General features: G+C 42.9%; 2 protein-coding genes across 3 annotated transcripts; one reads left to right on the forward strand and one right to left on the reverse strand.

Moving 5' to 3' along the window:
• Positions 1-5,904: 5,904 nt before the first annotated feature.
• Alpk2 (alpha kinase 2) lies at positions 5,905-126,727 on the reverse strand. The gene is made up of 13 exons (XM_051200869.1): positions 126,678-126,727; positions 112,041-112,167; positions 108,094-108,211; positions 85,395-87,096; positions 43,423-46,723; positions 38,468-38,615; positions 33,854-33,981; positions 33,713-33,748; positions 30,596-30,870; positions 30,118-30,206; positions 23,997-24,214; positions 18,174-18,222; positions 5,905-6,662 (listed from the first exon to the last, which is right to left on the reverse strand). Exons 2-13 carry the CDS (start codon positions 112,147-112,149, stop codon positions 6,446-6,448), a joined length of 6,390 nt encoding a protein of 2,129 aa, XP_051056826.1. The 5' UTR covers positions 112,150-112,167; positions 126,678-126,727; the 3' UTR covers positions 5,905-6,445.
• A 22,757-nt stretch (positions 126,728-149,484) lies between these two features.
• Positions 149,485-191,941, forward strand: Malt1 (MALT1 paracaspase). Of its 2 annotated transcripts, XM_051200763.1 has the most exons (17): positions 149,485-149,809; positions 155,783-155,949; positions 160,882-161,003; positions 164,436-164,595; positions 165,100-165,278; positions 165,569-165,665; positions 166,239-166,271; positions 168,826-168,852; positions 170,934-170,966; positions 175,175-175,378; positions 183,261-183,438; positions 184,445-184,519; positions 185,128-185,255; positions 186,693-186,842; positions 188,880-189,037; positions 190,017-190,142; positions 191,027-191,941. In XM_051200763.1, exons 1-17 carry the CDS (start codon positions 149,583-149,585, stop codon positions 191,465-191,467), a joined length of 2,505 nt encoding a protein of 834 aa, XP_051056720.1. In that variant the 5' UTR covers positions 149,485-149,582; the 3' UTR covers positions 191,468-191,941. The 2 variants fall into 2 exon arrangements, with proteins under 2 accessions (XP_051056720.1, XP_051056721.1); XM_051200764.1 differs by lacking the exon at positions 166,239-166,271.
• Positions 191,942-227,348: the final 35,407 nt, after the last annotated feature.

Consider the following 227,348-nt stretch of genomic DNA (forward strand, 5'->3'; position numbering starts at 1 on the left):
TTTAATTACTCAGAGATGCTAGGTAAAAATGCCTTCAAAATCTAATCCAACTGGTACTTTTTCGTCCTATTTTGTTTGAAACCAGAAAAAGTCGATGTTCTGAACTGGGCTCTACCCATGCAAACTTGAGCCTGGGGTGGCACTTTTCTCAGGACGATGGCCTCTAGTGGTAGAATTAGGTCCCTGCACATCATAGCAGCTGTGCCTGGATGGGATTTCAGGTTTGCCACGAAAGAGATTACATTTGAGCATCCCTTGGCAGCAGAATCCGGCCTAATTTTGATAAAGTGTGTTTTCAAAGGCCTGGGAGAGAGGAAAAGAATGAGAAGGATTGTCCCATGGCGTGCCTGTTGACCCATTAAATACAGCAGACAAGAACTAATCTTGTTCTACCTGCACAACAAGCTTCTTGCTTTTCATGTTTCTGGCACATTTGGGCCAGGCAAGAGCTAATTAAATGCCTTCCCTTTTCTTAGGGCTGTCTGTGTCTTCTGTAGTCCATCTTGCCCTTCTTTTCTGCTTGGCTTCACACTGAGCTGGGTACAAAAGTGAATTCTTTTTTGCTTATTTGGATGTGCCAGCTACCCCTAGCTCGATATTTCTAGTTGCTGAGATTTTCCTAGTGTCTCCCATGTCTTTTGGAAAGCTCAGTGCATCTCAAACTGGCCATTTGACAGAAATTACAGAGAATGACATTCCCGGCGTCTGAGGGTGCAGAAAGTGGGGACATTGTGTCCCCAAAAACTTAATTCTAAACCACCACCCAAAGATATCAACAGTGTGCTGGGAGATTTTCTTTGCAAGAAGAAAACCTTTTTCTTTGATGGCCTCAAGGGATTCATTTTTGGAGCATTATTTCTCAAGCAACTGCTATGTGCAAGGCAATGGCTTGGGCAAGTATTCTGTAAGAGGGTCATGTGGTAAACTAGGACATCTGGTGTCTGTTTCCAACAGTGGGAGCACTAAACCAAACCACACTACCCTTGGGGCTCAGATTTGGGCTGGGCAGGGAATGGGCAAGAAGAAGAGGCAGAGGATAAGGGATAGACAATACATGGGCAATAGCGATGCTTTTCCTAGCTGCACCTGAGCACCTGAGAGCATGCTGGAGATGGCAGTCACCTGGCCCAGCAGCCCCATGAGATCAGAAGAGAGATTAAGGGCCAGCAGCAGATGTCCCCACACCTCCCCAGGGCCTGGGTATAGACCCAGCCTGGGAACCTCGTTGGCTCCAAAGATGCGCTCATTAGTGTTTAATGGAGGCTTCAATCTGCCAGTCTGTTCTGTACCGGAATAAAGTACAGTGAGTATGTCCTTAGATGGCTCCAAATTAGAGTCATCTGGGGAACTTCTGGAAACCTCCATGCTCTAGACCAGCCACAAGAGACATGGTGGGGACATAGTGAAGCACGCTTGTCATTTTGATATGCAGCCAGGACTGAGCATGGCACAGGAAAGGCTTTGGCCTGTTTGGGGACTTACTTACAAAACTGAGCGCTTTACACAGAAGTATGTTAAGAAATAAGTGATTTAGATAAAATGGGCCTTTGATTTTTTTTCCTGTAATAAAAGTCTAGAGAGAGAGCACCTATGCCTGGCAGCATGAGGCAGAGAAAGCAAACAGGACATCGGGCAAGCAAGGCCACACTTTTTTTTTTTTTTTCGTTCTGGCTGCTGTAACAGAATGACATGGACTGGGTGGTTTTACTGACATTTATTCTTCACAGGTTTGGTGACTGATCTAAGATCAGGACACCAGAAAGACCAGGGTCTGGTGGGCAGAGACCTGAGAAGACACTTCCAGACAGAGGGAGCAGAATGTGGAAGGACCTGAGGCAGAAGTGTCAGAGAACAACGAGGCTGTTACTGGAGTTTGTCACCTCCTCTGAGGGAGATGGAAAACTGTTAAAAGACATCTTGTTTCCCCTGGCTTGACTGCAGATAACGGGATAAACGGGACAACTGAGTTGGCAGTTAGGTTCTGAGAACAGTTTTTGTTTTTTTCCACTAGGATGCTCAAGTCACACTGTGAGGGTGGGGTCTGAAAGAAGACAGTGTGGTCCTCACCCTGTCCCCTGGATTTGGGGTCCCCTGGACTTGGGGACAGCTGTGCCACAGATGACAAGTCATACCGTCTCAGCTTTTGAGGAGATGAGGAGAGTTCCCCAACATTAAGAAAAGGACCTAGGAGACCAAATGATGATCTCTCTTTAAAAATGCTTAGAACTAAAGGTGCAAGTGAGCTCCATGGGAACCAGAACATTCCTATGACCCAGATTCCCCCACCACCAGGCTAGCTAGCCATGGTGGCACTGAGTAGCAGGGAGAGGGGGGTGGGCTTGAGTCGCTGTCTTTATTTTGTCTCAGCTGGATCTCCGGCATGAACAAAGTGCCCACAGGTGATGCGGAGGTGCAAGACCAAAGTCGCCTTTGTGAGTGGAATGCCTGGGTTCTTAGATTCTTAACCCCTAGAACCTCAAAATGTGGCATTATTTAAAAAGTCTTTTACCGAGTTAAAAAATGAGGTCGTTGGGGTGGGGGCCCTAATTCAACATGCTGTTGTTTATATATGCTAAGGGGAACTTTGGACACAGACAGAAGACAGCCATGAACACTGGAGCCATGCTACTATCAGCCACGGGTCTTCTAGAAGCAAGAAAGGTCTACGGCAGAGGGTTCCTTCACACTTTTAGAGACAGAGCCCTGTGTCATAGGAATCGTACCTATGCTGTGGTTTAACGCGGTTAAATAAGGATTAGGATAAACAAATAGGCCGAATAGATGTTTATTCAGGGAGAAATAACTTACAACCTAGACAGATGAACACCAGGAAATTCAACCCGATCCTCTCCTGTCCGAGTCAGGCCAGCAAGAGAGCCTTTCCTGGCTCCCCTCCGACCTCCTTCCACAGGTCACTCTGCCCATGGCTCCACCCCCCAATGGGCGTGGTCAGTGCCACAGACAGACTATCTCACTACAGTGGTTCATTGTCCAATTAGAATCAGGTGTTGGTTCAAGAGGCGGAGCTTACAATCGGATAGATGGATCATAGTTTTCCAGACTGGAAGGCGAGCTGAAAGGTTGCTCTGTCCTTTGCAGCTGGAAAGCCAAAGGTGAATGGCATTTGGTGTCTGGAGTGATGGCCTCCAGTTCTTATCATTGTATTTGTCTCGGAGTTTTATAATAAAGAGGTGAAAGAAATGGCTGTAGCCCTGAGACCTGGAGAATTAGGATTCCTAGCTTTCAGGACTGAGACCGTTTCTTACATACACCTCCTAACAGTTGGGGTAATTTTGTTATGCCTGACTATGCTTTATAAATAAGGCAAGCATCAAAGTCATGAAGACAGCTTACTGCAAGCCGCTGCCTTAGCATTCCATGGAGACAGGAAATAGTGGGCTGAGAGGAGACAGAACTTACACATCTCAGCAGAATGGCTTCGATTCATCTGAGATGGAAACCAGTAGGACCCCTTCTGACGAGACTCAGGGTATGTCTTTTGAAAGCCACAGTGGCACACGACTATAAATCCCAGGTGTTGGGAGGAAGAGGCAGGGGAATCGGGTGTTCAAGTTCATTCTCCACTGTGCAGCAAGTTTGAGGCCAGCCCGGGCTGAATAAGACCCTGTCTCCAAAAGAAGCAATAAATAAATGAATAAAATAAGTAAATAGATAGTCTCTGTGGTGCATTCCCTTTGCCTTTGGGATCTTCTTGGCATGACTAGTGTTAACATTTACTAATAGTATCTGAGAGGTCATTTGATCCTATGGCTGGAACTGGTTGCCATCTTGCTTGCCAGCTTCCATCTTAGAACAAGCAGATCTGCCACAGTGGCAGAAGAGGACTAGATGCTTTTTAAAAACTCATTAAGTCAATGCAGCAGCTGTAGGTCTGAGTAGGCGAAGCACTGTTCTGTTCCCCATGGCCCAGCGGAGCAGAAAGTACACAGAGAAAGCAAGCCAGAACGAGGTTGTTGGCAAGTCCCTCCCATCTGCATCCAGCTGAACACTTGCCCAACACACACTCAAAATGCAATGCATATTTAGAAAAGAGAGGACTGTAATTAGAAAATAATTGCCAGTCTTTGGGGTATTCTTTTTAATCAGATCCTATTGAAACCATTGCTATGGTGAAGCTCATCATAAGTATGTCTAGGAGGCACAGGTACAATAGATAAGAGTAGATACAAACCAGATATCCCTGTGGCCAGCTTGGGACCTCTCCAGAATAGGGAGTCCATTGGCAAGGGGTCTTCACTTCCCAGCCATCTCAACGGTAAGGAGCCTGCTGACAGAAATATGGGCCTGTTTCCATAACACTTTTATTTGTGTGACCTGCCCATCACAGAACTCCATGGCCCAGCCTTTTAGAATGCTAAGCCATATCTGTATTTGATCACTGTCAGGTGTCAAAAGCCCCGCTGGGCTCTTTGACCTCCCTAGTCTGTTGGCTGAGTGGAGCATTCATTGTATTTCAGCCCTCCTGAGGTTGCTCTATGGGCGAATCAACAGCAACTGCCTTGCCACAAAAAACTAAAACCACAGCAATAGGGTTGGGTATTGTGAGACCCTGGGGCCATGGCTTGGTGTAAGAAAGCCTGCTTCATGATTGTTTGACCGTGCAAGGAAAATAACACATAATGAAAGATTGGGTGGCCATACAGTCATACCAGACCATCCCCAAGAGTTTTGGCTGGGACATACCCTTCTGTTTCTGGTCCTCCAAATATTTGCAAACTGGTAGAATCACACTACAATAAATAATACAGGCACTTTGAAAAGAAAAGCCTAAGTATCCAGTAAAGGAGGCAAGGACAGTTCTATCAAGAAAGCCCCTAGCCTCTCCTCAAGTCAAGATTTTGATCCAGGCAGACCGAAGGCTCCCAGGGGACTTTGGTTTCTTATGTCAAGCCTTTCTATGCTATTTTAAATACATATTTTTGATATTTTTTTAATTACAAGCTATTACCCAAAAAGTGATGGTCTGTCAAGAGGGTTCTGGTACACTCACATTTACACCCATATAGATGAAGGATGATAGCTATGGTTGATGGGTAAGATGAACAGGATGTATGTATATATAGATATATATATTACTATAGGTGAAAGATTATAGATAAATTATAAATGACTAATTTAGATAGGTGATAGAGATTACATGTGGTAGATAACAGGAGATATAGATAGATAGATAGATAGATAGATCTGATCAAAATATGCCCTGTGCCTTTTTGCTACTGTAGCACTTTCTGACAAATGCTTTCTCCTTCAAGTCCTTTAAAAAAAAAAATAACTCACCTGTGTTCATTTTTTCATCAAAAATCCCATGTACAGAAAAGGGTTTTGGTTCACATTGTTTTGATTGATTGCTCTAGCCTTGCTCTAGCCACTCCCACTGAGCTATAATCCCAGCCTGTTTAACTTTTTTTTTTTTTCTCTCCCCTTTGAGGCAGGGATTCACCAAGTTACTCATGCTGACCTTGAACTTTCCACTCTCTACCCTCTTGCTTTGGCCTCTCCAGTATCTAGGATGGTGAGTCTCTGTCACCAGGCACTGCAGAGGACAGTATTTTACAACTGAAGAAGACAGGGGTGTTCTATTGAAAGGCAGCTGTCTGGGAATGCTGCAGACACATTCAATAGCTTTTGCCCTTCCCAGATAAACAAGGAAGGAGGTGTGGCTGGAAGAGACCCATAGGAGTAAGGGAGGGCAGGATCCCTGTAGCGGTTGCACCCCAGCCTAATTAGCACCCCAAGAGACCACATTTAGAAGGTGATGGAACCTTTGTTGTAAGATGAGAAAACACAGATGCAAATATTGTGTGCTCCGGTAAACCTGTTACCGGATTACAAAATCTTGTCAGAATGTGGAAAAAGCATGGATTCCAATGAACAAGTGGCTATGATGACGTGTACACCTTACCCTTTTTGCTTAAATACGAATTTATTTTAACAGAACACTGTGCCAGGCTGTGTGAATAGTGCTTGGAAATGGCCTCACACTTGGGAAGCCACCTCCAGCAACAATAGCATAAATGACACATGACATTCATGATTTCAGAAATGTTCAGAAATCCTGAGGTGAGAAGACGAGGTGGGAAGGGTTTTGACAGTGGACAGTTGCCAGGCAGCATGGAACTCTTGACGACAAACCACGTGCAACACACAAATAGACACACAACGTGAGGTGGGTAGACACACTAGTGGTGTACATAAAAAGTGGATTGCTTTCGAGATAGAACTGATGAGTCTCCCTACGAGGCTAGTCACAAAGATCCATTCCAAAGTCATTCTGGCAGACAGCAAGTGACAGAGGGCTGCGAAGGACTGGGACACTCTCTGCAGGCTGCAGGTTCTTGTCCTCCGTGTGTCTGCAGATATCCACTTGCAAGCCTGAGTGCTGCCAGCTGGTGGTCACTTGTTACTAAGGGATGAGAGGGAGATGCTAGGCTTTCTTTTCTGTGGGAGTCCCAGACTCGGGCGGCTTCACGGTCACAGAGTTCGTCTGCACTCTGCCTTTCGAGATGCTCGCTTTCTTAGGCTTCTGGTTGTTGTTTTGAAGGGATTTCAGCCCCAGCATTTTACAGTACTTGTTACACTGGTGCAGCGCTTTAAACTGATCGATGAAGGTCATGGAGCAGTTGCCCTTGAAGCCTTTGTACCTGGAAGTGAGTGTGAAAAGAAACCAGTTTTTAAAAAGAAGACATTTTACCCATTTCCAAAAGGAATATTTGAAAGTGAAACTAATGGTGCATGGAAAATACATTTATTCCTATTTTTGGTAAGAACCGCCACATGGTTGACAATTAAAAGAAAAGGAGGGTGGCTGGAGAGATGGCTCAGAGGTTAGGAGCACTTCCGGAGGATCCAGGTTCAATTCTCAGCACCTACATGGCAGCTCATAACTGTCTGTAGCTCCAGTTCCAGGGGATCTGACACCCTCACATAGACATGCAGGCAGGCAAAACACCAGTGCACATAAAATAAGAATAAACAAGTCAAAAAGCAAAACAAAGAGTGTAGCATTCGATAAAATCAAAGAGTCATTGGCAGACACAGTACAGACAAACGCTTTCCTTCCTCTCAGCCATGATACTGAGTGTGGCTGTACTTGCAAGCCAGCGGCTATGGTTTCAATCAGAAAGGTCTCCCGTTTGAAAGGAGATAAAGGGTTTATGTTTGGAATGCTTGATCCTCATCTGGCTGAATTATTTTGGGAGGGTCTGGAGACTTTGGGGAGGTGGGGCCTACCTGGAGGAAGTAGGTGACTGAAAGCTGGGGTGTATTGTCCCTTCCCACTTCCTGTCTTATGCTGCTTCCTGTCTGCCATGATGTGAAGAGCCTCCACCACACATTCCAGCTGCCGTGATCTGAGTTACTCTGGATAGAAACTCTCTAACTGTGAGCCAAAATAAATCATTTTCTCCTTGTTTTGTTGTGTATTTTGTTGGAGTGACATGATATAGAGTGACTAATACACTACCATACCCCACTCAGAGATTCTGAAGAGAGTACTAGAACTTTGAGACTGGAATAAATTATTTAGTATAGACCCCTTAGTTTGTAATGGAAAGAGTTCTATCTGAGATATTGGAGGCCCAAGGAAACATCTGGGTAATCCTCTGGGTCTTCCTAACAGGACAGATCTCCCTTCCATGACCTCGTCCCTGTCCTCAGGAAGGGAGGAACCTGGGCTTTTGTCTTCAGCTGGCTGAAAAAGGACTCTCGGGAGCTGCTACTTTGGGTTGGGACAATTACAACTTGAATTGTGTGTGACTACGATTTTCCATGCTAAGCATGGCAGGTTAGTGTACCCCTCAAAGGGCACATGCACAGGCCCCAAAGCGTCCCTCTCTACTTGCAGATGAATAAGACTCATCAAGAAAGCTTTTTTTGAAGAGTTGTGGGGGGGTTAGCTCAGTGGTAGAGCACTTGCCAAACATGCATGAGCCCTAATTTTAATGTCTAGGACTACTGTGGGGGAGGGCGTTGATTTGATATTGACTTGACAAGACTTTGCATTGGGTTAAAATTCAGTCAGTAAGGGACCCGCCACACAAGCATGAGAGCATGAGTTCAGATCCCTACAACTTTTGTAAAAAGCCATGTGTGGCAGCACACATCAATAACTCCAGTGCTGGGAGAGGGAATGAACCCAAATGAATCCACAGAACTTGCTGGCAAGCCAGTCTACCCAATCAGTAAGCAGGAGGTTCAGTGAGAGAGACCCTGTCTCAAAATATAAGATGAAGAGCAATAGGAGAGAATACCTGCCAGCAACCTCTGGAGTCGGCCCACATGCATATGCACACACACACACACACACACACACACACACACACACACACACACACATGCATACACTGTACACACATATATACACACAAAAGAGAAGGAACGGGTATGATCAAAGACTCAGGACCTTGGGCTCTGGGCAGAATTTCTAAGGAGACTAGATATTAACTTTATAGCTGGAAAAATGACCCTGCAGATCTTTCCATCAAGCTGCCCCAAAACTCCAAGTTCCCCATGCTGACTCTAGTTTCCACTTACATTTCTTACAAGTATTGCTGAACCAAGAAGTATGCATTCAGCATCCATAAATTCCCCCCCCCCCATGATTGGCATTTCCTCGAGATGTTCCAATGGTCCTCCTTCTTACCACACACGAGCTCATGTAATTGCTATTTGAATATTCTGGTTAAAGGCTTGGAAGCTACTTGGAAGCGATATGTACATCTACCTATGCAGTCCAGCATGCATCCACTTGTTCCCTTCTCACCAATACATTCTGTACACTGTCACAAAAATGACCTCTACAAAAGACCAGAACTGGCTTGGATAAGAAATATTCCTCCAAGAGACTCTTATTCTGAATGCTTGGGACCCAGTTAGTGGTGCTATTTTGGGAAGTTCTTGGAAACTTTAGAGGAAGTTGGGACCTACCTGGAGGAACTAGGCCATGGAGGCAAGCCCTTGTGTATTTCCTCCCACCCCTGGTCCCTTCCCTTCCTCTCTTTCTTGTTGAATATGAGATGAAGATTCCCTTCTACTGCAACTCCCACCACCATAATGCTCCGGCCAAGCTAAGGTCTGAATACTCTAAAACTGTGAACCAAATAATTTATTTTTTCTTCCTTAAGTTGTTTCAGTCAGGTATTTTGTCCAATTGACAAGAAAATTAATTAGTGTAGAAAGTCAGATCACCTCCTACTTAAAATGTCACTGCTGTTAAGATAAAGACAGACTCCTCACCCTCCCTCAGTTCTGATGCTGGCCATGTCTCTAGCCCCCTGACCCATCCCCTTCAGAAAAGGCCATGCATGTACCTTCCAAAAGTTTGCTCAGGCAAATTCCTCTGTATCTTGTGGTTCTCAACCTGTAGGCGGGGTTGCATATCAGATATTCTGCATATCAGATATTTACATTACTACAGCAGCAAAATTATAATTATGAAGTGGCAATGAAATAATTTTATGGTGGGGGGATCACTATAATATTCGGAACTATACTAAAAGGTCGCTTGCAGCCTTTAGGAAGGTTGAGAACCACTGCTCTGTACAGGATCCCCTGCCTCTCTTCACTCACCCAATCCTTCTCACCTTCTATCCTCAGCTCCTTGTACTCCTCCTAGGGGAGGACCTCAACAGATAATTACATCCTGCATGTACACACACACACACACACACACACACACACACACTGTGCCATCAGAAGAGGAGGACACCTCATTGCATAGGACCAACACCAATCTTTTTCTGTTGCTTCCCCATGATTTTCTTTCTACCAGGCCTCACCTCCTAACAGTCCCATAGCTTTACTCACTAAAGACCAAGATTCAAGCACACAATCCCGCCCCCCAGAGAATATTCAAACCAGAGCACACTTTGAAGCTGGACTCAGGCAATACTGAACCCTTCCATAGCTTTCCCAGGTGCACATGCATTTTTTTTAGATTTACCACCTGGTATCTACAGAATTAAGACTCTTCCTCTTCTCTAAATTGGGTCTCTGTCTCAACTAGTACGTTGGGCTTTGCCCTGCTGTTCTTTCGAACTGGCAACCATTACCGTGAAATGGTTTTTGCATGGGAAGAAAAATAAAGCAACATCCATATGTTTCTAGACCAATTAACCACAGATGTATTCAAAGGACAGAAGTCTAATTTCACCAAGCTGTCATCTAGCCAAACAATAGGAAACAGTCCTCAGCTTGTGACCCGATTTGAGAGCCACACATACCATCTGCCCCCAGGCTTGTTGGAAATCACCAATCTAGGCTTTCATGACATTGTTCCAACATGAACACTACTGCCGAAACTCATCACTACTTTTTTTTTTATTAGACATACAGATGTGCATAGTAACCAAAAAAATCTATCCTTCCAAGAAGCTTGGAGTGTGATATTTGTAAATAATGGCCATTGGAGATCTAATGACTTATGATGAGATCCTATTGGAGTAGAGGGGGCCCTTGATCCCAGCATTACTGATATTTACATATGAAGAGGAGAAAAGACACAGGCACACAAGAAATATGTGATATCTGATGCAGAGTTCTAGTGATGCATCTACAAATTAAAAACCATCAAAACTATAGTCAGCCACCAGAAGGTAAGGGGACAGGCATGAAACAGACTGCAGAAGGAACCAGCCCTGTTGTCATAGTTGATCTTGGTTGAGAACTTGGTGACCTCTGGGTAGGCATGTGAAGAGTGATTTTAAATTAATTGAGATTGGAAGATTGCCCACTGTGGGCGGTACCATTCCCTGCACTTGGCTCCTGATTGTGCATGGAATGAGAGCAACTGTTTCAGCCCTTTGCTTCCTTGTCATGATGATTCATGATGACACCCTTGAACTAGGAGCCAAAGCAACATTTGCCCCCTTAAGTGGCCTTTGTCAGAATAATTAATCACAGCAACAGAAAAAAACAAAAACAAAACAAAAAAAAAAAAAAAAAAAAAAAAAAAAAAAAAAACAAAGACAAAAACAAAAGCTAAGACACCTCCTGGCACTTTTTGGGCTTCCAGCCTCCAGAGCTATGGAACCCTAAACTCTTGTTATTTTAAACATTTATGTTTGTAGCCTAAGAATCCAGCATAAGGATAAGGAACTTTGCATTGTAGACATTTTTCATTTGTTTTTGTTGTTGTTGTTTGTTTGTTTTGCATATTTTCAGTTTTAGAATCCTTAACTGTGCTAAAATTTACTTGTATGGTTCTTTGCTTTAATCTCCAGTTATAGTAATTTCTGAGTTGATTTTATATCACCCGACTTTCCACCTAAAACACACGGAAGTGGGACAACAAATGGACAGAAGGGGGTGGCATCCAGCACATCTGTTATCAAATGCTTTTCCCTTGAATGGGAATGAGCCGCAACCATCCAGAGCTTGCTAAAACGGTAATCTGGAGTCAGCCTGTCTGGATGGCTGAAGCTCTATTACAACAAGTTTTTTAATAATCCAAATCCCTCTCCAACCACCCCCATATGGCTTTCAAAAGGGACATAGTATAAACTTGGTTCTTGAAGTCTGTGTTCCAACAACACGATAAAACCACACTGGGTCATTCCACATGGAAGGATCCAGAAATCTGTTTCCACAGTCTTGCCTTCACTGCAAAGAGCTATGAAACTCACTTGGGTTAGAAGCAGTGTGAGGTTGGTCACTTGCTTCAAAGGGACCCCCGTCTCCTCCCGACATGAGAAGAGACGGCACAGCCTTTTAGACTCACACAAACAGCAGCGGGTGACCACAGTCAGCCCCTCCTATTGTTGTCACTGTTTCCCTGTGCAAGCCACTGCCTCCAAACACACCCAGAGAAGCTGGGAGAGCAAAGCTGCAGAAACCGCTAGCTCCAGCTGTGTTGCCGGGCTTCTGTGGCCGCACGAGGGATTATTTGAAGAATACTGGGTGAGATAGGAAAACCCTAAAGAGAAGTTTCTGTACATGTTGGTCAGCCCTTTTAAAGGATGCAGGTGAAGGGTCACAACAAAGTCCTAGGGGTTTGTGGGGGGGGGGATGCCCTCGTGTGTGCATGTGTTCTATGGTTCTATGGTTCTATGGTGTCCAATGGGCCCACGTGTTAAAGGCTTAGCCCTCAGGATGGCAGACTTAGTGGAGGTTCATTGACTGGCATTGTGTCTTTCAGGGTACCCTACCTTTTTGCCATGAAGTTTTGTATCTTCCTCTGCTACACATTCAAGTTGTGACCTATTGCTTCACCATAGGCCCACATAGATTCCCAAACTCTGAGAGCATCGATGTATGGAAACTATGAGCCAAAAGAAGCTTTCATTGCAGAAACAGAAAGTGCCCCCCACCATGGGAGATGCCATTCTGTAAATATGTTTCTCATACTGGTTAATGAATAAAGCACTGTTGGTCAATAGGAAAGCAAGATAGGAGTGACTAGGAGACGAGGAGGAAAGAGGAAGCAGGAAGGAGTCAAGATGGAGAGACTGGGGAGAGATACTGCCCTATTCTCCGGTAAGAAGAGACCACGTGAAAATACATAGATCAACAGAAATGGGCTAGTACTTAAGACAGAGCTAGCCGATAAGAAACTAGTACCTGGCCAACAGCATCATATCAAATACAGAGTCCCAGTGTTTTATTTGGGGCTGGCGCAGCGGCAGGACAAGACCAGTGGCGGAAGGAAAAACCTTACTCCTTACACCCCCCCCCGTGTGTGTGTGTGTGTGTGTGTGTGTGTGTGTGTGTGTGTGTGTCTGTCTGTCTGTCTGTCTGTCTGTCTGTCTGTCTGTCTGTCTGAAAATAAGGCCAGGATTTGTTCGTTAGTTGGTCAGGCCATTGTTTATATATAAGGACCACTGGGAAGTCTTTTGGTGTGGAAACACGCAATGATGTGAAATTCCCTGTGTCATTCACTGCTTCGTGCTTATGAGTCCTTTCTCTTTTGGGTACTGGCTCTGTGGTGGAGACTGGGGGAACTGCAGGGTTATGGAGTTGAATGACTTCTCAGGAACCTGCAATCTTGAAGGGCAAGCAGACAAGACACATGAAGCCAAACGGGCAGTATTCTATGACAAAGAACCCAAAGGTCCCTTTTACATTGCCGGGTGGGCTCTCAGGGGAACAGTAGCTCTGGGTTTCTCAGGCAGGGGGAACGGTATGAGCAAGGGTTCAGAGGCACACACTGAGGCAGAACAGTCATTCTGAGGAGAGATGAGTGGGGACACTCGGCCTGGGAATCAGAATTTCCCAACAGTTGTTCCTAGGAGCAACTCCCCTAAGATGCTTTGAGGGGGAAAAAAGAAAAAGTTTTTCAGTGCAGGGCTTTGAACTTGCGAAGTCTGTGCTATAACACTGAGCCACCCCCTTCAGACTGGAATATAATGAATTCCATAAGGAACTCTATTTAATCTCTCACTGTTCCATTATACAACCAAAATAATACATCCTTTAAAGACCCCATGAAATCTCATCCCAGATAAACCTCTTACTCTCACTAGCACAGAGTCTCCCCAAATTGGATGACAGTGGAAACATAGTTACTTTGAAAAACACTTCTGTGAAAAACTAGAGTGTTTGGGAATGTTGTAGAAAACACATCTGTGTTGTCTAGAGAAGCTGTGCTCTGAAGAAGTCTATTTGATGGCCTTCTGTTTGGTCAGGTGACCTTCAAGCAGCCCTCTTCACAAACTCAGCCACTTCTGGCCACTGGCACCCCTTCCCAGGGCTACTGAGGTGATGACATGGTTTGCTTCTCACCCTGTCCAGAGGATTTACTCACCCACATTTACACCAAGTATCAATCAGATTATGGCCAAGCCAGTGCTAAAATATTCCATTTCCCTTAGAACAAAGTCTGCCTTTTCCATTGGCTTAGTACTCTGTCTGACTTCTGCCCTCAACATCCAGCCCTGTGGCTCTTCCCTCAGTCTCAGACTGAGAACAACCTGCTGCCTCCATGGAGACCATTCCTGGCTTTTCTTCCCTGGCAGCAACCCCAGCTGGAGGAAAGGGAAGGCCATACACATTCTTTCTTTGCCTCTGGCCCACAATGCACTGAAAACACTCTTCTGGAGAGTTCTAGTCTGGGCTCCATCTACCCTGATCTGCTCTCTCCAGCCTTCCTGCTAGCCTCATTGTCTTCCTTGTCTCTGTTCTGCTTCCAGGCACCAGCCAGAGGTACTCTGGAGGCCACCAGGCTTTTCTCTAGGGGTGTGTGTGTGTGTGTGTGTGTGTGTGTTCAGAATTGTCCATAGGATCAGATAACAACTGACAAGGAGCTCACCCTGGCCTGGGGTCCTGCAAATAGTCATGGGTGTGATAAAAGGGGGGCTCCAGGCAGGAGTAAGAGGATCCTCGTGGCTCCCTCCTCAGGATATTGTGAAAGGGCCGCTTTTTGTAAGATTGCTGGGCAGAGGCCAGAAGACCACTACGCTACCTGGGCCCCAGAGACCCAAGCACATGCACAGATCGCTGCTATAGTTTCACCTTGCCAGAGTGTAACACGATCACTGTTCCCTCACAAACCTCCAAGCATCCCGGGTGGTGAGAGTCTCTTAAATGGGGCTCTCATATCAGGAATTCCTGGCAACCCCGTGCCTCCTTCCACCTGGCTGTTCATCCTTCCGAAGGGAGAAAGACACGTCCTGGCAGGCAGCCATACTTAGAGGTGTCCTTGGTAGGTAGCTACTCATGGCCATCTTACTTGGGCACAGCCAGTACTGACTGGGAGATCTGATCACAGTATCTCTCTTTGTTTTACTTCCATCTAGTCATGTGACTAGAGCCCCCCCCCCTTTTTTTAACCCAGAAAGAGAGCAGACTATAGCCTCTGCTGCCCTCTAGTGGCTAAATCATGACCCCTGCACTTCCTCCTGCGGAACCCCACCATTGCCTAGAGAGATGTTTGCAGGGCCCGTGGTAACAAGTATAGATCTGTTCCTGCTGCTTATCTTGGTTAAGTTTCAAAATCTCCAGTTACCAGATTGAGTATCTTTCCTTGTCTCTCTCAGGAAACTCTAGGTGGCTGAGGAATTCACCTCAGAAATGTAATCAAAGAGCCAGTTAGGATCTCCAGTCTACCTCCAGACATAATCATATTGATAACTCAGGAGGACTGAGACACAGCTCTGTTTTAAGTATCAAGACAAATGAAAGCCAAAATGAGCAGATCATAACGGTTCCAAGTCTTATGAGATTATGAGTAGATTATTTATTCACCAAATAGCATCTCAATCTTCATTTGAATATCTCTGACTTCATTAGAAAACAAGGCAGGTTGCATTTATTAGGGGGTGAGATAAATACACGGTGCAGGTTGAGACATAGGGAATACATACATGTATACATGTGTGTATAGATGCATGCATGTGTATCAAGGACAGAAGACAACCTCAATGTCATTCTTCATGTGTTGGTTGCCTTTTTTTCTTTTGAGGCAATGTCTCCAACTAGTCTGACCAAGCAGAATGGAGCTTCCTGCCTCTGTCCCCTTCCTCTGCTGCTGGGATTACAAGTGCAAGTCACCATGCTTGATTGTATGTATGTATGTATGTATGTATGTATGTATGTATGTATTCTTAGAATTGCACCTAAGTCTTCATGCTTACTAACACTTTACCAATTTAGCTAATTCCCCTTCACCCCCTCAGCCTAGGAACATTTTAAAATGACACCCAGAGCTCCACATTTTATGGCCATGCCCTCCTCCTATACAACCAAGTGCTGCCAGGGACCAGCCTTCAGAAGTCACAACTCTTGCCTTTCCATCCCCAGGCTTCCCACCGCCACGCTTGCTCAGAATAGAGAGAGTGTGTTTAATGGGCCCCTTATTCACCCACCTCCTCCCTTGTACTCTGAGAGTCTGATGCTCTCCTCTTTCTTTCTTTCGCTGTGAACATGTTTTATCCTATCTGCAGAGCATTTTCGAGCTTGAACCCTTTCCCAGTCGGCTGCCATTGTTCTTACTCCATTTCCAGCTTTGGGCTTTGAGCGGGAAATTTCTTCAATCAAAACCTGCTTTCTAGCATTTTCCATCTACCCCTGCACATCAAGGGTGCTTAAATGGCCCCCACCCCCTGCACCCTCCTTTATTCAGAGAATACTGCTGACCCTCCCCTTCTTTCCCCTTCCCTAGATCACTGCTGGCTCTGACCCTGTTCCAGAGGTGGGGGAGCCTGTGAGTCTAGGTGGTGGGCATGGTCATCACAGTTCACTCTAAGAATAAGGATTTGTAAGGAAGCCCAAACACCCCTCATCCTCTGAGAGGCTTCCTATTTACCGATTTTTTTTTTTTTTTCAAATCGAGCTTCTAAAATACAGTTCTTCTTAACTGTGTAACTTTTCTTTAAACTTCTAAAGAAAACTTTAAAGCCAGGACAAGATGATCTAGCATCCTTTCAAAGCTCTCAAACACTACAGAATTCCCTTCGCATTTCTCCTTGGGTGGGAAAGGAGTCATAAGTAACACTTTACAGGCAACATTTTTGCCCTTGGCTCCATCTATCCTCTCTTTTAATGGGCCTTGGGCAGCTGTCCCAGGCTAGAAAAGTAACATAAAAGCTGAGAACAAAACTGAGGGCTTGGGTTTCTTTTTAAGTTAGGAGGGGCAGTGCCATTTGGAGCGTTCTCATTCCTGGAAGCTGGTGACGTCCTTCAAAAGATGTTGTAAATACCAGGCTCTTGTGTTCATTTGGGTTTGAGGACTCCTTGAGCAGCTTTGGTTTAGTAGAAGGTTGTTCTAAGTCAGTGGTTCTCAACCTGTGTCGTATATCAGATAGCTTGCATATCAGATATTTACATTATGATTCATAATGGTGGCAAACTTACAGTTATGAATCAGCAACAAAAGTATCTTTTTGCTTGGGGAGCTGTCACCACAACATGAGGGACTGTATCAAAGGGTCCCAGCTTAGGAAGGTTGAGAACCACTGGACTAAGTGATGTGACAGAATTTTGTGTGTCCTGGCATCAGGCTGAGGTGAGAAGGAGAAGGGAGACCCCTTGAGTTCACATCCGGTGCAGGGTCTGGAGGTACATTAGTGGGGTGGGGGGGATACTCATCAAACAACAGTGACCCCAGGATGACCGGCAGCCCAGCCAAGTCTGACTGAAACAGTTTGTCTTGTTCTGCAGATAACACTGAGTCTTAGAGAAGAGTCTATTTGGGAAACTGCCCTGACAACCAGAGACCTTCATGAATAGGGAACCACAGGCTACAGGAACATTTGCCCCTGGCAGATGCTAAAGCGAATGGCTTTTAAGGACATCAGGTATAAAATGGCACAAACAGACGGAAACTGAGCCTATTCAGCCATCCCACCCATCAGACAGAGACATATGGTGCCATGACCAGGAGAAACAGAGGTACTTGGCCTGGCCCAGATTCAGACCAAGTGTCTCAAAAGCTCCTGTCTTCCCCACGACATCACACATGTACGTGCATGTTCTCTTTCTCTCTGTCTCTCTTGTCTCTCTGTCTCTCTCTCTCTCTCTTTCTCTCTCTCTCTCTCACACACACACACACACAGAGAGAATGCATTTAAAAATATTTTTAAAGAACTCACAAATAGCTCTTCATAGGGGCCCAGGTGAAGCAGCAAAATGGGACAATTTGTTAAGAACCTATTTGATGAACACAGTACCACCTGAGTGAGAAACTGAGCAAACCAGAATCCTCACACTCAACTAGGGAAACAAAACCAACAGCAGCAATGAGAAGCACCCATTCTCAGATATTTGAATGGTCCTGAGCCCCTGTAATAATCTCTCGTCCCTGTGAGCCACCAGAAGGAGATTTTTGGTAGGGAAAATGTACTAAAAATATCCATGGAAAACATATTGTGCTCAACTGCAGAAACCAAAACAACAGAAACTTTCAGTAGAGATGATGATAATTGAAAGACATCCCAAGGATGCCAGAATACTTTCTCACCATGACACTCCTATGAGTGGTTCATCTGGAAAGGTGCTTGCAAACATTCTTGTTTGCTTCAAAGTTAGGAAGCAACTGTGTTTCCCTCTGGGAGCAAAGTCCTTAAATATTTTATGCAAGGAAAAGAAATGAATTGAATCCTTTCCCAACACCATTTGTCATCCACAGTAAAGACAAGAAATCCACTCTGTCCACATTAGCTAAGCAGTGTTTGCTGGAAGCCCCGTGTGAAATGACACCTCTTCCATTTTTTCCAACTCACCCTTTAGCTAGTGTTGCTATGCCAACATCGGTTAACTTCATTCCCACACCTGCAGAGGGAGAGAGCAAAGACAGAGTTTGAGTTGCTAGGGGAAGGCACAAAAAGGACTGGTCAGGGACTCTCACAGGCCGGAGAGGACAGCTTATCGCCTTCCTGGGTCCGTGTGTACTTTTCCCCTTGGATACTCAGTCCTTTTGATCTGCACCTGCTGTGGGGGGTAATGATGGGGAGGGCAGACCTGGGATTCAGACAGCGGTACCCAAGGCAGGCCTTCTTCAGGCTTATCCTGGCCCCAGAATGGAGGAAGATGCTCTCTAATGAACTTGAGACTTGACACTTTCCCCACGAGCTTCCTCCCAAGCAATGATGTTTCTTGGACTTAGTTCTGGTCCACTGTTCCTCACTGAAAGTGGAGACCATTAAGTAGAAGGAAGCATAGGCATGGTCTGCCTTGGTCAATAGCAATAATAAACAAGTTCAAGGCAACAGGTTCAAAGGCAAACTCCACATACATAATTTCTCATTTCCATTAAGATAGTTTCTTATCATTGGCTGGAGAATTTCTGTTTCCTAGGAAATATGCACAAGTTATAAGTAGACTTTTAGCCATTTGTCTGGGGACAGTAACATTTAGAATCCATTGTCCAGCCATTTAAGACTTTTAATAACTTCATTCATGAAACTACGGTAGTAATGGAAAATACCAAACCCCAACAGTAAAATGGATAGTGACAATCCAAGTCTAGCTCAGCAAAAAGCCACTGACATCCTTGTTGGAAACCCAGGCAACCAGAACCCCTTTAGCCACTGCGCTCCCAGGAAGGGCAGCTGAAAAGTAGCTAGGGAGCCAGAGGTGCAAGGAAAATAAACAGCCTGCTATCTTCTAGCACGAAGAAGGTGAGCATCCTACTACGGTAAAGGACTGCCCACTTTCCATCTGCCCCAGCTGTCAGCCAGTGTCCTTAGCATCTCTCAGGCTAGCAATTAGGAAGAGCATCAGTGCTCATGCCCAGAGTGTAGAGGTCCTGGGTCTTTCTAGGAGCTTCTTGCTCTACCCAGGTACTCTTTCTGCTTCTGACTTGTAGGGTGGTAGCTCTGGACACTTGCCCTACCTCAGTGCACCCTGCCTGTACAATCCAGTGGAGACCTGTTGAACACTCTGGCCCTATAAGAGCTGTACTGTGAGCAGTGATATCCCTGCCACCACGCAGATAACTTGGCCATGGAGCAGCCAGGTAGGTGACAAATCAGTGTGGCCTGTGAAAGAAAGCCACAGGTTTCTCTCTGAAGCCAACAACCCTGGGATAGGATGACAACCTGGTCCCATGGCTCTCCATCCCAGAGGCTCAGGGAAGGCAAGCTGAAGGCAGAATACTCTGGTTCATCAGTGTCCACCAAGAGCAAGGCAAAAATGCCACCTTGTTGCTATTCGGACTGGTGAGTCACCTGGTAGCCATAGCCCAGCTTTTGTGTGTGCACCTGAGAGCTAAATGTAGCACTTTGGAGAACCCAGTGAACATTTTAAAGGCTGAGTCATCTCACTCCTCCAAAGCTACTAACAACTTGAACACAGGAGAGCCTGCTTCATATTCCTTTATTGTAGGAAGCACAATAATTTTTAAAAGATGCCTAATTGCAAAGGTCCCTTTGGACATCTTTTTCTGTGTAAAGTCCTGTCTAAACAGGACAGTTCTAGGTTCCAGTAAGGTTCAATGTTTAAAAGTCATTTGGCAACAGGTGCTTGAACTTGGGCAGTATCCTCCCTTGCTCTCACGGTGGGCAGCTGCCATTTTTGGTTTAGAAAAGTAGGATGCTAAGGTCAGGGGAGACGGTTCAGTGTGCGAGCATGAGAACAGACCAGAGTTCCCAGAAGTCACCTAGGAGCTGGATAGTGTGTGTGTGTGTGTGTGTGTGTGTGTGTGTGTGTGTGTGTGTGTGTGTGTGTGTGTGTGTGGTCTCTGAGTGCCTCTGGGAAATAGGAGGCAGAGATGGAGAATTTCCCAAAAGCCTAGCTTACTTGGTTTAATTATTTGTCAGCAATGCAACTAAGTTTTTCAACAATCACTGGAGGGCAATACTTTCAATTTGATGTGTGTCTGTCCAACTGAGGTGAGGCTGATAGCAGCCTATGGGTTGTTTCTAACAAGAGGAGGGGCAGGAGTATAGTCTCAGAATCTGAGTTTGTGGGCCTCTTGGGGGTGGCTCCTTAGAAAGTCTCAGGTCTCAGGTCTTAATTCCAAGTCACAGACCCATCTCTAACCCCATCAAGCTTCTATCAACAAACAAATGCACTCAGGGAAGGTGACATTGGGTTTTGCATTGGGTTTTGTTTCTTTTATTTTTAATTGTGGTGTGTACAAAGCTGAGACCTTGCTTAGAGAATGTGTGAGCTGGTCCCACAATGATGATAGCAATGAAGGGATTTTTCCAAGCAGCAGACAGTAAATAAACCCTGTTATGAAGCATGGTGCCAACACATTTAAGCACAAACATCATTTGCGGAGAGATGTAATATTCCATTGCAGTTGTTGACTAGTGCCTGGAAGCAAAACTAGCTGTGTGTGAAGCTCCAGGGTGCTGTTTTTCAGCAGACAAAATATGTTTAATACAAAATTAACTCCAAAGGTGACAACTCGGGGAGAACAATTGTACAGCCAGAATCTGAATAGAACAAATAGCTGTCTGTTCAGAGAGAGGGTGTGTGTGTGTGTGTGTGTGTGTGTGTGTGTGTGTGTGTGTGTGTGTGTATGCAAGTTTACATGTGTGTGAAGTCATTCTTGGGAGGGGACAGACTCACAGGAATCCCTCAGAGCCCTGTAGAAGATATTCACACATCAGAACCTTTTAACATCATAGGATACTTGAAAAGCCTGGAAAGTAAATCCACTGCAAATTTGTTAGTTTGATGTCCTGTGCAGAGAGCATAATATCCAGAATCTGAAAATGTAGGTTAGGGTCCTGGACGCCTCTATGATTATTAGCTGCTTGGGAGAGGCTAAACCACGGCTCTCACTCCAAGCTTTTTCATCTGTAAAATGGGAGCATAATATATTCTACTCAAGATTTTCATGGAGAATAAATAAAAATCATAGAAAAATGAATGCATGCAGAAGCTGGAGAAATCTAGTCACTGTAGTCTAGCTCTGCTATCAGTGTTCACTTTCTGGTTTGATGATGTGCAATAGTTACGTGAGCTGTGATCATTAAGCAAAGCTCCACACAGGGTATGTGGGCACTTCTCTACATTTTTTCATGGTCTATCTGTCTTTATGTGTCTCTTTATCTGTGTATCTCTGTTTGCCTGTGTGTGTGTGTGTGTCTATCTGTCTGTCTCTCTATGTGTCTCTCACTCTGTGTCTGTCTCTGTCTCTCTCTCCCATGATGGATGGTTTTAATGTCAACTTGCCATTAGAGTCACTTGAATAGGGACCCCTAACTGAAGGACTGGCCTGATTGCCTTAACTGATGTGGGGAGACCCACCAGGACCATGGGCCGTACCTTCTGCTATCAGCTGGCATAAAGGGGGAGACAGCAGCATCATCTGCCTTTATGCTCCTTGACCTTCCCTCTTGCAGCCAAGTCGATTCACCCTGTCACGGTCACTGCCGCTGCTGCTGCTGCTTCCCTCCTTGAGAGCAGAACCAGTGTTTCCAGGCTTTCTGAGTGGACTGAAGGCCAGTGGCCCTCCAGGAACTGTCCAGGGTTTTGGCAACAGACAGGGACTGCACCGGCACTGGGCCCTGTGGACCCAGCACCACTATAGGTTGTTGGCCTCTCCAGTGTGAGCCAGACACTGTGGGATCATTCCGAATGCTGAGCACCCAGTCTCAAGCTCTGAGGAACCACTGGGCTTTCGGGTATGAGACAACCGTTGTACTACTTCAACACAGGTGGTTTAATAAATTCTATTATATATATATATTAGACCATGTAGAGAACACTGACTAATACAGGATCTCTAGCCCAGGCTGATTTTGACTGATCCTCCTGCCTATACCTCTAAGCACTAGGATTACAGGTATGTGCCACCATGCCCGACTTATATTTTTATAAGTTTTTATGAGTCTATTATTTCAGAATGAGGAGTTTTTAAAAACAGGGAATATTTTATGACTCAGCAATGCAAAGCATTTTACCATCTAATTTAATCCTCAAAACAACTGTATATGGAAAACTCCAAAGCTTGGAGAGATGCATCATTAGTCCAAAGGCTGAAAGCTAAGAAGTGACAGTGTTGGGAATGAAATCCTGGAGGCCACCACTACAGTTTAGTGCCCTTGTATGAGACACTGTCTTATAGTCATCAAATGGCATAGTTCAGATTTTTCTAAGCAGTATTATTATTTGGAAATAAAAAGGAACAAGGAAGGATGTATCCCTGGTACACGAAAGGACTTTGGGAGCACATTCCCCAAGGAGGGATACTCCCTTAGCCTAGAGACAGGAGTGAGGGCCTAGACCCTACTCCAAATGACTTGACAGATTTTGATGATCCCTCCTGGAAAGCATCACCCTCCCTGTGGAGTAGGGGGGGGAATGGAATGGGACAGAGGGCCTGGGAGGGTGGAAGAGAGGGAACTGGGATCGATATGTATGAATATTAGAACATATTTACATTTTTTAAAAAAGGAACAAGGAAATGTGTAGACAGAAGCTGTAGGTGGTTAACCATTATCCTTTCTGCCTGGTTCTACCTGTGGGTACCACCTTGCCTAAAAACTTTGCCTAAAAAATGCAGCAAGAGTTAAATGAAGGGAATCAATGCCCCAACCATGAGTAGCATTTGACTGGTACTAATGGGAGCTGTGGATAATCAATCATTCCTGCTCCCCCAATCCATGGACAGGGAATTCTGGGAGGTTTGCTCAGTGTAGGCTTCCAACAGAGTACAGTTGCCCACAGTAGTAACTGGATGTTTGTCCATGTGCAACTGACTGTCTGTGCTTCCTCTATCGTCTGCTGCTGTTTTCTGGGCTTCTTCCTCAAATGAACTATATGTGCTCAAGACAGTAGCTCTCTGGTCTCTCCTTTGCATCTTTGGGCTGTGTATCCTCAGATCCAACTTAAAAGAAGTGGGGACTGAAAATATTTGGAAGAAAGAGAACTGAAACTGTATTGAGCACACTACCCTCTTGGAGGACATTTGCATTGCATTTGGTGTTAGAAGTCATCTAGAGATGTTCAAAGTATGCAGAAGAATACGCAGAGGTTCTGTACAAACACGATGCCATGTTGTACAAGGGGCCTGAGCACCTAGAGAAGTGGGTATCCACAGAGATCCTGGAGTGGAACCCCCGAGGATAACGACATACTAGTCTCTGGTCTGTTCCAGAAATAAACCTGATTATGGCAGGTCTGCCTTCTATAAATTGTTGTAGTCCTTAAAATTTGTCTGCACAAACTTGTCTGCTCATGGAAAGCACACTGCAAATTCCTCAGGAGAGCCCAAGATCTAAAGGTTACAATGACACTTCATCTATCGGGAAATAAATAGAACATCTCAACTCACTCATGATGTACAGCTCACTCATGGTATACACGGACTTCCACATGTCCTGAATTTTGGGGTGTAACAATGAAGCCAGCCTCTACCTTTTATAGTGGGAGACATTGCTGGTAGTTATTTTATTACTTTATTTGGATGCTCATCCATTGCCATGCTTCATTTCCAATTGTACATGAGTAACAACTTGGGGAGAAGATGCTTGTTGGTACCCAGCGGACCTCTCCTCCTCTTCACTCCCCTCCTTTCCTTCTAACAACCCTTAGGAACACCCCAGAGCCCACAGCATCCCCAGAGCTGGGTGGTCCATTCTGCTCACCCTGCATGTCCGTGACCAGGAGACAGCCACTGGTTTTCTGGTACACCCAGTGCTGGAAGGTGCAGCACTTCTGACCAGCCTCCGAATCCCGTCTGAGGAAGTTAATCTCCTTCCCATCCCGGATGGAGTACTTCACGAATTCTCCAATCAGCTCCTCCTCCACTGTGGCGTAAGGGATGTTGTTCTCGGGCCGATGGATGAGGAAAATAGGGATGATTCTGTCAGGGAGGAGGGCATGGTCACATGGTACGTTCTCACATGGGGACACAAGTGTCTGGGCATTCCTGTCACCCGGAGCAGCAGGGCACTCAGTCGATCTAGGTTCTACTCACATTTTATTTTATGTTTTTGCAGTACCCTCAATTATTTAAGGAACCAGAAGACTCACACCTACTTTTGTTTCTAAAATTGTTTTTGAGACTCCTCATCATCATTACTTTTAATATCATTTTGTTTTGTTTTGTTTGAGACATTACCTTACTACACAGCCCTGGCTGGTCTGGAACATGTTATGTTAAATAGGCTGGCCTGCAACTCACAGATATTAGCTCTGTCCTGCCTTCCAGGTGCCGGGATCAAAAGCACAAACCACCATGTCAAGCTTTGGCTTGGCTTTAATTTTTTAAAACTTATTTTATGTGTGTGGATGTTTTACCTGCATGCATGTACATCACGTGTGCACATGGCACCCACAGAGGCCAGAAGAGGGTATCAGATGCCCTGGAACTGGCGTTGCAGATGGTTGTGAGCCACCATGGGTGAGCTGGGAATGGAACCCAGGTCCTCTGGAAGAGTAGTCAGTGCTCTTAGCTCTGAAGTTATTTATCCAGCCCCCTCCCCTTTTAAAACAAACAAACAAAAAAACAAACAAATAAGGTCTCACTAGGTAGCCAGGACAGCTTCAAACTCATTAGGTAATTCTAGCTCCTTCTGTCTCCACCTCCAGAGTGTTGAGATCACAGGCCTGAGACACAATGCCAGGCTCTACTATTTTATCTCAGTAATCCACTGGATCAGTAACTGTCACCCATCCACCCATCCATCCATCCACCCACACATCCATCCATCCATCCACCCACACATCCATCCATCCATCCCTTACCTATCCATCCTTCATTCAGTCAGCAAACACTAATCCTCAGTGGCCTCAGGGTGTTAACACTCTTTCACAAACACCAATAAAGAAAACAGAGGCCCTGCTGTTAAGTTTCAAACCTAAGGCAAGTGGAGGCCGAGATGCCTATTTAACACATCACAGAGAACCTGGCCCCCAGGTTCTCCTAGCATCCCGCAGTCCCTACCTCTTACAGGGTATGCTGGCGTCCTGCTCCCTATCCATCCACCAGGAACTGGGCTGCCCTTCTCCCCACCCATAGGCTCTTCCCTATATAATCCAGACATTTTGGCTGCCCCTCCCTTTTTTTGTACCTTTGACCTCCTGGCACCTGGTTTCCCTCTCTCCCTCCCTCTCCCCCTCTCCCCACATGGCCCAGCTCAGGGTCATGTCCACTCTGAACTCTCCTTGTTGTCCCTGTCTCTGCCTACACTCTCCTTTTTTATCTACAATAAACTTTCTCTTCAGCCATATCTAGGAGCAGTCATGTCCTTCCTTCCTTCCTTTCCTTCTTTCATTCATCTGCTCCACCCCCCCCCCCACCATGAAACTTACATTTAAATGGAGGTCACAGGCAGTGGCTAACTGCATGGTGCTAAATGTCAGGTGTACAGCAGTGTCACCAAGGAGACTGCACTGGGGTGGGGAAGGGGCTGTCATTTTATTAGGACTCAGGAGTCCCTGCTTATTAATAAAGGACATTTGAGTGGCACCTGCAGAAAGCTGGGGGCAGCCATGAGGGCGTGTGAGGAGAGGCCCTTCCAGGTGGGAGGGACACACGAAAGGCTCCTCCACCCTTTGCCTTTGTTCAGGGTGGCAGCCTTTGTGTCTTTTGAAAGAGGTGTCTAGGGACTGTCAGATGGGAGGGGCACGTTTGGAGCTGTGGCCCCACTGTGCATCCCTAAAAAAAAACCAGGCTGGTCATCAAGCTGCTGTCTGTCTATCACGCTTTGTCACATTCACAAGACCCGGGGAACCTTGTGAAGACTCTATATAGCCAATTACCTACCAAACAAAAGGACTCCCGGTTTGTCTGGCTTCTCATTAATCCTGTGGCCTTCAGGGAAGCAGAACAGAGTCTGGGCATTACTCACCATCTCAATTAGCCCAGTCTCTGCCCGACTGGAGTCATTTGCAAAGACAATGTGATGCCATTGATATTCATGAATTTGAAAACAAAACTGTGGGGAGTATGGAGTGTTTTGTCTTCAAGATCCCAAAAGCTCCCTAAAAAGAAAACTGCTTCAGGGGTCCATTTCTGGAAGTAAACACGGAGTGTGTGTATGTGTGTGTCTGTGTGTCTGTGTGCATGTGTGTCTGTGTGTGTGTTTGTATGTGTGTCTGTGTGTGTGTGCGTGTGTGTGTGTGTGTGTGTGTGTGTGTCTGTGTGTGTGTTGGGGATGGAGGGGTGGACTGTGGGTCCAGTGTCTCCAGATTCCAGAAATATGGGCTTTCCTGGAAGACTAGAAGTGAGTGGGACCAGCTTAGGGCACACATGTATGAATCCCCAATGTAGACTTCTCAGATTCAGGTTTGTTAATATCTGGCCTAGACATCCTTCAGAGGATGCTCACCCTTCTATATGCTATAATCACTCACATAGTCACAAATTCTCCTATTGTAAGGAGGGAGAAACAACTTTTGATAAGAAAATGTCCTCATCTGTCTCTAGGGTTGTGGTCTGTTTGGTGACCATAAACCCATCCTGATAGTCATTGTGAGTTCTTTTCCTTTTAAAGGGCCCTAACCGTACAATAGTCAAGCTGCACAAAACTTGGGTCTGCCCCGTGGTAGGGCACTGTGGCTCTTAGAAAATGCTTTTGTGGCTCAGTGAGATGGCTCACAGGGTTAAGACACATGCTACCAAGTCTGATAACCTGAGTTCAATCCCCAGGACCCTCACGGTCATAAGAGACCACCATTTTCTACATATTGTTCTCTGATCACACAGTCTTTGTAACACACACACACACACACACACACACACACACACACACACACACACTTCATAAAAATGTAATGAAAAAAAGGGGAACCACAAAAGCATTAACTCCCATTTGGGGCCACAAGCCTTCATTTTGCATCTGACTCCTTGCTTTTGGACCAGAGTCCTGCTTGAGTTTGCCTAGACATGTTCAACACTTAAGGAGTGCCTGCCTACCTAACCTGTCTCATCCCCACTTCAGGTTGAAGGCATAGAAATCAGTCATCCTCTGAACCCTTGGATTCCAGAAGCAGACAAACTTCCCAAGACATCCCACACCCTAGATAGGTTGATTATCCACTAGGATGAGGCTGCACCTGAAGCAGCAGGAACCAGGTCATGTCCTCAGGAGTGTCAGCAACAACAACCCTGGCTCACCTTGCAGAAGCAGATTCTTTAATTATGCATACACCCAGCCCTCTTCATTGCTTAGTTCTGCATACTCCTTGCCTCCTGCCACAGCTTGCCCTTCCCGCATTCCTTCCTTCCTTCCTTCCTTCTTTTCTTTTCTCCCTCCCTTCTTTTCCTTCTTTCCTTCCATTCCTCCCTCCCTCCCTTCTTTTCCTTCCTTCCTTCTTTCTTTCCATTCATCCCTCCTTCTTCCTCCCTCCCTCCCTTCTTTTCCTTCTTCCTTCCATTCCTCCCTTCTCCCTTCTTTTCCTTCTTTCCTTCCTTCTATTCCTCCCTCCCTCCCTTTTTTCCTTCTTTTCTTCCTTCTTTCCTTCCATCCCTTTTTCCCTCCCTCCCTTCTTTTCCTTCCTTCCTTCCTTCTTTCCTTCCATTCCTCCCTCCTTCTTCCTCCCTCCCTTCTTTTCCTTCCTTCCTTTCCTTCCTCCCTCCCTTCCTTCCTTAGACATGGTTTCCTGGAACTCACTCTGTAGACCAGGCTGACCCTGCCTCTGCCTCCTGAATGCTGGACCACAGAGCTTGGTCCTTCCTGTATTTCAACCTACAGCTCTCATCAGAATCCCAAGGATGAACTTAGAGTCATGGGACTCCTTTTCCACCCCTCTTCCCAATGCATGAATTCAATCTCCTTTCTCTGGTTTTCACCATCACTGGTCATACTAGGACAGATGTCCAAGCCTGTTGAAGTGCCAGAATGTGGGCTTTTACCCTGAAGCTCTGTTATAGTTTCCACCTTTCCTTCCTTAAAGACAAACTTAAGAGAGCAGAGGCTGGAAAAAGAGGGAACAAGAAAGATAATGGGCAAGTTCCTACATTATGAAATCGAACTCATCCCAACTACTGTCTTAGCGTTTAACAGAAAAGCATCGTGTCTTTCCGCTCGGTGGCATAATAATTTTGCTAAAGGTGCTGCCGAATCTCCTTGTACTAGACATGTGTCAGGGGCTTCTTGGCAGAAATCAGAATGTACTAGACTTCCCACTAGATCATACCACCCAAAAGCGAGAGCTTCTGGGCAACCTGGAAGCATACAGACAAGAACTGCTTCCTTCTTTCCCCTCTTGCTGTCACTGATGGCTGCTCTTCCTGCGTTTTCACAGGGTCCTGACATGGCCCTTTCTCTTTCTTCTTAGCATGCAAATATGACCTTATCATAGAAACAGCTAATAAACACAGGCTCCAGACTCTCAGGAATTTGCTGAACCTCAAAATAACTTAGGCAATGAGTGGATAAAGTATATAATTTCTGTTCAGAGGATTATGGGAAGTGGATTCTGTTCCAGTGTGCCTGGTCTTCCCAATGTGTCATTATAGCTTATTAGTTGTGCTGTGATAGTCTCTTGCTCTCTCATATTTGTTTATTGTTTAGACAAGGCAGCAAAGATGAAATCTGTGAATGGAGAATGTGTCCAATTTTCCACTTCACAGTAGACACCATAGTATCTATTTAATGTGGCAGAGCCCATTCTTTCATTCACTCATATATTTACTTAATGGATATCAGTGCTGGTGAGGTGGCTGAGCAGGTAAAGGCACTTGCTCTACAAGCCTGGCTACCTGAGTTCAATCCCTGGATCCCACATAGAGGTGGAAAGAGATAACCAAGTCCACAGAGCTATCCTCTAACATCCATGTGTGTGCCATGTCACATGAGCCCCACTGAATATGCACACACATACACGACAGTGACAATAAACTCTTTAAAAATGTTTGGCTTTGTTTTATGTGTGGGAGTTTTGTCTCCACATTATCTCAGCATCGCTCCCATGCAGTGCCTGTGGAAGCCAGAAGAGGGCATCAGATCCTCTGGAACTGGAGTTATAGATGCTTGTGAGTCACCAGGTGGATGCTGGGAATTTAGTACTGTCTCTGGAAGAGCAACCAGTGAGTGCACTTAAACCATGAGCCAGCTCCATGGCAGCACCATACATACATACATACATGCATACTTACTTACTTATCATGGGACAGAAGTGGCTCAGTGGTTTAGACTTACTGTTCTTGCAGAGGACTCTACTCTTATTCCCAGTACCCACATCTGGTCCCTCCCAAACACCTGGCACTCCAGTTCTAGGAGAATAGATGCCCTTCTCTGAACTCTGCCTGTGCACGCCCATGTACACAATCCCACACAAAGACACACATGTGAACACATAATTTACATTTTAAAGTTAACTTATTTGTATTTGTATGGTGTTTTGCCTGCATGCATGCCTGTTTACTCCATGCATATGGTGCCTATGGAGGACAAAAGGGAGCATGAGAATCCCTAGGACTAGAGTTACAGATAGCTGTGAGCCACCAGGTGAGTGGAATTATCCCAGGTCCTCTGGAAGATCAGCCAGTATTCTTAACCATTGGGCCATCTCTCCAGCCCCACATAACTAAACTTTTTAAATTTAAAAATATGATATTTAGGTATTCTCTTGCACCTTTGGGGGTCAGACAAGAACAGAACAGCAGCCCTGTGATCCTTTGTGGAGATTAGAGTCAGAAAAACGCAATCAAACACTTGACCCATGATTGGTCCTTCTCACCCTCCATCCATCCCTCTAGCTCCTCCATATCCGCAGCAGGTCACAGGTGGTCACACAAGGCAGGCTCAACAAACTTACTCTGGCACCTCTCCAAAGCCTTCCAGAGGCTGTGCTTCAGCAGCGTAGATCTTGGCATAGTATCTGGCAGTATTTTGAACGTAGCATTCCTGTAGTACGCCAAAGACATTGTAAATCCGGATGGTTAGAAGAATTCAGAATATTGCTCAGCAAGATGATTCATGTTTCTAAGATCAGTCAGATAAATAGATTCCTAGGCCCCATCGTATCTAGGGACCCTTGCCAGGACTCTGTGGATGTTAGGTGAGCATTCTACCACTAAACTGTACCCCAGAAACAGAAACAAAAATTACAGTTTAGTGCCACTTATAAAGGTGCTCTGAGATATGAATTACTGAAGTCATGGTCAAGTAATGGCCTCTCAGGCCTAGTGTCTGGGAACTGTATTTCTAGAATCAGCATGGAAGAAGGTTGTCCCTGACCTGAGGGGACATCATTCTCACAGCCAATGAGCCTCCCCTTAGGCTCACTCACTCACCTGGGCGGCGAGTTTGTAGTTCCTCTGCACAAGTTCATCATTGTTTCTGGTCCCATGGGCAACAGCGTTGTGCACCTTGAGCACGCATGCGTGGCCGGGCTGGAAGACAGGCATGAGGCCCTGCATCACTGTGCTACGGAAAGCTTTGCGGTGCACCCCTTCCCCAAAGTGAAGCTCTTCTGTGGAGATCTGGCCACGCAGGTGGTCCCCGAAGTAGCTGTCATTGAAGACATCCTCTTTGAAGATGAGCTGGCTGAATTCAATCTCTTCACATCCTAAAACACAGTGCAGCTTACAGTGGGGGTCATTTCCAGGCCTAGTCTGTGACTCAACTACCATCCCTTTATAAAGATAAAGATAGCCAGGTGGTGGTGGTGCATGCCTTTAATCCCAGCACTCGGGAGGCAGAGGCAGGCCAGCAGGGAGTGAGGAGAAGAGAGGTCATTGAAGGAGAACGTGGGGAGAACAGGTTGAGGGCAATATACAAGGGAAAGTTGCTTGGAGCAAAGTTGGACAGACCAGAAAGACTTTTGCATATCTGGAACACAAAAGCAGAGACATGCAGGGTAACCAAAAGCAAGTCCAAAAGATGGGTGGAGCCAAGAGGGGAAAGAGCCATTGAAGAGATCCGACAGCATTCTACTCATCTGTCTGTCCGTGCTTCCCCAGGAACTCTGGGGATTTTTCTTTCCTAGCTGTTTCACCTCGAAGTGTACATAAGCAAATATTAAAACATATATACAAATATTAGAATATATGTGCATATCAAATACTAGAATATATGCGAATGTTAGGATATATGTGTATGTGCAAATATATATATATTTGCATATACATATAGATGCCCAATATATTCATATACCCTATGTATGTCAATGTTTAAATGCAAGAACAGTAAAACCATCTGGATGAGTCTGACCTCCCTAAGATGGGAGCACACACACACACTAGGAAAACAAGAGTTGTGGCAGTTTGAACAAGAATGGTCCCCACAGGTTCATATGTTTGACTAACTGGCCCCACTTGCTGGAGCTGTTTGGGAAGGATTAGGAGGTATGGCCTCATTTGCAGTATGCCATGGGGTGGGCTTCAAAAGGTGCAGATCATTCCCAGGATCTTCTCCATTGCTGTTTGTAAGATGTTAGCTGTCAGCTGCCTGCTGCTGTGTCCTCCATCTGCTACCATAGACACTAACCCTCTGGAACCATAATTAAACACTCTTTTAAATAATTCACTTTCATCATGGTGTTTTATCACAACAATAGAAGACTAACTAATGCCTGAGTCAAAAGAATTTTGTCGAAGAAAGGAACTTATAGGAAGTAGAATCATTTTGGATTTTTCATAAAAGAGCAGTAGATTATTTTCTTATTTCATGATGTAGATGGAGCTGATCAAAAATCATCTTAAACTAAAGATGGACAAAATGGATGGCTTCCAATAAAAAATGATGGTTTAGATTTTTTTTTTTTTAATGTTTGGACAGGATTTTACTGTTTAGCTTTGGCTGGCCTGAAACTTCTTGAGTCAACCAGGATGGTGTTAAATGTTCAGGGACCCGCCCACCTGTCTCCTGAGTGTTGGGATTAAAGGCAAGAACTTCCACACCTGACAGGATTGTTTACATTTTTAAAAAATACTTTTCTATCCTTCAGAGCTGTAAAAACTGAAATCTTTCTGAGTATTTACAAGAAGACATAAATCATGGGCAGGTGAAAAATCTCATTTCACAGTTTTATACAGAAATATTTCCCTCCTCTGGAATATGAAAAATGGGGTATTTGCAAGTCACAGACAGCTCTGTGTGGGAAGTGTTCACTGCCCAAGCATGACCTGAATTTTGATTCCCAGCTCCCATGTTAAAAAGCTGAGCATAGTACTGTGTACCTGTAACCCTAGCACTGGGAGGAATGGACCGGTGGAGACAAGACAGCCCCTGGGGCTTGCCCACCAGCCCGACAGAAATGATGAGAATCCCCTTTCAAAGCACTGTGGAAAGCATGGTAGAGCAAGACACCCATTGCCAGCCTCTGGCCTACATGCACAGTAACACACACACACACACACACACACACACACACACACACACACACACACCAGAGCTGAGGTCACAGATACAGCCACCACACCCAGCAGTCTCAGTCTCCTGTCGTATGTGTACTAGACATTAGAACATCTTCATTCTCTCCATTGCATTGTCTTCCAGAGGCCTCAGCTATTTGCTTTGCTTTAAATACCATGCAGCATATCTTCCAGAATTTCATCCAATATAACCATCAATGCATATCTCTCCTGAAATTGCTCAAGGGTGCTATGTGGTGATGCCGGGCTGGCTACAGGGGTGTGTGGACCTGCCTTGATGCTGTGGGCAGTTCTTGCCAGCACCACATCTTGTTAAAAAGTGGTTGTGTGGGGGTAATTCAGATTACGAGAATTGGAAGACTATAGACAAGAGTCCCAGCACTCTCCTAGCGCAATGGGTAGGAGTAGGTGGATGCCAAATCATTTCCCTAGAGGGAAAAATACACGGCACAGCAAGTGCAGACTGCGCCAGGCTGTGGAAACCCAGTGCATGGCCTAGCGGCTGCATGGGTACCAAAGAGCAGCTATTAGACTGCAGAACACCAGGTGCACTCAAAGACAGCACAAAACACATCTTTCACTTTTCATTAGAATGCAATCAAGCAAGGTTATACTCTGCGTAGCTAGTCAAACTGGAAAGCAAATTGAAGAATCAAAATGTAAGCATCAATGGCGAGAAAGCTCATGCAAGCAAGGCTTATGCCTAAAGGAAAAATTCAAGTCCAACACCCCCTACCCCCTTACCACTCCCCACCCTACCCCCCACCCCCGCACAATTTCCCAAAACTGCACAGCTGCAGTTCAGTCTTTCCCACAAATGATACACTTCTGGGTATTTGCAATGTACTGAAATTCTAGCTGGGAGAACTGGCCCTCCAGTCCCAAGGAAACAGATCGTGAATGCACTTCGGCAGCCCTCTCTGGGCAATTCTCTCCTTGGTTGGAAGAGTGCACAGAACAAAGCGTGTTCTTCAAGGAGCTGGTTGTGTTTTGGTGGGGACCCCACTCTCTGACAGGCCAACTCAGGTCACTTACCTCTATATTCCATGCGACTTGAAAGCTGTTTGAGAACTAGAAGGAAGCAAAGAGACAGGAGTCAGGACCAGGACGGGTGTCCCTCTGAGCTGGCAGGGGCCTGGGGCTTTGACGAGCAGCCGAGAAGAAGCCGAGGTTTACCTTCAGCTGTGAGGTTAAACTCAGCAGTGACTTTTCCATAACTGTTCTTGAGGCAGCAGTAATACAGGCCCTGGTCCTTCTGACCAGCTTGGACGATGGCCAAGGAAACACTGGAGTTGTCCCCTTTGCTGGAATAGGAGACATTAACATTCACATGCTTCATCATTCTAAACCTCCAATGCTCTCAAGAAGGGAGGAGTTAATGTCTTCCTGCCCTGGGCTTTCAGCCAATGGGCAGGCTGATAGACCAGATTCACCCAATCAGCTAATGAAACAATGTATTTACACATAGATCACTGCATTGCAGTTTAATGTTCTCTTTCTTTTTTGTTTTTGCTCTGTGCAGCAGTCCTGGTTGTCATGGAACACTCTGTAGACCACACTGGCCTCAAACTTACAGAGATCCTCCTGCCTCTGCTTCCCAAGTACTAGGATTAAAGGCGCGCTCCATCACCACCTGGTTTTGACTTAATATTTTTACTCCATCACACAATATAAACACATACAAATGTTCTAGAGGACTGACATCAGGGAAGCCAGAAGCTGGAATGCTAAAATCTGGGAGCTGCTATTAGCATAGCTCAGAATTCATCTGAATTAGGTTGATCATACCCTGTGTATGCGGGAAACCTTTACTCTAAACCCAAATCTAAACATAGATGCAATAAGAAGCAAATGTAAGCGACTCCTAGCTTTACAGGAGGATTCAGAACTGAGGGGTCCCACTTGGTAGGTGATTCGTTTGGAGATGGTTATTTCACTATGTTGGTCTCAAATTCAAGGCCCCAAGCCATCCTTTTGCCTCAGTATCCCTTCAAACATGTACACTTCAGTGACTACGTCTATCCCTCCATCCACCTTCCCAATATTAATGACTAATTACTATAAATACAAAAACTGATGGTATGGTGGGAAAGAAGATGATGACAATGATCTCGGTGAGAGCTAAGTATCAGGTAAATAAAAAATCATCTTCCTGTCATTCTCAGAACAGCTTAAGAGGTCTAGAATCACTGCTGCCAGGCCACAGATGGTGAGGGCACTGAGACACTGAAGAATTTAAGCTGGCTCCCCAAGTAACTTCTGATTGCTGCCCTTAAATCAGAGCTGTGGTTTTCACTCAAAAACTGACAACAATGTACTTTGCTGCAAAGCTACATGAAAACGCCATTGCAATTGTGTCCTCACATGAGGATTACATACAGTGTGCGCTTCCATTGGAGTACATCTCATAGTCTGATAACCAGCATCCACTGACCTAGGTTTGTCTCAGTGTTCTCTCAACACAAGGCCTTTTTCATAGACCTCAACTCTCTGATTTATTCCTGGAGGAATAGACCAGTAGTTGAAAACAAGTCCACTAAATCATATCACTGTCTCCTCTATTTGGGACTCTGAACATATCCTGACAAAGGTTAAAACTAGACACCAACAGGTCCATATCTAAGGGGAGCATTTCCTGGCAGAGTAAATATAGAGAAGTCCCACAGAGTGGTAGGCACTCCCTCTCTAGGGATATATAGACCAGCACAGCAACAGTCATGGAAAAGCTGGGGATAAACTCGAGGAAATCATCCCATCAGCATCACCCCTGAAGCTCAAGGATGCTCTGATTCTTGGTCCAAATTCAGGAAGACTGATCTGTCTTGCTTCCTTCTCTCATTGTCCTAATTACTTCTGGAGGCGCGCAGGGGGGGGGGGGGAGGACTGAGAAGTCAGAAGGGCCTGGATTCCAATCCTATGGTAGATCTTGGACACATTACTTAGCCATTTCCTCAGCTTCAAGTGTGTGAACCCAGAAAGTTAAGTAAGGTTGCTTGTTGACTGGAACATGGGGCGCAGCAGACACCAGGCATGTGAGTCTCTAACAAAAGACCTCACCTTGGTTGTGATCCATAAGGGTGGGGTTTGGTAGTGTCAATGGGCTTTCTCAATGAAGGAAAACCACTTCTTAATGTCCCAATGAGGGTCATTCCATGTTTAGTCATGGGGATTCAATGACGGGCAAGAAAAACAATCATTAACCCAGAGGAGATTGTAACTCAACAGGTTCACCACAAGGTTACTTTGCTTATAGGAGATTGTCCCTATGTTTGCCTTTGCTGTTTATTATTTAAAATGGAACACATCCAGATCTATGCAGTGGTATAGCCTGTACTGTTAACTATGAAGGAGGATGAAACAGAAGGACCACAAGCTCAGAACCAGCCTGGGCAGCTAATAAGATCCCATCACATAAAACAAAAATAATAAGATGATTCACACAGACAGTTTTGAGTCACATATGGACTCGAAGGTTTCTGTGCAGAAGAAAAGGTAACTCCCAAGTTCACTGCCTGTAAAACGTAAGCTGGCTTTATATTTACTTGCAAATATATGTTATATATCCCTTTGCCTCATTGGCTACTTCCATCTTTATCCTTTGAATGCCCATTTGAGCAGTTTTACCACCTCATTTCTTCCCTTCTCATTTGGCGACTTTAAGCCCTTTGCCCCATGTTCAGGCCACCTTTGAGAGAGCTCTGCTCTTTGAAATCTATAACTTGGCAAGTGCTACAGTCTGGGTGTTGAATGTCCCCCTACAAAAGTGGGTCCTTTAGAAGGTAAGGCGTGTAAGTTGTAGAAGTTGGGGTTGTGGCACTCGGACGTGTGCTCCTAGCTGTGACATCAGCATTTCACTCTAACACTGGCCCCTCTAACTGGCATCTGGAACCCCATCACAGATGCAGAGTGATAGGTCTGCAAAGCCTTGGATGGAACCTCTAAGATGGAGAGAAAAATAAGCCCCCCTATGAGTTGGTTATCTCGGGTTATTTCACTAAAATGATGGAGAGCCAGCTGACACAACAAGGCCCTGAGCTACTTCAAATAGAGATGTATAAAATTAAAGTACTCAACTGGAAGTAAGGGTGAGAGGAATTAACAAGCATTTGAAAACCCATCAGAAATCACGCAAATGATCTGTCTGTGAACAAAGGAATTGTGACTTAGAAACTTGCTCAAGTAGCAATAACAATGCAAATTGGTCTAACTAAGCCATTTCTAAGAAGAAACACAGCAGCCGTTACAAAGACTTTAAAGGCCTTGAGTGCTTACTAGTGACATGTGCTCCCTAGAGGGAGGCTGGGGTTTTGGAAATATTCCTTAGATGCAAAAAGACCTGGAAAGTGCACTAACACTAAACTGAGCCTAGAACAAGAAAAGTTAATTAAAAATTGCTGGAAGTACTGGTTAATTGTTCTTGACTGACAGCTTCAGAAAAGAATTAAAATCAATAATGAGTACTTTAAAAACAGAACTCTAGGGAGTTGCCATGATTGAAGAATCAAAGCTATTTAAAAGAATTTAAAAATTCTTCACTGTTGTAATTGTTTTTAAGCCAAGTACAAGACAGGCAGGGTAATGGGAACATTCGAGAAATAATCTCCAGACAAATATTTGACTAGATATAGGGGTTCATATTTCCCAACTTTTCAGCCCATTTCTATTGAGATTAAAGAAATAGAAATCTACCCCAGGGCTCAAGAGCTGACTTGAGGCTCTCTAGGCAGAAGGAAGTTTCTGGGAGCTGCTAAATCATGCTGATCTCATTGATTGTTTGGAGGACTGACCAGATGAACCAGGTTTTTTCGAACAAGTATTCATTCATTACCAGGCTGATTTAGGCAACTGAGTGGGTTGACTGACATGAGGTGTTCTGGCGATGATCCTTTGACTCCTGTGACATCCTAAGGACCCAGGTGTAATAGGCTCTGTCCAACTTAAGGGAGGCTGTCTTCCTCAACAGCTTCACTTTCTGTGACCTTGTATCCCCACACCCCCATTTTCTCCTTAGCTTTGTTTGACCTTTGTTAGATTAATGGCAGGGGTTTGTTGAATCAGAGAATACCCATAAGTAAGAGTTCCAGAGAGTTTTGTAACCCTAGGCCTGGAGAGCTTCAAGCTTGAATATTATTCCCTATGTATCCTGACTAAAAACTGTAACCCTCGGAATACACAACTCAAGGTAGCAGAGCTGAAGCAAGAACCAACCACCATGCTCCCTGTCTGGATAGCTGGGCGACACTCTGCCTCTTGGATACCATGTTAGCCTTTCTCCACTGTGGCAGAAATATGGGACATAGACTATTTAAAATGAGGGAAGACTTCATTTTGGTTCAAGGTTTCAGTCCAGGGCCAGCTGGCTCTATGTTTCTGGGCTTATGTCGTGGAAGAAGGGCATGGAGATAAAGTGCTCACTTTGAGGCACCCAGGAAACAAGCAGACAAGAGCCACAGACAAGACACACCTCCAAAGGCACACCCCAGATAACCTGCTTCAGCAAGGCCCCACATCGAGTTTCCACCACCTCCCAGAATGCCACCAAGTTACGAAGCCGTTAGCAGACTGACCTCGTGTTCCAATTGGGTCCCCAAAGCTCATCATCTGTCAATCAAGCCCTTAGCTCATAAGCCCTTTTGGGGGGAGGAGGACTTCATATCCAAACCATTGCTGATGTTAGATATGGAATCTCTGCGACAACTTGCCTCTCATTTCCACTTACTATTTTCTCTGATAGCCACACTAAGAAACAGACAGTTAAGTGTGAAAAGTCGGGAAGGACAAGTCTCTCACCTTCTCTCAACCTGGGCTATTGACTTCGAATCTTTTGTCCACCAGATGGTAGAATCTTCATGAATCTCTGCAAACTGGCAGCTCAGCTTTACATTCCCAGAGCGGTCGGGTGCCATCTCAGCCTGGATCTTCTTCAACAACACTGGAGCTAGAAACACATTCACAGGTTAGTGTAGGCAGAAGGCTTTCCCATTTCATCTAGGTTACTTATCTGCAGCATCCCTGAGAGTCAGGGAAAAGGTCCCTCACTTAGGAATGAAGCAATTCAATGCCTGAGAGGAGATGTAGCAGGCTCAAATGTAACAGTGGGAAAACAAATGAACCATTCTAATACAAAACACTTGCTCTTTGTTACTTAAATTCCAAAGGTACATGATGCTCGTGGCAAAATAGAACTTGAGCTATTTTGGGGTTTTTAATTTAGGTTGATTTAACTTTATGTGCATGAGTGTTTTGCCTGCACGTATGTAAATGCACCATGTGTGTGCCTGGTGTCTGTAGGGGTCCCAAGAGGACATCAGATTCCCTAGAAGTGAGGTTATGGGTGGTTGTGACACTCATGTGGATACTGGGAATCAAACCTGGGTCCTCTACAAATGCAGCAAGTGCTCTCCATCCCCAAATGTTTTTTTTTTTCTTTCAAAGAAGAAAGGTCTAGCAGATTATAGAAGTCTAGTCCATAGAATTTGGCCCAAATAAGACACTGTTAAATAATTACCTGATCAAAATCAGAGCTAGTGATTCGGGAGTGGAATGAAATCTGCTGTATTATCAAGGTAAGTGAGCTTAACTCCCCCAAATGTAAAAGACAACTCAATAGTAAATTATTGAATAAAATCCATTTGCATGCACTTGCCTGTGTGCACATACACACACACACACACACAGTGCAGTTGTCTTTGTGAAGTTGGTCTGGTGGACTGAACATATATGTCTGGCATCCACCTCACTGGCAAAAGTGATGTCTATCTGAATAGAGCAGAAATACTAAGAAGATGACTCCTACAGGTTGGGCTGAGATTTGAGTTTGCCTCTGAGTTTAAACAGTGTTAGATCTTGTGAGCAAATGTGTAATTTGGCTGCATGGCCACTGGGCGGCGGTATAGGCATTAGAACAACAGTAGGCCGATGGGACCCAGACAAGAGAACAAACAGTTCATCAGACTGTTATTAAGGCAAATGGATCAATTTACTACAGTCCAGGTGGCAGAGCTCCACAGCGTTGGTAATACAAAAGAGCACATCATTACAGAATGGTGTCTAGTCCAGGGGCCGGCAGAAGTACCAATTCAAGGCCTCACTCACTTGGCTGCCTCCAATTTAGCTACAGTGAATGTGTTGCATTGAGTTTCCAATTTTTCCTTGACCCCACAGATAATAAGCCATCAGAACGAAATTTAAAATCGGACCCTGGCCCTGGGAAGTGGCAGTGGGCTGGTTGAGTCACGGATCGCTCAACCAGAACCTTACTGATGTTGCTGCCAACATTATGGGAGCTGTTGACATCATGGGATGGAGAGGAGGCCATAACACAGGTGTGGAACTGAACAATGGACTCTGGGAAACACAAAATCAGCCGAGATCCTGTTCATGTGACAGACAAATAGAAATGCAGCCTATGAATAAAGGTGCTAGATTTATCTTGTGACCTGCCTGGTTCAATCCCACCTGGCAGAAGGTGAGAACTTATTTTTGTGAGCTGTCTTTAAACACACACACACACACACACACACACACACACACTCACTCACTCATATACTCACTCACATATACACATATTCACACACTCACACAGACTCACACACACTCACACATTCACACACATATTCTCACACTCCCACACACACATCCTTACATGCTCACACACTCTCACACACACTCACACACTCTCACTCACACTCACATACACACACACAGACACAGACACATCCTTAAATGTAATTTTTATATGTAACAGAGTCTCCTGTCACATGGGGAGTTTCCACTGTGCGAAGCTTTGGATGCTAAAACAAGGCCGGCCAGCATCCATTTTATCCCTCCCAGGCTCTCTGAGCACATTCTCCTGACTCCTATCCCACCACAGGAGGAGGAAGTTAAATCTGGGCTGCTCTAAAGGAGAGCACCAGGCTGCTGGGCCCACACAGTCAAGGCAGCAGCCTGTATCATGTGGCCCACCTGGGCTAGAGATGAGGACCGGGGTCTTATAACGCCCCCTTACCCCCACCCCAGCATCAGAACTGAAGATGTCTAAGTTGTATTTTCCTAGTGGAGGCATCAAACAAAGACAAACCAAAAACAGAGAAAGCTGGAGAGCAAAACCAAGACCTGTGGAGAGTGCTCACTGCTGAAGTAGATACTTAAAGACGTCGATCACTAACAGAAGCTCATGTATGGCAATTAGAACTAATTAGTTCAAAAGGAAAAGGCAGGCCTTGTCAAGGGCAGAGCTTATGGAAGCCACCATCCCATAATAGGAAATCATTTTCCAGGTCACTGACCCTCATCTGTGTACTGACTCACGGACTAGAGCACACAGCAGGTGCTTACTGAGGGAACACACACTAATTTTCACAAATGGTGGGGGTCAACACATAAGAACAACATGTCCTTAGCTAACGGAATAGTCAGGTGCTTGGCGCCAAATCAGGGAGGGGTCTGGGGTTGGCTTGCAGGTAGGACAGGAGCCTAAGACAGTGAGTGCCAGAGTTTCACATATCTGTCTCCTTCCCTGAAAAGGAAATTGCCAGCCAACAGGGGAGAGGCTGGCCTACTGCTGGCCCTTGTCACCTGAGAAAGGACCACCAGGTAAAGCCCTGCCCAGATGTGAGCAAATCTTCCCAAAACTTCCTCTGTATTGAGGATCCCAGAGGATGTCAGGTGAGTGCCCTTGCTTCCTCAGACCCGGGCTCCATACCCCAGTAAAGACCACATTCTTTGGAAGGGAGGGGGACCTAAGAACTACTTTTCCTTTTACCACTAGCTTGGCATCAACCTTGTGGTGTTAGTGGTCTGGTGTCTGAACTAAGTTCTTCAACAGCGTTGCAAGTCTGGCATTTCTTTCCTAGTGCTTTCCATCTTTATGTGGGATGAGCCCTGTTGTTAGCACCCCCCCCCCCCAATCTACTGGTGAAGGAAAGGAGGCTCCAAGGATAAGGCATCCATTAGGGCCTCTCTGTTCCTGACAGAAACCAGACTCCAAGCCAAGCACTCCAACAGACCCTTAGCCTCTGTCCCTCACACAGCAGCACAAAGACTGTGAAACTTATTTCCAGAAATAAGGCAAACTCACAAGTCTGGGAAACTTCTGGAACCTTCAAGAATCTCAGGGTCCCGTTCCAAGGGACCCTGGTGCTGACCACAAGTTGGTGCAGGGACCTGTTGGGTGCTTATCTAAGCCGAGCTGAGCTCTGGGACATCCTCATGCCTATGAGTAACTCCCCATCTGTTCTCCTGTAATTCCAGTCAACACATGGGATCACTGACTTGTGTCCCTAGGAAAAGTCAAACAACAACAAACACCTGGTGTTTAACGTTGGATCTGCCTCTCAATGGCCTTCACCGTGGTCTTGCTCCCTGGAAATAGTCCTGCATGCTGCATTGAGCCACTTTGGCTTGGAAAAGCCTTTGGTTGTAGCCAACAAAGGGTCTCTAGGTGCATGCCTTTAATCCCAGCACTTGGAGGCAGAGGTGGGTGGATCTTCGTGAGTCTGAGGCCAGCCTGGTCTACAGAGTGAGTTCCAGAACAGGCTCCAAAGCTACAGAAAAACCCTGTCTCAAAAAAACAAAACAAAACAAAAACAAAAAATCAAACAAACAAAAAACAAAACACCAACAAGAAACCCAACAACAACAAAAATGTATGGACAACAGGCTAGGATTGTAGCAGTTCAGTCAATAGAGTTCATGCCTGGCATGCACTACCTCCTGGGTTCCATTCTGAGCACCATATAAGTGGGCTGTGATGGTGCATCCTAGGATACATCAGATCCTGTTTCTAAATAATGAAATGTATGCACTAAGAACTTGACTGGGTGGGTCCATACTCTGGCAGATGACAATTTGTCCCTAACCCTTTCTGTTTGGGCTTAAGTGCTAGGTGTAGAAAACCTCAGCCCAGATCAGGCACTCAGCTTAAGAATGTAGAAAACTTTCCTTCTGCTCCAGCACCCAGCATCCCAGCAGCTCCCCATGGCATCTTCTCTTCAGACTTCTGCTGTCTGGCAGCATGGGAAGGGACGACTCCAAAATGTAGCTTCTTTGGGGCTGTGGGTTGGGCATGGCTGGGCATGAATGGAAGGAATGATGCCAAAGTCTTTGAGGTTTAAAGGGACTGAAAGCTGGGTAGATTCAGGCTCACTGTCACTGGAGACAGTAAGTTGGGAAGAATTTTTATGCTTAAATTTGGTAAGAAAAACAAGGTTCCCTTAAGTTTTGCTTAATAGGGGTCACGGTGCAAATGAAAATTAAAAAGAGAGTCTCAAATCATACTGAAATATTTCTTTATGTTCCCTGATCAGTGTGTGGTCCTTTTAGTCTTACAGATTGGCTATACCAGTGCCTCTGCTCAGCTTTCAAATGAGATTTTAAAAGGAGATAATTAAACCACAAAGCATCTTTGCCACACCCCTCTGTCAAACACACCAGCAGGCAGCCTTGATGAGGGGTTCAGGGATGTGCATCTCCTGCCAAGATACCTGGGAACTGGGTACAAGTGCAGATGTTTGGGAACCCCCCCTCAACCCCCTGCAACATCAGAAACTGTGGAGATGCTCAGAACCCTGCATTTGAACAAGCTTACCAGTGAACTGATGGCTGCTCAAGTTTGAGACGCTTGGCCACAGTCATGGCTTCCACACCCACCAGAAACTAACCTGAACTGACAAGGACTCAGAGGGACACAGGAACCTCCTGCCTAGCCCCTTCCTTCAAAAATGCTAAAAGCAAGAAGGTCTCACCTTTCCCTTCTGCTTTGCAAGGGGCCTTTTTGGAGTCCTTTTTCTGGTCAGTGCGGGACAAGGACTTTTCATACTTGGGTGTTTTCTTCATAATGGAGTTCTTTCTCATGTTTTCTTTCTCCTCCAGTCTGAGTCTCAGGGCTGCTACCCTGGATAGAATTTTCTTTTTTACCCCTGCTGCTAAATGTCCACTCCCAGAGGCTGCTTGGTTTTTCTTGTCCTCCTCTGACCCAGTCATTGCTGATTGGGCCCCAGGTGCCTTGCTGGGCTGGGCCTCCACGTGCTTCTGGGGTTCCTCTCTGGACTTTTCCCTGCTATCCATTGTGGAGCCCTTTTGACACTGGTCCTTAAGTAATATGCCTTCAGGGGCTTTCTCTGAGTCACATTCTCCTGAAATGAAAGCCAAGGTCATTGTTGGGGAGTGGGGTGAGTTTAGGGGTTTGGTTTCCCCAATTTGAAGCTCCTCCGATTTCAGTTCCTCAATGTCTTGGCTTATTGACAAGCATGTGACATTTCCTTTGGGACATGAAGTACAAGGCATCTGTGTGAGATCACTCAAAGAGGGCACGTGTTTCCCACACTCGCTCTCCATGGTTCCTTTTTCCTTCCACGGAGGAGGTACATCTTGATGGTTTCTGGGCTCAGATCCACAGTGGCCTGTGGAGTCAATGGTATCAACCTCAACAGATGCAAGAGTCATTCCTATGAGACAATTAGAAAGAGGTGACATGGAGGAAATTAATTCAGCTATGTTCCCTCTCATTTGCCCAGCCTCTCCTAGGCTTCTGTTGTTACCATCTTGTATTTGGTTCAGGTTGTGTACACTTGCAATTCTTTGTCTCTCTTCACCAGGACATTGGGCTTGGCAAATAGCAGCCTGGGCCTCTGCTTTTGCTTTCTTGGCCTGGCTTTGTTTGGCATCTGCTTGCTCTTTGTCTACATGATTTTGGTTGATTGCGCTTCCGTTTGGAATGATTTCCCCACTGTTCTGGGGGTGTGGAAGCTGCAGGGTAGCGGGCTGGATGTCTGCCCTCTGACATGTGCTTCTATCGGCAGATTCATTCCCTTCTGTGTTGGAGTTTGAGAGCTCTGGCTTCTCAGACCAGACACACTGCATCTCACTTCTGTCATGGATGGGATCCACAGAGGACTCCAGGACCCTAGGGAAGCTCATAAACTGGTTAACAAAGGTAGGATCACACAGCTTCCTCTCACTTCCTTCCTGTTCTTTGTTTGTGGTTTCAATGTTTTCCATCTCTCCACTTTTGGAAGCCTCTAGTGAAGAGACTGGGACATCAAACCCCTCTTCCTCAACAGGGTCTACAGATGACTCCAGGAGTGTGGGCTGGCCCCGACACTGGGAAGATGGACTGCTGCAATACTTGTGTCTGGATGCTTCATCACCTGCACAGGTGTCTCTGTTGGCAACAAGGGCTGTGATAATGTCAGCTTGAGGGCTGGGAAGCCATGACACTACTCCCAAGGCACCTGGTTCAGGCCTGGTAGCACCTGCTCTTAGAATGTCAGGCAGAGCACAGCCCCTGCCAGGGTCTGTGAAACCAGCTGCTGCCTTCTTGTACCCAGAATGCATCTCTTGTTCTGGTGGCCATATTTCATAAACAGGTGCCTCTAGTGTTATGATCTTCACCTTGCTGCCCACAGCCCAACTTCCTAGTCCAATGTCTTCTTTTTCTTGAAGGAGTATGTCAGGGAGAGATGGAATACTGCTTAGCGACTGACTATCACCTTCCATGGTCTTCTCAGCCACCACTGAGACACTGGTCCTTGGATCCAAGCTACACCCAGTTTCTTCCCTGGAAGCGGCTGGGGAGTGCTCCAAGGGTTCCGAATTGGCCTTCTGTTGCATGGCACATATTGGGGGCAGAAGTTCTTGGAAATCACTTACAGAAAGAGAATGCTGGTGGGATGCACACTGTTGTGTTTCACTTCCCTTTTCCTGGAAGTCCTCTTCAAGGCCTCCATCGTGAGCTATCTCCACTATCTGGGTCTTATACCCAAGCTGGTTATCAGTCTGAAAGGAAGCACTCCACGGATCCTGCCCCTCAGGGAGTGAGGAGGGGTCATGAGCTCCTGGAATACTGGGTGCTGGGATAAACATCCCTCTAGTAGAGCTGCTTAAAGAATGGCCTGGCTGTAAGTCAAAAAGAGATTGGAAATTATTTTCCTTCTGAGCCTCACATGAGGCCTGGTCAGCACCATCAACAAGGCTGGTGTCCCCAAGAACTGAAACAGTGTGGCGTTTGATTGCACGGACACTGGCGTCATCAGCTAATGTGTCCTCGGTCTCCTTGGTCACCTGATAGCAATCAACGTTAGCAGTTGATGGTGTTGACTGTTCTTTTGGGCATCCCCTGACTGAACTGTAACTGACAAGTGTGTCTATGGCAACTGGAACGCCCAGATGGGCGCTTTCATGGCCTCCTTCATTAATGTTCACAATGGAGTTATTCTCAGAACAAAGGGGCTGTGTCTCCCTGGGCCCTCCTAAGTTGTAGGGTCCTGTGGAAGAGAAGATGAAGGGGGACTTCCCCACATCAGCTGGAGTTTCCCCCACAGCACCTCCGCTGGCCTCCTGTGATATGTTCCAGCTGAAGGTACTATTAGGAACAGGGGACTCGGCTGGCTCTCCATCCTCACTGCACTCATATGTAGACTGTGCAGGCTGAGGACCTTGCATTTGAAGCATAGCCAGTGTCTTGTCAGGAGAACATAAATCATATACTTTGCTTTGACCTTCTGTCAGTTCCAAGTCCATGGGGCAAACTTCATGAGGCAAATATTTATCAACTGATGCTCTAACGGGAAGATCCATGGTATCATAACATGTTTCTTGGTCACCAGCTTCAAAACACCCCATCACACACCCACTGCCCACATTTTCCAGGGGGAGGGAGGGAACAGTGGGCTGAGAGCCAGCAGCAGAGAAAGCCACTGGCTCCCTGCAGTGGACACTGTCACTGGGAGAGAGGTGTGCAGAGGATAGAACCTGGGACACTTCATCATTGTCTTCTAGGGCACTCAGTTCATGTGCTGGCTCTGCCCAGAGGTTGCCAGGCATGTTGCCTTCTCTGTTTTGTCTGGCTTTCTGACAGAGCCCTTGAGGACAGCTTTCCAGGTCCAGGTGTTGGGCCAGTGATGCATTTTCCTTGTTGATATCACTCAAGTTGAAGACAAAATTTGTTGTGGTCCCAGTGAATGAAGACGCCTCCCCAGCAGGCAGGGAGAAAGCTGGCATCTTGTCGAGATAATTTCTCTCCCCAGTGGTTTCCTCAATTTGCATCTAGAAGAATGAAAAGTAGTATTAATAGACTTGTTCCTGAGAAAGCCACACAGGATTTATCTGCAGTCCCAGGGGTGCTAATTCCAGACAACTATAATACGAGACCAGGACCATAGCAAAAATGACTGAAATCTAAACACTGATCCCCAAATGCACCCTGGCTATTAGAGACTTCACAGGAAACTGTAAATTTAAATCACTCTGTATCCTAGGGGACTTGTGCCCAGTCTCACCATTATGAGCAAAAAGCCTCCTGGCAATCATCATGTGTTTAGTGATTTTTTTTCTGCTTTCTCTGAGGAAAAAAGATGGAAATAAATTGAATGGTAAACTAGTTTTGAACAAACCAGTCACAGTAAGACCTGTGGGCATCTCCCTAGAACTATGACTTTCATGTCATCATTACAAATGAAGTTGACAATGGACAACAGTTTACTGATTAATACTGTTATTAAAAGGCAGAAAGAGATAGTCAGACATGGTGGGGATGCATGCCTGTTATGCTAATACTCATGGGGCCGAGGCCGAAGGCTCACTTGATCTCAGAAGTTCAAGACAAACCTGGGCAACATAGTGAGATTCCCATTTCAAAAACACGTGCACACATGAGAAGCTGTCGAGAAAAACATGTTTTCCTTCTAAATCTCTTCCCTTCCCCCAGAACTTCAGAAAGCAGAGCTGGAAAAGAGCAGGGCTAGGCCTGTCCTTCAAGCCCGCCTCCAGTGGAGTAAGGGAAATGCAACTGGCCACCAGCACTGTCAATCATTTCTGGCTCAGAAGAGATAAAAAATTCTGGACTTTCAATGAGGCTCTGGGGAAAGAAGCCACATCTCAAGAAGTAGGGGATGACTATTTATGTTTTTTAGAGAAAGGGAAGGGAAAGAAAGAATTAGGGGGAAGGAGAAATCCTATAGTCTGAAAACTGAGCACAACTTAGCACTGTTGGAATACTAGACATTATTTAAGGAGAAAGAAAACTCTTTGACCATGTTCTCATCTCTTGAAACTTCTAGCCCTTTGTCTGTTTCAAAGCAAAACAAAATCAGCCAAGAGGAACAGTAGTAATTCTTGGTAAGCACTCCATCTTTGCCCCCAGGACTCTTGTAGAGCCCTACTCCAAGGCACAGGGGACAGAGAGCTGGTTAGAGTGCAGGCACTCTCCCAGTGAAGGGACCAGCCCCCTGCTTTATTAGCCATGACAGGTTGCAGAAAAGACGTATAGTCCTCTGGCTCAGCACATGTCTGACCTTGCCGGGACTGCCCTAGTCACTAGGAGGTCAGATACCCTCCTTGTGGCAAGGAACCAATCAAAATTAGCTGGTGGGATGCTGGATGTGCTTTACAGCTTTATGGTAAAAGTGGCCTAACAGTGACATGCAGAGCATAGCAACCACCCTTGGAGGGCCTATAGGCCATAACAACCAGTTAACCAATCAACACAGAACAGGTTGTCCGAGCCTAAAAGTGTATCAATCCTGAGACTGTTCCGTACCCCTAGACACTCCCCTTATGCTGCCCATAAGTTCCCCTGCCTGGTCCCCTGGGTCCTTGTCCTGCTATCCACTGTAAGGTATGGAAGAAGGGCCCGAGTTAATGCAGTTAGCTCATTAAACAACAATAGAAGACTCTTTGCTTTTGCATCAGAATGGGTCTCTTGGTGATTTTGGGGTTCAGAATTTGAGCACAACACCAGCCTGTAAGAAGATGGACCTGAAAGGCTTACTCCCACAGGAAGTTCCAGCCCAGAGACTTATCTCCACAAATTTCATAGGAGCCTGGGTCTCCTATCTCATGATTAATTCCTGTACCTACCGCCAGCGGGAAGAGGAACAAGGCTCCCCCCCCCACACACACACCTCTTTCACATGCTCTCAGTGTGCTAGATAGATGCCTGTCAGTCATTTGTCTCTAGTTTATTTCTAAATTTCTCTATGCCCATTGAACTTGGATTTCACTGGCAAACTAACTTAGAAGAGATTTAATATGAACTCCATAAGGACTAAGACTATTTACTGATCCAACCTATCATTGAGCACCTCCAATGTAGTAAGAAGTGTTCCAGGCAAGGGAGATGTGACAGGCAAGGGCTTGTCTTTAGAGAGTGCCCATTCTATGTGTGATCAAGACACAACTAGTAATAAGCACACAATAGGTATTTGGGAACTATTTTTTTTAAAGAAAGAATAAGTGGATGAAATATGTTCCAAAGGGGGCTACTGTGACTCAAGGTCGCCCGTGAAACCTCTAACTTTGCAAGAGTTTTGCTTTGCACTTAGGCACAGCCTTATTGTAAAGGAGACTTCTGCCAGGTGTGGTGGTAAACACCAGTAATCCCAGAATTTGGCACAGGGAGTCAGGAAGATCAGTACTTCAAGGCCATCCTCTGCTGTACGAAGAGTTTGAGGCCAGCCTGGCCACATGCCTGTCTATATCAGACAGGTTAGGCCAGGGGGCTCTAACCATGAACGTCGTTCATCCAAATATTGGTGTTTCTAAAAAGAAAGCTATCGGCCACTTGTGCTGCTACATACTGGTAGAATATTCTCAAGGATATATTTACTTTTTCGAAATCCCTTTTTAAAAGTCATCATTTCAGGATAGAATATTGAAAACAGTAAAAATAGTTTAGAGGAAGTGAGGATCGAGGCTTTTATGAAGTGGGGAAACACTTCATGAAATGAAATACAGTACTTGTGACACAGCCATGAGCAATCTTTGTCCCCCAACCCCTCTGGGATGGTTTCCTCCCTGGGCCTGAGTACCTGCTCTTCGGTTCAGATTTTTATATAGAGCTATGGCTCAACTATCAGGTTATTAAGCACAGAAATTTGGCAGCTTCTGGCCAGAAAGGAGAACTGTAGAGACCTTGCCGTGAAAATCCCACACCCTCCTCTCGGGCCTCTGTTCTGCCGGAACTCCCATGACCCATGTCCCTTCCCACACATACCTTCCTTAACTCATGTCCCTTCTCATTCATGTCTGCCCGTTCATCTTCCCCTTGTGTCCTCCAAGTCCCCCACCCATATCCCCACCGATGTGCCACAACTACATTCCTCCCATGTCTCCTCCCACCCCACCCATGTCCCACCCACAACAGTGCTTTACTGTAAGGGCAGACTCATTAGCACCAATGGACATTCTAGAAGTAGCTGCCGTGTGAAGAATTCATTGCCCAGCATCCTGCAATTTCTTCCAAAGGGCTCTGTTTAGGTCGTTTATCGTTACCCTTGCCTGGATGACTACTACATCCACAGAGCAACAGGTTTATTCTATAAAGGAACTAACATCTGGAGCTGACCTTGTGGACCAGGCCTGCAGTCCAAGCTATGAAGGAGCCTGAGACAGAAAGATCACATGTTCAACACCAGCATAGGTTACATAGTGAGGTTGAGGCCTGGGCAACTTCATTCTGCTCAAAACAAAAAGTAAAAGAAGGGCCTGGGATACAGGGGGGTGAGGCTAGGGGCCCAGGGTTACATAGACAAGTCGAGGCCTGAGAAGATGGAACAAGGATGTCCAGCTTCAAGGGACTCTGATTCCCAGCTGTGTTACAGCACTCCTTGGTGTTTATGGTAGGTGGCACCATATGCTCATTGCTTTCCCAGCTTGCTTTAAAATAAAACCCCACCAGGGATGGAGACAGTTTAGTGGTTTAGATCATGTCCAGAGGATCCAAGTTCAGTTCCCAACACTCATGTCTGGTGGTTCACACCAACTGTAACTCCAGCTCTGGGTATGTGATACCCTTTTCTGGCCTCTACAGGTTCTCTCTCTCTCTCTCTCTCTCTCTCTCTCTCTCTCACACACACACACACACACACACAAAATAAATAAATAAATAAATAAATAAATAAATAAATAGATAGATAAATAAAACAAATCTTTGTTGGGGGGAGATGGGAATGGGTTAAGAGTGCATGCTGCTCCTGGAGGGAATGTAGGTTTAGTCTCCAGTAGTCATAATCAGGTCACTCACAGCCACCTGTAACTCTAGTTCTAGGGGATCCAACACCTTCTTCTGGCCCACGTGTAATGACATATGGCAAGTCTTTGTGCACATTCTTCATTTGACAAGCATGCAGTGACTACCTACTGAACCCGGATGTTCTAAGTACCTGGAGAAACTTAGAGAACACAAAACATGGTCAGACTTCAGAAATTAACTTCAAGCAGCAAACTGTATGAAGGCTGCACCTCTGATGTGAAATCCTATAAGGTGCACCATTCTCCTCTCATGGATGATGGTCCTAATTGACAGAGCAATAGGCATCCTGAGCCATGCCTGGAAGTACAGACCTGTGATCCCTGCTATGAAGGAGGTGGAAACCTCGAGATTCTTCTGAGGGTGGGATCTGAACAGGCCACTCCCTATTTCTTTTAAGGCATAGAGTTATCATTAGAGGGCAGCTCTCAGAGAGGAAAACCACACCTTCCTGGTAGGTCAGGCATTTCTTCATTGTAATTAGGAAAGAAATCCAGCAAATGAAGATCTGCCACTTGCTGCATCCATTCTTGAGTGGATGGGGTATTGGAAACACTGGGGTAGAGAGAGAGAGTTGTTATGTACTAAAGTTGTTCTCATTTGTGTGAAAATAAAGAGAGTTTATGGTTAGCTGGGTGGCATGTGCCTTTAATTCCAGCACTTGGGAGGCAGAAGCAGGTGGATGTCTGTGAGTTCAAGACGAGCCTAGCCTACATAGTGAGTTCCAGAACAGCCAGGGCTACACAGAGCAACCCTGTCTGGAAACAAAACAAAACAAAAACAAAGTGTTTATGGCTGTAGTGTTATGTAGACAGCATATCTGGCAGCCTGAATTAGCCCTAGCTTAATCCACTACGGTACACAGGACCCCAGGTAACCACGTGAGCCTCTTCACTGTCTCTTCCTCTAAGGCTAGCCACATGAGCGAGCATCAGCACCATCCTGTCAGGTACCTGGCATGTTGCCCAATACCCAGAAGACACTGACATTAGCTTCCTTTTTCTGGGGGATGGGGGGGGAGCAGATAAGGCAAAGAAAAAAAATGTAACAGCCCTGGTAAATAGAGCCCTGAGCTCTACAAAGGCCCCCTCACTTAATGTCCTTGCCTCTTTGAAATGGTAGGTGGATAGCCTAACCTCCACCAGGAGTCAAAAGCACACAGTGGGCCCTGTAAGGGAAGTATGATGCAAAGGGTTCTTAGCTATAATGGAAAAACACTATAAGATGGAAAGAAACCTTCTGGCATCCTAGCATAAAGGAAGTGACAGAGGGCAAGCTTGCATGGGATTCGGCCCTAGGTGGAGATGGTCAGGCCACCAGATAGCATAGAAGTTAATTGGATTTGTCAGGCCCGAGCTGGAATGGAATTGCTGGGAAATCAACAAAGAGCTCTTCCAAGTTCAGGCAGGGAGCAGGGATCACTTGCAGGGCATGGGTGTGCAGTGGGGTCCAGGCACTGGTGAGAGTGGAAATGAGGCCTCAGACTGTGCGAGCCATGTGTGGCAGGCGGGAAATCTTCAGAAGCATCCGTCTCTCTGCGTGCTCTAGCCTCTGGTGGCTGTGTGGCCTCTAAGAGAGCCAGTGTTGTTATAGACATGAGGCCTTTGGATGGACCATTTAGAGTCCCGAATCCCAAACAGAGCAGGCCACGGGGGAGGTCATCATAGGTTAATCCCAGTTGTGACTGGATCAGGTACTGGACCCAGAGCTGGACAGACCCAATGATGACCACACACCCACATCATCTTTGCCACTCATGTGGAGTGACATCCCCTTCTTCCTCAACTCCATCTCTACTGAGAAAGCCTAACACTATGCTCACTTCAAAGGAGTCTGATAGAATTCCACTACCATGAACCATGTGATGAAGGATATGTTCAGAGCTGAGAAGTGCTGGGGGCTAACGTGAGCTCAGCAATGCTCAGGGGTCAGAAATCTCCCCCGGGGCCCCAGAGTCAACTGTACGGCCAGGCTCTAAAGTCAGTCATGTTTATCCGGACACTGAGCCCTTTCCAAGCCAGCTTTGTTTCTCCCCCAGTGACAGGGATCAAACTGAGACCCTCACACTGCTTCCCCTTCAGCCCCCAGCCCAGCTTTCCTTCCCTCCTGTCCTCTCCTCTCCTCCCCTTCCCTCCCCTCTCTCCTCTTTTCTCTTGTTTTCTTGCGTTGATTACAGGGTCTTAGAAGCCCAGGCTGACTTGAACTTGCTATATAGCTGAGGAGGGTCTCATAGATGAAGAGTTTGCTCCTGATCCTCCTGCCTCTGCCTCCCAGGAGTTGAGATTACCACCATGCCTGGCTAAATCCAGGTTTTCTTATTACAGAGTTAGAACAACCCCAGCTGTACCAAAGGCTGGAAACTCCCTTAATAGAAACCCAGAACTTATGAGTTCTGAGACACTTAGACACCACCACAGTCCTTCTGACACGAAGCATGGCTAGAAGACTTGTCTTCCTCTCCATAGGTGAGAGCAGGGACTCTTGTTAGTCACTCCTGAGTCACAGAGCATACAGAAGGGGCACAAGCAGCTTGCCTGAAGGACTCCACCCAAGGAGAGAAAAATGGTAAACTAAAATTAGAAACACTGCCAACCACCACCACCCCTTTGAAATTGGAATTAAGCTTGAAAACTTAAAGCACTTTGCATCAGAAACTCTTCCCAAACACACTGTTTCCCCTTGTTTGCTTTACCCAAATCCTGCCTCCTGAGTATGCCTGCAGTGGGTCTCAAGGGACAGGTGCCCCCTCTTTGTCCACACCATGATGCTAGAGGCTATGTTCTCCACTGTTAATGACACTGTCCTGGATGCCAGCAAAGGGCATGATGCTAATTTGGGTCCCTAACAACAAAAGGCATGAGGCAAGATCCCTGCTCTCAACTAGTTTATAATCCAGAGACACAAGATGTGCACAGAAAAGACAATATTCCTTGGCAAGTTGTGCTAATGCCAAAATGGATGGAATAGCACTGCTGGGGGCTGCTGAGTCCTTAAACTCTCCTCTTCTTCTGGTGATATAATTCCTACAGTGCAAAAAGCAGGGGTTATGCTGGTATGCTGTATGTATCTATTCTGAGAAAACTCCTGCACACCCCTGTGTACTTGAAGGGATCTTCTCTCCTACTCAATGGCAGATATGTTAACTTCTGACTGACTGATGCCACAGTACCCCCAATCCCTTTCTCTCTTGCTGCTTCCAACTAGGGAGACTGGGAAGCCATAGACACTTCCAGACCCCTACACTGCCTGATGGGACCAACAGGTCAGTCTGCCTAATCAGGTGTATGGAGAATCTCACCACAAGACTTCTGCATAAGTTTTGGTTTCCTTATATCAACTATCATGTTAGTCCATTGTCTGTGGCCACAAAAAATACTCAGCACTTGTCATTTATGAACAGCTTATTTGGTGTCTGGGTCTGGAGTCTGGGGAAGCCAAGAGTGTGTGGTACCAGCATCTACCCAGAACTTATGGAGAGACTTCTTGTGCATCCTAACATGGCAAAGGGAATCACAGTATCAAGATGCAGCAAGTGTATCTCTTTCTACTCTCCACATTTTTAAGACCTCATCAGTTGTAATTACCTCCCAAAGACTCCCATCTCCAGATATCAAAACAAATGAATTTGAGGATTAACTTTCCCAGTCATGAACTTTTGAGGGACACATCGAAGCAGCAATAGTTACAAACTCTGGCGGGAACCTTGTTTCTTTCTCTCCTTTCTTTAGTCAAATATGAAACCTGTTACCACAACTGCCATCTTCCAGTCCTGGGGTGACCAGAGGAAAAGCTGTGACTGGCAGGCACACGGGGCAAGTATAGAGACGGAACTGGAGGGGGCAGGGCTTATGAACCAGAACAACATGGACACCTTCTGCTCCTGGACTTCCTGTGATAAACAGGGTTCTTCCGTTTAGGTTGCTACTATTCTTTTGACAGTTAAAACCTCCTGATGGGTGTGAGCACAATTTTTTATTGAGGGATGAAGGTGGCATGTAGTCCTCCAGGGACTCCAGGCAGCCCCTGGCAGAGATTAGCTGGAAGGATAGAGTCACAAAGGGCAAGGGGTGTGGCTCCCAGGGAGAGAACTCAAGGGCCTGGTAGAAATGCCAAGGGATCAAAAGGGCCCAAAGCAAGGTGAACTTGAGGTAGAGTCGGGGAGGAGGACCAGGGACATATGAGAAGATAGATCATCATGGTTGTCAAAGCCAAATGCAGCACACAGCCAGAAGAACCAAGCCCGGGGCACCTGCTTTACCTGGACAACACCAGGAAACACCGGCATGTCCTACCATAGGATGACAGTCTCCCCCAACTCCTTTTTCATTCTTCTCTTGGTATGCTTTTAATGTTCTGCCCCTGCCTGGACTAGGTCCAAATAGCACTGTGTCTTGGGCTGTCTACACACCATCAATTTCCACAGTGGTTCCAGGAATCTTTAAAGGAGACTGGCCCTAGTCCCCCCCCACCTTAACCAGGCTACTGTGGCCTCATGACTGGCCCAGTGTCATTAGGCCATTTGTCATTTGATAGGTCAAATCCATACCACTTAGGGCTGCAAAACTGAAAATAGACAGCCCAGTCCCAAGCCAAAGGAAGCTTAAAGGCAAACCAGAATGTTTCAGGACCTTGGGTTTATTTTTAGGTGTTGCCTGCTTGCCCAGAAGAGGCTTCACTTAAAGGCTTTGAATGCTAAAGTAGTACCCAGTGAAGTGGAGGTCACTGTCTTATGTGGTGCTGTCAAAAACCCTTAGTCCTGAAACCAGATCCCAAACCCTTCAGTCCCTTCCATGGCCCTCCTTCACTCTGCTCCCCCCAGGAGACAAATCTCCAGCCAGCTGGTGTTTACTATTCCTGTCTCGACTTCTTGGGAAAGTTACAGAGTTTGTAAATACCAATTGGATCTCTTGTTGGGAGAGGATGGGGTTTCTGTGACTCACATATATTTCCTCAAGTTGTAGCTCTCTGCATGTCCAATGGGGTCTTTGCCTGTGAATGTGGTGTGGACATAGGGGACTGGAGCACAAACCAGCAGCTTTCTGTGTTAACCATCTTTCTTACATGATATGTGAGAGGCATTAAGACCACTTGTATTGCTGGTCCCTAAGCCCCATGTAGCCCTCAATACATGAAGGCTCTCCAGTGATGTTGATAAAATGGTACTCAAAGGTAGGACTTGAGGGCTTTGGATTGTCAGGTGACATGCACACCTTCCCAACAGAGAAGATGGAGAAGAAAAGGAAGTAGCAATCTCACTGAGAATGGGTCAGTTAAGTAGTGGGCTGGGGAGGCGAGTAAAGTGCTTTTGTGAAAGAGGCAGGATCAGGGTTCAGAATCCCATCACCCACACAAAAGCCAAGTGAGCATGGAGTCTTGCCTCGAATCTCAGAACTTAGAGGGTCAGGAGGAGGGGATCCCAGGGCCAAGCTGGCTATTAGCCAGTTTGGCGAGGTCTGCATTCAGGGTGAGACTCTGTAACAGTACAGAAAACCAGAGAATAGTTGAGAAACACAGTTTCTGTGTCTGATCTCCACACTTGATTACACGTGGGCATGCACCTCCACACATATGTGATGTGGGCCCACACACACTGAAATTATACACACGTGTGCATGCACATACACCAGAAGAGGAAAGGAAAGTCACTGTCTCCCTTTCTTGGTTTCCCAGCATCTGGGGTCCAAGGAGGTGAGCCTTCCACAAAGCACGCCTGGGACCAATGCAAGCCTGTGGGACGATGGGACTAACTACACTCGCACTTCTGAACAGTCAGAATCCAGGGTTGGTCTTGTTTTCTTCATCTGGAAGAGGACAGGACTTGGGTGAGGAGGTGAAAGGAGAGCACGGCAATGGAAAAAGAGCGGGAGCACAGAAACCCCTGTTTGTCCTGGCCCTGTGGCACATGGAAAGATCCACATGGTCTCTGAGTCTATTTTTCCTCTTGGTGACAGCAGATTTGGTGTCATGTGCCCTGCTGGTAGGCAGACAACAAAGTGAACCAGAGTTTTCTTTGCTTCTAGACCTAATCTCTTTTTGCAGCTATAAGGGATACAACATGTTACCCATCCAAGAATCAGTGACTGGGGCCCAGAGCTATACCTAGGAGAGCCTGGGGGCTGTAGCAGGGATGAGCACCAGGGATGAGTACCTCATGAGTTCTAGCTCTGCCTCTCACCTCTGCTTCTCCTTCCTGTAGGCATCTGCAGCCTCTGTTCATTGCTAGTCTATTTGGGCAGACAGTCTTAATGCTGGCCCTGTGGTGTTCTAGAGGCTGTGGGGCCAGAGCAAGTAAAAACTACCAGAGTCACAGAATGGGAGAACAATGGCCATGGACCCCAGTTTCGTTGACTCTTTGTGACTGCTTGGAAAACTCAGGGAAGTTATGGCTTGTCAGAAAAATTGACTTTGATAAGATAGCCACATGCTATCCCAGTGGGCTTCAGACATCCTACAGGGCCAAAGGGTCTCAGAGGGAATCCAAGCAGTAGGCTACTGCATAGAATAGTAGTGTTTACTTCCCACAGGTTGAAACTCCATTGCAGATATTATACTGGATAACAAGTGGAAAAACTAAATCTTATTCAGGTTCAAGGAGAATGTTTCCAAATCAATACCTCTTTACAGTGTCTAGGGTCTGAGTAAAATCAAAACCAAGGTAGTGATAATTACTGTACTACACTGACAATAATACCTCATACAAAGCAAATTCTTGTAAACTTCAGAAACAGGAAACAGTTGTCACAGTTACTATGCGTGTGTTTTGCCTACTCAGCGTGGGCTTCAAAGTGTACACTACAGATGCCATTCAGCACTTGGAAAATCTGAGCACAAACACAAATATTAGATAGGTTGCCTGCCTCATGAGAAGAACATGCAGGCTTGGGCTTGACACAGAACATATGTCTCCTTCATTTGGTCAACATGAGGGACATATGTCTTCATGTGCTTTTGTGACAAACAGACTGTGTCTCATAAGGAATATGTCTCAATAGTCACAGCAGAATGGCTCCTGAACAGTCAGTGATAAGCCTGGTGAGATTCTGGGGTAGCCTTATCCAGCAAATATCCGGGATGTTCCTGGGACACTGAAACCCTGGGAAAGGAGGATAGAACTTGATGCAGGGTACGTGGTGGGTGCTGAAGAATGACTCCAAATGGGTGAAGAACCATCCAGTCTGATCTTGGCCCAGTGTCTCTTTGTTGACAGAAGGAGGAAGGCTGGGCCTTTCCACTCTGCTTGCTCACTCGATCATTTACTCTCTCTGTTCTTCTATTGTCTTCCTTTCTCTTGAATCCCCATCAAGACACTGAGCTCCCTCTTGGAAGAAAACTCCCCCTAGATGGCATGGCATGGCTAATGTGTATCTTCTATGGAACCATATGACTTCATCTCTGCTACTTTAGTGCTGGTTTTTTTCTGATTCTCAGAGGCCCAAGTTGAAGCCTCACACTCCCCTTTGAGTAGAGAGCCAGGGATATTTTGTATTGCTCTCATTATCTTGTGAAGTACCAGTGACACTTGAGGTTCCCAACATGTAGCACCAAGAAGACATCAGAACAGCAGCATCACTCTGGCATCTCTCCTGGGGGTGGGTGCCTTGCTATCCAGATGTGTATGGATTTGCAGAATTACAAGAGGCAGCTAAAGAGTTGGGGTTAAAACACTTACACATTTGTTTGTTGTTTAACAGTGTTCTCCTCAAACTCACAGTGTAGCCAAAGATGACCTTGAACTTCTCATCATCATGCCACCACTTTCTGATGGAATTATAATCATAAACCATCATATCTGCTTTATTTGGTGTTGGGGATTTAGCCAAGGCCTAGTGCATGCCACCCAAGCACTATTGAGCCACATCCCCAGAGAGGGACAGAGAGGAGGTAACACTTCAGTGTTTAGAGGCCCTTTTAGGTAAATCCATCCAAATAAATTGCCCCTTTGTAGAGGGAAAAACAGATAATGATTCACAAACAGTTTCTGGGAAGCTGGTAGGTGGGGAAATATTTTGGAACAAAGAAGGAAAAAAGTACCTATGTGCCTTGAGCAAGAATTGAAGTGAAGTGATGCTTGCATGTGATAACTTGAATGCTTTCACACTTCATGTCTCACACTTCATGTCCCTTGATTTCATCTCTGGAATCAATCTTGTCTCCCTCGAGGGTTCCAAATCACATGGAAAATAACAAAACTTCCCTCTAATTAAGCCTGACCTACTATATTGGACATCCATGGGGACTGCTTTTAGCTTCCCACATGCTATTCCTCTGCTACCCCTCCATGAGTTGGTAGACACGTGGCTACTAGCTCCTGCATCTCAAAAAGGAAGTAAGGGCAACTCTCCTGTCGTCACAGCATCCTTTAACCTGTGCTAACAATTCTGATTCCAAGAAAGATAAAGTCAAGCCCCAAAGGCCCTTCTGATTCTGTCTACCTAGCACATTCAAAGGGAGGACCACCACCCTACCACACCTTCTCTCCCTCCCTTCTTCCCCCCCCCCAATTCTGCAAAGGTAAGACTTTCTGGGCTACCCCCCCCAAAAAAATAGAAAACTGCACAGTCCCAGAGTCTAACTGAAGAGAGTAGAGAGTATTTATTTATTGTCTTGCTTAATGAAGCCAAAGCCCAAATCAAATCAGGTTTTTGCCCCTGTTTGTTTTCCACAGCACAATCCATTATTATTTTTTCCCTGGTAAAACTCCAATCACCACTCTGCCTCTTCCCATGGTAACCTTAGCATCCTGAGCTGTGTTAGAAGAGAAGGTTCTAGAGGTGAAACCAGGGTGGAGTGACCTCTTTACACAATTAGCAACCATATAGCTAAAGCCAGCGTGGTAACTCTAAATACCATACATTTACTGTCTCTGTTCTGGAGGCCAAGCCTAGAACTTTATGGTCCCCAGGATTGTGCTCCTTCTGCAGGTACTAAGGAAAGCTTCTCATTGCCTCCTCTGGCCCCAATGGCTCCCACAATCCTCTAGTTCCCCCTCTAGTAGATGCAGTGCTCCAAACCCTATCTTCACATAGTGCTCTTCTCTCTGTGTCCCCTCCTATTCTTGAAAGGATACAGTTCCGGAACTAGGGCACACTCTAACCTGGTATCACCTCATCTTGACCAATAATAACTGCAAAGACCTTATTGTTAAGTGAGTTCACCTTTTAAGATTCTAGGTAAACATATACTTTGAGAGGACACTTCAATCCACTACCATTCTCTTCAGAGCCAGCCAGCCCAATCAAATCCTACCCTGTATCCATTTTTCCATCCCCACCCTGCAGTGAAGCTTTTTCACTACACTGGGTGATATGAACTTGAGAGGGAAAGAGTCTAGAATGATATTCTAGCAACTACTCTCCTCTAGAAGTGAGGCCTGGGTCTATAGACAGCAAAGACTATTTTGGAAGTGGAATCCAGTCAACCCAGAACCTGCCCCACGTCACCAGCCTTCCAGATTCTGTGATCAGCACCAGGCTCTTCTGAGGCTCTTGTAAAGAGTCACTCATGCCTGTGCTGAATGTTTCCCACCTGCCAAGGTAGACAAAGAGTCCTCTGATTTCAACCCCAAAGTAGGAACTTAAGAGATGAAGAGCTGCATGGTTTCTTATAATGGCTATTTTCCTGTTCAACCCCATGTATTGAATGGTAAATGTGAAAGCACTTGTTTTTAAACCATCACTTAAAAAAAAAAGTCCCAAATCTCAAGACAGTATCAAAATACCTGTGCTGACTCAGAAAGATAAAATTTCAAACATCAGCAGAAAGGGGAACTTACAGATTTTGCAATTTTGCCTCCTACCCCAACTCTTACCCCTTTCCCCAGCTCGACAGATGTGGTGGCGACTGTCAATTGGAGGGGGTGGGAACAAGGCTTTTCATGTTTCTGTCTTTAGCTAGATTGAGTGCAAGTCAAACAATAGAGGTAAGCCCTGTGTTTGCTTGGACCTTCAAAGATGAATCAGATTCCATGTAGTTCACAGAATAACACCCAAGCTGAGGAAGCACTTGACTATACCATAGAGTAACTGCTTCACTGAGCTGGAAATGACACGGCATGAGCAGAATCCATCCCAGTTTTGGGAAAAGGAAAGGGTCAACTGTGTAGGAGGAGATGCAGAACAGGTTAATCTCCTGAGTGTGCATCTCCATTTACCAATCTTCTCATTTCATGAAGACACATTGAAACCCCTGTGTGCTCCAGGCATTGCCCGAGTGTATCAGCTACTTTTCTTGTTGCTGTGACAAAATACTCAACAAAAGTGACTTAAGGAAAGAAGGGTTTGTTCTGGCCCCACAGTTTGGGGATGCAGTCCATCATGGCGGGAAGTCATGAAGGAACTTGAGGCAGCCGGTGATACAGCACCCAGAGTTAGGAAAAAAGCAGCAACAAACGCTTGCGGTCAGCTATTGTCCTCTTTTACGTTTACTGGACCAGGCCTAGGGGATGATACCGTGGCATTTCCACTTCAACCTAAGAGAATCCTCCCCAGACAAGCTCAGAAGCTAACCCAGGCAAAGGACACCTCCCAGGTGTGCCCAGAGGCTTGTCTCCTGGGTGATTTTAGAGCCTATCAAGTTGACTGCCAATAGTAAGCATCTTTTCTGAGGAAAGTCCATGTTCTTGGAACTTATATTCTGTCTAGGGATGCAGTTGAGACTTAGGCTCAGCAGTTGTTCTTTGACAAATAGAGAAGAATGATCAAAATGAAAGCTATTACAATGGCCCAGATAAGATAAAGCCTAAGTACAGCTGGTAGCTGAAGAGATGGGGGCTGAATTTCAGTCCCCAAAAGATATGCTCAAGTTCTAACCCTAGAGCCCGTGAGCATGACCTAATTTGGACATGCAGTTTTGCAGATGTAATCAAGTGAAGATAAGGTCACACTGGTGCACTGGTGTCATAAGGAGAACGAAATCTGAGCCCAGACACAGGTTTACAGGAGGATGTAAGTAAGGACGGAAGCAGGTACAGCAGTGATGCAGCTAGGAGCCACAGCAAGGACTGCCAGCAACCTGGCAGAGACTGGGAAGAGCCGCCCCTCACTGCTTCCCTTCCTGCTTTGTTAGTGTTCGCAGGGGGCATCATGAGCTGCTGCAGCAGGACATGCCTGTGTCCTTAAAGTCTCTTTCCTATTGAGTAGCCAGTGAGTATCTGCTGGATGAGCAAAGGGTAAAGAGAAGGAACATTTTGTCTGGAGACTTGAAGGGAGAGAGAACTCACTATCCTAGGAGGAAGAGAGGAGAGAGAACACTATCATGGGAGGAAGAGAGGAAGAGAGGAAGAGAGAACACTATCCTGGGAGGAAGAGAGGAAGAGAGAACACTATCCTGGGAGGAAGGAGGAAGAGGGAAATCAGTGGCCTGACAACAAAGGAGAAGATGATGACCAGGGATGCCTCTGCTCCCGGCTTCCCAGAGCTTGCCTGTGACACAGCAAAGGCCCTTTGAGGACAGGGCTGCCTGGTGCCTTGAAACATGGGACATTGTGGAGCCGCATTGAAAGAGCAGGAGCCAGAAGACCTGGAGACACAGGGGTCAGGACAACAGTCACCTCCCATCAGTGACCTCATAATACACACAGCTCACGGGCAGTGCTTAGGCATCTTGCCATGTTGTGTGGGCATGATTATGGACAATAAACTTGGGTGACTTTCTTTGGAATCTGCAAAGGGTGTGACTCGCATGGCCCTTTAACCAACTTATACCTAAGTTTCCCTCAAGGTTTTTACCAATGACTTCCGTGTGGTTTGCTGTAAAGGTGGCTAAATCTCCTTTGTTATTATATAACTGTACCTAGAGGAACAGAGTAGGGCCATATAGTTGTGTGCATGTATGACGTCAATGAAGATGCTTGGGAGAATGGCTTCTTTGGGTGCTGTGTGGTGGTATCCAGAGGCATTTGGACAGAGCTGAAGTGTCTTAACTTTTGTTCAATAGTTGACTAGGTTTCTTCCCACTCCTTGGCCATCAAGGCTCTACCAGCTTGTATCCCAACCTTCCTAATATTATTATTTCTATCACATGCCATCTTAACTAACCCTTGCCTTCCCCTAAGCCAGTTAATACACTAACGTGAACATTCTTTATAGATGCATCTAATTCCATTGGAAGTTTATCTGTTCAGTAACAAGTGTCTATGGCCAAGCCCCTTCTGATAAGCTCTTAGTGAATAGGTCCACATAGTGTGTGGATCTGGAAGATGACCCAGCGCTATTTTAGAGTATGTGTTCAAATTCACAATTTCAGGATCACTGCAGTTAGCTTAGGTTAAGGGGATGGCACTGAGGTTTGAGTCAAATCTGGGTACCCACAATGCCCTCATGCAAGCATTTGTTGTCTGAAGCATATGGTTTTCTGATTCTTATTAATATTCAGTATCACAAAAGATGAGTGAGCGGTGTGCATTTTGAACTCATGGCAAGCTATCTGGGAGGAAGACGTTGTCACACTTGGCCTCAAACAAAGCTCTTTGCCAGTGTTACCAGAATATTTAACTGTTACTAAAGAGGCCTCCTACTCTCTGCAACTCCTCTCCAAGAAGGCAGTGTTGTCTTTTGTGTCGTTTGTCACCTGGTGGGGAATTGCAGACTGGCCTTGTTTTGCACATGTGAGATGTGTGTGTGGACAGCAAGACCTCTTTCATCACCCCTGCCCTGAGTGCTGGCCCTGGGAATGGATCCAGACACGGGATTTACAGGTCTAGCTATGAGTATTATAGGCTTGGGCTTTTGTTTGCTTTGTTACTATTTTTTGAAACTAGTCAGATTTACTCAAATGAGTAATATACACTGTTAGGGGCTGAAGCTGAACACCCCCGAGAGACTCGTGTTTTGAAAGCATGTTCCACAGTAAATGAAAATATTTCGGAGGCCTGTGGGTGCTTTATAGGGTGGGCCCTGGCTGGTGGAAACATCACTAGGAACAGGCCTTTGAGAGTTTAGCCCAACCCCTTATTCTGGCCCTCTCTCTACTTCCTGGTCCATGAATCACCCCTGGTTTTTTTCCTCCACCATGACTTCCTCCCTGCCTTCTCCATCATGCACTGAAATCTTATTCAACCATAAATCAAAATAAACTTCTTCTCCCTTACATGGTTTCTTTCAAGTATGTCGTCACAGCAATGCAAAAGCAAATAGCACACACAACACACCCCAACCCCAGCATGTGCACCTTATAGTGTGGTAGAGCGTGAAAGGGTGCAAAGTAGCAAATGCCTGCCCTCCTCTACTCCTGCCACCCAGATTGTCTCCTTCATGAGAGAGGACCAAATTCATTGATGAGTTTCAGTTTCAAGGAGAGTCAAGCATGTCAGACCTAAAATGGAATTGGGGATGAAAATGGAATTGGGGATGCTATTGAAGCCAGTGGCAGATGAGGACGGAGTCTGCCCAAAGCAAGAGCCACAGCACGGAGCCTGGATAACAACAGGGTTTATCTCATGGGGCAATTGAGATAATGAAATGAGCTAACCCAAGCTCAGGGCTTAGCAAAGTCGCTAGCACATGGTTCCACTCGTTCATTGCGCGTCAGCTCTGATTAGTGATTGGGCAATTGAGTGTGATGGAGGAAGCTGGGGTTGGGGGAGGAAGGACAGGCTAAATATTTTCTGGGGAAAGCCCTAAGCCCTTGTTACTCAAGGCATAGTCACTGGAAATCCCTGGGAGTTTGTTAGAAACACACCCCAGGCCTCCCCAGACCTGCTAAGGCAGAAGCTGCATGGCGACATGTCCCTGGAGAGAAAAGGCAATCTCCTGCATGATGCCCAAAAACCACAGATCCCTGCCCCTGTGGAGGGAGGGAGGGAGGGAGGGAGAGAAGAAGGGAGGGAAGAAGGGAGGGAGGGAGAGAGGGAAGAAGGGTCACAGTGCTGTAGCACTTCACCTCTACAAAACAGCAGTTGGCCAGTGGTGGCTCATGCCTTCAATCCCAGGACTCCAAGGCAAGGCAGGTGAATCTTGGAGTTAGAGGCCAGCCTGGTTTACAGAGTGAGCTTCCAGGACAGTCAGGGCTGAATAGGGAAACCCTGTCTCAAAAAACAAACAAAATTAAAAAGCAAATCAACAACAACAAAACACTGTCTTTTGACATGTTAAAAGAAAAAACAACATGGGACAAAAAGTTATCCCTAAGCCCTTCCTCTCATTCTCTTCCACATCTGACACCCCAAGGCCAATAACCTGTGACCTCAAAGTAGACAGGAATGTGTCCTCCTTTGTCCTGTAGCTTGCCGGTAACCTGATAGACAGCCCTAGGGCAGGGTGGTAAGTTGTTTTTGTAAATGATACAGGAGACACAGAGGAGCCTGTCCAACAAGCTGTGCTGCTGCCAGGATGCCAACTGGAACACCTAAGCCTTGGCAGCCATGGCTGCCTTAGCCCATGCTCGTCATTACAAATAAGGTCTGCAAGAGCAGAGGGATAAGAGACCAGAGACATCTCAGTGACAAGTGCTGCTGTTTGACATTTGCCCAAAGCCAGTAGGTTATGACCAGGCATGCACAGCATGTAGGAAACAGTCCTTTCCTTTAGAACAGAAGCACAGATCACAATGGCAGCTGTGTGGTATTTACACACTTGCTAAATCCATAGGATTGCTAAACCTATAGGATTCATGGCATCAAGAGTGAGCCCCGAGGAGAACTCCGAGCTCTGGATGGCTGTGATGTGTCTTATGGCTTCACTGGCTAGGACAGGGCAGCCTGTGCCTAGGGAGGAGGTGGAGAGAGAGAGAACTTCTGGGGAACATTTTGCACTTTCTACACTGTTTTGCTTTAAACGAAAGCTATCTAAGAAGATAAGGTCTATTTTTTTTTTTTTTTTTTTTTAAAGAGGGGGATAGATCAGCTGCAGAAGAGAAAATAAAACAGAGGCTGGGACCTGAAATACTAGGTCATTCTTAAAAATCACAATGCCATCTGGGCATGGTGGCATATACCTTAGATCCTACCACTCTCAGGAGACAGAAACAGGCAGATAGATCTCTGTGAGTTCAAGGCCAGCTTGGTCTAAATTAGTGGTTCTCAATCTTCCTGTGACACTTTAATATAGTTCCTCATGTTCTAGTGACTCCCAACCATAAAAATTATTTTTGTTGATAATTCATAACTAATTTTGCTATTGTTATAAATTGTAAGTATCTATTTTTTCCAGTGATCTTAGGGAATCCCTGTGAAAGGGTCATTAAACCACAAAGGGTCGATACCTACAGGTTGAAAACTATTGGTCCAATTAATGAGTTCCAGGCCAGCCAGAGTTACAGAGAACTTGTCTCAAAAACAGAAACAAAAACAAACAAACAAATCACAATTACAGAAATAGCATGAAGCTGGGCCATGAGATCTAGCAGCCTCTGGCCAGATGTAGTGAGAAAGTACTTGAAATGTGCTTATAGAACAAAGCAACTGAACTGAAAATGTATTCAAATTTAATTAATGTACATGTAAATTTAAAACCCTGGTATGTGTGAGTCTGGTTGGAAAAATTTTAAGTAGGTTTGTCATATTTTGGATTTATAAATGTATATACTGTCAACTGGTAATTGCATGAGCATTAGGTACAAATTGCTACAGGTATAAAAATAAATGCTACATTCTGAAGACTCAGTGAGAAAGATGCAAGACACTTCATTAACACTTTTTACATGGACTACATATTAAAATAATATGATTAGATTGGATTAAAAATATTATTATTAAAGATTATTTCACTGTCTTTGTCATTTTCAAAAATGCCTTCAAAATGTATAAAATTGCATTTGTACTACTCTTAGTTATATTCTTAATGAGAATAAAAGAAAATGTATACTTGAAAATAAGTATAATAGTTTTTAAAATGCGATGTGGAGTTACTCAATAGTTCTAAGCCAAAATATTTACCCAAGAGGACTGAAAAAATGTCCACTCTAAAACTAGTGTGTGAATGCTCACTCAGAATTAGTTACTTAGTGGAGGTAATTCAGATGCCCATGTCCTGATGTCTAAGAAAGATGTATCAAATCCATGGACACCCTTACTTTCGGCTACAAAAAGAAAAATAGTAGACATTTTCACGTGGATTGACTCTTGCAAATACTGCATCTAGTGAAGGAAGCTCACTCACAAAGCCACAATGTATGGTTCCATTTATATGAGATCTGCAAAGATGGGAAATAAATTGGAGTTTGCCTAGGATGGGGCCGGTCTTCTAATTCTGACCCATACCTATTAGGACAGTATCCTTTGGAGAATAATGAAGACATTGTGGGATTACATAGGGTTCATGGCTATATAATGCATTTGTCAAAATTTACATATGTGGTTTGCATCCATTTTTACCCGTAAGACCTGATTTAAAAATAAAAAAATCAGAAAGGTCTGTTTTCATTTCTATTTGTCCCAGAATTGAGCCAGAGTTCAACAACTCAAGGTGATGTTTCACTCCTTTAATCCTAGGAGACACGTGACAGACAACTGTCTGCACACAGTTTTGACAGTCGTTTCTGGGATGGGAGGTAGAGAGTTACTGCTATCCAGGGATGCTGCCTAACACCTTCCAGTGTCCAGGCCAGCTGCCCAGTGAACTTTCCTACCCACAGAGTCAGTAAGGAGGAGGTTGGTAACTATGGTAACTATAAGGACAGCTACCTAGAAGCCACCTGCCCCAATCACCACTGCTAATTTTTCCCCATCTCCATCCATCTTTCTGTTTCCCAGGAGACAGAGTTTGGACATGGCCTTCCTTGAAGCTTTTTTCCTGGTCCACTGTTCCTGGTAACAGTGACTCTGGGACTATGAGGGCTGTCTAAGTAGTGCCCTGGGAATGACCACCCATCTTGGAGCTATCGGTTGTGGAAATGTTGGCCATGGCCTTATTTTCTGAGATTCCTTGAGTCTCAAAAACGTACAGGGATTTAAAGTACCCAAAAAGTGAGTACGCAAATTCCTCAAAACTCAGGTGGAATGAACTCCCCAACTCCAGAAAAGCAAAAACATATGGGCACGTTGGTACCTACCTATAATCCTAGCACTTTGGAGCCAGAAGCAGGAGAATCAAGAATTCAAGGTCATCCTAGGCTACATCTACATGAGATCCTATCTCAAAAAAAAAAAAAAAAAAACAAGTATATCAATTTATTAACTTAGAATTCTAGAAGTCAGACATCCATCACGAGCAGGATAAAATCCAGTGTCAGCAAGACTATGTTCTTTCTAGAGGAAACATTCTCTTTCTTTTTCCAGACTCTAGGGAGAGCTGGCAATCACTGGCACATGGCACCTTCCTTATCTTCAGAATTAACAAAGCAGCATCTCCAAATCTCTCCTGACTCTCTCTCACACACACACATATGCACACTTTCTTTTCTTGTTTATCAAGATCCTAGTGATTATACAGAACCAAATAGTTCAAAATAACCTAATCTCAAACTCAACAACCTCAACCAGCCCCACTCCTCTGTGGAGTGTGGTGGCCTGTTATGCTGTGAGCACTGGAGACTGGATCCCTTGGAGACATTAGTCTGCTGCCGCACTGTTAACTGGGCCTGGGAAAACAGCAGCTTTCATTTTATATGGAAAAGGAACAGAGAGGTTTGGTTTTCTAGAGCTGGAGAATTTACTCTGTGGTGGTTTGAATGAGAATGACTCCCATGGGCTCATATATTTCCATGCTGGGTCATCAGGGAGTGGAAATGTCTGAAAGGATTACAAGGATTAGGGGTGTGGCCTTGTTGAAGGAAGTGTGTCACTGGGGGTGGGCTTTGAGGTTTCAAACACCATGCCAGGCCCAGTCTCTCTCTCTCTCTCTCTCTCTCTCTCTCTCTCTCTCTCTCTGTGCGCGCGCACGCCTATGGATCAGGATATACCTCTCAACTACTTCTCCAGTACTATGCCTGCCTACAAACTGCCATGCTCCCTGCCATGATGATAATGGACTAAGCCTCTAAAACAAGAAAGCCCCAATTAAATGCTTTCTTTGATAAGAGTTGCCTTGGTCATGGTGTCTCTTCATAGCAATACGATTGAACAAGGACTAAAACACACTCAATCTGATTTTTGAGAAATTTACACACTGACATTTCAGGTATAATTCTCAGTGGCTCTATGGTCACTAAGTGTTTTATAAACTATGATTCCAATATTTACATCTCTTTCTATTTTAAAATAAATGAGTATGATTCTGATGCTTATTTTTGGTGGTGGTTATTTACAAAGGTTCTGAAAATTTTTTGCCACATCACACAATATTTTCTGATATCTTCTCACTGACAGGTACTGGTTGTGCCCAATAAAGTCTTGCTTTTATGTACAAGAAATTTACAGTCTAGCTGGGACATGAACCAAGACGCTGTCAATCCCATGGCAGGGAGATTTACTGCAAAGGCTCTAAAATCAATAAAATAAACAGGGAGGAGTCTATAAATCACAGCTGCATGGTCATACCGGAAGATTAGAATCTCAAAATGGTTATGAAATAAGGAACACTGAACATTAGCCATTCATGAGTGGGCCAGCATCCTTCAAGGTCAACCCTTTGAAGGGAATGCTCTCATTGGATGTAGCTCAGTTGACAGACACTCACCCAATACACATGGATCTGTGGATTCCAAAGCATATGGGATAGTAGTAATAAATAGCTGTAATTGTAACACTCAGGAAGTAGAGACAGGAGGATCAGGAATTCAAGGTCATCCTCAATTCCATAGTGAGTCTAAGGCAATCCTATACTACATGAAATCACATTGCAAAGAAAGGGCGATGCTGGCAGTCTTCTAGGATATAGGAGATTCAGTCCTCATGAGAGGCTTTAGGAAGTTGTCTTAATTAGAATCCCTCCCCAGAAAAAGCAGATCCTGATGTCAGAAATTAGATGCAGTTTTTTTGGAGGAAGTGTGTCACTGTGGAGGCAGGCTTTGAAGTCTTACATGCTCAAGCTAGGCCTAGTGTGGCAGTCTCCTTCTGCTATCTGCAGATTAAGATGCAGAGCTCTCAGCTCCTTCTCCAGCACCATGTCTGCCTGCATGCTGCCACACTTCCTGCCATGGCAATAATAGACTAAACCTCTGAAACTGCAAGCCAGCCCCCAATTAAATGTTTTCCTTTATAAGAGTTGCTGAGGTCATGACATCTCTACAGAGCAATAAAACGCTAAGACAGAAGATGGTACCAGGGACTGGTATATTGTTGTAATAGGCCTGACCATGCTTCTGTTTGGAAGAATGTAGCCCTTTAGACTTTAGATTAGAAGAGCAGCTGAATGCTTTAACTGGGACCTAATGAGTCATACTGGTAGAAGAATGGGAAACAGTGATGCTAAGTGTGACTTGAACTGTAGGATTTGGCTCAAGAGGTCTCAGAGGAATACAGTTTTAGGATGTGGCCTACAGACTGTCCTTGTGATATTCTGGCTAAGAATGTGGCTGCTTTTGCCCTTGTCTGAAAAGCCTGCCTGAGGCTAAAGTGAAGAGTTTTGGATTAATTCCACTGGCAGAGGAAATCTCAAAACAGCCTAGTATTGACTCTGTCCTGTGGTTGTTAGTGTTATGATGAAAAGGAGCAAGGAAAAATACAAACTGTACAGTTCAAGGGGAAAAGGGGCACCAGAAAGTGGAATGGAGTTAAGTCCTGTGTTCAAGAAAGAAAAGAAAAGCTGGGCATAGTGTTCTAACTCAACTCTTTAAGGCAGAATCAAGAGGGTCTTTGTGAGTTCAAGGACAGCCTGGTCTAATTAATGAACTCCAGGCCAGTCAGAGCTACTCAGGGAGACCTGTCTAAAAAACAAACAAATAAATAAAGAGTTTTAAAAGATAGTCAGATTTCAATGAAACCAGCAATAAATGAATATCATCTCTTTAAAATGTTAAAACATTATTAATAGTTCCTATCACTGGATTCTTGCCTCCCTCCCAAGAGTTAATTACAAGCCAGTCACTTTGATGTGCATCCTTGTGGCAGACCAAGCATAGCTAGCACCTACATTGAACCCCATACACTGGCTCCAAAAGATGGGCTGCCTCTCCTAACCATTCCTTAGTAACTCCTCTTTGGTGACCAAACAGTTAGAAACATATCCTGAAACTAAGGAAAATGAACTGGTCCAGTGTGAATCAGTTATAAGGAGATATACAGTAAGGCAAACTGTCCTCTGAGTGGGCTTTTAATCATCTTATGCCCAAACACAATTGGGTGTGTGTATGATAAAAACCAGATGCATTATGTGAAAAACAAGCACAATAAACAAAGGCTTATGCAGCCCGAGACTCACTCAAAACAGGAAATCACCCAAGCCTCACCCCTCAGTAACATCCTCTCCTCTACTTGGACCCGTGAGCACCCCAAACTGTAACCCAGCGATCTCCAGTATGCACCCAGAGCCAGCTGCTGCAAAGCAGCTTAAGGGGTCTGTGCTTTCACTTTGCTCTCCAATAAATTCTCTGGCTTGATTGTTACTTGTATCCATCCCTGCTTTCTTTTCATGTGAATTTTGCTAACCTCTTTCCCCTCTCCCCTCTCCTGTACAATCTCACCCTCTATTCTCATGCTCTACTTTCTAGTTTGATGTCCTAGATACCCAAACACACACACACACACACACACACACACACACACACACACACACACACACACGTTAGTATACATTAGTACAAATCTGGACTCTACCTATGAAAGAAATTTTGGCAATTAGTCTCTCTGAGTCTGCTTTATCTTGCTTAATGATTTCCAGTTCCATCCATTTTCCTGCAGGTATCATTATTTTATTTTACATCTACATAAATTCCATTATGTATGTACACATTTTCTTTTTCCATTCATCTTGTGACAGTTAGGTTACTTCCATTTCTTAGCTAGTATGACTAGCACATCAATAAACACACTTGTGTAAGTATCTCTGTGCAGAGTGGGCTTAGAGTCCTTTGGGCTTATATCCAGGAATGATAGAGCTGGGTCACATGTAGTCTATTTTTAGTTTTTTTGTTTTGTTTTGTTTTTTGAACCACATTGATTTCCATAGTGACTACTGAAGTTTATATTTCTACCAGAAGTGTATAGGTGTTTCTTACTCCTTCCCTCCTCCCAGCACTTGTTATCATTTGATATAACATATACTATGACAGATTGGCTTTGAGACATAAACTGTGGTTTGTATTACTTTGCAATACACCTGTGTTAAATTGTGATGGGGCCATTGTTTGAACAGGCCATGTAGTCTGTCTAGACATTTCTGTCAGCATCACCTTTCAGTCATCTCCAACTTGTGGCACACACATGTGGCTGCATGAAGCTGAAGACAGCTGTGAATGCGACCGACCACACACTATATCATAAACTTATTTTAAACAGCATGAGGCTTTTTGTGATCAACTATTGTGTAACTGGATGACAGTTTCTGATCATGAACTTTGTACTTGATGGAATCATGTCACAGCATCAGAAGTTTGGACAACTTTCATAGCATCCATATGTTACAGACTCTGGGTGAATGTGAATGCTTTGCTTAAGAGTAGATAATAGGGCGGGCAGTGGTGGCACACACCTTTAATCCCAGCACTCAGGAGACAGAGGCTGGTGGATCTCTGTGACTTTGAGGCCAACATGGTCTACAGAGTGAATTCCAGGACAGCCTCCAAAGCTATTGGGAAGTGAAACTGCCCCATCATGGGCAACAGTCCTCTTACCCTTAAAGAAAGAAAGAAAGAAAGAAAGAAAGAAAGAAAGAAAGAAAGAAAGAAAGGAAGGAAGGAAGGAAGGAAGGAAGGAAGGAAGGAAGGAAGGAAAAAGCCCAACTACACACACCTGTTGGCAACATACATCTCCGTAATCTCAATTTGATTGTATCATCCTTTGAAATTTTAAAACATGATCTCTCTCTCTCTCTCTCTCTCTCTCTCTCTCTCTGTGTGTGTGTGTGTGTGTGTGTGTGTGTGTGTGTGTGTGTGTGTGTGTGTGTGTGTGTCAGATCCCCTGGATCCAGAATTGTAAGCCACCCAATATGGATGCTAGAAACTAAACTCCTGCCCACTGGAAGAACAGTAAGTGCTCTAACTAATGAGCCATCTCTCTATCCCCTGAACTTTTATTTTATCTGATGAGTAAAAGTATATTTTTAAAGCTCCTGTATCCCCAGTTGTCAGAAACCACTTTATCTTCTCCAGCTTACAGATCATCAGTTTCTTCTATAAATTGCATGCTTATTTATGTTTTTAAGGTTTTCTATTGTTTGGTGTCTTATAAGTTGGAGGGCTTTTGCTTTTGCTTTTTAGGGGTACAGGCATTGGATTTTTGTTTTTTCAAAAATACTATAGACTGATCCCAGGACCTACACATACTACACAAGAGCTCTATCACACTGAGCAATAGCCCCAACCTCTTTATACTTCGTACAGTTTATGAGGGAGAGTCTCACTAAGTCACCCAGGCTGGCCTTAAATACTCTGTAGCCCAGGCTGTCTTTGAATACCAATTCTGTTGCCTTGGTCTCCAAGAGTACTTAGTTTATAGGTGTAGACCACTACACCCAGTTACAATTCATATTTTTATATATTTCACAAATTGATATTTTTAAGTTTGTATTTTACTATCTATCTATCTATTTATTTATTTATTTGGTTTTTTGAGACAGGGTTTCTCTGTGTATCCTTGGCTGTCTTGGAACTCCAGTCTATAGACCAGGCTGGCCTCAAACTCTCAGAAATCCACCTGCCTTTGCCTCCCGAGTACTGGGATTAAAGGCATGTGCCACCTTACCTGGCTTAGCAAATTGATGTTAATTACAGTTACTTTCCAAAATTATCAAGTTTATATCATTTAAAAATTGTTTGCAAAAATATTTTAGTTCTCTTAAGGTCATAAGAATAATTTATAATGTTTTCGCTATTAGTTTACAGGATGTTTTCAAAATGTTTAACCAAGAGATCCATTAGAAACTCTCTGAGGTCCACTGGGAGGTATTGATATTTTCCTATATGATGCCTATTTGTCAGCATTGAGTATGTTGATATTTCCTAAAATCTGAAAAGCTGTTTTTATTGTAAACCCATTTTCAATGTGGCATTTGAACCTCTCTATTCGGACTGACTCATTGATGTATGTTTTGGTGGCTACTAGCTGTATTGTTTTGATGAGCACAGCTTAATTAATCACTTGTCTCAATTTGTTATTGGCTAATTTAATGTTCTTTTCCCCATCTTGTTTCAGAGATGCAAGCTCATCTTCAGTCGTAGAAACACCCAAACAAACCAATAAGTCTTTCTTCTGGCATCTAGCTCCAATCAAAGGCAGTGGTGAGAGAAGAGTTCCAGGGACCCTCAAAGCCCAAAGACCCTCCTCTTACCATCCAACCAATGACACTGTTAAGGGATGAGTTCCAGGGACCCTCAAAGCCCAAAGACCATCCTCTTACCATCCAACCAATGACACTGTTAAGGGATGAGTTCCAGGGACCCTCAAAGCCCAAAGACCCTCCTCTTACCATCCAACCAATGACACTGTTAAGGGATGAGTTCTAGGGACCCTCAAAGCCCAAAGACCATCCTCTTACCATCCAACCAATGACACTGTTAAGGGATGAGTTCCAGGGACCCTCAAAGCCCAAAGACCCTCCTCTTACCATCCAACCAATGACACTGTTAAGGGATGAGTTCCAGGGACCCTCAAAGCCCAAAGACCCTCCTCTTACCATCCAACCAATGACACTGTTAAGGGATGAGTTCCAGGGACCCTCAAAGCCCAAAGACCATCCTCTTACCATCCAACCAATGACACTGTTAAGGGATGAGTTCCAGGGACCCTCAAAGCCCAAAGACCATCCTCTTACCATCCAACCAATGACACTGTTAAGAGATGAGTTCCAGGGACCCTCAAAGCCCAAAGACCCTCCTCTTACCATCCAACCAATGACACTGTTAAGGGATGAGTTCCAGGGACCCTCAAAGCCCAAAGACCCTCCTCTTACCAGTTCCCCTTCTGACAGTCAAATCCCTGTTGCTGTACTCCTCAAAATAAAACTCAGCTGCAAATGACACACCTGTTTTGGATTAGCTACAGTAAATCAGGGTCTGTGTCTATTTCAGTTGCATGGACAGGTGAAGAACATGCCTTGTTTAAAGCTAGGAAGGGGAGAAAAGTTGCAGTTCTGAGGGGCTCTTGTTCCTCAGAGGGTGGAGGGTTCAGCTTCATAAGCCCCAATCTTTCCATGATTTCCACACTGGGCACATTTTCACAGAAATACAGAAATATCCCAGATTGCAGTAATCACTGGTTTTGCCTAATTAAGCACTTAGATTCTAAACCAAACTGCTCTCAAGAGTCACTCAGGGAACTTATGAAAATGCAGGTCTGGGGTAGGACTTAGATGCCTACATCCTCCCCCCCCCCCCCCGATGTAAATGACCAGGCCTTCACTTTTCAAAGCTGCCTCCAGACTCAAAGCAAACCTGAAGTTTATTCTCCTTAGGCTCCCAGAGAGGTCACTTTGTCAGAGTTTTGAAAGGTTTCTGTAATGAGTTGGTGCTGTTTCCCATGCAATATCTTGCTAGGCAGAAGGAGTAGCTGAGGGAAAAAAATGACAGAATCTCAAGCAATAAGTAGAGAAGCCTTTTACCAGCTTTTGCTATGATGGGTGGCCTCGTTGAGAATTTTGGTTCAGGGTCTAGATTGAAGGCAGCTGGCCTAGTAACTAAAAGAGTATGTGTAGCCCCTTAAGCTCCACCTCATAGCTAAGCGGGCTCCAAGATCCATTCCAGACTTCACAGTTTCTCTATTTTCTGCTTGCTCTAACTAAAAGGTGGTTAGTGTTTTCATTCCATGTCATACTATCATTATGCTATCTCAGCTAGTCAACCAGTTTTCTCAGATTTTAAAATTATCTATTTCCCAAATGGCCTACAATAAATTTATTCCCCTATCCTCATAATAAAGTGTGAGGTTTTGCTGAATGTGAGGTACAGCCCAGGAAAGCAGAGCATTTTAGCCCCAGACTTGTCTAACCTTTTGACATTGGGATACAACATTGTTATCTATAAGGTTCATACTCAAGAACTGCACAATTGAACTTTAAAAAAAATCACACACACACACACACACACACACACACACACACACACACACAAAGAAATCTCTTAACATTTTAAGTAATTTTACAATTTTGTTTGGGGGCCCCATTTATAGCTATCCCATGATGCACATTTCTCATGGACCATAGGCTAGACATACTTAAGTGAACAATCCCATTACCACCATTACAAAAGTAGCACTAGATCATCTCATTCTTTTGTTCCATGGCTAAAATTTTGGGAAGCCTTGAGGTGAGTATATCTATCCTTCAGGTCTCCATACCTTTGCTGAGCCTGGTTGAACTTGGAGCCCCCAGGATGACTCTTGTGTCTCACCGCATGTGTGCTTCAAGACTCTCTTTCCAGATTGTGTCTTAAGCTAGCTGAGCTTCCATAAGGACACCCATGCCCAAGTCCCACCACAGGACTAGAGTGTTAGTACCAGGATCTCTGGGGTACACCTTGGATCTCTGTAGTCAAAAGCACTACACACAGTTTTGAAGCATGGCTTGGCTCCTGCATCATGAAGGTTAAAGAATCAGGTGAGAGCTATAAAAACTCTCCATGTCCAAGCCTTGCTGCAGACCTGATGACTGGACTTCCTGGTGGTAGATAGAACACAAGAGGCTACTCCCAGGAGACTGCATGGTTACTGGGGATGGAAGCCAGTGCCTCCAGCATGCTAGGCAAGCATTCCACCATGGTGCTTCATCCCAGCACCTTTCTAATCTAGGAAAGATGTTGTGCTCTGCCCATCAGGGGTTCTGGACCCTCAGTGCCCACAGGGACCTCAGGGAGGATGGGGTTTAAAGGAAAATCTGATTCAGCAGGATAGCCAGGGGCTTGAAAAGCTGGAACTTCTAACCAGATGACCCACAGACCACACAGAAAGATGCTAGGCTGCAAGCGCTAATTTTGTTTAGCTGTTTATACTGAGAACAGTGACTGCAGGGAGCCCGAACAGGATCTTGCCCATCCAGGATGGTTAATGGTGTTTGGAAGATGTGATATAGCTGGCTTTGTGATTGAAAACAAAACAAACGTTTGTGTTCCTCTCTGCCTCTGCCTTGGAGTGGTGTTGACAAGAGGCTCAACTTCCACGTGCAGTTGAGAAAGATGAGCCAGGGTAGCCTCTGCCCTTCCTGTCATTGTCACCAAAGAGCTGGCTTATCAGTCCTCTGGAGCCACTGTTTAACTGTTGTCATTCAAAATGTGAAACCTGTACTGCATGAAGCCTTAGGGGGGGGTCTGCTTCATTTCTCCTACCTGACTGCCTCTTGGAATTATTTGCTAGAGACTTACAATGCACCCTGCCTGTTACAGGTCAGTCAACACAGATTTCAAACATTGATATACCCATTCTTGTACTGCTTCCCAAGCACAAGAGCTGAACTCAGATAAACACCAAGTTTCATTCATACTTCAGGAGTTCAAATCTTGCCCAGAAGACAAACTTCTACATTATAATACAACTGGGGACTGGTGGGTGAAGATGGTAGCTGACAACTTTAGGAGACAGAAATCTATTACTTAGTAGGAACTACACTCTGTAGACTTCAAGGTCTTTGTCTCTATGCCTCTATCACAAGTGGTTTTCAATCTTCCTAATGCTTCTACCCTTTAATACAGCTGTGGTGACTCCCAACCATAAAATTATTTTCATTGTTACTTCATAACTGTAATTATGCTACTTTTATGAATAGTAATGTAAATACCTGTGTTTTCTGATGGTCTTAGGCAACCATCATGAAAGGGTCATTTGACCCCCGCAAAAGGGGTGGTGACCCAAAGGTTGAAAATCACTGCTCTATCGCCCATTGTGTTTGGTTTTGGTTTGGAGGTTTCACTGGGACTTTCTGAGACAGGGTTTTGATATATTCAGGACACCCTTGACTTTACTATGCAGCTAGCTCAGACTGGCTTGGAACTTTCCATCCTCCCAGCTCAGCCCACTGTGGACAGCACCATTCCTTAGGCAAGGGGTGGTGGCTTGACTCGTGTAAGAGTGGAGAAATGGAAAAGAGTACAAGCAGGCAAGCAAGCTGAACACGTTCATTTTCTCTTGCCATGGATATGATGTAACTAACTGCTCTACGTTTTACTTCTCTGTGAGACCTGGAATTGTGGGTGAAACAAAACCTTTCTACCCTAAGTTGCTTTTGGTCAAGGTATTTTATACAGTAACAGGAATGTAGCCAGAGCACCCAGCACTACTGGTCTCAGAGAAGACCTTAAAAAATGATTTACTCATGACAGCGAAACAGTACAAATCGACCCAAACATTATTTAGCCAGTAAGTCATTAAGCAAAATCCAGGATGCACAAGCCTCACATGTGACTACTTAGCAAAAAAATGGCATGAATTTACAACTTGAAGGACTCCTGGGAACTATGCTAAATGGAAAAATTCCCAGGAGATCACATACCTTCTAATTCAATTTCTATAGGATTTTAGGATTGGAAGCCAGACTGACAGTCACCCAGGAATAGAGAAGGACAGGGCAGGAGGGATATGGGTACAGTGAGTAGTACAAGGAGACACAAGAGATCTTTTTGATGGAGCTATTTTAAGTCATTTCTTATATGAAAATAAAATTGTCTCAAAAAAAAAAACCTTTAAGTAACATTTGTAGCTAGCCCACAAGAAGTCTTTATTAAGGCATGAATTATGAATGGGGATGTAATTCAGTGGTAGAGTACATGCTTAATGTGTGCAAACCATGAGATTCAATCCTTAGCATTGCCAAAAATCTATCAATAAAAGCAAAAGAGGAGACAAATAATGAAGCACAAGTGGCAATATCGTTACTTATTAATTGTGTTGGGCACTTTACATGTAATCTTGAAGCTGTCAGACACCTTTGTTGTTCCTTGATTTTTTTTATTGTTTGTTTGTTTGTTTGAGACAGGGTGTCAAAACTGTGACCTTGGCTGGCCTGGAACTTGCTAGGGATATACAAACTTATAGAGATATGCAAATGCATTTTTGAAAAGTTGTCTTTATTTTTCTTATTTTATGTGGATGTCTGAGTACTTACACACATATATCAGTATATAGAATAGCAATTGCTACTTCTGTAATAAATGATAAAGGCTCACAGAAGAGGAGAAAGCGTTATCAACTGAGGAGCCATCTTTCCAGATCACTTCTGGCACTTTGGAAGTGATACTATCAATCACCGTTTGAAAACAGAAGCCGAGAGAGAGAGCAGCAGCATTTTTTTCCATGTTAGAAAGTAGTAGGACGGGGAGCACATCTAGGGCTCAAGCCCACGCTCTGTTCATGGGAGACACGTCCTAGGACCTCTGGTGGACATCTGCCACTGTGGGTGGCACTGAACCCTGGACATCAGGGCCTTTTCTGTTACACTGTGTACCAAGGCTGTGATTTTGAAGTCTGTGGCACAAAAGCATGACGAGTAAAATGTCCCATTCCTCCTTCAGAAGTCCACAGAGCTCCTGCTGTCATCATAGGCCTTAGCCACCTCTACATGTGCCTCCTTTCCTTTCCTTATTAAGTTGGAAACCTCCTCCTTCTTACCCCAAGGAAGCACTTGGTGGCCTCAGTTCGGTTTTTTCCAAAGTGCACCATTACACTTCCTGTACTCCAGGGGCCATTACTGGATAAGATACCTGCACAAGCACGGTGATAGCACCGCAGTCAGGCAGCCAAGACAGCTTTGAAGTGACTAAGAGGGTAAATAAGTATGCAGTGTGGATTCACCGGACAGAGGGAGGTTCGTATGCTGTAGGAGGCAAAACTAGATGATACAGGATTTCACTACACTGCTCAGAATGCCTTATAATTTAACACTTAGTGATCTCTCTTTGAAACCACAGATAGCAGAAAGGCAGACAAGAGGTGGGGAGCTACTGTACAAAGAATGACCTCAAGGGTGTTGTGACATTCTCTGAAAGGAGAAATCAAAATGAGAGATGGAGAAAACCGGCAACTCAGAGAGGACAGCCTCACTGAGCAACAAGGAGTAACACTATTACCATGACGTCCTCAGTGGCAGCAAACTCCTGGGCTCGATTTCCCGGCAGAACTGAGCCAGTTGCTCTTGTCAAGACACAAGAGGTGCCAAGCAGTGGTGGCACATGCCTCTAATCCTAGCACTCAGGAGGCAGTGGCAGGTGGATCTCTGTGAGTTCAAGGTCAGCTTGGTCTACAGAGCTAGTTTCAGGACATCTAGGGCTATTTATTGCACAGAGAAACCTTGTCTTGAAAAAACAGCAGCAACAACAACAACAATAATAATAATTTTAAAAAGACACAAGGGGTGATTAAGGCAGTATAGGAACATCAAAGTTGTAGAGTTCTGGGCTCACAAGGTCTATCCATTGTTTGTGAAGCTTCTGCCAAGCTTACATTATTCCTAAGAGAACCCACATTGCACCCTTATTTACAGCACTCCCTTAAGTATTAAGGATCAGCCATTGTGCTTCAGCACGTTGACTATAGGATGAGATGCATGGCACAAGATGGCTACATCTTCACCTGCACCTGACAAGCATATGAATTTGAATCTCTGTAACTGCTGAGTTCCCTCCTGCCAGGGCGGGAGGAAAACGGGGTTTGGGTCTAGTGTTGCTGCATAGGAAGAACTTGGTATTCATGACTGTGGAGGGCCCTGACAATGCTGCTATTGCTTGGGTGCTACTACAGCAGTTCCTGAGACTGGAAAGGTGGCTGGCAGAAGGGTACCAGAATGTGTACCTATTCCCTAGGCTCCTACTGGATTAGCAGGTCCTATCTTAGGATCTTGGGGTCCATCCCATTAAGTTTTGACTCCACAGGGAAGAGGCTTCTTCCCTGCTTACGGGACACCTATAACCATGTCCCCTCCAGGATGAAGCCCCTATTCCAGGAATTAGAGGCCCACTTCTCCAAGGAATGTGTCCACTAAGATGCTAAAAGCCAAAGTTGCACACCAACCTCTAGCATGCACTGGAGAGTCCAGGCACAAGGTGGGAAGCCCCTGAACTGAGGAGCAAAGGGCTCCTCAAGCTTTGTGCTCCCCCAACTCCTTTAGCCCAAGAGATTTTATGTGATCCCAGGATGTGTGTGTGTGTGTGTGTATGCATAAAGATAAGTGCAAAAATCAAGTATTTTAAATCAATATTTTAAATCAATTCCTTGGCATATATACAGTATTCCCACTTATTAAAGATAAAAGTAAATTTGCATACTAATGAGATAGCTTTGCCTGCTTAATTTCAACCTAAAGGATGAAATCTTAATTGAATACCTGATACTGCAAGATAGAAAGTATCTTCTATGATTTTCAGAGTTAGATATTTTGATTTTATACTTGTCAATGATGAGACCACCACTTTGCGCAAATATGTAGTACAAGATGGAAAAATTATTCTTAGGGCTCTTGCTGGGAAAAAAAAGTTGTCTATTATGTCCTAACCCCAAGCTAAAACATATTTAAGGATTTGTGTATGCATGTGTGTTCATATGGTGGGGAGTATGTGTACCCATGTGTGGAGGCCAAAGACTGACATCAGGTGTCTTTCCCAGTCACTCTCTACCTTAATACTTCTAAGATTTATTTTCATTATTTTTAAATTCTATATGTGTGTGATAGGTGTGGAGTATGTGTGTATGAATGAAATTTCCTGCAAAGGGCAAAAGCCTAGAATCCTCTGGAACTCACCTTGAACTCAGATCTTCTGCAAGAGAGCATCATCTTTCCAGCTCTACTGTTTAGTTTTTGAGAAAGTCTCTCATTGAACCTAGAGCTTGCTGCTTCCATTGGACTAAATGGCTAGCAAGCCCTAAGGACCTTTCTGTCTCTACCTCCCCAGTTTTAGACATCCCCAGTCTTTAACTCAAGTCAGTAAGACCAAACTTTATAGTCCAATACAGTCCAAAAATATACTAATTTGATATATTGATGTTGAAAATTTGGAGCAGGGAAATAGGAAAAGCCTTGGTTTCCATATTTATTCTTATTTTTATACAAGCAGAAAACTTATATGTATAGTAAAAAAGGTTGAAATTCTTGAGATATAATAACCTCCATTTGAGCAGAGGTGCTTTGGAAGCATTGGTTGATACTGTGTGGTGATGGCATGCCCAGCACAAAATTCACACGTGTGTTCAGAACCAGTGTTGCAGTGACATCCCACAATGCAAATAGGCCATTATAGTAGGAAACACCCCTGAATCAGGGTGTATATAATATAACTATATTATGTATACATTATATATGTAATTGTATTAATATGTATAATATAACTAATGTACTTGATTTTGAATTAATTTTTTGTTGGTGCATGTTAAGAAACCTCTTGCCATGGCTAAGCTTTTCCTTACCCCCACATTCATTACGGGGTCACAACCCACAGTTTATGCAGCTAGGTTTTAGAATAAACCAAGCCATTCCCAGAGTTAGACAAGCCAACAGAAGGGTGTTCTGTCTGTGGAAGGGTGACAGCAGCATATCACCTGTGGGGATAATGGAAGTATGTGCTCAGGAAAATAAAGACTGTGAAGTAATCAATAATCATTGGGACCCCATCTAGCCAGGTAGTTGATCTCCTACTGTGTGGTTACTTGTTCATGTGGTGACTGTGTGCCTATTATGTGGTGTCCAAGGCTCTAACACGACATACACCAACAAATTCTGTTCCACCATGTAGTTGGTTCACTGCCTATGGTTTGTGCTAATCTTCAATCCCAGGACCCGAGACCACACACCCATACTGTACGTTTGTAGTCTCAGGATTTCAAAAAGAAATGCAAACCTCTATGGGGCTGAAGTGAGGCAGATACAACACAACACTTCCCAGTTCAAAGCATGGGTGAGCTTCCTCCAGTGTGGCTGGGGAGAGAAACTTAAGATGGGCAGAGTTTCAGGCCCTTGGATCAAGAGCATGAGCTAAAACCCAAGACGAAGAATTGGCAGTGTGATCCTTGATGGGGATTCAAGTTAGCCTGGGGTACCCTTCTCTATTTTCCACTCCTAAACTGGAAGGAGCTTTGGAATCTTCCATAAATATAGAGAAACTGGGGGCTTTCCAATCCTAGCCTGGGTCAGTAACTATTTCAAGACAATGTCTGACAAGATGGTGATGCATTGTGAAAGAGACAGGAACAACAGAAAGTAAACACCTGGAGACCTGTGTGTCAGACAGGAAATATTCTGTAAGAGGCCCTCATAGAATATCACAGGCGATGAGAGGCATTTTCCTCAGAGTGCTAAACCTGATGTACAAATGAAGATAAAATGCAAAAGGTAAGCTGCCAGCCACTTCCTACAAAGAGACAACCCTAGGTAAGTAGATCAAACTAGACTCAAGGGTGGGAAAACTTACTAATATGAATCCTAAAGCAGGATTTTGCATCATTCAAAAATCCTTAGGTGCCCAAACTTCAAAATCAGAGAATAAATATTTAAAATGTCTTTGGACTTAGCAATAGACAAAAGTCATTTTTTTCCTGCACCATATTACAGAAGGTTTCATATAATTCCCAGTGACTCCCATATTTCTATGTCAGATTTGTAATAATAATTAGCCATTTGCTATCTGTTGGCCATGATTTTACAGTGTATAGGAACGTTTCATGTGGCTAAAAGAATCTGCATTTTCACATATGCCAATCTCAGAGGGAGAACTCTGGCTTTAATCTAAAGAGAAGAAATGTCACCAGAACAGACATCCCATGTTTGCTTAAGGCTCCACGGAACTGATCTTTAATGTCCAACATCCATTTGGGTGTCTAGCTGCGCCTTGAGTGAAAGGTCAGCCCTGCTACTGACCCCTACAAGGGGAGGCACAGGCCCACTCCCTACAGAAAATGCAAATTCCTCAGTCAGTTTTCTGAACAGGAAATGAACTTTCATCACCAATCACACTATAAAACAACAGTCAAGGTGGGGTGGGTGTAGATTCACAAAGAACTCTGACAGATGGCCCACAGCAGACTTGGTCCTAAAGACTGTGCATTTTAGTTGGCTGCATTTGCAGTAAAAAAGCAGTGAACTTGCTGGCAACCGGTGCTTTCATCTCCAATGCAGGTTAGGGCACACACTGAGGAAAGCAGGGGTTTCCTTCCTTCCTCACCACAGTTAACAAGTCTAGAACCTGCTTCTCATAGGGGTGTGTCTAAAGCTAACATTGTCCACTGCCTCCTTCCCTTCCACTTATTCCGAGTGAGCCACCTTGTATTGTCCCCATTCTCTACCAGGAAAAGTCATCTTTAAGGAAACATGTTCTCACTGCACAAACAACTGTAGGAAAGGTGCTTCGCTGGAAAAAGCAGGGCATTCATGACTAGAAGGGGACCTTCTGTGTTAATGACATGAAAAGGTTGACATTGATACTTCAAACTAATGTTAGCCAAACCTCCACGCACCAGTCATATGTATAGGCCTATGGCCATGGTGTATGAGCTGATCGGTGGGACAGTTAAGGAACACAATGGACCAAGCTGGTTTGCCTGCAGAAAGAAACAAGTGGGCTCCATCTGGCTAATTTCACCAACAGAACAGAGCAACTGGCTCATCAGAGCTGGCTGTTTTACGACAGGACCTCTAGAAAGTCAGAGCTGGTTTGTATTATTTCTCCACATTGACTTCAGTTACTTTGCACTAGGGACTATTCCTTTGGAGTGTTTAGTTGTCTATAAAAACAATACCAGATTCCTAATATAGATTCCAGGTACTAAGAAATATCAGTGTCTTTTCAAGTTTTGGAATAACAAGAAGTATGGTAAAATGGTAAATAGTAATTATGATAGGTATATGGATATATGATAGATAGATAGACAGATAGATAGATAGATAGATCAATAGATAGACGCATACAAACATACATACAGACATTTTTAGACATTTGTTTCCAAAGTCAAATCTTGACCATAGTATACCATCAGTCCAAACCCTGTTATAAAACTACATAATTAAAAATACAAGTATATGAAACACAGTATTCTCTATGCATTAATTATTCCTATAATTCTGTATCTCTCAAGTCAGAACTAAAAACCATACCCAAATCATTATTAAGGGACAATTTCTAGGCCTCTCTTATGCCTTGCAGTCTAAGGAAAGCAAAATAAGGCAAACACCCAGTCAAAAACACTGTATCCCACAGCAAGATCAGCTCTGCCTGCTTTCTCCAGCGTAGCAAGTGGATCCTGTAAGTTTTTTACTCCCACAAAAGTTGGCCGTTTGCATATGCCTTGTGACTAAAGCCAAAGTCTACCATTTTCCAAAGTGTGCAGGGAAAAATGACCAGAAAGAATGGATTCCCCTCCCTTTCAAGGCTACAGCATGAACATTTACATGAGGAACTTTCAGAATAATGAGCATTGCTAGTAAAACATATGCAGTAGGCAAAATATCAGGTTTCTTTTTCCAGCTGTCCAGAATCCCATTAGTGCTCTTACCATATCACTCTTCTGCTATAATTAGGGCTCTGGTTTATCTGGGCCTTTTTTTCAAAGCCAGATTTCCTTCCTAGCTGCCGAAACAGCAGCTGTTATTCACAAGTACCCCGATGGCACAGGGATCTTTATTTTGATTTACATTATAGTTCAAGAATTGAGTATGAAGTGACAAGAAAACACACACACACACACACACACACACACACACACACACACACACACACACCTTTTCTTTTGCAGCTTAAAAACAAAACAGGTCTTACCTGAAGATGGTCAGTCTGGTCTGGAATCTGGCTTGCTTCAGATAATTTAGTAAACAGTTCCCCTTCTCCCTCAAAGCTTGTGTCCCCTTCATTCGGAAGTGGTTCTGCTGGTGGTCGAGGGGTTTTAGAGTCTTGCTCTGCAGGAAGCAGAATGCACGGTTCTGTGTGAAAGTGGGAATTCCAGCCAGGATCTCCTACCTCAGACTGTGTGGGCTCTTGTCCATAGCTCCCGGTTAAGGAGCCTTGGGGAGCCTTGGGGAGGGGATCAAGCGTGCCTTTTGGGGCATTGTCTTTCAGCAGCTGCTTCTTGGCATTTGCCTTCATTCCGAGCCGCCTCACCCTGGTGGGTCTCAGGGCAGCCTTTCCGCTGCCTGGATGCTTTTCATCTGCTCTTTCCCCGGCCAGGCTTTTCAAACTCTGCCTCACTTCTGACTTGTCTAACCCCCTAGGCAAGGGCTGCACCCCTGCCTCTGTCTCTGCCTTATCCACGGTTTGCAGACTGTCACTGGAGAATTCCTCTCCTGCTTCAGGGTTGTCTCTGGTTTCTCCCCGAATTCCTGGACAATCATTTTCGTCAGCCTCGGAAGCAGTGGGGAGTGGAGCCCTTCCTGGTTCAGTCATTTTAGCAGTCCCATCCTGGTGAGGTCCCAGAGTGAGAGTCATTCCCGCATGCAGGGGTAAGGGACTATGCCTGGAGGTTCCGCTGTTCTTGACCCCCACTTCTTGGGGTTGTGAGTGATAACTGCACAAGCCAGTGGTGGCATTCGTAGGCCCCATGTCACCCGACACCTGAGGCCCACAACCCATTTCACTGAGGAAATGCTCACACCCACCCAGACCGCACTCATTGAATTGCATCTCTTCGTCATCGCTCTCTAATAAAAAAACTCGGTCAGTCCCCAGCAGGCTCCTCTGCCAAACGGCATTAGAGTAATCTGTCATAACATCGGAACATTCCAGATACTCCAGGTCATCGTCCGAAAACTCCTCCGTGTAGGTTAGGGTTATCTCTGGGCAAAGTTCATAGTCACTGTCAGAGTCTTCGCTGGAAACCTGTGGGCCCGGCTGCGTGTTGATGGAGTGGCTGTCACCTGGGTAAGGACACAGTGTTGCTTCCGGCAGTGGAAGGCTGAAACTGATGTATTTCTGTGCTTTGGGGTTTTGATGACTAGGGGTGGCACCCTCCTCATTAGACCCTTTGCTACCTAGGCCATCGCCAATTAACCCTGGGACAGTGGCGTACACTGTCCTGTGCTGGCATGCATCTTGTTTCCCAGTAGTGTTATCTGAACGAAAGGAATTTTCTTGTGTGTTATTTGGATTGCAAGGCTCTGTCCTTTGTCTTGTCTTTTTAACATCTGGAGGGTTCTCAGAATCGGAAGCACCAGACTCATAATTGGCCACTCTCTGGGGTGGCCATGAGTGGTTGAGTTTGTGGGGGGAGGAATCAGCTGACAGGCAAACCCACGGGACCATACTTTCTTCTTCCTTACAAGGGTTCCCTTTCTCCTCCGTGTGATTTATGCTGCCTTCTGCATGTATCTCTGTTTCATGTTGGCCAGCCACACCCCTGCCGCCTACTGGGTCAGGAGACACTTGTGCGTCCTGCAGACACTGGACCTCAATGGATGCCGAACAGCAGATCATCCCCACACAACTTCTTGCAGAGACTTGATAAACAGCAGTATCACTCTGGGTACAGCTAGGAAGAGAACAGACAGGTCAGTGAGAGCTTGTACACAGACATTTGTCTGTGTTTGAGAACATGGCCAGCTATGAAAATACTGAGAAGGAAGAATATATATATATATTCTATTTTTATCTTGCTGTTTAAGTTAGCTTTAGTGCTCCTGAATTTTGAAGAGCATTATGTGTGAAGAGAGACACTCTATGCAAGTAATAAAAGCATCCTACCTTAACATCCCCAAACAATGCCTACAGCTTTTTTTAAAGACCATACTAAGAAAGCACATACCTTAAAAAAAAAAAAAAAACATTTTTTTTTTTTTTTTTACTTTTTTGACTCTATGTCATTTCCCCTTTCATTTCCTCCTCCAAGAAGTGGTGTTTCTTGTCAAGAAACTATAACAACACCACAAAAGGGTTGTATGTGGAAAGCCAATGTCATTTCCTCCTTAATATGACTAAAACAAATCTAACTCACAGCCAGGAGCTCCAGTGGCTGGAAACCTGTGTCCACATGTCACCTTGACTAACATGGCTCAAGCCAGGTGTCCTGCTTTGGCCCAACAAGGGAAAACTCTGAATCAGACTAAGCTTGCACTTCCTGTCCCAAGAGGGACAGCTCTTCACCTTCACCGGAGCCACAGGGAGCCTGCATCTGACAGGCCCCATTGACTCATTCCTTGTTGAGACCCTTCCGGAGACCAAGGTACTTTCTTGCTGAGTCCGGTTAGCTGCAAAGTAATGTTGCTGATCTTACACTGTGAATTATGCAGCTTAGAAGTCATATTTTCAGGCAGCAAGGGCTGTGGATCTGGCCTGGTCTTAGATGAAATGCTTAGACTTTGACTGGCTTGTTGTCTGTGTAAAATATGCACAGTTACCTAACTCGGGAGGGATGAGTTAGACAGTTAGAATGGGGTAGTTCCGTGTCCTTCTTCGCCTTCCCTGGAGGGAGCCCTTAGCCTTCTCACCCTATGTAAATGTTCATAAACCCTCAATCACTGGAGCTTGGGGAGAGCTCTCACCCACCTACAACTTCAAGGATGCCTTGTTTAGATGGTAAACAGTCTCTAGATGGGCTGGTCTTGGCCATGACAAATACTCTGCCTTGGATAACAGTTTGGGGAGATAAGCTTAGGGTAGCAGTCAATTTCACAAATGTATTCGGGTCTGGAAGAGTGTGAAGGGGCTTCATGAAGTAGAAAACTCTTTGCCAGAGTGGCAAAATGTGGACATGTCAAGACCAAGCAGTCTTTAGTTTCCCCAGTGTGTACATAGGCATCCTGATACCTGTGACTCTAGCACTGGGAAGGCTGAGGTAACAGGACAGCTCCAAGTTCAAGGCCACACTGGGCTACAAACAAAACAATAACCAAAAATGGAGTGTGTGGGGGATCCTGAGAACTCTATTTAAAATTCCTAAATCAGAGGCTGAAGAGATGGCTCGGCAGCTAATAGTATACACAGTCTGCTCTTCCAGAAGGCCCAAGTTCAATTCCCGGCACCCACACAGTGGCTCCCTGCCATCTGTAACTCCCAGAAGATCTGATGCCCTCTTTTGGCCTCTGCAGATACCAGCTATGCTCACGGTACACAGAAATGCGCAGAAACAAAACACCCATACACATAAAACAAATAAGTAAAATTACTTTTTAAAAAAGAACATTGAATGTCATAAATCACAACTTCTAGATGGAGGGCCTAAAATATGCTTTCAAAGATAGGAGTCATTTGGGGCTGGAGGATGGCTCAACGGTTAAGAGCACTGACTGTTCTTCCAGAAGACCTGAGTTCAGTTCCCAGAACCCATATGGCAGCTAACAACTGTCTGTAACTCCAAGATCTGAACCTTCACACAGATATACATGCAGACAAAACACCAATACACATAAAATAAAAATAAATAAATTTTAAAAAAAGATAGGCGTCGCTCTAATGTAATGGCTACTTCCCCCAGTCCCCTGCATCCCTTTCCTAATTAGTCAGGTCTGTCCAGCTAAAACCAAATTTTCAACTGATGAAAAGTAACCTTTGCAGCATTTTCATGTTGTACCCATCATTCCCTTCATGAGCCTTTTCAGTTAATTCCTGGAGCTTTGTCCTCGGTTATGGGTTTGCAGGGAGCATCCTGGGTAACTCAGGACAATCCTGGGTAACTCAGATGTTCTGACCTGCTGATGCCAGGAAAACCCTGAAGGTACCATGACCAGTGTGGAGAGAAATGAAAAGAAAGCAAGGCCAGGAGGCACACAGAGCCACTCAAGAAAGATGAGCAATTGATTCCCAAGACCTGAGGAGCACCAGGTGTGGTGGCACACATGTAATCCTAGCACTTGGGAGAGGCTGAGGCAGGAAGATCACAAACTGAAAGCTGCTCTGGTTTTGTCTAAGAATGTACATTTATATCAAGGACAGAAAATGAATATAAAATTTCAAAAGCTGGCAAACACAACTGTATTAAAAATAAGTTCATAAGTAAATTGAATATATCAGATTGTCATGGTTTAGTTAAAAATGATTTTACAGCACATATTTCAATTGATATCAAATTTCCAAACCTCCATCTATAGAGAACAAACTTCCCACTAGTTAATGGATGCTTTGCATTTTCCTTTTTGATTGATGTATCATTGTCTTTAAGCATTCCACAAAGAAAGGGGGGAAAATTGGGCAAAACATCACTATCTGTTGGATGCTTCTACATAAAAACAGTCTAGTTACACCCTTCATGCAAAATTGGGGTGCAAATGAGTTAAGTAATTCCTCTGTAATGATAAAGGGAAGAAACTGGAGAGTTGGGATAAGCCAGTAGATCCTCTGGACACTGAAGCTTAGGTCTGTGTATGTTCAAGAAACTGCCATTTGGAGAAAAGAAACAGTGGGGTAGAGAGAAACCATTGTGTAACTGAAGCATTTCTATCCAAAATCTCCACCCTAGCAATCCAGTAGGAAGCATGTGTTGATACCTGGCTAAAGAGAGCCAAGGAGATAGGTGAGATCTCATGTCTATCACCAGCCACCTCAGAGAGCCACTCTGGGCAAAGCTGTCCCATGTATAATTGAGTGGGAAAGGGCTTCAGTGGTAGCTGGCTAAAATGTGAAGCCCACGGGGATGTAGAAATGTCCAAAGTTGCTGGCAGGGAGACCTGTGGTCCCCAAAGTGATTCCTGAAAGCATCAAGAAGGAATTCCCAAACAATCCATCGAGTTCCACACTTGTGTGTCCTTCCTTTTAGCTGAGGGAGGCAATAGCAATCTTCTACCTTGTTGGAAAGTCCTACCTGAATTCTCCAGGCTCTTTCTAAATTAATCATTCACTTATTTTAATAAGTGGATATTATTGTAATTGGATGGGGCTTCTGGGTTTGCACCCCCAGAATGGTACCATACTAGAGATGTTGAAACCATTTTGGTATCAAGACTTTAATAACTGAGGATAGCAAAGCATCTTTGTTAATGTAGCTCATGTCTGTCAATATTACATCAAACTGAAAAGAGAAACTTCAAATATTTATTCATTTCAAAATTAATTTATCATACCTTAGCATATATAGCATGTTTATAAAAACTAAGTATGTCTTCCAAAACACAAAGTTAAAGTTTATGAAGTTTATGAAGGATGTTGTTTCACACTTGCCTGGGTATCTCTAACAGGAGGCTTAATGAAACACAGCTGGAATTTGGACCTGTTTCTGCATCCAGTGTGATGTGATGCACTATTCTACTCTCAGAGAGACATACGTGAAAAGAACACCAGGAGAGAGGAGAGCTTAGGGACAAGAAGAGTATCTGAGGAAACTGGAACATCCTAGTTCAGAAAGGTGCTGAATACTGAACAGAAAGGGTTGGAAAATCTGGATTTTATCATCAGTAACAGATATTTTTAGTTTCCCTTGAAGCTCATTTTTTTTCTGAGAAAATATCTGCCAAACATTATTTGTCTATTTTTTAAGAGTACATGTGATTGTGTGTAGTACAGGTGTGTAGAGGTCAGAGGGTAACCTGAGCCGTTGGTCCTTTGTTAAACATTGATCTTTTGCTGATCACTGTGGCTTAGGCTAGCTGGCCTACAGGCTTCCAGGAACGCCTGTATCTACCCACCACCCATCCTTTGGAGGTACACCGGGGTTACACATCGGTTACTCTGTCCAGCTTCATGTAGGTTCTGGGGATCTGTAGCCAGATTTACTTTAGCTTACAAATGAGATGATAATACATATGCTTTGGTTGCAGCTTCAGGGAGTCTGGCAGTGAGTTGGGTTTTGTGTGTGTGTGTGTATGTATTTTGTCTCTTAATATAGTTATTAAAGGGCTTTTACTGAGTTATTAAGATCTAATAAAATTGATCAAGTTTTACGTTCATGGTAGTAGGTGTTAAATAGTTCTCTTCTGCTTTTAGTGACAGCTACTGGCAGTAAAGCATTCTACAAAAGCTAATATGCTTGGGACTGCTGCTTTCACTGGTCTCGGAGGTACCAACCAGTTTATCAACAGAGTGAAATGGGCAAATTACATATGGTTACATATGTACAAAGCATTTTTATATTTAAAAATATTTTCATTTCTGTCTGTCTGTCTGTCTGTGTATGGGTGTTTTGGGGTGTTTTTGAGATAGGATCTCACTATGCAGCCCATGTTGTCCTGGAACTCATTCTGTAAACCAGGCAAGCCTCAAACTCATAGTGATCTACCTCTGCTTCTGCCTTCCAAGTGTTGGAGTTAAATTAATGTACAGATTAATATTATGTATTTTAATAAAAGGGTTTTTCCTTAACCATTCCCAAGGTGGGTTAAGTAACTACTGGGGAGCCATTGACTTGAGCTACTCTCTAAGGCAAGCAGTAGTAGCACAATGCCCTCTCAGCATAACTGGCAGTTGGCCCTGGAAGGCTTTCACCTGTAGGGTGCTGGCTTTGCTTGAGCTCATCATTTAGGCGCTTCTTAGGCAGAGGATTTCTCTTTTTGATTTTCCTGACTTACAAGGGGAAAGGAGACCTATGTGTGGATTCCATACCCAGAGACTCTGACTTAGTGGTTAACACATAAGCAGGTGTGATTGAATTGGGGGGCAGAAGGCTGCCTGCATCAAAGGGATGAGGGTGGTGAGGAGACCACACTTGGAGATTCCTTGAGGGTCACTGTTGCTGTGATGAAACACCATGAACCACAGGCAAGTTAGGGAGGGAAGGGTTTGTTTGGCTTATGCCTCCATATCACTATTTATCATTAGAGGAAGTCAGGACAAGGACTTAAACATAAGTTCCTGGAGTCAGGAACTTATGCAGAGGCCATAGAGGGGTGCTGCTTACTGACTTGCTCATCATGGTTCGCCCAGCCTGCTTTCTTGTAGAATCCCAGACCACTAGCACAGGCATGGTACCACCAACAAAGGGTTGGGCCCTCCACCATGGATAACCAATAAGAAAATATCCCACAGACTTCCCTACAGCACAACCTTATGGAGGCACTTTTTCCATTGAGGTTCCCTCCTCTCCAATGACTCTAGCTTTTGCCAAATTGACTCAAAATTAGCCATCCAGAGCATGGGGCTACATACACCTGTAATTCTAATCCTTGGTAGGTAGAAGGAAGAGGATCAAAATTCAAGGTCATCCTCAGATTCATAGTAAGTTTGAGGCCAGTCTGGGGAACGTGAGATCCTGTCTGAAACACACACTATCAGGACACGGGTTCCCACGTGGGTTGAAAACTGAGCCATCCCAGCCATGGCTACTATTCTCCTTCCTTTGTGTCTGCTCTGAGGACACTTCCCTGATGCCAAGCCATCCTCCCACCCATTGCTGAACATCGAACTGTGCCTCCTGGCTAGAGGTAAAACCCCCTCTAGAGCTTGAGTATGAGCCACCACCCTGGGCCAGGGCCATTCCACTTCACCATATGCCTGCTTTCTGGTGGAAGAGAGCAAGAGCTGGGAAGGAAATGTCTGCAGGGTCTTCACCCTGCAGCCAGGCTGTGGATTGCCTGAGCCGTGCCTAGGCATGCCAGGAGAGAAGAGAGGCCATGACTCAATAAATAACTTCATGATGACATCTGTGCCCTTGCCTTGTCACAGAACCAGGTTAAGGTCATCCTGTTTTCTTAGGCTGTGTCTGTATTTTAATACCTGGCTCTCCACTGCTGTCAGTGATCTTCGTTGAGTTATTCAAAATAACTAAATAAAGGAGACAGAACTGGGCAATTTCTTCCTCTTCCTCCTCTCCCCCTCCTTCTTTTCAGGACATTAAACTCAGGATTTTGTGCATATTTAGCACATGCTATCCCACTGAACTGTACCTTCAACCCAAGGCTTTGGATTTTTCCAAGCCTTGTGCCTATGTTTGTCATAGAAATAAAATTACAATACTAGAGACACATAGAACTTCCTCATATTTTTTATAAGCAGCTAGGAAGTTTTTAAATGATTGCTCATATATTTACTAAGTCATTCAGTAATTTATCCAACCAGTGGGTTGGAACAACTAAAGAGCTAGAAGGAACCTTGGATCAGTGATCAGGCCCAATTGGCCCTTGCTACATCTGTCTTTCCACTGTTCTGTTCTATGACACCAGGACCGACCCTCTGTGGCTGGGCCTTCCTGGGTCCCAGGTGGCTGAATTTTTGCTGCATCTAAACCAAAGAGATAAGGTATTAAAGGGTGGGAGGATGGGCGAAGCCAGCCTTGGGCATCTTCCCAGGTTGTATGTCTTTTGCTGCTCCAGGTCCCAGGGGCCACCCACCAGGGGTCAGCCTACGGTCTGTGATGAACCTAGTCCTTACTCGGCCCATTGTTTCTTCAGCGTAAGAGATGGTGGCTTCTTGAGGACTGATCTCTAGGTGATTTCTGTGTTTCATGTTTGGCTCAATCCCTATTGTAATCCTGCACTAAATGCTTGAAAATGAGGTTTTGCCTTCCCTTCCCTCATAGATGCAGAAATGATATATTTTATAGATGTTGGATTTGAGACCCAGAGAAGATGCTAGTTGTCTTCAGTGACCCGATGAAAACCTGATAGGGAATGTTTGTTATACATATAAGTATGCATGTATTAGTTACTCTTCTATTGCTGTGATAAAACACTATGACCAAGGCAACTGATAGGAGAAACAGTTTATTTGGGCTTGTTGATCCAGCGGAGATAAAAGTCCATGATGGTAGAGTGGAGACATGGGGATAGAGCTGAAAACAGAAAGCAGAGAGCAAACTGGGAATGACGTGCGTCTCTGATACACCAAAGCCCAGCCCTGGTGACACACTTCCTCCAGCAAGGCTATGCCTCCTAAGCCTACTCAAACAGCATCACCAACTGGGAACTATCTAAGCCTATGGGAGACATTATGATTCAAATCACCACAGTGTGCTAGCCACTAGATAGAAAAGGAAAAAAGGACACTTGATTCCTAGACATTTTCTATAGGACCTACCTTCTCATCTGATAAGAAAAATGTAATGTCTATACAAATAGCTAAAATATAGGACGGTGCCTACTAAAAATCATGTCAACTGCACAGATTCTGGATGCCAGGCAATAGACAAAGTGGAGGTTTATTGGATAGCTTAGCAGCTGAAGCAGGCCTAGGAAATTCATTGCCTGGTTTTGAAAGGAAAGATGGTATTTGCCTGGAACTGAGAGAATAGAGATTGATCCAGACAGTAGAACTGAGTGGGAGGCAACATCCAGATGTTCAAAGGGAACATTTGACCATTCCTTATTTAAAATAAGGGACAAGGATAGTAGGCATGTAGGGAAATTCCACTATTTACTATTCAATCAGGACACTTGATTTTAATCAGTGTGTGTGTGTGTGTGTGTGTGTCCATGAATGTATGCATGAATATGTATGAAGTATGGGCAAATGCATGGGTGTATGCACACGTGTATGTGGAGGACAGAGGTCAATCTTAGGTGTCAGTACTCAGGAGATGAACACCTTGATTGTTGAGACAGGAGTTTGATCATTAGGCTAGGCTGGCTGACCAGTGATCTCCAGAAGCCTGCTGTGTCCACCTCCACCACACTGGGATTATAAACTTATGCCACCATGTCCAACTTTTCTTTTAAAATATGGGTTCTAGAGTCAAAACCTCAGCTCCTCGTTCGAGATATCTCCCAGGGCACATTCAAGAGTGTGAATGGATCTACTTAACACCCCCAGATGACAGACAGAGATAGGAACTATGCTGGAAAAACTGACCCAGGTGGACCAAGAAATATGGTCACCTGCCAAGAAATGGCAGAGTCAAGATGGGGTAATGTTTTCTATCCACTGAGGGGTTTAGCCCTCAGGTTCCAGTTCATTAGAAAGCAGATTTAGGATCCATTCAGGTCAAAATGTAAGATAATTCTTCAAGATGCTCACTGCATTGTATATCACTCAACAGGGGTGGGGAGGGAAGGCTATTTCTTGTTATGTAATAGGGCCTGCAGCCCTAATTGAGGAGAAACTCCCTATTCTCCAATATAATCAATACTACATTCCCAGCATATGCCACAGGACTTGATAATGGAAATTTTAAAAATTTTATTATAAGATGTAGTTGCCCCTGTAGGGGAGCTGAGCTACTGCTTCAGGAATGAAATAAGATAGTGCATGATTTACAAACCTGAGTGTCATCAAATTCCAAAAGGCATGCTGAGGCTTCTGGTGGTTAGCAGGGGAGAGGTCAAGGTGGCCTAGATCTTCAGGGAATGGAGCCAGTACAGGGAAGGATTAAAGTTAGGTTGTTTGGGAAAGAAGGGAAGGTTTTCTGGGAAAATGTACCAGAGCAATAGATGATTGGATCATGTGGGAAGGTCTGCAAAACAACTCACTGGGGTGGCAGTCCCAAAAGACAGGGTGACTGCATGAAGTGTAACAGAGACACAGAGTCACAGAGACATCAGGAACCATATGAGAGAAAATTGTAAGGCAAGCCTGTTTTCACTACTCACCAAGTGTGCCTGTGGCTAAGAGACAGCAGCATGTATGCCTGGGGTCACAATTAGCCCTGTGCTGGGTGACACTACATAAGCTTCTTAACAGCCATGGACAATAACCGAATCTGTAGCACTGGAAAATGACACATGGTTAAGGGACTTAGTTGTTAGAAAGAGCTTAAAGTGAGACCAGCCTCCTGGAGTGAGGAGGTATCAGCCCAACTGAGCATTAGAACTGCTTTTTAAAAATTATTTTTGGTGCATGTATATGTATGTTCATGTGGATATATACATGTATGTGGACCTACATGAACGTTCACACATGCACATGCGTGTGGAGCCCATAAGTCAACCTCAGTTGTCATTCTTCAAGTGCCATCTACCTTGTTTGGTTTTTGTGGGGTTTGTTTTTTGTTTGTTTGTTTTTTAACAAGGTTCTCTCTGGGACTTAGTGCTTGCAAATGAAGCTAAGATGATCAGTGGTCTGAAGTGATCCTAGCTTTCTGCTTCACCTTGGTGAAAATCTTCCCTCAGATGACAACCACATCACCCTGTCCCCCTCCACCTCTCTTCTCATGGCACACAATCAGAGAGACTTCTTTCCTGACCTACCTTACCTCTACCTGCCTTTTTAAAAACCTGATACATGGTATGCTTGCTGGCTTATTAGGTGCCTGGTTCTTCATATTATCATTATCCCAGAAGATCAGGGACTCTAGTGTACATTGGTGTTTCACCAGTTTTTAGAACGGTCCCTGGCACATTGGAGATATTCAATGAATCCTCATGTTTGGAGGAAGTCCTGCTATCATTCCTACTGTACTGTGTTCCAGCCCACACTCGGTAGACTTTATTTTGCAGGGAGCACTGCTAAGATATGCTTTTGTGAACCATGTCATGGATTTGGGGTCCTGGAAAACAGAGTGCTTAGGTTCCAAGGCCAGCTCTGATTCTAATTAGCTTTGTTACTTTGCATGGGTCTTGTGATCTCTCCAGGCCTGGACTGAATTATAAAGTATGCCAATGTAGTGGTTGGGGAGATGGCTGAGTGGGCAAAAATGTCTACTACACAAGCCTGATAACCTGAATAAAAGCTAGACACAGCAACAAAAATGTTCAAAATCCCAGCATACTTCTACAGGAAAATGGAAGATGGAGAGAGGGGAAGCTCCAGAAGCCCATGGGTTGTCTAACCTGCCTTCTGCATTCTGTCAAACAAGGTGAAAGTTGAGAACCAACACACAAAGGTTAACTTCTGATCTCTACATGTGTGCTGTGACCCATGGAAACCCACACTCATGGACAATACATACATAGACTTGTATATATCACACACATGTACTCTTATACAGGTAGGGCTAAAAGTGTAACAAGTGGGCCAAACAAATTGGATTTGACCAACAAAAGCATAATTGGGGAATATGAGGGACTGAGCATCAGTGTGGTTTGGCCTCCCAGTATCGTGGGTAGCAGGAGTTGGACAATCCTCAGTTCATGGGCTTCTCAAACTTAACCGTTCTCATAAATCCCCTGAGGTCTTGTTAAAGTTCAGGCTTGGATTGGCTAGGTCTAGAGTTGGTGATGGGTTTCTGCCATAACTAGCCCCTAGGGATGCTGATGCTGATGATGATGCTGATGAAATCAATCAACAAAACCAGAGTTGCTCCCAGCTTGTTGACACTATGAGCTCAAGAAAGGTGAAAGTCTCCTTATTAGATTTTCAGAAAACTGCCAGCTGTCACTTGGCTTACTGCTCAAGTTGAGTTAAAATCCCAGTCACTGCCTGCAAGAACCCCGTGACCATTCAGAATCAGTGTGCAAATAAATATCCAAACTAGTGGATCCAGAGGGGAAGGAAGAGCAAAACTCAACCCAAAACTCTCTCATCACTTAAGCTGGATTAGCTAACATGTGGGACCCTAGGTTCTATCCCCAGCACCACTAGTAATAATGATGATGGCCATGATGACAAATAGAGCAAGATTGTAAAGAGCTGGCTCAGACCTGCTCTGAGCAGGGAGGAAACCAATCCCAACTTAATTGCTTCTCTTTGCCTGCTGCTCTGTCAGGGCCTTGGTGCCTGCTGTGATCAGTTTAGCTTCCTAACCAAGCATCATGTGTCAGTCTTGCTGTCATCTGGTACCCACTAGGTAAATAAGGACAAAGAAGCAGCTGTCAGGCAAAGAGATAAACAGGGGCAGCTGGCAGGAGACTGCCTAGGGATAGCCAGCAACTCTAATTGGAGGAAGAACATCCACCTGCTGGGGCAGTAGCTTAGGGGATGCAGGATGACAAGAACAGACAGGGGCAGCCAGAAAGGCCCGGGGCTTCTTACCCTGCTGCTCAAATGATAAGAAGAGGGGCTAACAAACATGGTGCTCTGTGACTACAGCAGGGGGCCTTTTAAAGTGACCCAGTCTTCATGATGCCTTTAAACAGCCATCTTTCCAAAATACTGATAGCCAACCATCAGGAGGCCACCATAACTCAAATCATATCCCCAGACTTGGGGAGCTATGTATGGAATAGCTCGTGCCCTTCCTTTGGGCAAGCCTCTGAAGAACAGAGCAAAACCCACTGAATACAACTATAACCAGGTTCAAAACTTTATTGATTGCCAACTAAGAAATGCTGTGCTTGGTGCTGAACAGACAGGACAAGTCTTAGCTCCTGTGGTACTTCTGTCCCATGTGAGTCCCACACCAGGAGTCAGAGAGTCACAATAAACAAAGCTGCAGATAAATAGGTACCATTACTGGAAAGAACCCAGGTGACAAGAACAATAAATACACTGTAGCACCTCTACACACTGAAATGTAGAGACACAGCAAAAGGGATGAACTTAACCATACAACAAACAGCAGGGATGATTCTCGAGATACTCAAGTGGGGGTGGGGAAGAAGACACCATACAATTTCATTTATAGAACGTTCTACAAAATATAAATGTGTCTCTGGGGATGGAAAGCACATGGGTTACTTTTTAAGGATAATTGGGAGGAGAGGAACAAAAAGGTCAGATTGTAAAGGGGCAGAAGCAATCTCCTGTGGGTCCAGGAATCTTGGTCATGGTCAGGTTCCCCTGGAACCTGCATGCATGTAAGCATGCATGTGTTCATGCTTACACATAATTAGTTATGTGTCAAACCATACACATGTATAGATGCAGTGTGTACATAGATGGTATACCACAGTGTATATTTAGGTAGCACGTATACATAATGTATCATGTACTACATGAAAAGACAAGTCATGAAAGGTAGGCTATACTGGAGGCAGGTGGTGCTGTTTTAATGGCTGGTTAGAGATGGGACCTGTGACTATGTAATTTTTTTTAAATAAGCCTACAGCTATGTTGGAAGAGAACATTCAAAGGAAGAGGAACAGCATGAGATAAGGCCATAAGGTTGGCATGTGCTATAAGACCTGACTCATATCTGTGAGCTCTGTAACAGCTTAGACCTTGGTTAATGCTCCCAAGACTTGGGCTATCTGATTGTTCCACCATCCACATTCCTTCTATGCATGAATCCTACCCAGTAAACCCTCCATTCTTGGCCTGAGCCCAGTTTCCTACCACCCATAGAAAAAGCAGTCACTCTTTACCAGCTCAATAGTCTATCCCAAGATTCCAATCAAGCATTCAGAGGCATATTTTGACCCATCTTCTCTGAAATGCTTTGACCAGAAAGCCTGGTTCCATTCTCATGACCAAGAGAGACTATGTGTGTCTTATAGCACATAGGAGACTCAAAGTAAAAAAGTTACCATTTACTCGGCATTTGCTAGCAGTAGGCCCTGTTCAAAAAAAAAAAAAAAAAAAAACTTTTTCGTGTGTGTTACCTCATTTTAATCCTTACTCAACCCTGCAAGATAGGTGTTATTTATATTTCTGCTTTACAGGTATGGAAACTAAGGCAGATAAAGTTAAAATGCTTTTCCTAGTAAGAAGTGGGACAAAGATTTGAACTTAGGCATCTGATTCAGAGTGGCCTCATAGGATTCCAATAGGGCATCAGAAAATGCTTCAAATCTCTAATTCTGAACCAACACTTTACTAGCCTGTTTTACCTGTCCCTGAACATGACCAGTACACCTTTTGTATTTGGCACAGTGATGTAGACTGAATTGTGTCTACCATTCCAAATACATGTGTTGAAGCTTTAATCCCCATCTATGAATACTAGTATTCATAGATGGAGCTTTTGGAAGTGATTGGATTAGATAAGTTCATGAGGGTGGGACCCTTGTGACTGGATTGGTGCCATTACAAGAGGAAACAGAAGAATCATGCTTTCTGCCTTTCCCAGTGAGAAGGCGCCTTCTGCAATTCAGAAAGAGGACCTTACAAGACTTCACCATACTGAGGCCTTGACTACAAGAACACACTAATCTTAGAATTTCCAACCTCCAGAATAGTAAGAAATACATTAATGTGTTTAAACCATCCCATCTATGGCAGCCTATGCTGATTAAAATAAGCAGAATTGGTAAGATCATCCCACATTCAAATCTTTCTCCTAGGCCATCCATCTCTAGGTTTATGCATGGCATGTTACAGAGAGAGTTCTGAAAAGGTTCAGAACTCTCACCTTACTATTCAGCAGGAGGCCAGCTGAGCCTGGCTTGATGCCTTGGGGTAGGAAGTTCCATGATTGACCCAGTATCATAGGACTCAAGACAAAGGAGCCAGAACAAGGGAGAGCAAGGCAGGAAACCAAGGTGACAAAGCTCAGACACAAACTAAATAGAGGCACAGGTTCTACCATAGAGTGGGGGTCTATCACAAGCCAGAAGAGGCCAGGAGAAGCTTCTAGGCCCTGATATGCAACAGAAAGGCTTTGGTGAGATATCATCAGCTGTGTGTATGAGGGGGAAAAATATGTCTGAGGCAGGTCATCACAGAGACATATGTTGATAAGTGGATTCTGTCCTCCATTCTGTCTCTGTCCCCACATAGCTTTCTGCTCAGTCCTGTTCCAGTCTTTATAGTCCTGCCAACCCGCAATCCTGTTTTGGTTTCAGTTCTGCCACAGGAATGCCATGCACTTTTACTAAGAGTCTTGGAGGGTGCTGGCCAAACACTCTTAAGTGCAAGAATGCTGAGGTTTCTGCCTCAGTGAGATGTTCCATCTTTTCAACCCTCAGAAGCTCTGGACCTGTGACTCTCATTACAGAGGGGGACCAAGAATGTCCCTAACACTCCTGGTCTGCTCACAGTCCTTAGGAGATGTTGATGGAAGGACCTTGTAAGAAGACAGTGCATTTCCAGTGACTGTTGATGAGTGAGCCTTTCCCTGGTTGTACCGAAGTCTGAAAAGGGGCTCTTGTATCCATATCACCTATCCCCAGACTCACATGGTCTGTCCTAAAGGTTAAAATTGTTACGAGAAGAGCTACCAAATGTCTGTGTCTGGGAAAAGGTGAGTAAATGTGCTAAGCACTGACCTATGATCATTCTCTGAGACATTCACCTACTGAAGTCACAACTGGGAAGTGATGATGGACAGTAAATTCTTGGAAGGGCTCTATCATCCCAAAGACTAAATGGGAGAATCTCGTCAGACCCTCAGCACCCATTGGAGTAGGACTCTAAGCATGGTGAGAGTAAATGGATATGAGACACACCTTCTGAATTCATTCAGGAAGAATGTCAGGGAAGCCCCATGCTGGGAATAAAGGCCCTCAAGGTGCTGGAAAGTCCTACCAGCCATCCTTAAGACTTGTTAGACCTACTTAAGCACACAGAACACAGAGTGCACAAAACACTTTCCAGCCTTGGATGAAAACCATCACCACTTAGCCAGGACGTAATGAGATTCAGTCATCTTTATTTCTACCGAGTGAGGTCTTGATAAAACACTCTAGTGGTATTTTACTTCCAACAAGAAATGCTTCTTGTGGCCAAGAAGGATCTGTGATGACTAGTTTTCTGTCAACTTAACACAAACTAGGATCATCAGAGAGGTGAGAGCCTCAATTGAGAAAATGCCTCCATAAATTAGGCTATGGACAAGCCTGTGGCATATTTCCTTAATTAGTGATTGATGGGGGAAGACCTAGAGCTTTATGGGCAGGGCCAATCTAAACTAGTGGTTCTGGGTTCTAATTAAAAAAAAAAAAAAAAAAAAAAAAAAAAAAAGAAGCAGGCTGAACAAGCCACGAAAAACAATCCAGTAAGCAGCATCCCTCCAAGGCCTCTGCATCAACTCCTACCTCTAGGTTCTTACCCTGTCTGAGTTCCTGTCCTGATTTCCTTTGATGAGGAACACTGGTAGGGAGGCATAAACCAAGTAAACCCTTTCCTCCCCAAGTTGCTCTTGGTCAAGTCTCATGAGAGCAATGATAATCCTAACTAGAACAGAATCTATCTCTCAAGGTGTTGGTCCTGGATGGATTTTTATGTTTAATTATATTCACAAAAGGTCACATAGTTTCCCGTTTGTATACACATTGGCGCTGTTTGCTTTCACTATAAGGTAGAAAATGTTTTGTAGTGGTTTTTCCCACCCCTTCCAATTCCTATATCTTCAAAGAAAAACAAAATGCTTCCAAGCTGAATGTAGATGCTAATGCTATGGTTGGTGTTTCTCTCTTGGATACTTTATTAGCTCTCTGTCTCTATTCCCTGACAAGCTCCCTTGACCTGGAGTTGGGTAAGCACTGATGCATCTCTTCCAGGAAGAGACTTTGGGGACAACTGGTGGTGGGAACAGAGGTGTCCCACCAGGTTCTGAAAAGAGGGAAAAACCAAATGTCAGTAAACACATAGAGTGTTCCCTGCGATGGTTTTAACCTGAGACGTGCCCCCATACACACACACATACATGTCTGAGCATACAGTGATGCTATTTTAGGAGGTGGTGGGGTTGGGCTACAGGAAGTGGGTCACTGGAAGTTGGCCTTTGAAGGCTATATTCCATCCCTGCTTCTGGTTCTTTCTCTACTTCCTGAGCTTCCCACAGATGTGAGAGCTGTATGAACTACAAGCTCCTGCTGCCTCAGACTGAACTAGTCCATCATGCTTTCCCTTCCATGATGGACTGTGTCCTCTGAGTGTATGAGCCCAACAAATCCCTCTCCCTTATTTTGTCATGGTCATGATAAAAATAACTAAAACTGACACAGAACAGAGCTGCAGATTGAACCTGTAACACCCCTCCCACCCCATCCCCCACCCCCATGCACACAAAGCCCTTGAGAAACAAGAGCTTCTGAAGACTCGGGGCTCACTTTTAATGATCCCAAGTTCAAATTCGGATAGTTTGTGAGGTAATTCAGTAGATTATCACACTTAGTAACTACAAGATACTTTGAGGCTAATATTAGAACAATTAACTTACAATTTTTGAAAGGCATAGGCATAAAAATATCATTCATTTTCCTAAGCAGCATTAGTCATTCACTTTGCAGAGGGATGGTTGGGAGGCAAAGCATTTTTAATCTTCAGTCACATATTAGAATCACCCAAGATTCAAATTTAGTTGGTCAAGAATGAGACCCCAACATTTATGAACTTAAAAAGCTCCCTAGTCAATGCCAATGGTCCACCCTGGTTCAGAACACCTGGAACAAACATCAGAATGTCTCGAGGTCATTCACCCCCAGCATATTTACTACTAAACAGAAAAGTGTGCCTATGCCAATGGTTATATTCCTCTACCACCATTCCCTGCATTAGAACTAAATATAGAACTAAATATGTCTTCCAATAGGGGGGCTACTTTTCAAAATAGCAGGCCAGGAGCTCGAGAAAGAATAGATTCTATTCCACCAAATCTTCAGTTTTACAAAAGGCACTCCCTTGCGAGGCACACAACAGAAACGGGGAGGCTCTGATGCTACTGGGGTGCCAAATTACTTTCTCAGTGTCTAGATGTAAGCACTGTTATCCAGCCAGTGAGGAAGGGTAGCTAATACAGGGACCAAAAGCACAGACTCCCTAATACTTTCAAACAGAACAATCACATCTTCTCTAATCAAGTATCTCCTAGGGAAAAAAAGACCTAGAAACTACTGTACTGCACTGTATCTTCATTTTGTTTTTGTTTTTGAGGGGGGAGCAGGATCTCAAATAGTGTAGGCTGACTTTGAATTCCTGATCCTCCTGCCTCTGCCTCTACCTCCCAAAGTCTGAAAGTTGATTTCTATCCTTAACCCCTTCACCCACTTGCTTTGGGTTCTGGTCAATCACTTCTATTTCCTTCATCCAATTTGAAAGGTTGAATAACAGTGCTTAAAACTTATCATGCTTTCTTAACTTTCCAGAGAGAACAAGATTAGATGAAAAACCCATAAGTGAAATGTCTTAGAATTCCAGATAAAGTTTAACTCTAAACAACGGCAAACTAGAGAGGGCTAAAATCTACTGAGCTCAATAAATATAGTCATCCCTTATTATCCTAGGGAGATCTCAGTTCCAGGACAGTCAACCCTAAGGATGCTCAAATCTCTTTCCTATACATAGTATTTGTATAAATCACCCCATGTTAATTCAAATGCCTAATATGACATAAATTATACATGTTACTAGTGTGCTATATTGCCTAGGACAGTGGTTCTCAACCTTCCTAATGCTGTGGCTCTTTAATACAGTTCCTCATGTTATGGTGATCCCCCAACCATAAAATTATTTTCATTGCTACTTCATGATTATAATTTTACAACTGTTATGAATCATAAATGTAAAAATCTGTGTTTTCCAGTGGTCTTAGGCAAGTCCTGTGAAAGGGTTGTTTGATCCGAAAGGGATTAGACCCACAGGTTGAGAACTACTGATCTAGGGACTGACAATAAGCGTGTCCAGTCCCAATGAGATTTTCTTTTCTTTTTTTTATATTGAAGGAAATAAGACTTTATTCTACTCCCAAAAGAAAGTTCCATTTATAATTATGAGATGACTTTATCAGATCCACAGAACAGAATGATAAACCAGGCCACAACAGCCATCCCTTATTGAACATCTGTTATATTCATGCAACTATTCCAATCGATTTGCAAGAATTAATAACTCATTTTATTATCATGCCAGACTACAAGGTAAGGACAATTACAGCTCATTTCACAGATGAACACAATGAAATAAAGACAGAGTAGGTGCTCCACACAAGCCTGTCTCCTCCGCTTTCAGTCTTAGAACCTATGCTCACTGGCATGACTCTGTGTGTATGTGTGTATGTGTGTGTGTGTATCTGTGTGTGTACACAAATGTGAGCATGTTCATATGCATATGTAAATGTTAATGTGGAAGCCAGAGCACTCTGAGGTATCATTATTCTTCAGGGGCTGTCTTTGATGAAACCTCAGCACTAGGATTACAAGTACTGGCTTTTTTTAAAAACATGAGTTGAGGAAATTGAATGAAGTTCATCATGCTCACCTGGTATGCATGTTACTGACTGAGCTACCTCCTCATTCTCCATGAACTTAATGTTAAAATTGTCACAAGAAAGAAATATGAGGTAGTCCCAGAAGAAAGCTGTTTTAGTAGTCAGTAAACAATCCTGAGGGTAATAAGGACAATGGTTTAGGAATAGAAAGAGATATGCAGATCATTTCAGTAGAGGGAATGGAAAGATGATAAGAGTCAGAGGTTTGGAAAGCAGAGACAAATGTCCCAGTTGTCTGTGGGGTGGGGGGTGGAGAAAGAGTGAAGGAAACAGAGAAATTCTTTGTATCTAGGGATTTGAAGCCCAAACTGTAGAATAAGATTCATCTAACAAGTGAAAACACTGATTTTGAACACAGGGAACATATCCTTGTAAACTCTACTTGAAGTCGGAAGTGTAGACTAGAGAATTTAAGAGCTATAGATGTTGGAACACTTGAAGCCAGAGTAGGTCATTGTGGTAGTTTGAATGTAATTGGCCCCCACAGTCTCATAGGGAGTGGCACTATTAGGAGGTGTGGCTATGCTGGAGTGGGTATGGCCTTGTTGGAGGAAGCATGTCACTGTGGAGGTGGGCTTTGAAGTTTCCCATGCTCACGATACTGCCCAGTGTCTCAGTTGACTTCCTGTGGCTTGCAAGATGTAGGACTCTCAGCTACCTCTCCAGTACCATGTCTGCCTGCACACTGCCATGCTCCCCACATGATGATAGTGGACTGGACCTCTCTGAACCTTTGAGCCATCCTAATTAAATATTTTCTTTGTGAGAGTTGCCATGGTCATGGTTTCTCTTCACAGCAATAGAAATCCTCACTAAGACAGACATAGCATCAACAGACACATTTAGTCTTTAAAGCTTGGAAAATAAAATATCAGCTAATGTATTTCTTCTCATTACCTAAGGTGTAACACTTGTATGTTTATTTTATCATCTCTTCTTCTCCTCCTTCAACTCAAACCCAGGGCCTTATGCATGCCAAGCAAGCACTATACCACCAGAGTGCATCTCCCCCTTTCCTCTTTCTCAATGTCCATGTTTATGGCTGTACATTTCCCTCTTAGCATGGCTCTTACTGCATTTTATACATTTGATCATCCTGTGTCCTTCACCCACTTGTTCCAACCTACATTCTAACTTCCTCTGCAATTCCTTCTCTGAGCCAGTGTTTAAGAGTATTCTGCCTTGGGAGTCTCTAGAACACCTTGCTTTTGGTTGCCTGCCAGAACTTGATGGTAAGCCACTACTGCTAAAGATACTTAGCTTTTCAAGTACCTGGAGAAATGAAGTTGATTCGGACCAGGAAGCTTCCTTCAGCTGGAGAGCTTCCATATTACTAAAAGCTATCTGGAGGAATGAAAGTCATCAACAGTCTTACAAAGCTGTGGACCCTGTGAACTACAAAATGATCAGTGTGGCAAGATACTTGCAATAGTGGCACAGATGTAATATGTAGCCAACTGCTTTTTATTGGATTTAAGGCTCTCTCGGAGGAGGAATCATATGTCTAGTGCTCTGCTGAGCTCACAGACCACTGGAGGGAAACCCCTACCATCATCCTGCTTAACAGACAATATCAAACTATCTTCTTAATTTGTGTCTCTCTTCTTGTAGATTTGTGCAGCTCTCAGACCTCATCAGAGAAGTTTCTTTAATGGTGATGGTGGTTATCTCAGAAACTCAAAACTGGCCAAAGTGCAGAGAAAAAGTGTTAGTAGAGTGCTCAGCCACAAATAGGACATGTGTCCCACTCCAATCCCCACTAGGCTCAGGAAGCATTGTGGTGAGGGTTTAGAAAGATTATAAGAGCCAGAGGTTGAGGAAAACTAGAGCAAAATGGTGTCTTCTGGAAAGAACACCACTGTACCCAGAAAGTTACAACATATGTGGGTGCCTGCACAAAACCTGCACATGATCAAACCTTTCAACATTCTAACATCCTAGCATGTAGGAGAAAGGGTTCATGAGATCCACACACTAACTGAGGATCTATGGACCATTGATGGCTTCTGGATAAGGGATGGTCAGTTTTATTTAAGGACTGGTCCCTTGTAGGTGACCACACTCTAGTGGACCTCTCTATATCCATGAGTATATGGACAGCATGAATTCTACTAAATGGGTTATTAACAAAGAAAGTGAACATGAAGTTGGGAGGTGAGGAGGTGTGTGGGAAGAGGTACGCAGGAGATGAGATGAGTATGATTAAAAACATTATTTGAAATTCTCAAAAGAAGAGAGCATGCTATTTAATTTCTACAAATTTGTGGAATCTTTTCAGTTTATTCTGTTATAGATTGCTGGTTTTATTTCATTGAGGTTGGAAAATATACTTTTTTATTATTTCAGTCCTTTGAAATTTATTAGAACTTCTTTTGTTGCCCAATACAAGGTTTATGGTGCACATTTTATGTATATTTGATTATATATATATATATATATATATATATATATATATATATATATATATCACACAACACACACACACACAAATTTTAAAAAATATTTCCCACCCATGGTTGATTAAATCTGCAGATAACCCATTTATACAAAGGGACAACTTTAGTCACTGCTGGATGCCTTGGCTGTTGCTTGTCACTAACCTGTAAGATAGGACTCAGAAGCAAATAATTCAGCCTGATCTCATAGTAACTGGCACAGCACAGGAGACAGAATCTTGGTGAACAGCCCATAGGGAGCCAAGCCACTCACCATGAGAGATGCAGCAGATGAACATACTGGTTCTCAAAGAACTCGTAACTGGAAACAGTGCCTCCCTCGTCTATGGCTTGACCATTCTTATACCAAGTCACCTCTGGCTTGGGCTGACCTGACGATTAAAAAAAAAGAATATGTATTTTCAGAAAGTTATAAAGCTGTAAATGGGAATTAACAAGCCTACTGGGATATGTTAATAAAATACAGAATAAAAAATGCTATCACTAATCATAAGAAACTATTTTTAAAATCAAATTATCCAAAATAGCTGGGTGTTGGTGGAGCACACCTTTGATTCCAGCACTCGGGAGAAAAGAGGCAGGTGGATCTTTGTGAGTTTGAGGCCAGCCTGGTCTGCAGAGAAAATTCCAGGGCAGACTCCAAAGCTACACAGAGAAACCCTGTCTCGAAAAGAAAAAAAAATTATCCAAAATAAAATAATTGTCCAAAACTATGATCCATGGTCAGGGAGATGACTCTGCAGATGAAGGCATTGCCACTAAAATCTGATGGCTGAGTTTGGTTCCTGGATCCCACATGGTGGAAGGAGAGAGCTGACTTCCATAAGTTGGCCTCTGACCTCTGATTTCCAAATACATTCTGTGGTATTTATGTACCCACCCCACACACTAAATAAATAAATAAATAAGAGTAATTAAAATTTAAAGATATGGTCAGCAGTGAGGGTCGATTTGTTTAAAAAATATTCAATAGGCAAAGATACAGGTGGTATTTGATTTTCAGTGTCACATGGGGCCAAAGTCTCGTCCAAGAGCCTTGACCATGGAAAATGAGTTTGTTTTTCTCAGCGATAGGACTGATTAAAATTTCTAGATTCAATGAACTTATGTGTCATCTTGTAGGTTTTATCAAACAGAAATACAAATAATGCCGGTCTAGTAGAAAGATAACACTGTAAGGTTTTGCTGTCCCATATTTAGTAGTGTTGTACCTAACCCAAATGTGTTCTCCTGACATTTTTAAATGCCTATAAATGTGTAGCTTCTCTGGCTTAATATTGCCTAGTTGTTTAATTCATCAATGAGCCAAGCAAAACTTTTGATTGTTAATTTTGTATTTTCACACAGATCACTTTCATTTTTTTTTAAAGATTTATCTTTATTTTTAATTTTATGCCATCCTGAACATGCTCCATGTCCTTTGACCCCAGAAGTTAAGTAAGATTGCGCTTGAATGGGACAAGAACAAAACTTCCATTTTCTTCCTAAAGAGGAAGTCTGGAGTATAAATCTTCTAGACTGGTCTTATGTATTTGTGAATGATGTTATCACAAAAACTGAGTCACCAACACTTCTTCCCTTGGAAGGGTTCACCCCTGTCTGGTAGTCATTAGCTGGGTGTGAATGTTAATAGGCCAATGGAGGAATTTAACCCACACAGTAGGAATTTTGTCTTTCCTGTTACTAGGCAAGAAAGTTTCCAGTGTGTCCCAAAGAGCTTTCTTAACTACTCTATGTGTCACCAAAAATTATCAAATGTGCTGTCTGAACAGGAAGCAAAGTTCAGGGTTGGAAAACAACATGCCGTTCTGAATCCATACCAGAAACAGCCTTGGGTTTTGGTTCTACATTATGTAATTTTTGGCAAGCAACCCAGAGAGCGCCAAAGAAATCCTTATTCTTCCTAGGCTATACAGAATGGGTAGGGAGATAAAGGTCAGGATGCTAAGAGTCAGAAAGACCTGTCCCAGCAGGACCTGAGAACACTCAGGGCCTGGTTCCTTGTCTGCTTGCCAAGGCCTTGTATGTGCTTTTTGGAAGCTGTCGGGATTTCCTACCTTCTCCTCCAGGCAGGTGCCCGAGCAGCTGCCCCAAGACTAAGAACACAGAGGCCCACATGTGAGGACATACCCTCCCCTGCAGCTGCTTGCCTCAACTTCCTATGGGCAGATGTTAAAAGTCAAGAGTAGCTTCCCTGGAAACGGACAGAATAAGAGGCTGTTGGGCTTCATTTCTGCCTGTTACTATTCCCCATCTCAAGCCCCTCACTCAGCCAGCATTCTCTAGCCCCTGCTTAGGAAACAGTGAACTCTTCCTTTTGTGTGTGTGTGGTGGAGGAGGGGTGCTTTTCCTAGAGAAAGTATGTAAAGTGTGTGAGAGCTAGCCCCTGGGACCTTTTGACCTCCAGGCATTCATTCAGAATGATCAGGGCCAGTCACTCTCCTCCAGTTTCCTGATTGCTGCCAGGGTTTTTCCCTGTGCATAGTCTGAGTCTGAACCATCAACCAGAAATGAGACGTGCTTAGGGAAGTGGTATCTTGCACCTTCTGGAAGGTTCTCTTTTCTCCTGGAAACCTCACCTAACCTTTTTCCTTCCTCCCTTTGTTTTCCAATGCTAAGGATGGAACCTGGGGTCTTAAGCATGCTAGACAAGGGTTCTGCCACCCAGCAATACTCCTCCACCCCCAGGCCTCCTCCCCTTGTTTTTGAACCTCTCTGTGAGTCACTGCCTGAACCAATGATCTAGCTACATGGGGGTTCTCCCAGAAGACTCAGGGTCAGCTTGGGTCCCCTTCTTCTGTCTGAATGGTTATCAAAGTGCACTGGGAAGCCGGATCTGGACTTACAGAGACTGAGTGTGGATGGGTACCCCAGCCTCCAGACCAAAGACAAGGTTTCATCTTGACTTCTACAAACAAAGGGTAGTCATTTCTATGGCCACACTCCTCCTCTGAGTTAGGAAGAGAAAGTAAGGGGTAAGTGATTTCTGTCTGTCCTAAGGAAACCCTGTGGGTGTAGTGCTTTTGTGTTTACAAGGGTAGATAGCTATAAAAAAAGCATGGTGATATATTGTTTATGACTTATAAAAGCCACTAGAGATCAAAGTAGCAAAGTGGCCATACTAGTTAGCCATAGAAGCCAGGCACACACCTTTAATCCCAGAGGTAGACAGATCTCTGAGTCCAAGACCACCCTGGGGTACCAAAGAGTGAATCAGAGCTCATACCTTTAATCCCAGCATTAGAGAGGTATAAAATATAGGAGCAGGGTCTTAGTGTCAGTCTCAGGATTCAACTGCCACGTTGAGGAAAGCATAGAAGTCTTGGATTGCAGTCTGAGGTTTTGTAGAGCCAGAACAGCCTTTCAGTCTGAGGGAGAGGGGAAACCTAGAGGCGTCTCTTTCTCTATGGGTCTCTCATCTCTCTCTCCATGTGGTGTATGTGTGTGTGTGTGTGTGTGTGTGTGTGTGTGTGTGTGTGTGTATAGAGTGCCACAGCACATTTGTGGAAGTCTGCATGAGTCAGTTCTCTCCCGCTGTGGGACTCAGGGAACAAACTCAGGCTGTGAGGTTTATACTGCATGTGCTTTTATTGTCTGAGCTTTTCTCTGCTCCCTTACTTTTAATGAAATCCCTTTACCATTGGGCCACTAATACCCAATCATCAGCTCTTAGTGATCTATTTTCCAATCCAGGAGTCATTTCCATCTTCAGCCTTACCTATCTGGGCACCTCTTATTTTAGTTTTAAGTTGTTCTTTGTTTACTAGTGTGCCTGGGGATGGCATCAGTAGGAGGCCAATTGAGCCAGCCTTGGACATTGCTAAAAGCTAACAGAAAAGCTTGATTTTATGAAGTGAAATTATTCAAGCTGTTCCTGGGTGCCACAGACAAGTGAAGAGTAGAGTATCTGAAAATTAGCTGGTAGGAGGGCTATATAACCAAAAGCCACAGCATGGGGTGAAGAAAATCAGTCTGTCCAAAAAGTCACTTGAAAAACAGCCTAGAGGATTGAGTTACTCAGAATAAATGTCTAAGGTAGTTTTCTCAAATGTTGTTTTCATTGTCTTTGAGCCAATAACCCTGGTCTGCAGAGAGGCATGGGGTAGTCTAGGCTGAATAGCAGCTAGGCTACGATGAGCAGAAGTTAGTCTGAGTAGCAACCAGTCTAGGATGAGTGGTGGTTAGTCTAGAGGTCATTACCAGCTATCATGCATCGAAGCACGGCGTCAGACTTCTCCGGAACCTTCTGGGAAAGTAATGTTGATAAAAAACACAGTGTGTGCCTCTGGAGGCAGCCTGGATCTGCCATCCTCTCATGCCACGTGATCTGAAACACAAACAGACCACCATCACTCTATGTTCTGTGACTGCTATGACCTCCTTTGGAATCCCAGGAGCTCTGCTATCCAGCCACAGTTGAGACAGTAGGCAAGTGGAGGGTCCTCAGCAGCCTCCCTGGAGCAGAGAGCTACTGGGATGGTGTGTCATGGGCCCCCCTGACATGTACATCTCAAGACATTTTGCTGTCTCACTGGTCCCCCAGTGCTTTCCCAGCATGCACGAGGTCCTGAGTTCCATCACTAACATCACATAAGCAGTCTGTAATTACAGAGTTCTGGAGGTGTAGACAGGAGGATCAGGAATCCAAGGTTATCCTTGGCTACATGGCAAGTCTGAAGCCAACCTAGGCTGGATGAGATTTTTATCTCAAAACATATAAAGTAAATACATGAGTTTACTTCCCCCAAAAGCAGTTGACCGCATTCAAATAAATCTTTAGGTGGGAGAGATTTAAAATTTGCAAATTACTGACCCTTTGGTATGCCCCAGGGGAGGGAAGAAACTGGGCTTGCATTTTGGAGGAACATGCCTTCTTTGGTAGGCACATGCATAACACACTTGTTAGTCATCAGGTAATGTCAGGTCACCTAATGAATCTTAAATTAACTGAAGAGTGGTTGTCAGAGCCTCTTAGATTGCATACATGAGGAATAGGTGGCTCGGAAAGTTTCATCAACTTGCCGAAGATACCACAGCAAGTGCCTGCTACCACGAGGCAGCCTGCCTTCAGGACTTGTGCAGGCTGACACTGGAACAACAGGGGTCCCAGCTTGCACAGCTCTATGGCAACCCTGAGAATGCAGTGGGTCTGAAGCCAAAGGACTTGTTTTTCCTATTCTACCTACAGACAGGTGTCAGCATCTCCCACCAAAGTTGTCCTTCTGAGAGGCCTGAGTTTTGAAATCACAACTAAGTCTATCCAAACAGTAGGAGTCCGCTTCCCCTTTCAACCCCCAAACACCACGGAGCTCTGAAAGAGGGCAAGAACCGCAGTAATGTGGCGAGCAAGAATGGAGAAGAGGGGATTAGAAACTGTAAATGGACAGTCTAGGGGGTGCTGGGACCATAGACAGCCTGGATGTCAGCCTCTGAACCATTAACACCCATCCAGTTTCTGCCCTTTCTTCTTACTTTTCCAGACTGTCTAGTCCCCTGAGAGATGGCTACCAGAGAAAGGCTCCCTAGCATTAGCCAAAGGTCTCATTAACACCCACATAATATTTGATGAGCAGGATTGAAGAGAGAACAAGTCCAGGGGACTTCACAGTGTGGAAGGACCTTCACTTCATTGGCAGGACCCAGCTCTGGAAGACCCAGGGACTCCCTGGCCAAGTAGGACCAGGATTTAGGATGGTGACAGCAGAATGTCACACTAACAAAAGGCTCTTTTGACTTTGGTATGTAGACCTAGATCTGGGCTCCTGTGTGACCCTACCTAATAGACACTCCTGAGTATTCTGCTCATAAGGGCTGGACATTCCACTACTCATGAATGCCTGCTGAGGCCTCTCCAGCTATTGTTGAGATTTGCAATGTCTCCTTCCCTTTAAGATGTTGTTTAGTCTAGAATAAGGTGAGCCCCTGACAAAATTGCCTCTGCATGAAAACCCTTCACTCTCTGTGCATCCAGGAAAAGACATTCATTTAAGAGAACTTGCTGTCATCTTTCCTCCATGTGTTGCAGGAAGCAAGTCTGTGCTTAAGCCTGAGGTTCCACAGCCAAGAACATTTACACTGGAAGAGAACTTTGACATGCCTAGTGGCTGCTAGGACCTGTTACAGGAAGTGAGAAAGGTTTGAAGAAAGGAATGAGTCCTTTGGGGATTTGGTAAGAGAGATGCAACTTCATTTCCAATATTTTGGATTACAGGACTTCTATAAACATGGATGTGGGGTACCTGAAGCATCAGGGGGTTCCTGAGTGACCCATTATATTTAACTCATATAAGAGTTGGATGAACCCATCTCGGTGTATATGGTAAAGTATTTGTACAGGACAAGAAGAAAATTCTCCATTCTAGATTACCTTACAAATACATCTGGGGGCTGAGGAGTTTGACCCATTGTCACAAAGCCCATATTTAATTTGTATCTATCAGCCTTACCTCACTTTTCTGATTGCATTACTACCAGGGCCATCCTGAGATACCAAGATCCGAAGATGCTCAAGTCCTTTATGTAAAATGATCTAGTGTTTACACATAACTTATGTGCATCCTTTCACACTTTGAACCATCTCTGGATTACCTACAGTGCCCAGTATGCCACAGATGCTATGTAAAAAGTAGTTAGGAAGTCTCATTTAGGGAATGGCAGGGGGAAAGTCTACTTTTCCAGCACATATAAAATTTTATTCCAAAGTAACTTTAACCTAAAGGTGGTTAAACCCACAGACGTGAAATCTATAGCTATGTCTCAGAGATCACAGCGATGTGAAATTGGATTTTCCAACTACATAGAAAGAAGTACCTTTAAAAGCTTCAAAATTTTTTGAATTTTGAAAATTCTCATAACTTGTCTTTTATGAGAAAGAAAATGAATGAAGGAAACTTGAGAAAAAAAGAAAAGGAAAAGAAAACTTGAAGGCAAAAGTGTAGCTCAATGGTTGAATATTTGCCTGTCATATGAGAGACCGTGGCTCTGATCCCCAACACAGGAAGACAGAAACAAAAGAAAAGACGGGAGGGAGGAGGGGAGAGAGAAAGGAGCAAGAGAGACAGAGATAGAGAGGGAGGGGGCATTGTCAAGACATAGTAACGAACAGTCCAGAATAACTACAGATCCAAGAAAAGTGAGAGGGAACGCACGGGTCCCCCTCGAGCTGCTGAGAGGACCCACCTTTGCGGAACAAGTAAAACAGCTCTTCAACAGCAGTATAGCTGTTCCTTACTAGAGTTCAAGTTGGTCATAGAAGCCAGAGCTATGGATTTGGGTTGAGATTTTTGGGAGGTTTTATTTGTTTGTTTTCGTTTTGTTTTTCAGGGTTTTGTTTTTTGTTTTTGTTTTTCAAGATAGGGTTTCTCTGTGTAACAGCCCTGGCTGCCCTGAAACTCTGTAGACCAAGCTGGCTTTGAACTCACAGAGCTCTGCCTGCCTCTACCTCCTGAGTGCTAGGACTAAAGGCGTGTGCCACCAGCAAAAACAACAACAACAAATTTTATGGTATTTTGCAATAGTATAGCAAATTCCATGCAGGGAAGTAACAAGGTTTGCCAAACCTATGGACTTGTGGCTTCAAGTTGGAAATGACACCTCTTGTGACTTATTGACCTGGAGTGATATTTAAACACATCTGTAATGAGATAATTAATATACCACATACTTCACCCACTGAAAAGTTATGACTCCATGACTTTCATTATAACTGGCTTGTGCAACCATCATCACCACGATCAATTTTACAATGTGCCATTACCCCAAAAGAAACCTCATATCTCCCCATCTCCATGCCAGTCCTAGTCCACACAGCCTTCAGTAACCACTACGCTGTGTTCTATTTCCATGGATTTGCCCCTTCTGGAAACTTCCTGAATCTTCCACTTAGCATAATATCATCGAGTTTGTCCACATTGTAATGCATGCTGATGAATGTCATTACCTTTTCAGGCTAGTCTGAAATACTTGTTGGGCATTCCTGTTGGCAATAAGATGACTGACTACCTTGGCTCTCCACATTCCTACAAACTTACTCAATGAATCTGGGGGAATCTCAGAGCTGGAAAATGCTTTCCTAGACGGTCAGGAACAAAGGTAGACACAGCTCTGTCACTTACCCAGGCAAAGTATCAGGCCTAGTTCCTAGCCCGGCCGCCAAAAAGTGGTAACCATATAAGGATCAGCTGCCTCCTAAGACTGTTACATGATTAGTTGATGAAATAGTATCTGGAAGCTCTCCAGTAAGACTCTTTTTCACAAGTTTCCTTTTCTGCTGTGGGTTTCCACAGTGCTGCTGCTGTTTTTAAAGTGATATGCCCATGAACTGGTAAACACGACTCCTGGAGTAACACTCATTGGGAAAGTAATTTGCAGAGCAAGTTTCCTCCCACTCTTATTCCTAGGACCACTACTGTGGGTTGAATGGAAAGAAAGGGCTCACGACGCTAGACTGGTAGCAAGGCCCCTGTGTATCAGCTGCAACTCCTCTATAGGTGACCACTTCCTGTCAGTGTTGTCCCACACGTGAAAACACTGACAGTGTGTTTGACTCATGAGGTTGGGTTAGTTACCACGAGTCTCAGCCACTGGGCACTGACTGTTCCCTGAAGGAAAAGGACAGTTAAGTCAGGCTGTGGTTCATGTTTCGTGGCTTCTCTGAAGGTGAGAATGACACATTTATCGGTCTATGCTAGAGATGACAAATGGACACAGTGTGCTAGAGGTGACAAGTTAATGCTAAATTACTGACATTGGTGGAGGAAGTCCTAGGTGAGCTTCAAAACTAACCTAAAAAAGGCGTGTTAACCCATAAGAACATCAGATTTTTAATCCCTCCCATTTTCCTTTCTTTTTCCTGTATGGTTCTGGGCCAGTTTCCTACGTTTAAAAAATGAAACAAGAGGTTGTGACTTTGGGGGATCTGTGAGGCATGGAAGGAGTTGGAGGGGGAAGAGGGAGGGGTAGAAATAATGTAAACATAGTACTAGTTACACTTTTATAAAGATCTTATGAATGGGTAGGGAGGGTCAACATGTAGAGACTTAAGAGAACAGAGGTCTGGGCCCTCTCTCCGACTAATGTGGTTTGATCAAGCCAGACCCCCTGAAACAGAGTTCCAGGTGATCCAACATTCAAAACAGCTTGGACAGAGCAGCCTTGCAGACTACAGCCAAGATTTCTGTGTCTTCTTAGGATCCCCAATGACAGTGCCCCCTACCAGCAGGAAGCAGTTTGGAAAGAACAAAGCCCAAATTCCCAAATATTGTCTATATATATGTTTGTTTTCATTTATATGGGGTTGGTTATAAATGGCTAATGACCACAACCATTTTTTTAAAGATAAAAAGGGGATTATAGTATACATATGAATACTTTGTTTTGGAGTGGATTTTCATTTATTGATACAATTTGGAGTCAATTTTGTGATATGTATATTTCTCCTCTAGTTTAGTTGTATTTATATAGCTCATGTGAAAATGTAATGTACAATTTAGTACAAATTATAGATAGATATAATAGTCAAAACTTTAGTTAGGTGAGTTAGGTTTTCGAGACACACAGAGATGTATTTGAGATAAATAGGCATTCTTCAAACCTTTCAAGGACCTATAGAATATTGCATTTAAAATGGTTTGGGGTTTTTCTTAACATGAGACATTTCTGCTCCTGTTAACACCACTTTCCTAATAAAGGAAGATGAACATCAAAGAACCTCTTTATGGAGTTTGCTTTCTCTATGGCAAGACTAGTCATTTGAGCAAGATACTGCTCTTATCTGGACTGTTTGACTTTAATTGTATGAAATGGACATACAGGACCCACAGGAAAGTGACTACTGATACAAGGTGGACATTGCTACAGAGTTCCTGCTTCATGGAAAAAGAGTCTGCCAGACAGTCTGCAGGACACAGAGAAAAGTGACTGACAAACTGCCAATACAGGTGGACAGTTTAGTTTCCTGCTCTGCTGAGGAGTCTGCCTGACACACTATGGCCTATAGGCTAAAGATGGAACAATACAGAAGAACTTCGAGTGACTGACCAGGCGAGTTGTCTCTGTCAATTCTAGAGTTTATATATTATCCTTCTGTTGGTCTTTGATGGAGTTGAAGACAGATAGTTAAGATTATAGTTTTCCTTAGTTAGGATTAAAGGTAAGTTACATATAGGACTTTAAACTCAACAAAGATAGGATAGATGATGGAATATTTTCTTTAAATCTTACTAAATGTTCATGGACTAAATATTGCTAACAATGGTTTTTATTTGATAACTGTTTTGTTATATATTTTACTATGTCAAAGTTCTTTATATTTTAGACAGAAAAGAGGAGATGATGATAGATGTCATTCTATAAATATGTTTCTCTTATTAGTTAATGAATAAAGCACCATTGGCCAATAGGAAAGCAAGACAGGCAGGACTAGGAGACTAGGAAGAGAGAGGAAGTAGTAGGGAGGATCAACATGTAGATACTTAAGAGAACAGAGGTCTGGACCCTCTCTCCGCTAAGATAAGACCACATGGAAATACTTAGATTAATAGAAATGGGTTAATATTTAAGACAGAGCTAGCCAATAAGCAATGATAATAACAGGCCAACAGCTTTGAATAAAAAAAAAAAAAAAAAGGTTCTTATGAATGGCAAAATAACCGCTGTGTTGGTGTTGTCTGATATCTGTGGCTTTGGGTTTAATATCTGCAAAATTACAAAAATGATGTCTTTTACACAAATTAGTAGAAAGAAAGTACGAGTCTAAAGGCAGGTTCTTGAGGGCATCTCAAACACTTGGAAAAGGCCAATTTATTGTTGTTGTTTTTGGTTTGATTTGGTAGTGTTTTTGTTTTGTTTTTTGGCTCATCACAGAGAACTGTGAAAGTAGCAAGGCTGCAATATTGTTATGGGCTCAGGTAAGCTGGCACTCGAATGTCATGCTCTCTTTTGGGTATGATGCTAATTTGTACCCCAAAAAATAAATGCTCAGCATCCTTAGTCATTAGGGAGATCCCAGTCAGAGCCCTAGTAAGATGCCACCACATACCTGCCAGAAGGGCTTCGTGTCAGTGAGGACATGCACACAGCAGAAGCTCTCCCCAGGGGAGTGTAAAAACAGTAAAGACATTGTGAAAAACAATTTAAGTTTCTTAAAGAAGGGGAACTATTTGTCAGGGAACCAGCATAAGGGAAAAGAGGGTAAGAAAGGGCATTAGAAGATTGAACATGAGCAAAGTATTAGTACACATGTTTTAACATGTCTTAACAAAGCCTATATATTGTATATATTGATAATACCTTTTTAAACAATAAATGTTCCCAAGAGATCTTTTGTGGCAACAAAACAAACAAACAAAAAAAAAAACATGGTGATAGTTACCTATGTGATAAGTTTACTAAAACAAAGTCATTGCATTAGAACTTAGAGTGAATTATATTATATCCAAATATATTATAAGCAAAGCTAGTGTTAAAAATAGAGAATGGGAAACAAACGCTTGGAGGGCACCTACTGGTCTCTTCAAAGCTCTGCTGTGATAACAAGGCTGGAGACAACATAAACATACATTAGTAGGAATCTGATGACATGTGTCTGAAAAGTAGAATCTTCTTGTAGTTTCTTGTTATGGAGATACAGTATCCTGCAGCCCAGGCTGGCTTTAAACTCCTTCTGTAGCTAAGGATGACCTTGAACTTCTGATTGACCTACTTCCACCTCCCAAGTCTAGAATCATATGGATGGTGGGATTGCATGCTGGACTTCCTGCAAACACTGCCAGTTCGGCTACATCCCTAGCCCTTGATGGGATCTTGTAATTGCAGTACATATTAAAAGGGAAAATAACCTCCAAAACACACTGCTAAGTGAAATGAAATATAGAAGTTTTAAGTATGCTAGCCTTCTATTTTTAAAAAAAAATCCCACGAAATGACAAGATGGTTCAGGGGATAAAGGCACTTGCCATCAAGCCTAACTGAGTTGGACACTCAGAACCCACATGGTAGAAGTATAAGACCCAACTCCCAAAAGCTGTCCTCTGACCTCTACTCATATCATGTGCATTGGCAAGCATACACACAATAATAATAAAATATGAGTATGTCCTACTATGCTTGTTTGTACATTTAATATGTTTGGAAATATACACAAATCTAGTAGCTTAGTTGTCCTGAGTATTTACAGGAACATGATGATATTATTTAAGGACAGTGACTTTACATGTTCCTTTATGTAATAAAATTTAACTTCCACAGTATTTGTGTGTACACTGCTAAAGACAGGGTGAATGTCTTTAGATTTGCTGCTTGGAGCTGCTGCTTTCTCTGGCTTTTTTTTTTTAACTGCATTTTTAAAAAATTGGTAAGCTAGTTTTCCCATTGATTCCTTTCCTCTCCTCCTTCCCCTCCTCTCTTTTTCTGTGCCATTTAAACTTATTTCTAATTCTTTTGTTTTTGTTTTTTGTGTGTTTTTGTTTTTAAAGACAGGGTTTCCTTGACAGCCCCAGCTGTCTTGTAACTCACTCTGTAGACCAGATTGGCCTCAAACTCACAAAGATCCATCTGCCTCCCAACTTTTGGGATTAAAGGTGTGTGCCACCACTGCCCAGCTTCATTTCCAATTATTTAATGGAGGGGACTTTAAAATGTTTTGATGTTAAACATATCAGAGTGTAGTATCTTCCCTAGTTTCATATTGAAAAACAGACAGGATAAGTATTGTTCCCAAGGTCACACAGCTTTTTAATGAAAGCATCTGAGTTTCTTGAATATGATTATTGGTATATTATGTCCAAATGATACCCATCCATCCATCTTATCCTGGCCTCTTTGGGTAATAGACAGGGACGAGAGGAAGGCTTGCAATGCACAAAGCAAACCCACCCTGGTGGTGCTTGTCTACAGTCCATCTACTTTCAAGTCCAAGGCAAGAGGATGGAATGTTCAAGGTCATTTGGTGATGCAGCATGAGATCCTGCTACAAAGTAAAAAGTATAAAGAGGGAGGCTATCGCTCAGTCATATAGCTCTTGTCTAGCCCTAGAGTCAATTCACAATGACACACACATACACATATACTCACAAACACTCTTGCATAAGCACACTCACACATATATGTTCACATAGAGGGGCACAATCCCATACTAACACATAAGCACACTCACACACACTCACAAACACACTCTTGCACAAACACACTCACATAGAAAGGCACACTTTTAAACACTCTCACAAGCACACACACACATACAATCACACTCTTGCACAAGCACACTGACACACACACACTCATACATGCACATATTCACACATACTCACAATCACACACTTGCACAAGCACACTTGCATAGGGAGGCACACTCACACATACACACACACAAGAGACATGCATACATACATGTATAGCTGGAACATGGGCCTGTGGCTAATGAGACCAACTCCTGTGAGTTAATGATTATTTCTTTGGTTGAAAGCTGAATGCCACAGACTGCTGTGTACAATTTCTAATTGCATCAGTAAGACCCTTCAAAAAGAACACCATAAGAGAAAGCACTCCCTACAGGCTCCCCTTGTTATCCATATTCACCCAGTCTCCTACCACACCGCACAGTAACAAAGCCCAAAGCAACCCAGGGTTGTCCCTGTTGGGAAAAAATTGCTTAAACCAGATCAAGAAGGCAAACGCTATTGAATTTCAAGACTCAGAATGATATGGGGCAAAGCTGGGACATTAGTTTCTCTTCTGACTTGCTTGCTGCCACACACTGAAGAACAGGACCAACTCTGGATAGAATGAACTGAATTTATTGCACAAAACCAACACTGTCACTATGCGGACAGAGAGCATATCAGCCATGCTCGAACAGGACAAGTGTGCAGAGGGGTGGCCTCCCTTCTCACTTGCTACCCACCTCTAACCTTGAAAACATATTTTAGGAGAAAAATTGTCATAAATTGCTTCTACTTGACTTATTTTCTGCATTTATTTATTTATTTATCTACCTACTTGCGTATACATGTATGTATGTAGCCCAGACTGACCTTGAACTCACCAGCCCCTAACTTAGATTCAGGCATAGGCTGTGAAGATATTTTGTTTTCAACTGTTCTTTTTGTAATTTTGCTTATGCATATGGGTGGTTTTTGTCTGTACCACATGTATGCCAGGTGCCCATGGAGGCCAGATGTGGACACTGAATCCCTGGAACTGGAGTTGCAGATGGTTGTGAGCCTCCATGTGTGTTGGGAATCAAACCCAGGTTTCCTGGAAGGGTATCCAGTACCCTTATTCATTAAGCTGTCTATCTACCAACCCCTGCCCCGATTTAAATTAAACAGTAGAAAGTTGCTTACTAAATAGGGAAAGGTTTAAATTACATAACAAATAAAACAATGATTAGATTCGTGGGGACGACTGAGCCAGTGAGCCAACAGCATCTTCCATGGTTTCCTTGGTTGGAGGTAATGCTGTGTGGGATAAAGGTATCCCACCTTCAGATTCCTACCTTGAGTTTCTGCCCTGCCTCTCTCAATAATGAACTTGACCTAGAAGTAGCCTCCTGTCTGAACACCCCAAGTGCCAGGATTAAAAGCGCATGCCACCATGCCTGGTTTATAGTCCTGGAGAGCAAACCTTGAATCACAAACACTTTAGAAATTTGCCAATTATTTTTGAGGTAGCACTGCCATAGGAAGCAAGATATACATTAGGGATAAAGAATATCATACCTAAAATTTTTGCTTGTTTGTTTGTTTTGTTGTTGTTGTTTTGAGACAGGGTTTCTCTGTAGACCAGGCTGTCCTGGAACTCACAGAGATCTGCCTGCTCTGCCTCTCCAGTGCCACCACTGCCTGCTCCTAAAGAAAAAATTGAAAGAGCTCCAGGAGGTGGAGAGAAGGCTAGGCATCACATGGCTACTCACAACAATGTGAGTATCTGATGCCTCTTCTGACCTCCACAGGCACCAGGAATGCATTTGGTGCACATACATACATGCAGGCAAAACACTTCAAAGGACAGGACTGTTAGTCTGTCCTTGGGGTTCTGACAGAATACGCCCTCAGCTGCAGCCACTAAGAGCACTACCTATGCACATTCACTATGTTCCTTTTTTAAAGGGCCTGCCCACCTCCCATCTTCCTCTCTTTCTTTCTCTCCCTTTCTCTGTCTCTTTCTGTGTATTTGCTCCTATCTCTCTCTCTGTTTCTTTGCCTGTCCCCAGAGGCTAGTTTCCCCACTCCCCTCCCTGCTTTTCCCATTCCCTTTCCCCTAATTTAAAAACAAAAACAAGCAAACAAAAAAAAAACCTCTTGTGAGCTCTGTCTCATGGCATCTTTCTCTCTAGTGACTTGGTGTGGTCAGACTGCCTGGTATGTTCTGTGAGCCCCAGTTGGCCTAAATTAGTCATGGTTTTCTTAGTTGCTAATCAGTTCAGCTTGTTTCCATTAATGGCTTCCCTGCTACCCTCAACTGGAAGAAAACTAGCCCCTTCCAGAGGATGGACTGCTTGCCCACACACAGCAAGAATGCCTTAAGCTATGGATTGAGGAGCAGATGACCCTGGTCATCTAGGAACAGGTTGAAGATCCAAGTGAAGATCAAAGACACCTGTGCTTCCTGAGATAAAACCATAGCAGCCATGCAGGATCTGGCTTGAGTGAGAGTGGTAAATTCACAGTACCCAGGTTGAGCTATCCAGAGCTGAGGGTCCTGCTAGTTTGGTGTTCAGGTCAGGTATGCATTTATAGAAACTCCAATAAGGGTTCTCTCTTTCTCTCTCTCTCTCTCTCTCTCTCTCTCTCTCTCTCTCTCTCTCTCTCTCTCTCTCTCTCTCTCTGTGTGTGTGTGTGTGTGTGTGTGTGTGTGTGTGTATGTGTGTGTGTGTTCACATATGTGCTGAGGTACTTGTGGGGGGTTGCATGTGGATGTTTGTGCAGGTCTTAAAGACAATAGTAGTTGTTCCTCAGATGCCATTTTGTTGTTGTTGCTATGTTTTTTACTTTTACATATTTGTGTGGGTTGGTGGCAGGCATTTGTGTGCTATAACATGGATGTGGAGGTCAGCAGCCAACTTGCAAGAATCAGTCCTCTCCTTCTACTATGTGTGTCCCAGGGATTGAACTCAGGTTGCCTAACCAGTACCTCTACCCAGTGAGCCTTCTTAGTGACCCTAGGTTTTTGTTTGTTTTGTTTTCAAGACACTTTCATCAGCCTATAGCTCACCTAGCAGGCTAGCCTAGCTGGTGAACCCCAGGGATCTGCCTGTCTCTACCCCTATCAAGATTACAAGCATTTACCATGCCTGTGTTTTTTGTTCATTTGTTTGTTTTGGATTTTTTTATGTGGGTTCTAGGAATTGGGCTCATTTCCTGACACTTGGAAGGCAAGCACCTTACTGACTAAACTTCCCCAGCCCTAATCATTCTTTAGTGTTCTTTTCTTGCTTTGAATGTATTTATGCCTTCATTATTGCCATCCATAAGACAGCACTATTGCTTCCTCCCACGTTTCTTATATAATTCTATACTTCTAATTTTCCTTTTGGGCAGAATATCACAGAGCTGCGTATGACCTTCCAGTAACTCAGGCAAAGAATTCATCAAGATGTTCTTATCTGTCTAGGGGAAAACCCTGAGATGGTTCAGAAAAGGAAGGAACAATACAGATGTCTGCTGTCACAGTTCTTTGGAAATATCCCATGAGCCCTAGGTAAGATTCTTGTCTCTCTACTCATGGGCCTCATTAGCTACTACAGACCTCATAGCACCAGTCTGTGGTGTGCTCCTTAGACTAGAAACCACACTGCTTCCATGATGGCCTGTTCAGGTGCGGATCTGTTCTACTTCACCAACTATAAGTCTCCTTATTGAATTTCTATCTGTCCTTCCACGCTCTATTTGACCTGTTTAATCAACATGAGGATAAATTATAATCTTTACATGGTTTTTACAATAACCACAGATATTGGCCTGTACATGTATATTTACCCTACCTTTTATCCCTATGGTTTTAACATGGTACTAATATTCTGAAGTGACACAGACAAATCTTTACTTATTCTTTAAGATATATAAGCATATCCTTTAAGATAAATGCATTTTCTCTTATTTATCATCAATACATCCTAAGGTAAATCCTTTTTAAAAATTCTTGTCTTGACACACTATTTTCAAGTACAGAATTTTCCTCAAAGTACATAATTTGTCCATTGCAACACTGTCAATAAGATCTTTTTTTTTCTATTACTTTACATAGTTACTATGGTTATATCCTGAAGTATTGCATGAGGAACTTTTAATGACAAGTCAAAAACCTACTTTTGTGGAGAAACTATGGTGCCATGGCTACTTCAGGTATTTGTGTTCATCCCATTCCCTATCAATCCTGTTTAAATGGATACTGCATTTTACAGATGAGAAAACTGGGCTGGAGTTAGAGGCTGATTCCTCATTGAGCTTCAGATCCTGTCCTTTCTTCTGGAAGAATACTTCCTCAGTGCCCTGTAGATTAGGAAACTCACAGGTGCACTCTCCCTGCTTTAGGAAACTCACAGGTGCACTGTCCCTGCTTTAGGAAACTCACAGGTGCACTCTCCCTGCTTTAGGAAACTCACAGGTGCACTGTCCCTGCTTTAGGAAACTCACAGGTGCACTGTCCCTGCATTAGGAAACTCACAGGTGCACTCTCCCTTCAAATGCTATCATCTACACATAAGTATGCACAAGACTGTTCAAAATGGATGCAGTTGGGATCTTGCACTGGATATGAATACAAACTCTACTCTACTAAAAATGTCCTCAAACTGTGATCCCACATTTGGTAAACACTTCAAAGGGGTAATGTACTTTGAGATTTAAAATGTATTTAGGTCCTAATTTCCAATACCTGCACCTGCTTATTGGCCATCAGCACGTTTTAATACAGGATGTGTCACATCCTTGGTTTCAGGTCAGAACTCTAGGAGCACACAAGCTCTCTCTACTTCCCCTTGGCTGGCATGCTATTACAATCAGACTACATGCTTTCAGAATACCGTCTGACTCTACTGAAGGAAGGCTACCTCCAAACATGGAAGAAGTTGTGGAAAGAAGATAGTTTGAGCACAAGCAGGCGAAATGCTAGACTTGCTCTAATCTATTTTTAAATGGCTGTCAGATGCCTGTAACTGACACCCTTAATTGGAAGTTCTGAGGTTTAAATGTGTTCATTAAGATTTACTAAAATATAACATGATAATGAATCCATTTTTTAAAATTGAATTTCCTTTTGGTCTGACTTTTTAATCTCAAGGTTTCTTTAATCTATTTAGTGATAGTATAAGTCATTTTTAAATACCCAGTGGTTTTCCAGCAACTTGATCTATTACTGCACAACACACTGCTGCCCACCTAGAAAGCTAACATTTCCTAATCATTCAGATAACCCCATGCAAAAAGAATATTTGGACAAAATATTCAAACACACAGGCCTAGTATCAACTAAATATTTGCCTTGACTCCTCAAGTTTCAGTATATATACTCTTCATTTACAAATCGATCTTTTGGGCCACTTTTTGTTTGCTATTTCTGACTGTCAAGACAGACATGATGTGAAAGGAATGATCTTAGTCACTGACAAACCAAACCAAACAAACATTTTAAAATGTTCCCAAGTTTTATAGAACTCAGAGGGGACTTGACACAAGACTGGAGTATTTGCGTTAAAGCCCTACATATCGCAATATCCCATCCAGCCTCAGTCTGTCTCAGAAGGAAACAGGCTGCTTTGTTCTCTGTTGTAGAAAATGTCAAAGGTGATATTTAAGGCACAGCCAATCCTTGTTAAAAACTGAAAGTCTCCATACTTACTTTTCAATACTGTCTATCCGAGAGATGTTATTGGAGGGCTGGCTTGTTGTCCCCTGGATGTACGTGAAGCATGGATTGGACGTCCTTATGTCCTTGTCCCCTGATGGGGACTCAGATTCAGGATCTTGTCCACAAACAGATCAAAGAGCAGTTGGGTCTGTTTCAGAATGACTCGTGTCTTCCTAGGAGGGTAAAGTCCGTGCCCAAGCAAGTTCTAGAAGGAGAGCATGTTTTGCCTGCCCTTGAATGAAATAGGTCACTGCTGAATCTGGAGAATATTTTTCAGCATCACTGTGATGAAACTTGAGGGCCGCTTTCTGCAGTAGGTGCCACACTTGTTGACGCTGCTTGCCTGCCGGAGAGGCCCTGGCAAAGGGACTTGATGAAACACAGCCCCAAGGGAGCTGAAATCCAGAAGAGCTGTCACTGACTGCTGCTGGACACGGAAGGACAGCTCTCTGCACAAAGTCTATGCAGCACCTTGACTTAATTGCCCTCCTCTTAGGAAAGCAATCAAGTTGAGGGAATTAGGCGTCTGAAGTCATGATAGGAAACCCCCGGGGAGGGTGGGAGGGAGATGAAAATAAGTGCTCATGCATTGTTCCTTTAGAAATGGCACTGAACTTCCCCTGAAATTCTCTGAGGAGAAGACACAAAGGCAGGACACCACCACCCCACCTCAGAAATTTGAGGCCATTCTCATTGATATGATGAGTTTAAGGTCAGCCTAGGCTATATGAGACCTAGTCTTTAAAACAGTCAGGCATTGTAGCACACACCTTTAATCCCAGCACTTGGGAGGAAGAGATAAGCAGATCTCTTGTGAGTTTGGGGCCAGCCTGGTCTCTATAATGAATTCCAGGCCAGCTAGGGCTACATGGAGAGACCCCCATCTCTAAATAAATAAATAAACAAAAAAAAAAATATGAGAAACACAGAAAAGTGTCACCGGGCCCTAGTCCTTCAGTTTGTCAGCAATTATTCCTGTTTCAAAGTTTTTAAATGGGTGTTTCTTTGAAATTTGTTCAAACCCAAGAAAAGGACATGGAAAATCCAGAGGTGTCCTTTTGTAAGTCCCCTTGCCTCACTACAAAAATATGTTAATGCTTGATACCTGGAAACTGACTAGCTAGAAGGAAACCTCTTGTGAGACAGAGATGGCTAAAATTAGCAGCTCTAAGTGGGTGACTTTGAAAGGGACATGACCGAAACTCCACTCTGTGGTGAGCACTGTGCTCCTCAAAAGCACTGTGTCTGCACGGCACACTGTGTTCCTCGCTGTTCTGGGCAGAAGAGATGCACAAGACAAAAAAGTCACTATCTGAGATTAGTTAATATCGAGACGTAGGCTGTCCAGCTGCGGGGTTCAGTTTATCAGTTTTGTCTACACAGAAGAAGGAAGATACTGAGAGCTCAAAGGCTCTGAAGTAACACCCCCCCCCTTGCAAACACACCCATGAAATGGGACTGAACATAGAGAGAACCAAATCCCTGTGACTATGGCTATCAGCTCTTTTCATGTAAAGCTGGGGATCTCGACTCCAGAGAAAGAGAGAAAACTTGAAAATGGGAATGAAAAGGAGGTGATGATGAAAAGTAAGCAAACTGGGCCACTGAGATGGCTCAGTGGGTAATGGCTCTTATCACCAAGCCTGACAACCCAAGTCCCATCCCGGGGTGCACTTGCTAGAAGGGAAGGACTAATTCCTGCAGGCTGTTCTCCAACCACTATGCATGCTGCGGCACATGCACATACACACACTAAATACATAAATAAACAAATGTACTAAAAATACTAAGAATAAAAAAAGCCACACACACAGAGCAGGAGAGGATAAAGCCAAGAATGAACAAATGGCCCAGGACAATAGATCAATATGACATGGTTAAGAGAGATGTGCATATGTGGGACAATTGAAACTCACTTGGAGGCTTACTTTTGTTTCAAGACCAAGCACTTGAATTCCTAGCATTTGTCTCCTAGTAAAATAGATGTAATGATACAGATATCTGCATACCCATGTTTGCTGAGGCAGAATTCATAATGACCTGGTTATGCAATCAGCCTATGTGCTCCTCAACAGATGAGTGGATAAAGAAAACATGGCACATATGCACAACGGACTATTCAATCAGTCATTGGGGCAAAGAAGTTATGTTGTTTGAAAGAAAATGGATGGAACTGGAGGTCATTGTGCAAGATAAGCCAGTCTCCCAAAAACAAGTGTGATGGTTAATCATTGACAACTTGACTGAGAAGTCACCACTGAAAAACACCTCTGACTGTGGGCGAGGGTATTTCCAGAACTGTCAGGGGCTAGAAAACTAACCTGAATGTGGGCAGCACCATTCTATGAAGTAGGGTCCTGGGATGCATGAACAGGAGGAGACTTGCTAAGCAGCACATTCATCATCCACTCTGCTTCTTCACTGAAGATGCCATGTAACCTCGTGTACCTGCCACCACACCTTTCCTCACCATGGTGGGCCATGTCCTCTCCAACTATAAGCCAAAACAAACCATTCCTCAGTCAAGTTGCTTCTTGTCTGGTCTTTGATCTCAAGAACTAGAAAAGAAACCAACAGAACAAGCATGGTGTATTTTCTATCATGTGTGGAATTGGGGATATTAGGTTTGGTTTTTTTTCTTTGTTTGTTTGTTTGGTTGGTTGGTCAACTTGGCACCAGCTAGGGTCATCTGGGAAAAGAGAACCCTTGGTTGAGGAAGTGCCTCCATCTGACTGGCCTATAAGTGTGTCTGTGGGGGTGTTTCCTTGACTAATAACTGATGTGGCAGGGGCGGGGAGCGTCCACTCTGGGCAGTGCCACCACCAGTGAAGGTGGTCTTGGGCCCTAAACAAAAACAGGCTGATGAGGCATTGGCAGCAAACTAGTAAGCAGCACTCTTCACGGCCTCTGCCCCAGTTCTTGCCTCCTGATTCCTGCCTCAAGTTCCCGCCCTGACTTCCCTCCATGGCAGACAGTAAACTATGAGATGAGACAAACCCTTTCCTCCCCCAGATTACTTTGGCTCATGGTGTTTTTCTTCTGAACTAGAACAGGTGGGCAGGGAAGGTAGAATAGGAACAATTTGGGAGATGAGAGGTAGAGGAACAACAAGGAAGCAAAACAGAATAGGTGAGCAGGTCAACATACATGTAAGCCTTAGTATGGAAATGCTATGGTGCCACCCATTGCTTTGTGCGATATAGATACTAACAAAAGCAAAACAAATGTATGAAGCTGAAAGATATATACATATATGTATATATATATATGTGTGTGTGTGTGTGTATATTCATATGTATTAGATCTGACAGCATTTGCTTTGTTAATCATCTCATCAGCCAGATACTAAGATTTTTGTTTTAACAACAGATTTTTTTAAGAGCACGGGTACACAAAAATCAGGAACAGAAACCATTGAATTAAGCCCTACTTGGCCAGGGTATTTACTCAGAATTTTCTGTATTTACTCAGAGGAAAGATAGAAGATGTAAGATTTTGAAGAGGAAAAGTAAGGTCTATTCATCTTTATTACATTAAAAATACGTTTGTGATTAAAAACAAAAAGATAAAACATGAAGCACCATCCCAAGCAAAGCAATATGGAATGTAAGGAAATATGTTTAAGTGACCTCTTTCTCTGAAGCTCTAAGCCAGCAGTTCTGCATCTGTGGGTTGCAACCCCTTTGAGGGTCAAATATCAGATATTGTGAATATGAGATACTTACATTATGATTTGCAACACTAGCAAAATTACAATTATGAAGTAGCAACAAGATAATTTTATGTTTGGAGGAGGTCCCCACAACATGAGGAGCTGTATTAAAGGGTCCCAGCAGTTAAGAATGTTGAGAACCACTGCTTAAGCAAGAGAAAAATATTTCATTTCTAGGGAGAATCCCCTTCTATTGAGTACAGTTAGAAATGTATTTTTATATCAGATGTTTTTACAACCCTCTTCCCAGAATCCCATTTGTTATATTCTTAGTTTCACATATGAGTAGATGTCCTAGTGATCACAGAGAGGTTTGGGGGGTAGAGATCTAGTCAGACACTAGCTAATCCGAATACTTAGAGCAAATTGATTAGGTTCTGAACTGCTCTTTGCTCCCTTAACTTGGGTTAGTTATGTGGGGGAGGTTATCTGCTCACATTAGTCTTCCTGGCATGGTAGATTTGTGAACACTGGCGTAGGATGTCAGGAGTGATGTCATAACCTCCCCTGCTGAACACATTCTTGGCTGAGACTTGGAACTAATCACATGTCTAATCAGAGGTTCTGCCAGAGTCCTTAGGACAAGCTACAGCTACTTAAGTATCTCTTGCTTTAGGAAACTATCAGTGTTTGAGAAGGGTGTCTACACACATGACACACACACAGAAACATAAAAATAAAACCTAATAAAAGAAAAGAAAGAAAAATCAAACAAACAAAACCTACCAGACAATATCAATAAAACCAACCATAGCTATTATGCTGGGGAAAAAGTCACTATGGAAATCACCTAGAGGCATGCAACAATTTGATATCTTAAGAATGACTGAAAACCTACTCGGCTTTGGGCAATGGCAATGAATCTCTGGGATGTTCTGCCTGAATCCATTCCCATTCCCTCTTCTCACTTTGAAGTACAGAGGTTCTGTTTAGGCTATTTTCACTGTTGTAGGTAAAGGGGGCTCATTCGGTTAAAACAGTGAAAATGCTTGTGCTCCACAGGGCCAGTGATGGATGTAATCTTGGCAACAGTTGAGTGGAGAAGGGCGCCAACACTTAACTTCCTTAAGAATCAGACTGCGGTGGAGGCTGTGTACATGTCCCATGCAGATCAGGGAGAGCCTAACTGTTGGCATAGCCTCAGCATGAACAAAAGGCTCAAGTCAGGACGTTGCAGAATTGAACCTCAGGGCAGGCTTGAAAATGGCAGAAACTTAAATGCCCTCCTCTCTATTCTCACTAATCTCTTGGCAGAATGTGGGAAATACAATGGCTGGAGAGACTTGGGCACAGTCTCTGTCCAGTCATTAAATACTATCAAGTTTTCAGACACAGGGGCCATTGTCAAGAGAAAGTCTTAGAGAAGAAAAGATTTAATGACAGTAAAGTGCAGTAGTACACACCTGTTTCCCAGCACTTGAGAAGCTGAGGCAGGAGGATCACTAGAGTACAGGTGTTTGATGCCATGCTGGATAATATTAGTAAGATCTCACCTCAGCAAACAAAACAAAGTTAGGACTAAAAGAAATTAAGCAAATGGAAGGGAAAGCTGGCTCAGCAGTTAAGAGCACTGATTGATCTCCTAGAGGCCCTGTGTTTGGTTCCCAGCACCCACATAGTGACTCAAACCATCTTTAACTCCAGTCCTGGGGGATCTGATGCTCTTTTCTGGCATCCATGGGCACCAGGAACACATGTGTTATATAGACATACATGCAAGCAAAGCACTCATACACATAAAAAATAAAAATAAATAACTGCCCCCCCAAAAAAAAGAAGGTTGGGGATTTAGCTTTCCTAGCAAGTGTAAGGCCTTAGATCATGTGCTTAGCTCAACAAATAATAAATAAATAAATAAATAAATAAATCCATGTCTATATACTTTGAGGAGGTACAATTTCAGAGTTGACCCAGGCAAGTTACTAAACTATAATACTACTACTACTACTACTACTACTACTACTACTACTAATAATAATAATAATAATAATAATAATAATAAAACCAAAGATCAGCAATAATCTTTGGGAACAAGAGGTAATTTAGAGTTACCAAAACATATTATCTGAAAGTTTAAATTTTCAATAAAAAAGTATGAGATGTGCAAAGAAATAAGAAAGATTCTCAGAAAAATATGTTAACAGAAACCATTTTTCAATATTACCCTTTTACTAAAGTCAAAGATATTACAGCAAAGTAAAACTAAAGACCTAGACCTTTAAGAAACATGAATGAAAGCTATCCTTAATAAAATTGAATCCAAAACCACATAAGCATCATCCCCCATTTGTGACAGAGTAGGATGGTTCCTAGGAATGCAGTGAATGGTTTCACATCTGATAACTGATACAATATACTGTTAATATAATAAAAGGCAAAACTACATCCTAAGTTCAGCAGAGATAGGTAAAGTGGAGCAGCCATTAATGATAACAAACTGGACAGCAGACACAGTTGCATATATCTGTCAGAAGGCTAAGGCAGAGGATCACAGGTTTGAAGGTGACCTGAACAGTACTCAAGCGAGCTGTGAGCTCAGTTTTACCAACCCAGTGAACTCTAACGCTTGCTGACCACCCTCTCCTCCCAAAAAGATGATGTCTATACCTCTGCAAGCATAGCACTTCTCTATGTGTATTATTACCCTCTTTTCCCAGAGGCTGTTCAATCCTGGATTCTTGAAGGCAGAAAGAGAACTTAGTTCTGGAGTGGAAGACCCACAACGGTGGCTATATGTGCATTACAACATGCCCCTCCAAAGGTGTTTGCCTTGTAAGTTTCAGCTTTGAGTCCATGCTTTCCCTTTTCTAGACCCCATGCCAAGGGAGCAGCCCACAGCATTAGCTTCCTAACCTTTTCTTTCCACATTCATCGCTACCACACTACCACAGCACCTCAGCCATCACGAAAACTAAGGCTTCCCAGAGAACATTTGGCAGAGCAGTGTTCATATCTCTTTCTTGTGTATGACTCATCCGGGGTTCAGGATAGTGCTATCCTGGGGTCTCTATGGTTCTATGAGGAGGTCCACCAAAAATTGAATTCTAGGAAAATGCAGGCCCTTGCATTCATTAGGATTCCCCATAAACTACGGAATGCATTGTGGGAAACAGCCCCACACTGTAATGGAGGTTGAGAAGACACAGGGAAGCCAGTGGTAGTTCCAGCCCAACGTTGCCTGAGCCTTGAAGGGAGTGACAGTCATGTCCCATTTCGGGATGAGCACTCAGTAGCCACTAGAAGAAGACCAAAGCTGAGAGCCACAGTAGTTTCTAATTACAGTGCAAATTTATAATTATTTAAGGGGAATCTGATGGGTACACCATATCCATTTATCAAAACGCTATCAGTGGCTTCCCAACTTCCCCAGCCACAGGCTACTAACTAGGTTTATAGTACCAGACATGCCCAAACTGGACTGCCTTTATACACCATGCTCTGTGTCAAGATAGGGGAAAGGTAAATTGTACCTGTTCTAGTGATAAAAACACTCTGACCAAAAGTGACTTAGGAGTGGAAAGAGTTTGTTCCAGCTTATACTGGGAGGTCAAAATCCATCACTGAGGGAAGTCAAGGCAGGAACACACAGCAGGAACTTGAAGCAGAAACCATGGAGGAATGCTGTTTTCTGGCTTGCTGGCTGGCTCATGCTCAGCTAGCTCTCTTACACAGTGCAGGACCACCTGCCTAAGGATGGTGCTGCCCACAGTGGGCTGGGTCCTTCCATGTCAATCATCAGCCAAGAAAATCTCTGCACAGACAAAGCCACTGACTAATCTGATTTAAGTAATTAATGTAGGTTTTCATTCCCAGGTGGCAGTAGGCTATTTCACGTTGACAATAAGAACTAACAAGACTGTATCCATGACTCTGAGCACCATGGTTTTAAATGGCACTGAGGTGGTAGTTTTTGTTTTGTTTTGTTTTGTTTTGAAGACACTCTATAATATCAGTTTGGGGGCCCTGAAAGCAACTTATGACTAGTAAAGATATACTATGATCCTTCAAAAGTTTTGTTTTCTTTAGTTCCACAAAGAATTCAATCAGAATCACGATACAATCCAACAATCCCACTGCTAGACATATGCTCAAAAGAATTGAAAATGAGGACTCAGAAAACTCAGGCCCTGACACACCAAATTAATTGAAACATGATTTGCAACAGCCAGCAGGAGGAAACAGTGCAGATGTTTATCACATGATAAATGAATGCACAAAGTGCAGTGAAGACACACACACACACACACACAGACAAACACAATTCAGCCTTTTTAAAGGGAGGGGGTTGAGACAGGTGTATTACAATGTTACCCAGCCTGCTTTCAAACTCATGGCAATCCTCCTGCCTTAGCTTTCTGAATACTGGGGTTCTGTGTGTGCACCATCACAACACAGGTTTTAAATTGCCTGAAATGTGCAATCCTGTTTCATCTACCTGCCTATCCAAGAGGCTTGTGCTGCCATGCCTGGCAAGAATAACACTCTTATGCACCCTGAGATATGGCTGAACATTTAAGGCACCGTGCTTAGTGAATTCATTGAATGCAAAAGGACAAATTGTATGGCTTTAGTTACATAAACTACCTTGGGTGTCAAATACAGAGAAGCAGAAAACAGAATGATAATTACTGAGGGGTAATGAGGAATTACTGATAGATGGGAACAGTTCCTATCTAGTATAATGAAAATCTTCTGGAGACTGATAGAGGTAATGATTACCTCATATTGTAAGTGTAATGCTACTAAACTATTCACTTCAAATGGGTGTGATGACTGATAAGTTTTACATTATTTACACTTTGCCACTTATCTTCTTGATAAAGATGCCCTTCCTCACCACTGTAATAAACTATGATAATATGACTGTGTTTATACAATATATTAGCTCTCTGAGACCTGGGTATCACAAGGTAGGAAATACACTTATGCAAAACAATGCAAAATATTTTAAGAAACAAACTGAAGAGTGTGCATCCGGAAAGCCCCTCCCAAGTACTAACCACAATGGGAGGAAACATAAGAGGGTGAAAACCAAAAGTTTACAGCCAAAACTTAGAGTCTATGTTACTGTGTTGTGTATAGGCTGACACAGCGCAATCACAAATTCAGGAGAGATGGAAGCACCTGAGCTTTTTTTGTGTTGGTCTGTGCTTTCAGTTCATAGAACAGCCTTGTTCCCAACACTTTTGAGGCAAACAGCTTTGAAGTACTTGAATAAACAGAAGCCCTTTTAAACTTCGTAAGTCACCAGAACTAGCTAGTCTGTGTTGAAGAACTCCGAGGACAGTTAGGATGAAATAGGTTAAGTGATGATGAGCTAGAAGGCTGCTGAACACGCGATGCTATTTCCAAAACTGAATCTGTGCTTTTAAATTTAAAAAGTTTTGCCCCAGAGGACAACCTAGTTGGATCTGCCACAAAATTTAGGGACAGCTAAGTGCACAAACAAATAATTCATGAAGTAAACTGTAAGGTGGTACCCAGAAAAAAAGAAGGCATATTTTGATTAATATTGCATAAACTAAGGGATATAAATCACTTCTAGTGGTAAAATTCTTGGAAGTTTTCTGCACAGAAAACCCAGTTTCTCGACTTAAAGTTGTCACAGCATTAAAGAATGTGCAAAAATGGGTCTGGAGAGGTGGCTAAGTGGATACTTGCTGCCCTTTCAGAGGACCTAAGTTTAGTTCCCAGCACCCACATCAGGTAGCCCACAAGCACCAGAGGACCTGCTACCCTTTCCTGGCCTCTGCAGACACCCCACACACTGACACACACAAGACACATAAGTAAGAAGGCACAAAGATTCTGCCATTGGCTTGATGATGGGAAATGAAAGTTCAGTCCAAAATGAAATGCTTCCCTTGGGAGGAAAGTGATAAGCATTGCTACATAGGGGCGTCGGTGTGGGAGCTTTAAATTTTACTATTTGTAGACATTAATGAGCTTGGGTAGATGCCAAGTTAAAGAACATAAAAGTAACAGGATGCTAAAAAATGACAACGTTGAGTCTCCTGCAATAAACATTAAATTCTAAATCACTGTCACCTGGGGCCGTTTTTATTCCTCATCTGTTCTCAGTTCCTGTACACTTTCTTGCTCTTTATTCAGGCAATTTCTGGACTAATACTGGTCAATAAATGATACTCCCAGCAACTCCACTATACACTGTTCCCAACTCCTTAGACTCCTGCTGTTAATCTTTAAAACTCAGCCCTGGCAGATGAGGTTGTACTACTGTTTGGCATGGATCTTGGATTGTCCAGTTGTCAAATGATGGTCAAGTGGAGGAGAACTAAGATCGGCCCTGGTGTCACCTTCTCAGTGCCAGCTGTGTCTTCATCTCCTCCTTGGTTCCCCTTCTGCTGAGACCCACCCGGGGCTTGTTACCCACAAAGGCATGTAAGAGCAGGATCTTACACTTTTGAAGACTGTGGGCTCCACCCTTCAAAGCTTTAAGGAGATAAATTTAGACATGAAACAGGAAGTAATCTTTATGTGACTGAGCGGGATCATAGAGAAATTATTGGCCCCAAAATATTTTGAAGCTGAAGTGTGGGGGAGCCGTTCTCGGTCATTAGCATGGACCAGAATCCCCTGTGGGGTTTTTGAAGCTACACAGTGTTGGGGGGGGGGCCAGTTCATTTTCTGATTCAGGCTGTCTGTGCTGGAGCCTGAAATTTTGCATTTCTAAAAAGCTTCCTATGGTGCTGACACTGCTGATGTAGGACCACCCTTTGAGAACCCCGGTGACAGAGATTCTCACTGTGAAGAGGGAGAAAACTTTTCGAGGCTCCAAGGTCTTGTCCAAATTTAAATGGGCAGGATGCTGGATTAGGTCAGCTAAGGTACTGTGTTGGTGTGCCTTGATTAGTACTGAACAGGTAAGTCTGCTGAGTCATTTTATTAGTTACTTTTTTTCATTGATGGGACAAAATGCCTGACAAAAACAATTTAGGAAGGAGGAAAGGAGGGAGGGAGGGAAATGAAAGGAAAGACTTATCTTAGCTCATGGTTTGAGGGGTACAATCTATTGTGGTGGGGAAGCATAGAAGCAGGAACTATCACTTTCCATGGGGAGAGACACTTACAAGCATCTACTCACTATGGATAGAACACCTGTAAAAGAACAAATTAATGATGCCACCCACCTCTAGTTTGCTGACCCAATGAGTTTATTGGGCTTGTATACAGGAGTGTGAGTAAAGGATTACTTATGAGTGATTCCTCACTCCCACCACCAAATAGCTGCATCATTACACAACCCCAGCCTAGCATGAATGATGACCTCCTAAGTCTGCATAGGTAGGGTCTCTTCCAAAAACCTCCAGTCTCTTGTATGCTCTAGCATTCCCCAGACCACATGCAGCTGATGCAGAATTATATATAGCTGAGGGGTGGAGACATGAGTGAGTGAGTAGCTGTAGTTTCATGTTAGGCTCTAATGACCCTCTCACCACCCTCACCATGAGCAAATATTCAAAGGTCCCATCTGTGAGGACCTCTCAAAGGTAAGCACAGCTGCAGCTGTTTAGATTTTACGATGGTAAAGGCAATGTTATGCCCAAAGTACAAAGCTCCACACGTGGGTGATTTATAATGGTAGAAGATTATGTGGCTTATAATCCTAGAGTCTGGAAAGTCTAGAATAGAGGAGCTGCTTCTGAAGCGTTGGGATTTAAGGTGTAATGCACCACACCCAGCTTTCCCAAATGATTCCTCCACAGATTCCAGGATGACCACTGCTATTCTGCAGGTCATGCATCACTTTTTAGGCCTCACTACATGTAAGATTTGTGAAGGAAGTTTAAAAATCAACCAACCACCGCCTGTGAACCCCAAGCTACTCAAAGGGAGAGCAAGCATCACTGAGCAGATCGAGCATGAATAATGCGGCATTTCCAACAACAGGCACCAGTACACAACCCTTCTACTGCTACAGCTGAAGGACTTGGTCACACAGCCACTGCCACAGGAGCAAGTTTCTCGTCTTCGAGTCTTCCTAAATCAGCGCAGCTTTTGAAATCTGCTTTTGTGAAAAATGTTGGTTGGGCTACACAGCTAACTAGCGGAGCTGTGTGGGTTCAGTTTAGTGATGGGTCACAGCTGGTTGTCCAAGCAGGAGTATCTTCTACCAGTTACACATCACCAGATGGTCAGACAACTAGATATGGAGAAAATGAAAAATTACCAGAATACATCAAACAGAAATTACAGTGTCCCTCTTCCATCCTTGTCATGTTTTCTAATCCAACTCCTAGTTTTCATTAATTAAAGCCCCTTCAGATGTCTTTATTTAATAAATGACTTTTTGGTTGGCTTTCAAGTAAAGTGAGATTTTTTAAAAATTTACTATAACTTCAGAAAGCCTTTCTATTAAACAGAATTTTAATCTTTATCATAAAAAATATATATGCTAAGAAAACAAAATAGAATAAATTTTTCATTACCAAATACAGTGGTTATAAAATAAACTAAGACATCTGCTTTTGCTCGAAGTACTTAATTGCTTAAACTTTCTGTGTTCATGTTTGTACTGAGCTATATTGTGTTCGGTGTGTTTTTTTTTTTTTTTTTTTTTTTGTTCTGTACTAGTAAAACATTGAGAATCATGGACAAAACAAGCTATAATTTTGAAGTTTTGAATATGTAAATAATGTACTTATAAGCAATATGTAAACATGTATATTTTATATTTATTTTTGTAGCACTTGTGTCTGATAAAATATTTCTGCAAATAAAATTAAAAAAAAATCAACCAACCAGGCAGTGGTGGTGCCCACCTTTAATCCCAGCACTCAGGAGGCAGAGGGAGATGGATCCCAGGAAATTTGAGACCAGCCTGGTTGGTCTACAGACCAAGTTCCAGGACAACCAAGGCTACACAGAGAAACCTTGTCTCAGGAGAGAAAAATCAACCCAAACCAACTAAAATGGGGGTTTTCTTTGGGTTTTTCAAATGAATCTTGAGGACATAAATTATACCTAACATTGAATTTACCAGTTTAATTTTTGGACGTAGTTGCTTTGTTTTTGGTTTTTGGCTTTTCGTGTTTCTATTTTAAATGTAAAAATTATTTTATGAGTGTGGGTATCTTGCTTGCATGTATGTCTGTGCACTCCATGCATGCCTGATGCCTCCGGAGGGTGTCACATTTCCTGAAACTAGTGCTAGTTCCATGTGGGTGCTGACAGCTGAACCCTGGGCCATTGGAAAAGCACCAAATGCTCTTAACCACTGAGCTATCTTCCCAGCCTCACTCTTTGTTTCGATGGTTTTGCATGTTTTCCTGAGGCTCATGTAGCCCAGGCTGGCCTCAAATTCCCTGTGTATCTGAAGATGACTCATAGTATGGAACACACTACATAGTGAAGGAGTGTGAAATCCTGACCCTCCTTTCAGAACCTCAAGTTCTAAGGTGTGCACTATAAAGCCTGACTTCATTATAACCACCTTTAAGTACCCAGGTTTGCCGCACGATGAACATTCACAAGCATAGTATAACCAGTATCCACTCTCAGAGTGTTCCATCACACCAAATTATCTCTCTCCATTATACAACTAACTTCTACTTCCCTGGCTTCCCAGCCCCTGGAAGCCACCTCTCTATTTTCTGCCTCTATCTAAGTCTGGTCACATAATATTTTTCTTTTTGCGTCTGGATTATTCACTGCATAATGCTTTCCAAGTTCATCCATGCTAAAAAACCTGTATTAGTTAGCATTTGCATATTTTTGGAGTTAGAGATCAAAACTAGAGCATTATATGTGCTATACATACACTCTATCACTGGACTCCAACTCCTGTAGCATAGATCAGAAATGAGATTCCTTTTTGATATATGAGCAATATTCAACTGTATTCATGTACTGCATTTGACATTAGAATTTTATAGCATTTTTTGCTATTATGATTAGTGCTGCTATGAAAGTTAGTACAGAAACATTTGAGTCCTTGATTTAAATTATTTGGGGTATATGTAAAGTGTGTGTGTGTGTGCACCAATAAAATGGGTTGTATCAATTCACCTTTGAGGACCTACAGCACCAGCACCATCATGTGATTCTTACATGTAGCCTGGAGAAACACTACTATGCCAGCATCCCTCTTAAGATCCAAGAAAATACAGATTGGAAGTAGACAGAAATGAATGAGTTCATTACTAGATAGATGTCTTTTTATGTTGTATTGCAGCCAATGTAATTGTTATTGCCACAAATTTAAAAACCTATTGTATAGGTCAATGAGGTGATAACTCTATTGAAAACCTCAACACTATCTCATTTCATTAGAAAAAACACCTCAATTGTAATTCCTACCTGCAATTGAAATCTGTCTTCCAAAGTAAACATCAGAGTTTCTAAATGTTTTCCTTTGAAGTCAATAAATCATATAAGATTTTTCCTATCACAATGTCACTTTTATCAGGATGTCTAGTTTTACTCTTATCCTAACTAACCTGTTCTCAAAGGTTTTTTTTTAAATAGGAAGATGATAGTATCATTGGAAGCTACATATGTGAATGTCTTTTCTTTCTTAGAGCATTGCCAAACTACCCTTTTGTATCAAGCCTGGGAAAGTTAACTGCAAGATTACTTCATGATGCTATCTATATATGCTTCCTCCTCAAGGGGCTTTTACTCTGAGATACCAACTGTCTTTTTTTAATGTCCTGTTGTCCTTCTTGAGACTGGACTGTGTATAAGTTGTTTTTCTTAAGTTGTATCCTAATGGGAAAGGCATGGAGGTGGGAGCATGCTGTGGCTGGTCATACTGCATTCACCGTCAGGAAGCAGAGAGATGAATACTGGTGCTTGGCTGGTTTTCTCCTTTTTATTCAGTCAAGACTTCAGTCCTACATTCCTCAGTTAGACCTTTCTGGCAACCCCCTACTAGACTCCCAAGAGGTATGTCTCCATGGTGATTCTAAGCCCAATTACGGTGACAGTGAAAAGTCACAGCCTAGACTGTTTCTTTGATTTTTCAATAGCTGCCACACAGGCATCAATTGGGGTTCTGTGTATGGAGGCAGGGGAGGACAGTGAGAGATGAAAATAAACACAGTATTCCTACAGAAGTTCTCCAGTTCTGCATTTCAACACATCCACGTCTGTGGCAAAACACAAATACTGAAACAGAGAGGAAGCAAGAAAGAGTTGATCTTGAGTCAAAGGATAGAGACACCTCAAGATTTGCTAAATAACGTAACCTCTCCCCCTCTTCTTGATGCTTTACAATTTTTAAAAATGTGTCTGAGTCTGGGTGTGGTGAGCACACACCTATAATCCTAACACCTGGGGGTGGAAGTACAGAGGCTGAAACATTATAAATTCAAAGCCAGTCTTGGCAATATAACAAGGCTGTCTCAAAAGCAAACACTAAAAAGTACTTGAGGTCTGAGAGCAGTCCCTAAGTATGGAAGAAAATTCAGTGCTTTGGGGGCATCTCTGGTTATCAGTTGTCAGTGAGAGTGGCAGAAAGAGCAGCGATGGATGGGTCAGTGCTGCACAGACACTTCCTGGCTAGAGATGGGGCAGCAGTTTCTAGTCTTGATACTTTAAAAATCACATGCACTTACGTGCTTGTTCTGTGTATGTGCGTGTGGGTGTACCACATTGTGAAGGAGGGAATCTGACCACAGTGCACACCCTGGTGCACACACACCTGCGTCCATCTGTCCTTAGCAATACATAACAACAAAATGTAAACAGAACTGACTTGTTTTGTTTGCTCCTGAACATAGCAAATGGAAGTCAATACCTTGGGATTTTTCAATCATAATGATTTCTACAGCCTGGCAGCCCTGTGGTCAAAAACCTGATAAGAAATAATATGAGGGGAAAAGGTTCATGACAGAGAAGGCCTGGCAGCTGAAGACCAACTTTCTCCAGCTTTGCCCCACCTCTTAAAGGTCTACAACATTGCAAAACAGAACCAATTGAAGGTCAAGTGATCAAATGCATGGGTCTGTAGGGGACATTTTCATTCAAAGTCTAACATTCCACTCATGGTTCTCATGGGTTCATGTTACCTCATTATGTAACACACTTTCAGTCCAACTTGAAAATTTCCTACACTCAGGCTGGCAAGATGCTCAGCAGATAAAGGTGTGTACCATCAAGCCTGACAATATGAGCTGTGTCCCCGAAACACACATAGTGGAAGAAGAGAACAGACTCCTACAAGTTGTCTTCTGGCCTACACACATATGTCATTAACCACATATGCCTCCAACACCAGCAACACATACAAAAATAAATAAATGAAATGAAAACGATACTTTTTAAAAGGCTTATAGTTCCAATATTATTCAAAAGTCAAAAGTATCTTGTATCATGAAGGCACTCTTAGCTATGAGCCCCAGCAAACCAAAATATCAATTTATTTCGTTTCAACATACTATGGCACAAACTAAACATTCCCATTCCAAAAGGAAATATAGCAGAGGAATACTAGACCAGAGAAAGACCAAACCTAGCAAAGAAAACACACTCTACAGTACCATGTCCATTATCCAGGGTTGATGGTGGCAACATCAGAACACCAATGGGTTTGGATAGCTCTGGTCTCTAGGCCGCTCTACTTGGTGAGCAGCTTTCCTCCACAGACACTGCATTTTCCTGGTATCTACAATGTCCTGAGGTCTCTCTTGCAATTGAGGCTTCATACAATGGCCTCTCCAGTACTCCTTCCAGGGAATCTGACCCTGCCACATATTCCCTGGATTCACAGGCTTTCTAGAACTTTGGTGCTAGGCATGGTGACCCTGTGGTAGTGGTGTGAATAAAAGTGGTTCCCATAGGTTCATATATTTGCCTAGTTGATGAACTATTTGGAAAGGATTGGGAAGTGTGGCCTTGTTGGAGGGGATGTGTCATTTGGAGTGTGCGTTGAGGTTTTAAATGGCCAGGCCCAGCTTTTCAGTCTCTCTGCCTGCTGCCTATGGATCGGGATATAAAGCTCTCACTGCTGCTGCATCTAACACCATGCTTGTCTGCTTCCCGCTATAATGATGATGGACTAACCCTCTGAAAACATAAGCAAGCCCCCAACTGAACAGCAATAGAACAGTAACTAAGACACCCTGTAACTCTTGTGTTTTGTCTGCTTATTGTGATGGTTAGTTTTGTCAATTTGATACAATATAGTGTCACCTGAAAGGGAGTCTCAATGAGGGATTAGGTTGGCTTGTAGGTGTGTCTATGGAGGACTATCCTGACTTCAGAAAATGATGTGGGAAGACACACATACTATGGGTGGCACCGTCCCCTAGGCAGAGGGTTCTGAACCACATAAGTAGCTCAGCACTAGAGTGCACACATTCAGTGTTCTCTGCTCCTGAGTAGGGATATGATATGACCAGCTCTTTAAATTCCCCTTTACCCTAGAACTGTGAGCTTACAGCATACTAAGGCTTTGCTAGCCCATTGCTCTAAGCCCTTTCCCTGTTCCTCCTGTGTTCTACTTCTGAACACACACAAACCATGTGGTCAAGGTTATTATTATCACAGCAATAGCTTTTACTTCCCACTACCAATTTCCTGTATTCCCTTCTTTTTTCATACTGACCAAAAGCAACTTAAAGGAAGAATTTACTTTCCCATCCTAGTGGGAAACGCATGGCATCCAAAGTAGCTGAGACTATGGCAGGAGCATAACCCTGCTTACTCACATCTCAGAGGCTGAGCAGGAAGTAGAGAGATTGGGACCAGAAGAGGGGTGAGGCTATTACCCTCAAGGCCAAACCCAAAGCAACACAGTTTCTAGAGCTAGGGCTCAAATCCTTAAGCTTCCATAATTTCCCAAATCATACCATCAATTGGGATCAGGTGTTCAAGCAATTGAGCCTGTGGGACATATTTCACATTCAAATCTAACAACTACCAAGGTGGATTAAAATAACTATGTATTTTTTCAATCTGTATTTTTTTCCCATTCCTAGGATCATAGCTCTTGGCAAAGCCCACTATACTACACTGTACTATACTATATATAGGCCACTCATCTATACTATACTGTAATGTATCTTGTTTATATTTTGCTTTTCCAGAGTCCAAATATATAGCTCAGACTGGTCTTATTTCGATCCTCCTACCTCAGCCCTCCAGGTACTCGAGTTACAGGCCTGCACCACCAAAGCCAGCTGTAAGACTCCTTGAGCTTGTAGCCCTCTTTCTAGAACAGCTTAAGTGAGTTCTCAAAAATCCAAAAGTGAAGTAACTATCATGATTACAATATTTCAAATATTCCCCATCACTTACTGAAATCAGAATTTCTCAAACTTTAAAACTTTTGCCAACTTTTAGGATTTTAACATCCCCACATGCCACTTGTAGGTAGTCTTGGTAACTTAATAGATCCTTTTAGAGAAAAATCACAGTTTAACTTAAATTTGGCATTACCCTAGTCAAACTACTAAAGAATTAATTACTCTGACAGATATTTTCTTTTAAATACTATGAATTAAAAAGAACCCTACATGCTATTTAAAAGCGTCTCATATAACCCACTGATCCTACAACAGGCACAAACCTGTGGCAACTTAGTTCTTCAGTGTGACATACTCTGATCTGACTCCTGCCTTCATTTTGGTCTCTGCCCTTTGTCTTACGTGTCCCCAGCTCTCCTAACTTTCCAGTGGTGTTTTGTTGCCTTGGGTCTTCGCCTTGGTCTTCTTCCTGCTCTGCTGCTGTGAGAACTTCTTTCTCTGGCACAAGGAAGGAAGTGCTTATCTGTGTCTTCCCATCTTTTGACTAGGACCATCTTACAACACTGAGGAGTGGAAGACACCTGACAGCAATGCAAGCAATTCTTGCTCATTAATATACTCTGTAAAGTGGCAGTCTAACTGATTCTCTCTTTGGCTTGGGGTTGGAGGAGGAGTTAATCACATCTTTGGAATCTCTTCCAAAGAGCAACACTTTTGGTTCCCTCACTAAATAATGAGTTACATGAAATCTTTGACATGTGTCATAGTGTATTTGTTTTTTGTTTGTTTGTTTGTTTTGTTTTTTGAGACAGGCTTCTCTGCGTTGCTTTGGAGCCTCTCCTGGAACTCACTCTGTAGACCAAGCTGGCCTCAAACTCACAGAGATCCGCCTGCCTCTGCCTCCCAAGTGCGGGGATCACAGGCATTCACCACCAATGCCTGGCTCCATAGTGTATTTGTTGAGGTTCATGACTTCAATTTAAAACAAAACCATCCTTCAATAGTACTTGGCACAGGGTCTGACACAATGTAAGGAATGGGTTGAAACTTGACTGATAACTGAATGGATAAATTTAGACAAGTATAGTCTTCATAGTGAATAGAAACATTTAGGTCTAGATGATTTGTTACAAAAGTAGGGTGTGGAACACTGGTAAACTTAACTACTATACTTAAGCTGTAATCAAAATAAAATAATTCCCTCATTTCTTTAGGAAACATCAGCCAGAATGCACTGCAAGGGATGTGGCCAATATTGTGTCTGAGTGTCACCTTCATGCCCCCACCTCGGGGGCAAGTCAGAGAGGTCACTAAAGGCTGCAGACATAGAGTAAGGGATGGAAATAATGCCATTTAACTCTCACCATTTTCAGTTCCCTTGACTTCAGCATATATAGACCCAAAGGCCTTTAGATATTCTCCTATGCCAAGTCTTTTAAGACCTGTTCGTTTATGAACTATACTATCTGTCATTTTTGGTTGACATCCACAATCAAATTATGTTTAAAAAAAAAAAAGAACTATGAGTCAGTGTCTACATCCATGAGTAAGATTATTACAATTATGTCATCAGACTTTCATAGAATGCAATCATGAGCTTCCTCAAGTTGTCCAGATTCAGACTTTTATCCCTTTCAGTTAATAAGGAACAACTCCCAATGATATTTAATATCTATACACATGCATTATATTTAAGGGAGATTTAAAAGTTGTTATCTTGGGCCAGTGAGATGGCTCAGTGGGAAAGGCATTTACTGTCAAACATGACTACCTGAGTTCAATCCAAGGACCCATATAGTGGAAGAAGGGAATCTTCTCTCCAAAGTTGTCCTCTGACCTCTACATGTCTGCTCTACCACCACACACACACTCAGTAAATAAATGGATTTTTAACTGAAAGATTAGAAAATTAAAGCCACATTTCCACTCACAAATGTCCTCCTGTCATTAATATAATTATTGATGGAGGAAAAAGTAAGTTATTAAATATTAAATATTGATCACTTGTTTTGTTTTGTCTTGTTTTTTGTCCGTTTACTAACAGCTGGGGTCATCTGGGAAGAGGGAATCTCAATTAAGAAAATGCCTCTCTCAGATTACCTGCAGGTAAATCTGAGGGACAGATTCTTGATTGTTGGTGGAGGGGCAAACTCACTGTGGGCAGTGTCATCACTGGGCAGTTGTAGAAAAAAGCAATCTGAGCAAGCCATGGAGGCAAACCAGTAAGCTGCATTCCCTATATGATCTCCACATCAGTTCCTGCCCTGACTTCCCTTAATGATGGTAAGATGAAAGAAACCTCCAAAAGTTGGTTTTGGTAGTGGTGTGGATCATAGCAACAGAAATCAAACCAGAATAACAACAGACTGCACCTGCTGTCCCATGAGACTGGGTTCACACGACAAAAGTCACCTCTTGATGCATAGCTCAGAATGTACTCCCGTCCTTAAGCAATGGATATGCTGTGCCTACTTTCCCCAATAATTATATTGATAGGTACTATTATCTTCTGCCTTTTACAGGCACAGACCTGAAGCTCAGACAGGCTCAATAATTCACCAAAGAGGGTATCAGTGACAAGTGACAGCATCAAGATTTGAACTCACAGCTAACTTTAAAAGTCACTTATGCCTCAGAAGATAAGTGAAAATTAGGTAGTAGAAATAGGGCATTTTATTAAGAGGAGAAATATACCAACCATAAAATGTAATGTATCAAAGTACCCAATGGAGAGTAGTGGGAAAGGTGGCTGTATAGATTCTAAAACAGCTGGGTAGGAAAAACTTTTAGGAGGTGGATGAAGTGAAAAAGGCACTTCGAAAGTAGGGGAATGGGAAGAGAACCACTATGGTATCTAGCTAAGCTACACTGAGTAAGGAAGCACAGGCTGAAAACAGAAAGTACACCCACAGGGTAAACAGTGTAAGTATACATTTATGATCCTTTCACATGGGAGAATCGCCACAAGCAATGACTTTCACAAGTAGGTTTGTAAGGGGAAATAAAATTATTGAATTAAAATTTAATTGAATTTAAATTAAAATGTAGAATGAGAATAGATTAGAACTTAGGACTGGTGATGTAACATAGCTGATAGAGTGCTTGCCTAACATATGTCAGGCCTTGGATTCCATAACTAGTTCTGCATAGAACTGTGCAATTGGTGAATACCTCTAATCCCAGCTCTCAGGAGGTGAAGACAGGGATAAGTTTAGGGCCAGCTTGGACTACATAAGGCCCCCAAACACACGTGCACACATACACCTAGAACACTTTAATGCCCATAACCAGCACACATAGGTAAAAGAAAACTATATGTCCAATGACTGAGGAAAACATAGACACTAGAAAAGATGGGGAGAGCTTTCTAATTCAACTTGAATGTGAAACAGGCCTTCTTTGTGCTGTTAAGGGAAAAAAGGTGAGTATCATTGTACTGAGTGTTTTATCAGCATCAAATATTTTCATCCTGGCAAGAACTCTATATATTACAATTGAGTCCCATTTTAACAGGCGAGAGACAGAAATCAGCATACTAAGGTCATAGCAAACTCAGTGACTGGCTGTACTAGAATGTGGTGCAATATGTATGTAAAACACCCACCCTGCCAACAACTCTGAGAATCTGGTTATTCAAATTACTGCTGCAGGGAGTAATGAAAAGCTAAAGGAGTGATAAATTGGGCCAGGAAGACTTGCATCTCAGAGCTACCTGACGGGTCACCATAAGCTGTTTGTTCCTATGTCAGCAAGCCTAGTTCCCAATGGGATAACAGCCTTTGCTGTGGATGAGACTAGGCAAGAGTTCAAGTGTACCTCCTGTCGCTTCATCTAGAATCTAGTCTGTGTTTGTATTCCAAGCAGTTCCCCTGAATGATGTAAATCACCTGTGATCTAGACTCTAGCTTGTTCAGGGGAACTGCTTGGAATATGAATACAGTGAACGACAGTTTGATCCGAAGGACACCACACCATTACTGCTAAAATCAACTGTTTCCAGGACCTAAATATTTGGGTTTTGCTTGCTTGCTTTTGCGGAGCTGAGGATGAACCCAAAGCTTCAGACATGCAAGAGCTGAGCCCTACAACCACACTGCAACTCTGAATCCACAGATAAGTAACTCAATCTTGAAAAGAGTTGGGTCGATTCCCTTATGAGTATCTGAATCTCCAATTCCACTACTTCCCTCTAGCAACACCATCCGCTTGCAGAGGAATCATCTGTTGAGGTTGCCCAATGTGGTGAGCTGGAGGCTTCTGGGCCAACACCGCACATACGCAAGCCCTGGGGTCCTCTGAGAGCAGACGCGCGCGTGGGGGGGGGCGCCTCCAGGAAGCGCGTGCTACCCTCTCCGGGGTGAGGTAAGCATCCTCCCACGGTCCCGGGAAGCTCCTACGCCACAGGCTTCCTAGCTGTGGCAGTTCTCCACCGCTTCCTCCAAGAGCTATACCCACCCATCCCTTCCTGCTCCGCAGTCAGAAGCGGCAGAGGAGGTGCGGCCGCACGCCACGCCCACACCCCGCCCGGTCCAAAGAGGCGGAGGCGATGGGTCGCACACCCCGCAGCCAGGCCCCGCCCCCCATCCCGCCCCCGTCACTGCAGGTGAGGTTGCCACTAACGAACCGGCCCCACCCCATGCCCCGCCCCCGAGCCCGTCTCTCCCTGCAATTGGAGGAGGCCGCCCTCATATAGCAACGAGGCCCCACCCAATCCCCGCCCACACACACGCGCGCAGCCAGGCCCCGCCCCCTAAGCCCGCCCCTCTCTTCGGCTGGCGCGCCCGGCGCCTTCACAGGGGAACCTGTCGCGCGGTCCCGGACCAGTGCTTCTTCCTGTGAGGGCCCCGCTGTGCGGCCGACTTCTCCTTCCGCTCCTGTGGCTCCCGGGACGGCGAGGGGCAAGCGGAAAGTGCGCGGGCGCCGAAGCCCGAGGTGACCGGCTGGAGCAGGGCAGTCGGGGCCACCAGCGTAGCCATGTCGCTGTGGGGACAGCCGCTGCAGGCCTCGCTGCCCCCGGCTGTGCAGCCGACCCCGACCGCGCCCTCCGGGCCTCCGAGCGCCCCTCCAGCCGGTGCAACCCTCAACCGCTTGCCGGAGCCGCTGCTGCGGAGACTCAGCGAGAGCTTGGACCGGGCACCCGAGGGCCGGGGCTGGAGGCAGCTGGCTGAACTGGCCGGCAGTCGGGGGCGACTCCGGCTCAGGTGAGCCGGGACCCTTGGGTGGAGGGGTGTGCCCCCGGGCAGGGAGTCGCGCGAGACCGACAAGAGCCCCGGGATCGGGAAGGGACTGACCCTGACGGCCAGGCGGCCCCTTCACACCGATCCTCCGCCCCCGAGCTGGAAAGCGATCGCTGGGAATTGACCCGGGTTGTGTTGAGAGGAGGAAAGTTTGTCTGCAGGGTTGTAATCCACTGGGTTTTAAAGCAAAAGAGAGGGATGGATGTGGATACAGCCCTCGGAACCCAAAGGGCAATCTGGTGGGACCCGGGCGGATAGAGGAGTGAAGCTTGCAGGTGGCCAGGTAGAGGGACAGAAGGAGGGAAAAGACCGGACCAAATGCACCGTCGTCTTCAGTCCTATGAGCTCACCAAAGAAATTAAACTGCTTTCCTGCTGAGAAAAGGGACTTCAGTCAGTGATTCTTAAAGTTTGCATCTCAATACTCTCACGCTCCTGAGTTATTAAAGACTACAAATTATTAAAGACTACAAATAGCTTTTGTGGGGGTTCTCTATCTTTTGCAGGTGTATGTAAATATTTATTACTTGAACGTAAAGCCAGTAACTCTTAAAATACTGGCCTTAAGTAAATTTTAACGTGGTAGCAGAGACGATGTAGGGTTTTTTTTGTTTGTTTGTGTGGTTGGTTGGTTGTTTTTGTTTGTTTGTTTTTCCCTTCAGAAAAGGTTTGTACAAAAACAAAACGAGCATCGATTAACATTTTTAAAGTCTGTTGCTTTGGGGGGGGGCTGGTTTTTAATTGTTTTAAATAAGATCTTTCTATGTAGCTTAACCTGTCCACAGATTTCTCTGTCCTGTTTCAGTGCCCCCAAAGCTGGGATCCCAAGCTGGCACCAAAATACTCATCTTGAAGTCTTTTTTCTTCTTCATCTTCTTCTTGTTTTTTGAGACAGGATCGCACTGTAGCCTGAGGAGTCCTAGAACACCATATCAAGCAGTCTAGTCTATATCTTGTAGCATTCTTCTTGCCTCAAACTGCTGAGTGTTTTTAACATCTTTATGGTGACTTAGCTTAGTTGTAGAGCTAAATTCTTTTATTATTATTATTATTCGATTCATTCCTTTGCAGTATCATAAGTATCAGAACTTAGAAATCTTTAAGAATAAAAGAAAATAGTGACAGTACTAGTAAGAAAAAAAAAAGCTTTAACCTTGAGAGCCACCTGAAAGTGGTCTCAGGAACTGCACTGGGGGTTCCCAAATGGAACTTTGAACCACTGCTTTATACCCTCGCCAAGGTTCCAGCCTTTTAACTCCTCCAGTTTCTTGTCAAATAACTATAAACTTTGACTTTTACTGTAATTTTTATAATCTTTATAAGCTGAGGAGCAGAAGTCATTTCTTATTTTGTGCTATACATAGAACTTCTCTTAGACAAATACTTCTTAAATTGAGAGGGGAGTCCTTTATTCAAAATTGTATTTATTGAGTGCTTCTTATTAGCTGGAAGTTCTAATAGACTGCTTTTCAGGAACATTCACAGTAACATGAAATGGCTAGGTTGGGTGTAAATAATACCATTTTTTTTTGAACACATAGTATATTCCAGTGTACTGTTCACATACATTGTCCGCCTAAACCTTCACAGCAACCCTGAGCTTCAGAGTTTAGGATTGAGGCAAAGAGTAATATTGGTAAGGGATTGTTGCTCAAGTAGAAGAGACCTATGTTGCCTGATTTTAAAATAAAAAAATAAAAAAAATAGCAAACTAAGCCAGACCTGGTGACACATACTTATAATCCTAGCACATAGGAGATAGAGGTAAGAGGATCAAGGAGTTCAAGACCAGATCAGGCATATGAGGCCCTGTCTCAAGAAAAAGTCAGACAAACAATGAGCTAGAAAAGTTGAGCAGACAGAGGATATGCGTTCTGTCCTAGGAGAAAAAAATACATTGGGCTTTGGGTGTATACAAGCTTCATAAACTCCTCAACTTCTAGACTCACCTAATAGAAGAAATTGTTTCCTTTGAGGGCAGACCTGCAGGGTGTTATGGTGTTAACTGAATCCAGTTAAGAAAGGCTCTATCTAGGCTTCCTGGAGAGAGCCTGCATAGTGATGGAGGAAGGCACAAAGGTCAGTGTACTAAGCTCTGCCTAAAAGACAAATGGCTATTGAACTATAAAAGGACTGAGTACTTAATGTTGGGTTTTAAGTTTTTCTTCCCAAGCCTTCAGTAAAATACTACTAGGTAAACTTCGGGATGGTGCTGATCATTGTAGGGGGGTACTTAGGGAAAAGTTGAAAGACACTTTACAAGGAGTTAGTATAGAGAGAAAGCCAGTTACTTATTGTTCATTTTTTAGAGTCTTAGAATTCTAGGTTGATTCCTGTAAGAGTCAGGTAAGTTTCATGAGACGTCCAAGATGGTGGTTAGATAGCTCCATGTAGGTTGATTGGGGTGGAGAGGGTTGGAGAATCAGGAAGTAATAAACTCACACCAGTGACATCATGAGAATTGATTGCTATTAAAAGTTAGTACTGAAAGCCAGGCATGGTGGTGTACTCAGGAAGCATAGGCAGGAGGATCAGTGTGAGTTCTGGGCCTGCTAGTGCTACATAAATAATTAAGATGCTGTCTCACAAACAGTAACAAAAGTTAAAAGTTTTTAAAAGTGATTTCATGTGGCTCTAGAAGAACATCTAATGATAAAAGGTCACAAAGGTGTTTCCTTTGATTGCACAGTTTGATCCAAGGTATATAACAAGTCCTGGGAAAATATGAATTTCATTGGATTCACAACCCTAATCTCAGAAATTTTCCTTTTTGATTTATTTTTCTTCTCTCTCTCTCTCTCTCTCTCTCTCTCTCTCTCTCTCTCTCTCTCTCTCTCTCTCTCTGTTGCTTTGATTTGGTTTGAGATGAGGTCTGTCTACATAAACTAGGCTGGCCTCCAACTTGCCATGATCCTCCTGCCTCTGCTTTCTGAGCACCACCATGCTCGGCCTGTTGTCACATTTCTCCCTCACTCTTTACATATTTATTTAAGTTACATGAGAATTTAATAATATAAGTCACAGGAAGAGTCCATTTAGAACTGTCTCCAGAAATATTTTCAGGTGATTATTGATGATTTAAGTTGAATCTTTGCGTATGGTCTAGTTTGCTATAACCAGAGACCCTGCATTCAAACCCTCATTCTTCTCTAACCCATCTAACATCAGACACTTTAAGGAAGGATCGCTATAGCCCTGACTGACCTGGAACTTGCTATGTAGAATGACCTAGCCTTGGACACAGAGAGAGCCTCCTCTGCCTCTCGGTGTTGGGATTAAAGGTATGCACCACTGTGTTGGCTAAAATCAGATGTCTTGCTGCTGGTTTAGACATATTGTTAGTGTGCCAACATATGTTGATTAATGGTGCATGGTACTGCTGAACTCCAAGGATTGGCAGAACTTTTAGAATGCTTTAAAATACCTAAATTGTCTAAGCAGAGTGCTTGAAAGTAGGATTGTGAAGCATGAACCAAGGGGAAACATCTGTTGCTGTTGTCTGCAGTGCAGAAGACACTACAAAAATCTTACCCTCAAGCAGATTGTGGTAAAAATGAAAGCATGTCTTTAAAAGATTAATGCAGATGTCCCTCATCATCTGTCTCATCAGTCTGAATTTCGAAGGGCACTACAACTCATGCTTCTATCTCTCAATGTTTTTCTGCATAATCTCCTGATATTATCCTTCACTCATGGTTTTAAATACAGTCAAGTTGATTACAGCCACTATATCTGCTTTTCCCAGATGTATGTATGTATGTATACTGCTATTGCTCACTCCTCTTAAATGACTAGTAGGTGTCTTAAATGTAACATGTCCAAAACTTAATATGTACTGTCATATATGTAAACCTCTTGCCCTTATTTCTCTGTATCTGAGTGACTACTACATCTCTCCAGTTGTTCAGACTAAAAACTCCAGTCATTCCTGACTTTACTTGTGTACATATCATTTTTTTGTCAGTAAATCCTGCCTGTTATATGTTCAGTATATATTTAAAATCCAGCACCTACTGCCACATTAGGCTAAGGCCCCATATCTTATCCAGTTTCTTCTAGTACTTGCTTGATCTCTCCCTCTCCCTCTCTTAATTTCCCATTCCAGCCTGTTCTAATGCAACATAAGAATGCTTCTTTCAAAATATTGAATCAAGTTGGGGCTGTAGCTCACTTGGTAGAATGTTTGCCTAATATATATGGTTCCATCCCAGGACCACATAAACGAGACACTGTAGTAAATGCCTGTGTTTCTAGCATTTGGAAGGAAAAGGCAAAAGGCATTTAAGCCTGAGACCACCCTGACCCTAAAACAATAAATTTTTTTAAAAAAAAAAAAATCTTGAGTTAGGCTTGTTCCTAACTCAACCATCCATTTGCTTTTCTATTCCGAAGTGAAAATAATGTCTCCAGAGCTAGAGTTACAGGTGGTTATAAGCCATGTGACTGATGTGTGTGCTAGGAACTGGACTCAGATCTCTAGAAGAGCAGTGAGTTCTCTTTACCACTGAGCCATTTCTCTAGCACCTAAAAGTAATTTTTTAAAGCAGAGTTCATCTGCTTTGGTGATAAAGAAGTTCTTTACCAAATTCAAGTTTACAGAAGCCACATCAAAGTACACTGTTACAAGAATATAACTAGAAAAGGAAAGATGAAAGTTGGGTATGTATACATATCACCTAAGCCAAAAGCCAGTGAATGCCTATGCAGAAAAACAGTAAAACAAAAAGATAAACAAAATCTTACTTTTATCTTTATACCTTGTTTTGGAACAGAAATATTTAACTTCAGTTTGATCTTTGTTCTTTGTTAGGAAGGAAAACTCTGTCTATTGAGCTTTTTCTATATTGGTTAAAAATCCTAGTTGTATCTGATGTAATGTCATGTCTCAGAGCCTGGCAAACTTGTGAATCATGAAACATGTATTTTTATACTGTACTCATGTATTTATTAATCTCCTATTCATTTGAAAACTTAGTAATTTATTTCTAATATATGATCTTTAGCAAGGGCTTCTTAATGCCTTTTCCAGTTGCTAACTTTATAATATTGATTATCTATCCATTATCATTTTTGAGGCATAAGCTTCTCTGTTCTTAACACTTCTCACACTATTTATATGTTCATGCTATGATTTAAGGAATTTTGGCCTCATGGGATGAGGGGCATATTCCTCTTAGTTGATAGCAGCATATTGCCAACTAGTTAGTTCCTTCATTTTGGGTCATATTCCACTTCATCTTTAAAGAAAGAGTTAAGGGAACTGTAATTCTGTTATATGAACACATATCATTCAGCTGGAAGTGTATCAGAAATGTTGTCTAAAATAACCAAGGTAGGTTGAATCCAATAGTGGTTATCATCTATAGCTTTTTAATCTTTTGTGTCTTGGTCTTGACAGCAACTGTTAACCATAAAGTCTTTGATACACAAATAAAAATATTTTCTTTGTTAAAACACACACACACACAGAGAGAGGGGGGGGGGAGAGTAAAAAGAAGAAAGAAAGAGTAAAGAAACCTGGTGTGATGCCCTAGCATTCAGCACTTGGGAAGCAAAGATGGGTAGCTCTCTAACGGCCAGCTGGCCTTTGTAGCAAGTTCCAGGCCTGCCAGAACACATAGTAAAACCCTGTCTAAGTGAGTAATTAATTAAATAGGGCAGAGAAACTTTCTGGTCTTTTCCACTCTTCAATTAAAGGATAAAAGTTTGCATAGCATCAAGACTAAATGTCTCTCACACCCTTCTGATTTAATTAAAGGAGCAAGGGGAGAAGAGACTGGAGAAGAGGGAGGAAGGCTGGAGGTGGGAAAGGAGGATGGAAGGGCCCTAGTTTTCATAATGTAATTAGTTTCCTACCACCCAAGGCTTTTTTCTGTACAGCACCTATAATGGTCTAGCTACATATTAGGTATATCATGAATTACATCTGTTGTTTCAGTTGCCTGGACCTGGAGCAGTGTTCTCTTAAGGTATTGGAGCCAGAGGGAAGCCCAAGTTTTTGTTTACTAAAACTAATGGGTGAAAAAGGATGTACAGTCTCAGAATTGAACGACATCCTACAGGCTTTGGAACACACTGAGGTTCTTCAGCTTCTCAACCCCCCAGGTAGGTGGGATTGTTTTTGTTTGGTTGTGTGTGTGTCCCCCCCCCTCAGGAATGTTCTTCAGAAATTCATGGAGTCAAATTTAGAGAAAAATACATCTTTTGACCAGGCAAATTGTGTTCAGTATTTTTGGAAAATTTAAATTCCTAGAGCCTCATTCTCCCTCCCCCATTTTGAGACCAAAGAAGACATCAAAAGTATTGGATTATAGTTCAAGAAGCAAGCTATACAAGACATTTTAAAGCAATTATTTTAAAAATTTGAATGTTGTCCACATAATTGATATTAGAGACTTATGCCATAATATTGTAGTCCAGTAGTCCATATTCTGGGAAGATGCATGCTAAAGAATTTACACGTAAGGTTTCTATACCATGCACTGAAATAGTGTAGCCCAAAACACAGTGTACATATGTGTATATACTGGTGAGTAAAACAGATGTTCACTGTGTTTTGCCATTTTTGTACTTTTGAAATGTTAGTCATATAAATTTTCTTATTATGCCTGTATTAAGTGAAGCTTTTCATATGCAAAGTCATGAGGAGAATAGGAAGCAAGGGGCTGGGAAGATGGCTCATTAGTTAAGAGCACTTACTCTTCTTCCATAGGACCCAAGCATGGTTCCCTGCACCCACATCAGACAACTCACAACTGCCTGTAATACCAGGTCCAGAGGATCTGGTGTCTTCTTTTGACTTTTGACATTACCTACACTCACCTGCATATACACAGAGGCGAAAACACACATAAATAAAAAATAAAATATAAAATTAAAACAAATAGCAAACAGGCTGGAGAGATGGCTATTTAAATAAACAGAAAACAATCTGTCCTCCATGTAGCTGCAGGTGGAGTTGATCAGCTACAGTGATTATAAGAGAGGGAGGACATTTCATCAAAGTTGCTTGATGGGCCATCTATGGTAGTCCATGTCTGAATTCCCAGTATTATAGAGGCTAAAAGGAAGCTTAAGAGTTCCAGGCCAGCCTGGACTACATAGTCAGATCCTGTTTCAGGTAAACAAATGTTGCTGGTGGCAGCCACTGTGCAAGCCTCCTTTCCAGGATTCCATTTGGCCATATGTCCCATTAGAAGCAAATAATCCAGTCAAGCCCAGAAGATGTTAATGTTTCTTTATATAACCATATTGATTATGGTGTATTTTTTAAATTATTTATGGATATGTGTTTATGCCTGCATAAGTTTATATTCACCACATTCGTGCAGTTACTCCTAGACCAGAGGGCATAGGATCCCGTGGAATGGAAGTTATAGGTACTTATGAACTACTTGGTGGTGAGTGCTGGGAATTGAACCTGTGTCCTCTGTAAGAGCACTAAACACTCTTAGCCACTGAGCCATCTCTCCAGCCCCTATGATATATTTTTAATATGAGAAAATTCAGAAAATAAGATACAGTGGTAAATTGTCAGTTAAATCTACCAGATACCCAAACTCAAATTGATAAAGGTAAAATATTTCTTAGAGGCAAAGAAGAGCTCTAACTGTGCTGTTTTCCCTCTTCTCTCTTGGCATTGACTTCCTTTTAAATCTGACATTCACCTAGCCCAGGATGTCTGCTGGGTGTTCTTGGGCTTATTTATCTTTGTTGCAGAATGCTAAGCAAAAAGCAGGTTTATTCTAGTTAACTAGTTTTGTTCACTTGCTTGTCCCTAATACTGTCACTGTAGCCAAGGACATGGAATGTGTTGATATGCCTGGCTTAAAGCCAAGAATGGAGTTAAGCTGAGTCAGCTTTCCAAGAGCCACACGGATCACCAAACAAAAACAGACTTGTTGGATAAGTAAAAAGCAACAGACCCTGGAGATATAACCAGATGGATTCCCAGCCATCCTCTTATACCCTTTCATGCCTCCTTTGGAGGTGCACTGTATTGAATGCTTGGCTTCTTCAACTAGGACCTATAAACTAATGCAGATGCTGCATGTAATTATTGCCCATCTCTAAACAATGAATGTCCTAAAGGAGCATTTAAAAATTTTTTTTATGTACTCTGTGCTTCAAACAGTAGATAGCCAGCAGTTGTAAGGACTGAAATCCAATAGCCTACTGCACTGTAATAGCTACTAATTTCTCATGCTTTATAGAGCACCAAAGCTTCTAGAAATTTAAGCCTTTCTGGGAAGTAAATATAACTTGCAGTTTACTCTTTTCCAATGATATAATCACTCTGACTATAGGTGGTGTTACTTACACAGTGAATGGGGTATTTTATGCCTCACAGAGTTTCAGGAATCATATAGAATGGAAGCTCATGCCTGTAATCCAGCAGTCAGAGAGCTGAAGTTAGAAGAGTACCCTGAGTTACTACATAGTGAAACCAGGCGAGCTTTAGTTTCAGAGTGATACTCTTTCCCAAACAAACAAAACATAATTATAGAAAGTATCTTTTATGTCTTAATAAGAAGTTTTAGAATAAGACTATCATAAGAAAAATGTAAGCTCTGACAAAAATCAGTTTAGTTTGTGACTTTGCTTTGAGCACTTCTTATATTCCATTACCTTCACAGTTTCAGGCATTAAAGGTATATGAATTCAGAGGTGAACAAGGCCATCGTTTATGCCTATTAAAAAGTCAGTATGGCAGGCAGATACCAAAACTAGAACAACTATAAAAAAACAATTATAATTATAATTAATCAATTATTTTTCTTAGAACTTGGGAAGTAGAGGCAGGTGAATTCCTGAGTTCAGAGCTAGCCTTGTCTACATAGTGAGTTCTAGGACAGCTGGAGCTACATAGTGAGACCCTCTCAAAAAAAAAAAAAGTTTAATATATAAATGTAAGTTTATCTGATCTCCAGTTTTCCTTTTTAGTGAAGATGCAGAGTGCACTGGTGTTGTCTCTTTTGTACTTGATGCCATTTCACAGGAAGCATTAGTTCTTTTTCCACAGAAAGCCGTTTTTCTCTGACAGTCCTTGCAGGGAGGTGTGATTAGGGTAAGATGTGTTCTGTAGAAGATGCCATGGCATCTTACCAGACCTTTCAGCTCCAAATGATTCATTATGACTCAAGAAAGAACTTTAATATGATTTTGCCATTGTTAGGCAACTGCAGCCAGAGACAGCTCTTAAGAGAAAGATAACTGCAGTATAGAGGCCCTTGTCTTTTAAAAGGCTAACTGAGATTCCTTCACATTTGTTCTGAAAGCTGAAAGTAGCCAAAGCAGAGCAGGGAGTCACTTCCAGTGGCCACTCACATGAAGTTGAAGATAAGTTTGGTTTCATCCTGAAATATATGCTCCTAAATTCTTGTACCCTAGGAATGAGGTGTCCCCCTTCTGCTGGCTCTCTCATTGGACTTTTCCACAGCACATGGGTTAACTACTTTGCTCTAGATCTGGTCTTCCTTGAATTATTTGTTAAACTGCTCCTAGTTTTGATGTCCCTGGTATTCATCACAGGTACATACACCTGCACACACACATGTATACTCACCATACTCACATGTATCATATTTACATACACATAAAAATAATAATAACAAAAATTTAAACAGATTTTTTATAAAATATATTTTGATCATATACCCCCCCCAACTCCTCCCAAGTTCTACTTTACCTCTGGAGCTACCCATGCAACTCCATGTTTTCTTCCTCTCCAACAATAAACCACAAAACAAAAAGCAAAACTCAAAACAAACAACAAATAAGACCAAAAAAAATGAAACAAAAAGTCCAACACACACACACACACACACACACACACTTCTGGCCAACTACTCCTGGACATGGAGACTTCCCTGGAAAGTAGTTGATATACCTAGTATATACATAATATACTCCATTGTTGAAAACTGATTTTCTCTTAGCCAGTGGGCATCAATTACAAATAGCTTGTTGGTTAGGGGTGGGCCTCTGTGCCCACTTCCCCTTCTGTATCTAGAAGACACTGTTTCCTTGGAGCTGTCCACCATCCCCTACTCTTACAGTCTTTCTACCTATTCTTTTGCATAGATCCCTGGGCCTTGGGAAGGACTTTGTGACATTTAAGACTGAGTGCTCCAGAGTCTCTCACTCTTCCCATTATCCACTCATGGTTTTTTGTGTTAATTTTCCTCTACTGCAAGAAGCTTCTCTGATGAAGGTTGAGCAATATTCTGATATATGTATATAGCAGTATGTCACTAGGGGCCATTTTATTGCTGTTCTTTTTGCAGAATGGTAGTAGTAGGTTTCCCCGTTGGCCCATGACCTATCTAGTTTCAGGTTCCAGTTCATTTTAGTGGTGTTGGGTATGGGTTCTATCTCATGGAATGGGCATTAAATCCAATCAAAAGTGCTTGGTCACTCCCATGACATCTGTGCCACAATTGCTCTGTTGTGTGCTGCACTGTTTGTAGCTGGGAGATGTTGAAGATTGTCTTTCTCCTTCAGTAGTGTGCAGAGTACCTTTCAGTACCATAAACACTAGTCAGTAGGAGTGAAGCTTCTAGTTATGCACCAGCTCAGCTTCTCACGTGTCTCTAGTTGGAATCAAGTTGAGAAAAACTAGCTCTCACATTACTTGTGCAACTAACTCAGTTGAAGTGCCGGCCATATGAACATTGATGACCAGGTATTTGTATGTGCTGGCATTGAGAACTGCAGTGTAATGTCTGCCTAGCAGGTGTCTTAAAAGGTGCATCCTGATCTTGGAAGTGTTGTTTCTAAAAATTAGGGAAACGTGGCAAACAATTTCCCTTCCCAACCATAGAGAAATAGAGTATATCAGAGACTTTTGCAGATTTTGTGTGTGTGTGTGTGTGTGTGTGTGTGTTTACACAAAGTTTTTAGCTGAAGAATGCATACTTACAGAGGAGAAATAAATGCCTGTTTTATGACAAAGATGAATATTTCTTTGTTGTTTTGTGTGTCTAAGCAAGAAAAACCATCTTTTGTGACTTTACCTTTTTGTTGTTGTTGTTTTAGGTTTAAAGATCACTGTAAACCCAGAATCAAAAGCAGTTTTAGCTGGACAGTTTGTAAAACTGTGTTGCCGGGCAACTGGACATCCTTTTGTACAATATCAATGGTTCAAAATGAATAAGGAGGTAATTTTTAAATGTCTTTTAATTCCACTTTGGTTGGTTGGTTGGTTGGTTGGTTGGTTGGTTGGTTGGTTGGTTGGAGGCAAGATCTTCTGTAGCCCAAACTGGCCTGAAACTCACTGTGGAAACCAGATAGGTCTTGAATTTGTAGTAATACTGCTGCCTCAATTCCTGAGTGCTGGGATTAAAGTGTGAGCCACCGTACCACTAATTTATTATTTCACTAATGTGGGTAGGTAAAGCCACTCCTAGAAGGCATGTTATTAAATGAAAATTCCAATGTCCCCTCCATTCCAAACATGGAAAAAAGCTGCGTAGCCAGTAGGGGAGATGGGAAGTTCATTCATTTCCATATAGCTTTTTCATGCACCCCTCATTTTTGTTAGGCCTTCCACCACCTTTCATTTCCCTATCCATTATGCCTCTTTATGTTTGTTTGGTAGTGTTTATTTACTGTGGCCCCTGGACTATGTTTATCCTTCTTTTAAGTTCAAAGTATTCCTTCTAGTACCCTTTGTAGAACTGGCTTAATGGCCATAAATTTATTTGTCATTATTGTAAAAAGTTTCTGTTTTCTAGTAATTTTAATAGGTAGTTGTGTTGGGTATAATAGTCTGAGTTGGCAATTGGGGTCTTTCAGAATTTGAAATACATCTTTCCAGGTACTTCTGGCTATAAAAGTTTTTAATGAACAACCCAGGTATTATTTTGATGGACCTGCCTTTTTAAGTGACTGACCCTTCTATCTTGCAGCTTTCAAATCCTTTTCTTTAGTCTGTATTTTTAGTATTTTAACTATACTTATGTCATGGAGATTTTCTTGCCTGGTCTTCTCTATTTGTATTTTGTAGGCCTTTTACACCTGAATGGGCATTTGTTTTTAAGTCTATTATTGACCTTTATTGAGTAATACAAGTCTTCCATCTGTGACACTTTGTTTTCTTCATGATCCATTCTACTGGTGAAGCTTTCCACTGAGGATTTTATTTGGCTTATTGAGTTCTTCATTTTCGGCATGATTTCAGTTTGGGTTTTCTAAAGCAAGTCTACCCTTTTCTTGAACTTCCTCATTTCACTCAGATTTTTGTTTTTACTCTTCTAAAATATATTCATATCTTCTCTGAGTTGTTTGAACATAATTATAATCTTTGAATTCTACATCTGGTGGTTCTTCCAGGTCATTCATATAGTGTTAATCATTTTAGTCATGTGGGGCAAGAAGAAGCAAAAGAAGCAAAAAGAGAACTCAGGGAGGACTCCCTAGCTTTTCCTCTTCGAAAACAAGATCGGCCATGTTTACTCTGTAGTGTTTTGGGTTTGGGTTTGGGTTTCTGTTGTTGTTGTTGGTTTTGTTTAGGAAGACTAGAAACATCTATGTCTAGGAGGGAAATTAAGAGTGTGACTTTAGACCATTCCTGTTATATATGCAAGTGAATCACATGGGCAGTTTGGCTATCCACAGAGACAACGGTGAAAGTTTATAATGAATAAAAGAAATTAAAAGATGGAGCAGTCAAAAGTGTTAGAAGATTAAAATAGCAAAGTGTTTCGAGAAGAAAGGGTGACCAGATTCTACAGTAGAGGATGTAAACAAAAGAATATTTGTGGGCTGATGTGTGATACAAAGGATTTAGAGTATGTTTGTGAAAATGGTTTAGTAAAGGAAAGAAGCACATGCTAAAGCCAAGAAAAGAAAAAATATATATATATGTATATATGAGAACAATTTCAGGGTAGATGGGATTATTGAGAAAAAACTTTTCCCTCTTAGATTCTGTACTTAGCACACACACACACACAAACACACACACACACACACAGCAGATAAGATGGATTAGCAGAGTCTGGAAGAGTGACTCAGCAGTTAAGAGCCCTCTGTTCTTCCTGAGGACCCAGGTACAGTTTCTAGCACTAACTTGACAGGTTACAACCGTCTGTAACTCAGTTCCAGGAGATCTGACAGCCTCTTCTGGCCTCTGCAGGCACTGCATGCTTATAATGCACATACACAGCTATAGGCAAACACACTTAACAGTGAAATAAAATGTATCTTTAAATTAAAAAAAAAAAATGGGAGCCAGGCATGGTGGCACACGCCTTTAATCCCAGCTCTCCAGAGGCAAAAGCATGTAGATCTCTGAGTTGGAGGCCATTCTGGTCTACATATGAATTCCAGGATAGCCAGAGTTATGTAGAGAGACTTTGTCTCAGTATATAAATAGATAGATAATTAAATAGATTAGCAGAAGGAAAAGTATGGGTCTACAAGTTGGCTCATCGGGAAAAGACTCTTGCTGACAAGATTGATGATTTGAGTTTCAGCCCAAGAACTCAAGTAATCAAATCAAAGACCAATTCCCAAAAGTTGTCCTCTGACCATTGTACATGAATTGTGTACATACACACATGCAGTAAGTGTACAAAACTATATGCATGGAGAAACCTACAAATTAAGCAGTTTGCCAAATCGTTAATATTAGAGGCTTATGTCTAACTTATGAGAAACTATGAGAAGAATCAAGTGTGTTTCTTCATAAAAAAACAAGAGATTGTAGATGATTGGCTCATGCCTTTGATTCCAGTAGTTGGGGGCAGAGAGGCAGGTGGATCTTTATGAGTTCAAGGGTGGCAGGGCTACATTGTAAGATCCTGTCTCAAAATAACATACTCAAAAAATGGTTCTAGAAGAACAAGGGTAGGCTAGGGAAGTTTTGTGTTGTTTGTTCATATAATCATAAAAGTCTTCTTCCTCCAAAGCCACAGAAAAACACTGCCTCAAAAAAAAATCTTTATGAGCATAAAACTGAGAGAATTTATCATAGATTTATTCTGCACTGAGATTAGCATGAATAGAACACTGTTGCTTCAAGTTCTGACCAAAGTGAATGAAACCTGCTATGGCTATTACCTCCTCTCACTTCTATACTTCCACAAAGCCAAAAACTTGAGGTTTTGTTAAGCAGCCTGTCTTCTTACAGTGTTTCATAGGTGAGATACTGACGTCCCGAGATAAAATAGTTTATCCACATATTCATAGCTATTTGATCAGAAATGAAAAGAATAGCCATTTTGTTTCTTTCATGCCACTGTGCTGTTTACTGCATTATATGCTACTTATAAAGTGGCGGTTGTATAAGTAAGTGTAAGTGTACTGTTTTAATGAGCAAATAGAAAGGTTCCTAGTAGTGAGCCCCTACAAGATCTGGGGACAGCTAACCTGTCTGCTAAATGGCTTTGTTAAAGACTGCATTTCTAATACTCCAGCCCTCAAAATCTTACTTTTTACTTTGTAACTAGCACATTTTAGAACTTGGAGAAAAAAAAGAAACATACTTTTCACAGGTCCCTAACAAAATCACATTTTAAACAGCATGTACTGTAAGCTGAAATTTTGATGAATCCTTTACCTATGGTCTCTTACTGATTCTTTTGCAGATCCCATATGGAAATTCATCAGAACTTATTTTTAACACAGTGCAAGTAAAAGATGCAGGCTTTTATGTCTGCCGAGTTAACAACAGTTCCACCTTTGAATTTAGCCAGTGGTCACAGCTAGATGTCTGTGATGTCACAGAAGTAACAGAAAGCTTCCAGGGTACGTGATAAGTGAAGTTGCATAATGGTTATTGGGTCATCTTATTCTTTTTAAATGTTTATTTAAAAATAACTTCAGAGCATTACTGTCATACACAAGTCATTAAGAGTTAACTCCACGTGGTTTGATTGTCATTTTCTGTGTCAATCCCTTAAGATGACAGGGACCTTTCTCATTCTTGTGCCTGATGCTGAGCTTGAACTTGCTGTCATTCATAGCCCTGTCCCTTTTACATGTGGCAGCTATAATTCAAGCTTAGTTTCTCCCCTCACTTCTTTCTTGAGTATAAACCACCACCAGCCCCCTGCGCTGTTAGCCCAGAATTTCTCAACTGTTTTTGTTCACCACGGTATTATTTTCTCTTCAGAACATCTCTTAACATTTGTGGTCTTTAAAAACACACTTTAAGTGGTCCACACTAAAGGATAGACAGCTCTGTTTAAATTGTAGGAAACTTTTGATTTTATGTTTAACCAAGAGATTTTATTTTTCTTTTAATTTAAGGAAGTGTGGATGGTGTCTCAGAATCCAAGTTGCAAATCTGTGTTGAACCAAGGTCCCAAAAGCTGATGCCAGGCAGCACATTGGTTTTACAGTGTGTCGCTATTGGAAGCCCTATGCCTCACTACCAGTGGTTCAAAAATGAATCACCATTAACACATGAGACAAAAAAGCATTACATGGTAGGCAGTTGATTTTTTAATGGGTGGAAGGGCTGGATTACTCTATGAAATTAATGCTACAATTAAGATGTAAAGGAACCACTTAAATCATACTCTTTGGAATGTCTTTAGTAGTTTTAGTTCAAGTTCTTTATGTCAGTATTAATTAGTTTTTTTGTATTTGCAAGAGGGCTAGAATTCAACCAAGCTTCAGAATAAGATCTCAAATATTACTGCACCAAAATTTGCACTGTTAGAATCATTTTATCATTAAAGTTGAAGAGAAAATATATGTTCTGATATTGATACAGGTTCCGTATGTGGATCTAGAACATGAAGGAACCTACTGGTGTCATGTGTATAATGATCGAGACAGTCAAGATAGTAAGAAGGTTGAAATCATCATAGGTAAGCAGAATAGAGTTCTGACATAGAAGATATAATATAAGCTTATATACTGAAGTGCATAAGCAAAGGAAACTATTACTTTTTGTTCCATGCCATTTAATAATATACATATTTATACATGTTTATACATAAATTTTAGAAAATTCATACTAAATTAATTCTGTTAAGTTATACACAAAGAGCAAAACAAGAAAACTGAAAATTATTTTGTTTGGCTCACTTTAGTTATTTTTAGTATTACAGTTTATCTTAAATATTTGTGTCAAAATGTATTCCTTGTAGTTCTGAGTTAGAAAAAGATTGATTTGTTGAAAAAGATTTTTAGTAAAACATAAAAAGTCAGAGATAAGTAAATAAAAAATAATTATTGGCCAGTATTCCCTGTTGTAAATTATGTGGTTTTGGAGTTCTGTTTACATTGAATGCATTGATAGTGGTGTTTTCAGTAATAGGAAATATTGATGAATGTGTTGCATTGACAACATAAGTCTGTGATGTTTATGTTTACTGAGTGCCTATCCTTTCTAAGACTACGAGTGACAATTTCTGCAAATTTGTTTTCTCTAACATAAGGAAGAACAGATGAGGCAGTGGAATGCACCGAAGGTAGTGTGATCCTTTGGTCTCCTGCATGCTGGTTACTCTGGGGAGAGGTGCAGTGTCCTAGCTTACTGAGTGCAGTGATGGAAAAAATACTGGCTCTATTGCTTGATTGAAGGATACTGTGTCTTACTCCTTAAAGTTGTGTAAATTTTCTTCAACACTATTGAACAGACATTTCTAAAGCAGTCTTCAGCTGATTTCCTATTGCACGTAAGGCCCAAAGCTTCTCCAGAGGTTATTAGAAATAGTGAATATTTGGAATCCTTGATGTTAATTTTAATCCTAATAAAATATATTTAAATACTGTTATAAATATTTGTTTGGATTATTTTATTTCTTAAAGTGCCCTTTAAAGGCAAACCTAATTTCTATAAAAATTTCAGGATGGATATATCATTTGATACATTTTTATCAAATATTAAATATTCTAAAAATAATATTGATAAGGATTTTCCAAACTACAATGTTTTAGATTAATTTACATACCACTTTCACTGTGGAAAGAAAACTGAAAATCCATTTTAGCATAAACTCCTAACTTGTTTCAATTAACCAGAATATTATACTTAAATAAGTAAATATCAAAACTTAGATTATCTCACCTTAGTATATACTGTCACATTGATTTACAAAATTAGGGTTGTGGATAGCTAAGTATTTTTTCAATTGCTGCTTCCTTGGACTATTACATGGTCTTTCTTAGGTTCTACTTGGGTAAAGCAAGGTAGTAATGTTCAATCACGCATGTCCTGGTTTCCTGTCATTCATCTGTATGGTAGCATGAAACTAATAATTACTGTTTTGATCCTAATACAGAGCTGTGAACCAGAGCTCTACTATAAAGACCTCCAGTCCCACTTGTTAATCTTACAGAAGGGAAGCCATGTAGAGAAATCTTAGCCAAATTTCTCTTATCTCCCACATTTTTTGCCTAATTGCATGTGTTTGTTTCTTTAAACTTCTAACACATAAGAGACCTGTAAGAATAAACATAAAAGAGCAGTGCTGCTTGGCTTCAGAGTGAACATGTGATTGTTACCCTGCCCTGCTGTTTCTGTAACTGTACAGTTCACTATGCAGTCAATCAATTAATAACTTTCAAATAACTATTTAGAACACAGAGATAACAATGTAGCTTTAGAGGTGCTCCAAAATCTTCAAATAGGAAACATCAGATTCAACTCTTTCTCTCAAAAATCTGAAAAACTTTTTATAGTTGATAGGTTGATACATGTGAACAATATCCTCCATTACATCTTATTTTAATGTAGAGCACATGATGTCTCCCGTTCCATTTTGTCTATTTCAGTAGAATATTGTTAGGACGAGGGGTGTAGTTGAAAAGGTGAGGCTCAGCTGTAGTTTAGGGTAGTGAGACTGTGCAAATTTTAAACAGTCGTTTAAGAGACCAAAAGAAAGGCACCAAAGATGGAATGTAGAATGTGACAGAAACATCTAACTGTATTACAAATACATGAGACATCCTTACTGAGAAGAGGCGGAGTAAGGTTCTGACCTATCTATCCAGAAACTAACCTATGCTGTAAGATGAAAGACAGTAAAAACTGTGCACTAGTTGATAGCACTGTAAAACTGATTTTATGTAGTATGAAAATACCAGTCTTAGCCAGTTATAGTGATGTAGCTGTAATCCCAGCACAGGGAAGATTAAGGCAGGAAGATTTCAGATTTTAAGACAGCCTAGACTACATACTGAGACCTCATCTCAAGCGAGTAAACCAAAGAATATATTTCCTTATAATGTTTTATGAATCCTGAATCACTTGTAACTTACTTCATTTTTGTATGCATAAAATTTAATAAGTAAAAAACTGGTGATGCCTGTTATGTCATAGACTTGTGCTCAGGTTATGTATCTGTCCTGTATGAAAGGATGCAGTTAATTCTGAAACTGTTCTGCCTCCCCCAAAAGCACACCATACCTTGGCCTAACCATAAGGAAAACACAAATCCCAATTGGGGAACATTCTACTCCTCAAAACTGAAATGATCATTAGAAACAAGGAATGTCTGAGCAACTATCACAACTGAGTGTCTTAAGGAAACACAGTAGACACTTCTGGTATCTTAAATAGGTCTTGGAAAAACATAAATGGTTTATTAGTTGTGGTATGTGTAATATATGAACATAAAATGTTAATAGGGAAACTAGGTTTGGAATACACAGGAACCTCCTCCACAATAGCCCATAATAGTTCAAGTTTCCTGATATTTTAAAGTTAAAGGTTTATTTTTTTAAGATCATTTGTGAATAAATATCTAAAACTTTGAAAAAATTATGAATGAGTTTATTTATTTAGGTGTTTGTAATCTAATGAAAGTGAAATAGTTTAGAAGTCCTGAATGATGTAAAAACAGTATTCTTACCTGTTCCCTATTTGTGTGGCTTCTCCATTTAACTTTGAAAAGTTCTAAACTAATAAAGTACTGTAACATAATATAACAGTTCATAAACTGCTTCTCTTAGTCATACTATTTGTGATGATGGCAGCTCCATTATTTAAAGTTAACCTGTTCTCTCTTATTCTATTTGTAGATGAATTAAATAATTTTGGGCATCCTGGTAAGTATTATAAACAGTTTTACTTTAGATTGGTAAGTTTGATGTAGTAAGGGTGCTATAGACATTCTTACCTACATTCTTAGACTACTGCTTATATGAAGTTCAATTTAAAACAAATAAAACATGAAAATACTATTGATTATAAGACCATAAGGGTTGTAAAACTATTTTCGATACAATATAACTGAATGAGGAAAATTCCCGTTTGCCATACCTGATTACCTGTGCTTGACCCTTAGAGCCCACATGCTGGAAGAAGAAAACCAATTCTTTTACGTTTTCCTCTGAACTCCACATGCATCATGCACCCCACATGCAAAATAAACAAACGTAAAAAGATTAACAATTTTCATTGTTGTTGTGTATTGCTGGGGATCAAACCCAGTGTCTTATACATGCTATGTCCTGTGCTGAGCTGCACCGCCCAACATTGATGCTTTTTTAAATCATTCTATATTGCTCCTTATAGAAAGAAATGCATTGCTTTTAACGTGGGAGACTAGATGCATATCGATGGAGTGACACATTTCATTTCCAAACTGTCCGACATAGAACATATCCGAAGGAGTTGAGCAAGTGCCTTCACCTTATGAAAGGCAGTTAGAGGAGAGAGTTGGCAATAAATAGATAAATTGGTCTGTAACTAAGAGACAAACAATGGCAGTCTCTAGGCAAGTTTTGATCAACAGATTTCTCAACAAGCTAAGCTAAAGAGAAAGCCATCCATCACTTGGGACCAGGACATTCCAGAAATGAGGACTATGTAAAAAGAGAATGCCATTATAAGCTGTGGGCATTCTGAAAGACAGGGATGGAACCCATGAACAGAGTTAATCAGATCACACAGAAATGCATTAAGAAGGCGTGAGGTTATTTAATAATTGTAGAAAGCCTCTTGGTCTCATTTTATTACCATAATTTGCTTCATTTTGTTTGTTTCATGGTGATGGGGATTATGCTCAGGGGTTTGGTTCATACTGGCTGCTCACTCTACCACTGAGATACTTCTCTAACACCAGTTTGCTTAGCTTTGTATTCCATTTAGAGACCTCTGTTACTGTCAGTTCTGTCTGGATTCTGCTAATTATGCAAGCATATTAAGCAAGGCAAAGCCACCATGACCAACAGATCACTTTTGCTGTAGTGTCTTCAAATTCATGTGAAGCTCAGAAAGAATTGCTTCAAATGTTGCAAATTAAAGTGTGTTTGAAAACATCCTAGTAATCATTTCTCTTGGTGTTGATAGAATCCCTTTCCCTAATTTGTCTGCTATGTCTTACTTACCCTTTTAAGAAGTTGTAAAATTATTTATAAAAACTTTAGCATAGAAAAACAAGTAAACTTTAGCATATACCTACCACTAAGTTCTTAACATATTCCAGGCCTGCTTTTTCTCATTCTCCAAAACTCAAAGAAACCAAACCTTGAGTTTAAAGAAAATGAATGTATAGTGAAGTTTGTAGCATCTGTATTATTAAATGTGCAAGCAAACTACCCTCCCTGCAAGTATTGGACTCATAAAGAATTGAACTTCATCTTTCCCTGTTTTGCTTCCTGGTGGTACTGGAAAATGAATATGATTTCATTCTATGTATGATAATGATAAGCCCATATATTTTTTCCAAAAATCTTTTAATTATAAATAGCTATTAATAACCATATTCTGTAGTTTTTCTTTTAAATTACTATTTTGTACTTCTATATGAAGTACTGTATTGTGAGCTGAAACATATATACAGTGTATATTGATCAAGTTTGGTAATTAGCATTTCTATCTGCTTAGATATTTTTAGTCTGTGTGTTGGGAGCTTCCTCTTTAATTACTCTTAAATTCATAATTGTTAGAGACATAGTTGCCTATTATGCCATATAATATTAAATCTACTTCCCTTCTTCTGTTTTTGTGCTCTGTTGTTCATCCTCTGGCTGTCTCCCCTCCTTTTTTCTAGCCTCTTTGACCTCTACTATAAATAGCATTTTAATGGTATCTTGCTTTCTGCATTCATTGCTTGCCTTATCTCATTAGCTCTGAAGATATACCATGAATAACGGCATCTATTTGCTCTTTTATCTTTGTACAGATAATAAAGAACAAACAACTGGCCAGCCTTTGGGTGAGTTGAGTTTGAAATACGTAATCAAATGTAATTAGTGTTTAACTCCAATTTTTTATTATCATGAAGGACATTGCAGTACTTGATTGATTGAAGGACATTGGAGCAGGTTTTTTTATTTTGGGTAAAATAAATTATAGACGAAGACCTTTAAAAATATTACAGATTTATGGGCTAGAGGGATAGCTCAGCTGTTAAAAGGCTAGGCTCACAACCAAAAAATAAAAAAAAGGTTTCATGCTGGAAACTTAGTTTTTAATCCCAGACTCTGAGAGGCAGAGGCAGGAAGATCCAAGATGTTAAAATCATACTTAGGTAGTGAATTAAAGGCTAGCCTGAGCTATATTATGATACTGTCTCAAAAAACAAAAATTAAAAAAGAACAAAAAAGATCAATATGCTAGGTACTTCTATTCTCTAAATACTAGTCTACTGAGCCATTCATAAAGCATATTGATCTATAGCAGTCAGGTCACAATATGTCTAATTGGCTTTTATCAGAATTTTTAACCCCTTTTTTATTCTTTTTTTTTTTTTTCAGATTAGAAAGGATATTAGTGAAGCTTGTTAGCTAGGAGGTTGTAATGCATACCTTTAATCCCAGCGCTCAGGGAGGGAGAGACAGGTGAATCTCCATGAATTCCAGGCCAGCCTGGTCAACAGAGTGAGTTTCAGGACAGCCAGAGCTATACAGAGAAATCATGTCTCAGAAAAAAGAGAAGGAGATTTGTTAGGACATTAATTTTTTTTTCAGTAGACCATTTCCTTGCCTATATAATTCTGCTTGAAAGGATTGAAGAAAAAAAAATAGAATAAGGCTGACTATAGAACCTGCATGGAGGCCAAGATTCTATAACTTAAGCAAAAGCTACCATTTGGAAGTAGAAAACTATTGGGAGAGTCAAACTAAAACTAAAAATTAGGAATATGGGCTGGAAAGATGGCCTGGCCATTAAAGGCTAAGGCTTACAACCACAAAGACAAGAATTAAGATTACAGATCAGTTGTGTGGTTCTTCTGCAGTAGAATTCAGCTTTACAGGGAAGACTGGCCCATCTGTCCATTTCTATGTGCCAAGCTCTGTAGTAATGAAAGTTTCAACAGTACACATCAGAGGAAGCAAGAGTTGGGATTTGGAGGAATTAACCAAAGGATAAAATCTGCATAGGGAGAGAAAGCCTATTGAAAGGTTAATAAACAAAACATTAGGAGTCAGGACATTGAATTTACTGAGTTGGAGGGAAAAGTGCAGCAGGAACAGACATGTTAAAGAACAGGGCTGTCCTAGGATTTTTGTTGCTGGGGAGAGACACCATGACCATGTGATCCTTTTTGTTCTCCTTTTTATTTATTATTCTTTGTCTTTCACATCATGCATCTCAGTTCCATTCATTTCCCATCCCTGTGTATCTACCCTCTCCCTTGCCACCCCAAAATAAAATTTAAGAGAAAAAAAAGAGTGAAGGAAAAATCAATTTCATCATGGAAGCCGCAGTATGACACAGTGAGTCATCACACAGTAAACCTTTTTATCCATATATGTTTGCTTGCAAGTGTTTGTTGCAGAGAGTCATTGGTCTGGTTCAAGGCCTCTGGTTTCTGTTACATTATTGATGCTGGGCCCTCCTCTGGTTATCCTGCTGTTGCCCTGTGTTGTGGAAATCCTGTAGGACCAGCCCTTTCATGTGTTCCAACAGATCACAGATGGGATGGATATTGTGGTAGGCCAACACAACCCTTGTTCTGGGCCTGGATAGTTGCAGAATTGATCATCTCTCTAGCTCTTCCTTATTCTCATCATCAGGGTGAGCTCTCCTGCATTGTCCTGGGGATTTCAGGGGCGGGGCCTATTCTCCTGCTTTTATGTCCTCAAGTTTGCATCTTCCACACCTATACCTTCAGGCTTAGCTTCACTGTATTGCCCAGGTGTGGTGTAGGGGCCACTCTTCTGAGTGCTGCAGCTGATGAGGGGCAGGGCCAGCTCTCCCTCAGGCCACCCATAGCAACTTATAAAGAAAATCATTTAATTGAAATGACAGTTTCCGAGGTTTAATCCATTATCATCATGGAAGAAAGCATAGTGTCATGCAGGCAGACCTGTTGTTGGCTACATCTTGATCAGAAGGCAACAGGAAGTGACCTGAGACATTGGGTGTGGCTTGAGCATACATGACACCTCAAAGCCCACCTGAGATGTAGGCTTTGTCCTCATTTTTTTTTTTTTTGTTGAGGAAAGCCTAGCCCCATGTGTCCTTTTTCCAGTAGATGGCTTTTGTTCAACAACTTTTGGGTGACTCTTACAGTAAATGGTTTATAATAAATTTATCATCTAAAACTCATGATGACTTGCTTATATACTTGCCATTTTGAAGTTTTCTTTATCCCTCTCATTTCCTCAAATTCAATTTCAGCTATTCCTTTCTCTAGCCTCTTTGCCACAACCATTTCCTAGAATGGTCTTTGTCATTTTGTCTCATGCTGTTCCTACTTCTCTATTCTAAGTCCACTTCAGCTCTCCTGCCAACCAGAAACTGATTCACACGTAGATTGGTCAAGGTAAGACCCACCATCTTCCTTACCAGTAAACGTTAAAAAGGATATATAATCAATCTAGCTTTTAAAAATCATCATTGACAAAAAAAAAATTTTACAAGTTTTGGGCAATTATTATTTTCACGTTCTCACATTCTTGGACTCTTATATTCTATAAACCATTCTTTCCCGAATAGTTAGTTACATATCACTGAATGATAGAGATATGTCTTGAAAAGTACATCATTAGATCCTATAGGTCAGTTTCTTAGTATTGCCCCAATGCATTCAAGAAATGTAGTAAATGCTGAGGTATGTGAAGGATCTGAAGAGATGGCTCAGTGGATAAGAGCTCTGGCTGCTTTTCCAGAAGACCTGAGTTCAGTTCCCAGCATGGACATGGTGGCTCACAACCATCTAACTCCAGTTCCAGGGCTTCTGATGCCCTCTGTGACATCTGTGGGCACTGCGTGCACATGGTACACAGACATAGATGTAGACAAAACACTCGAGTACACATTAAATAAAAAAATCCAAAAAAAAAAAAAAAATGCTGAGGTATGTGAGGCTGCTGCTGACAGACCATGATATGCTGTTAAGAAGTAACCTTCTTTTCATATGTAGAAGTCATATACTCTATAATAATGATGAAATTTATAATTCTTAAAATAAAATTTAACAATGAAAAGCATTATATAGTAAATATATAAACCAGTAACATAGTTTTTAATGGTTACTGTGAAGTATTGTGTGTTTTATATAATTCTCTGTGCTCTAATCTTATACAGGGGCAGTGCATAGGCCTCTTGACACTCTGCTGCCACTGTCACCACCCCAAGACCATCAAGAAAGATGCAGTGTGGTCTCTTAAGCACTAAGCTTTGCCCATACTTCATAACTGTTCAAGCCAAGCCATATCCCTAAATAGGCTAGCTGATACTTTTTAATGCATAAGTACATATTGTTGGTCTGCCCCCACCCCAAAACACCTCATTCTGTCTGAGCAAAGTCAAAAAAGTAATGTAAAAAAATTCCTCAAGTAGCCTTATCCCAAGCAAACAGGAAATATATCTTTAAAAAGTTAAGGAGGAGGGCAGGCAAGATAAAAGTTGCCCTCTGAGCTACACACACACACACACACACACACACACACACCATTGTGCATGTGTGCCCACATTCATATATACTGTAATAATGATGATAAAAATGTTTAAATGTAGAGGTAGGAGGAAATAGTCCATCCCTACAACCACTATAGAAACAGATGTGGCCCTTGTGAAGTTCCTTCTTTTCTCTCTTTTGTCTCTCCTCTCCTAGTCTGTGAATTCTTCCTACACCTCTTTAGCTGTTGTTTTGCTTTATTTCATTCTCAGTAAAACAGAATCAATTCGATAAAAGCATACTTTGGTATATATTTCATACATAACTAATAAGTATCCTTTGTCTGGTTCCCAAAGAATACATATTTAGTCTTAATTTTTTAATGTTTTAGCCTGTTGTGTTCTCAGTCTCCTATGTAAAGTAATATCTCTAAAATGAAAATTAATATAGTCTTACTTGAAATAAAACACTGTAGTCTTAAAGCAAAGTTTTTCATTTTAATACTCCTATCAATTTTAATCTTTTTACCCTCCTTTAATTCTCACCCTCCCCCCCCCCACCCTTTTTTCTTACAGCAAAGGACAAGGTTGCCCTTTTGATAGGAAATATGAATTATTGGGAGCACCCCAAGCTTAAAGCTCCTTTGGTAGATGTGTATGAACTGACGAACTTATTAAGGCAACTAGATTTCAAAGTTGTTTCATTGTTGGATCTTACTGAATACGAGATGTGTAATGCTGTGGATGAATTTTTACTACTTTTAGACAAAGGAGTATACGGTAAGATATTTCTAATACTCATTTTTATAATTATATGACATTCCAATCATTCCTGTTAAACACATTAAGAGTTGGAAGTCATGGACTGGAGAGATGGTTCAGCAGTTAAGAGCACTTGCAGCTCTTCCAAAGGACCTGAGTTCTATTCCCACAACCCACTTGGTAGCTCACAATCATCTGTAACTCCAGTTCCAGATGATCTAGAACCCTCTTCTGACACAAAAGTGGCACACAGGCAAAGCATTCTTGCATACAAAAAAACAAACAAACAAAAAGAGTTGGAAATCAGATAAAGGCAAGTAAACAGACTGTTTAATTGAAGAGTTTCAATATTCTTTATTCCATATGAATACTAGTTAGCTTAATATCTTCTGTGCGATTTTTTTTTTCTTTTAGAACAACATTCTTTTTTGTTGTTTTGATTCTTTTTTCGAGATAGGGTTTCTCTATGTTACAGCTCTGGCTGTCTTAGAACTCTCTTTGTAGACCAGGCTGGCCTTGAACTCACAGAGATCCACCTGCCTCTGCCCCCAAAGTGCTAGGAGGACTAAAGATGTATGCCACCAGCACAACACATTTTTTTAATGAGAATTCTTATAAGAATTCTTACCTTAGGGCTGGTGAGATGGCTCAGAGGTTAAGAGCAGTGGCTGCTCTTCCAGAGGTCCTGAGTACAATTCCAAGCACCCACATGGTGGCTCACAACCATCTATAATGAGATCAGGTGCCCTCTTCTGGCCTGCAGGGATACATGCAGACAGAATACTATATACATAATAAATAAATAAATAAATAAATCTTTAAAAAAAAAAGAATTCTTACCTGTCTTTCATTACTTTATTTTTATTGACTATAAAAGTTACTGTACAATATTTAGTTGTTTAATAAGTTTAGAAACTTGACCTTATAGATTATCAGATAGCAAAACATTCATATATGCTTGATATTATGTAGATTCTTTTAAATATAAGTGATTGTGATAGAATATACATTGTATTTGCTTCCCTTATGTAATGATTCCATGGTATTTTCTAGTCGTTTACTAGGATCTAGAATTTAATAAGGAAATATTGGAGAGTAGGTTTCCTTCATATCCATCTCAGTTTGCTGCCCTATGCTGAGGATGTAACTCAGCCTATAGAGTCTTTTACATACTAGGCAGAGGCTCTCACTGTGTATAGACCCAGTCTTATTAGCCTATTAATTAAAATTTTGTGCAGATTTAATTCAAGATGTAGCCATAAATTTTTAATGGTTTTTCTTCATTCTTTTACTGAAAAGTACTGAAGATACTTTAGAGCTGGTAAAAAAAAAATTATGCACCAATATATGTTGGTAGAAGTAAGAATTTCCTTACTAATTTATTTCTTATAATGTGTGTAACCTTGAGTTTGGGAAAACCAGCAATTGAATTCATTCCAACTGTCTTTCAGATTGTACTTACCATGACTTTGTTAATATTTGAGTGCCTAGAATGTGGCATCTCCTGGCCTAGAGTTAGGATTGCAGATAATAAACACAAAGTGTCAATTTGGCTTTTTACATTTCAATTTATTTCAATAACTTAAGAGATTTAGCTTTCTTGTTTATAAGTAAGTTAACATGGTGAGGTAAACTTGGTAGAATTTTTAAAGATTCTTGAAGTAGAATTTTTAAAGGAACAAAAACCACCCTTTTGAAGATTTAACAAACTGTTGGCTAACGGATGGTGAAAATCCTTAAAATTGTATTTAAATTCATTTTCTTCTCTCATTAAGGAGGGTTACTATTGTAGAACACATGAATAGCAAGGTAGTTACTTCAGGTTTTCCATTTCTACCATTATGCTGACTTTGAAATGAAGTTTCCCCATGAGTGTTATAAATTGATAATTAATAGGTATATTCATCCATTTTTCTTACAAAAATGAAAAATAGCTAGAGAGATGGCTCAGCAGTTAAAAAACACGTGCTATCCTTCAAGAAGACCCAAGTTCAGGTACCAGCACCTACATTGGGCAGCTCACAGCTGCCTGGAACTCCAGCTTCAGGGGAATCCTATGCTTCTGGCCTTGGTAGACATCTATACTAGTGTATATATACTTACACACACACACACACACACATATGTAGATCTTTTCAAAAATAGGAAAGCATATGAGATATAAATAGGTCTTTTGACAGCTTGCCTATTCTAACAAGAAGTGTGTTTTAGTATGAGCAAAATATATTTGAACTTGAAAATTGTTTTAAATAGTAAAAAATACAATAATAATATAAAAGAAATTCCAAAAGGAAAGGAAAAGGAATCATGATATTTGGAAAGGGCCATGGAATGCACTTTGATGCAAGGGTATCCACTCAGTGAACTCAGCATCCAGGTATTTAGCATTCACAGTGTGAGGCCAGGCTATCTCACCTTATCTGAATCACATGACAGGCCTCTTCCACAGCCCAGACCCAAGGTGAGGCCCTCCTCCCAACATTCATTGTCGGACACTGTGTAGGGTGTGGCTACAAAACTGACTGCATTTGATAAAATTCCCTGTGAAATTGTATTTTTGAGAACTTAACTTACTTTGTATGAGTCTTCAATAAATGAAAGTTCTTTTTTTAAAAAGTGGGTTGCTTGAATATGTTGTACAATTTATGTTTTTAAGGTGCCTGGTTGACATACATAGGGAATTGCTTCTAAAACTTCACTAGAAACAGTGTTATATAAGAGAAAAAAAAGTAATGATATTGATTTAAGTTAAATATAAGTTTCTGGATTGGTAAAATATCTAAAGGGTGAGAGAATTATATAGTCATATATCCAGTTACTCTTATTTTTTTACTGCAATTGTCATTGTAATTTTTCAGCTCTGAAAAATTGAATCAGAACTTTTAATTGCCCCATTATTAAGCAGAAAGCCAGAACTGTAAAAGGATAGTTAGAATACAAGATTTCAATTTGACTTTTACACTTTACACATAGTCCCCACTGTAACGGTATCAGTTTGGGGTATAGAATAAAAAGCAATAAATAACAGAACGAAGGGCAACTGAAAAAAAGCTAGAAAACTTAAAATCCTGATTCATTTCTTAACAGGGTGGCTGCATTATATTTTGAAGTATTGTGACTACCCAAAACATCAGACACATCTACATTCAATGTAAGTGTGGTGAAGGCTTCATGGTGTAGGACTTGCCATAAAGAGACGTTATTTCTCTTTTGGTTCATGCCTTTACCTCTCCTGATATCCCAGGTGACTTGTGTTCCTTTAGGGAAGAGGAGAAGGTGCAGGGGTTTCAGTGTAAAGAACGTGAGGTACAGAAAGGCTTAGGCTCAGTGGATACTCTTTTATTGCCCACTCATTGTAAAAGAAAGAAAAATTATAGTAGAACTAAAAAAATGTGTAATTCAGTCTGTAACATGTAAACCAGCAAAACCAAAACTAGAAACAGTTTACTTATAAATGTATAAATAGTCATACAGATAAATAGGAAAACATAACTGTACGGAAGTCTGTCCACCTCACCAAATGTGTTTGTATATCCATCACTGCTTGTAGCTCACCTCTGCCTTTTGTGGAAGGGAATATTAAATGAATTTGGTCAGAATAGGACAAAAAAAATTTACCCTGGAGTCAGTCATTTAGCTCAGTGTAAGTCAATGGTTAAGCACCCATTTATTGGTTAGGTAATTTTTCCAAACTAAAACTGATATATAAAGTGGCCAGAAGTCAATTATCAAAGCTGTTACAGGAAGAAAAAATTACCCTCATGCCTGATACACTCAGACTGCCTAAATTATTGTGTCAATTGTTACCATTATTATTACAATTCTTGAGATTTTATTAGATGGACTAGAGAGGTGGCTCAGTGGATGAAGTGCTTGCTGCATAGGCATAAGAGTCAGGGTCTGATCCTCAGCACCCACACAAATGACAGGCATGCATAGAAGATTGCCTGGATTCCAAAGCACTTGACAGATAGAAACGGGGTCACCAGAGTAAGCCAGCTGACTAGCCAAGTTGGTCATCTCTGGGTTTGAGTGAGAGACTCTGCCTGAATCTGTAAGGTGGAGATTGATCAAGGAAGATACCCAGCATCAACTTCTGACCTCCATATACATGCACACACTCATGTATATGCATGTCTCTACACAAATGTACACACAGACATACAAACATGCATATACTCACCACACATGTATACACACACACACACACACACACACACACACACACACACAGAAAAAATCTATTAAAGGAATTCAAACTGTCCTTTAGAGTGGAGATTTGGACTAGGTAGTTCTTTGGGCCTTGGCCAGAGAAGTCCAACTCATCAGGTTTTGTGTATTAAGAGTCTGCCTAAGATTTCTTTGGGAGGGGGAGCTCATGGACCCCAGACTGATAGCTGGGAATCCAGCATTGGACCGACTCAGACCCCTGAATGTGGGTCTCAGTTAGAAGGCCTGGGCAGTCTATCAGACCTCTGACAGTGGAACCAGGATGTATCCCTGGTCCACAAAAGGACTTTGGGAGCTCATTCCCCATGGAGGGATACTCCCCTAACCTAAACGCAGGAGGGAGGGCCTAGCCTCTACCCCAAATGACTTGACAGATTTTGATGATCCCTCCTGGAAGGCATGACTTGAACACCTATGGAGTCCAGACACCTCAGCTATGTGACTTGAAACAGCTGTTTCATTTTCTCTTCTGTGACACACTAGCACTCAGGATGCTGAGGCAGGAAGATTGTCACAATTTTGAGGCTGGCCCAGGCTCAATGAGTTCCAGGCCAGCCAGACTACAAAATGAGACCCTTTTTAAACTGTGTTATCTGAACTAAAAGGTTGCAAATATGAAAACATTTGAAAACCATGAAAATGTTTATACAGAAAACCTAAGTCTGCGTAAGACTATTTATGTCTTCAAAGCCAGTCTGTGATTACATGCTAAAAAGTGAGCGCTACTGGATCTGGAGAGGTGGTTCAACAGTTAAAAGTTTGCTCTTTCAGAGGGCCTGAGTAAGGTTCCCGGCAGCCATGTCAGGTGGCTCATAACTTCCTCTAACTCTAGCTTCTAGCTTCAGGGGATCCAATACCTTCATAGGCATGACCTCCATGGGTACCTGCACATATCCAAAAGTAAAAGTAAATCTTTAAAATTTTTGAAATATTAGTAATTTTTTTAAAGTGCTGCACCATTTCAAGGTATATGTTACAATGTTAGGAAGCTATAATACTAGTTGCTAAAACTTGCTCAGGAATCTGAATTCAACATACCTCTTTAATGAGATAGAAGACTCACTGAAGTAACTTCAGTGCAGGTATGGAGCTTAAAAATAAGTTTGTCATAGCTGAACATGGTGGTACACACCTTTAATCCCAGCACTTGGGAGGCAGAAGTAGATAGATTTCTGTGATTTCAAGGCTAACCAGGGCTACAGAGAGACTATGTCTCAAAGAAAGAAAGAAAAGTTTATCTAGAAGTTTACTAGAAATAGTAAAGAGGCTGGTGGAAAATTGTTACATCTTGAACACTTGCTAAAAAATACAACTTGTATTCTTTAAAAGTATAATTTAGTGACTCAGAATATTCCCAAAGTTGTGCCTGACTTCATTTTCATTGCTAGGAAAAGGAGAGCCGTGACCACTTACATGTCTCTTTAACCTAGCCTTTGACCACTATACCTTCTGTCTTAGGAACTTGCCAATTCTAGATATTTCATATAATTGGAACCACAAGGGATAAGAGATGATGGCTCAGCAGTTAAGACTTGCAGCTCTTACAGAGGACCAAATTCAGTTCCCAGCACTCATAATAGCTCACAAATGGCTCTCTCCAGCTCCAGGGGATCTGATGCCCTCTTCTGGACTCTATGGGTTATAGCAGTCACATATGCACACGCTGTCTTAGTTTACTTGTTATTGCTGTGATAAAGCACCATAACCAAAAGCAACTTGAAGACAGAAGGGTTTATCTTTGGCTTATGTGTTCTGACCACAGTACATCATGAAAGGAAGTCAAGGCATGAACTCTATCTAGGAGCCCAGAAGTAAGTATAGCAGAAGCCATGGAGGGTCACTGCTTCATGACTTGTTCCCCATGTCTTGCTCAGTTTGCTTTTTTATATAACTCAAGAGTAGGGTGCCTAGGGGTGGCACCACCCACAGTGGGCTGGGCCCACCCATGTCATTTATTAATTTTAAAAAATATATCCCACAGATTGCCTGAAGGCCAATCTTACGGTGAAATATTTCCTAAATTAAGATCCCTCCTTCCAGATGACCCTAGCTCGTGTGTGAAGTTGAGAAAACTGTACATTCAGACAATCATCCACATAACTTAAAATAAATCCTGTTTGGTTTGTCCAGACGAGGTTTCTCTGTATTGTTTTGGAGCCTGTCCTGGAACTAGCTCTTGTAGAGCAGGCTGGTCTTGAACTCACAGAGATCCGCATGCCTCTGCCTCCCAAGTGCTGGGATTAAAGGCGTGAGCCACCATCGCCAGGCAAATAAATCTTTTTTTTTTTTTCTTAATGGAACCCTCTGCATATAACCTTTCCCATCTGACTTCTTTCACTGAGCATGTACTTAGTTTATAGCATGTTATCAGAACTTTTTAAGATGATAATATTTCATTATATGAACATACCACATTTTGCTTATCACATGGTTATTGAGTTATTTTCACTTTGAGGGTAATATGAATAATGCCTCTATAAGTGTTTTTAATAGTTGTGTATGGACACAAGTTTTAGTTCTCTTACATGTATACCCGGCAGTAGGATTGCTGGACATATGGTAATTCTGTGTTTAATTTTTTTGAGGAGATGTAGATTCTGCAAAATTCTTATAGACTGTGTTATATTGCCATGACAAGTGAATGAGCTTCCCAATTTCTCCTCATCTTTGTTATTTCCTGTCTTTGATTGCAGCTGCCTAATAAAAGTGAAATGATATCTTATTGCAGTTTAGATTTGTTAGTAATAAATGATGTTAAACATCTTGAATTGTGTTTGCTTAGTAACCTGTTAAATATTTAGCAAGTTTCTTTCCTTCACTGTAGCCTCATGAGGGGACAAACCAGGAAAGGAGTTCTCGATACCCTTTTCTACTTCATAGTATGCTATTAACTGGGTCTTCTATAAATTAGAATATATTTCCTAAAGTATCTTGGTGGTATTATAAAATATGAAATTTAAACAAAGACTATGGTGATACATTATTTGTGATTTATTAAAGCTTGCCTTAGTATTCAGAAAGCAAAGTCAACCACAAAGTAGAGGTCAAGCAGTGGTGATACATGCCTTTACTCCTAGCAGCCATATTAGTTAGCCATAGAAGCCAGGCAGTAGTGGCACACACCTTTAACCCCAGGACTCGGAAAACAGAGGCGAATTAATCTCCCTGACTTCAAGGCCTCCCAGGGCTACACGAGATTTAATTGGTCTAAAAGAGAAACAGAGCTCACACCTTTAATCTCAGGACTCATGAGAGGTATTTAAGGCAGTCACAAGGTCTTAGAGTTGGCATTCATTCTCTCCAGCCACACTGAGGAGAGACAGCAATATGAGGTCTGGTAGAGAACTCATGGAGACAGGATCAGCCCTTTCAGCCTGAGCTAGTGGTAAGAGCTAGTGGCTTGGCTGCTTTGCTTTTCTGATTTTCAGCTTGAAGCTTGAACCCCAATATCTGCCCCTGGGTCTTTGATTTTTTTTTTGTGTGTTACAGAAGAGCATGTCCAAAATAATATAAAGTTCAGATCAACTTTTGATTATTGACTGTGTCTGTAATTGAGTGTTTCTTAGATATGCTTTCATCAGCCTGAAGAAAATAAGTCATTTTTACAGCGTGTATCTGTAAATGTTGAAATGCTTTTAGAGTTGACACCTCTTCTTCCCCCACCCCCCAGGGTTGTTATATTATGCAGGGCATGGTTATGAAAACTTTGGGAACAGTTTTATGGTCCCTGTTGATGCTCCAAATCCATATCGTTCTGAAAATTGCCTGTGTGTACAAAACATACTGAAATTGATGCAAGAAAAGGAAACTGGGCTCAATGTGTTCCTGTTGGATATGTGTCGGAAAAGGTAAAATCTCTAATCTCTGTTGTTGGAATTAATTATCAACCTTGACAAATTCAACCGAAGCCAATTCCATAAGGTGCTAAGAACCAGTGGGAATTGTGAGTTTCCAAAAAGCAGACTTAATGTATTTTCAGTGTAGGTATCTAAGCTTTTAACTTATTTTCTGTTTGCTGTAGAAAGAACTAGACGGCACAAGTTATGTACTTGTACCACAAAGCATCAGCTCTCTAGAATACATACACATGTTGCTAGCAGTCACTGCAGTTATTCTCCAGGAATTAACAATCACACCTATGGATTTAGACCAGGCAGTCACCAGTCTGTCTTGTTGTAAAAATGTGGAAAGTATAGTTGAGTAGATTTTAGAAGTCTTAAATCTGTTTGTCTGCCTTTGTGTCCCCTGTGGATCAGATCCAGTGAGTATTCCTCTCAAATATTTTTGCTTATCAGTTAGAATTCAATGAGGGAGCTACAACTTCATTTTTAAAGCTAACAAAAAAAGCCAGGTGTGAACTGGCTTTAATCCCAGCACTCACAAATCAGAAGCAGGTGAATCTTTATGAGTTCAAAGGCAGCCTGGTCTACATAACAAGTTCCAGGCCAGCCAGGGCTGCATAGTTAGACCATCTCTGGAAAAAAAAGAAAAAGGAAAAAAAAAAAAAAAAAAAAAAAAAAAACATGGAAAGCCAAGCATAGCAGTATCCTAGCAATCAGGAGACTGAGAGTGGGAGGATCTTGAGTTTGAGGCTAGCCCACACTACACAACAAGATCCTAGCTTTAAAAAAAAAAAAAAAAAAAAAAAAAGCTAACTAAAGATGTGATGACTGTTTGCTATCTTCATTATGTAGGGGCCTGGGTTGCTCTTGGTATGTATGTAGCTGTATAAGTAAAAGAATTTGAATCTATCATTTTATGTGTACTAAAAGTAATAGCATAATTTTCACTGAAGAACACTGTAATTTCTCACACTTGTATCTGCCCTTTTCTCCTTTCCACATATATAAATAGAAATGACTATGATGATACCATTCCAATCTTGGATGCACTGAAAGTCACTGCCAATATTGTGTTTGGATATGCCACGTAAGAAAACTTTGCATTCAGTTTTCTTTATTCTCGTATGTCTTTGTTTTGATTGTAGATTAGAGACAGAAATATCCATGGGCATCTAGGCATAAATTTGCCTTCTTGATGTGCCTGAGAGAAAGCTTCAGCTGTGTGCTTCAGTCTCCATACCTTCTCACTGGGCAGCAGAACCCTTCACTTCTACCTCAAGCTCAGTTCTAGTTGGGAAGCCATTGAAGGGCAGATGAAAGAGGGAAACGTATCTGTGGGTATGGGCACTACACTAGCAAATGTTAGCTTTTCTTTATGTTGGTTTCTTTTCTATTGAATAGTGACAGATTATAAGCATATACATTTGTAGAGTGTAGTGTGCTACAATATACACAGCATGCACTGATTGTATGGAGCCCATTAGTATTCCAGTTACCTTTCATGCCCATTCACTTCCCCTGTCGGAGAGACAGAAGCATTTTGTGCTGACCAGCATCTCCCTCCCACCTGCTTCCCAGCCCCTGGTCAGCACCATTCTGCCTTTGGCTTCAGTTGGGTGCTGAGTTTTGTCAGTGGACACGTGGTTTTGTTGTTCTGTGTGCCTTATTTCACCTTTTCCTCTTGGTGTTTCTAAGGTGCCAAGGAGCAGAAGCTTTTGAAATCCAGCATTCCGGATTGGCAAATGGGATTTTTATGAAATTTTTAAAAGATAGATTATTAGAAGACAAGAAAATAACTGTGTTACTGGATGAAGTTGCAGAAGGTAAAACTTTAAAAAGAGCAGTCCACTCAAAAAAGGGCCGGCATTGAGAAACCCACCCAGGGTTCCTTGTTGTTGGTTATTTTATTCTCATCAGTACTGTGTGGGTTTGGAATTACTGTGTGCTTTAGGAAAGTTTTTGACTTAATGTTCAGCATCACTGATGCTACCCAGTTCTCTTTCCATGCTGTCTTAGTGAATGTCATGGAATTCGGTCCTCAGAGCTCTGCCTTCTGTCAGCCTGATGCCTTGCTGCTGCCCAGTCCAGTTGTTAGGAAAGATAAAAGTGCAGTAAGCACTCTCTGCCAAGCAAGGCATCTTCCTCTACAACTTACTTGAATGTTTAACTATTTTTAGCCATCCAGGTTTTTTTATTTGGTTAAGGCTTCCTGTTTCTTTTTCATCTTCTGTTTTTGAAGTTATTTGTATATCTGTCCTTTTTTAACCAATAAGAATTTAACCAGTAAGAATCTTTAACATGTAGTCCTCGATCGCCTTGTTTAATCTTTTATTTGAGATTACAGGAGCAAACCATCAGGCCTATCTTAACTTTACCATTTATTAACAGTTCATAGTATAATATACAAAAGTAGGCTGCTGGTGGCAGTGGTGGTCTATGCCTTTAATCCCAGCACTCAGGAGGCAGAGGCAGGTGCATCTTTGTGAGTTTAAAACCTGGTCTACAGAACTATTTTCAGGGCTACACAGAGAAAGCCTATCCCGGGAAAAAAATACTCATATATGTATGTATATGTATGTATACATATATTACTTCCTGTTTAAAAATAGAGATAGTTGAAGAAAATGTGACATTTAATTTTAAATGTTCTCATGAGTATGCCGTCATTTGACTTTCTACTGAAAATGTTTCTCAGCAGAGTACAGACATAAAGTAGGTGGTATCTCTCTTAAAAAGGGGCCTGTGTTTGGGCTCTCCCCTAAAAATAAAAATTAAATAATAAATAAATGACGAAAGGAAGTGTGCTACACCAGTTGTGGTACATCGTGTCTAGAGCTAGCCTCAGCTACATAGTGAGTTTGAGGTCAGCACGTACAACATGAGACCCTATGTCAAAAAATAATAGTAATTAGTAATTAGGAAGCATACTTGTAGGTCAATGTTTTTATGTGTTTGCTCACTGCTTCAAACTAGCACTTTGAACTATGCTTGGTACCTAGTAGGCACTGAGTAAACATTTGTTAGCAGATGATATTGAGCATAAAGTCTGACCTATTAGGAAATGCTTAACCTAAATTTGTTTGGTTTTATTTTTGTTATTTTTTTTTAGGCATGGTTTCACTGGCTTTGAATCACAGAGATCCTCCTGCCTCTGCCTCCGAGTGCCAGGATTAAAGGTGTGTGCCACAATGCCTGGCCTGACTATTTTATACATAACAAAAGAACCAGCTTTAAAAAGTGTTTGCCTTCTTGTCTTTCAGATATGGGTAAATGTCACCTTACCAAAGGCAAGCAAGCACTAGAGATCCGAAGCAGCTTGTCTGAAAAGAGAGCACTAACTGATCCAATCCAGGGGACAGCTTGCTCTGCAGAGTCTCTTGTTCGGAATCTACAGTGGGCCAAGGCTCATGGTACGCTAAAGTCTGTCTCCTGTGCGAGCTTCCATCAGAAACTTAACATTAATTTTGTTTGTTTATTTGATTTGCTTTTTGAGACAGTGTCTCACTGGGCCTGGAACTCACTATGTAGACCAGGCTGACCTCAAACTCACAAAGATCCACTTACCTCTGGTTCCTGGGTGCTGATATTAAAGTTGTGTACCACAGGTATAAACTTATTTTTTAAAACAGTCTTTTTTATTCTGACTAAGCCATTTTCTCCAGAGTTTTACAGTGACATTGGGGTGGGGGTGAATGGCAGATACAGTGGTGTACACCTGTAATTCTAGCACTTGGAAGGCTGAGACAAGAAGATATGAGTTCATGGTTAGTCTAGATACATGGCAAGATGCTACCTCAAAAGAGCATGTACTCACCTAGTAAGCAAGTCCAAAACTAATCTTTCAGTTGTATATAATAGTGGTTTATGCTAGAAATACCAAAGTATTTAGTTTAGTAGTTCACTATTAGTTAAAACAAATTTTATTTACTTTTGTTTTTGTCTTTTGAGAAAGGCCTCATTATGTAGCCTAGATTGGCCTAGAACTCCGAAAGTTAATAATCATGTTTAATTCTTCTGTTCTGAAACTGAGTTAAATTTTTATTTACATGGGATGCAGGCAAGCCTTTGGCTTCTCCGTAATGTGACTTTTGAAATGTGTAACTGTCAGGGGCCAGGCAGGTCTGGATTCTATCATGTGTTCAGCTTGTCTAGAATTAAGAAACAGCCTCTGTCTCATAGGGTTGTTGATGTTAACTACAGGTTCATCTATGCAGACAATATGGCTCATAACCGATACTATCATGATATCTATGACACTTAATTGGTGGGTAGAGTGGCAAAGACAAGAAAAAGAAAATCATATCTGTACCATCTAAACTCTAGTAGTTTATATGGTATAGTAAAAGTAAGCTTAAATTATTGCGTGAAGGAAAGAATTTTCTGTGACATTCCCCAGGTATCTACTCTGAGCCTTTTATCATTAAAAAAAGATTGTATTTCTTGAACTTCTGTTTAAAAAAAAATCTTTATAATACTTTGTTCTCTAAGGTCATAATTTTTGACAAATTAGCATGTTAATAGCACATTAAGGGTAAAGTGCTATAAATATATCATCATCTAGATAATTGTACAAATAATTAAAATTGAATGTCTTTTCCATATGTATGTATGTATAACCATACACACACACACACACACACACACACACACGAACAACACTGGGTGATGATGGCACACCTCTTTCATCCTAACACTCAGGAGGCAGAGACAGGTGAATCTCTGTGAGTTCAAGGCCAGCCTGTTATACAAAGCTAGTTCTAGTTCAGCCAAGGCTACACAAAGAAACCCTATCTTGAAATAAAAGAAAAATATCAAAACCCAGAAATACTGTAGATATTCAAGAGTAGCTAAATGACTAGTTAAAAAAATTATCACAGCCACTTGGTGACAATATATTTTGTAAAAACTCTTCTTTGGAGCTGGTGTTGGTGGCACATGCCTTTAGTCCCAGCACTTGGGAGGCAGAGACAGATGGATCTCTGTGAGTTCAAGGCCAGCCTGACCTACAGAGCAAATTCCAGGACAGGCCTCAAAGCAATACAGAGAAACCCTGTCTTGGAAAACAAAAAAAGAAGAAAAAAAATTCTTGTTTGGGTAAGAGGTTTTAGCTTAATAGTAGGGTGCTTACCTAAAATGCACAAAACCCCAGGCTTTATCCTTCACACAAAGTCACACCACACATGAAAGTTCTTGTTGTAAAAATTGAGTCATCAATAAAAATATATGTATATTTTATTCCCACTGGAAAAACCATATATGTAGATGGCAAAAGGTTTGGCTTTTGGTCTAATTATGTGTATATGTTTCAGGAGTAGCATTACATAATATTTTTAAGCAAATGATCTAACCATATACTGCCCGACGAGGATATTTGCTAACCATCAGAAAATTTACCAAGCAGTTTTTAAATAATATTATTATATGTTGTTTCTACTGTTCTTTTCCAGAACTTCCAGAAAGTATGTGCCTTCAATTTCAATGTGGTGTTCATATTCAATTAGGATTTGCTGCAGAGTTCTCAAATGTCATGATAATCTACACAAGCATAGTCCACAAACCACCTGAGATAATAATGTGTGATGCCTATGTTACTGATTTCCCACTGGTAAAGTTCGTTTCTTTTCTATAACATAAACTGATACGTTCTCATTTATTATTAAAGACTGACCATTGAGATGAGGCTGTAGCTTAAGGATAGAGTGCTTGCCTCGCATGTGTAAGGCCCTGTGTTCCAGCCCCAGCACCAAAAGAAACAAGAAGTCAAATAATAAACTTTTAAAACCATAAAATTCAGTAAGTATAAAGGAAGTGCTTATATGCATAACACTGATCATAGTTTTTAATAACTGCCACAATACCTTAAATGTGTCAAATTCAAAAGTGTCTAAGGTTCACTCAGGAAGGATGTCTTCAGTATCTTATCCTCAAATAGAATTTTAACTGTGAGAAGAATAAAATATTATATTATAAGGTGTGTGTGTATGAATGTCATGAGTAATTTTAATTACTTAATTACTTTTTTATTTGTTTATTTTTGGATTTTCAAGACAGGGTTTCTCTGCATAGCCCTGGGTGTCCTGGAACTCACTTTGTTCTTGACTGCCTTTGCCTCCCAAGTGCTGGGATTAAAGGCATACGCCACCATCGCCCTGATGAGTAACTTGATTTTAAAAACTTGAGTACAGTCTAAGTTTTTATTACAACATAAAATTTGCTAGTGGAGCTGGAGATGGTCAAAGGTTGTGGGCACTTAGTGCTCTTGCAGAGGACCAGGGTTCAGCACCCCCATTAGCCCAATCACAACTACCTGTGACTGTAGTTCCGGTGCATCCGACACCCTCTGGCCTCCACAGGTACCCTCATGCCTGTGATACACTTATCCTCACCCAGGCATACATACAGATAGCAACTTATGAACTTGGATCATTTTCATGTTTCTTTAGTCCTGGATAAGGGATTGCCTGTTCAACACTCATGAGAAAGTGGTATCTATGGAGACATTTTATGTTATAGACAATGTTATAACTTGCATTGATTGATTGCATCATTGACATTCACTGATTTGTGTTTTTTTTTTTTTATAGGATCTAGATATTGATCCAAAGCATGCAAATAAGGGGACTCCTGAAGAAACTGGCAGCTATTTAGTATCAAAAGAGCTCCCCAAGCATTGCCTCTACACTAGGCTCAGTTCACTACAAAAACTGAAGGTTACTACTCTTCTTGTTTATAGCAACTGATGAAAAAGTGGCGGAACCAAACTGATTGTGGCATAATCTATAGATGAGCAGCTTCATTTGGGTGTTATATTGGAGCAGCAATAACCACTCTACTGTGGGTCTTCTCAGTGATACTTTTGTCACTAAATTTTGTTCCTGATACTGGCCTAGGGACTTGTGCCTTCTATGCTGTTAAGAAATCGGGCACACGGTGGATACGTGATACATTTTAAGTCTTGATTTCTTTGTTGTAGCTTTCTACAAAACATACAGCAAATTAAAATTGGAATTGCTTTTTATTTCACTTCTTGTTGACTGACACATGAGAAAATGGCTTTAAACAGTTCAGCTTTCTAACATATCCTTGCCCAAAAAAAAAAAAAAAATTCTTTTTTTCTTAGCTATGTGATTACAAGGTAGTAAAAATTAGGCAAAGGAATAGACACTTGTTATGAGGACAACAGACTAATTTTACTCGTTCATATCTAGTCTACTTAAACTCTCATTATTTGACTGAGTTACTATTTAGTAATATGTTAAAGCAGCTTAGGCTTTGAATGTTCTTGTAAAGTAGATGACTGCCACATTAAAGGCCCTGTTTTTGGTTATGAGGAAGGATAAGAGTCCAGTGCCTCACTGCTCAGAAAATGCCTTTCACGGTGCATCAGAAATGGGAAACCTGTGATTTATAGCTTACTTTAGTAAGAACTAGAATTCTTTTGAACAGATAAGTATTGAATGATGCCGCCTCATTTGCTTTAGGGGTATTGGAAAGGAGCCTCAGAGAGGGAGTTGAGTGGGCCTTTGTTGTGGATAGGGAGTGGTACTTTAAGGTTTCCACAGTTAATAACCATGATGAATCTCTTCATTTTTAGGAGCATCTGATCTTCACGGTATGTTTATCCTATCAGTATTCAGGACTGGAAGACACTGTGGAGGAGAAGCAGGAAGTGAATGTTGGGAAACCCCTTATTGCTAAGTTAGACATGCATCGAGGATTGGGCAGGAAGACTTGCTTTCAGGCTTGCCGTCTGCCTGATGAGCCTTATCACAGCTCCACGCCTACCTCAGAGGGAACAGGGCATTTTCCTTCATCTCAGGACTTGTTCCATGATGTGTACCATTCACATCTTGGTAATTCAGACAGTGGTATGCCACCAGACAGGTGTCATTGCAGCCGGACTCCACAAGCATTAATTTCAAGTTATCCCACCCACCATTACTCCTGCCAATTTGGTGGAAGTAATGTGCCGGTAGAGACAACTGATGAAATGCCATTCAGTTTTTCTGACAGGCTTATGATTTCTGAAAACTGACCTTCATGTTTTTGAAAATTAGAATAACTGCAGTACTGAATGGTGGTGGCACACACTTTTAATCCCAGCAGTTTGGAGGCAGAGGCAGGGGGATCTCTGAGTTTGAGACCAGCCTGGTCTACAAAGTGAGCTCCAGGACAGCCAGAGCTACACAGAAACTTTGTCTTGAAAAAACAAAAAAAAATTATTTAATCAGACTATCTGTCTTGCTTCTGTCTCACTTTAAGACTATGAATTAATCTGTTCTATAAGAATGAAGTACGGAGCCCTGTGAATATAGCTCAGTGGTACAGTGCTCAGCTAATGTGTGGAAGGACCTGGGCTTGATCATCAGTACTAGAGGAAAAATGTATTATTAGATTGTATATTTATGTGTATCAAATATTTTCATTTTGACCACTCAGAAAAGCAGTAAGAATGACATTTCTATAGATTGAGTTAAATTTATGGCACCAAAAAAAAGAACCCTTTCTCTTTTCAGATGTACTTTATTACATGTGTGGGGGGGGGGCCTGAATATGTACATGTGTCCATGGAGACTAGAAAAGGACATCAGAACCCCAGAGCTAGAATTACAGACAGGTGTGAGCCACTCACAGTGAGTGCTAAGAACTAAACCTACATCCCCTGCAAGAATAGCAAGTGCTTGACATACTCCTTTAATCCCAGCATTTGGGAAGCAGAAGCAGGCAGATCTCTGTGAGTTGAGTCCACTGTGGTCTACAGAGCTAGTTCCAGGACAATCAGGGCTACATAGAGAAACCCTGTCTTGAGAAAGAAAAAAAAAAAAAAAACAAGTGCTCTAGTGCTCTTAACCACTGAACCATCGATCCCGCCCCAGAAAGAACCTTTTCAATCACCAGGCTTCATTTGCTTCATTTTACCAATGGGGAAAACAGATCTTACATTGGAGCCAAACTGTAGTCTCAGTTCTAGTCTCAATTTTCTTATCAGGAGTGGGGATCTTAATCCAGACCTCCAGGGGAGACTGCGACCTAAATGCAGCACCTTAGACCAGTTGGCCATCTGAACTTATTCTCAAATTTCTATTCCAGTGGCGTCATTCTCTCCAGGTTCTCAGATTGGTATTGTTTGTGTGCATAGGGAGAGAGAAAGAGCTGTTTATAACCCTGAGGACTGCTTTTGATTTTGTGATTACAGGATTTTGCTTCAAGTGTTAGTCAAGAGGTTTGTATATAAATCATATGTGGAACAGACTAAAATTTCTTGTTCATAAGTTCACAGAACCATGAGGAGGTGATAAAATGCTTGTGTTTAAAGCTAACAGTAGAAGTTAAGAATGGAGATTAAACTAGATAGTTCTGGTGGCTGCTGAATTTTCCAATCATTGAAAGTGGCTTCCTCGCTTCCTTGTTCAACTTCAAAAGCTGAAGAAGATAATAGCTGTATCATTTTGATTTGACCTACAAGCAGACTTAAAAGCAACTTGAAATAACAAGATGACTGGTAACAAAAAGATTACTAATCACAAGAGTCTCAAAAAAAAAAAATCCTACAAGCAGATGCTGTCACTGTTTAGTTCTGACAAACAGTAAAATCAGCACCACCGTTCTTTGCAAGTTCTTCCTAAAATAGAAAACATGTCCCACTGTTCCCCCAAGCCCAAAGCATCACAACAAAACTGAAAAAGTGTCTGTTGTGTATACAAACACCAAATAATTAATAAAAAAAAAATACTAGCAAGCTAAATCTAGCAATATATAAAAAGGATTATAAACCTTATCAAGTAACTCAAGAACTCAAGGTTGGTTTAATGTCCAAAAGTCAATGAGGCTAATACGCAGTTGAGTTTCACTTTTCACAGTAGATGCCCTAGAAAGTCACTGTACACACCAGCTTAGGTTTGATTTTTACAAAGTTGAAAATGAGGTTCAGAAGTATTCAGTGAGGCTGCCCCACTAATGTATCGTAGTTGGAATTCACTTCCTATCCCAACTTGCCCAATAGCATAACATAACTGACTTGCCTTCCACCCCCATGCTTTTATCAACTAAGGAGCTGACACAAGAAGGTGAAGCATTGCCTTGTTCGACCTTAGCTGGAAACATGAGTACTGGATGGCTCTAAGTTTTCACTGGTCTGTACACATCTACACAGGACCACAGTACTTCCACAGGTGTTGATTTGGGGTAGTGGTAATGGCAAATCAGTAAGGGCACAAATACATGATCGTATCCATCTGATAACTAGAAAAAAAGTCAATAAAATCTAACATCCTTTTGTGATAAGAAACTGAACATAAAGGAGGCCTCCTTAACATGAAAAAATATTTAAAGGTAATAGATTGAATGGTGACTTATTCCTTTAAGAGAAGGAATAAATCAATGTTCAGATATATTCCTGTAATCCTAGCTGTCAGGAGGTTGAGGAGGGTTATTGTAAAGTTGGATACATAGTTGAATACTTTGAAATACATAGTACCAAACCAAACAGAAAAATATAAGGAGTCTTTGTCTCCCCCCCCCAAAAAAAAATTTAAAAAGAAAAGGAAAGAAGTAAAATGCCATAAGGTTATTCACTCACACTTCTGTTCAATGTCCTTGAAGTTCTAACTAGGGCTTGGAGAATAAAATCCAACTGTATTGGGAAATCAGTAAGGTCATAGGTTGAGTCACACGCCAGCAGCTTTCCTTGGCAGACATTGCATGGTGCTGGCATTGCCAACATCCTAAGGTCTCCTTTACAACTTGGACTTCACCCTCACATCCCATGCAGTTCTGTTGCTATGATAAAACACCATAACCAAAAGCAATCTGGGGAGGAAAAGATTCATTTCAGCTTACAGCTATTAGGTTATACTCCGTCATTGAGGGAAGTTACTGAGACAGAGGCCATGGAGGAATGCTGCTTGCTGGCTTGCTCTCCATGGCTTGCTCAACCTGCCTTCTTAGAGAAACTGGGACCAGCAGCCCTGGTGGTAGCACTGCCCACAGTGCGCTAGGCCCTCCCATATTAATCCTCAATCAAGAAAATGCACCACAGGTCCTAGAGGCCAATCTGATGGGAGCATTTTCTCACTTGGGGTTCTCCTTCCAGAATGACTAGTTTGTACCAAGATGACAGAAAACCAGCCAGCATATGGACATTTCCCTCTTCATCTTAAAAGTGTGTGTGACCTTTCAAGTCTTTGGCTTGAGCATGAAGCAGCCAGGTAGCCTTGTCAATAAGTCACAAATTCTTGTCAAGTTCAAAGTCACATAGCCAGAGCTTAGTAATTGATACCTACATGAACGCCATTTTAACATGAGAATGAGATCTGAGTATCTTTTACTTTTGTGGGGTTTTCTTAAACAGCTTGATAAAATGTGTCCTGTTATTTGAATTTCTACTGATCCACGTGTCATTGCTTTTACCTTCCAGCTGGTAGCAAATAGAAGGTCAGGGTTTGATTCCCATTACCCACATGGCAACTCACAACCCTCTGTAATCCAGTTCCAAGAAATCAAATGGTAACACTAGACACACATGGGTTCACAAGGCATGTAGGCAAACGCCCACACACATGAAAAATTAATTTCAGAATTTATACATTCCACTGTGTATTTTACCCCATTTCTCAAGTTAACCCCAATGTGGTTCATACCTACAATCCAGCGAAGGCCAGCCTGAGCTACACTGTTGAGTTTCAGAAGCCTGTGCTGTAAAGAGTGAGATTCATCTCAAAACTAAAAACTACCAGTCTTTTCAAAAGTTTCAGATTTGATGTTCTCAAAACCATTTATCCAGGTAGAGTATATTTGTTACTAAAATCTGTAAAGTATTTGCATAAGACTGACAACGTACAAGGAAAATAAGTTGCAGTCAGACGAGAAGGCTCAGAGCACTGGCTGCGCTTCCAAAGGACCCAGTTTAATTCCCATTACCCACAAGTAGACTCAGAACTGTCAGGAACTCCAGTTCTACAGGATCCAGTGCTCTTTTTTGGCCTCCAAAGGCACTAGCCATGCACAGACATACATGCATGCAAAACACCCATACATATAAAATAAATTTTAAGTAAACCACACACAAAGGATGCATGCCTTTAGTCCCAACATTCCGGAGGCAGAGGCAGGTGGATCTTAGTTTGAGGCCAACCTGTTCTACTTAGAGAGTTCTAGGACACCCAGGGCTAAACAGAGAAACCTTGTCTCAAAAAATAAAAAAAAAAAGTAAATGAAATTAATTAATTTTAAAAAACGTTACACTTGAATTTTATTCACTCCAAAATCACTTTGTAAAAACAAAAATGCAGATTTAACATGTCCAGTTATTAATGTATAAAATATTCTGTGTACCAACCCAGAACAGCATAACAGTTTATCTGCACTGGGATTTTATTTTTGTTTGCTTAGCTATGTTTTCCAAAGTGTATATACTGAACAACTGTTATCTAATAATAAATGCAAATGTATAAAGATGCCAGTTTTGATAAATTTCTCCTGAGGACACATTTTTATCTTCCTTAAACACGCTCTTCTATAGAGTACTGGTATACGAGTACTGGTGCAGCATGCATATTTTCATGTCATGAATTGCAGAGCTGGGCTGAGAGTTCAGCTCAATCAGGTGGGTACTTGCTAGCACCCCCAAAGCCCTGGGTCTTATCTACAGCTTCACCAAACCAAAGTAAATCTGGTCCTACCTACACATTTTTTTTTTTTTTTTTTTTTTTTTTTTTTTTTTTTTTGTTTTTTGTTTTTTGTTTTTTGTTTTTTTTTTTAATCAGGTTTGAACATGGCAGATAACAACATTGTAATTAGTAAAAATAACAAGTGAGTATTCTCCATTAAGGTGCCAGGCTTGAGAACAATGGATAACACTACTTTCTGTGTGCTGAGATGAGCATTTTCTAGTCAATCTTATTTAACCTTCAACGAGCTTGTAATTGTAGATGAAGGAACTGATTGATTGTTAGGCTAACTTCAGATGTTCATGTACCTCGGATGACTCAAACCTAGACCGCAGTGCTGTTTTTGCTGTTACAAAATGATGGGGTAGTGACTGTAAATCTATGCAAAAGCTGTGTTACAGCTGATGGAGGAGAAAATAAAGGTTTCTTATGTCTAAGAAACAAAAGAAAGTAAACCCTTTGAAGTCTGCAAGAAATTGTTGTCTTTTGACAGTAGAAGAAACGGTATCCTTAATTAGGAGACCTCATTGCTAGGTCTTCATGTTCTCTAACCACAACAGGAAAAGTCTGCAGATAACTTTTTTTTCTTTTTTGGGGGCAGGTGGGGGGTCCTGGCTGTCCAGGAGCTCCCCATGTAGACCAAGCTGACCTCAAACTCACAGATCCATCTACCTCTGTCTCTCAAGTGCTGGGTGGGATTAAAGGCATGGGTGTGTGAGCACATGCTCACACACATGCATGTGTTGTATACACATGTGTGTGTTTGTGTGTGTATGTGTGTGTGTGTATGAATATAGGTGCCCTCCAAGACCAGAATAGAGTATTAGATCCCCTGGAGGTAGAGTTGAATCCATTTTTGAGCCTCCCAACAATGTTAGGAATTGAACTTGGGTCTGCTGCAAGAATACTGTGCGCTATGAACTACTGAGCTATCTCTCCAGCCCGTACTTTTAGACAATATCTCTTATTAAAACTAGGGTTCACCAATTCAGCAAGATTAACTGACCAGCAAGCCCTGGGCATCCATCTGCCTATCTGCCTACCAAGTGCTGTGATTATATCACACCTGGCTTTTTACATTCAGACTTGGGTCCTTATATTTGTACAACAAGTGCTTTACAACCCAAGAAATTTTTTTATTAATACTGAAATGTTCAGAGAAGAAAATAATTTGCCATATCTCAGGTAAAAACTACAGGTCACCTGAAAAATATCTCTAAGCTAGGTTTGGTGGCACACACCTTTAATCTTAGCATTTGGAGGCAGAGGCAGTCAGGACTCAGTTCCAGGTCAGTTTTGTCTACAAAGTGAGTTCCAAGACATCCAGGGTCACACAGAGAAATTCTGTCTCAAAAAAAAAAAAAAAAAAAAAAAATCTCTAAAGGATCTGGCCTAAATAAATGATGTTGATATGGTCTGTTCAGTGAGAAGCCTGTTCTGATAAATACATTTTTAAAACATCTTAGTTCCTTTTCTATTGCTATGAAGAAACACCATGACCAAGGCAACTTATAGAAAGTTTCCTGGGGTCTCACAGTTTCAGAGGGTGAGCCCATAGCCATCATGGTGGGAAGCATGGCGGTAAGTCAGCATGGTACTGGGGCAGCAGCTGAGAACTTACATCCTTATGTGCAACTGAGAGCGAGCTGGAAAGGGTGTGTGCTTTTGAAACTTCAAAGCCCTCCCCCAGCGACACACCTCCAACAAGACCACACCTCCTAATCCTTCCCAAACAGTTCCACCAACTGCTGACCAAGCATTCAAATGTGTGAGCCTACTGGGTCCTTTCTCATTCAGACCATCCCATCTTTAAAGTAGATTTATAAGCTTTTGTTCTACTTCTCCCAACGCTATATAGAATGGTCCTTTCTGAATTGTAAAAATCACATCTCTAAAGGTTGTTAATCTGTAGCCATCTGCAACATAATGTTTGGGTGTTGTTATCTGACCTCAGCATCCTCCATTCTCTTCCCACATCAGGTAAGAGCTTTGGTTACCCTTCTCGCTTTCTCATTCACACACTTGACCTCACAGTGGAGTCCAGTGGTTTTCAGGCTGTTCTAGTAGCTCTCATCGAGGGAATAGGGACTCCCCCTTCTGCTTCATACAACAAGTCTGCTGTTATCTCTTTTACTTTTCAGGTAAGCTGTGGTTTGCATGAAGTCTCTCAGCGAGGAGTTTCTAGTCTCAGTAGTCCAGCTTTTGCTTGCCAAGTCTCTTCTCATGTACAGCCACAACAGCACCAGACTGCACTGCAGAGGGGGAAAGGGGAGAGAGATTCCCTAGCTAGCAATGAGGGCGAGAGTCTCCAGCCCCCTCTCTCAGAGAAGGGAGGCATCTGTCAATCAATCATCTTGAGCTGCTGATGACCAGCAGTTTTGGTCCCTGAAACAAATCACACCAAATTTAGCCCTAAAATCAACAGTATCATTTAAGATGTGGCTAGCTGACAGATAGCAGCAGCAAGGCCAAGGCACCACCTGCTACTGGCCCATTTGAATCAGTTATTATTGTCAACTGAGAGTTAAGTTTCGTAAAGTGTGCTTTCCCTCTAAGGCATCACAAGAATTTTATCATGAAGGGTGTTGGACTTTATCAAAGATCTTTTCTGCATTGAATGAGATGATCATGTGGTTTTTGCCTTTTCAGTCTGTCTATATGGTGGATCCCATTTATTGCTTTGCATATGTTGAACTATCCCTGCATCTCTGGAATGAAGACTCCTTGATCATGGTGGATGATAATTTTGATGTGTTCTTGAATTCGGCTTACCAAATATTTTATTTTTTTTTTTGAGAATTTTTGCCTCTATGTTCTTTTGTTTTGTTGTTTTTGTTTTGTTTCTCAATACAAAGTTTCTATGTCCTAGGGCTCACTTTGTAGACCAGGCTGACCTCAGACTCATAGACATCCACCTGCCTCTGTGTAGTGGTTTGAAAGAAAATGGCCCCCCATGAGGAGTAGCACTATTAGGAGGTGTGACCCTGTTGGAGTGGATGTGGCCTTGCTAGAAGTGTGCCTGCAAAAAATTGCAGAACTGTCAGAATAAATTTCTGGGGTTTTGTTAGATTTTGTTTTGTTTTATTTGTTTTTTGAGACAGGGTTTCTGTATGATTTTGGAGCCTGTCCTGGAACTCCCATTGTAGACCAGGCTGGACTGGAACTCATATCCACCTGCCTCTGCCTCCCAAATACCAGGACTAAAGTCGGGTGCCACCACCGCCCCCAAAATTTCTGTTGTTTTAAACCACCAGGCCAGTGGTAATTGTTACCACAGCCCCAAAAAAGAGGACCATATGCCCTTTCACTTTCTATTTTTATATCTTATTTCAGTTTTGAGGCAGGGTCTTTCTATGTAGTCCTGGATGTGTTCTGGAACACATTACTATGTAGACCAGTCTGGCCTCTGCCTCTGCCTCTGCTGATGTCTCGAGTGCTGGCTGGGATTAACGGTGTGTACCACCTTTTTGATGTTTTTAAATTAGACTTTTATTTATTGGGGTGGGGAATGCCACAAGATGCATGTGACAGTCAGAAGACAGCTGTGGGAGTCTGTTTTCTTGCAATGTGGGATGAACCCTGAGATGGAATTCAGGTCACCAGGGTTGGTGACCTTTAACTTTTGAGAGGAGTCATGAGCCACTGTGAGCTCAGAACTTTTCGATGAGTCCTCTCGCTCCCCTGCTGGCACAGGCAAAGTAACTGCGCCCAGACTATAAACTATTTGAACATTCACAGACACACAGTTGAAAAAGATGGCAAAGTAACTGCGCCCAGACTATAAACTATTTGAACATTCACAGACACACAGTTGAAAGAGATGTTAACAGTGTTGAGTAATTTTCACCGACTGGAGAAAAAGATCCAAGGCTTGTCATCCTCCACTCTGCTGCCCCCACCCCCATCATTCTTAGGAAACTCAACTCTGTGGTGATGTCCCACCCAAATGTTCTCTGACTTCCTCACCAACAGAGACCTCTTCTCATAAACCCAACCATCCCTGAAGAGATCCTAGACTTCATCTTCATAGACCTCTCACGCCATCAAAACCACGAATGTGAACTACCCTTTCTGACCACCTGGGTGGAAACTACTAACCCAGCAGTGCTTCTCATGTCTGTTGGTCTCTCCTGCCTCACTCTCTAGGCTAGCCGGGACTTTGTTTGGCTTATCTCCCTACCACTCACGAATGCCAGCAGCTCCTCTCACCCACTCTCTTCACCTCCCATCTCCAACTCACCCGGTGATGGTTTCAGTTTTCTTTCAGTGATGAAGCTCCAGTCCTGGCCATCTTTCCTACACATCCCTCTAAACCTTTCAGCCCCTCCCCCTTTCCACTCCCCTCCCTCTTCCCCTCATCCTCTTCTCTCATTTGTTACTGAGAGTCTCTCTTTGCTTCTCCTTGAGAAACTGGAAACCATCCTAACCTCATCCCTGGCCCCTTACATCCGTCGTCTACCCTTTTTTTCACATTACACACCCACCCACTCTGATCCTTCTGCTTTCCCTCCCCAGGGATCATGTCATTGCTTATCCTGCCTCCTTCCTACATTATCAGTAGCTGCCCCTTTGTCAGACTGGCTTCATTCAGACACAGCTTCATAGGCACGAGACACCTGTTGTCACGCAGGGTGCTTGGTTTAATTAAGTTTTAAACAAGAAGCCTGCCCTCCCACTATAGAATCCTCTGTTATTCTCACCCAGGTGTGGTGGTGCAGGCTTTTAATCCAAGTACTTGGGAGGCAGAGGCAGTGGATCTTTGTGAGTTTGAGGACAGCCTGGTCTACAGAGTGAGTTCCTGGACAGTCAGGACCACACAGAGAAACCATGTTTCAAAAGAAAAGAAAAATGTCAGTCATATATAAATTCAGTGTGAAATTTTTTAAAGCTAGAACCCTCTAATAAGCCAGGATTTAAAGAAAGAGAGAGAGAGAGAGAGAGAGAGAGAGAGAGAGAGAGAGAGAGAAAGGATAAGGGCCAAAACTGACTGTCCTGTAAATTCAGTGAGAGCTGAACAACAGTACGCAACAGTACACACAAAGAGCTGAAGGGAAACTGCCCAAATCAATGCTGACAGTAAGACTTTAAGACAGCGCTAATGGCTCTAAGTGATGACAAGGTCCGGGGTGGCTTTGGTGGCTTTCTACTGAAAGTGAGGGTTGGTGCTGGCAAGACGGTTAAAGGGATGGCAGCACTGGCTGCTCTTCCGGAGGACCCGGGTTCAGTTCCCAACCCCCACATGGAAGCTCACAACTGAATGTAGCCCTAGTTCCAGGAGATCCAGCTCCTTCCAGTTGGCCCCTTGGAAGCAGCCAAAGCACCCCTACACATAAAGTAAAACAAAAATAATTTAAAGAAGGAGGAAGGAAGGAAAAGGAAGGAAGGGAGAGGGGGGGCTACTCTGAGTTTGTGGAGCAGGTTGTTCGTGAATATCAGAGCAAACAGATAAGACGCACAAGTTGGGAGTGAAAGGGAAGACATGGCCAACACATTCAACGAGCAGTTGAGCTAACACTTCTCGTGCACTGCCTGCTTCATGCCTGGTACTGTGGAACCCCAAGACGTCTGCTTCCGTTACTATTATCCTCGGCATGGATGAAGAAGACACTGAGGCCATAGGGGTCACTCAGCTAAGGTCTCACAATTAGCAAATGGGACTGCAGCAGGAACCCACAGCCCGATGTTCAAATGTATGATTGCTGGAGAGGATGACCGTGCAATTAGCCGTGGATAAGATGGGAATCAGACACCAAAGGCTTTGGATTCCATAACAACCTGGGTGTGGGCTGACTTTGAAGGAAATCAGGCAGACTGTGGAAATCTGATTAAGGTTCTGGACAGATCAGATCAGTCAGGCTGCAGAGAGAGCTAGGCTCCAACGGCCTAAGAAGCAGGCAGACTCTTGAGAAACTCTGGGGACATGACCAAGAGTGACACTGGGCAGGCCTGTTTAGGGAAGAAAGGGGGCGTGGCAATGAAGGACGCCCCTTGCAGGATCAAGCTGAAGCCGGAACCACACACGAAGCCGTTGAAGCTCGCCTGTCGGACACGAGGGTAGTCATCTTGATGCCTTGCATGTATTGCTATGGGCCAGCCTGTACCAACACAGGGAGGGCACCCCAGGGACTGGCTGGCAAAGAACTTTCATGAGAGGTCTTCATGGATTCTGGGCGACCCTTTCAAGACTACAGCTCTCATCCCGCCCTTATCCCTGCTCCTTTTGGGGAACCAGTTAGGTATGGTTTAAGAGAGCTGTGAGCACAGACTTCCGGCAGGGGGCAGCACAGGCTTGTCTTTCTTCTTGGCTGGCCAACTCTGTCCCCTGAGCCTTTTCACAGCGTCTTCTTGAGTCTGCTGAGGATAGAGCCCAGGTAATTCGTTTTTATGACTTAGAGACAGCCACACACAATCGGGTCAGTACAGCCGGGGGGTGATCTGGATGGGAGGGGCAGAGGAGGCACGAACAGAGCCTGAGGGATGCTCAGAACTGCAAACACAGGGAAGCAGCCCTGTAGATGACCAGCTCTGCGGGCCCCTGCACCCCACCGCTCCAAAAGGGCAAAGAAATGTCAGGAGGGACCACCCCTGGTAGGCTCTGAGGAACAGCCAGCCAAGGAGCTGTTGTTGAGGTCCATCTTAGGAGCAGTAAACATGGACGACAGAGTCCAGAATTACTGCTATGTCTTCAAATCTCCTGGTCTGCTAGAAAGGAAGGGGGCTTGGAATGATTGTTGAGAACCCCCCAAGTCACAGTCCCACTTGAGTCTGTTCCAACTCGGTGTCAAACCATGGCAGAAGACCCAGTCCGTTTCAGCGTATATCCTTACCATTTTTCTCTCTTATTTATTATTATTTTGTGTGTGTCTCATAGGGCACTGCATGTCTGCAGGTCAGAAGACAACTTTGTGGAGTCAGTTTTCTCTTTCTCCCTATACATGGGTTCCAGGAATGCAACTAGTGGCCCACAAGTTTCTCAACTACAGTGAAACATACATGTAGCCATTTTTAAGTGCCCAGTTCCACAGTGTTGATGCATTCATGCTAGGTTATTGTGGTTCCCACAGAAGTCCACCGGGCTGGGAAGATGGCTGGCTCTGTGTGAGTGAAGTGCCTTCCACGAAAGCATGAGAACCTGAGTCAGATCACCACCAACACATACACAAAAGCAAGGCTTGATAACAGGCAGGGTAGAGACAGACAGATCCCAGGATCAAAACTACACAGCTTTAAATCAGTGAGCACTGAGTTGCATGGGAGACCACGTCACAAATGATAAGAGGGAGTGCACTTGAGATAGACACCCAGGGTCGATTTCTGCCCTACACGCACATATACACACATGTGTGCACACACACACAAAGGCACACAGATGTGGAACAGGAGTGCAGTAGGCCTCAAGGCACAGACCTGAAGAGTGACATTGCTGAGAAGAAAAAAACAGAAGTAATTCCAAGGTGCAAGATTCTGCAGATCACTGCACCTCTGAACTTTCCAGACACCTCACCCCAATATCTCAGTCATACGTTACTTCTGTCTTCCCCACGCATGGCCCACACAAAGAGTCATGCTCAACTAGGCATCCTCAGAAATAACCCTGTGAAAAAATAACCTGTGCAAACTGGGCATAGCAGGACATTTTTTTTTCATCCCAGCACTCGGGAGTCAGAGGCAGGTGGATCTCTGTGAGTTGTTAAGCCAACCTGGTCTATGTATGGAGCTGCAGGCCAAACAAAGCTACATAGTGAGATTCTGTCTCAAAAACATAGGAAGGGAAAAAGAAAGAAAAAAGTCAATGGTGAAGAAGGTGAATGGGAAGTTGTAATTATTCATGATTTTTATTTTGTTTAAGACAGTTGCACTGTATAGTTCAGGCTAACTTGGAGCTCAATACTGGACTGGTATCCACTAGTAGAGTAATGGAAAAGGGCTCTCTACATGCAGTGAATGAATTCTCTCTTTAGACCACAACAGGGAACGGAAGTAACTAGACACAGTGTTGTGCTGTCCCTAGTGTACAATGAGTGATTGGGGGGAGGCAGGAGAATGCAGTTTCCAAGCATATAATTCACACCAGGTGATGGACAGTTCTGATTAGCCAGTGTAGACTTCTGGGGAATTCAGTAAAGGAAACGCCTGGAAAGACAATGTCTGTAGACACTGGTTGATTGATTGGAATTCCAGTACTGTGGAGAGATTGGAATGTTGCAGGTCTAGAGGCTAAGTAGCTTATCTTGGGCTAGTCCTAGCCCTCTGGAGCAGCCATTCCTTGACCTCTTCTGTTTCTGAATTAATATCTTGTGCCTAATAGATAGAAACCTTTTGGAGCCAGGCATGGTGGGGCACTCCTTTAATCTCTGCATTTGGGAGGGAGAGGCAAGTTTTAGGCTAGCCTGGTCTACAAAGTGAGTTCTAGGATAGTCAGGCCTGTTACAAACAGAAACCTTGTGTAGGAAAGGGGGTAGAGAGAGAGGGAAAGAGAGAGGAAGGGAGGGAGGGAGGGAGGGAGGGAGAGGAAGAGAGAGAGAGAGAGAGACAGAGAGAGAGAAATCTTCTGGAATCTATTACCTTAACAGACCACTGGTTTCCACCAATCCAAAAGCTAAGGATGTCATCAGCTACCATCTGGGCCTACAGAGAAGCTTCCCCATCCTGCTGTACCAGTCTCTCTGATGGTGTACCCACCAATGTGGTTTAAACTACCTTGATTTATGACTTTCTTTGTTCTGTAAAACCATAAAGCTTTGTGAAACTGCTTCCAGGTTGGAACATAGAATTTGGGGCAATCTAAATCTGTATTCCTGGACCATGGTCACCTAAGAGGGCTCCAGAAAAATGGTCTCTCTTATTCCCTTTAAGATTAGAGAGAGTCATGTTTTTTGTGCCGACACTGCTGTGCACATAATTTCCAGTTGCGCAATGCCTGCTATAGAAACCTGGGCCCTGTGGATCAGGGTCATGCAAATAAAGGTAATCTGGTCAGAGGCCCTCAGGACACCAGGCTACAGCCCTTTGGTGTCAGGTTACAGTATTCAGCAAGCAATGAGCAGCTTGTGAAGATACCCTAAGGTATCAGTTTCTGGTCTCTCATTAAAGGCCTTCCCTCCACACATCCCAATGTGGCCTCAATCAGCATCTTCCGGCCACAGCCTCTACATTCCATCACAGCCAACTCCTGAATTTACTTTCCTCTGTGTGTGTGTGTGTGTGTGTGTGTGTGTGTGTGTGTGTGTGTGTGTGTGTACATTTCCCACATGTGTGGAGTCAGAGAACAATTTTATAGAGGTGCTTCTTTCATTTCTTCTTTTTTTTTCAATGAGTTTCAAGGATGAAAGTCTTCTGTCCTCAGCTGCTGCCAATGTGTTTGATCCTGGTCCTTCTGAGGGAGCCTAGGCCATGCTGGGGTGGGGTGCTCACTCCATCTGGTGATTAGTGACTACAGCACCATGGCCTGTTTGTTGCCTGCAGCTACATCCTGCATGACTTCAAGGTGATGGATGGTTGATGGGGAGGGAGGATAAGATCAATGCCCTCGGTGACATAGCGACTGTCAATGCTGACCAGAACTTTTCTGACCTGGCTTGTTTGCAAAGGCCCTGGTGGATATTAACATTGGGAGACCTGTCTGCAATGTAGGGACTGATGGGCATGCCCCAGCAGCTGAAGCCACACCAACAAGCTGTCCTGTCCACCTCCACCGCCGCCACCCTAGCGGAGAAGTGGAAGCAAAGAAGGAAGAATCTGAGAAGTTTGATGATGACATGTGCTTTGGTCTTTTGGACTAAATCTCTTTTGTCAACATGTTCAGTTACAAAACAAACAAACAAAAAAACCTGGGGGGGGGGGGAGTCAAGTTGCCAGACTTTCACAGCAAATGTTTCTAACCAAGCCAGCTCCCTGGCCCCAGACCAGAGTTTTTAAGCAATAGAATGCCTTAGCTATGTGGTCATGAGCCAGAAAACTGAACCGCTGATAATAAAACAGAAAGTGCTTCCTATAGGCCTGGCCCAGGGCCAAGTGTTTGAGTCACTCAGGCCTGCTCCCTGCAAATGCCTGCCCTAATCCCATGTCCCAGAGTAGAAGACTGGACCTGAGGATGTGCAGGCTTCACTCATGTCACAAGGGACATGCGTGGTAGAGACTGAATTCTAACACCGACGACCAGCTCTGGGGACCTCACTGATGACTTCATTCTCACTGACTGATCCAGCCCAACACAGCTACGGGCTCTCATGAGGCTCAGAAGCTGCTAGAAGGATGAGTTACATTACAGTCATGAGTCTTGCTGAGCCAGAAACGTCCTAAATCTGACCACTTAGACCAGCAAATTCTCATGCAATTGCCCTATTGGGTCTTTGGGGCAGTCAGAGGCAGAAGCACACATACAACTGTCCCTGAAGGGGGTCTTGGGGCTCTTCTGCAACGTGTCCTGGTTCTTTGTGTCTTGAACAAATAATCCAACAACACACAGAAAAGTGATGACGAGCTACAGAATTATTAGAAGGGGTAGTGAAAGAACATAGTATAGTCCACTGAATGGGGTTGGGCCAGAGCAAGCTTGTGGCTCAAGCCCCCCAAGTTTTCTTCTAGTTCTATTTCATGACACTAGTTGGAGGGAAGACACCAATTCCCAAGGGTGGGAATTGGTTGGAACTTTGCCCTGATTGACAAATGTCTGTCTGTATGTATATGTGTATGGGGATATATTTATCCCGTATCTCTAAGCATATATATCCCCCATCATGAATACACATGAGATGGTAAATTGGGGGGGGGGGACCTGAAAATGCCTGTGCTTCATTTGTCTCTCTTCCCAGAGTGCCTACCTGCAGATCACTCACAGAGGAGGAGTGCTGGTGTTGTCCTGCTGGGATGGGGAGGTGACCCAGTTCCCTGGGATGTCCCTCCTCTCACCTACCTTACAGCTAGCCCTCCACTCCCTCCCTCCCTCCTTCGTATACTCTCTATTTCTGCCCTAGTCTTGGGAAATTGTTTTAAGTCAACAAAGTCCCTGAGGAAATCAAGGGTATCTTAGTATCCCAATTCATCCCAGGGTGTGCTGCTGCCCTGGGGGGTGGGGACCTTCTGCCTGTCCCTCCCTCGCCATATTAACTTTCCTAAGGGACTGAAGCTGGGGCTGAAACTCTGCCTGTGGATGCAATCCTTGGAAAAGGCTTATCCCTTGATCCCAAAGGACAGAGAAGAAAAGACAGAACCAGAAATAAGGCATGATTTTCTATTCTTATACTTTGCTTTCCCTGCTGTTAATGTGTGTATTTGGGTTTTTATTTGTTAGTTTGGTTGGCTTGTTTCTGGTAGTTCTAGAGATTGAATCCAGGCCTCACAGATGGTAGTAAGTGCCTAAGTACTGAACTTCATCACTAGGTTCAAATATAAAAACACACACATACACACACACACACACACACACACACACACACACACACACCTCACATACCTCACAGATGGTGGTAAGTGCCAATCACTGAACTTCATGACCAGGCCTTTGGAATATATATGGAATGTATATGAAATTTTATACATATACATAGATATTTAACTTTTTTATTTTTATTCTTTGTAGATTTCACATCATGCATCCTGATCCAGTTCATTTCCCCATCCCTTCACATCTTCCCTCTGCCATTCCAATCTCCCCTGCAAAATAAAATAAAATTTAAAAGAAAAGAAAAATATCTCATCACGGAAGCTGTAATGTGACACAGTGAGTCACACACACCCTTTAGTCTATAATTCTTTACTTGCAAGTGTTCATTGAAATGAGTCACTGGTCTGGTTCGAGGCCTCTGGTTTCTGGGACTCTGTTTGGATATCCTGTTGTCCTGTGTCATGGAGAGCCTTCGGCTTTGGATCTGCAGGCCCAGCCCCTTCTTACGCTCCAGCAGATATTTTTTGGTTTTGTTTTATTTTTGGGGTTTTTTTGTTGTTGTTTTGTTTGTTTGTTTGTTTGTTTGAGACAGGGTTTCTCTGTATTGTTTTGGAGCCTATCCTGGAACTTACTCTGTAGTCCAGGCTGGCCTCAAACTCACAGACAACCATCTGTCTCTGCCTCCCAAGTGCTGGGATTAAAGATGTGTGGCTGGGCTAAGATTTACCTTTATTATTTTTAATGACGTCTGTGAGAGTGGATATGTGCATATGAATGCAGGAGCCTGCAGAGGCTAGAGGCACTGGATCCCCTTGAGCTAGTGTTAGAAGCAAGTGTGAACTGGCCAATAGGGATACTCAACCAAAGGGTCCTCTGGAAAAGCAACATATGCTCTCAGCCATCAATCCAGGCCCTCTCTTCAGTTTTGAATTTTCATTTTAAAAGAGTCTATCAGGACAGGCTCCAAAGCTAAGGAGAAACCCTGTCTCAAAAAGCCAGAACAGAAAGAGAGAGAGAGAGAGTCTTAAGTTGCCTATGCTGGCCTTTAACTTGCTTTCTAGCTCACAAAAGGCTGGAATTTAAACAATGTTCTTGTCTTCCCCCTTCCCTACAATCCTACAATACTGGCCCAATCTTACACAAATAAGTACCAAATAAGGTAGGCAAGGTTTTTTGCTTGTTTCTGTTTTTTTGTATTATTTTGTTTTGTTTTGTGTGACAGATGACATATATTTCAAACTAGTTAAAAGTAAAATAAAAAAAAAAAAAAATGTAGAAAAGGAAAAGCATTACAAATGGGGATATGTCGTCAGAGTCACCAGGCAGCTGTGCCCAGCCCAGCTTTAATTAACCTCCCCATGTCCTTTAGACCCATTTCTGACCTTTCTCAGCAAACTGTACCCACTGCATTGTCTGGGGGGGAGGCACTGTAAGCAGGGACCCAGCAGCCGTCTAATTAGTGGTATGGACATCTGTTCATCGACACTGGGCAAAGCTTACCGTGACACTGAAAGGGGCCTCTCGGTTTTGATGGATTTTTCAGCAGAGGCGTTTGGGCTAAACATTTCCTTTCTCCTTTTGTTATGTATTTCAGTTTTTTTGTAATAGATGTCTGTTTTCATTTGTCTTACAAGTGGACTGAGTGGACTGAAGTGTTTTCACGGGTGCTGGGTACTTGGGGATCCGTGGCGACTGCCTGTGTTCTCATCTGGGCCTTTAGGGATTGATCTGGCTTTCAGCACATTGCTGGCTGCTCCTACAGCAGAGCCCACCTGCAATAGGTGACTTTGAAAGTTCAAGTCCCTCATCAGTGAGTGAAGCCTGTGCCAGTCGTCCCTTCCCTACCTGTTTCCCCCGACACCTTAAGAGAAGTAGTAAGTCTCTCCGGTGGAGAATCTCACTCTGGGATGCATCAGACGAGAAATTTTTCTGGCCTGACCCATGAGAAACCATGGGACAACAATTCTGGCTTTGGAGAAGCTTGTTCTCTTGGGATTTTCTCTTTGCATCTGGTCGGATCAACTTAAATACTCATTTTCATTCCTTTTAGACCAGTTGTTCTCAACCTGTGGGTCTTGACCCCTTTGGAGAGGGTCATATCAGATATCTACATCATGATTCATAACAGCAGCAAAATTACAGTTTTGAAGTAGCAATGAGATAATTTTGTGGTTGGGGGTCACCACAGCATGAGGACCACCATACTTTGCTGTTGACAGCTAGTGTAAGTTATGAGCTATGTTAGATAGCTCCCTAATCTCTGCCTCCTGGAGACCAGTAGTACCCACCACTACCACCGACACACACTCAGGTACGCGTGCACACATGCACGCGTGCACACACACACACACACACACACACACACACACACGTTATAACAAGCATGTCTAATTTACCCCCAGAGGACACAATAGGAAAGACAGGGGATAGAAACTGGCTAAGCACTTTCAGGAGCAGGAAACTCAATGTGAGCAACTCTAAATTTTTTGTTTGTTTGTTTTTGTTTTCTTTCTTTCTTTCTTTCTTTTTTTTTTTCTGTCCAGAAGGTGAAAATGTCCTTGGATCTGTCCCAGCCAAAGCCCAGAAATGCAATCAGGGAGTTCTGGATTCTGTCATGGTTTCTCCTAATCTCTTCCTCTAAGTGAGTCCCTCTACCTGCAGGGTGTTGCCACCAATCCAGTCCAGACACCAGTTGCTCTGGCTAACAGCTTTGGAATTGGATCTCTGGATTTTTGTGGTGAAAACAGATTCTATTTTCCCCAATTTCAGCTCATCTCCTAAGTGATTCTAGGGTCTTGGCTTTTGGGCGAGGTGCTTAGGTTGACAGTAAGTAGACTTGGAGGGTATTGAGATAGGACCCCTCCCTCACCTTTGAACCCTACCTCCCATTTTCCTGGTAACACTAGAATGAAAAACATCACAACTGTCCCTCCTTCTCCTTCTGGCCAAGAGAATGGAATACCTCTAACCCTGGGTGGAGATAACATGTTGATCTGCTCCAAAGATTAGAATATTGTATATCATTGTCTCCCTTAAGAGTTAGCCAAGCTGTCCCTGTCAATCTAGCCAGGTCAGCCCACAGGAGATTTGATTGGCCAGTAGACTTGCTAAAGTAATAGGCGTGGTTACTCTTTTAATTAGATAATGGACTTAGGTCGCCCAGAGGCTCCTCACTCCAGTAGCCCCCTTCACACCTCCCCTGCTAGGCTTTCATTTTTAATTCACAAAAGAATGACCTTTTCCCCTCTTTCTGTCTTTTCCCTTCAGATACTGGGCAAAGCCATGCTTTCCCTGGCACTCTGGGCTTTCTCGATTTCCCCGAAATCCCGCCCCCTTCTGCCATCCAGCGGTTTACTGACCCGAATTACTAGCCTTGCCTTCTTTCTCAGAAGTAACTCAAAAGGTGAGGCTTTCTCTCTTCCTTCCTGCCCTCTTCCACCTCATCGCTGCCACCAGGATCTTACAGTTTACCTGCCCTGTTGATTTCTCCAAGTCTAATTGCATTGTTCTCTAGCTCCCTTCTGAGCCTGTTTCTAATTCTCATGAATGAGACTGGGAACCCCAACTCTACCTGGCTGAATGTTGCTGTAGTGTTAGGAAGAAGCCTGCCCGCCACAGAGCATCTTGCAATACACAGGACTGTAGTGGGGGTGCTGTCCATGCCCCCTGACCTAGGAACGCCAGGGCCTTTTGTTTGAGAGAGTCTAAGGATCGAATCCTGCCCAGTGTTTGAAAGGGCGGCTGAGTGATTGAGCGATGAATCTGTTGGAAACAGTTTGTTCCATCTTTAATGAGGTGAAGGGGGAAAGAGACAAGTCTCAGGTCAGGGTCACCTTCCCCCACTTCATTCATTCATTCCCTAGTTCACAGGATGTGCATGTCCAGTCTGCCATCAGACAGCAGCCAGCCAGGTCTAGTCTGTCCTGGGAAGAGGCAGGACTAAGTATCAGGATTTCTGCACCTTATCCATGGCTCACTCTCTACCTTACCCATGGTTCACTCCCTTACCCATGATTCACTCCCTCCCTTACCCATGGCTCACTCCCTTCCTTACCCATAGTTCACTCCCTTCCATACCCATGGCTCACTCCCTACCTTACCCATAGTTCACTCCCTTCCTTACCCATGGTTCACTCCCTTCCTTACCCATGATTCACTCCCTCCCTTACCCATGGCTCACTCCCTCCCTTAGCCATGGCTCACTCCCTCCCTTAGCTATGGCTCACTCCCTCCCTTAGCCATGGCTCACTCTCTACCTTAGCCTTGTCTCCCAGCCTCCTCCATTGGTGATGGGTCCTGCCCAGCTCTAGACTGAATGATCTAGTGATGAGTTGGAGACAGATGCAGGGAGGAGACAGGTGGGCTCCAGCCCACTGATATACTAAGGAAAGCCTAGGGACCAAGATTGATCTGCCTCATTCTGGGACCCACACACCTTCCAATTCAGAAATCCTTATCATTTGCACAAATCAGCTGACAATTAGAATTCTCATCCCAAGAGGAAGGAACCATGGCACAGTTATAAGCAGAAATAGATCGCTGTCCAATGTCGGAGACCCATTCATGCTCTTCTGGACTCCCCAGGGCCTGGGAAGCTCCACTTCTCGGGCTCTGCTCTCCATAGCAAATACATCTAGTCTCAGACACCCAGGCTGCCTCCCCTCCACAGCTGCTGCCTGGATACCTGTCTCCTCCTGTTCCTGCCATGCCAGCACTTGCCTCAGAGTTCATACGCAACACCTGAGCTGGCACCATTTGTGGTGGGCATTTCACTCAGACTTTTATGAACATGATCTCACTTACTAACGAGGTAAATATCATTGCCTCCATTTTATAATTATAAACACCGAGGCTCACACAGGATCAAATAACGGGGCCGAGGTCCTACCATTAATTAGAACCAAAGCCCAGACCACATCCATCCCAGGACACGGGCTTCCTGAGACATAAGATAAAGCTAGGAATGTGGCCTGCCGTGGGCAAAGCTGGCCATCTGTCATCTGTGCCTTACCTGCTCCTGTGCTTTCTGCCCTTCCCGACTGAGAAGCAATCTTTCCTCAGCATGTGGGACACATGGGCTGAAGACTCCCAGCCAGACACTGTTCTCGCCTGGGTGGGGCTGGGGGTGGGGGTCTCAGACGAAGCTCAGGATGAACAATGGGGCAGATTCTCCTTGTAGGCTGTGAGTTCATTCTCCCTGTCCCCCTCCTCCCCTCCTCCTTTCCCTTCCCTCCTCCCTTTCCTTTCTTCTTCCCTTCTACATCAGACAATTGGTGGCCTGCCCACAGACTACAGGACTATGGCATCAGACACACAGTTTCCAAATACCATTAGCACTTTTTGGCCCAGAAGTCTTTCCAGAAACTTCAGTGCACTCGACATGTGGAAAGTGGTAGGGAGTTCATACCACCCCCTCCTTATCAATGAGCAACCCCTGGCAGTTAGTACATAAACACCTCGGTTTCTATTCTAGATGAGTAACTGTGTCCTACTTGCTGTTTTGATGTTGCAGTGCTAAGGACAGATACTAGGCAAGTGCTTTATCCCTGGGCTGCAACTCCAGCCATTTTTTTTTTGGGGGGGGTGCCTTTTTTTTTTTTTTTAGACAGGTTTTCAGAATGTATGTAGCCTAGGCTGGTCTCAGATTCATCATACTCCTACAGCCACTTCCTGAGTCCTAAGATTGAGGGTTTTTTGTTTGTTTGTTTTTAATACCTTTCCTGTTTTTCCCATGGGACTAAACTCTGGTTCGCCACTAAGCAGATCAGCTTGTCAATGCAGTCACCTTTTGTTACAGTTTCCTCCTTTATCTCAATCCCCCTGCTCCCTCATTCTGCTTCCAAACAGCACCCCCTGAATCCAAATTCTGCATCAAAGCCTCAGTGTGGGCTCTGCTTTTGAAGAAACACAAGCCAACCAAATTTTGTTTCCACAGTGATTTGTCCTATCCTGACCCTGGAACTGGCTCCTTCTAAGCTTCCGTGCTTGCAAAGGTGCCAACCAGAAGACTTGGAAGCCTATGCTAATTTAGAGCATGCAAGAATTTTCCTAAAATCCTTCAAGAAATCTACTTGCTGTCAACATTGCACTACAATATTGGAAATGTAAGCAGGAGATGGGAAGCTTCAGCCAGTTTGGGATTAGAAGATCCCACTTTACTCTTGTGATCAAAGAGCATCACCAGCAACAAGCCTTGTCAGCGTCGCACCCTCCCGATCCAGCCTGCTGACAGTTTGCCCAACATCCCTTCCACGGGATTCTTATAAAATGTACAACCTACATCTAACCATGAGAAACATCAAACCAACTCAGCCTGGAGAACTGTCTGTAAAGGAGCTGTCAAATCTCAGCGTGATGAAAGTCAAGGAAAGAAGTATCACAAAGGAGAGGCCTGTGGAGCTCTGGTGTGGGGATAGAAAGCTGGACTTGTACAGCGACCTGGAAACACAAGTGTGTCATTCCTGAAAAACGGGTTAAAAGCCCACAAAGAACCCACAGTTTGACACATGGCTTTTTGCCCCTGAAAATGTCATTGTCTAGATCACTGTCTGCAGTTACATCATAGGATGTTAACACTACAGGAGCCTTGTAAAGGAATGTGGGAACTCTTGTACCATCATCCTGAAGGCCTGAAATTATTTCAAAATAAAGCGTTTGAGCCAGGCACGGTGGCACATGGGTGTAATCCCAGCACTTGAGAGGCAGAGGGAGAAGGATCGGGATTCAGGGCCATGCTCAATTAGGAATCAAATTTAAGGCCAGCCTGGGCTACATGAGACTTTGTCTGACAAAGACGGAGGGAGACAGAGTGAGAATTTGTGGGGGGGGGGGCAGGTATGGTGGGATATCATAATGGTAGTAATCAGGAAGGATTGAAGCAGGAGGACCAAATCTTCAAGGCCAGACGAGGCTAAATAATGGAAGATGCCAAGGAAAGATGTTGGGGATGGAAGGAAGAAAGAAGGGAGGGAAGGAGGGAGGGAGGAAGGGAGAGCATAGAAAGCAAACACTGGGCTTGCTAGCAAGGCAGCTCTCAAGCACTGGACTCAGAAGTTTGTGGAGCTACCCAGACTTTGTCCCAGCCCTGCTGCCCACCACTCTAACTTATGGCTGGCCTGTATCTTTTTCTGGCCAGATATTTTCAAGGAATGTTGTCAAAATTTGCAAGTGACCATTTAGAAAGAATTCCAGGAATTTGTTCATATATAAAAGTCTTCAAAGTCCAGGAGGTAGTGGGGCACACCTTTAATCCCAGCAGCTGTGAGTTTGAGGCCAGCCTGGTCTACAGAATTAGTTCCAGGACAACCAGGACTACACAGAGAAACCCATCTGGGGGGGGAAAAAAGTGTCCAAAGTAGAATTCTGGTGCCTTCTCATGAGTCTTAATCCTCCCCAGCCACCATATAAGTCCCACCTATTACACTTAGAATGACCCAGGCCATGTGTGGGGTCTATATGATACACATGTGCTATCCAGAAAGTTGTTGCTATGGTGATATTGGGAGACCATTCAGGCTCCTTCTGGTGGGCAGTTTGAGTTACCTGTTGGATAGCAAAGCAGAACCTCTATGTTTGAATTTACCAAGAGGATGAGGTCACCCATGGGCAAGGTACCATAGACTGTTCCTGAGCCTGGAAAGGCAACCAACAGAACAGAAAGTGGCACCTCTTTTTAGTACTGCAAGTTGAGAGGACTCATTACTGACGATCCTAAGCTCAGGTCAGAGCAACGGAAGCTGGTATCAAATAATGCAGGATTTTTAATTATTCTGCTAATTTATATCTAAAAACATACAGTGTCAGCATGTGTGCATGGTGGCACATCCCTTTTATCTAAGAACCAAGGGGGCTAAGGAAAGAGATTTCTGTGAATTTCTGTGAATTTCTGTGAATTTGAAGACAGTCTGGCCTACATAGTAAGTTCCAGGCCAGGCAGCATTACATAGCAAGACCCTGTTCCTCCCCCCCCCCCAACAAAAATATACACACAGACACACAAAAGGGAGTGGCAATATGGCTTAACAGGTAGAGAGGATTGCTGCATAAGCCAGGCAATGCAAATTCAATCCCCAGAGTCCACGAGAAGGTGGAAGGAGAGAACTGACTCCAAAACGTTGTCCTCTAACCCTCCACATGCTCATTGTGAAATGCACAGCCATATGTACCCATCACAAATAACACACACACACATCACAAATACACACACACATCACAAATAACACACACACATACACACATCACAAATACACACACATCACAAATCACACACACATACACATATCACAAATAACACACACACATACACACATCACAAATAACACACACACATATACACATCACAAATCACACACACACATCACAAATAACACATACACACACATCACAGATACACACATCACAACACACACACATCACAAATCACACATACATCACAATCACATACACACATACAAATTTTTTTAAAACTTGTTTTTTGAAGACAGGGTTTCTCTGTGTAGCCCTGACTGTCCTGGAACTCGCCCTGTAGAACAAACACACTGACCTCGAACTCATCAATCCACCTGCTTCTGCCTCCAAATGCTAGGATTGAAGGCATGCACCACCACCACCAGGCACAAATAAAAACTTTTTAAACTTCTTCTTTTAAAGGGAAAAAAAGGAACGGGGCGGGGAGAGACACACCTAACTGAAGTACCAGGCAGTGGCTGGTTCTGAACTCAAGGTTTTACCTGTTTCCCTGCCTAAGGAGAACTTACCCTGTGTGTTGATACTTGAACACAGTTCATGCTCTGAACGTTTTACCCAGTGTCTGCAGGGAGCCTGTGAGCCCCTTCTCTAAACAGTGTTTACGGTTTGAATCTTTTTTCTGAGAAAACATTAAGAAGCAGAAGAGAGATTTTTCTGTTGTGGGGAGCCAATGTTAGTAAGTATCCAAAAGTATTTGTCATCATTTCTTCAATGATAACTAGTCAGAGTTAGGGGTTGCCGTTGCATACAAATCACCAGCAGGTGGCAATGTTAGTCCCTGCAAACAGCAGAGGATGTGAGATTGGTGTGTGTATCCTGTGGTCTGAAGGGCATGTTCTCTAAAGAATATTATGATAGTGTATGTGCAATGTGGGTATATATGGTGTGTGTGGCATGCATGGTGGGTGTGTCTGTATATTGTACCTGCACATTCTGCGTGGTGTGTGCAGTATGCATGCACGGTGTATATAGCGTAGCATCTGCTAGTGTGTGATATAGCATTAGTATAACATGTGCACACATGCATTGCAGCTAACAGTGTCCCTCTCTCCTGCTGCCCACCTCTCAGTGAGGCTATCAGACTTCCTTCACTCTCTCACTCTGCTCCAGCTATTGTTCCCTTGCTCTATCCCTAGCCAGGAATTAACAGGAAGGAGTAAGAAAGCCAGCCCTAGGCCCAGTGTTGGTAACGCATGCCTTTAAATCCAGCACTCGGGAGACAGAGGCCTGGTCTTCAGAGCTAGTTCTAGGACAGGCTCCAAAGCAATACAGAGAAACTCTGTCTCAAAAAGAAAGAAAGAAAGTTGGTCCTTCAAAGACCATGAAACCAATACCAAGTCTGGGATGTTTCCCAGGATTCCTGGGGAAGGAACATGGTTCTCAGTTTCTCCTCTCTTCAGCATATGCTGGATGGTGCTTTACTGCTTTCCAAGAGGACAGCCATCATTCTGGCAATTTCCAATGTGTGTCTCTCCTGTGTGTGTGTGTGTGTGTGTGTGTGTGTGTGTGTGTGTGTGTGTCTGTCTGTCTGTCTGTCGGGATTTAACACAAGGCCTTGTACATGTTAGGTAGACACTGTACCAATGGTCCCCAGTTCAGCCTATACATTTGAAAAAAGAACTCTAGCCAAGCAGAGGTGGCACTTACCTTTAATCTCAGCACTCGGGAAAAGGCAGGTGGATCTCTGTGAGTTTGAGGCCAGCCTGGTCTACAAAGCAAGTTCCAGGACAAACTCCAAAACAATACAGAGAAACCCTGTCTCAAAAAAAAAAATCACACACAAAATAAATAAATAAACCAGAACCCCAAGCCATAGCAGCAGCTGCGACATTGCAACATCCCTTGTCCCCACAACCCTTCTTAATCTGCATTAGAAGTTGCACCTAGCAATGCTCCTCCACAATGACATAGTGGACTTGTCCCCCCCTGAGCAGACCTTCAGGGACTCAGTGTAGACAAACTTCCTGTCAAGATGCAGCACAGGGAGTTGAGGCTCTGAAGATGACTTGCAGTTTACTCTGACAATGACTGAGAGTTCAGATCCAGATTTCACCATCTAACATGGGTGACCCTGGGCAAGTCACTAAACCTGCCTACACTGCCACCTCCCTGTCAACAACTAAGGCTAATCCTTGTCACCAGTCTATTCACTCACGTGTGAAGTGTGACTCTTCATGATCCAGGATCTTTTCATAAGTCTCTCTGCTTTTCCAAATGACGGTGGTGATCAAAGCAATGCCTCACAGATACCATACCACCGACCTGTATCTCAAACCCTTTCTGATTCTTAACAATGTAAGCATTGTGCACCCTTAATCCCAGCACTCCAGAGACGGACCAGATGATCTCTGAGAGTTCAAAGCCAGCTGGTCTACATAATAAGTTCCAAATCAGACAGGGCTACATAGTGAGACCCCCATCTCAAAAACCAACAAACGAAAAGAAACAAACAAACAAAAAAACCCACAAAGCAAGGTGATGTAAAGCAATTGCAAAACATCAAGGGCAATATTGACATTGCTTACTGTGTGCGAGGGTTAGTGCAAAGTGATACACAAATGATAATATTTTCTTTGATTGTCCCGGGATCAAACGCAGAACTTCACACATGCTGAACATATGCTCCCCCAACCCAGCACACACAATCTTCATCCTCACAGTAGATTCTATGTTTTCAAAAGCAGAAAGTACAGCCCAGGAGAGCCGGGTGCTATGGACTATTTAAATTGTTACAGAAAATCTGCGCTGGCCATTACAGTAACCCCACGCCTTCCTGTGAGAAAAAACTTGGGTATTTTTCTTTGAGGTTAGGAGGCAATGGGGATTCAGAGAGAGAGTTGATACCCTGAACAGAGGTGGCACACACCTTTAGTCCCAGCATTTGGGAGGCAGAGACAGGAGGATCTCTGTGAGTTCCAGTACAGCCAGGGCCATGCAAAGAAACCTTGTTTGGAAAACAAAGCCGGAGTTAGTTTTGAATTCCTATTGACCCTGGGTGTTGGCCCTCCATCTGGATGGCAGATTGCACAATTAGAAGCACATCACAAAGTGGTATGGAATTAAGGACAGTGTCCACACTGGAACAATAGTTCCCAAGGAAATGGCATCATGGGAAATACTGAAAACAGCAATATATTTCTCCAGGAAATAATTCTTTTATTTTCTGGTGGTATTTATTTGCTTGTTTGTTTGTTTGTTTGTTTTGACAGAGTCTTCCTAAGGAGCCCAGGGTGACCTTAAACTCAGGATTCTTTTGCCTCAGCCTCCCAAGAATCAGGGTTACAAGCATCCTTCCCACCCCACCCCCCAATGCTAGACTCAAGATGGTTCAGCAGGTAAAAGCACTTGCTGCCAAGCAGGGGAGACCCAGGACCCACATGTAAACAGAAAGAACCAGCCCTCAAAGTTTGCCCCTCTGACCTCCACCTGTGTGGTGTGTCATGTACATACACACAAACACACACACAAAATAAATACATAAAATGGTTTTTTTGAACAAACCACTTTCTTTTTGACTAACTGTGGTGAGAGGAGCAGAGACTTTTACAGACAGCGTGTTCTTGATTTGGAAGGTGAAGGCTTCAAATAACACGGCATTTTTAAGACAGTGTATCTCACCTAGCAGAGCTCTAAGTCAGCAGTTTGCTGACCTTCCAGCCTGGATGGTTTTACTAGCCCCTTTAAAGGTATCAGAACGTTTGGTATCCCCTGTGAAACTGACACTGACAAGCCATGAATTGTTTATGCAATAGGAGATGAAAATAAATAGAAAAAGAGGAGTGTGGGGATCGGTGACTTGGCGAGGAGAAACGGAAGAAACAAAGGAAAGAGAGGATCATGCTGCAGTGGGCTAGATTGAGGCCTGAGATTCCCAGCTGTGAGGTGACCGCAGAGACAGTAGCCTTAAATACTGCACACAGAAATGCTGAGGCTGGCTGTGGCCTAGCCAGGTCAGAAAATGGCAAGTGCCAGTCTTCTCTCAGGGGCCAAGCTGGGCTGTGAGAATGCACAGCCAGAGAGTCACTGAAGGGAAAGCCTGCCCTCTTCCTCTCACCACACCTCCCCCAAGACAGGGGTCCACAAGTAAACAATGAGCTCACTGCCCACAGGCCCCTCCGCAGTCGCTCAGGGAAGGGGTGAGGTCCCAGAGACTTCCCCCACCCCACCCCTTCTAGAACCCAAGGCTCCTGGGTGTTAACAGCCACCATTGCCTGTGAGAAGGGAGGACCCTGGAAAAGCCTGCTGCTTCCTTCCCCACGTTTTCCAGTGGGGCCTCCTCACAATGGAGCCAAGCCAGGCCCTGTTGCTTAGGGAACCAACAGCCTGCAGCCAACCGCCCAGCCCCCTTCTCCACAGAAATAGCCTAGGGATTAAATTGCCCTAATCTCCCAGCTTCAGAGGAAGCTGAGCTCTCGATGACCCAGAGGAAGTAAAGGCCATAGGCCCACGCCTTTTCCCCTTGCCTCGTCTCTACCATGTCTCTCCTCAGAAAGAGAGAGAGACAGAGGGAGGGAGGAAGAGAGAGAGAGAGAGAGAGAGAGAGAGAGAGAGAGAGAGAGAGAGAGAGAGAGCAGCAGCAGCAGCAGCTTCGCCTCCCTGTCACACAGGAAAGGTTGCCAAAGCCACCAAGTGAGGCTGTTAGGCCTCTGATTTCTTCCCGAGGCTAGAAATGTATGAAACCCGACTTCCCTCTGGGAACCTGGGCTTCCCAGACCTTCTGGTTCATTTTCTGTCAAGTCTGAGTGCAAAAGATATGCACCAAGGCACTGTCCACCTGATAGCAACTCTTCCCTCCCTTGTGGGTGATAGAAGTCTGAGGCCTTTTTGGGACTCGGGCCATGTTCACTCCTAAACTGTACATTGCTGGTCAGGGGTGGCCTTTTAAAAACACCATGCTCCTGCACCATACAATTTTGCAAACATGGGTGGATTCATTCTGTCTAGAGAGGGACTCTGGACATGTATTTTCCAAGTGCTCTGCCTTGTATAGGGAGGAACGGCTGCAGCTTGTCCTGGTCTACACTATTGATAGACATTGCCCTTTCTGCTTTATTTATTTATTTATTTATTTATTTTGGCCAGGTGTAATTTTGTGCCTTTTCATATCAGTACTTGAGAGGTGGGGGGAAGCAAGTTCAGGAATTTGAGGACAGCCTCCACTACCTACTGAGTTGGAGGCCAGCCTGGGATACAGCAGACCCTGTCTTAAAAAAAAAAAAAAAAAAAGGCAAGCAAGTAAACAAAATATTTCAGTACACATACTATTTAGAAAACACAAAATGTGTACAGGAGCCAGGTGGTGGTAGCACAAACCTTTAGTCCCAGCACTCAGGAGGCAGAGGCGGGCAGATCTCTGTGAGTTCGTGACCACCCTGGTCTACAGAGCTAGTTCCAGGGCAGGCTCCAAAGCAATACAGAGAAACCCTGTCTCAAAAAACGTGTGTGTGTGTGTGTGTGTGTGTGTGTGTGTGTGTGTGTGTGCGCGCGCGCGCGTGTATTAGAGGGACAGCTGAATAAATTTCATTTGCTCATAAAATAAAATACTCTTGGATTAAAAAAACCAACACCTTTTAAAGGCCAGGTATCCACACACACCTGTAATCCCAGCACTCATAGACAGAGACTGGAAGTCCTTCACAAAATCAGTGCTAGCCTGGACTGCCTAGAGAGTTCAGGTCAGGCTGGGCTACGTAGTAAATTCCCAGCTTAGACTCTTTTGTAGCCAGGGTCTTACTATGTAGCCTTCCCTGGGCTAGAAACTGGCTGTTGACCAGGCTGTTTTCAAATGCTTACAGACACACACTTGCCTCTGTGTCCTGAGTGCTAGCATTAAAAGTATGTGCCATCATCCTGGCAAAAATAAATAAATCGTTTTCAAAGCTAGTGGCGTATTCTAGCTCTTGAGATATAGGAGTGTCTGATGTCAGACACCTGCCTCCAAAATAAATAATGTTTTCAAAGAACATGTAAAATCCACAATATCTCCATGTCTTTCTTTCTACCATCTTACCATACCCCAGGACATCTGTCTCAGCTCTCAAGACCTACATGCATGTTTTATAGGACTGCACCCCTTCTACCCCTCCCTTACTTTAATTGTAACTCTTTTGGGTGCTGCAGCGCATTTAGCCTCGATGCCAACCTGTGGGGCAGGGTGTTTTTATTGTTCTCTATCATGCACTGTTGTCCTTGCTGTCTAGTTTTTACATGTATGTGAAGGGATGACCATGCCTATATGTAAGAGCCTGCGCTGGGGATGACAAGCTGCCTGCAGGCTGAGCCGTGTGCAGCTCACACATCTCCCTTGTCAGCTCTTCAGTCTCAATATACCAACAACCATCATTATGTTGGATTCTGCTCAGATTCTGTAAGAGTCTCTGGAGCATGCCATATCCTTCAGACTGACTCTCCCTGCTGCGGTCCAATTTTGTAAGAGCGCTTCCTGCTTCTCCTCTGGGACACCCAGGTTCAATGCTTTTGGCCCTGAGATCCTCCCGTTGGGTTTGTCCAGTCTCATCGTTTGTCTCATTTTGTTCCCATAGCTGCCACTTGGAGCGGGATCAGTGCCCCCACCACTGGTCCTCCTGAACATCTCTACCTTTGCTGGCCCATCTTCATGCAGCCTCTTGTCTCTTCAAACAATCCTCTGCTCGCCTCACCTAGGTTCTTTTTATGCCATCTCTTCTCAGAAACCGTCATTTGACACTTTAAGGAGGCTGTTATTAAATGAAGCACTAGCTTCTTATCCTACAATGTAGGTCCCTCCTTCATTTGATCCCAACCCATCCATCTTCCTGTTTTATGTCACAGGGCTTCCTAATTAATGTCTCTAACTCCTGCCAAATCCTAGGACACAGTCTGTGTCCTTGTGACTTCTCCATTTACCACCTGTGTGACCTGGGGTAATTTATGTGAGCTCTTCAAGCCCAGCCCTTCATATACAGAATGAGAACAATGTTAACAATAAGTTCTTTGTCGTGTTGTTGTGAACACAAAGCAGATGCATGAATGAAGCAACTGTCATTTATCTGTTTATAATTCTGCAACGGGGGCCAAGCACATCAAAAATAGCTCGCTCAGCCCTGCTCCTACCAGTGTACACTGAAGTGTATCGAGGGGAATGGAGGACTCAGTTAGACAGCTATCAAATAACTGGCAACTCAGTGCCATGCTGGTCATGGTAGTGTAGCCCCTGATGTCTTCCACTGGGACTTCCCAGGTAACACCCACGCTCTAAGTATCAAGAGCAGAGCACGATAATGGCAGCTCACACCTTTCCTCCTTGTACTTGTGCTTGGAGGCAGAGGCAGGTGGAGCTCCATGAATCCAAGACCAGCCTGGGCTATGTAAGGAGTTCTTGTACATGGGTCTCTAGTACTTAGGCCAGCTAGGGATACATAGTGAGACTCTGTCTCAGAATAAATAAATACGAGAAACAAAAATTGCCATCATCTGAAGTCTAGCAAAGGACTATCCACCATCTTCTGGTTGTTTGGTGTTCGGTCAGCTCAGACTAGAGAAGGTAGGGGAGAAAGTGTCCCCCTCCAAGAGGCCCTGACATGACCAGGGAAGGAAGGAAAGAATCAATTCTGACACAAGACAGCACCCCAGGTTCCTGACACCCCATCTTGGCTGGGTGAACATGCATTGCGCGTGGACTGAATGAGCCTGTAGCTTTGATTTGTCACAAGATGGCCTGGAAGGCTGCCAGGAGCCAGGATTTGACTTTTCCCCTGCTGTGATTAGTCATGACATTCCAACCAAACATTAAGCTCTTTGAGGGCAAGACTCCTATCCACAACATACGCTTTTTTGTTCCCCCATGCAGATTTACACAGTGCAAAGTCTCCCTGTAAACATGAAACACGTGATTTACCTTCCTCCGACAGCTCTGGAGCCGGTGAGGGAGCATAAGAGATGCTTTCATTGAATTTTTGTACAAGGCCAGGCTCAACAGGCCCCTGGGAGACTCAGAGAAGCAACCCTTTGTTCTCCAGCCCTGCCCAGAGCTGGGCCAGAGCCTCCAGAAGGGGAAGCTGGGTGAGCAAGCTGAAGCCTGTGGAGGGCGTGTTGAGGAAATTCCATTCAAGACCCTCATTTCCGAAACTGCTCCGTGATTAGTCTGGCTTTGTGCAGGTCCCTAGTTCAGCAGCAGAGAGGCCAGCCGAGGGTCATAAAAGGCACCAGGGATATACAAAGGCAGGCCCCTTTACAGCCCCAAACAGGCGGTTAAGAGATTTGCTGTTTATTTACCTCAGCCTGAAGACAATTATCCCAATTACTTTTTTAAAAAAGAAAAATTCCCCCTAAAGATTGTATTGTTTTGTAAGTTCATCTTTTCCCCAGAACTGGGGAAAATGTTTTGGGTCCCCCCCCCCTTTGGGTTTCAAGGATACACATTCTGTCTCATTGGCAGGAAAGGTTGCCTGAATCACAGGTTAAAGGGCTGGGGAGGTCAGGGGCCACCCAATGGTTCCCAAATTCACTTGTGAGTAGCCGTAGGTTTGAACTTTGCCCTGTGGCTCCAGGCCTGGCCCCTACATGAAGGACTAAACAGAGTGGCTGCAGTTCAAAGGGCAGCACTCTGGTTTCACTTGGCTTAGGGTTTCTGCCTTCTGTGGGTCCAGTGCTTTCCCCCAGCCTCATGGGTGTGCAGAGTGTGGGGTGGGGCTAGAGCCAGCATTGTGCAACTCCCAGCATCAGAGCTGCGCAGATTCACACTGCTTTGGAAACGGACGACCTTCAGGGTGGGTGTCAGGGGCTGAAAAGGCCCCAATTACTCTCAGAAACAGTAAACTTTTGTCCAGAATGCCTGAGTGTGTGGTACCAAGGAGCAATTAAGAGTCTGCTCTTCCGGGCCCACTGTGGATCCAATTTAGCTAAGTTCACAATGTGAGGCCCTCAAGTGAACCCCATGTTCTGCCTCTTGGAAAGCATGAATTGGAAAGTAAAGTATCCCAAATCATCCCCAAAAAATATCTACACTGACAATTTAAAATCCACCATAAATTGGATGTACATTTATATTAACACACATACAAATCTGACTTATTATTTATATATTATGTAATATATTAACATAGTGTATATATTATTAAACCATATATAATATATTACATATTACATTAATATATTATATGTGTTAGGAACTAGCAGCCAGCTGACCCCCGCCCCAACGATGGGCGGGGCGCTCATGGCCATGTCATCCCAGGTCAGCTTTACCCGGCAGCCAGAGGACTCAGTTACACATGCGCAAGTCCCCTTTCAAAGCAAGTGCCCCACACCCCTCTCTCTCTCTTTCTCCTGCTTTCGGTTGGCCACCAGCTACCCCCTCTTTCTCTCCCCTCTCTCAATAAACTCCATGTGGGCACTGAGTCTCGTGTTTGTATTTCTTAGGCATTAGCTGCGCAGCAAAAGAACAACAATATGTGTGTTTTTTCTTTTGAGACAGGGCTTACCAACATGGAACTTGCTATGTAGACCAGGCTGGCCTTAAACATATAGAGATTAAAGGCATGCATGTGATGGCATATGCCTTTAATTCCGGCACTTGGGAGGCAGAGGTAGGTGGATCTCTGTGAGTTCAAGGCCAGTCTGGTCTACAAGAAATAGTTGTAGGACAGCTAGGGCTACATAGAGAAACTCCATCTAGAAAGAAAGAACGAGATAAGAAAGGAAGGAAGGACGAAAGAAAGAAATTTAAAAAAAAAAACATTGATTGACACAAACATGCATAGAGGAGGGAGGAAAGATAGAGGCCTTATGCCTCTCAACCCCAAACCCATTTATTGTTCAAACCTTTAATCCCATTATTTGGGAGGTAAATGTAAATGGATCTGTATGAGGTCAGCCTGATGTACTTGTGACTCTGTCTCAAAAATTAAAAAAAAATCATTTCACAAGTCATTCCTTTAGTTCAGGGTTTCTCAAAGTATGATTTACAAGACACCAGCATCAGGCACAGAAAGCCAGCTGAAGATATGGGTTCTCTGAGCACAGCTCCGGTTGGGGGTGGGGGCAGAGTCTTAGTGGGTAGGTGGGGAAACATTAATTTGTTTTTAGTTACCTCCATCTGGAGGGGTGGGGTGCCACAGGACTCAGGTGGAGGTCAGAGAACAAGTGAAGGAGACAACTATCTCTTCATCATATGGGGCCCTGAGATCAAGGTCATTGGGCTTGGCAGTGAGAGACTTTACCAGGTGGAATATCTCTGCAGCCCTGAGAAATGTTTTGTTTTGGTTCCGAGACAAGATCTCTCTATATAACAGTCTTGGCTGTCCTGGAACTTGCTCTGTAGAACAGGCTGGCCTTGAACTCACGGAGATCCTCCTGTGCCCCGGAATACTTGGGTTAAAGGCGTATGCGGTTAAAGAGCACTGGCCGCTCTTCCAGAGGACCCTGGTTCAATTCCCAGCACCCACATGTCAGCTGACAACTGTCTGTAACTCCAGTGCCAATGCGCATAAAATAAAGTTAGGTAAGTGATGATGATGAAGACGGAAGAGGAGGAGGAAGAAGAAAAGGAAGAAACAGGAACCTTCTGTATCAGTGAAATGGCTCATAGGTAAAGGTGCTTGGCCTGACAACCTAGACAGATCTAGACACACATAGTGGGAGAAAATCAGTGCCTACTAATTGTTCTGTGATCTCCAACCTTGCTTCACAGCACATACATGCCCAGAGACACAGGCATGCACACACAAATACAGAAATGTAAATATTGTAAAAAGAAGTGCTGTGTGTAAGGGTTCCAGTGGAAGCTTCACCCCAGCCCCTGGCATCCATAGACCCAAAGAGTCTGGGATGTTCTAGTGGAAGTTCCACCCTAAGCCCCCTCTCCTATGTCTCTCCAAAGCCTGCTGCAGCTCAGAAAGCCCACCAAATGGCGGCTCCTCCCCCGGACATTCTCAAGACCACTCCCACTATATATTTAAACTGTCCCCCCAGAAAACAGACCGTGGTTTTCCATTCTCTCTTTCCTGTGTCCTCTTTGGGAGGCTGGAAAATCATCCAGGAATGTTGTATCCATTAAACGTGGGCTTTCTCTAATTCGGTTTGATTCAGTCTGATTGGGATTGTTCCGTCAGCAGAGAGGCTTATCAGGGTGCAGAAACTTCTCAGTAAGTGCTCCTTGAGCAAAGGAGAGAACTGCAATTATTGAACAGCCACCCCCCCCCCGAGGCCGTCTCTCTCCTTTCTTCCTGCTTTCTTTTCATTTTTGGCGTGTATCAAAACCAGAACCTCTAGCATGCTGAGCTTGCACTCTGACTCTAAGCTCTAACCCCAGGCTGAGGCATTTTGTTCTCAGGTCGTCGAACATTCATATTGCAGAATATCAGGCTGACAGGCTGGTTGTGGCTCCAAGCTGGAGTTTGCTCTCCACATGTCTGTCATCCTTGGACTAGCAGGTACCCAAAGTTTGTTCTCATGGTTGCTAATATTCTCCTGACCAAGCAAGCATAAGGTCACAGCCAATGTCTTTCTGAGGACAGAGCTGATATAAGACACTATCTCAGAGGCAAAGGCTTTCTGTAAGCCAAGAGCCCCAAATTATGGCCGGCAGGCTAAATTGAGTCTGCAGTCTGATTTTATATAGTGTCTGAAAGAGCTATGAA

The sequence above is a fragment of the Phodopus roborovskii genome, unplaced genomic scaffold, assembly GCF_943737965.1.
Source record: "Phodopus roborovskii unplaced genomic scaffold, PHOROB, whole genome shotgun sequence".
In the NCBI taxonomy this organism is placed as follows: domain Eukaryota; kingdom Metazoa; phylum Chordata; class Mammalia; order Rodentia; family Cricetidae; genus Phodopus; species Phodopus roborovskii.

Excerpts from the sequence above, each read along its gene's own strand:
- Malt1 (XM_051200763.1), top strand. The coding sequence starts at position 149,583 with ATGTCGCTGTGGGGACAGCCGCTGCAGGCCTCGCTGCCCCCGGCTGTG. Across the intron at positions 165,279-165,568 it reads AGACAAAAAAGCATTACATG|GTTCCGTATGTGGATCTAGA; the intron begins GTAGGCAGTTGA and ends ATATTGATACAG. Across the intron at positions 166,272-168,825 it reads GGCAGTGGAATGCACCGAAG|ATGAATTAAATAATTTTGGG; the intron begins GTAGTGTGATCC and ends TTCTATTTGTAG.
- Alpk2 (XM_051200869.1), bottom strand. The coding sequence starts at position 112,149 with ATGGCAGATCCAGGCTGCCTCCAGAGGCACACACTGTGTTTTTTATCA. Across the intron at positions 108,212-112,040 it reads GCTTCGATGCATGATAGCTG|GTCAGCCCAAGCCAGAGGTG; the intron begins GTAATGACCTCT and ends TTTAATCGTCAG. Across the intron at positions 6,663-18,173 it reads ATAGCAACACTAGCTAAAGG|GTACAAAGGCTTCAAGGGCA; the intron begins GTGAGTTGGAAA and ends ACTCACTTCCAG.